Source organism: Mytilus trossulus, chromosome 9 (genome assembly GCF_036588685.1).
Source record: "Mytilus trossulus isolate FHL-02 chromosome 9, PNRI_Mtr1.1.1.hap1, whole genome shotgun sequence".
In the NCBI taxonomy this organism is placed as follows: Eukaryota; Metazoa; Mollusca; class Bivalvia; order Mytilida; family Mytilidae; genus Mytilus; species Mytilus trossulus.
Window position 1 is genome coordinate 49989368 of NC_086381.1, and position 241104 is coordinate 50230471.

At 31.9% G+C, this 241104-nt stretch overlaps 10 protein-coding genes across 13 annotated transcripts; 6 read left to right on the forward strand and 4 right to left on the reverse strand.

The window, feature by feature from the left end:
* The first annotated feature begins 4450 nt into the window (after positions 1-4450).
* LOC134684715 (tripartite motif-containing protein 2-like) lies at positions 4451-7924 on the forward strand. Its single transcript, XM_063544020.1, has 2 exons — positions 4451-4458; positions 6199-7924. The coding sequence occupies exon 2, from the start codon at positions 6212-6214 to the stop codon at positions 7922-7924; it is 1713 nt and encodes a 570-aa protein (XP_063400090.1). The 5' UTR covers positions 4451-4458; positions 6199-6211.
* Positions 7925-16934: 9010 nt separating this feature from the next.
* Positions 16935-29455, reverse strand: LOC134683060 (uncharacterized). The gene is made up of 7 exons (XM_063542101.1): positions 28652-29455; positions 22706-22888; positions 21988-22162; positions 20122-20395; positions 19483-19599; positions 18530-18766; positions 16935-17219 (listed from the first exon to the last, which is right to left on the reverse strand). The coding sequence occupies exons 1-7, from the start codon at positions 28797-28799 to the stop codon at positions 16947-16949; spliced, it is 1407 nt and encodes a 468-aa protein (XP_063398171.1). The 5' UTR covers positions 28800-29455; the 3' UTR covers positions 16935-16946.
* A 2315-nt stretch (positions 29456-31770) lies between these two features.
* LOC134684716 (uncharacterized) lies at positions 31771-33450 on the reverse strand. Its single transcript, XM_063544022.1, has one exon. It carries the CDS (start codon positions 33448-33450, stop codon positions 31771-31773), a length of 1680 nt encoding a protein of 559 aa, XP_063400092.1.
* A 1171-nt stretch (positions 33451-34621) lies between these two features.
* LOC134683061 (zinc finger and BTB domain-containing protein 18.3-like) lies at positions 34622-42662 on the forward strand. Its single transcript, XM_063542102.1, has 5 exons — positions 34622-34687; positions 36974-37109; positions 37675-38825; positions 40154-40263; positions 40811-42662. Exons 2-5 carry the CDS (start codon positions 36981-36983, stop codon positions 41311-41313), a joined length of 1893 nt encoding a protein of 630 aa, XP_063398172.1. The 5' UTR covers positions 34622-34687; positions 36974-36980; the 3' UTR covers positions 41314-42662.
* Positions 42663-54360: 11698 nt separating this feature from the next.
* LOC134684717 (uncharacterized) lies at positions 54361-56061 on the forward strand. The gene has a single exon (XM_063544023.1). It carries the CDS (start codon positions 54361-54363, stop codon positions 56059-56061), a length of 1701 nt encoding a protein of 566 aa, XP_063400093.1.
* Positions 56062-72653: 16592 nt separating this feature from the next.
* On the reverse strand, positions 72654-116714 carry LOC134683062 (potassium voltage-gated channel protein Shaker-like). Of its 4 annotated transcripts, none has more exons than XM_063542104.1 (4): positions 116320-116714; positions 113598-114996; positions 112880-113016; positions 72654-73138 (listed from the first exon to the last, which is right to left on the reverse strand). In XM_063542104.1, exons 1-3 carry the CDS (start codon positions 116352-116354, stop codon positions 112912-112914), a joined length of 1539 nt encoding a protein of 512 aa, XP_063398174.1. In that variant the 5' UTR covers positions 116355-116714; the 3' UTR covers positions 72654-73138; positions 112880-112911. The 4 variants fall into 4 exon arrangements, with proteins under 4 accessions (XP_063398174.1, XP_063398176.1, XP_063398175.1 ...); XM_063542106.1 differs by lacking the exon at positions 116320-116714 and adding an exon at positions 115589-115753; XM_063542105.1 differs by lacking the exon at positions 116320-116714 and adding an exon at positions 115644-115738.
* LOC134683064 (U1 small nuclear ribonucleoprotein 70 kDa-like) lies at positions 115794-180570 on the forward strand. Its single transcript, XM_063542107.1, has 10 exons — positions 115794-116260; positions 124687-124749; positions 125953-126007; positions 131608-131672; positions 151856-151918; positions 164854-164935; positions 168726-168827; positions 178043-178115; positions 178580-178812; positions 179310-180570. The coding sequence occupies exons 1-10, from the start codon at positions 116117-116119 to the stop codon at positions 179648-179650; spliced, it is 1221 nt and encodes a 406-aa protein (XP_063398177.1). The 5' UTR covers positions 115794-116116; the 3' UTR covers positions 179651-180570.
* Positions 180571-189608: 9038 nt separating this feature from the next.
* LOC134684718 (homeobox protein 3-like) lies at positions 189609-191279 on the reverse strand. The gene has a single exon (XM_063544024.1). It carries the CDS (start codon positions 191277-191279, stop codon positions 189609-189611), a length of 1671 nt encoding a protein of 556 aa, XP_063400094.1.
* A 3002-nt stretch (positions 191280-194281) lies between these two features.
* On the forward strand, positions 194282-195994 carry LOC134684719 (uncharacterized). Its single transcript, XM_063544025.1, has one exon. The coding sequence runs from the start codon at positions 194282-194284 to the stop codon at positions 195992-195994; it is 1713 nt and encodes a 570-aa protein (XP_063400095.1).
* A 37688-nt stretch (positions 195995-233682) lies between these two features.
* LOC134684720 (homeobox protein vent1-like) lies at positions 233683-234534 on the forward strand. The gene has a single exon (XM_063544026.1). The coding sequence runs from the start codon at positions 233713-233715 to the stop codon at positions 234532-234534; it is 822 nt and encodes a 273-aa protein (XP_063400096.1). The 5' UTR covers positions 233683-233712.
* The last annotated feature ends 6570 nt before the right edge of the window (positions 234535-241104 follow it).

A 241104-nucleotide genomic window follows, 5' to 3' on the forward strand; every position in this document is an offset into this window, starting at 1 on the left:
CTGACTACATGTATGCTGTATGGGCTTTGATCATTGATGAAGGCTGTATGGTTACCTATAGTTATTAATTTCTGTGTCATGTTGGTCTCTTATGGAGAGTTATTCCATTAGCAATCATACCACATCTACTTTTTTATATGATCTTCTAAATCATGATCAGGCAAATTTATTGGGTTTTTTTTATCTGACATTTGTTTTCTTATTTCTTTTTCTATCCTACCATTTCTCGAAATACTACACGTCCGTTTAATTTGTTCATTACATCGCGGACTCCTAACAGATGAAAATGGTGTAAATTGAAAATTTTGGACATCCTTTCGGTGTCCGTTCGAGCTATCTGGTAAAGTGTGACCACAGTTTTAAGCAGAACTTGCATGCTAAGCATAGAGACACACACATATGTTTAGCCTTTTTCTGTATCATTGAAACAAAAACTAGTAGAAGTAGTAGTAATATATATATATATAGTGGTAGAGACAGATTTCCTCGGGCGTTATTCGCCTGATCCAGTAAAAATGTTTTAATGAAAGATAGTGGAAATGACACAATGAAATGTGTAATGCATGGTTGGGCCCATTTGAAAAAAGAGACATGAGGACCAACGAGGTCCAAAATACTTATAAACAAAACCTGGAGAGCTTTTATATCTTCATGTGAAAATGACAATGAGCGCGACTATAGAGCTGGAAATCGTCGTAGTAATATGATCGCAGTCAGGTCTTAAGAAGACCGTGATGAGGACACCGGGCTTGATCGTACTAGAATCGACTTTTGTAAAGGATACGGTCTTGAACAGCTAAGCATAACCGTAGAATGGTCGTAGTGGTTATGTCGCATTATTAAGGTATAGTCTAGTGTTTGTATTAAGGTATAGTATAGTAACATCGAGAATTACATGTGTCTGCGACTTGAATCGCGCTCAAGATACGATGGCACAGCAATATTTGTGGACTACGACATTAACGCGCTCCTACTTAGACATGATTTTGCAACGCCATATCACGATTGTCTTGAACATGTTGGCTACTCTCAATACGAACTACAAGACCTCAAGACCGTATACCACGACAATACTGCGATCTACACAATCGTAGGGGCGTGTTTTGTTGGTCTCTTCTGTACATCACCAGAATGTCTTCTGGTGAAGATTTCAAAAAAATGAACCTGGACCTCTTTTGGAGATATTCTGCGGAAGATCAATAAAATAAAAAATTAAATTGCCGTCGAATACAGCAGGTTCTTGTTATGTTGGATGAATTAAACTAAGTTAACGATTTTTTTTTAGAAAATTAACATACGTCCAGTAGACATGACTGTAAAATTGTGCTCTGTTCGTTACAATGTTCTTTATGATTTTCTTCAATGCAATGTTTCTAAACAAATCAGGCTTCACCCCCCTCTATTTGATTTTTAAGAATAATCTTATCCTGCACAATAATTTGTTAATATTTGTCTGGAAAATGACTCGGATCAATTTACAAAAAGGACATCTTAGTCTATCCAAGGATTTGTATAGTCTAACTATACAAATCCTTAGGTTATTTATTCATTTTTTTTAATGTAACCGACCTGGATTATTTTTGTTTAAAGCAAAGCTTTCAAAAAGTTCTCAAAATCATTTTTTTCTGGTGGTCCTTGGAGAAAATCTTCTCAGGTCCTTACTATTATTTCTAATGCAAAATTTCGATGATCAAAGCCTTCGGACTACCACTTTTTAAATGCTTTCATTATACATCGATCCATATGTTAGTATGCAACGTAAAACAGACGTTTCCTATACTTTTCTTTTTAATAAATGTTATCAGTTGGTTGTGTACTTATTGATACTTCAGTCTGGGAGAACAAAATTTATTTCAGAACTAGTTGCAACTTGCTTTGAACAAACTTCCAGTAATTGCAAATACTCTTAGTTCGATGTTTTGAGTCTATGGTCTTACTGTTAGTTGGCCGGTTTTTGAGTATCTCGTATCGATCTTTCCAGTTAATTAAATTGCAACTGATTTGCACAGGTTGTTCTTATATTGTACTACTAGTCTACTACACTACTGTTTCAGCTTCGAGGAGGATCGAGCGCTCACAAACTAGTTGTTGTACTATTAAATCACTGTCCCTGGTGAGGAAATGGTTGGGATCCCGCTACTATGTTTAATCCCGCCACACTCTGTTTGTATGTGCCTGTCCCAAGTCAGTAGCCTGTAAGTCAGTGACTTACAGGCTATTGACTTGGGACAGGAACTCGGTGGTTGCCGTTTGTTGCTGTGTTACTTCTTTGTTTTTCGTTCACTTTATTTTATTCATTAATTAGGCCGTTAGTTTTATCCTTTGCATTGTTTTACATTTGTGATTTCGGGGCCTTTTATAGCTCACTATGTGGTATTAGCTTTGCTTATTGTTAAAAGCCGTATGGTCAGGTGATCTATAGCTGTTAATTTTTGTATCATTTGGTCTCTTGTGAAGAGTTGGCTCATTGGCAATCATACCACATCTTCGTTTTTATATGAACAACTTCTGCCAGATTCTTTATGAACCTGTCCCAAGTCAGCAGCATGTAGTTTAGTGTTTGTCGTTGGTTCATGTCTCATCTTATATTTGGTATTTTTCAAATTGTTTTGTTTTGTATAATTTATATAGGCCGTATTAGTTTTATCGTTTGAATTGTTTCACACTTTCATGGCGTTTTATAAACGGCTTAACAGTATCGTTTTTTTTTTATTGTTGAAGGCCTTACGGTTTCCTATTATCGCTTCCATCCACTACTTCATATTATGATAGTTGCGTCATCAGCAATCATATCGCATCTCTTCGTTTTAATATTATATACCCGACTTTTTCTCTCGTGTTTTCCTGAACATGCATGAAATATTTGTCACTGGGCGTTAAAAATTAGCATCAATTTAAATTTGTATTAGATAAGGAAAAAACATCTGATATATATTTATTTGTTTGGATGAGGGACAGGAGATTTTCGTTTATGAATATGGTTGCCTGGTAAGAGCAAAACAAAAATAGGCATGATTAGCTACAAATTAAAATGAATAATGATGTCCTCTTTCCTTCTTCATTCCTCATCTATTGATTTAAACTGACTACTAGCCCAATCAAGAGTGTTGTAATTAGCGTTAAATTTGATTACGGAATCGAAATCATCTAAATAAAAACATAATAATAAATAAATATAATAAAATAATCTTATTTATACTCATAAAGCATACATTTTTCTATCGGCAATTCTAGAAATTGTATCAATATTTAGATTTTAACTTATATCAGGTTAACCGCAAAAAGGTAAACTCGAATAGTACCGCTCACTGATATAGTTTCGTTGTTCATTTTTGGGAAATAACTTTATTTTTACAATAGAAATTACATCTAATTATTTAAATTAAACTTTAGCATAGCTGTTTTAGCAGGTTTTTTTCTGTATATAGTTATATTGCACGCGTGTTGGATTGCTAGTCATAGTTAATTTGAACTTTGAAACCTCAGCGCCTATATTTTAACAATAATATACTTTATGACACAAAATAACCAGAATGTCTCAACATTGTGACAGAAAGACTCAACCAGTACCTTTATATCTCAACCATTTAGAATTTTTCATTTTCCTGCTTAGAATAGGCTTGACAAAAGATATTTTTGCAATTAACAGACGTGGTTATCGTAAAGCATAAAAAAAACACAAATAATTGACATATTTTCTTGCTAGGTCATTAAAACCATAGCAATTTTATCGGATTCAAAGAAAGTAAACATGATAATCCGTAGGAGAAAAGTGATTGTGACTTAAATTTCAGATATTTTGAACCAAACAGAGACTTATTAGCTACAATTATCATTTATCTATGGCATGACATTCTCCTATTTTACAAAAAAGTCATTGATTTGCAGTAAATTGACGAAAAGTCGACCTACCCTATGTTTATTTTGGATATTTTGAACCAGAAAGACTCAACAGGAAGTGCCAGAATACTTTTTTCCGTCTCAACATTTTGGTTGAGATTAGATGGTTTACCAGGCGTATTCAGATGGAGATTTTATTAAAGAGGTCCTGCATCATTAAGTCATTGTGCTTCTGAAGGTTATCGAAATGATAGTTTTAAAATATACTCAAATTTAAATACGTCGGATATCTTTTTTAAAGATAGTTCTTGTTTGGTATTTACTGTCTTTTTTATGATCTTTTTTAACTGGGCATCAATACTTCTTTGTAATCAAGCAATCAATAGCTCATATCTGTATACTAAGAAAAATCTGAATGCTTTAAAAATTACCTTTTACTAACGGCGCACTTGTAATTTATCGGCTTGATTCAATTCAACTATTTTTCCTGCTTTTCTCGGTAACAATTTCTTGGTTTGATGCATATATATACCCTAATCAAGCCCCATTTCTTATATACAATGATATCTTTTTACTTCCTCATACCATAACTGGGTTTTAGACACAAGAACATAATCGGTAAGATTTGATACTAATAGTAAGTTTATATAGCTATATATAGTCTGCAAGACAACCGTACAGATTCGCAAAAGTTGAAAGTTTTTAAGCAGCAATATACCTCAGGTTAACAAGTCTAATCATGTTCACTTTGTATAAATCTAGTTTGTGTGTTACCAGATTGAATTTATTGTAATAACATTCTCGATTAAGAAGGCATCATTCGATTCTCCTTTTTTGGGCATTGATTTATTTATAGTTTTAGTTGTCGTGATAATAGTTTTATATATCATTTAAACTAATACTAGTTTTCATTCCTTCGTGGCTTTGTTTTTATAGGGAACAATAATCAAAGTACTGAAGTACTGAACATCGGCAAGTTCTTGAGGATGGTCCGACATGCATTAATTTTTCTCAGAAACTAATAACATCTGTAAACTCGAAATTGAGGTTAATGTACTGATATATCATTTTTCTTGGACAATTTCATGCGTGGTTGATAAATTAATGACATTGAGTTTACCCTCAACGTAATGACTGTTTTATATTGTAGTGATGCAAATTAGTATACTCTGGTTTATTGTTATATATTATGTTTATACTTGTATAATACAGTTACATGTATACATAATGTGCATGCATTTGTATATCATTCTATTCGACTATATAAATAATAGTGCAGTGCAAGTGCATGGTGAACCTGTCACTCTTCTGTAATAATTCGATTTTTCTAATAGAATGGATTTTCAGTAATATGTATATACATATATTAACATTAATCAGTTTAACCTCACTGTCATCCGCTGTAAAAACGAGAACGAATTATTAATAATATATAGAAATTTTCTCCCCGAGACAAGGGCCTGTAGAAAAACTGGATAATTTGAAAACTTTTAATTCATATGGTGACCAACCTTTCATAGTTCATGAATGATATACAGGGATACAAAACAACAACTTTCGATTATCCCGACTTGGAAAAAGCACATCAATGTGCATATACATGTACCATGTGTACTTTGATGGGCTCTGATTTCCAATGGTTTAGAGATCACAAAATCCTTCCATAATATATTTATAGCTTGTTTTTCTCTTTAACCAATGCTCTACCGGCTTATAGTATCTAGTTTAAATTTTTATTTCACCTTTGAAGTAAATTCTAAAGCGTATATTGTTGCTATATTTTTTCATCAGTGTTTCTGGAAAAAAAAATTGATTCACATTTTACAAAACCATGCCGCAAAGTTAACTCAAACTTCAATTTTAGATTTCTATGTTTTGGATAAACTTTTGACTAAATTTATGAGTTTGATAATAAAAAAAATAATTTAATAGAAACACGAACCATCACTGTAAAATTAAAATGATGATAGCTCGATATAAGAAGCAAACAGGAAATCACCACCAAGGAAATACGAAAGGAATAGCGATCCCGTTCGTATTGAATCCAAGAATGAAAATTACAAAAAAAGAATTTAAAAATAGATCAAATAAACGAGATTTTTTTTTAAAGATTGGTTTTATAATAGTTTGAGTGAGTTCAGATTAATTCAGAGAAAACTGTATTATATTATACAAGAAGCCAATTACTAGTAATACTGTTGAATTACATACAAGTGTGTGTAAATGGGTCTTTGAAACATTTAACTGCTATCTAGAATAGTAATTAACTTCCTAAGTCTATAATTTATGCCAGAGCTGAATTCTTATTTACCTTGGATTTTTTCCATGATCTTCATTTATCAACTTTTGAATTTTCAGTAATACGTGGCACATGGCAACATCTGCAAGTACTCCCTGTGACGTATGTGCCGGACAGTCTATATCAAAGCAAGCAGTCAAATGGTGTCCCGAATGCGAAGAAGCCTATTGTTCGGAATGTATTAAACACCATGGTATTGCCAAGGCAACGAAGGATCATTCAGTCATAGCTGTAGACAATTATTTGAAATTACCGCCTTTTGTACTAGAAACCAAGCATCACTGTACAAAACATGGATCACGTTTCCAAAATTACTGTCGGAGTCACGAGACTCCTTGTTGCAAACGATGCATCGACACAGATCATAAGAAATGTTCCGATTTGCCAGCTCTTGATGATATCATTCATGACGCAAAATCATCAGTCGCTTTCGCTGATATTGAAGAACGTCTTCAAAGTTTAAAGAAGTTCTTTTCTGAAGTCATCACAGAAAAAGAAGAAAATTTAAATAAACTGAAAGTTAAACGTGAGACAATAGAGAAACAAATCCGAAAAATTCGAAAAGATATCAATCAGCATCTTGATAACTTAGAGAAGGAAATATTGCACAAAATATTCAACCAAGAGAACCACCATCAAAGAAATATCGAGATAACATCAAAGCAGATGAAGATACAATCCTCTCGAATAAACAGCTTACTTGAAAACATGGAACCAATAAAGCAGTATGCTTCGAATTTGCAGACCTTCTTGAGCACGAAAGAAATTGACAAGGAACTGTACAAAACTGAGAAGGAGGTTGAAGTCTTATGCGAAGATGGCAGTTTGAAAAGATACGATATCTCATTTATTAAGGACGACAAACTGGGAAATTTCATGGAAGGCTTAAAGTCTTTTGGAAAAATATCAAGTACAGGTCAACCGACGGAAATCGTTTATGCAAAATCAAAAGTAAAACAAGCCCAAATAGTTGCTGTACCATGCAAACATGTTTTAAACATAAATCTTGTACTTGAAAAAAAGGTTATGGTTCCAAGACCTGGTGATGGCATGGCCGGGTTAGTTACGGGATGTGTAATATTACAAAACAAAAACTTTCTTTTTTCCTTTCGGGGTTTGAACATTAGTTGTTTAAGTTTGTTAGACGAGCACGGTGGCAAAATATTTGTTTTGACACGTGAGCATATTGGATTTCAATTTTCTGGTATTGCTGTAATCAATGATACAACAGTAGCGATAACATCTGATATGCCTTCCAAATCAATAGCAATCTTCAATACTGAAACCAGGAAGGTATCAAAAGTGATAGTAACAAAACAATTATGCAGTGGTGGTATATCATGTTTCGAAAATACTCTAATATACAGTTGCGGAGAAGAGGGTTTAGAAATGATATCATTGGATACAGGAAATATTTGTTCTTTGAAATCTGGTAGTCATGCGTCAGATGAGTATGTCACTGTATTCAAGAATAAAATTTATAGTACCGATAGCTCGAGTGACACGGTAACCTGTTATGACATGGATGGAAAAATCCATTGGAAATGGCAAAATCATGACGAAATTAAGAGTATGCGTGGAGTTGCAGTCGATAACAACTCAAATGTTTATGTTGCCGGTGTTCAATCAGGTCGCATTGCGATTATTTCGCCCGATGGCAAAGTATTCAAGTCTTTTAAACCGGAAGGTATAGAAAAGCCAAGAGCAATTTATTATGACAAAAAGACGAATAAGCTCCTGATTTCCGAAAACTGTGGAAATGCAGGTTTATATTCTGTCTACTAAGATCTTATACGAGTTACGGCTTATTTTGTAAGAAAGTTTCCGTCTAGTAATGATATCAATCATACTTAATAAAGAAGTGTTTAAGACTGATTCGCACACTCAAAATGTAACATTAGACATCCTTGCCAGTATTTATATTTACTTGCTTTTTGTCGAGCCTTCGACTTTAGTCGAAAAAGCGAGACTAAGCGATCCTACTTTCCGTCGGCGTCGGTGTCGTCGTCGGCGGCGTCCACAAATATTCACTCTGTGGTTAAAGTTTTTGAAATTTTAATAACTTTCTTAAACTATACTGGATTTCTACCAAACTTGGACAGAAGCTTGTTTATTATCATAAGATAGTATCCAGAAGTGAATTTTGTAAAAATAAAATTCCATTTTTGTCGAGCCTTCGACTTTTGTCGAAAAAGCGAGACTAAGCGATCCTACATTCCGTCATCGTCGGTGTCGTCGTCGGCGGCGTCCACAAATATTCACTCTGTGGTTAAAGTTTTTGAAATTTTAATAACTTTCTTAAACTATACTGGATTACTTCCAAACGTGGACAGAAGCTTGTTTATGATCATAAGATAGTATCCAGAAGTAAATTTTGTAAAAATAAAATTCCATTTTTTCCGTATTTTACTTATAGATGGACTTAGTTTTTCTGCAGGGAAACATTATATTCACTCTGTGGTTAAAGTTTTTGAAATTTTAATAACTTTCTTAAACTATACTGGATTACTTCCAAACGTGGACAGAAGCTTGTTTGTGATCATAAGATAGTATCCAAATGTTAATTTTGTAAAAATAAAATTCCATTTTTTACGTATCTTACTTATAAATGGACTTAGTTTTTCTGCGGGGAAACATTACATTCACTCTGTGGTTCAAGTTTTTAAAATTTGAATAACTTTCTTAAACTATCCTGGGTTTGTACCAAACTTAGACAGAAGCTAGTTTATGATCAAAAGATAATATACATAAGGAAATTTTGTAAAAAAATAAATCCATTTTTTCCGTATTTTACTTTTAAATGGACTTAGATTTTCTGCCAGGAAATAACATGTTCACTCTGTGGTTAAATTTAAAAAAAAAATTACTTTCTTTTGCTACTTTTTATTTGTACCAAACTTAGGCAGAAGCTTGTTTAAGATCATAAGCTAGTATTTAGAAGGAAATTTTGATAATATTTTGTACCTGTGTATCTGTATTTTACTTATAAATGGACTAAGTTTTCTTCCAGTTAACATTACATACAGTCTGCAGTTAAGGTTTTTAAACATTTATTAGATTCATAAACTATCCTGTATTTTTACTAAACTTGGACAGAAGCTACTTAAAATCAAAAGATAGTTTCAAGAAGAATATTTTTATTGATTTTTTTCCTCATTTTGTTGAGCCTGTGAATTTCAGCAAAAGTAGGCGAGACACTGGGTTCCGCGGAACCCTTACAATTTTTTTTCCATATTTTACTTATAAAACTTAGTTTTTTCTGCGGGGAAACATTACATTCACTCTGTGGTTAAAGTTTTTAGAATTTTAATAACTTTCTTAAACTATCCTTGGTCTGAACCAAATTTTGACAAAAGCGAGACTAAGCGATCCTACATTCCGTCATCGTCGGTGTCGTCGTCGGCGGCGTCCACAAATATTCACTCTGTGGTTAAAGTTTTTGAAATTTTAATAACTTTCTTAAACTATACTGGATTACTTCCAAACGTGGACAGAAGCTTGTTTATGATCATAAGATAGTATCCAGAAGTAAATTTTGTAAAAAAATAAATCCATTTTTTCTGTATTTTACTTTTAAATGGACTTAGTTTTTCTGCAGGGAAACATTACATTCACTCTGTGGTTAAAGTTTTTAAAATTTTAATAACTTTCTTAAACTATCCTGGGTTTGTACCAAACTTGGACAGAAGCTTATTTATGACCATAAGATAGTATCCAGAAGTAAATATTGTAAAAAGATAACTCCATTTTTTCTGTATTTTACTTTTAAATGGATGTAGATTTTCTTCCATTTAACATTGCATACAGTCGGCAGTTTAAGTTTTCAAACATTAATTAGATTCATTAACTATCCTCGATTTTTACCAAACTTGGACAGAAGCTTCTTACAATCAAAAGATAGTATCAAGAGGAATTTTTTTATTTATTTTTTTCCTCATTTTTTGTTGAGCCTGCGATTTACAGCAAAAGTAGGCGAGACACTGGGTTCCGTGGAACCCTTACAATTTTTTTTATATTTGCACATGTTTTTTATAAGTTTTGGATTTTCCAATAAAGTGTCCTCGAGCATCACTTTAGAAAAAATCACTTATTGTCGAAATGCGCATCTGTTACAGAGTTCCATTAATGACATTAATATTACTGAAAATTGACAGTAACAAATGGTATACCAAACAACTGTACTACAATGAAAACCAAAATGTTCAGAAAAAAATAGGACAATAGTAATGTAATCCAATGACGGTTCAAAAAGGAAAGAAAGTATTATATCTGTACACAACTAATCATATACATTATATAAACACATTAGGTATCAAAATGGACGTACATATATAAGCTCATGAGATATCAACCCAGAGACACGCCACTGTTATCTAACATGATTTTTAACATATATGTATAATATTCCCTGTTGATAAATTAAGAAATTATAAAAAAGACTTCCAATTCCATCATTCAAAGTTGACATCCAATACATTTACTTTTTCTTTGAATTTTTTTGGTCATTTATATTGCTCCTTCATTTTTAAGGTATTTAAACATGCCAGATTTTCAAATGCTAGAATGTAAATCAAAAAAGCATTTCGAACTTTGCGATTTGTAACAGTTCTTTTTCTAAGAAAATCATATGCAGTCATCACACAGTTTCACTTTTCAAATTGTTAATTTAAGTAAGGATGATTGAACATGTGTGTTATGTTGTCTTCAGGAGGGTAGAATTAAGTGTCGTGATGAAACAAAAACTCAAGCACATAGAAGGATGGCAATATTCATTAAATTTGATTAGAAAATGCTGCAGTACATTAGTAGAAACAAAGAAGAAAACAATCAGAAAACATATGTCAAAGAGAAACGCATAACTCTATGATTAAACAAGAGGCTCTTAAGAGCCTGCATGTGTCGCTCACCTTGGTCTATGTGCAAATTAAACAAAGGAAACAGATGGATTCATGATCAAATTGTGTTTTGGTGATGGTGATTTGTTTGAAGTTCTTACTTTACTGAACGTTCTTGCTACTTACAATTATCTCTTTCTATGATGAACTTTGCCCATTAGTAACAGAGGAAATTATTTGTAAAAATTTACAAAAAATTACCAAATCCATGAAAATTGTTAAAAATTGACTATAAAGGGCAATAACTCCTTAAGGGGTCAACTGACCAATCTTTTCATGTTGATTTATTTGTAGTTCTTACTTTACTGAACATTATTGCTGTTCACAGTTAACCTCTATCTATAATATTATTCAAGATAATAACCAAAAATGGCAAAATTTCCTGAAAATTACCAATTAATGGGGCAGCAACCCAATAACTGGTTCTCCGATTCATCTGAAAATGTCAGAGCAGATAATTCTTGACCTGATAAACAATTTTATTCAGTCAGATTTGCTCTAAATGCTTTGGTTTCAGAGATATAAGCCGAAATCTATATTTTACCCCTCTGTTCTATTTTTAGCCATGGCGGCCATCTTGGTTGGTTGGCCGGGTCATCGGACACATTCTTTAAACTAGATACCCAAATGATGATTGTGGCTAAGTCTGGTTTTATTTGGCCAAGTGGTTTCAGAGGAGAAGATTTTTGTAAAAGTTAACGACGACGGACGCCGAAAACGGACGACGGAAGCAAAGTGATTAGAAAGGCTCCCTTGGCCGTTTGGGCCAGGTGAGCTAAAAAGAATAAACACTGTCCAAAAACTAACAATTCTGAAAGATGAACTCTACAAGATACGCGGATTGAATTTTACTTTGAGACTCCTGAAGTAAAGCAGTTCCAGCAGTAATAATAACAGCCGTTGTGTTGGTCATACTAATTACTCGCATTCGGAGATGGCATTAATGCGAAATAGAAGACGGATGGTAGGCTGCTGAAATCTTTGACATAAACATTCCATTACGGTAAACCCAATTATGGTGATGTCCGAAAAATTGTGAGCCAAATTACTTTAAATTTTATATACGTAACCCTTTATTGATTGGCTTCTTTGTAAGCAGCTATATCAAAAGATTCATGATAGGAAATACTGGTTCTAAAATATCTACGGGGGTCTCTTTTTAACTCATTATAAACACAGACATACCGCTGGTAACAGTAATTTTTTTGAATTTTCAAGATATCAATTGGTAAAAAAAAATACCCATTGATATCAATAAGTCTTTTTTTATTTTTCAATCTGGAGTTAGTACAAACGCTATAGTTGATACGGTGTATTTGATTGTTAAAAGTCAAACTTCGCCAGATATCCTCACAGCACAAGCCTTATAATGCCAAAGGACAAACTTCAATTCTAAAAAGGCTTTCAAACACCAATTTAAAATACCGGTTAACCGGTTAATCGGTCGAACGATTGTCCGAGTAACCCGTTAGGCAAAACTGTACGATTTGAAAACACAAGTAAAAATGTATACGTCAATGGTTAAAATATGTACAAACTCGTTTCAATCGGGCGTCTGTACCATCAGTTGTAGGTTGAGCATCTGTGACAATATGATAGGCTAAAAATATATATATAAATATATATAAAATATATTTATATTTATATTGATGATTATATATTCTTAAAATGTTTATTAAATTGAATAAAATAAATACAGGGGAATATCTATTAAGAAAATCATGACCTTGTAAAAGGTTGTTCAATTGACCGCTACTGCATATGAAATATTTACATGCAGATTATGAGGTGACATGTAACAATTAGTTAAACACTGGACATACGTGTATTGCATACCATGTGGAGACATGTAGCAATAACAGTTAGTTAAAACACTGGACATGCGTGTATTCTTTGACCATTAATTTCCAGGTTGGCCAAAACATGTCAATTAGAGTCAACTTAATAGATATTCATCCCTGTATCTTTTAATTTAAGACTATGATGGTCAAATTAATAGAAACCTTGACACTGATTATATTCTGTATATATACTTGTGTATTTTACTGTATAGAAGAGACCGTCCGTTATGGACACTGGTCCAGACGGGCTTGAATAAACTACTATTCCAAATAACCATGTGTTGTGTCACATGTGGTTATTTTTGGTTAACCGTGACCAAAGGATATTAAGGTAAAGTGACTTTTTATTTGATACTCTTTACTTAATTTCTCAAAATGGCTAGACAAGAATTTAGTGCAGGGTCTGTTTTTCAAAATTTAGAAACACAAGTTCAAAGTTTCACTCAAAAGGTATTTAAAAAAGGCATTAATTCGATTGAAAGCTTTGATGGTTCAAAATCAGACAAATTAGGAATAGGTGTATCAGATGTGAGCACAATTGTTCATGATCAAGATGCTGATTTACTCATTAAAAAAATGTTTATTAGATAATGGGTTTTTTTTAAAGCGAAAATGTAGATATTTTTTATTTTTCTTATAAATCCATGGTGAAGGTTTTATTTTTTTTATTGATATTTTTTTATGTAATCATTATGATAAGGGTGAAGGTACTTATGATAGGTATTTGATTGTTTTAGTCAATATAAAAGACTGGCAACTTTGTAGGTATTTGAAAGTATAAGTCAATATATAAGTTTTGCGTACATATTGTAATGATATAATGAGAAGTTTTTATATGCTGTTTTTTAAAAGACAGAATAGATATTTAAATAAGAAAAAACAACATTTGAATATTAATATTTAAGAATTAAATGACAATAGGTAAAACTATTTTAAAGATGTTGGTTATATTTAAGTATTTAAATGCACGAATAATGATAATATCAAAACATTTAATATATCTTGATTTTGAATATAATAATTTAATTTTTTATTCATATTTTGATCTGTTTTCTGAAGAGACAATCAGTAATTCTAAAATATACGCGCCTATATACATTGGTATAAGAAAGTTTCATAAGAACACTTTTGGCGACGGATTTAAGGGTATTTCTGCGATGTTATAATCATATGGTTGTTCAAATATGGTTGACGCAGTTTGGTAAGTGCGTAAGCACATTTGTTTAGAGAAACAAAATATTCTATGGTATTTAGAATCCAAACCTCTATTTTCGCACAGTTATTGTGGTATTTTTAAAGAATGACGGACCTATCTTCAGAAAATAGCGCATAAATGATTAAAATTGATATAAGTGGTAAGTCCACTCTTAGGGAAATGTAGGTTTCTATAAGTTTTAAAAGTATTGACAGTTTTTAGCGATAAATGAAATATAGGATTATTTATAGAGAACATAAATATATAGTGAGGGTTAAAAATGAAAATGTTTCATAAGAAAACAATTTAGGATTTAAAATATGGAAACAAGTATCATATGATTAATCGTTATAAACAATAACGCGATACATCTTCTGTAAATATTTTAATGTGATGCTGATTGAATTAAAAGAAAATTAGCAAACCAAGAAAAAAAGAGAAAACATAAAGGAATATAAGCTCATTTATAAATTCCAGTTTAAGGGATATGACAAATGATAATAGTTCTGATAGACATAATTTAGAAAGTAGCCAAGACATGCCTGTTGATAAAATCAAAATACGAAATAAAAATAAACGAAAATTCAAAAGTTTGAAAGAAAAATCAATTAATGTTTAACTTTTTCTCAAACATATCTTGTTATCTTGATAAAATGAACGATTAACATGTCGTAGTTGTAGGCTTCGTGATGATTGTTTTTAAATAAATATATGTGTATATAAAATAATTTTGTTTTGATTAATCATTCCAATTCTCGCTTCAGATTGCTTGCTGAAAAATTGTTGATTGTTAAGAAATCCTATAAATATCAGTAATCTCTGAATCACAGCTTTGTTTATGAAAAAGGAAGGAAAGTGTTGGTTGAATTTTAAACCTCATTGTAAATAATTTTTCATTCTTAATACGTCTAGATAAAAGTTTATTTTATTAGTTTTATTGTTTTTGTATTTGAGTTTAAATTTATTTTGGTTCTTATTTCAAATAGATAAAAAGCAGTTAGAACTTGAGAACGACTTTGAACTATCAAATTTAGTAAATGCATTAACTTATTTTTGTTGCTATATTTATAGGTATTTGTTATTAAAATATTCTTAAGTGTAATAATAGGTGTTTAGCCAAGAGAATTTAGTAATAGAGAGATTCAAATAGTCACACGATACCTTGGTGGCAATCAAATGGTGTCAACTGATGTTGAGGGCGATGGTACTGCCTACAGAGATGTTGAAATAGCTTCTGCACCATTACTAGAACCAGCCACTAAGAACCATTATCCAGTATTGGATATTGGCTTTGATCATTGAACACAACGCAGACGTTTAGATGTACATAAAACTATACGATCACATAACTTTTTATTGGTAGAGGGAATCGTTCTACAGCATCACAGGTAGATTTTCCTGTAATGTTTCAGCCGGTGATAACTGAGCAACCTAGTCAGGGACTCTGAATTAACAGAGTAGGTAAGCTAGGTCAGTTAGGAGTAAATCAAAAACGGATGGTGGATCACATGAAGGACGGATGGTGGATCACATGAAGGACGGATGGTGGATCACATGAAGGACGGATGGTGGATCACATGAAGTACGGATGGTGGATCACATGAAGTACGGATGGTGGATCACATGAAGGACCGGATGGTGGATCACATGAAGTACGGATGGTGGATCACATGAAGGACGGATGGTGGATCACATGCACGTCGAAGTTACAAACAACGGATGGTGGATTACATGCAGGATGGAGTTTCAACAATGGATGGTGGATCACATGCAAGTCGAAGTTATAAACGACGGATGGTGGATCACATGCAAGTCGGAATGATTGCAGAACTTCTAAATGACGGGAATTGGTGTCGCAGATAAACAAATGGATTGTTGGAGTTGACAACGACGATCAGAGGAGCAGTTAACTGGAGTCGGGGTTATGAAGACGGTCAGCAGTTGATGGTTGCCCCTTTTTCTAGGAATAAGAAGTTCCAATAGTTGATGTTACGAACTTAGTTATTCACACAAGAATTGTATGAACTATACATTGCTGAACATTTAGATGTTGTTGAACTTTTGAAATGATTTTATTTATGAATATTTTTGTTGTTTTTAGAGAAATTTGCAAGCATTCATATTGTCACCGATTTTAACTAAAATATAAATTATATTTCTTAAGAAAGGGAGGAATGTGACAATATGATAGGCTAAAAATATATATATAAATATATATAAAATATATTTATATTTATATTGATGATTATATATTCTTAAAATGTTTATTAAATTGAATAAAATAAATACAGGGGAATATCTATTAAGAAAATCATGACCTTGTAAAAGGTTGTTCAATTGACCGCTACTGCATATGAAATATTTACATGCAGATTATGAGGTGACATGTAACAATTAGTTAAACACTGGACATACGTGTATTGCATACCATGTGGAGACATGTAGCAATAACAGTTAGTTAAAACACTGGACATGCGTGTATTCTTTGACCATTAATTTCCAGGTTGGCCAAAACATGTCAATTAGAGTCAACTTAATAGATATTCATCCCTGTATCTTTTAATTTAAGACTATGATGGTCAAATTAATAGAAACCTTGACACTGATTATATTCTGTATATATACTTGTGTATTTTACTGTATAGAAGAGACCGTCCGTTATGGACACTGGTCCAGACGGGCTTGAATAAACTACTATTCCAAATAACCATGTGTTGTGTCACACATCCCCCCTGGTCGAAATAGCGTTTTAATATTATAAGGACAGTTTTCAATATGCAGGTGCTACAGAAATATGCCTACTTAAAAAAAATGAAAGCAACATATTGTACACAATATGTTTTCATTCTAAACAAAGAAATTAAAAAAATATTTATTTATTTATAAATCCCATAATAAATCCACTCCATTGCTCTTATTGGTGGTAAAAGTGTACAAAATATATGTCCGTCAGCATTGTTTTCCGTTATATACGCATGCGACGTGACATGAAGTACATGATTTTGCTTCGTGACTAAAATATTCTTTTTATTCCAACTGGATTCTGTTGGTATAATAATATCTTCATGGAAGAGAATTCCTGGATTTCTTTTGTCAAATCTTTTTCTAATTTTCTCTGCTGATCTGTTATATGCTATCACGTAGGACGCCTGGGGTAGAGAAAAAAACATGAATTGATATAAGAAGATGTAGTATGAGTCACAATTTATAAAAGTAAACCATTACGCATTATAGATCAAAGTACGGTCTTCAAAACGGAGCCTTGACTCACACCGAACAGCAAGCTGTGAAGGACCCCAAAATTTACTAGCGTCAAACCATTCAAACGTGAAAACCAAAGGTATATTTCAAAAAATAAAAAAAGAGAATCGACAAACATTTATGAACCCTAACAAACGACAAAGCATGAATGTCATGAATGACCGTAAAAGACCTTAAGGCTTCCTCTTTATAAAGTTTACTTAATATTTAGCGATCTAAATGGCTTAGCTTTTTTCTACAAGCAAACTTTCTCGGTAGGGACACCAAAGCGATAAAACAAAACGTCAACTGAGATTACCATATCTCCAGAAAGCAGCTTATTTCTTTAGCAATGGAATACTTTGAGATTTTTGTTCCTTTAAAATATCATTTCTTTTTTTACTTAATTTGGAAAATGGTATGCATGAATTCAGAGCTGCATTCACATATACATGGTGTCGGGCTTTGTACAAAGTTTTGGAGTTCTCATTGTCATTTCTGTATACATGTATTTGTTGACCTGTTCGATCGCGTTCATGATGACTGACTACAGATACTAGTTTCATTGAATACCTCCGAAAGCATTTTCATTAAATATGCCGTTAGTTTTTTCGTTTTAATTGTTTTATAGCTGACTATGCGGTATGGGCTTTGAGTATTGTTGAAGGCCTTACTGTGACTTATAGAACTTTGTTAATTTCTTTGTTATTTTGGTCTCTTTGTGGAGAGTTGTCTCATTGGCAATCATACAACATCTTCTTTTTTACACTGTTAAAATTTCAAATCAGTTTTTCTTCGACTTATGAGTTTTGAATGTCCCCTTAATGAGTTGGTATCTTATATGGCTATCTCTTATTTTATTTATACATTTATAATTGTTCCTCGTAAATTACATGGAGTGTTTGTTGCGCTTGTAGATTGGAGTGATAGGGATGGGGAGTTTTTGGTTACTTTTAAAACATAAACGTATCTATGTGCAATCTAAAACAAAATTGTTTTCCGGAGCACCTGAGATTACCCCCTAGGTTTTTTGGGGGGTTCGTCGGTTGTTTTGTCTTTAGGTTTCAATGTTGTATTATCTGCTTGTCTTTTTTCTTTTATAACCATGGTGTTGTTAGTTTATTTTCGATTTATGAGTTTGAATGTCCCTCTGGTAGTTTTCGCCTCTCTTTCATGGGTACGTTGGAATTACGTTGGTATATACCATCATTATACTTACGTAATTCAAATCCTTGCATGTACGTTCTGGAGAATTGTCGGTTTGCGTTATTCCTAGCTTTTTCAAAATTGCATCTCTTCGGAACATCCTTGCATGTATCTGTAAAGGTATCTCATCGGAATCTATCTTTTCGACTGGCGTGTCCAGTTGTGAAAAAAGATATATCGTAACTTTTGAAATAGATTCGTTAAAGAGAGCCGGGTTAAATGCTGACTGATATGTGAAATAACTCTCTATCTGAAATAAATTTATAAAAATACTGATAATTATGTTAAAAAAAAAACTTTTATTATGATTTTTGCATCCTTAGACGGGCATTTTACATTCTACAAGAAAATATATATATCAGGGCAATTTAATTGTACTGCAAAACAATGACAAGAACAAAAAACGAAAACGAAAATGGCGGATGTTTAAACGATATTGCTATGCACTGCGTTTTATACCAGCGAATTGTACACGCCAAGTTTTGGTAACATCTTAAGGATCTTTTGAATTTTAGAAGGTTGTATGGTGATCTATAGTTATCAACTTCTGTTATAGTTGGTATCTGATTTAGGAGATAACTGTATTGTATTTTAAGCTTGGCCTTCGTAAAACGTAGATTTTACTGTCGCAAATTGAGTTTACCTAGCGACGCGGAGCGGAGATAGGTAAACGGATATTTGCGACAGTAAAATCAAGTTTTACGAAGGCCAAGCTTAAAATACAATACAGTTATCTCCATTCTAATGCCACATATTAAAATAAATGTAATTTAATAAATATTTTGGCTTAAAAATGGCATAAATGAAAAAGTCCGCGAAACTGTTGCATTGTCTTTAGCATCTAAACAATGTGACGTCATGTGTTTACTCTGGATGTCAATAATGAATACTTAACATATTTTTTTTCTAACTATAATCATAGTCCAAAAATCTGCATATCAAATGAAACATACATGACGTACTTACATTTATCCGAGTTGAATCTGGCCCAACAAGATCTGACAACCACATCTGTGACTGTTTAACCCAGTGAGACTTGTATTCTTTGGGGTCTATGGTTATCTGATGAGCTTTCAGTAACGGCTGAAATATACCATTTGGAATTATTTTACAATGCCGTTTTCTCTAATTGTGCAGGGTGCACTGATACCTGTTTTGACCCGTTTGATAAAATTTTGTATAAACAACACACTGCAACAAATTTTCACCAATTCCACCCGAAAGATTGTGTTTGTTTTTAGTTTTTTGCAGGCCATTGTCAGTTTGTTTTTAAAGTATCATTGAGCATGAATATCCCTTTGGTATGGTAGGCCTCTCTTTTTTATATACTTTTCATTCATAGCATTTTCAATTTTTAGGATATATTAAGCGAATTGTATCGTCCATAATTGAGCTGCTCTTACTTCATCTGCCAGTACAAATCAACTACATTTGAACGACTGTGTCAAAAACGATGCCGCTTAGATTAATTTCTGTTTTGTAATCGGTATGACTTATGTTTTTTATGAAAAAAAAGATGATATCAAGTTTGCGCGGTTTTTTTTTTATGAAAAAACGATTCATTCCGAAAAGAATTTGGTATTAATGAATTATTATAAATCATACCTCCAAAATTTTGCTTGTTTCTACAAAATGACCATTCAAAGAATCTAGAACAACTCTACCATTTTCTCCTCCACAATAGAGAAGAAATGTAGAAATTGGTTGAAGAATGTCCTGGAGTAGATTTTCATATTCTATGTCTAAAGCGATGTCCTGCAGAAGTAGATGGATAGGAAGTTGACCATTACTGAATATTCCATGATTAACACCATCTAACACTACCATTGGATAACGGTATTTTAGACTCGGTTCAGCTTTTATTTCTTGAAGATACTTTCTGTATAAAAAAAAGAAAATTGACAAAACGACGATTCTTATAACAATGTGAACGGTTCTAAAAAAATCTACTTTCCAAATTGCGAAAATGCTTGCCAATTTTCTTTTTTATTTAAAAAATAAATTCATCTTATTTTATATTCTTACTTTCAAATTGAGGTGTGTATTAAAAAAAATAATAGTGTGGTAAAAATAAATGAAAACAATATGTTGAATAATTCCATGCATCCGTTGCGCTATTCTGGATTTACCTTTATCTGGAACTCTCCGCCCCGATTTTTTTAAAGCCGCATATTTATAAGTACCAAGGTAGATGAATAACAAATAAATAAATAAAAAAATAAGCGCAAATATTACAAAAACAGTAAATGACGTCCCATTGTGCTGATTTTCGCAGTCTCCAACACCCGATTTGTCTTATAGAACTAAAAGCATTTCAACCTGGACGAAAACGAACTATTTATTAGGGGAAACTATATATTTGGGATAATTAATTTCTGATTAATGCATTTCTCTTCCGGCGGTACTCTATTTTATTATCATAAATATAAAGGAAATTATTTATGATAATAGTGGAATGTCTTTCAAAAAAAGAAATAGGAAAAAAGAACACGTTTTTAATTAAATATTATGTAATCTTTTATACACACAACGTACATAAACAACGTGAATATAACAAGAACACGCTTTCGAAAACATTAAAATATTTTTGATATATTAGTTATGTATATATGATTTATCTATTTCCCTATGAATACTTTCCTTTTCGTTTCATCTCCGAGAAAGTAACACCAGATCTCAAAGACATGAAGACAACTTAAAAAGCATTTTCAAAATCTTGTGACTATGCATGCATACTTTGTTTTCCCAAAATGTTATAAATCATGTGGTATGAAGCTTTTCTTACAAACATCGCGTTTAAAAATACAGTTGGAAATACTCTTTGCATAATAAATGATAAGTATGCAATTTTAAATTATTTGCTCTCACAGAAAAGATTACAAAAGTGAATAGTATTGGATATTTACAAGTGTTACATTCATGCGCCTCCGGGTGTGGGAATTTCTCGCTACATTGAAGACCTGTTGGTGACCTTCTGCTGTTGTTTTTTTATTTGGTCGGGTTGTTGTCTCTTTGACACATTCCCCATTTCCATTCTCTATTTTATGGTTCCCAAACTCTTGTAAAACAATAAATCAGAGGACAGTACCTCATTCGTTCCTTAAACTGAATATGCGATAGACCATAAATACAATAAAATATAAAAGTTGTGCTTATTATCTTTACTCAAATAAGGAATGTCATAGGTATTTTCAACGTATTGTAATTGTATTATCTATTATCAAAGTTTGAAATTCCCAACCTGAGATTTTGGTGGGGTTCGTTTTGCTTAAGTCTTTAGTGTCTCTAGTTTTCTATATTGTGTCTTGTGCAGTACTATTTGTCTGTTTGTCTTCTTCATATTTAGCCATGGCGCTGTCAGTTTATTTTCGATCTATGAGTTTGACTGTCCCTCTGGTATCTTTCGCCCCTCTTTTGAAACTTCAATTATCATTTTACAGTTGGTAATATTCGGTTTCTTGATTAACTCACTTGTAAACATTAGCTAGTGTTGTGATTTTTGTTAATCCGTCTAAATTCCCAATAACAGTCATTGTAGGTACGTTCAACTGCATTATTTTCTGGTCTGACGTAACGTGGGTACCAAGTAGTACAATTCCACTTACTACATCTGGGTATTCTGACACAAACTGTTGAATTAACGACCCTAAAGTGAAAAAAAAATGATGTTGCTGTATCAAAACGTGATTGCAACATATAAAGATGAGTGCTCGAAGGAACATGTGATGACCAACGAAGAATTGAAACTCCAAAGATCAAAACCAGATCTACAACCACAACTTGAAACTATCATTTACAAACACTAGAAGTGGTTAAAATCTAGCTTTGGCATCCGGAAAAAAAATATAAGTAAAATATGTACAAGGTATAAATGAACTTAAATACAAGCGATGCTATGTTGATTTGTTTGAGCTTTTGACTTAGTCATTGGATTAGCGACTTTCCATTTTGAATTTTTTCTCGGAGTTCAGTATTTGTGTGATTTTACTTTTTTCAGTATCTATGAAATGCTAGCAATTAATGCTGTTTTACTGTTTAAGTGATGTCACGAAGAATGTAGTGACCTTGAGATGCTGTAATTGACCATTGAATGCTGTCAGTTACATAAGGAGTTTGTCAAAGACGCTTAAATCCTCATTCAGTTATCAAATTGGTATACCGGTTATAACTTTTTAAACGTTAGATATACCAGACTGGCCATGTCCACCAAGAATTATTTGTAATTTTCCACTGGTCTTCTTTAAACGATACACCTCTGTGTTGATACTATCCACCAGTCGTAATACGTCTGTAACCTCATAATGTGTTCCCCTTTTGTTTTCAATTATACCTATCCATAATTGTAATGGAGAGAATGACTGGAGAGCGGTGCCTACAAAAATATAACAAAAAGTATTGGCCACAGATGCATGTTCGAACATCAAATACAGATATCAAAACCACAGTAAAGGAGATACCACTTGATTTATATGAGAGGATTTTGTTCTGCTTCTGTTTAGTTGCAATTTCTGTCCTGTCCTTTTCCACTCTACATCTATTCTGTCCTGCCTTTTTTTATTAGTTTAAGCCCCAGTCCCATTAGACCACGATCGCACCACGCTCACCACGATCTAAATTAAATTCAGATCGTGGTGAGGTCGCGGTATGAGCGGCATGAAAATGTAATTTTTCGTTAATTTCACGATGCTACTACGTCCTCATTACGCTCCTACAACGATCCCGCTACGATTATAACACGTTCTCACCGCGCTTATTCTGCGACCTTACTAAGCTTATCAAGATCTTTCTACGCTCATAACGTTCTCACTACGACCATACCACGAGTTATCCGATTGCAACACGATCTTACCACGCTTCTACTGCGATTATAGCACGTTCTTACCACGACTTCGCTACGTTCAATCCGCGATCTTACTACGCTCTCCTCAGCAATAACGCCAACATCGTGTTCTATATCAATACAGTATCATTCCTTCAGTTCTATTTCTGAGTAATACGTAGATTTCTCGGAAAAAATACAGCCATGCCACCAAAATATACTAGAACACGTGGGCGTAGTGTTAGGGTTGATGAAGAAACAGATGGAGCTCTGATAGAAACGAATCTTGATCAAGTAAGGATGTCGGGCCGACCAATCCGACCTAAATTACAACCTATTGTATGGTCTATAAAGCTGAAATGACGATAGTTTTTTGAACGATAGCAGATATGAAACAGATGCGTTAATATATATAGGAAGATGTGGTATGAGTGCCAATGAGACAACTCTCAATCCAAGTAACAATTTTTAAAAGTAACAACTATAGGCCAAGATACGGCCTTCAACACGGAGCCTTGGCTTACGCCGAACAGCAAGATTTAAAAGGCCCCAAAAACTACTAGTGTAAAACCATTCAAACGGGAAAACCAACGGTCTAATCTATATAAAAACAAGAAGGATGGTTGAGCCGTTAGAGAAAATGGACAAGAAGTCCCAATTACATGTAGACAAACAAAACCTGGGGAGAATTAATATATTTTATGGGAAAAAGACAATGAGAATAATGGTCGTAGTATGAACGTAGTCCGGTCGTAAGAAGAGCGTGATGAGGACGGCAAGGGCGTGCTAGAATCGTACTATGGTCGTGAACAGCGTGGTATAGTCGTAGTGGAAGCGTAGTTTGGTCGCGGTGAGAACGTGATGATCGTAGTGAGGTCGTAATAACTTCGCAATGAGATCGTAGCGCAGTTTCTCCGAAAAGAATCACGCTTTCGCTACGCTCTCACTACGATGGTACAGCGACCTTTGCGATCTTACTACGATCTTAGTGCGCTCTCACTACTCTTCTACTACGACCTGATTTCGCCACGACCGCACCACGATTGTTTTGAACATGTTCAAAGTTTGCCACGCTCATCACGATCTTGAAGACATCACCACGACCGTGATACGACCTTACTGCGATCTACACGATCGTACTACGATCATCAAAATTTGCTGTTTTTTTCACAGATCGTAGTGCGATCGTGGCCTAGTGGGACTGGGGTATTATCCTGACTTTTATTTTACATAAACTGGCATCTTTCCTTTTAGGCGATGTGTTTCATTCTGCCTATTTCATCCTAGCCTGAATCAATGTTTATAATACCCCTGCTCCCTGGGACAGTATTAGAAATAGTAACATTGTGCTAGTGACCTACTATGATATACTAGTATACGGAGTCAGTAATTTTTTTATCGGGGAAGAGCCCATATGTAAGTGCTGATTCGATCAAAATATAGCATGAGCCTAGATGGCTACGTCTTGAGTTTTTTTTTTTTTCTTCTTTTTCTTGCAGAAGTACGGGATATAGTGTCACATGTAAAAGAAAACATTATTCATTATTCATCTTGAATGCAGAAAATTTATTCTGTTTCATTATTCATTATTTATCACTTAACGTTGATAGTGACGTACTTAAGCGCGGTATTTATTTTTATATTTTATTTTATTTTATTTTTTAGTAATTTATGTTGTATGCCTGTGATGAACGTTTACAACGTTTTGGATGCTGTATCCAGATTAGATTGTCAATCTTCTGTCACATTAACCTATTATCTCATCAAATTTTGTAAAAGTAACGGAACTATAAACAACTGTCATACAAGTTGGAGGCTTATCTAGCAGGAAAACAAGAGTTCGGAATCTGAGCTTCAGTATTTGTCGCTTGTTGATGTGGTTCAAAAGTGTTTCTCATTTCTCGTTATCTATAAAGATTAGACCGTTGGATTTCCTGTTTGAATGGTTTTACACTAGTATTTATTGAGGCCCTTTATAGTTGGCTGTTCGGTGTGAGCCAAGGCTCCATGTTAATGGCCGTACTTTGACCTATAATGGTTTACTTCTATAAATTGTGACTTGTGAAATGGATGGGGAGTTGTCTCATTGGCACTCAAACCACAACTTCTTATATATAATTTGCCCATTATTTTCTTCCAAAAATGTCTGTACCTATTCAATGATATTACATTAATTTTTGTCAATCCTTCCGTTGGTTGAATATCTTTAATTTTTCAAGCTTTTCCCCTTTAAAAATTTGGTTATACCCTGGAGTTCGGTATTTATGGTATACTTTATCATTTTTTTTTCTCCAATGGCAGATATTTGATCTGAATATTCATAACTAACTTCTATTCTTGAATATAATTACAATTTGCTTATGATGGTTCCTTATCCCACAATTTTTTGGGTATTTTTTGGTACTGTTATAATACCAGGAATCTATAGCAATATAATATAGCAATCTATAAAAATATAATATTTCTTTCATTATCAAATTTCATTACCAAATTAATGACACGCAATAATGTCATTAAACCCTTTAAACTACGTTTAGTATTTCGGTATTCTGGCATTTGGAGTGAACTGCTTGTTGTTTTTGTTGTTTAACAATGACCGCCATGCCTGCTGTTTGTTTGATTTCATTTGTTCTAGTAATGGGTTGTTATGGTCATAAGGTGGATTCTGGATCGTATACTCTAAAAATTGGTATGTATGTTATCGTGTTCTGTACCGAGATATAGATAGCATTAATAGCTTTTATTCGACATAAAGGTTTTGACTCTTTTGCCGTTTTGTTTATTGATTTTCCAGTTGTGTTGATTCAAGCGCCACTGACGAGTCTTATGCAACCGAAAATCATGCATTGGATACCAAATTTCAAGCTGTTTATAACAGTGAATTTTTTTTGGGTTATAATTTAAAACAAACAACAGCAACAAAACATTTGCATTATTAATTATCTAATTATTAAATGGAGCCGAGCGAAGACAATTAGTTAAAAATGAATGAAAAACTTAACTAATACATAAGTCATTTTTTTATAAATTATATAAGCACGATAAAGATCATAAAGAGAGGCGAAAAATACCAAAGATATGTTCAATTTCATAAGTCGAAACAAACTAACTATGCCATGGCAAGTATAAAAAAAATCACGAACCCCATCAAAAACCGGAGTGATCTAAAGTGCTCCGAAATGGTTGATCCTGCTTCACTTGTAACGCCCGTTCTGTGTATCATGCAAGGAAATTCGCGGTGGTAAGACTCAATTGGTAGGCAACATTTCAGGAAAGAGGACGGGATTGTGGTTGCAACGATCAACCAAGTCATGCATGATTGCGTCTGTAAATTTTCGAGCGAATTATTTCAACTCCAGCACTTGCACTTGGTACTCTTTGTTTGATAGCTTCCTTGCTTTAAGATACCATACCAAATTTTAGAATTGATAGATTGGTCAATTTGATATCCATTATAGTTACCCTGCTATTAAAATTTTATATTCAGTTTCTTTCATGTGTTTTTCGTTAAACAGAAAACGCCAGTTTTGAAAATCTTCATAGTATGTTCATGAAAATCAATGGAACAGGAAAAGGTAAAACTATCTACTTTATGATACTGAAGATGTGTGTACTTGAAAATGTTATTTATATGATACAACTTTTTAGATAGGGATATGTTCATATGCTTTATTCACAAATAAACTGTATGCGGCTGTCAACGTTTTTTTTTCCAATTTAATCTGTGAGTGCACATTACATCAAATTTTCAAAATTCAATACAATACTTGTCTTCTTCCTGTAGATTTACATTTGGATATATATTCATGCATCGTCGGGGTTCGAAATCATTCTGTTGGGATATCGAGACAACACCGCCTGCACTGTGTCCAGTGCTCTAGAACGACAATATATTTATACAGACATACCATGATACATGGACACATAATTAAATTGAATAATTTCATAATAATTTCCTACCTCCCCGAAAACATAATTTTCCTAATGTCCGTTATTTTTAAACCTATGTCGTGTTTTTTTTATTCATTCATTACACAAATATGAATAAAAAATTATGATGAAAAACAAATAATTTCAAATCTTTTCTTATTTGACTTTTCAATCTTTTCTTATTTTTATACAGGTTTGAGAAAACATAACAAAGTATTTTCAGCCTTTGCAGCTTCTTTAACTGCGTCAAAGATTTTGGGAACTGGTGAAATCGTAAAGTTTAACAAAGTTTGGACGAACGTCAATAATGATTATGATCCGAATACTGGAGTATATACAGCTCCAGAACCAGGGGTGTACCAATTCTCATGTTCCGTTATGACACAAAACAATAAGGAACTTCGAGTTCACTTGTGGAAAAATAAAGAAAGGACAGTCGCTATACATACTGGTTATACGGGTTACAATATGGGAACTCTAAATATGATATTAGATCTTGTGAAAGGTGACAAAGTATACATTAAACAACAAGTTGAGAGACAGACATACATCTACAGTGAACCTACAAGCAACTTCAACATGTTTTCTGGATATCTAATTCGCTGAATAGTATACGAATAAAGGTTTAACAAAATTAAACAATATTTTCATTATTTCCTTTTAAAATTGTCAATTGGACAGATACTTATGGTTATAAGCACTTACATTGCAACATTTCGGAAGCTTCATAGACATATATTTTCAAAAGTGTTAATCTAGACGTTGCGATTGACGTATTACAAGTAGAACAATAAATATTTTGTATTGTAAAACTGATTTTATGTTTTCATGACAAAAATCGTGGTAATTGACTCCAAGGAACTAGTAATTTTCATTTTCTACATTATGCGGTATGGGTTTTTTTTCTCACTGCTGAAAGCCTTACGGTGACCTGTAGTTGCTTATACGTCATATATGTCATTTGGTCTAACAATTGGTACATGCATATGAACGGCGTTCAATGAATAAAAATAGTTGTGTTTTCAATAAAAAATAATTTTGTTCAATACTTGACCGCCGTTGGATATTCTTTCACGATCATTTCTCTCGATAAACCGAATGACACCCGTGTAAAAGAGCATATATCCCAAATAGCTCACTCACGGCACACCAAATAAAAAACATTATAAGCTTTCGTATGATTTTCGGATATTTTACATATAACTAAAACGAAAACGGAGCCACGTATTTTGGACGTTTAAGTAAGCAAGTATTAATCAATCATAGATATAAACTTTCAACTTTTTAAGCACGGCGTAAAACGAAAGAAAAATAACATTGTAAAACGCTTTCTCAATTGTTTTGTTTCATTACACTTTATAAATTAGAAATATAAATCATAGTTACCTAGGGGTTTGTAAGCTTCAGCTGGAACATCTTCCTCGGGAAATAAAATGAAAAGGACGGCGTCAGCTCCAGGTTTCTTTGCTGTAAGAATTCTATGGCTGACGACAAAAGACAGAATTGTTCCAAACACTAAGAGTATGAATTGCATTTTATTTATTATATATAATATCACATTTTACTAATGCATTGTTTGCTGAAGAAATATATACGCTAATCTATTCCTTGTGTGATAGTTTACTTTAGCGCATGGTATGAAATATGCCAACGATTCTGTTTTGATTTACGAATAAATAGTAAATAATAATGATGAATAATACTATTATATCTCAAATAACAATATCGTAGAATGAAGGATTGTGAAATAATATTCCACTTGCTGTGCTTTCCTCAATGTATCACGGTTGAATTGGGCTATCTGTAAACTTCGCAAAATATCACAGCGTCTGTCGGTTGCGAATGTGAAATAAAACCGCCTTTTCAATCAGAAAATTATCCAAAGATGCATTAGTCTTTTTAATTTGTATTTCATGTAAAAGAAATTAAATAAGCACCTCACAAATTATCATTAGTATCGAATCAATGCGAAAAATATGAATAAAGAATTTTTAATCTCCCATGTTTTCATACAAGTACTCCGTTCCTGGATCAAAGAAAATCTGGCTCAATAGTCTCGTAAGCTTCCGAGGGTTACCGAGAGCAAAGCATAATATCTACATCATTATTTACCCTTAGAGTTGCATAACCTAACATTATGAGAAAAATACAGTATCATTGTCAGAAAGTAATGGCTATACTTTTAATCAGATGATAGTCTAAGTATACGAGAGGGAAATGTCAATTGTGATGAGGGCCATTAACTAATATTACACAGAATTATATCTGACATATCAGAACCATCAGAAGTAGAAAACGTATATATATCATAAAATAATTCAAATATACTATTATTAAAAATACAAACGAGACGCCCTTTCACTTAAGAGTCTTCCTCTAGGGTGTTCGGTTTAAATTTTAACAAATATCAATTAGAAGTGTCCATTTCCGTTAAAAGTTCATGATTTAAGATAAATATCTTTGTGTCTTCCAATGAAACGGATGTATAATTGAATACCCTTAACCATATGAACCGTGAATTTGTATGGGAAAGGATAATAATAGGTGACAAAAGTCTCGTTTGAAATTACTGTCTAATTTTTTTAATTTTGATACTTTCGCTACTCCAATGTGTCCGGTTCCATAGTTTATACACTCTCATGCATTTTCAATTTCTAGATTATGTCTATTAATTGTTTAACCCCTATAAACCAATCTGACAATATACGACCTCCCCCCCTTTATATATTGCGAATAAATATAATTAAATGCTGTAATCATAAAGAATGACCTCAAAACCTCTAGGGTATCTTCTTCATGTAAGCGTACTGATATTGTCAATAAATTGACTATTGTTGATAGAAAATACAATTTACGAGTCATTTAATGATGTGTTTATTAGAATATATAAAGACTGGAAGATAGAAAGAATGATAGGTGAAGAAACGGGGTTAATAGTTTGTGTTACTCTGACAGCTCAAGAGCATGTATAATTATATAACCATTGCAGTACGTCAGTTTTTACGATATAAAAAAAATCCAGTTTTTTACAATCAAGAAGTTGCACTGGTTTTACTGTATTTAAACTCATGCCACCTTAAGTTCTACAAAGTTTGATATTGCCATTGCGCCTAAAGCTGAAGTGCAATGTGACACAAGTTTGTATTCTCCACATGGAAATGCCCGTGACAAATCAGGAATATTACAAATATTATATTTTCCAACGTTTGATGCATGTGTTTGAGTTTTTGTTTTTTTTCCATTTCATCATGGGACCTCCCGTTCTGAGTTTTCCTTTGAGATCCGTATTTGTTATTTTATTCTTTTTAATTTTCATTCTCAAAATGTGAATACTGTTGGCCATTGTGGTGAATTGCTGAAATTTTCTAAGCGTAAATAAGATTTTTCACAAGTCAACTGGTTACTAATATAAAGTTTTGAACTGAAGTTCTCTCAGATTCTAGCTCCATCCACTTGTTCTCGAATCCAATAAATACTCAATTGTTTTATAACGTACTACTTCTTTACGTATACCAGAAGCATCAACATTTGATGAAGAACTGTAGGAAAAGGTATCTTTTATGTTAATCCTTAATAGGACAGCAATTTTGCAATGGATGAAATCAATGATTTGTATAGTAGCAATAGTAGTCTTCCTATACAAATCCTTGATGGAATCAAATTTTATTAATCATTCTAACTGTAGCCTGACAACTTTTGCCCATTCTATCGGAGCTACGGAAAAACCAGGAGGATATCACAAAGACAGCGCTCTACTGGACCCAAGAAGGTAACAAAAAGATAGGAGAACCTTAATTGAAATGAAGGAGAACTGCAGAGGCAGAGGATACTAAACTTCAACAGACATTGGGCACACTACAGAAAAATGCCGACAACCGACAAAAGGGAAAAATCTTTATTTCTGCCCAAGTTTCAGGCGTTTAAGGGCAGTAAAATACGTAAGCAACAATAGAAACTGTGTTTGTCATAAAAAGGTGTTTTTCATCAGACAAAGATTGCAATACATGTACCACAGTTTCAGCTTTTCAGATCGATCTTATTTTATTCTTATGTTTGGTGTTGTGAGAGATATGTGTCTTCTTTAATCAGATATTTGCAAAAAACATAAATTTGCTTGATGTAAGGATATGCTGCTGTGTAATCAATATTCCAGGGAGACGCAGGATGACCTTGGTCACTTTTTAATTCTTTGGAATTGCACGAATTTAATTTATACCAACCAAAAACAATATAATAAAATTTCTCCCAACACATTACATATGCGTTATGTTTGTATGCGTGTATTACTGTATGTAAATATATTCAAAAGTGTCTCCTAATGTTAGCCATAATCATCCCTGAACGTTAGTTGATCTTTTCCGGCTATCGTTTGGGCAATGAATATTTAACTCAAATTTCAAATAAGCACTATAATTTTATTATTATTTAAGGCCGATAGTAATATACACAAATAAACATCTTGCAAATACATACACTAGCACTATATTGATAACAAAAACACAAGCTTAGAAATAATAGTTCTGCTCACTATACATTGCAAATTCTGTGAAACTGGTTGGCTGCGGACAAAACCTTTTTCTTGACTGATCTCTTTGTGCTTGCACTAACTGTACATGTGGTGCATATTCCGGAAATTTTTCGAGGAAATAGTTCGGTACTTGACGCTTTCTATTATTTGCTCTGCTCCTCTTGTTGGCAAACCACGACTTGACCTGAGGTACCGTAATTCCAGCTGTAATGGCTAGCATTTCCTTTTCTTCCTCTGACGGGTATGGATTGGCGATGTGTTGTTTGTACCATGCGTTCAATGCTTCTCTGGATTTGCTGCCAAGTTGACTGTTCGTGTTACCATTATCTGTGTCTTTTCTCTTTCCGGTAAGCTTATGTTTGATCGGATGTGTGTTTCCAGTAATGGAAAGTGTATTAAAGCAACGAACTCTTTTGTTTGCCATCCATTTCTTCACCTGTTTGGCAGAGAGGTTTGAAATTTTTGCTAGTGCTTCTACTTCGTCATCGTTAGGGTATGGATACGTCACATGAGCGTCATACCATTCTGTCAGTATCTGTGTAGCTTCTGGTTTAATCTGGCGAGGCCTTGACAAACTTTTATCAGTTTTTGGTTTCTTTTGTTGTTGATCAGTTGTGAGGTGACTTTCTTCTTCAAATTTGCGCTTTAGTGATAGTCCTCTTGGCGAATTAGCTCTCTGGTCAGTATTTGGTGGTGATGCCTGCTTGTCTTGCATGTAATCTTGTCGAGGTAAATCGAATGATTCCAATACATTTGAAATGTGTACTGAAGTAGTTGCACCAAACTGCTGATAAAAGTCTGCACTTTCAGGGAGAACATCGGCAGCTTCCATGGCCAAACTGAGAACGTCTATGTCCTGAATCTGTGAACTCGTATCATTTGCTGAGAAACTGGTGGTAGATGCTGATTCATCTGAAACATTCAAGTTTATAGCTCTTTTTGCAGTTTGTTGGATTTGTTTTGGTGTAGTTTCTAGTAACAAGAGTTCGTCTAGATTACGATTGGTGTCTTCTATCAGCTGATACCGGCAGTTGTCAAATCTGTCATGAATGAAATGAGTCCGACCTTGTGTGGAGCTGACTTCTATGTATCTGGCTACTTCCATTGTGCTCACCTCTTTGGAATATCTGCATTCAATGTCTCGAGCTTTTGTTACAACTTGGCAGTTCTGTTGAGATCTGAATTGCAGGAATCTCTTCTGAAGATTAAGATGAGCAGTGTGGATATTTGAACCTCGACCAACAGCACTGTTCTTGGTATCCCATTTGACGTTCATTAAGTTTGTTGGTACCTGCATATGTAGGCATTCTTCTGCTAACAATTTGGACAAGTCTTCAAACATTGGGTTTTGTTGCAAGTTTTGTAAATAATTGTCTTTATTATTGTACAGAGGTTTCAGTTGCTGTTCACCAGTTAGTAGTCGTCTGCGAGTCTGTTTGCTGTTGATGTTGTTTCCAGGTTGGGCAAGGGGATAAGCTGGTTTCCTGTTGAAGACGGATATCCCTGTTACCGGTGACATGCCATTTGATTTGTTTTCAGATAACAACAGTAGAGATGGTGACAGAAACTTGAGAAAGTCTGGCGTGGCAGTCTCTGATTGGTCGTAGTTACGATCGTCTCCAAACTGGAACACGTGGTTCTTGTATGGGGTCTCCATGTCAATGCTTCCTTCAGTATATCTTTTGAGTTTTCTTTCTTTATATTTTAAATTTTCAATACTGAGATTATGAATTAAAATGTAATAATTAACACTATATATATATATTTTATTGTTGTTTGTAAAGTGACGCGAGTCTCATTCTCAATATGAGTATGTAAACAAGTAAGAAAGGTATACAATTATATATGTTATGATAGCAGAGGAAATTGAGTTACACAAACTTGATTAGTAACCTCATAGTTATTGTTACTAGCATCACATATTAATCAATTCCTATTGCAAGGTAACTTCAATTATCTAAGTATTACGTAAGGACTTTTTTTAAAGGTGATTTAAAGTAATTACATTAAATTATCTTTAATTTATATGTGCAAGGAGTGATTCACTCTCAGCAAACGGGCCATAAGTGTGTAAATTACCAAATTATTCATATTTCTCCTTGTTTGCATATATTTAGAAGAAAATGTCATAACATATATATTTTTTACTTGTCATTTGTTCAAATTGTTTTCCTGGAATGCCTACTTTTTTAAAAGTATATTTTCCTCGAATGGTAGTAGAATAATTTGAATAAATGTTTAACGGGGGGTCGGGATGTCGTTTTTTTAGAACAAAATTTAATAAGAATTTGAAAAGTAACTATATCTTATTATTTTAGACCTTACAAAATCATTTTTTTCAATAAAAAAAATCGAAATGGAATGGATAAAATGAAATATGTAATAAAAAAATAAAGGAATGAAAAAAGATGCATTTATAGAGGTTTTTTAAATTACTAAAATTAACTGGTATCTTATAAAAACTTGGGTATTATTTGTGAGATGTGACAATTAGCGATCTAAATTTTAAGTATCTGTAAGTTTAGTTTATGTGTGATTGTGAGATGTGCTTTGATATGTTCAGTGGTGCTAAAAATCATGGCAAGTTGTAGTTGCAACATTGTAGAAAATTGATTCAATATCCAAGACTGTATACAAATCTTGCTGTCACTAAACAAATCCTTGATTCAATTAAGTGGCGGGACATTATCAAATTCACTTCATATTGTGATAAGAAATATCAAATCTGAACCCAATATGTTCAAATGTTTTCAGTATGATGGTCTTTTTTTAATGACGCCAACACGGATTTTTTTTCATGGTTAGCGAATCCGATTTGTGGTTTACTTCAAAGTCTTCCGGTTTGAGTTGTAAACAAAAGAAAGAATACAATATGTAAACATTTTAGTCGAAAAGTAAGCAAACGCATCATCATACTATTTTGTACATGAGCAAAATGAATATATATACGATTTCTGATTAACAAATTCGGTTTGTTCGAGATGGCAGTTAGCCAATGATCTAAACTATCTGAGTATCCCTGTACCAGTTCACTACCCGTACTGGTGGTACCAGGGAAATGAACATCTTGATATTAATACCTTGTATGACCATCTCAAAAACTGGCTTTATAACAGCTACCATAAGGCTTTAACACACAATAATGACTGGTCAGTTTAAACAGAACATAAACAATTTTGCTGCACATGAAATATAAATGGCAAAACATGTTGCACGAAAATATAAACCCTTTACCAACCTCGTCGAACAGCGCAGAGCTATTTCAGCTCTTCGTATTCTAATTCAGACCTTGATAACTAATGTTTCTTTGATTAGTATTTTCATTTCACAAGTATACATGTCTATTCTTAATCTTTTCACAAGTACATCTTATATATATAATTACATCATGTACATGTAGTAGGTAATATGAGGCAGGCATAACCTGTGAATGGGGACGAAGTCTGTATGTACAATTTTTTTTACTTCAATCATGTTGATAAAAGAAACCGAAATACCGTACGCAACGTTCCCGATTTTGGTTCTGTTGTTAGGGAATTAGCTGTGACGTTCTTTAAGTTATGACGTCATATTCGATGTAAACAAAAGAAACGCTTCCATCAGGTAACGTTTTTTTCATATCAAACAATTATTAAAATTGAATTTGTATTGAGATCCAATCTTCTATTTTACTAGACTGATAAATATAAAAAAATTTCAAAGTCTCATGCAAACAAGACAGATATCTGTGCAAATGCGGGGAGAACCGGAACAGGAAGTAGATCTGAAAAAAAAGTTAACGATTTTGAGTTCAGTAGTAGAATGAAAAATTTCGGGAAATTTTCCCCGATTTTTTTTTTTTATTGATTTTTCTACCGTAATTGGGGACGAATATTCTTTTATAAGAAATAATCCTGATTTGGAGTGTACACAGATTCCACTGTACCCTCGCAGCAATCAAGGGGTGCTCCATTCATGGAGGGATCTTAGTACATACATTATTATACAATGGCAAAGTCTTGTACAAGAAGGGCGAAAGATGCCAAAGGGACAATCAAACTCATAGATCGAAAATAAACTGACAAAGCCATGGCTAAAAAAGAAAAAGACAAACAGACAAATAATAGTACAAACTATCCAGTATTAAGTTGAAGAAGCATCTAAAAAATTGTTCCAATATAAATTAATTCATTTAGATATTCAATTCATTATTTTGCTCCTTCACTGTACAATGTACATGTAATATTGTTCATTTTGCTTCATCCAATATTCTTGTGAAGCGATTTTCAGCATTTCTGTTAGAAGGTGATATCTATATGATGATGTTTTATGCAGCTAATGTTGTACCGATCCCAACAGCAGACATGTACATGCATATCTTACTTTGCTGAAGATTATTGCTGTTTACAGATTATCTCTATCTATAATATTCTTCAAAATAATAACTGAAAAAGGTGTATATATATATATACACATCTAATACCTTAAAAAAGTTCTTAATTGAATTAAATACAATAACTGTATTATATATTATGATACATGTATCAAGGTTGTCATTTAGGAGAGTCCATTTTCTGGACTCACTATTTTCAAAACTGGTTAGTCCAAAGATACATCAAGATTGAAATATTTTGTACAAACTAAATTCAATACACATATCATTTTATAGCAAAAGTTGAATAGTATATTTGAATTCAATGTCATTTCATTGCTTTATTCGGTCATGGAGATTTAATTAAAAAAATATATTGAAATAAAATATCTTCTTTTAACTGTTGGACACACTGACCATGCTGACTATGGCCAACAATCAATTCAAGTGTCCCTAGACTCTCCTTCAAAAAAGTAAGAACTCTGATGTATGATTTTACATTATTCAAAAGATATAAGAATATGTGATATATATATATAAGTGCCAATGAGATAACTCTCCATCAAGCTCACAATTTGTAAAAGTAAACCATTACAGGTCAATTAGAATGGTCTTCAATGCGGAGCATTTTCTCACACCAAACAGCAAGCTTTAAAGGTCCCCAAAAATGACTAGTGTATACATTTTTGTACTACATGTAATACATGTAGCATGCATATTAATTATAATGGCAATTTTTAAATGTAAATGTTCACAAGGCAACAGTTTTGGTTTGCTTTTAAAATTGATAAGTTAAAAATAATTTTGTTTTTTCCTTGTTTATATTTAGATCCAAGATGATCACATATCAGAAGGTGTACACAGATCATGTACACTCCAGTACATTGATGAGCCAGTTTACACAGCTCTGGAGAAATCGTTTAATGTGTGATGCAGATATTGTTACAGGAAATACTGTTATTAAGGTATCAGGAAATAAAAAGCAAAATGTCTGTTTGGTCAACTATATTTGTTGTATGGAAAGATTGTAAGGTGTATATGTTTGTCTGGCAGGTATCATCTGACCGCTTCACCTCATGTTCTTGGATCATGTTGAGTTCATGTTATACTTGCAGTAAAGATTTATGTTAAGAACTATCAACATAAAACTAATAGTTAGTAAAGAAGGCAAGACATTTCAGTGTGTGCACTCTTGTTACATATTAAAGACACTCCAGAGTACCATTTGGTACATTTTTTAACAAATTGAAACTTTGATTTTCATCTTTTTCACTATCTTTAAATTGGCACCTTCTATTTGTGTGTTTGTTTTTTTTTAAATCCTTTTTGGTTAAAAATGGTTGATTTAATAAGTTATTAAAAACCAAACACCAATATGAAAATTTAAACAAATTATGTCTCATGATACTTAACTTTATTATGTTTATAAGACATAAGATGTGGTATGAGTACCAATGAGACAACTCTTTTAGCATATTTTCATTTTTTTGTTTGTTCATAATTTATGATTAAATTTTGAAAACTTTGCAGGCTCACAGATTGGTTCTTGTAGCATCATGTTCTATCTTACAGTCACATGACAATGTAGCAACAGGCACCGTTTTAGAGGTCACATTGCCTAGCGACATTCCACAAAAGGCAGTTTATATGTTTCTTGAATTCTTATACCAGGGTCACATGATATTATCTGAAGAGAATGTTGAGGCCATTGAGAAAATTGCTAGACTGTTACATGCAGGAGATGTTTTAAAGTGTTGTTATGATTTTGCCAAAACAATAAAGTCAGAAACTAACAGACAACAAGAAAAATTTAGTTTTCATGAATTAGTGAGTGTAAATCATATTAGATCAACAAGTTTCATTAAATCTGTTTCCATGGATACATCTCAAGATGACATCAGAGATGATCAGTATTCAGGTCAAAGGTCATCAAAAATGGAAACTGCTTTGTCTCAACACTCTGAACATTCATTGCAAGGTAAAACAGCATCATCTGTCTCTTTTTCATCTTCGCCGTCTGCTGTCCAAAAACATAGATTGAATTTAAGTGATCAACAAACATCAAGTTCTTTGCGGACAAAAACAAATTCATCAACTGTGTCAGATTTCTCGGACAGCAGAGACAATTCTTCCTCACATCATGCACATGGCATTATTGATTTGTCTGATGACTCTCGTCTCAATTCACAGCCCGTTACTTCTAACCAATCACAAGTGTCTTCTCATCGTAGAAACAGTGATCAGACAAGATCATATTCAAATGAACACCAAGCAGGATCTAATGTTAGTTCAAAGAGACGACATAGTGATCAGAGTAGACCAAATTCAACAGAAACAACTCCTACAGCTAATAATCAAATGGTGACGTGGGCAAGATCACATGATCAATATTGTCGATCGTTGTCGGAGGAAAGTCTCAACCAAAACAACCTACCAAATGTTTCCTTGGGAAGTTACCCAGCTCCATTTGGATTTGCCATGCCAGTTATTCCTTCAACCTTATGGAGTGATAAAGCCATGGTGCAGCATTTTACATCACAACAAAATATTAGAAGTTCGTCCAGTAATAGTATTAGTTCATCAACTAGTTCTAAAGCTAGTACCAATCATCAAGGAACCAGAGTTAGTGATTTTCCTGATCTTCCCATATGTATAGAACAAGATGATTCAGATGACAATAGGTATGCAAAAATAAAAAAAATAGAAAAACAAATGATATGGGGTATGCATTCATAACACGAAATCAGTACATGAACAGCATAAAACTCATAAAAAGCAATGGATATGGGGTATATATCAATGACATGAACAGCAAAAAACATCTCACAAAATGCACAAAATCAGTGTTTTTATTGCTGTTCTTTATCTCAAAGTCACATTGAGGCCTTCAAAGTCTGTTCTCAATGGGTTAATCAGGGATATGGCATATTGCAACTTGAGAAATTTAAACATTTTAAAAGCAATTTTGATTAAACTTTTTAAAAAATACAAAGTCTGCGTAATGCAATATGGATTTTTTTCTTAAATTTTGATATTTGTTTAAGATTTTGTTTTGTTTGCTTGAAATCTAGATTATTTTTTACAGTTAAGTTTTAAACAACAAATGACATGATTTTTATGCAGTCATAATGAATATTATAGCCCAAAAATTATATCTGAATTGAAATACAGTTACTGAATCAAAACATGTGATGTGTTTTTAAAAAATAATAATGCTTAGGAAAGGTTAAAAATCAAAGAATTTGTAAAAAAAAAAATTCTATGCTGAACATTTTGAAAGTTGTAAACTGAACTGCAAATAGATAAAATGTAGTTTTACATATATTATTGAACACCAAAACTTTCTTCCATATATACATAAAAACGGTTTTGATATACATGTAGTTTGCATATTATGAAGGTGGTTTACTTACCTTTTAGCAAACACATGGTTTGTTTTATGGTACTTTACATCTACCAATGTCTTTTGTTAAAGCCTTGTGTTATTGATATAAAAATTTGGAGATATGCAGGTCTGTGCCAAAATGTTTTAGGGTTTGTCTAACGGAAAGAGAATTTGAACTTTTCTACTTTATATTCAACAAAAAATCTAAAAAAATTCTTTCTGTCTGACCGAATGATCTTTTGTCTGACTTTTTATTGGTCAGACAGAGTTTGGAATACACTGATATGCCAGTGGTATGTTTGCCAATGAGACCAAAGGAAGAGGATGTAAACACTAATAGGTCTCTGTACTGCCTTCAACAATGAGCAAACCTTTAATAGGCCTCAGCATCACAAAATGGACAGAATTCAAATGAGAAAACCAACAACCTGGTTTATAAAAAAAGACCCACATATTTGTACAGATAATCCATTATGCAAAGAAAGAATTCAAGATTATAGTTATTATTATCCGATTTAGGAAATACTAGTTATTGAATCCATATGTGACAATGTGTGATATGAAAGGGAAAATGTGGGTTATTGTTGAACAAATATCCAAATGCATTTTAATTTTTATTTACAGGTTGGTTCTGGATGTCAGTGAAATAGATTTGTCGATGATTAAGACAGAAAGTATAGAAGAACCATTGGATCTACATGTCAAAGGGGCCTTTCAGTTAGAAGAAATTAACAGTATGTTTTAGATGATCGACAAATGTTTTATGTTTTATGATATACATGTGATGCAAATGGCAATCAGGTCCCAAAAAATCTGATAAATTGCAAAACATATTTTTACTTCCTCTGGTTTTGTTTTCATATGATTCAACCAAGAAAACAAGTCATCATGGTTCTTATCTTACCTTACTCATCATAGATTCCTAGATTGAAATAATTTTAGAGTAAAACAAGTTCAACTTTCTTATCTATTTTAATCAAGCTAATGGGAGACAACTCTGAAGTCTTTGGGTTTATTTTGAATCGTAAATATCCATTGCTAATTTTGTGAAAAATTTCAATTAGTACAAACTAATGTATTTTTAAAATTTAAGGAAAGTTTAATATGCATGCCCCAATCTGTATCTGAACAGAGTAAAGTTTTATTTGATAATCAAAATCATGAATTTAGAGTTCTCAGACTGTTCAGTTCAAATTGAAGTTTTTCTTCATGCTGACTATTTTCTTCTTTAATTACACAATTTTTCACAAATTAATTCTTATTCTAACTTATAATTATAAGGAAGGCCTATGGTATCAGAGTCTGGTATGGTAAAAACAGATGTCAGCAGCAAACCAGTTCAGGAGAAGCCTTCAGAGAACCAATCAAGGCAATACCCTGGTACCATCCCATACAGTGCAGCTTACCAACAAACTGTAAATAATGATTATTCAAAACAGTGGTCAGCACAGCTTCAGTCAGCCGTAGTGAAAAAGAGACCTATGAGCATGTCATCAAATGTCCGGAAAATCATTCAGGACCTTAATTTAAATAGGCGAGCGCTGGCAAGTCCAGCTTCACTTAATTCTCTTGCTGTTGGAAATCACAAACCTATAAGGATGCCCGGAAAGAATAATTATAAAGTCTGTTCCTTGTGCTATAGAAACAAAATCAGAACAAAATCTGGGTATTATGTATACAGTTATTATAAATGTTCTGTTTGTGATGTACCTCTGTGTATCGGTAGAAGGAAATGTTTCTTAGAATATCATAAAGAGGCAGAAGTAAATAAAGAAAAAGACTAAAATCGTTACAAAACTATATAAAGATGTTAAAATTCCTTTACTAATAGATAAGAATTTTGTATTTTTTCATTTATGAAAGACACATCAAATCAAAATAATTTTTGACAATGAGGCAGCTGTTTCATTTTTGTATCTCAAATATTTGGTGCAGTTATTGTTCTTGTCTCATTACTTTTTTTCAATTCAGTATTTTATTGCCATTTAAACTTTACAGTTTGTGACTTATCACAAAAAATCAAATTAAGAAAAGAACTCAATATGTATATATATATACAGGTTCAAGTTAATATTAAAGGGTCCCCTGCCCTCAGTTCTATTTACTTTTTGATAAGGGATACTACATACCAATGAATTACATTCTTTTCTTTAGGGAATTTCTATGTGGTACTGTACCAACTTAGTACAGTCATTCGCTGGCTGTTCCTCCATATATATATTTTAAAACAGTTTGATTCTTATTAAATAATTAATACAATTGTTTCCATTTTTTTTTCAATTTCATAATTTCTAAGTTATCAAACAAAAACCTTCCGCTTGGCATCGTAAGAAACAAATACAATCAAGTTGGTTAAAGGGAAACAACTGCAATTTACTAACCTTTAGTGAGTTGAAAATAAATGTACATGTATTCTGATTGGTGACACTGTAAGTTCAGAATTTTTACATGCATTTATAATTGTGATTGTAAACAACCTTAACAAAGGGTAGATTTATTATTTTAATTTCAAGAAATATTCATCTAATATTCATTGAATAATGATTTCAAAATTTTACTTTTTACAATGACCTATCCCGCCACAATGTTAAAAAAAAGCATAAATTTCTCAAGTAATAATAAGGATAAAAACTTGTGTGCTGTCTACCAAATTGTTTCTTTTGATTTTTTTGTGTGATCTATTAATTTTTGGTAATTTGTATGCAGTTGCAGTGGTACAAATATTTTGCCAGAGGATTTCTGTGTTCAGAATTTATTATTACTTAATATATAATTATTAATATATACATGTAGATTAATGATACATATGTGTGAAGTTATTTTGGTTGTGACATTAATTGCAGTATTCAGTACAAAAATCATATTTGTCATGTTTTTGTCTTTTTATTTTGTTTGAGTTCATTATTTGTTGAAATAAGAATAAGGCATCAAATTTTGTTAGTCACAAATTTTATAGTTTTAATTGTACTTTAAGATCAAGACTTCATGATAAAATAATCACTATTTTGTGTTATATTTGCAAATATATACTGCTTAAGTAACATTAATCATAACCCAAAAGAAAAGAAAAAAAGGGGAAGGGGGAATGGGTTATGCTCTTTATTTAAAGGGGCTCTAGCTAGGAGATATATGATTTTTTGTAAAGATTAGAACTTGTTCTAAATCTTTACTTAGGCACCACCCTCCCTAACAACAGGACAGGTTAGCTTCTGCTACTAAATGTATTCACACTAAAATATAGTTCCCTATGGTTCATATGTATGTGCACATAATACACAAATAAACTGAAAAAAACTGGGTATATTATTTGAGCAGTTCATTCAAGAATGTATGTAATTAAGGTGTGTTGATGTGCAGGCTTTTTTAAAAACATTTTGATTAGGTAAATGGGTATTGATTCCACTAGTATGATTGACAACTGTCATTATCACTAAACTATCAGAGACAAGGTGGACCTTTAATTACAATGTCCCACCTCCTAAACTGCCAATCAAATAGACCACATTACCTATCAACCTCAGTCTTACATAATTGTACAGACCACTCCAATATGCATCTAATTGAGTAATTCTTAATACACAAGTATTTGACCTCATAATTGAACACACAAATGTGTATATTAGATGTTTGATATTTATAAGGATGATAGATTTATTTATTGCCAATTACTTTTGATCTACATTACATAAAGTGATTCTGTAAATTATATCTGAAAGATAAATGATCAATGGATTAACAAGATCTTAAAAAAATGAAATATCAATATCAATATGAATATGTAAAGGTATTCAAGTATGGCTTATAATATACTTGATAAATTTCCAACAATCATCTGTAATTAATCAACAATATAGATTAGTTCACTTTTTTCAGGAATTGGCTTGAAACAGTTTTAAAATTTATAAACTTTGATTATAACAAATAATTGTTTATTAGTTTATTTCCCATCAATCATTATGTCTATTTTAGTCATTTCAATTTTTATTTAAATAGAAGTAGATATATATTTTTGCAATCAAGAAAGAATCCACATTTCAATAAAATAAGTTTTTTAATTAGTTTACGTTGAAAAATAAAATTGAAAATGCCCTGTTGTGAAAAATCCTTTAAAATCTGATCAAAAGGCACTCTAAAACTATTAATTTTCAATGCCATATAACCTCTATTTCAACTTACAAAATGCCCCAAAACAACATTTTTTGATTATTTTTGTTTGCACTTTAAAGCTTTTAGCTGTTGGTCTAAATTTATGTCTTACAAGAATAGTTGATAACATTTACTAGAAGAATTTTTGCATTTTTGTTTGTTTTTTGAAACATATTCTGAACCGGCTACATAATTTCGATTAAATATAAACTGCAGTTTAAAAAAAAATAGAGACTCACATTATTTTATTTGAGCTCATTTTATCCTCACACTGGAAAAGCAAGTTTCGTTCTAAAGACAAATGCAATTTTCAGCAATAGTGCTTTATGAATGTTCATTTTTCCCCACCATACCCTAATATGAAATAATTCAAACTACTGTTCTAATCTTTCCATGAGTGATATCCATCACTTTGATTTTTGTCAATCATTAATGAAAGTGTAAAAGTGAAATAAGTTTTCGCTTATAGAAGCCAATATGGTTTAGATATGTCAAAATAAGCTAAGAAACATTGATGATGAATTATTCACTTGCAAGTGAGAAATTTGACCTTTTAGAATCTGTATGCATATGAACTTCAATTTAACCCCTTAGCCTGAGATGGATAAGGCATGAATTGTCCTTGTAAAGTTATTTAAAGAAAAATAATATCAACATTGAAAGTGAAACTAACGTAACTCATTTGATTAACTTTTTACAAAAATCATTCTCATACAGGGAAAAACCTTGATAAATATATATTTTTAATCTATAATATGAAATTAAACAGACCTTGAAAAATCTAATTGCTCGGCTTAACTTATTTATATCTATATTTATGTTTAGATATAAAAATGTAAATAGATTAAGCAATGCATGCAATGTTTATATTCATATTGCTTTTATGATCATCTGAGGTTTCGTGGGTCAGCTTGATTGTTATTAGATGGTGTCTAGACTAAAATACACATAAAATGAAGCTTCACATTATGGAGCTCATGACCTGTAAACTCTTTATTTAAGACCAACAACAGTTTGGATAAATGTTTTACATTGTTATTAATCAAATTTGAGAATTTGAGTCAAATCGGTGATCATGAATTTAACAGCTAGTGCCCCTTTAAATATTTTATGAGTTTTACGTATTATCTGCTTTTTGGTTGCTTTTACTAAACATTTGGAAAGATGAGAAAAATATGACAGGATAAATTGTAAAATTTCATTTATTTTTTGAAAATTCTTCTTCTTCACAGTTAATACTACACTGTGGTCTTTCCATTAAACCATATTAATTCTAGTCACAAAGATATTTTATCCATATGCTAATGTAATCTATATTTTGAAATGGGCATTTTTTCCAACGTCACATTTTATTACTTTGTAAAGGTCACAAATCTCATTCATTCATTTTAATTCCAAGAACTTAAAAAATCTCAATTGCCTTTTAAAATTACACTAAAGTGCTATAATATAATATGCCCTGGATGTGAACCGTAATTTTTTCATGGCATAATAAACCATGATATACAAAAATATAATATACAATCAACAATCTTTTTTTTTCTCAGCTTAATCATAAAATTCAATAGCTATTACCAGTAAGAAAATTGTTTATGAAAAATGATCAGTATATTTTGTGGTGGATTATTTCATGCATGGAATGTCAAAGAGAGTCTGTGACTCTTTTATAAAAAAAATCTTCTGATTAGATTGATCATAATTTATACTGAAACGTCCGTGTAAGTATTTTAAGGGGTAAAATTATGTTTTTTTTGTATGAATTTTCTACATTTGTATATAATAATTTGTACAATGTTTTGTACAGATATACATGTATATATTGTGTACTAAAGTATATAAGGCAGCATTATATATTGTAAATATTGTTGTAGATTATTTTTGAGTCAGTATTTAATTTTTTGACATGAACATTCATGTTTATCTTCATCAGTGATTTTATTGTCGAGCCTGCGACTTTTGTCACAAAAAGCTCGACATAGGGATAGTGATCCGGAGGCGGCGGCGGCTAAGGCAGCGGTGGCGGTGTAAGCTCACAGCTCACTTCTTAAAAACTTTATATTTTAGAAGGTGGGAGACCTGGATGCTTCATACTTTGTATATGAGCCTCATGTTACGAAGTTTCTGTCAGTCACATGTCCAATGTCCTTGACCTTATTTTCATGGTTCAGTGACTACTTGAAAAAAAAATTTAGATTTTTTGTAATGTTAAATTCTCTCTTATTATTAGTAATAGGAAAACTATATTTGGTATGTGCGTACCTTACAGGGTTCTCTTGCCCGTCAGACAGTTTTCACTTGACCTCGACCTCATTTCATGGATCAGTGAACAATGTTAAGTTTTGGTGGTCAAGTCCATATCTAAGATACTATAAGCAATAGGCCTAGTATATTTAGTGTATGGAAGCATTGTAAGGTGTACATGTCCAACTGGCAGGTGTCATCTGACCTTGACCTCATTTTCATGGTTCAGTGGTTACAGTTAAGGTTTTGTGTTTTGGTCTGTTTTTCTTTTACTGTATGCAATAGGTCAACTATATTTGGTGTATGAAATGGTTGTAAAGTGTACAGGTCTACCTGGCAGGTGTCATATGACCTTGACCTCATTTTCATGGTTCAGTGGTCAAAGTTAAGTTTTTGAGCTTTGGCCTTTTTTTCTAATACTATATGCAATAGGTCAACTATATTTGGTGTATGGAAATATTTCATGATCTACATGTCAGTCCCGCAGGTTTTATTTGACCTTGACCTCATTTTTTATGGGTCATTGCTCAGTGTTAAGTTTTTGTGTTTTTGTTTTTTTTTCTTAAACTATAAGCAATAAGTCAATTTTATTTGTTGTATGGAAGAATTGTTAGCTGTACATGCCTACCTGGCATGGTTCATCTGACCTTGACCTCATTTTCATGGTTAAAGGTCAATGTTTAGTTTTCTTGGTTTATGTTAAGTTTATGTGACAGTTGTAATAAAGCTTTATTATTAGGACTGTCAACATAATATCAATGATTAGTAAAGAAGGCGAGACATTTCAGTGTGTGCACTCTTGCTTTTTTAGTGAGACTTTATATATTAATGGACAGGTTTGGATTTAATAATATATCAATTTTCTTAATTTGAACTTCTATCAGTTATTGAAAAAACTATTCTTAAAATTCCCTTTCAAAGATTTCAGAATTTAGCAAAACTTAAAAAGCTTGCCAACAGATTGTTTAACATTTTTTTTAGTTTTCATATTTTTCCTCTTGATGCTGGTTTATGGAAAAGACTTTAAAGAAATTACCAAATAAAAGGGTTTCAATAGATTGAGAAATTGAAGACATTCTTTTATTTAAGAACTGAATGCTTTTTATGGTAAATTTATTGGGGTGTAAAAGCGTTGACCAAAGTACATTTTGTATGAAGCGCGGAAGCGCTTTCACAACCCTATAAAGTTACAAAAAGAAGCATTCAAAGACCTGTTGGTGACCTTCTGCTGTTGTTTTTTATTTGGTCGGGTTGTCGTCTCTTTGACACATTCCCCATTTCCATTCTCAATTTTATTATTATTACATTTTTTAGCTAGGATCATGAAAACACGATTTTTCTTAAGTTTTTATTTGATTCCCCTGTGCACTTTATTGTGGGACCTAATGTCATCATGAATGGTAAATTTTATTGTGTAATGCAATTGTTTCAGGAATAGCATGTGATGTGCAGTTAGTCAATCAGAATAACGTATTATAATGAAACATACATCTAATGTAATTATTAATATTTAAAACACAAGTAAGTTGTCGAATTGTACACCTCTATATTTGACAAATTGATCAACCAATTGTAAATTTGAGTAGTTTTGCCAATATGGTAATCACCTTCTCAGCTCTTCTAAAAATCATTTGTCATAGTATTGTTACATGAAGAGTATTAAACCAGGTCAAAATAACTCCCATTAAGGTGGTACCCAACACCTAAACTAAAATTAATTTGGCTCGTTTAATTTTCTTAAAATTTTGACAAAGTATTTACTTTGAACTTTTGACAAAAATATAAAAATTTTAAAAAAATTGAACTATCCGTTTAATCAGAAAAATTACAATGGTTATATAGCAGTTTGACAAAAACTTATTTTGATCATTGAGAAGCTAAATATTCCCTTAACAACATAACGTCATTAAAATGTTCTGCTGATTTTACAGAGTTATCTCCCTGTGGTGTTAGGTACCACCTTAATGTCATAATCTTTAGAGATTGAACTCACAAAAAATCATGGTTCTTTTCATTGTATTAATCGTGAAGACCACACAAACCAAAAAAGTGGCCATATCATACTTTTTACTGTTAGTTGTAGCCTGATTTTCTAGTGGATTGTTTTTTACTAAAGAAACTTTTCCTTATTTCATTTAATTGAAAAAAATATGTACTGTGGATTCATTTATTTTCGTGGGTACCAATTTTTGTGGATTGAGGAAAACTTACATGGTCGTGGATATTTGATTTCATGGTTTTGCTGAAGTCTGCATACAAGCCATGAGAAAATTTGTCATTCGTTGAACATTTAATTTCGTGGTTCAACTGTTCCCACGAAATCCACGAAAATCTGTAACCAACGAATAATAATGAATCCACAGTATCTTATGACAAACACACAAGCAATTTACAAAAAGAGAGGTATGGTATGCTGTTTCTGGCAGCTTTATCAATCAATAATTTATTCTTCCACAAAAAGTAGTTCTTTGATTATTTTTGCTCTTTCTTAAATTTTAAAAAGTTTGATTTTGAGACTTGCCTACAGAAAACCTTGACATAATTGGCCATTTCAGAATCTAAAGCATCATGGGTAATTTCATTGTTCATACCCCAAAGTGAAAACAACATTACGTCATTGGTTGAATTTCCATTGTTTATAACGTTTTAAACCAATCAAAACGCTTTGGTGTACGCTTTTGAAAATATTACCCAGGATGCATTAGATTCTGAAACTGTGAATTGAAAGAAACAGTATTACATTTATTGTATAAAAATAAATATTTTGTGTTGCCTAACAATTTGTGTAAATGAGTGAAATTGAGCATTACAGAGATTATGTGTATTATCAAATTATGTAAATGCCTTATTTAAATTTACATATCTACATTTAATTGGTTGTATTGATAGCAAGCAAGTGTAAGAAATGACCAGTTATTGAGCTACGATTTGAGAATAGAGGGGTAGGCCTGCTTTTAAAAATTGTTTAAGTCAGATTATAAGAATTATTTGTTACCTGCTTTTTGCCAAAATGGATGTTTATTTCAATTTAAAATTAAAAAAAAAACTCTAATAGGGGAATGTGCTTGGTACACATTCCTCTCCCTCTTCAATCGGTCCATTATTTCAATGGTAATGTCAAATTCAATAATCTGTGTGATAATTTGATATTACTTTGTTGACTATAATGTTAAAAAATGTGTTTGAAGCAAAATTATTTTGATTGTCTATTATCTCTCATTTACTTGAAAAATATCATTTATCTAGTTATTTGTTATTATTTCATTGAGTGAGTCACAAAAATGAATGCCAAATTAAATTGCTATTTCACAAAGTATTTTTTGCATACAAGATAATTCTGGTCAACTAATGTCGATAGTATTTTGATTAACTATACACTCTTACTTTATCTGATAACTTATTTGGAATTTAAATTTGTACTTATTACTTTTTTTGTATCATATCTTTTTTGATTTACATGTAAAACATGTTTGTTGGTTGTTGTAGTTTACAAAATACAGAAATAAAAAAAATCTACCATATATTCTTTTCTTATCACTTTGCAAAAGTGAGAGAGTGAACTTGTGAAATTACTTTGTGTGCATGTTCTGCTTGTAAAACTGACCAAAATCTTATCCCTTGAAACCCCTATCCTTAGTGAAACCATAGTTGACCATGCTACAAGGCTACATATTGAAGACCGTACTTTGACCTATAACGGTTTACTTATACAAATTGTGTCTTGGATGGAGAATTGTCTCATTGGCACTCATACAACATTTTCTTATGCCTACATATGAGATATTTCAATGAGACAGCAACCTTTAAACACAAAGAAAACAAGATGTTTAGAGATCAACATACCGCCTTCAATGAGTCTGACTCTACATATGATCTAAATAGCCCAGAGTCTTAAAAATATAATGAATGAATTTTACAGAGTCTGTCAAAGATCTGTCATTACCATCATAATTATTGTTCCTACTGATCAATAAATACAGCCATGTGCTTTGAGAAATACAACATATTGGTAAATAGGGGAAAGGGATATTTTTTTCTATTGCATGGAGAATGTAAGACATATGGCTATTAATATAGCAGCGGTGTTAACTAAATGTATAAAGCTTTATATTTCAGGACTAGAAGACCTTAGGACACTACATATCTTATATTTAGTTTCCATCTGAGCCAAATGATCTGACATATGTCTCAGATGCAGATTTAGGGGCCCAGGTGCCTGATTATATAGGGAACCACTGAGGCATGACTGGAGGAGGCCCCCCTTGGGATATCAGTGAGACCCCCTTATGAAATTTCTGGATCCACCACTCTATCTATTATCCTTGACCTCATTTTCATTAATTTAGTATTTAATAATTTGTGGAATCCTTGCCACTGAGACAACTATCTATCAGAGACCAAATGCAATAGATGTTGCCACTGAGACAACTATCTATCAGAGACCAAATGCAATAGATGTTGCCACTGAGACAACTATCTGTCAGAGACCAAATGCAATAGATGTTGCCACTGAGACAACTATCTGTCAGAGACCAAATGCAATAGATGTTGCCACTGAGACAACTATCTGTCAGAGACCAAATGCAATAGATGTTGCCACTGAGACAACTATCTGTCAGAGACCAAATGCAATAGATGTTGCCACTGAGACAACTATCTGTCAGAGACCAAATGCAATAGATGTTGCCACTGAGACAACTATCTATCAGAGACCAAATGCAATAGATGTTGCCACTGAGACAACTATCTATCAGAGACCAAATGCAATAGATGTTGCCACTGAGACAACTATCTATCAGAGACCAAATGCAATAGATGTTGCCACTGAGACAACTATCTGTCAGAGACCAAATGCAATAGATGTTGCCACTGAGACAACTATCTATCAGAGACCAAATGCAATAGATGTTGCCACTGAGACAACTATCTATCAGAGACCAAATGCAATAGATGTTGCCACTGAGACAACTATCTATCAGAGACCAAATGCAATAGATGTTGCCACTGAGACAACTATCTATCAGAGACCAAATGCAATAGATGTAACCAACTGTAGGTCACCTTATAGCCTTCAACAATTAGAAAAATTACATCATATAGTAAATAAGCTATAAAATGTTCTGAAATGATCAAATGTAAAACAATTCTATAAAAAAATCCAAATGGCCTGATTTTATTTTTTGATTTTTTTTTTAAATCAAACAAATAACCAAAGACCAACAATAACCCCTGAATTGCAAGCTCCAGATTGGACAATCACATAACATTCAGAATGTTTCAAGTTTCATATCAGTGAAAACACAACTCTCCCCTTACCTGGGACAGTGGTGTATCAGATTGGCATAGGACCAAACTTCAAAAATCAGGTAAACAAGGCTTGACTTGGAAAATCCACACAAAGTACTAACAAAAAGACAAGACACAAAGCACTCATACATAAGACTACTCATGATTCATTTCTCAGAATAAGTTTTATGGTAGGATACGTATTTCATGTACTATAAATATTAAGGTCAACTATTTTTAAATGGAATGATAGTAAGTCGACATGTGTTCATCAAGCAGGATTCCTCTAACCTTGACCTCATTTCTGTGAGGTCATTTACTGCTTTATAAACTAGTATGTTTGTCGAGCCAGCGACTTCTGTAGGAGTGAAGTGAGGCGACGGCAGCGTTAACTAATCTGTATACTCTATAAGATGGAAGAACTGGATGCTTTCTATTTTGTTTAAAGATGCCTTAGGTTATGAAGTTTCCGTCTGTCATATGTCCATTGTCCTTGACCTCATTTAATTGTTCAATGACTACTTGGGAAAAAAAGATTTGTTGTAGTGTTAATTTCTTTTTTATTATTTGTAATAGGATAACTTTATTCAATATGTGCAAGATCCTCATGCCCGCCAAACAGTTTTCATCCGACCTCGACCTCATTTCATAGATAAGTGAACAAGGTTAAGTTGTCGTGGTCAAGTCCATATATAAGATACTTAAGCAATAGGTCTACTATATTTGTGGTACGGAATGGTTCTATACAAGGTGTACATGTCCAACTGGCAGGTGTCATCTGACCTTGACCTCATTTTCGTGGTTCACAACGATGATCTAGTGGTAGCGTGATCGCCTCGCGGGTGGGAGATAATGGCTATAGCTGCTCCATCGCTAAGCAAGCTTTATTGTAAAGCAAGAACGAAGGATGGTCGGCTTAAGGTGGTACCTAACACTACAGGGAGATAACTCTGTAAAATCAGCTAAACGTTTTAATAACGTTGTGTTGTAAAGGTAATATTAAGCTTCTCAATGATCAAAATTGGTGTTTGTCAAACTGCTATATAACCAGTGTAATTTTTCTGACAAAACGGTTGGTTCAAATGTTTTGAAATTTTTATATTTTTATTAAAGTATCAAAGTAAATATTTTGACAAAATGTTATGAAAATAAAACGAGCCAAATTAATTTTAGTGAAAGTGTTGGGTACCACCTGAAGTCAGAATAATGTTACTGGAAAGAGAGACTTGTATGTACATGTAAACTGTTTCTCTGTTAACAAGCAAGTGCAAATTTCTACCCAGTGTGTCAGTCTAAAATAACGTGGGTCCTTGTTTATAAATTGTATCGCATTAACGTGTTCTCGTTCGATTTCCGTGTTAAAGTTGTAGTACCGATGGGTATTTGCTGTGCTTCCTTTATTGCAAATCTCATTACTGATACGAATCCAAATCATGACCAAAAAAAAAACACAAAAAAAACACTGATACTAGTAAATGATTTTCATTGATACAAACAGGTATGTATATTCTATTCACTGTCAACAGTGATTCAAATTTTTCCCTAAATATACAAAATTATTGCAATTTCTCTACTTGAATTTACTCTTCCTAAAATCAAAAATAAATGGCGACACCTGTCCTTATTTTTTTATCTTGATATTATTACACATGTAATAAGTCATATGAAGAGACTTGAAATAAAAAAGATAAATTTTTCGTTTCCTGTAGTCACTTTCCTTTCTTTAATGGTGATGTTCCTTTATAGCTCTTTATTTTTATCATTGACGTATACCTTATATCTCTTTTTATGCATATTTATAGATAATACCATGCACAGTGCTGACATATTTCGTTGAATATTCTGCTTGTGTTATGTCGTTTGGTTGATGTCACATTGTTGTATCCACATATTTCCATTTATCCATGTTGGTAAGGATTTGTATACTGTGTAACATTATACAAATCCTTGATGTTGGTTATGTTGTGTCGAGCTATTACTGTATGCGAATGTCAGGAAATATGTTTTCTTAGAATGTTATTTTAGTATTTTAATATGGGTTTTTCTCTTCTCCTTTCAATGATAAGGAATGGTTTACACAATTCTTTATTCCTTTATATTTGAACTTTTTTGTAAGACGTTTCTTTTGCAAGTTGCAATGAAGGAATTAAGACTAGCGTCACCAAAATGTGCGTGTTTGCGGGTTTTTTTAGTTTGTTTTCAAGATATGGTTGTGTGTGTGTCCCAAAACACACACATTATACTAACATGCACGGGATCGATTTTTCTCCATCCTCGTGTTTTGTATCAAGGGATTCATCATTACTATCTGACGGTAAAATGTTTTGACAAGATGAATTAATACTAGACATTTCAAGAAATTCAAAGCGAACAAGTGCGAAAATTGTATTGTTCTTCAATTGTCTTGTCATGCAGATTATAAAAAAAAAGTGATTGCTATTAAATAAATATATGAAAACAAGATTGTTGATTAACTTACACTTGAAATATTGTTATGCCCTTGACCATGTTCTTAATGCATTTGCAGCTAGAGAAATCATGGAAGATTGGAGAAGTGGGTAATGACGAAAATGATGATTTACCAAACTACCGAAACACATAAAAACGTGCTCTCTAAAAATAAGACGATTGTTGATGTTTCCACTAAAACATATCTGTTGGTATGAAATATGAACAACTTCTAAAAAGGACATTTTTTTTTTGCCATTACGTGTTGGTTTACGATTTAAACAAACTATCGTAATTGAAAAATATACATCTTGAAAGTGTTGTAATTAGTTTAATTACTTGACTGTTAACCCAAATGTTTACCCAAACGATTGTATTCAAAAGAAATTAAAGCCAACCCATTTAATGTAATTACTTTAAACGGTCTTTAATCAGGTGTGTACTAGTTGTGTTCAGGTGTTGTTAATAATTGATATGAGGTTCTTATTCTGTGTAACTCAACTTGCTCTGCTATCATAACATATAATTAAAATGTATACTTTGCTTCCGTGTACACATACTCAACTTGAGAACGAGAGTCGCGTCACATTACGAAAAACACTATATATAGTATTGAATGTTACAGTTTTATCATGATCTCAACATTGCAAAATAAAGAAATATTCTCTCGAAAAAAAAACCCAAAAATAAAAGATATACACAGTATTGATATGGACACCCCATACAAGAACCATGTGTTCCAGTTTGGAGACGATCGTAGCCTAGACCAATCAGAAATTGCAACACCAGATTTTCTCCAGTTGCTGTCACCGTCACTGCTGTTATTATCTGACAACAAATCTAATGGCATGTCACCGATAACAGGAATATCCATCTTCAACAGGAAACCAGATGATTCCCTTGTCACATCCAAACCTTTATCCTGCTTCCATGGAAACAACACCGGCAGCAAGCAGACCCGAAGACAACTACTCACTGATGGACAACAAATGAAACCGTTGTACAATAATAAAGACAATTATTTACAAAACTTGCAACAAAACCCAATGTTTGAAGACTTATCCAAGTTGTTAGCAGAAGAATGCCTACATATGCAGGTACCAACAAACTTGATGAACGTCAAGTGGGATACCAAGAACAGTGCTGTTGGTCGAGGTTCAAATATCCACACTGCTCATCTTAATCTACAGAAGAGATGTCTACAATTCAGATCTCAACAGAACTGCCAAGTTGTAACAAAAGCTCGAGACATTGAATGTAAATATTCCAAAGAGGTGAGCACAATGGAAGTAGCCAGATACATAGAAGTCAGCTCCTCACAAGAACCCTCTCATTTCATTCATGACAGATTTGACCAATGCCGATTTCAGCTGATAGAAGACACCACTCGTAATCTAGACGAACTCTTGTTACTAGAAACTACACCAACACAAATCCAACAAAATACAAAAAGAGCTATAAACTTGAGTGTTTCAGATGAATCAGCATCTACCACCAGTTTCTCAGCAAATGATACGAGTTCACAGATTAAAGACATAGACGTTCTCAGTTTGGCCATGGAAGCTGCCGATGTTCTCCCTGAAAGTGCAGACTTTCGTCAGCAGTTTGGTGCAACTACTTCAGTACATATTTCAAATGTAAAGGAATCATTTGATTTACCTCGCCAGGATTACATGCTTTGCAAGCAGGTATCACCACCAAGTACTGAACAGAGCACTAATTTGCCAAGAGGACTATCACTAAAGCGCAGATTTGAACAAGAAATTAACCTTACAACTGAACAACAACAGAAGAGACAGAAAACTGATGGATGTTTGTCAAAACCACGAAAGATTAAACCAGAAGCCACACAGATACTGACAGAATGGTATGACGCTCATGTGACGTATCCATACCCTAACGATGAAGAAGTACAAGAACTTGAAAATATGACAAACCTCTCTGCAAAACAGGTGAAAAAATGGATGGCAAACAAAAGAGTTCGTTGCTTTAATACACTTTCCATCACTGGAAACACACATCCGATCAAACATAAGCTAACCGGAAAGAAGAAGGACACAGATAATGGCAACATGAATAGTCAACTTGGCGGCAAACCCAGAGAAGCTTTGAACGCATGGTACAAGCAACACATCGCCAATCCATACCCGTCAGAGGAAGAAAAAGAAATGCTAGCTATAACTACTGGAATTACGGTACCTCAGGTCAAGTCATGGTTTGCCAACAAGAGGAGCAGAGCAAATAATAGAAAGCGTCAAGTACCAAACTATTTCCTAGAAAAATTCCCGGAATATGCACCACATGTACAGCTGGTCCAAGAACAAAGAGACCAGTCTAGGAAAAGATTTCGTCCCCAGCCATCCAGTTTCACAGAGTTTGCAATGTTTAGCGAGCAGAACTACTTATGTTAAACTTGTAGTTTCATTAACATCATAGTGCTAGTGACATGTAAAATGTAATTGTTGATCTGTGTATTATATCTCTTTGTCCTGAATAATAATAAAAATATAGTGCTAATTTGAAATTGTAGTTTGAATATTCATTGCCCAAACCTTATGGTCTTTAACGATAACCCGATGTCTAGAGGTTTTAAATTACTGCTTAACACAAATTTTAAACATACAAATGTATCGCATGGAATTGTCAAATAAGGTCGGACAAGGTGTTTATAATTGTTTTGGGAAAAAAGATCTGAAATGTTCATTCAATTCCAAATAATGAAAAAGTGACCAAGGTTATCCTATTCCCTCGGATATTGATGACAACTCTGCATGTTTGTCTGATAAACTAACACCATACTTAACCTTTAAAAAAATGTGAACGAAGTTACCCCCACTTCTAATAGACACTTTGATGTTACCAATGTTAAGAAAGTTTAAAAAGGGAATGATTGATTGTTGTATGCGAAAAGTAATGAAGTTTGTTTTGAGTGCCGATACATCGGCGTATTCTGTTCTCTTCCATTGGCAAGATATACATATCGGTGCCAACGACTTGTGAACAGCTACTTTAAACAGGCAAACTTAATTAGCCTACTCCCCTTTTAATCCAGATTGTTTAACATTTGTCATTTAAGGGCCCTTGAGTGGCATAGGCATTGCTTAATGTTGAAGGTTAATTTCTGTGTCATTTGTCTTCTTGTGAAGAGTTGTCTCATTGGCAATCTAACTACATCTTCTGTTTTATATTCACGTCATAATATGCGTATTGGCAAGAATAAACTAGTTAAATTTGCCACAAGACAGCACCTTCAATGATCAATCGCATTTCCCATGTATGTCATGGTTTGTGTTTTTAAATAAACATTTGTTCCGATATGACAATTGACTTATACTTAACAATGGGTTCCAATCGAGAAATCGAGATTCCATTACGAAACTAAGATGTGGTATGATTGTCAACGAGACAGCCTATATCCACTAGAGACCAAAGGAAATTGTGGTAAAGCAACACCATATTGTTCGTGAAACAACACTTTATAATTATTCAAAGCTCAGCTTTCAATGCAGATAATCCCGTTTCCCAGTTCCGAGAATTTGATTTGTTTTCAATTATTTGCAAGCTGACTGTTTCTGATTTGTCTCTGTAGATATCAACGTTGAGGCGGTAAATGCAGATATGTGATTGACTCTATCTAGTACATTGTACTTTATTTACGTACATAATCTTTTAAAGGAACTCAATTAATTTAATTTACCTGTAAAAGTACATTGTACTTTATTTACGTACATAATCTTTTAAAGGAACTCAATTAATTTAATTTACCTGTAAATCTCACAGGCTTGTCATAATGTTATGTGTGTGTGGGGGGAGGGGGAGGGGGTGTGTATAACCCTAAGTCTTGTGATTAAAGGTAGAAGTGAGTTTATGGGGAGGGGAGAGGTTGACTGCTCCCCCATATGCCAATAAATATATATGATTAAGGCAAAGAACTTTCACATGTACCACTCTAAACGTTGCTTAGTTTTCGGGCCTTAAGCTCCCTTTTCAGAATTCTGTATCTTCATCTGGTATGTATTGTTAAGAAACAGAGTGAAACAATACAGGCTATAATATAAGGAACTAAGTAAGACACGTTAGCATAAAACTATAGCCTTTGTGTGCGGTTATTATGACCTAAGAATGAATATTTTGAATGAGGACGAAGTTGATCTTTGATTAAAATGGATATAATTTTAAGTTCCTTTTGGTTATGTGCCATAGTTAGTTTGATTTTTGCATTGAAAAAATATGAGGACAATCTACACATGTTATTCGACCACAACCTTTTTTTTGTATTGGTACGATGTTGGCTTTGCAATGTTTAAGTTTTCGTGAAGATTTTCAAAAATAAAACTTCGTGTAAAATATCTTTTTAACTCATATCTCTGGTTTTACCCGGGGCAAAAACTACGAATCAAATGGCCTTATACATGTTATATTTATAGGTAAAATATGTCAATTTCATACTTGAATTTCCTCCAGTTTTTCAGTTTTATTCGTGACAGCATGTCCTCTCTTCAACCTTGTACAAGAATCGCAGAATCAAGCATTAAGATTTAGTATGAATGTGTTATTGTCCTTAATATGCATGACATATTTGCCACTGGTCATTCATAAAAAACAATCCCCCATTATTGTGAGTTATTTTTTCCTAGCAATTTAAAAAGAATACTATTATACGCTAAATGTCCTGCCTGCTTTATTTATCATGATAAAATTATCTAGAATGTCCTTAATGCTGCGTGCTTGGGGGAGAAGCAGCAAATACCAATTTTATAGTCATTGGTTTGACCGGGCCTATGTTCTAAAATGACCACTCCAGTGGAACAAGCTACAACGAGACCACTTAGGCAGTCATTGTCATAAAAATATAAAATAAAAGATTTTACTTTGAAATAGTGATGTTTATTACAATTCTTGGTTTTTTGTGCTTGCATTTCAAACAGTTAATTCAATGCAATAACAAATGAAAAAAAAAGGTTTCTACAACTCCATAATATAAATAACAATTATATATATACACAAAGTAATGAGAGGTTTTTCCCTGAATGCATGTACAATGATAAAATTAGGAAAGATTTTAAAAAACAGTATTTTAATCAGTCACAGGATAAAATCACACAACAACTCAACCCTAAAATTGGAACATTTTGTAATCTTGCAAAGATTTGGTAAACATCAATTATTTTTTGCACTTTTAATGTTTAAAATTCATATTAAAATTTGTTTGCACAAAAACAGTAGATTATTTATTATCAATAAATAAAGACCTTTTCCCCACTGAGAGGTATACACATTTTAAACAAAACAATAACAAGATTTTTCTCCAGTTTCCCAGAAATATAATTTGGTTTTAAAAACAGAATAATATCAACAATTGATTGAAATTCAAAATAATATCAGGTTTTGAGTATTATAAGAGTAGTCTACATTACATGGTTTAAAGAAATTATTTAACTACACTAGTGATATTTTAAGTAAGTATATAATTTTACTTATAAAAGTAATTTGCAAACTAGATTTTTTTAATTCTAAAAACTGAAATAGTATATGATGTCTAAGAAATTTTTATAAAAGTTGAATATCTAAGATCATGCCCCTACTATTCTAACTTGTGGTATATCTGGCAAAAAATGCCACTTATACAGAATACACAACTGTGTACAAGAAAATCTATTTTAAAGTGTTGCATCTTGTTTACAAAGACATAAATATAACCTTGTAAACAACTATGAAGAATTGAAAATGTGCAAAACGTTTAGAAATATACAATTAAAATTAATTATATGATATATGAAATGTGTTGAAAAGCATAGTTTATATCATGACATTGAACCCATGATTGACTTTTAATCATAATTGACATTTTCTACGTTAGTTTATGTTATCTAACCCATATTTGAGACCCATCTACTGAATATATTTTGAAAATCAGACAGCACAATCAAATAAATCAGGATTCTACAGAATCAACTTTGACAAACTGTGAAATTTATATTTTTCAGCAATTAAGAAATAAACCACAAGAGATTTTAATCGATTTTTATCGTAATTCCCTAAACAGAGAATTTACATGTTTACTTTAAAGAATTGTCTGACAAGAGTTTAAATTAAATGTGTTAAGAGAAGTTAAAAAAGTTGAAATTCAAATTGAAATTCCAAGGCTATCTGACAGCTAGGAAGGACATTTTAAGATTTACAAAAAAAATACCAAATGTGTATGGCAAATTATGATTTTTTTCATTAATAACATAATAATTTTAATATGAATAAGTTTGATATTCACCTCTGATGAACCCTAATTAGGTCCTACAGAAAACTGTATAATAGTAAGTAGTTTATAAAGGAGACATTAGAACTTAGAGAGTTATTTCCCTTAGCTAGTAGATTTAACAATATGCAAAATCTGATCTTTTCTCATATTGATTGATTCATACAATAGAAATGTTCCCAGTATGTAACTGGAATCTTTTAAGAGTTGATTATATGAGCATATCATATAATAATAACACTTTACATAGGGACTGATTAAAACAATACAAGATTTTCAATTTAAAACAAAGTAAAACAAATCATAACCATGGATTTCATACATTATCAATGTTGTGAGGTCTTCTCATGAATATTCATTTACATCTGATGAATATTCAGTTTCATACATACTCATGAATATTCATATTCTTACATCATATGGTATAAAATTCACACTTAGTTACATGATCTTCCCTTTCATACTATGTAGACAATAAAGCCTATTAAATGTGTCTTAAATGAACATGAAAAAGGTTTCTTTTCCCTCTAAGTATTTTAATTACAAAGAATGACTGCAGTTGCATTATACAATCTTAGAAAATAGTCAGAAAATTCTAAATTTGTGATAGAATGAATAATAAATAAATACCCTTCATATTGGTAAGTAAAAATTCACTGGCTGTATTTAGTAAGTATGAATTCTAGACAAGGTGAACCCCTTGTTTTAAATTTCAATGCAGATAAGCTATGTCATATTTTACATAAAACATAGCTACTGAAGTTTCTCAACGCTAAAACATTTCATAAAAATGACCATTTTTGATTTTTCACAATGAATTACACATAACTTTTTCTGTACTTGGAAAACTGGTTTACTGCTAAATATTATTCAAGCTACAACTAGATAAAATCTCTTATCATTAAATCTTCTGAAAAAATGAATATCATATTGTCAAATGTTAAATGGCAATTGACTGCCTTAAATGTGGTAATGTTATCATCTGATGCAAGAATTATAGTCTCATTATCCACAAAATTGACAATAATGAGTTACAATTTCAGTACAAAAAGGTCAAATTTAGTATTTGTCCTTTGAAAAGATAATCAGTTTTTGTCAACCTATTCAGCGGAATAAAAAAACAAAGTAGAATAGAATAAAAGTTTCATATAAAGTTGTCCCGCAAGATAAAAAAAAAAGTTCAAACTTTATCACATTAGGTAAATTATCATAGATAATCTACTTACTTGTAAAAAACAATACTTAAGGTGGTACCCAACACTTTCACTAAAAAATAACTTGGCTTGTTTAATTTTCATAAAATTTTGACATAAACAAAAATATAAAAATTTTGAAAATTTTGAACCAACCATTTTGTCAGAAAAATTACACTGGTTATATAGCAGTTAGACAAACATCAATTTTGATCATTGAGAAGCTTAATATTCCCTTCACAACACAACGTAATTAAAACGTTTTGCTAACTTTACAGAGTTATCTCCCTGTAGTGTTAGGTACCACCTTAACCACTTTTCATTTTTCTGTTACTATTTAGTTTATGTTTATGAATCCACAGTTATAGACTTTTAATAAAAAAAAATATTTTGAAGTAAAATGTATAGTTAAGTAGGTAATAGTAAAATTATATAAACTCTTCTATGCAAAAGTAAAAACTAAAATGAAAGTTAAAATCATGAGTTTTGATATTTCTCAGTATAATTTCGGACACTTGAGCACAATGCATTTATAACATGTCAGGAAAATAAACCCCTAAAATTGTATTGAAAATAAAGCCTCAGAAATATTAAATGATGCATTTGATAAATAAAGGTTCTTGAAACAATCAAAGATTCCCTTTAAAAAAAAAGATTTTAAAACACCACAGATTTACAAGTATACACTTGAAAAATAATTTTAAATGTAAAATTAATTCCTTTAATAATGTGGTTTTTCATGATAGGCAAGTATTTTCATACATTTTAAAAATTCCATTTCACTTGTAAAATAAGCCAAAATTGGCTTCACATGAAAATATTCTGCTAAACAGAAATTTTAAAATCTAATAAGACGAAATTTTTAAAACTAGTGTAGTAATTGGGACAACTGCTCAAATCTGTGCAAATCTAATCATCTGTGACATTACTGATGAATTTGACAATAATCTCAAATTCAAAATTCAGTAACTATAGTAAGAATAATTAAAATAAAATGCAGAAGTGTACATGAAGTGTTATGACTTAAGAATTAAAATAAACAAATTGATATATTTCCTAATTATTATGAAACTGTAACTTTTTATATGAAATGTACATTTATAATTAAGATTGCATTGTGGGAACTATATCAATTGAGCTTAGTTCTGCATAGGTTTATTCTGATTTTTCCATTCATTCTTAAGTGCAGTTGAGAGTAAATCATGAAAGTGCTGATAAAATGAAACTTTGAAGTCTATTTACAATTGCTATTATTTATAACATGAGCAAAAATTTCCATTCATAACTAAAAAGTTTGCATTGAAGTTGTCAAACCTTTAAAATTTGTAATTTGTGCACCAAATGTTCATTCATAAAAAGTGAATATTTTCAACCCCATAACTTAAATTATTCCTCTATGTTATAACCATAGAAATTCAAGAAAAGAGCTAGCCACATTGAACTAGATTTTAATACTTTTTATGCAAAGGAGACCTTTGCCATGATATAACCTCCTTTAAAAGACAATAAGTCTCACATGGGAGTAAAACTTATAAAATTCTTGCTCATGTGTATGTTTAAGTAAGTACACAATACACAAAACGGGACAAAGATATAAAAATATTCAAAATGATAATAACGTGATCACAGTCTCTTTGCCTCATATACTCTATAACATCATTTATAACAAAAACAGAATCACACATGGGTTTAACCTTCATAAAACTATTTACACTTTTATACAGTAACAAGGATTAATAGTACCTTACATGATGAATGTGGTGCTTCAAATGTTCATTCCCTCTCACCCCCCCTCCCCGCCCCCAAAAAAAAATTAAAGCTGAAGACAAGTTATTATGTTCACAACTTTAATACAAGAGATTTTTTTTATAAAGTTTTCAAACAAAAGTATAACAGGGTTTAAAAGAATAAGATATTATTTTTAATTGTTGGGTTGCTTTTACCTTTACCCAGCTTCCCCTTTTCATCAAATTGTAATGGTCCATTTCATATTATAGTATATCAGGAATTATCACTTGAAATCTAAACATTTCAACAATTATTTAAACAGTTGGTTCAAACATAAGTAAGGCCACGTTTATCATGGAAGAGTCTATAACATAGATTGTACAAATTTAAGATTAAGTGAAGAAATATACATCAAGTAATACTAAGGAACAATGAATATCGAACTATGAAATATTTAGTCCATTACATTTTATGAAAGATAAAATTTGTTTTCCAAGCTCAGCCCTTAATTTGATATGTATTTCCTTTCATTGAAATAAAACCACACATCTTAATAACATTTCAGTTTTGAGGAACACATGTCATGAGTAGAATCTCGATTGACTCCAGATGATTTATAAAACTGGGAGCTGACATAAAGCTTTTTAGAATATTCAATGAAAATGCATACATTTAACTACAAGATAAATATATAGCATATTACAAAGGTAAATAATTCTATGAACATTTTTAGAGTAATCTCCCCTGGTATAAATATCATATTATATCTACCATTCTAAATATTGCCCTTATTTTTGGTATTCATGATTTCATAGATTTAAATTTAATTTCGAATAACATGATTTGATCATAAATTGTGATACACAATCATTCAACTTTGCAATAATCTATTGCCCATGCTTTGCATTGTTTTTGAGGATCTTACAATAAAACTGATAAAAATTCACAGAAAGTATCGAGGTAAAACTTTTACACTTCAATCATACATTTAACCCACCTGTTGTACTCATACATTTGACAAGGGAACAGTACCTCGAGCAGGGAACAGGTTCAAACTGCTTGGATACAACTGTACACTGTAACATTGGGAATGTTTTAAATCTTAACACATCTATTTAAGGATAACACAGTTTAAAATTCCTCTAATTAAGTATCACTACGATTTTAAAGAGGAACAGATGTGGCTTGGCAATTATATCAGTCCCCTAAAAGGAATCGTAGATACCATGGTGAGAGGAATTTTAAACAAAGGATGAAACCAACAGCTGAACTATACTGAATAAAAAAAAACAATGTAATTTGGTTCAAGCTTCAATTGATAACCATCAGGATCTTATGCATCTTTGGTGGTGAAAAAACACCTTTATATAAATTTATCATCCTGCAATAATCCATAATAAAAATAGCACTTTTGGGAAAATAGTCAAGGCAAAATATGATTTTTTCTTTTTTAAAACTGTCATTATTGAACTAAATTATAAAAAAAAGAAAACTAATACAGCTATATACTAAACGAGACAACTTAATAAAAATATATAACAAAATAGTAAACATACTAGAGAATACTAAAACATAAAAACAATTTGGTAGCTGCGAAAAGAAAATGAGATTCAAGATGTACACCATAAAAATAATTTGGTAGCTGCAAAGAAAATAAGATTCAAGATGTACACCATAAAAATAATTTGGTAGCTGCAAAAAGAAAATGAGATTCAAGATGTACACCATAAAAATAATTTGGTAGCTGCGAAAAGAAAATGAGATTCTAGATGTACACCATAAAAATAATTTGGTAGCTGCGAAAAGAAAATGAGATTCAAAATGTTAAGAGTATTTGTTTTTTACAACTGTATAAATGTTTCAGACAAATGATGACGTCTGCTCAAGCAATCTCAATTGTAAACCAAGTAATTTCAAACCCTAATCTAATCTCTTTGACAATTCAAGCTCAACTTTGAAGTTTGGTTTGTAAAAGTTTAAAACAATTATCATCCCATTTTCACAGCGATTTTTCACTTAATTTAAAGGTTACATGGAATTCAATTTGCCAACATAACAACTGAATATCTCTTCATTATTCTGACAAGTGCATCATCATGATTGTTAAACAGTAAAGTACAAACAAAAAACATTTGTAGAAACATGAAAGTTTGGTTTTCAAGTGCTCTTTGGTTCCATTGTAATTGTTTTCAAATGAGTATTTAAGCAGGTTAGACGTTTTGCAATGTCAAACTTGAAAAAAAAGATAAATGATTTCAACAGAGATTACCCCCTCACACAAAGTAGATTTCAGATTTTGTATGTCCATAATCACAGCCAATTCCCTCCCCTTCATTTTAACATACAAATTTGCATGAAAGAACAAATATTAAACAAAGCCATTTTGGCTGAGTTCATTTCAATAATTGAAATATTATTATGCGCAGCATTTGAGAAATGATATTATTGAGAGCAAGAAAAAAATTCCACGAGTATAATATTCTTGATTTGAAAATAGAACTCACAGGCAAACACTTTGTTCTATCCTTAAATTTTAAAATAGTGCATGCTTAGTTTAAAGGAATGAATTGTAGCATGAAAAAATTGAGATTTGATATGTAACTACGGATGCAGGATGCCTGTCCTTTTCAGAATATGTATATATTTTTTTAGGAAAAATATCGAAACAGGGAACCAGATCATTGTATTAAGAAAATGTAAGGTCTTGTTTATAAATTCAATAGGACAGAAAAGGTCAGAGTTTAGGTAGTGGTTTAAATCAAGTTTATGTTTCATACATGTGATGGACTGTGAAACTCAGATCAGGAGATTTGGAAATTTTGGTCAGGAGATTAGGACTCAGATCAGGAGGTTTTTTTATCGACATAAATTTTGTCGTAAATGTAACCATATGAAGTAGAAATTGTGTTTTTCCTACAAATTGTAATATGTTTAAAGTACCTTTATTGCCTTTCTATTTGAATAAAATAAAATATTAAGAAGAATCTGTTTCCTGTTTAGTTTTGTTTTTGATAAATGATTGTTCACTGCTTGCAAATAAATCATTATATTTATCTATCTTATCTGTATAGATTTTTATTCATGTCTCCATCTCCTTATCATTGGTAAATATATAGACAAATAAGAAAGAAATAAGCTCTACATGTTTGTTTGCAACATCATAAAGTAATTAAAAAAATAATAAACACTAACAGTAGTACTGCATGGCTTTTAAGCATTACGAAAGTCTTATTTGTAGAAAACTTAAAAAGATTTAAACATTGTAAAATGTTTTGCTATTTCTAGCTTACACAATAAAATCTTATATATTCTAACATCTACAATTCTCAAACCCAAAGTTTTATAATCCAAATTACACTAACTAGAAATTTATTAGACTATATGTACATTTTGTATATTCCAATCACATATGATAAACAGATTTATAATATAAACTTCAATTTAATCCTTGAAAGGAGGTCTAGATTGCTAAAATAATTTATAAATTTATATTTTTTTTATTTGTCACAAACATTTAAATTCATTTAATCAACATCCGTTTATGATTATTTGATTAAAATATTAATCATTTATAGTCTTTTTACAATTTACATTTTTAAAAGCAAAATAACTGAAAACAGGATAAAACAAAGGGAAGTAACAAAAATGTATTTCAATATTCCCAATACACATCGTTTTTATAACACAACGGCAGTTAGCCAGAGGTAAAAATTGTTGATTACCAGTATGTTCGACACCCCAGCTGTCAAGTGAAGCCAATTAATTATACATCTTCTTTGATGTACAGGTAAAATTTAACACAGGTGTCAATTACACCCGTACAGTAGTAAGAAATGATCAAATATGGCGTCGGAAAATTCTCATTCATGAAATATTTCATACACGGGAGTTTTTTCTCCTGAACGGGAGGACGGGAGGAGACCCCTGAAAACGGGAGTTTTGTACTCCCGTCGGGAGGTTCACATGTATGATGTTTAGAGAATAAAATCAGACCTCAACAAAAATTTTAATAGAAAAAACATTACTTATATACTGGAATCCACAAAAAATAATCCTAATGAAAATTATTTGAGTAACAAAAGCACAACTTTTAACCCTCAGGATTATAAATGTTTTAAAAGGAAACATCAATGATAATAGCTTATTTAATTTTTAAACATTATTTCAACCTATAGTCAATTTCAAATAACCAATTTTTAATATTATTTTTTTGCCTTGAAATTTTTTTTTAACCATAATTTTAATTTATAGTCCATTTCAAAGTTCATTATCTAAAAGATCTTAATTTTTTTAAACAAAAACATATGCACCTGATTGTGAGAATTAAAGAATAGCCAGAACAGATCAATATTAGGAGTAGTTAAGTATGGTTCTGACAAGCAGATTAATTGGTAGGAGAGGACAAAATTGTATGTAATTTCTAAACAATCAATAAAACAAGGTAATTGTAGCCAAAATATGGAGAGGGTGGTAAAGGGTTATTTTCATGAAACGTGTTTTGCCAATTTCATTTCACATGCAGCCGTGAAAAAGTTGCGTTATTCACTGTGTTTCTTGAAATTGGTAAATAGATCAACGTTCAGGAAATTTTCAATTGCTCGCTCATTATAAAATGGCGATTTTATTTTGCGTTCTTCCATGCAGATTCCCACCTCTTTATGCCCCTCTATATAGTATTTCCTTAAACTTACGCCATAAAAAACATATCAGGAATGGCACTTGTTCAGTAATAGCTGTCTTGGGAACTTCTTTACCACTGAATGATTGAATCATAGATGAAAAAGTGGGTTGTTTTTTTTACAACAAAGAGCGAAAATCTAGATTTTGAAAACTGCCTTGATCTTCATTGTTTTGGTTAAGGAAATTGACTAGCTTCATCTATCATTTGTCAAATTGTTTGTAACATTTATGTCCAATGCCTTTTAGCAATTATTGAAAATCATCTTTCTAGACTAATGTTTTTGTAAAAATCGGAAAAAATCATCATTCAGTTCTGTCATAAAGATTTAATCATACAAGAAATTTATTTTGTTTATTACTTTCCAGGAAAAAACTTTAACTTTAAACCAGTTAACTTTTAAAAATAACAATTCATAAACGACTAATGAACTTATCAACTTTTATCTGATAAAATTATTCCGTCAGCTGTAATCGAAGCATTCTTAATAAGTCATTTTCAAGAAAGTTTGCCTAGGGTGTTATCTTTCCTAAAATAGCACTCATTTGCATAAAAAAAAATGCCTAGGGAATTGTCTAAAAATCAACAGTAAAAAATGTTTCTCTCGCTATCTTGCAAAATAAAGATGAAAGTTATCTTCTTAATTTGCAAACAATTGATCTATTACTACTAGATGAAAACCTGCTGTCAGGCCTGTTATGAAATGACGTCAACTTGGACAATTCTAGCTTTACGTTTCTTTCTAAACATTACGTCAAAGTTGGAAGAAAAAAAGCAAAATGATGTATAGTCAAAAGAGATCTGAAGTACACAGCATGAATTTATTACAAATTTTAAGCTTTTGATGCTATTTCTAACAATTTTTATCAGATCCTTGTGATAAAAATAGATAAGGGGATTTTTATAAACCTACATAAATTTATCATCATTTCTAAAAACAAAAGTGTTTTGCTATTACAGTGATGTTTTACAGTGAATGAGTATGTGCTTTTGGTCAGTTTCTTCATTTAGAGTTTTGGTTAAGTTTGTCAGCTTAACTGATATTTACTTGTCACATTTTAATATAAACAAACAAATTCTAGTTTTATTTCATGATTCTATTCAATCTGTACCCTGTCCTATAAATTATAGACCAAATCTCAAGTAAAGGGTCCATTATACATGAAGATCAAAAGTTAAACTCCTTTTAGCATGAAGATCAAGATTTTATAAGGAGATTAACATGCTATTTAGCCTTGGAAAAGCTTGCATTTGGCAAAGAATTCCTAAACTTGGCAACTCCCCCCAAAAAAATCTTAGTTCTGCTAAACTTATTTCCTTAGTCCTAGTAAAAAGACTTCAATTTAAAATGCAAGTTATAAGACATTTAAGGTATTATGATGCTTTATTTTGTTCAGTAAGGACTGAAATTTCTAGTTTGCTGTTTAATTCAGATTTTTATTTTGTTACATATTGTTTGAAACGAAAACCCTAACAAAAAGTTATGCAGAGATACACTTTTTTCAGAATACTCAATTACGACCCCAAAAAATTAACTCAAATCTTTAATTTATTTATTATTTTTGTCAATTTAGTTTTTTAATGAATTTTAAAATATGAATGGTTCTAATTTCAATACAACGTTAGTATGCTTGAACTTTATACAAACTAATAGGAAAAGTAGGGCAGAGTTTTTAAAAAGATTATTACATAAAGATGACAATATAAGGCTATTTATTATTTAAACACCTTGACGTACATTCTTAATAGTTTATTTCATAGTTTTCATGGATTGGGTCCAATGTATAATGAAATAATAAGTTTTAATACTTCACAAAAATAAGTAAATAAACCCTAACCTAAATCTTTGGCACAAAATAATGAATTAAATGGCTAGTTGTATCAGTCTCAATGATTTAGCACGTAATCTGCCTCTTAGGTAAAATGAGTTGATTGTCAAATTAGCACTCAAATTGTTAGGAAAAACAGTGCTAGGTTTGAGTTCCAGGTATTACGTTTGTTTGTAAGCATGAATTGGAAAAGTGAAAAAAATATGTATGAATATGTTGTGCTTATGAATTGAATCCTCCACAATATTTATTAAATGTATTCATTCTTTATCTCACTATCGCTCAGGCAAAATGAATCAGGAATATAATGTCTACCTATGTTAAAACTACAATACAGTATAGCTTGCATCAATTATTTCTTAATAAAGTTTAGTAGCCTGTAAAAAATCTATGTCTTTTGAAATTAGGAGGTAAACAGTAAAGATATTTGATAATATTATAAGAAGACCTCAAAGCAATTATATTTAACTAACTGGTCAACATAAAAACCCTGCTAGGCAAAGCCAAGATTACGAAAAATTTACTTACAAGCCAGAAATCCTTCACACACATGTTTTGATCCGCATGGTTTATTATGCCTCTTGTTAGAGAAAAATTTTACATGCCCAAACCAGTTTTACTAGCCTGTCTTAAGGGCTTGTGGTTAATGATAAAAAAAAAAGTTATTTACACATTTTTAGAATCCAATCCATTTAAAAAAATTGTTTGGCTTTGATTATTCTGTCAACAAATGAACCTCGGTGAACTTTCTTCTTGTTTATAATTAATCTTATAAAGTGTGGAGCCAAAAAGTTACCATGTAGGCAGCTAAAGACTTATTTATACAGACATCGGAGAGAAATAAATTTGTCAATTTCATTACTTACTAATCCATAAAAGGGGTAATCTAATGAATAAAATATTGTATAACAAAGGTCACAACAATATAGATCAGTGTCTACTGGAATCAAAAATCATTACATCCCTAATTGTTTCTGTCATCTCTCCATATATACATGGATTTCACTTTAAGGGGACTTATTCTCTTGTTATCGGTTAAAGTTATTGCAGATTTTTTTTATCTCTCTTTAATTTTTTTTGACTAAATCAATAATGACAGAATTCACTTAAAGGGGACTAAAAAGTTATGGCAGTTTTTTTTGTTTTTTTTATTTATCTCTTTAAAGTTTTTGGCAATATCAATGATGACAAATTTCACTTAACAGACCAATTCTAATTTCTGTCATAAATTATTGTGTTATTTTCCAGATAATTAAAACACAGATTTTGAATAACCAGTTTTAATCTTATAGTCTTTTCGCATTGTTTTTTAACAAAACATCTTATTACTTTGAAAAAGCTTGAATAAGTGGTACTTTTATAGATTTGGATTTAATAATTGACTTAATTCATGTAACATCCCTTTTTATACTTATAAAGAAAATGTTGAAAAAAGACAAGAAAACAATGTCTAAACAGAAAATATCTCAACTGGGCTAATATGCTAATTTTTGCACAATTCATATTTTAAATACTTCTATTCAGACACTTGAAAGATTTTTGTTTGCTCTTTTCAAATTTTTAGCTATTTGACCTAAAAATATAAAATTACAATAACACCCTAGACTTAAATTTTACACATTTAAAAAACTTCTTAAAAAATAAAATAAATTTACTTTAGAATGAATTATCATAATCTGATAAGTTAGAATGAATTATCATAATCTGATAAGTTTAACAAGTAGACGTGTTCTAAAAAGAAAGAAAAATCTTAAACAAGAAGCAACTCTTGTTGTTGACAAACACTTAATTGAAAAAGAAATAGCTTTTAACTAAAAATAGTAATCAATCCAGTTTGCTGAAAATTCTAATTTTCAAATTGACATATTTATATGATAACCTTCTACAGAAAATGGGTTTTAAAACCGATTATCTTAGATTTGTTAAAACTCCTGCATAACAGTTCTTTTCAAAATGATTAGAAAACCCAATTAATGCATTTCATTTTGTGCAAATAATATTCAAATTGACACTGTGCCATTATAATGAAATTCAATAAGCGCTGTGAGATTTCTCTGGAACTCGAATGATGCAATTCAAGCTGATTTAATGTTTATAGCTCTCTATTCATAGCAAATTTAAGGTTATTTTAATTTAAGGAAGTTAAAATAAAATCCATTAGTAGTTTTACACTTATCATCTTTAATGGTTTTCTTTCATGATTTTTACTCTTAAATAGCGGATCACTTAAGTAATTGGTTGACCTATTTACCTATTTTAAGGGCTTGGACTTAATTACAACTGACCTAAACCTTGTCAATTATGAAGAATGTTGACCTAATTATATTTAACAAATGATTACTTTTTAAAGTCAAAGGCAAGTTTAAAAGTAGTTTATTATTTCGTCAACAGTAAGATTAAAATTCTTTAACATGCAGCTTTGTAATTCTAAAATACCATTTATAAAATGGACAAACCAAAATTTTAATACAAAATTTAATCACAGATGCATTTGTAGGAAGTTATAAAAGCAAGAATGTTATTTAAAAGGGAATTGAGGACTTTCAGTTCTGACCTATATACAGCCTCATTATGGTAAAAAAAAAACATGATATAAAAAATAAGGAGATGTGGGATGATTGCCAAATGTGACAACCATCTTCATAAAATCAAAGGACACAGATAAGTCTGAAATTTTAAACAATAAAAACATAAAAAGTGGAGCCTGACTATCTGTCCTCACTTAAGAATTTCAAATGACCTTGACATTTACCTAAAAGGTTTACTTGACCTTTGATCAAGAAAAATTTCAATCAGCTACCAAATTCAAACATAGATGTTGGTTGAATATGGACCAATATATATTTCAAAATCCATTTAGAAAATCAAAGGAAGTTCAGCTTTTGAGGTTAATGGCACACATTAATTTAATATTTGGTGGAAGACATATTAGTATTTATCCTTTTATTCATCTTCAAAATATGTTTTACAAGTGAAAAAAGTGTTACTTACACTGTTTCAATTGGGGTTTGTTTGGATTAAAAAGTAACAATTGTATCTCAAGTTATGTTACCTGATTTTAACAAAATGTTGTCATAAACAGGAAAATCACCCCCCTTTTTTTTGTCACCTATACAATAATTTGAGATAATAGCTTTTTAGCTTTAATTGATGACCTGCTTTAAACATTGCACTTTTAAGCACACTATAGATCTTGTATCTTTCAAAGAGGGTTAAGGAAAATATCCCGATATAAAGTTGGTAATACCATTTTTTTGGTCCATCTTCAACCAAATTAAAAATGAACAAACTATGTGATGTAAGACAGAAAATAGCAAATTAGCAAATAAAAGTATCATTGCCAAAATATCTACAACTAAATAAAACTTAATATAATATAATCTATATAAAGCTTAATTAAAAATAATGCTGCATCTATTATGCATTTAAAATATCATATAAAGGTAATATTGTCACAAATGACCCTAATTTGTATTGAGCAGGATGTGAGACTAAAATAAAAACATATAATAAACAATAATGACAAAAAAATTAAAATCTATACACATCTTTCATACATTAACATAGCCAGCATTTCTAGAAACAAGATGGATCCATTTTTGGTATCAGCACATGGCATAAGGGGTCCACTAAGGGGGGATTTCTACCCCTGTGTAATATATCCACTCTGTCTCCCTTATAATGAAGTTGTTATGACTTGCCAATAATAGAACACACATGCTATCAATTGATGCGATATGATAATTCCAATGAGTTATCTTCCCTTTGTTTAGCCAACAGGTGTTGTCAATATCGTAATCTTCATTTCTGAAAATAGAAAAAGAAATGAAGCATGAGTTATCAAGGATTCTTAACCTTATAATGAGATAAAAACAACGGTTAATCAATTAATGTGCATTGCTTTACACATTTGTAACAGAATAAATACATTTTTTGGATAAGAATGTTGTTACCTTCTTCTAACTGATGTCTGTTAACAAATCTATTTGACTCAGAGGTTGATAGGTTTCATTTCGTCTTTTTCTGTTTGTATTATCAGTTTGAAGTATTCGCAAATGTTAACCAGATGCTCCACAGGGCGTGGCTTTATACGACCGCAGAGGTTGAACCCTGAACGGTTGGGGCAAGTATGGACACAACATTCAAGCTGGATTCCGCTCTAAATTTGGATTGTGATTAAATAGTTGACACAGCATAGGTTTCTGACACAGAATGAATGTATTCAAATGAACTTAAAATTTTTGTTTTCTCTTAGAGCAATTCACTATGCTGTTGAATATTAATCCTCTCAAAAAAATGTTTGAAGAAATTTTCTTTTTATTTATAAAATTTCGAATGAGAAAAATTGAACCCAATTTTTTATTCACATCCCCCTGTCCCTTATTCCAAAACTAATTTCAATTAAAATATTCTAATGGAGTTTGCAACAATTACTACTCATTTAAATACATCATAAAATATTAAGATGTAAAAAAACTGCTTGTTATCACTGAATGGTAAAGATTATTTAAATTTATCAGTTGGTAGTAAAAAGTGAATATACATTGTATATTGTATATAACAAAGATTTAAGTTGATTCTGGACAAAGAAAGATAACTCCAATTAAAAAAAATTCTTGCTTACTATACTGGACAAAGAAAGATAACTCTTAATTAAAAAAAAATTTGCTATTTCACAATATTGTGAAATTAGATATTTCTTGCCATTGCATAATACTGTGCAATTGAAAAGACTTGCTATTGCACAATACTTAATATAATAATTTTAGATCCTGATTTGGACCAACTTGAAAACTGGGCCCATAATCAAAAATCTAAGTACATGTTTAGATTCAGCATATCAAAGAGGCCCAAGAATTTAATTTTTGTTAAAATCAAACTTAGTTTAATTTTGGACCCTTTGCACTTTAATTTAGACCAATTTTAAAACTAGACCAAAAATTAAGAATCTACATACACAGTTAGATTTGGCATATCAAAGAACCCCAATTATTCAATTTTTGATGAAATCAAACAATGTTTAATTTTGGACCTCGATTTGGGCCAACTTGAAAACTGGGCCAATAATCAAAAATCTAAGTACATTTTTAGATTCAGCATATCAAAGAACCCCAAGGTTTCAATTTTTGTTAAAATCAAACTAAGTTTAATTTTGGACCCTTTGGACCTCAATGTAGACCAATTTGAAAACGGCACCAAAAATTAAGAATCTACATACACAGTTAGATTCGGCATATTAAAGAACCCCAATTATTCAATTTTGATGAAATCAAACAAAGTTTAATTTTGGACCCTTTGGGCCCCTTTTTCCTTAACTGTTGGGACCAAAACTCCCAAAATCAATACCAACCTTCCTTTTGTGGTCATAAACATTGTGTTTAAATTTCATTGATTTCTATTTACTTTAACTAAAGTTATTGTGCGAAAACCAAGAATAATGCTTATTTGGGCCCTTTTTTGGCCCCTAATTCCTAAACTGTTAAAACCAAAACTCCCAAAATCAATCCCAACCTTTCTTTTGTGGTCATAAACCTTGTGTAAAAATTTCATAGATTTCTATTAACTTAAACTAAAGTTATAGTGCGAAAACCAAGAAAATGCTTATTTGGGCCCTTTTTGGCCCCTAATTCCTAAAATGTTGGGACCAAAACTCCCAAAATCAATACCAGCCTTCCTTTTATGGTCATAAACCTTGTGTTAAAATTTCATAGATTTCTATTCACTTTTACTAAAGTTAGAGTGCGAAAACTAAAAGTATTCGGACGACAACGATGACGCCAACGTGATAGCAATATACGACGAAAATTTTTTCAAAATTTGCGGTCGTATAAAAAAATGTTCTTATAAAATGAAATCTGCTGTTTAAAACTTAAGCATTGCATTTTAATGATAATTCTGTAAGTTATGAAAATATGGCCCCAACATTTTGGTATCTAAGTGCATGAAATATACCAAACCTATGGTAAACTAAACATTTCTGATGGGAATCAAAGTGACATCTCTTTAAGGACAATAGCATCAATTAAAGTCAAGGATTTATGTAAATAAATATGTCAGTAATTGCCTGTAAATCCTTTCTCTCTCTCAATCATAAGACCCAAAGTTTTGCATTTTGTAAAGGCATACATGACTGTAAGAGGGAATTTAAGGCTTTTAGGGGCAAGCTGAAGGACGCCTCTGGGTGCGAAAATTTCTCGCTACATTGAAGACTAGTTAGTGACCTTCTGCTGTTGTTTTTTCTATGGTCGGGCTGTTGTCTCTTTGACACATTCCCTTTTTCCATTCTCAATTTTATTTCGCTTTAAAAAAAAACTATAATTTAAAGACAATGACATGATGACCTAGAATTGCCTATAAAGGGGCATGTGACTGTATAAGAGACATGAGAGAAGGAATAAATAGACGTATTTTCACTTGTATGCAAATTTGTCCGCCATTACTTAAAATCACACATAGTTGTACTGATACAAACAAAGTTTTGACAGTATATATATGCACATTGTGAATTGGGCTTTTGCTTTAAAATTACTATTGCTTTAATTTAGAGATAAGACCTACACGTCTGTACAATATAAGGTCTATTACTTCAAATACTATTTGTCTTACGATATGATAATTTTGCAGCATATATGTTTAAAAAGTATTGTTCTATTGAAAAATGAACTTATTTTGCAAGTAAAGGCTTACATAACTTTATGAGAGAAAGCTATTGCTCTTATGATATGATACAACCTTAGTTTTGCAAGTAAAGGCGTACATGAATATATGAGAGATAAGTATTACTTCTAAAAATATTACTCTATTGAAAAATGATCTTAGTTTTACAAGTAAAGGCGTACATGACTATAGGAGAGAAAGCTATTGCTCTTAAGATATTATACAAACCTAGTTTTGCATGTAAATGCGTACATGACTATAAGGGACAGACCTACTGATCTTAAAACATGAAACAACCCTAGTTTTGCAAATAAAGGCATTATATGACTATACGAGAGAAAGCTATTGCTCTAATAATATGATAAAACCCTAGTTTTGCGTACGTGAAAGTGACTGTATGAGAGAAAACTATAACTTTTAAAACTATAGTTCTAAGTTAATCAATCATTCTTTCTCATCAATTAAAACTATCCAGGAAACATGAACTCCTATTAAGACAAATGACTTATAAGAAGATAAAATCAGTCAATCAAATCATAATTACCGATTAGAAATATCAGATATGACATACAAAGACTATCTATCATTATTTTCTTGGCATAATATGTAAAATAGAAACATTGAGGTTGCTTTACTCTCAGGATGACATGTATTATCATGCAGAGTATCAAATCTAATTTTCATTTCCTTTTCAATCAAGAACATTAAGAGCTAAAATTAACAATCCTGTCTCATTATCAGGGTGTGATCAAGTATATTTATAGGTTTTCATTGAATCTGATTATAATATAGGCTTCTATTGAATCTATTCTGGCAGAACTTTCTGCTTTTAAACTTATTAACAATTACATTTAAAACAGATAAACATGCCTTTTCCCTCAAAGAGCTTTTGTGTTCATAGCCCTGGTACTAGTGGTAATATTTGTGAAAAGAACCAGGCAGAACATTACAAAGTGTTTTATTGATGAATGTGACATTTTAAAAGATGCCTGAATATGTTTTCTTCTCTTTGGACAGTTTGTTGTCTCTTTGACTCATTCCAATTATTTCCATTTTCAATTTTATTAATTGTAAGATAGCGCTTTTCAGATTATACAACTTAAACTGTATGGAAAGACAGCTTACTTATTCAATACATGTACATCATTAATAAAATAAATGGAGATTGTGTCCATGGGACACACATTTCCAATTGATGTCCCTTCTTGTGTATGTTAATATAATGTTATAATAAAGGGACATAAACAAAAACTGTAAAAGTCAGGTGCCACCAAAATCTGTGTTTTATAGTAATTGTGTATAAATTTCAAACCATTTGGTTCATGAAATATAGTTTGAGAATTGAAACCAATTATTGACATACAGACAGATAGACATACGGACAAAAGAAACACCTAATGGCCCCTTCGCCTAATGGCAGGGACATAAAAAATAGATACATTACTTAAGATAACCAAAAGATTATTAATGTCAATTAACCAATATATTCATTCATGGTTACCACATGTTAATTTGTACACATTAAGTGACTTTAGTCCTGACCAGTGCTGAAAGTTGGCTAAGTATGTACTCAGTCTTATTCACCTGACCCTACTAATATAACCTTGCTATAAACCTCTATGTAATTTAGTATCTTGTGGAGGGTTGTCTCGTTCCCAATCAAACCACATACCAGGATATTGTTATTTGTATAATACAGAAAAAAATATAACAGAAGCCATGACATTCATGTAAATTGTGTTTGTTGCTACCGTAAATTAAATGGTTACATGGTTTCATATTTACATTATAAATTAATGTTTGTATCATGTTTCAGGGTCTAAATCCATGATTTTACAGTAATCTAAATCACTAAATGAACTTATAATAACTGGTAAATTGGCATCCCCTTTTAATTGCAGGGATGATTTTGTTCAGAGATTAAATTAACTAAAAACTGAAAACACCCCATCCACTTTTTAAAAGTAACATTTTCTAGCACCTTTCACTATGTTGAGGAACTTTTGAAAAAAATTATGAAGGAAAAAAATTGAAATATTAAGTTATATGATTTATAAATTGATTATTCTTTATTATATTTTTTTTTATCATTTTATCAATATAACTGTTTCAGATGATCTCAGTTTTCCATCATCAAATTTCAATTATGAGGTTAAATTATGTAGTGCTTATTTTATTTTCTCTATAATTATATAATTATGATATGTCACCAATGTAAACAATCTATTTTGGTAGATCATTGTTAACTTTTTGGCCTAAATATTAGTGAGGCAAATTCCACCAACACATCTGGTGGGATATGATTTTTATGTAAATTAGAACAATTAGATTATAGATGTTTGAAATGTTGTGAAAGTCTTGCATTTCAAATCTGAAAACAAAAGGGTCTTAAAGTGGAGAAAAATTGTATTGTAAGGTGCAAGTTGTATATATTCCTAATAGAACTAATTAAGCATTTAATTTGGATAAAAAATAAACCCTGAAGTAAGAATACATTTTCAGCTCTTTGAACAGGTTGTTGTCTCTTTGACACATCCCCTGTTTCCATATGATTCTCAATTTTATTCTCTAGACTTTTAAATATTTTACATACATCAAACAAGATGTGGTATAATTGCCAATGAGACAACGCTCCACCAGAGACCAAATGACATAGAGGGTTAGCAACTATTGTATATATATTTGTATGCATGGAATATGATAAGTATTTTGAGTGCTAAATGCTTCTCCACAAGTTCTATCAAAAGTTAATCTAATTTTAATTTGCCATTGCACAAATTAAGCAATATTGAATTTAAATGACCCATTGCCTTACAGCTAATTTGCAAGTCATTATCTTTTAAGATGACAGACTGATATAAAATTGAGAATGTAAATGGGAAATATGTCAAAGAGACAACAACCCAACCAAAGAGCAGATAACCGGCCGAAGGCCACCAATGGGTCTTCAAATTGCAGTGAGAAAATTCTACACCCAGTGGTGGGCCACAGCTGGTTCCTAAATATAAATGATATACTCTGCTATTCAAGTATTACCATTTTAATTTAAATAATTCTAACAAAAAAAACCTCTTATACAACTGCAATGCTTTTTTCTTATTAATTAAAGATACTGCATGGCAAGCTTCAGAGAAAACTTTTATAACCTCTTCACTGAAGAAAGTAATATTTACCAATATTTGTATTATACCAGATGCCATACCTATATAACAGTAACTATTTGCCTATAAATTAGTATAAATATTTAATACAAAAATCCATAAGTATACCAACAACAGAGAACTCTAATTTCATATATTTCTTCTCTATTAATACAAAAAATAAATGAAGAATGTAGATGGATAAAATCATCTTCACAAGATTATTAATACATTTTATGTATTAAACATATGTTGCTATGATAACTGCAATCATAACAATACATTTTTCTAGTGGCATTTCTACAATACAGGTCAATATTTAGCACATTATATTAATTACAGACACACCTCTTTGAGTTAATAATTGGCGTCAATACTCACAGGTCATAAATATCTAAATAGAGGATATATGATAAATATTTATCAACTGAAAAGGACCTAAAGAATATTTTGTAAATTCGATAATATTAACATAACAGGAAGTATCGATATTAGAGTAGAGCTTTAATTAATGTGACATAATTCAATTATGCAATAATGGTACAAATTTGTCTTCAATATATGAGAATCACTATCCCTAGGTGGAGCTTTCAGCCACAAAAGTCGCAGGCACGACAATAAAACTAATACTTTTCAATGTATGCAGATTTGGGCAAAACAATAAAATTTAATATCAATCAAAATGCAATAGGCGCCCACGAAATATAACTGATTCTACAGCAGACCATTTTCCAACTCTCAAATTCCCCCTTCTCTGTGAAGATCTAAGACATTTACTATTTAAGAATGTTTGAAATGCCCATACTAAACTTTGGACATCTGTATTTGATTTTTGATTATTTTGTGTTTTAATGCCACTTTTAAGCACCTCTATTTCATGGGGGCTAGTTGTTATTGGTGGAAGAAGCTGGAGTGCCCTGAGAAAACCACCAACCTGTGACAAGTAAAACTGACCTGATCCTAGTCAATTAAGATATGAGTCGAGTGTACCTGCACATGCAGGGTTTGAACTCAAACCCAGTGTTGACTAGCTAGCTTAGTGATTGCAGTAGTAACTACTTAGACCACTTGGCCACTGAGGCCCCCTATGACACCTGGAGTCAGTTTCACAATAAATCTTACAACTAAAAGTGATCACCATTCAGTATACTTAGGATCTACTTTAATCATAAGATTTTTGGTGAAATTCATTCCTGACCTTGAAAAAATCTGCCCCCACTAAATCTCCAAAACAATTCAACTTCAATTTCTTGGGTTGGCAAGTAAAAGAAACCTTGGGATTTCTCCATATTATAACTCATCTGGGTATTTTTCTCTCTCTTAAATTATCATTATCAATCTGTTGCCCGCATTCAATATTCTATAATAACAATATCAGAAGAAAATACACTTAAAATAGTTTGTCAAATTTCATTAATCATACTCTTGATGATTGTTCAATTCGAAATAAACGATTATAAGATCTTTATCGCTGAAAGTTAAATATAGATTTTGATGATGATATAAATCTACAGGTTCTGATGCAAATTGGCAATGAATTGATAAACAATCAAACATTATAAAACCCACTGCACTAATTGCATACACATAAATTTTAATCAATTCTGCTAGATGTTTTCACTCCTATTATACAATAGAACTGATAGGGCTCAACATTAGCTGAGCTTTCAATTTTTCGAGTGCTATAAAGTCAAATGTATTTGTTTGTCGTGATCAATTATAAATGAAATGTTTAGGATAAAATGCAGCCAAGAGAACCAATCCATATACTTCTGCAAATTGCATCAGACAAAATGCATTTCTACTGTAATAAACATCAACAAGCAGTTTAATAAACAAAACTGAAAATCGTTTTGATCACGGAATTGACATTTGACACTAGCATGTCTAGATTTTTAAGGACTTTTTAAAGAATCAACAGCAATAAAGAGCTTTTACATTTTATTTCTATGTCAAAATTACGGAAACAAATGACTTCAATGATGATACAGTATTGAAGCATTACTTTCTGTCCTCTTTTTCTTTTACTCAAAATTAACTGTTTTTAAAAGATAACCAGCATATGAAAAGGCTGAAGCAATTATAAATTACATAGCTTATATTAACCTGCATACTTTATATCCAAATAGTATAAAAAAATTAACATTGTTGCAATGGTGGATCCAGGGGGAGGGTTCCGGGCGGTTGGAACCCCACCTTTTTGTTGGATGATCAATGCAAAGGGAACATATAGTTGTAACCACCCCCTTTGTCCTGGGTTGGGCCCCCCTTTTAAAATGTCTGGATCCGCCCCTGTGTTGGTTATTTAGATCTGGATATTAATGCAGGATTTAATTTGTTTAATAAAATGTAGGTCACTGTAACCTACCTAAAATTCTACACAAAATTTACCTTTTAAGATTGGTAAAAAAAAGTTAAGGCATCCAATATAGGTGAAAGTGATCTAATCCTATCATCATTACTGTCAATTTCAGTCCTGCATTGAATATTCAACATCGGACAATTAATCAAAGAGTGAAATCTTCAAAAAGAGGTCAATTGATTTTTTGGTTTTTCTTAATTTGGTTCTACTTGCTTATACAATGATTAAAACTTTACATTCCAATAGCAATTTACAATATGATTATAATAAATATATGATTGTCTGTTGATAGTATGATGCCACATCTAAGCAAAAGACTAAATAGGGATGAGAGCACAAGGCATAAAATATTATGTGGGTAAAAAATTAGAGACAGCAACTTAACTTCATTTAAAAGATGGCAAAAAAAAACCCACATTTCACAAGGGCTTTCCAAATTCATGTTAGAATATACTAAGCCTTTATGCTGTTGATACATATGAAAAAATGTCAATGGATAAAATTTCAAAAGAAAATTGATACTTAAATATCTGGATTGGTTAAAAAAAAATCTACTTCAGAATTGACCTTTTAATGAATTGAAACAAAATCCATGAAATGGCCTTCAACAGGTCTATGGTTCTTATCTTGAATTATATAAAAATGAAAAAAAAAACCAAAAAACTTATTTATAATTGTCAAATGTATATCAATTATTCATGTAATACACCTACAAAAATGTTCTTAATAATCTTTAGAAGCAGCTGTTTCGACCATTTATTTCTGTAAAATCAGTAGTTTAAGGTACCCAGGTTCATGTATGCAGCATCAGTAGTTTAAGGTCTTCAGGTACATATGAACAGCATTAAAAGTAGTATGCATACAATTAAAAGTGTCATGTTAAAATACATGTATTTTTTACAATAGTGGTTATAAATTGTACTTTTTGACATCTTATTAAATTGATTGAAAAAAAATTATGTAAAGCAAATTTCTTATACTTCTTCAGGAAGTACAAACTAAAATAGACAGCTTTTATTTGTCCCATCTGTATAATGGGAAGATGAAATATATGAAACACTGACATATTATGTAATTTTTTATTATTTTTTTCTGTGTAAATTGTACTCTTACACAGTTTCACTTGGGCAAACAGTAGAATCTTTCTTTTATAATTGGTCCGAGACCACCATTGTCGTCCCTTGATTTTCGTTGTTCACAAATATAGTCCCTAGTGTTGACAGTGGGTTACTTGCCATTAATTTTTATACCCCTTCCAAATTTATTTCTCCATGTTCAATGCCTCAAATTGCAAGTAGGGGGATGAAATTACACTGTAAAAAAATTTGGGTCCAGAATTTTAAAGGAAAGTAGTGATTTGGTCCAGCTGAAAAAGGTTGAAAATGAGCACTTCGGAAGCTGTCAAAAGATTTCAAGACGCCCTAAACATAAAATTGTCCATATTTTGAGTTAGAGGCGATGAAGTTTTCTATAAATTTGATATGATTTGTCCCAAAAGTAGTACAACACACTGTAAAAGTTTCTTTGAGAAAGCGCAGGTGGGATTTTTTTTATTTTCATTTATGTTCTAAAAGAAATGCACTACGAATTAATTGTGTTCTCGGACCTAAGAGGTGAAATCTGTAAATATAGAAATTGTACTCTGGCAACTTCCCTAAATGATTTGATGGTATCAACTTGTCAAATAGCATGAAACTAAAGGATTTAAACTTTTATTTTATAGAATTTCTGCAAAAATGACAAATTTTGGCATTTTATGGTCAAAATAGGCATTTTATAACTTTTCCAATATTGATGCATAAATGGCATCCTGACTTTCTATCTGACAGGTTTTTATGTGTCAATATTTGTGTTTCTATGCCTTTATCTGCTTCTTTTACTTATTTATGAACTCTGAATCTACAGAAAAGAAGTTTATCTCAGATAAAATGTGCAAAGTGTGTTGTATAAATGACCCTTGTCTAACGCCTTGTTTGGATGAAGTCAATAGTGGGAAGCTTGGTATATAAAATTTGATGTCCATATTAGAGACCTCACTAAATTTGTATCAAATGCACTTTACAATGTCTATTGTACCTGTTCCATTTCACACAATATATTTCTTTTCTTCTGTAGGATAGCAAGTGGTTTAAATATAAGCCTGTTGAGAATAAATTGCATGCAAGTTTTTCCCTAAAAAGGCAAAAATCTTTGTTTCAGCCCATACTGCTTGTAAGAAAAGTTATTTGTAAGAGTCTTTTTGTGCTCAGATGTGTTGTATCATGTCACATGAGTATAGAAATGATAAAAAAGACACAAATTTTTATTTTTTATAGCCTCAATATGCATTTTTTAATGTAAATATGTGGCACGGCCTAAATTGACCCTAATTTTTTTCCAGTCTTACTTGGCCTAAGACCCTTTTAAACTAATATGATATGTTATTTGTAACTTTTCTTTCCATTTAAAGTACTTTAAATACATATGTGAGGATTATTTATAACCAAAAAGCTTCACAAATTTAAAATTGCTGGAAAATATTACATCTTTATGTAAGGTCCCCCTTCATTGAAAAACCTAAATTTTTAGGCGCGGGCTGATATAAATTTGACTTTTGAATAATTATGCCAAGTCTGATAAATCAAATGAGTACTCTATTGCTTTTAGTACATGATAAGTTATATATGAAGGCATTTAAAAAGAATTTTTTTGCAATATTTTAATTTTTAAAGCCCCAAATGTTGATAGTTGAAATTTTTCAATTTTAACGTCAAAATTTTACACGCAAAGATGAGTATAGAACTTAACTTAATGTCTATAATATACATCCTATTGTCATGAAACTTTGTAAGCAGTGTTATAATACATTAAACTTTGTTCATACCAAGTTTTTTTAAGATTTGTCAACTCTTTCTACCCTATTAGGTCCGAGACCACCATTGTCGTCCCTTGATTTTCGTTGTTCACAAATATAGTCCCTAGTGTTGACAGTGGGTTACTTGCCATTAATTTTTATACCCCTTCCAAATTTATTTCTCCATGTTCAATGCCTCAAATTGCAAGTAGGGGGATGAAATTACACTGTAAAAAAATTTGGGTCCAGAATTTTAAAGGAAAGTAGTGATTTGGTCCAGCTGAAAAAGGTTGAAAATGAGCACTTCGGAAGCTGTCAAAAGATTTCAAGACGCCCTAAACATAAAATTGTCCATATTTTGAGTTAGAGGCGATGAAGTTTTCTATAAATTTGATATGATTTGTCCCAAAAGTAGTACAACACACTGTAAAAGTTTCTTTGAGAAAGCGCAGGTGGGATTTTTTTTATTTTCATTTATGTTCTAAAAGAAATGCACTACGAATTAATTGTGTTCTCGGACCAATTGTTTAAGAGTCCAAAACTCAACAGTCAAATATATAGCCTCGTCAGAGAAGGGTCTCACCAACAATGAAGTCATCAGAATCTAGACCTTAATGTCAGTTACATGCAAGTCATTTTCTAGAAAATCAATTAAAGTTAGTCAAATAAACTGAGCAATGTTCTAAGAAACTGATTTTCTTTCTCTCAAAATTATATCATTAAAAGTCTTAAAAGGTTTGGTGAGGTTGGCAATTAGGCCGTAGTTTTTTTATTTTTAGTTTTACGAACCCTCCTACCCTAATTTTTGCCAAATAGGAAAAAAAATAAAATAAAAAATGTTGATTTTTATTATTTTTTCTCCTCCGACCCAGTGTTTTTCATGCAAAAAAAAAATAATTTTAGTTCATAACTGCATGAAGGAATCTAAATTTATGCTTTTGGTGATTTAGTAAGTTGTTGCACATTGATTTTCAATTCAAACCTTGTCAAGAAAAAAAAATTAGTTGTTACACTAGTAGAAAATCTCCTGGTGAAATTTTTTTGATATTGACGGTTGGTATTAAAAAAAAAATCAGCAGCAGCAGTTTTTTTTTTGTTTGTTTTTTTCGTCCTCCTACCCATTGGTTTTGTCAAAATATTTCGTAAAACTAAAAATATAATAACTATGGCCTTATACTGGGGAAACATTCAGCAAATTAAAATTTCAAACTTCAAACTGCAGTAAAGGTCCATGTGAACTTCAAAGTACTTGCAAAAAAAAATGTAGAATGCACTGAATATTTAACAGTGACTGACACAGTATCAATATTCCTTAGACCATGAGAGACTGTAATTTTTTTTTTTTTGCAATTTTTCACTTCCTTCAACATGCACAAGTGCAGGCAAAAAAAGTTCAGAATGAGATTCAGCCAACTCCTGTAGAACAGATCACTTTGTAGCAGGTTTTCAGAAAGAATTATGAATATACTGATCGGAGTTCACACCCGAAGACTTATATTAATAAATAAAACACCAACAAATAGTTTATTGACTCTATTCTTTGAAAACTCTGAGACTAATTAACAACCAAACGTCCTTTTTCAAAGTTGAATTTTGATTGAAATCAGAATTGAATACAGAATTTAAATTTAATTCATTCTCCCGTGAATAACTAAATTTCGTTAAGTAAATATTAGCATGTAGATATATATTTTTCTATCTCATGGAAAGTCATGATTATGTACTAATCAGATGGGGATATTTTTCTTAACAATCTATATTGATTGTTCATGCTGAGAAAAGAGTTCTTATTATCGATTTTAACCAGCTTGTTAGCTGATCCTTAGTATGTATAAAATATCCATTTGTTTCTATTATATTTTTTTCTTTGCAGAATAAAATTGTATGAAAATAAACCAGTGCATCAAGTTTCTGTTTAGATTAAATGCAAATGAAGGATAAATAAGTTGAAAGAATAGCAATAAAAAAGGTTCCATTAATGAAATATTGTCCAGGTATATAAGTAAACATAAAATTACAATGCTATTCTTGTGCTATTTTTAGCATATGATACTTCCACTTGTAATTAAAAGTACCTGAAAACCGCAGCTCAGGTTAAGGTGATTGAAAGATCCAAAAGGCACTGTGTGCATGTAGAGTTTCTGCAGACAAAATATGTATTCATTATTTTCAGTAGTTTTTAAGACAGTGCAATGAAAATGTTTTTTGGATGAAGGACTGATAGACAAGGGGAAACAGTTAAAAAAACATAATGTCAAAATTCACGTCAGTTTTAAACAATCTGAACAATACTTGGCACACTGTTGGTACGCATCACATAAAATTCTACATGAAAAAAAAGTAGTCTTTGTGATGAAAACATGCATTGTTTATATGATACATTTTAGATTAAAATGATTTCACAAGTGCATATTCTGCATTCTTAACCAATTTTATCCGGTAACTTTAAGTATAAAGTACTTAAGAAAAGTAAACTTTTGAAACTATCTCAGTATCTGTACAAGTTTAATTATTTGACTGGTAGATTGAAATCATTAAAGTGTCAAACTCCCTGTAATTGTATTACATAGATCATCTATTTGGAAAGGAATACTCCCATCTTGAAACCAAACATGCATGCAATATTTGCCACTGGACATTAAGCAAATAAGTATGTCATTTGATATAGTATGTTATAGTCTCACTCTGTTTTAATAGCATACATGAGATATTTGCCACTGGCCATTAATTGAACAACAATCAATCAAAATATATGCATGACATTATTGTCCCCATGAAAAGAAAAAAAGCAAAAACAATCTCATCTTGAGACAGAACATTCAAGAGAAATTTGCCACTGGACATTAAGAAATCAACAAACAATCAATCCATACGCATGTCCATTATTGTCCCTGTAAAAAGAAAAAAAATTAAAAACAATCAATCAATCAATCCTTATTAGATGGTTGTCTCCTCTTGTTGATAACACTGTCTCTCCTTAATCTAAGAACCATTAACGGTTTACCATAAACTAAAGCAATATCCGAAACACCATGAAATAATATGTTAATTCCATACATTGTTAGAACCAAATCATTAATTGGACAGCACTGAATGTAATGAGTTCATTAAGACTGGGGAAATTACTGTCTACAAAAACAATGGTTAGCGTCTATATTGGCAACTTGTTTAAATGCAAAGAAAGTCTGAAATTCGCATTTCTTTTACTGGCTAATCAATTAACACAGTTCTCTATCAACTTCAGTGCTTAAGTCTTGTTTATTTGTTAGTTGAATCAGGTTGCATTACTCTTAAGTCTTTGTAACTAGGTAAAGGTCAACTAACTTCAACACTGCATGAGAGTAAATACCGAAATTTCTGTTTTATTCGTGGGGTATTATTTTTGTGAATTTTGTTGGTATATAAATATATAATATAACAAGTAAGAAAATATGAAGAAACTCATCACAGACACCAGGCTAAAACAAAATTTTGTACACAAGATGACAATTTTGTCAACAAAAGACTGAAAAATGACAATCCGATCATATTTACGAAGTTGAAAAGGCAAAATAAAGAACTAAGATGAAGAAGATTGAGGACCCAAAATTATGAAGGTTTGCCAAACAAAGCTTCATATCAATTTTTCTTACATAACATTAGTCCTTTTACAGTTGGGACCATATATTTTCTGTCTATTTTAGTTTAAAATTGCTGATTAACTTTATTAAATTGACTTCATCTTTTTTGCAGTCAGGTATCAAAAAAGTGCATTTTTACAACAAATTGTTACATGTTTATGTGTTTCCAACATAACTGTTTTAATTGTAGCATGCTATTTTCATTGCTGTATACATGTACCTGGCTACCTTACTTTAAACTACTGATGTTATAGATATAAATGGTTCAAACACCTGCTTCGAAAGATTATCAAGAACGTTTATGTAGGTGTATTACATGAATAATTCATATACATTTGACGATTATGATTTTTATTTTTATTCAATTTTTAAAAATTCATAACCGTCAAAATAAAAACCACCCAATATAGAATTGGACAAATATATTTAATTCAAGAGTTTAAGGCTACTTGAATTTAATGACACTGGAACGAATTTAACAGCAGATTAAACATACATAATCAAATAACTATGAAGGTATTAAATTGATAATGTTATTTTCCAACTCTGACACCCACAAGGACATAAAGGTGAAAAAAATTAAGCTAGAGTTTATAAGGATAATCTATGAATCCAGTCTTTTTAAGTAGTTAGTATTGAGATTGCTCAAAACTACAGCACTTTTTTAAAATAAACTCACACAACTTTTGTTTTAAAGTTTTGGTATGTCATTTACAAGACAAATAAACTTAAAGATGTTCTTCCAGTATTTCTATTTGGCTCCACCTTTGTAGGATAAGGTTCACTGCTTTTCCGTCTTACTTGACCTTTACCAAGGTTATAATAAAAGTTTCACTACTGTAGTAAAAATCTGACAAAGTTTAATTTGAAATTGTAACAGAAAAAATCTGTTCAACTTGAATTTTTCTATACATATCAATATTTATTAAGAATGAAATAATTTACTCTTTAAAAACGTCAATAAATTCTTTCTATATTAACTTTTCATTACATTGCCCATGACATTAATACTTTACTTTCACAAGTTTTTTTTGGAATTTTGACAGTTGCTATATGGGGGTTATAATACATTCTAAATTTCTTTTTGACCCTAGATTAAAAACATTGACTTTGGAATTTTGCCACTTATAAAGATCCCAAGTTCCCTGAGCTATGGATAATGTTCTCCCAAACCTTTGTTATTTAATTACAAGAGTTGTTCTCTCTCTAGACTGCAATAGTATTCTCTAATTTGATTGGTCAGTTTAAAGTTAATGACCAAAGATACACCAGAGAGTGATTCACACCAAGCCAGACACACAAAAAAAGAGAAAGATAATACTACTTAGAGAATTCTAAACAATATTGCTGGCACTTAATATTAATTCAAACTGACATGCAAATTACAAAGTATTATTTTTGAAGAATAGGAAAGTTTATGTTTTCAATATTTCCTGTCTATTTCATCTCCACAGACCTGTAAATGACAAAATAGCTCAATGAAAAGTTTACATACTCTGGATGAGGAATGTCCTAGTTGTTTACCTTAGATTGTATGATATCATAAAATTTAATTGAATAGTAAAACAAGAGGTCCCAGGAACGACAGACAATATATAAACCCTGATCACATGGAAAGTTTTCAGCAGTGATGTTTTAATACCAGTTAAATAAAGTTTAATGAAGGTTTTAAAGTTTAATTAATGTTTTAACAAGACTGTGTCCCGAGGACACTGATGCCCCACTCACACTATCATTTTCTGTGTTGAGTGGACCGTGAAATAGGGGTAAAAACTCTTAAACTCTCAACTTCATCAAAAACTACCTTGACCAAAAACTTTTACCTGAAGCGAGGTGAACAGAGGGACAAACAGACGAACAAACAGATCAACAGACCAGAAAACATTATGCCCCTCTACTATTTTAGATGGGGCATAAAAACTGAGGATCTCTTTAATAGTCTTTCTTACCATGCCATCATATACCAATATTGCCAATGCAGGCAAGCTTAAGATCAATAATAATTTGAGTATAGCTGATTAAGACAGTAGCTGAGTGACACAACAAAATAACATAACATAAACATAACGTTTCCAAAGAAAATAATGTCTAAGGCACTCAACAATGGATCAAGGGTCCAAGGAAAAGGAGTGTTTATGTCAAAAATGACTTAGATAGTGCTGAGAAAGAGGCAACATTAATCTTTCAATGACTTTAAACCAAAAAATTACATTTTTCCAATCAAATAGTAACAGCCTCTATCCCTTACCCCAGAATCGCCCACTGCCCAATACTTCTAAATTGCAAGTCAATAGATTTATAAGATTCAGAAAGGCCTTCATTTTTTCAGAGACCATTAACAATACATGGTTATACATTGACGTAGATGCATTATTTCCAAATAGATTTATGATTTCCTGACATACAATGCTTGGTTCCCACTACTGTTTAATCAGCTGTATCAAAACAATATTTACCAAGACAATTCAAGGAGAAAACATTAGTATCTTGTAAAAAAACTGATTTAATCTACCATGTTCATTTGTTTGTGTTGATCTTGTGATCTTTTCTTCGTCAATCTAAGATCAATCATCATGCAAGATAAAACATCATCTTTTTTATCAAAATTGTATTCTTCGGCTAAAATGATTTTTTATCGACAAATGTAGTTTTTCAATGCAACATCATTTTTTTAGATTATTTTGTATCCAATTTTGTACATGATCAATACAATAGTGAGAAAAATTGATGATCTACTTTAATTATTAGTGAAATTACTAAATATGATGAATGGGTATTGGATAATGATGAAAACTCATGAAGGGTGGAGGAAGGTCGAACAAGATCAAGGTCGTATAGCAAACTGGGAGTTGGCTTCTAATTTTAACATAAAAGAATTTTAGAACACGGTTGCATTTATGTAGCACAAGAAACCTTGAAGCATTGACAATAATTGTTTGATTCAGATTGATTGTTTGTCCCTTAATATCCAGTAGCAAATATTTCATGCATGTTTGCCACTGGACATTAAGAGACCAACAATTAATCAAAATTGTTACCTGAGAACTATTTTTGTTTGACTTAATTTTTCTCAAACATTAATTTGCTTTAAAACTGCACTTAGTATTAAAATAGCATTGATAGATCGTTTTAAGATTAAGATGGAACAATGCATGTATTTATCAACACAGCTCTACCAAATGTGAGCATATGAAAAAATGTCCAGCCTTATCTAAATCATAAATTTACATTAAAATAAAAAATAAACATAAACTTGGTATAATAAATGAGACAAAAAAGGAAAATCATATAAAACAAATTCTTCTGAATCTACAAAAGTTCATTGTAGATGTAGAAAAGCCTCCTTTTCGTACCTCAAAATATAAATGAACATTCTTGGGAATATATTTTATGAAAGACGTGAAGGAATGTCTGTAAGACCACTTCATGAAGACCTGTCAATTTCAGACGAAGCTCCTTATCTCACAAAATTTCCCAAGGAAAATGGGTATTATTCAAACCACTTCACGACCTATTATGATATTAGCATCCATCGGGATAACTGTCAGTAGCTTGTGATATATATAAGAGTATGTCTATGATGCCCTTAGCTAATTCTAAAATAGATTTCTTCAGAATTCAGACATTAAAAAACTGACAAACTCAGGCCCAGCAATGTGTTAAATTCCCCCTTGACGCTGATAAGCTTAAAAATCTATAACTCCTAAAATATCCTACGTCAAATTGTACTAACATTTAGAATTAAATGCAATTAGGTATTTCGATAATTATTAACCAAGCACACATCAAAGCTCCTAATAACAGTCGTTCATTTTAACAAGATTTTCAGTGCATTAAACTTCAGGCTTTCTTTTTGAAGTTCTATGCAATTAAATTTTTACAAGAAACAAAAAGTAAATGAATAACAGAATTGAATAAAATTGAGTACAAAATGAACTGATGTAATATTTTATTGCAGGTGCAAGTAAGAGTAAAGACAGTAATAACTCATTGAAGCACACTTTAAATAGCTGTCACACAACTTCCAAAGGACAAGCATTTACATGTGCGAGCATGTATCTAGATTATCCCATATCTTTCAAAAGTCAAATTTGAAATTCAGATGAACAGATAAATAGTCAAGTTACCCAACCAAATGATGCTTAAAAAGAATAACCAGATATAATTTTTTAAATATATTTTTTTGGGGGGAGGGGTGCTTTTTGAGCTACATATATGGTTAATTCAGACTTTTTTCAAAATCTAGAATTTCTCTATAGTCATATCTGCCTGATTAAATTACCCACTTCGAAAGTATAGCAGATTTTTTACATCCATCCTTTAAAGATGTAGTGTATGGTCATTATGGTCAGAAAAGTAACATAGTCTGTCACTGCAGAAGGTTGAATCTATGACTATTCTAACACTTGTTTTCACTGTAGAAGCTTTCCCTACATCTCCTTTTGTATATTTTACGTAATAGAAAGCAGATTATAACATTTCAAATGGAAGCAACCATCAATGAGTACAATGTTTCGTTTTTTCCTCTAAGTTCCAAGTCAGTTAATCTAATGTATAAGGTCAAGATTCTGACCATAGGAAAGGTACCTTAAGCAAAAGTGACCTTTACATTGGATTATTGGAGCTCAAAAAGTTTTATTACATCTAGACAAGAAAGAAATGACCTAACATTTATAATACAGGTTTTTGCTTAAAAGAGGTGATTTTTAAAGTAGGTTTGACTGGTACCTGATCAGTTCAGAAAATATTTATGAGCATATGTACCAGTTGATAAGAAGCTTTTCTCAGGTGAAATAGCAACGCAATTCAGGTAAAGAGTTTCAAACTACATACTTTCTGGTTTAAAACACCAGGGTGACTATTTTTCAATAGTACTAGTACAGTTGACTATTTTTAAAGAAATTTGCAGTTTTTACACACATTGTTTTTCTTATTCTTTAGAATACTGTAAATTCTTGATCAATTTAACTAGACTGTTCCTACCACAGAGAAGGTAACCTGTTGAAAACTCCTCAGTCAAAAATAAGCATTATGAAAATGGTCTATTATCTTAATATCTTTTGTAACTCTTGAAGAACAGGAGTTGGTTTCACAAAAAAAAATACGACTAAGATTGGTCTAATATAATTATACTGAATTGTTCATTACTTAAAATCAATCTTAGTCGTAAGTTTTTTTTGTGAAATCGACTCCAGATGACCAGTTTAAATAAATATATATGTTAATGGTTGAATGATGGATACCCTAATGGGAGAAAATATTCCAAGCAATTTGCCTCCTTTCTGTGCAAATGATGCAGTTGATAAAAAGATGGTATTGATTATTCTCTAAGCTGGGCTCTTGGGAGAACATATTTATGATACTTCAATAAATGAAGTCAAAGACGTTCAAAACATTTGCTATTGTAATAAATAACTGATATTTGAAAATCTGAAAGCAATAAAATATCTGCCAGGAAAAAATTTCATTTCAGGAAAGGAAAAACGGTTAATAAATGTTGACTGGCTTCTAGTAATAGCTTCATTATTTGGTTTATAAGAATTATTGATGTATAAATGTTTGCAATTTTATACCATATTCATGAACTTCTTCTGATTAAAAAAATTCTCTGTAACTCAGAGAGAAGCCTTTATTAACCAAAAACGATGTAATACTGAAAAAATCTTGTTTCATTAAAACAACTTAATAACCTAAATTCGATGAAAAAGACTAAATATAAAAAAGAAGATGTGGTATGATTGCCAATGAGACAACTGTCCACAAAAGACCAAAATGACACAAACATTAACAATTATAGGTCACCGTACGGCCTTCAACAATGAGCAAAGCCCATACTGCATATAGTCAGCTATAAAAGGCCCCTATAAGACAATGTAAAACAATTCAAGCGAGAAAACTAACAGCCTTATTTATGTAAAAAAAAATGAACGAAAAACAAATATGTAACACATAAACAAACGACAACCACTGAATTACAATTGACAAATAAAACAATTGACAACCAAATTCACATGTATATAAGCACCTGCACAAATTGACAATCCATAAACATTTGGCATAAAATATTAGAAAATCTTAGTAAATTTCCATAAGAGCCAACCAGAAGTAACTGCTGCACCATTTTTCATAAGAAAACATTCATTTATGTGAATATCTATAAATTTGTTAGGGAAAAATGAGAGTTGTGTGGTAAAAAGCACTTTACAGAACTTTACCTTTCTCACCATGGGAGAATCCAAGAGGAAGGGGCTCTAACCCTAACTCCACTTATGACCAACATTTTGTGTTTTGTTTCAATAGATTTTTATAGTATACTGCAGGGACAGATTCAGCCATTTTTTATAGGGGTTCCCAACCCAGGATAAAGTGGAGATCTAACTATATAGCTATATGTCCCCATTCAAATGCATTGATCATCAAAGAAAAGTGGAGGTTCCAACCCCATAACCCTCCCCCTGGATTCGCCACTGTTATAAATTGTCACTCAAATTCTGCTTTTGAAAATCTTGGGTCCATCACTTAGCTTAACTGTAGCATTGCACACAAAGTTTTGAACTGAAAATTATTTTTTATATTTTTAGTGGATTTCTCTCTTGTTCTCATTATCTTGTCCATTGTCTTTACTGTTTTTCTAACTCTTCTCATTACAACTTCCTTCGATGCTCAAGAACATTCAGTTTTCACCCACTGCATTAAAGTACAAAACTATAATAAAGCAATTCAAAACATCAAAGTTAACTTATGAATGAAATAGAATAAACCTGGATTTTAAAACCCATTATTTTCCTCGTGACAAAAGTATTTTCTTTGATTATATTCCTATCAATCCAATATACTGTACAGTTAAAACGTTTAAGTGTGAAGTATTCCTGTCCTGAACAATAAATTATGAACTGAATAATATCGGAAGCCATATATTATAAATTAAAATTTCACAGGACAATGAGTCTGAATCATAGCGTAACAAATAAGTTGTTCTATTATATTCTATAAGAAAAGACAGCATCATAAACATGCTTAAAAGTTGTATAATTTCTATTTAAGTAGCGCATTAGTAGTACATTTTCATAATGTCTACAGCCTACTAGCTTTATCAGATGTTAGGAGAGTGAATTAGGTGAAGATATGAAACAATTAAACTAGTGTCACTGTGACCTAATTTCTCAACTAAAAAGAGTTATGTAGAATATGAAAATAAGAAGATGTGGTATAAAATTGAGAATGGAAATGGGGAATGTGTCAAAGAGACAAAAACCCGACCAAATAAAAAACAACAGCAAATGACTGCAAATGAGACAACATAATCTGCCAAAGTTCAAATGAAGTGAATTGTACATAAGCAATTAATTGCTTTCTTTAGACATATGATCAGACCCTCAGTTTTACCAGAAAAAATATGCAAACATAAAAAATAAGTCATCTTTTTTTTCCTCTTTTGATCAAAATTAAACATAAATGAGTCTCTTTTGAGTCTCTTCTGATCAATTGTCAATTGATAGTTTAGTCCATTTGCATAAGGCTTTCTTCAAACTCAAATATAAGATTAAGAAAATAAATAGAATAATCAATGCTGCTTTCTTTTTTTCCTTTTCTTTCAATTGTTTGCTGTCCAGCACACAGTATTGATCTAGAACTTGTTCTACATTTTTACAGATATCTATATACATGATATATGTTTGTTTGTTATACATATATGTTAAAATTGCATAATTCTTTTACATATTTTACATTTGATCAAGCTCTAGAAGTAATACAATTTCATATTTTTTACATGACCTTAATAGTCTTAAATTATCAAGCCTTGAATAATTTTACTAAACAGTATTTGACGGACACTTTTCTCAGATTTTTAACTGGACATATGGTCAAGATAAGGACTGAATTTTATTCCATCAACTGACAGTCCTACCCTTTGCCAATTTCAAGTGTACTCTCTAGTTTCTAGTATTTCCAAATAGAACACTCATGCCATTCATTAGGAGGTGGTACCTAGTAATTTTATCGTCCTATACTACTGATATTAAGCACAAGAATTTAATATTAGAATTTTAATTTAAGATGCTAATTGAATATATTGAAAGTACCCCAACAAATAAAATCATTTACCAGTTAACAACATGAAAGATGAAGAAACCCCTGCACACTTGAAGTTGTAAAAGACACTACATATTTCCCCTAAAATAGTAAAACCGGTCTTTAATGGAGTCCTCACTTATTTCTGTAGTGTTTTTTTGAACTTTTGTTCATCTTGAACTTTAATTTGCCCTTGTGTACCTTCATAAGAAGTTCAGATAGCACTATGGTAAAAAGAAATATAAGCCTCTGGGAATACATTTAAAATTGAGAATGGAAATGGGGAATTTGTATTAATTGTAGTTCTATAATCTGAAGATTTCAACAAAATACCAAAGCAATAGAAGAAACTCTTGTTAATTATATTTCACATGAAAATCACAGCCTTGTGTGAAATATAAGGGTCTGCAGTTATATATTTAATATATGATGATCAACCAGAGGCAATAATTATGATGGTTAGAATCCCAATTGATTTCTCATGTTCCAATTATCTTTCAGAATTAAATAAATGTACAAAATCTATGTTCGCTAAATACATTCCATATAATTAGACGGTCACTGATCTAGAAATGTAAATTATTCTATGACTTGCACTGCTTCAAAATGCACAATTAGATTCATATTGAAATAGCTTTGTCTTTTTCTATTTAGTGTGTATACAATCTTTAAATTATTTTTTAATCTATTCTCGAAATAAACATGATAAAGGAAGATTTCTGATAAACAATTTGATTACTTAAGCAAAATCCAGAACCCAAACTAAATGTTATTTAAAATTGAAAAGACAATTTAAACTAAACACATTCTATAATCCATTTGTAATTCTAAAGCTATTCTTTGAGGACTGAATTATTGGTATTCCTATAGAATAAAATATCATGCAAGCAATAAATGATTTTGCAATGAAGGAAAATAATTTTTCGAACAAACTTAATTTGCAAATGAGAATTAAACTATTATGTCTCACAACTGTTTAATCTAAAATCATAAAAAGAGAAAATTCAAAAGCAATTGGGTAAAAATCATCAGGCAAAAACAGCCAGATATTTTACAGCTTTAGATTTTCAAAATATCAATTATTTATCAAAATAGCAAATGTTTGAGACATTACACCACAATAGACAAAAGGAAAACTTAAGACTCTTAAGAGCCTGTATCGCTAAAAGAGGGACGAAAGATAACCAAAGGGGCAGTCAAACTCATAAATCTAAAACAAACTGACAACGCCATGGCTAAAAATGAAAAAGACAAACAGAAAAACAATAGTACACATGACACAACATAGAAAACTAAAGAATAAACAACACGAACCCTATTGTGCATCTTCAAAAATAGACTCTCTCTAATACTGTAGCATAGAAAAAAATTCATGACAAAATTCTCTATTTTGTTGACCTTGTTTTGCTGATAATCTTTTCCATTGGTCAGTTTCTCTCTCTCTTTTTCACAGGTTTTGCCCAAAACACATTTTTAAATGCATTTCTATTCATTGGACTTTTTAGTTTTACATGTAACTTTTTACATTTAATCGTTAAAGCCACAGACCAATCTATATTTGAATTCAAAGCCCCAGTCTTCTTGCTACATTGTTGTGAAAATAAATGAAAAATCTGACAAATAGAAAGAGGGCTAAAAATGTAGCATTCTTTTTTTTTTTTTTTTAAAGTTTACTTTTGGAATGGAAGAGCCAGTCGTCACTTACTACATTATTTTGACAATACATCAAATAAAAATCAAACAAATAAAAAGAGTGCTAAAACAGAAGCTTTTCTTTTTTCATTTTTTCAAAGACTACAATTAAGTACAACATTAATATAAATTACATCAGTTTTGTAAAAACAATGAATTATAAATGCAGACTGGTGTTATGTTATATTCAAGGGTAGTAAAGAAAGTATCCCAAATGCCTATTTATAGGACAGAGAGCAAACTTCTATGACCCTCTGATGATTAATTATCATTCTTTTTTTTTATAGTTAATACCCAGTAAGGCAGTAAAAAATACTAACATGGCCACCTAACTTATTTCTGGCAAAAAATTAAGTATTTGCTACGATCAATAAATCTATATATTACTCCTGTTCAAGTCCATGCAAACTTATAAGTCTCAGACTATCTCAACAAACCTGAAATACTACATGTATTGCAGGAATGGTGTCTTGAAAATCAATTGGATATAAAAGTCAAGTGGTCAATATGGGTCTTTCACTAGTTTTGGACGGAATGTTTTAATGAGCAAGTTTATAACTGCAATAAGTATAATGTAAATTTTACGTGCATTAACTTTTCACAGCTCTTTGTTCGTTGTAGATATTTAGGACAAAATAGAGCATGTTTGCTTACATGATAGTCATTATCATCCTGATAAACTGTTAATTCGGCAATTAATACAAATCCATGCTTTTAATATAGAAATATTGAGGCATATCATGTTTCGTCCCTAACTAAACCCTCTTAGCCATGAAAACTTTTAATTGGGTGGGTTTAGATCACCATTTCTGATCTTTTAATTTTGGTCTTATGTAAGTTCTAAAGAATGCCTATTTCTATCCAACTGATATTCTTTCCTTGATACTAACAGCATCATTAACATATTACATATTAAATTTTTATTATAATCAAACATATGTGACTTAAAAAAAAAACCTCTGACTTTGCTCATTGTTGAAGACCTATAGTTAATAATTTCTGTGTCATCTGGTTCTTGTGAAGAGTTGTCTCATTTTGGCGATCATACCACATCGTCTTTTTTATAATCATCATTGTTTCCGTTTTCCATTATTTCTATATTTCTAGACTTATAATTAACACTTCATTTTTATGATTAAAATATTGGGTCCATTACATTTGTAGCTATATTTAAAATACTGGACTTTGTTCCCATAAACTCAATCAGAATTGGGCTTTTGGTTACCTCCGTCAAGTTCTTTAAAAAGATCTTGTGTAAGTGTAGAAAGGTCAAATTAGTCTTTATTCTTATATAATTTAAACAATTGAAGATAAACTAATAGGCAATCTTTCAACCAAATTGTTAATCTGATATTAATATCATAACCCTGTTTTGTAACAGACTGACATGATATATTAAATTATACCAAAATTAATGTATTATAACTAACAATTCAACACTAAGAAGACACCTACAAAGAAAATTCATTATTTTGGCCTCGTTTTGTCAGACAGTAACAATTTGATTTTTTCAGGTTTCTTTTTATTCTGATGGATATATTGACCACAAAAGAAACTGCTCTTGCTACATCACAATAATGAAGCTACCAAAATCAGAATTCTTTAAAAGCATATAATCTTCTTGACATGAATATCAATCCAAATCAAAAGGGTCACCCCTTTTTTTCATTTTTTTTACAATCTTAATACCAACTTAACTATTGGGTGTGTCTTATAAAAACAAGTTCAAGGTTCCTACAACTGATTGTTATAGAGAATGAGCTATAAATAGAATCATGGTTCACACATGTATTAATTAACAAGAGAAAGCATCTGTAATCAATTAGTTATAAATTCTGTTCTGTTCAATGGCATTTACGATTTCTGCAGGTAAAAGGGATGACTGGGTATCATCAGAGACTCATAAATAGAAAGAGATAACTCAGGATCATAAGGGACTCACAGGTAAAAAAAGAGATAAATGTCGATCATAAGGGAATCTCAGGTTAAAGAGATAACTGGGGGTCATAAGGGAATCACAGGTAAAAGAGATAACTTGGGGTCATAAGGGAATCTCAGTTAAAAGAGATAACTGGGGATCATAAGGGACTCCCAGGTTAAAGAGATAACTGGGGATCATTTGGGACTCACAGGTAAAAAGAGATAACTGGGGATCATAAGGGACTCACAGGTAAAAGAGATAACTGGGGATCATAAGGGACTCACAGGTAGAATGAGATTACTGGGGATCATAAGGGACTTGTAGGTAAAAGAGATTACTGGGGATCATAAGGGAATCTCAAGTAGAGATAACTAGGATCATCAGGGAATGACAGGTAGAAAGAGATGGATGGGGATCATAAGGGACTCACAGGTAGAAAGAGATGGATGGGGATCATAAGGCACTCACAGGTAAGAAAGAGATTGATGCGGATCATAAGAGATTCACAGGTGAAAAAGATATTACATGGGGATCATTAGATAGAGACTTTCAGGTAGAAAGATAACTGGGGATCATAAGGGACTCACAGGTAAGAAAGAGACTGATGAGGATCATAAGAGATTCACAGGTGAAAAAGATATTACATGGGGATCATTAGATAGAGACTTTCAGGTAGAAAGATAACTGGGGATCATAAGGGACTCACAGGTAAGAAAGAGATTGATGCAGATCATAAGAGATTCACAGGTGAATAAGATATTACATGGGGATCATTAGATAGAGACTTTCAGGTAGAAAGATAACTGGGGATCATAAGGGACTCACAGGTAAGAAAGAGATTGATGCAGATCATAAGAGATTCACAGGTGAATAAGATATTACATGGGGATCATTAGATAGAGACTTTCAGGTAGAAAGATAACTGGGGATCATAAGGGACTCACAGGTAGAAAGATAACTGGGGATCATAAGGGACTCACAGGTAGAAACTTGAGATACCTGGGGGTCAACAGGGAATCACAGGTAGAAAGAGATAACTTGGGATCACAAGGGACTTTCAGTTAGACAGATATTACTGGAGAATAACAGGAACAACATTTTTATATTCAGTGCATTATATTTTGATTGGACAGACCTGTCTCAATTTTACACTTATGGACAGTCAAACCAGTCACCAGCAGGAAGAGAGATCACTAAACTTACAGCATTGAACAGGACAAAAGAAGGACAGACATGACTTCACTGTATAAAGTTAACCTTTAGGTTTTACTGTTTTTATCAATACCCCTCCATGACCCATTTCTAGAAACTGTTTGTTAATAGTGTCTTCAGTATTATAAAGTTGCTGGATTGAAATTCTTGCAGTACAGTATATTCACCCATGCATCGGATCACTTTCACATCATTATAATCCCCCTTTATCCTACATCAGTAAAACTGGTCTATTTTCCATCCTATAATACTGAAATCAACAGATCTATAGCAAATGTCAATAACATATATTTGGTGTAGACATAAAAATAAATTACATGTTCGTTCATCAATAAATAGATACAGATACATTCCTCTAGCTTTGTCTGTTATTTTATGATATACATGTATACATTCTCTTTTCTCATTGACTAATATGTCACATCCAATTCTGTGCATCCAATACAGTTAAAACACACATGGCTATGGAATAAGGGATAAAAAATTGATAATAGAAATAAATTCCCCAAATAATGTAATTTGGATTCATTTATCAATGTTGATTTTTACTTTCTTGTGGGAGATTTTTTCTATTTGGAAGTGAGTGAACTTTAATAATTTCAAGGTTTTATCATTTTTTTTCTATTAAAGTTACTTATATATACCGTAATTCTTCTTTCAGCCAAGGTGCAGTAATTAGTTCAAACCTTACTAATAAAATTCATTTAACACAGTATCTGACTAAAATGATTGAATCCAACACAACATTCACAATATTACGGTAGCATTTTGAGTGAATTTCAAGATTATATTTAAAAAGTAAAATAACAAAAAATCCCAATGAAGGAAAATTCAAAATGGAAATTAACAAATGATTAAGGTCTTTATCAAATGTTAAAATCAAAAGCTGACAAACACATCAAACAAATGGAAAGCAACTGTCCTATTCCTGACGCAGTACAGGCATTTACATATGTAGAAAATACTGTTATCATAGCTGGTTTTGTATTGACAACAATGTGTGAGCTATTTTAAGGCATTCAATTCAGCGAAAGTAAAAACAACTGCACCAACGAAAATTGATTAAAAAAGTTGAAGAAAAGGATTATTTTTCACTGACGTTATTCAAACAGATTAAATTTCCATGAACTGAAAAGAAACTGCTGCTTCTCAGTAAAAAAATACAAAAACACAAAACAAAACCTTTTCACTGAACAGACCTGATATACCATTGTACAATTAAGATAACCTATAATATTAAAAAGATTAGTAATACTAAATCAAAGCCATTCAAGTTTAATGTAAACAGAATCTCAATGTTATCATCTATTTTTTGCTCATCCTTTTGCCCTACAAAACACTGGAATCCCAAAATAGAATCTTAGCAGCATGGTGTCCCTTGATTCTATGAGATTTTGTTTGAACTATTGGTAGATATTTAGATCTGCACTTCTTCTATACAACAACAACACATATAACCTGTGATATACCGAGATTAGAATTTCATAGTTTATAGAACTTGTCTAGATTTATTAATTTTCTTATAAAATAGATATTAAATATACTTCTGAAACTTAACGTTCTCAACTGAAGAAAGATCAATGTCTTTAAGAGTTCTGTAAAAGTATTTTATGATTTCAATACCTATCTTGTACAAATACAATTTATAAGCTTTTCCTACATTTGAATGAAAACAAGAAATATACTTTTTGGACTAGAGAACTCAACTTTAACAGTCACAATTGAAACAAAACATTGATTTTAACAGTGTTTATTTGTTTTCAAAAGTAAGAGGGGGGGTCGTACAGGCCACAGGTATGATTGTACAGTCCTACTCCGAAAAACAACGAGTCAATTCAATGACTAGATTTGATTTTTCTAGGACAATTTTGTACTCTTTAGGTAAGGAGTAAAGTTTTATGACTGAGGGCCCTGATCACTGAATCAAAACAGTAAGAATCCTTCAACTCTATCCTCAAAGATTCTAAATTTCCAGGAATAAAACTTTAGCAAAATTAGAATTTGTTAGTCTCACGTAAGTCTTGTAAGTTGTAAATTGAGAAAGTTTTGTGTACATTTATTATCAGGTGTGATTTTTGCACTATCGTCACAAATGTGAGTTTTATATGACTCCAGAACATGCTGCATGCAAGCTATTGAAATTCAAAATGTGAATTTTTTATTTTTGAAATAGCATTGCAAAATTACTAAATTCAGTATTCAAACTAACTGAATCTTAATTAGCTGGTTGTTTCATTCCAGAAAGTTCAGAAAATTGTTTATAGTTATACATGGACCAAAGCTGTAATCTGGATAAACTGTTATATATAATTAACATTGAGGCAGATGCTACAAAGCTTGTTTAAACATTTAAAAAAAGGAAGAAGAAAATATGGGAATACTATAGATGCTAGTCTTCACAACAACCCTCCTTTGATTATTGTTATAACAGGTTATTTAGAGATCTGTCTTAGCACCTGCAAATCTTAATCAAACACTCTAAACAAAAACAAATCTTTATCAAAACAAATTACAAAGCATGATACACTACTTGTGAATGAAGAGAAAAATGAATCTTTGTAAAATAGTAGATAGACATTCAATTGTAAACCATGCATTTTCATCTATTTTCGTGGGTACCAAATGAGGGGGGGTAGGAGGGGTCCTGATCCTGAAATCTTGGGCTTAAAAACATGAAATCCCAAAATCCAGGGCTTAAAATAAAGAAATCCCAAGGTCCCGAAATTCGAATATAGAATTCCTGGATCCCGAGAGGGTCAATACCGAAATCCCAAGCTTAAAAACAACCGATCCTGGAATCCCGATAAAGGTCCTATCCCCCCTCCCAAATGCAATTGTCTTGGATTGAGGAAAACTTGCATTTTCTGGAATATTTGATTTCATGGTTTGCCAAAGTCTGCATAGATACCTATAGACACATTCAAATTTGTGGTTCTCCTTTACCACCGTAAGCCATGAAAATTAGTATCCAATGAATAATAAGGAATCCACAGTAAGGCTGAGAATGCCACAACACCACAGAGGTATGTTGCAAATGATATGAATATATTTTCCATTTCATATGATATTCCTGAGCGTGGCTCTAAAAAACTGAGAATAGAAATGGGGAATGTATCAAATAGACAACAACCCAACCAAAAAGCAGAAAACAGCGGAGTGCCACCAATGGGACTTTATATAAATAAGTATATCTGGTATGAATGCAATGAGACAACTCGCCACAAGAAACCAAATGACACAGAAATAACAACTGAAAGTCGCTGTATGGTCTTCAACAATAAGAAAACCAATACCACATAAACTAATAGAATAACAAAAGATTTGTTTGACATATCAGACAAACAAAATCCCCAGACTACTCACTAGCGAGCATTAGTAAGAACAAAAGATTTGAGCATTTAACTGTTTAAAGCTTGTATATTTCTGCAGATTACACTATCAACAGGTCCAACTCACTAAGCCAAGTTAGAGCAAAAGTGGCTACAAAATTGGTGCCTAACATATTGTATAAACACCTGTCTATAGTTTGCACTCTAGATGTGGTTATTTGTAATGTTGGTATGCAGTTGAAGCATAACCCACTCTCAAAATTCCTGATTAAAACCACTGTGGTTACTGGTATTTTCAGTGTTGGGTTGCAGTCTCATTGAAGCATAACAGTTATTTCTGATTAAAACCACTTTCTTAGTACTACAGTAGTCAGTATTATAAGTGTGATCTATTCTGTTGTTTACACCCATCATACCTGTCGCTTTTAATTTTCTCTGCTCTTTGATAACTTCTCTATGCTATCTATTTATTTTTGTATTTGACTTATGAAATCTACCTAAATACAATGTACCAACTAAACTATTACACCTGATGATCATGATTATTACAATATTTATTTTTTACTATCAATGGTGTACATTTCAATACAAGAAATCAATCAAATCGTTTGATTTTTTTGTGACAGGTTGTCTTTAATAGTTATGTAATGACCTCTACCCCATATAATATAACCAAATATTCTGAAATTTGAGAGTTTTGTACACAATTGTGACTAATTTTATTACATATCAAATAATTAAAATAAACAGACTAATTAAATTCTCGCACATTAACATTTCAGTATAGGCTTTCAAAACCTCTATATAAGTCGTACTTAAAATCATCAAATTTCTTTTCTACATATTTTTCACATTCAAAACTTTAAAAGCCACTTTTTAAATTATTTAAAGTGCAATTCTAAAATAGAAATATGTGTATTGAATTTCAGCTTATACAAAATATCAAGCACCTCTCATTGTTGGTGTAAATTTCTTTTCCATATTAAATAAACAATATTTAACTCTTGTTGTTTTAAACTAGTATGACATATTTGCCACTGGCCATTAAGCAAGCAACAATAAATTAATATGGTGTTCTGAAAAATGGAAACATTGAACCAGGGTAAAAATTGATCTAATAGTGTATCGTTAAAAAAGAAGAACTTCACTTGCATGACGTGAAAAAAATGTGTGGGTCTACATGTACAATGGGCACATGCTCAGCTAATACTCATAGCTTAAGACCAACATAATCAGTCAGACTGTCACCAAAAAAGTGTCATAGAATATCAATTCTACTGTCATGACTGTGCATTGTTTTTATTCAGTTTATCATGTCACTGTACACATGTGTTGTATAAACCTTAGAAAATGATAATTCCAATCAAATGCATATCTCACACATCAAAATTGTGTTGCAAGTCCTATAATTAAATTGAGAATTAAAATTGGGAATATATTTCAAAGAGACAACAACCCGACCAAAGAGCAGACAACAGCAAAGGCCACCAACGGCTAATACATATGTACCGGTAATAGAAAACACAATTTTTAAAGACTACAGGCCTGTAAAACCTCAGCCAGTGTCCTTATTTTAAACATCTAAGGTCAAATGACCATTAGTTTGACCTGATTGTTTTGAAGACTATAATTTCCCATAATGATGGTGATTATACAAGAAATTTTTACATTATCATCCTTCAAAAGAAGTAGGTTTAATTTGTAAACACTGAACATGTGATGTCTTATGCAATAAATATTTAAACAAGGCCAAAATAACCTATTTAAAGTATTTTAGTATAAATTTAAATGTGCTAGCCAATTTGACGTTCAATTTCAATTATTATTTGAAGACAAACAAATATTTCCAACAATTTGATTTTCCTATACAGTGTACTAACTTGGTTTGTTTTGAAATAACATGGTTTTTAAAAGTCCTTACTCTTGATCAAGCTACCCTACTGTATAATTTCAAATAAGCTCTTTTTAACATAGCCAATAACTTGAATAACTCTTACTTCTAGTGTGAAATTCCTAATAAATATCAGGCCCGTAGCCAGGAATTTCCAAGGGGGGTTCGTTGGACTCACAAACTCGACTTTAACAGTCACAATTCGAACAGAACATTGACTTTAACAGTGCTTATTTGTTTTCAAGGGGGGACACACCCCCCTCCCCCCTGGCTAAGGGTATGAATATAATTGTATGATCATTTTATATTAATTTTCCTCAAGGTCTTGTTGACCTCTTGAACATCATATAAATATTATTCACAAGATTGAAAAATTACCAAAAACCTTCAGTGTCTATATAAAGATTGCATTAAAAGTTAAAGAGCTATGAACTTGTCAAAATTCTATCAGATTTAATTTTTAATTGTTTCAGGGGTGGGAGCTAAATTTTCAATGGCAAAAAATACATTCATAGTGAGGACAATATCTCCAAATTTATAAAAAATGCAAATGATAGGAGGAATAAGTCAAAAGAAACTAAAAAATAAATTTTAATATAAATCTATCCAAATACAAATATCTATTTAACTACCAAAGCTAAACTGCAATTTATATGTTTCATATAAGATGTTAATTACAAGGTTTTTGTCATAATAAGACTGATAATTATATAGTCCTTTAAACATGTTGCAATGGTACATCATTAGACATAGATCTAAAAATTTATAAAAGAAATTGTTTGTAATTTGGGGAGTGTAAAAGTGTATCCTTTATAAAACAGCCCAGACTTTGTCTGATATTAAGCCTTAGAACCATGCAATTAGCTGTTTATACAAATATATGTACTGACAAACCCTCCCATTCTCAGCAGTGTAAGGAGTATGTGTCTTCTAATTGTACCTAATGCCAGCAACCACCTTTCTACGAAGCTTTGTAATTTCATAATTTAAGGATTGCTTCCCTATTACCTATATGATCAATCATTTTAAGTGCTTCAATCCCCCAAATTATCATGTTATATCATTATTCCACAAAATCCAGTTAATATATAAATAATAACCCCTGCTGATAAAAAGTACAGTAGTGATAAAGAATTCATAGTGTATTAGCTCCAATTTTCTCTTCTTTTCTACTTAATGATACATTTATAACCGATCAGAAATATATTGATACTTGTCAGAATAACATAAATTCCAAAAAAAGAACTTTTAGGGCACATGAGTGTACATATTATCTAGAAACCTCCATTATAACCAGCCTTTCCATTCCAAGTTTTAGGGAATAATGAATGTCTTTTATGTGTGATTGTCCTTATTCATAAAGATTGGAGGTTAATCATTGGTAGCAATCAGAGGCGATTTAGGAGGGTCCAGGACCCACCTTTTTGGGGAAAAATTTTGTTAACTATTTAGGTAATCACTGAAGCATGACTGAACACCTCTTTCGCAGTCAGTTCTGAATCTGACATTGGCAACAATCTACAATCTTGTTTTTTCTTTGTCAAAAATAATTTTTCATATTTGCATTGGAATTCTGTCATGTCTGTGACACATTTCAGATTGTGTCACCAAAAACATTCACTATGTTTGGTGCATATAATAATACCGGTACTATAAATAGTCCAGGAAAAACTAGCTTCACTGAGTAAAGAATCAGTCTACCTTCATATTTAATGACCATTGCATTGATTTGTGCAGTTTTAACAATAGAAAGAAAGGGACCATAAACATTCACAATCTTGCAGTAAAACTATTAGTTGTTTGGAAAAGCCAGATGAGTATTTAAGAAAATGAGATAATGCTTGATTTTAATTAAATTATATCTACATTTTTCAAGTCAGTGGTTGTTGTTTGATTATGTGTTACATACTTGTTTTTTGTTCATTTTTTTTATATAAATAAGGCTGTTAGTTTTCATGTTTCAATTGTTTTACATTGTCCTATCAGGGCCTTTTATAGCTGACTATGTGGTATGGGTTTTGCTCATTGTTGAAGGCTGTATGGTGTCCTATAGTTGTTAATTTCTGTGTCATTTTGGTCTCTTGTGGACAGTTGTCTCATTGGCAATCATACCACACTTTTTTTATATGGTTTGTGACCCATAAGTCAATATCAAAGGTATGATTGGTAAGTCAATATCATTTGTGACTTAACTGACCTTAACCTTAACCTTGTCAATATAGGTGGTGACCTTGAAGTCTTTTCATATATTGTGACCAGTAATTCAAAATATGTGCATGTGCCAATTTTGATGCTCATAATGCACATTTTGTCAATAAATGTCTTCACAGTGATGTGTATTAGGCCTAAATATTTGAAAATTAAAAAGCCTGATAAAATGTTTGCAGAGCTGAACAAAACAAAAAGGACATAAAGAAAAGCCAAAACTGGACATTGAACTGTGACCTGCAAGTCTATGTATGTTATGACCTGAAAGTCAATATAGGTTATGGCTGTAAGTCTACACAAACAATAAAATACTTGTATAATAAAATGGTATTTTCAAACTTGTAGTTACATGTTCTTCATCTTAACAAGGAAGATGAAATCAGCAAACAATGCTTGAACTATTATTCTTGTAGGTTTACATGTGTTCCAACAATACATTATTTATGATAATCTTCAAGAAAAAACAAATATATCTTTGATCAAGTTTTATAGGATTACAATTTACATGCATTGTTTAATTTTGTGAAATTCCACAGATTATTACAACTCGACAACTATAATTACATGTAATTTATCTAGAAAGGGATTACTATTGACTAAAAAAATATTAAAACCCTACCATAATCTAACCTAAGACCCAGCTTAGACCTAAATAAGCCCCTATGACATCATAGAAATTGACCACTAGCCAAACGAATTAACCGAGCAAACATAATCAATTTCTCCTTACAACAAAAGACTATTTATGAAGGTTCTCGCTAACAAAAAAGCAATATCATACTGCTCAATAATTCATTACAAATACAATCCTGCACTGGGGAAAAAAATTATAAAATATTAATTTAGATAAGTACAGACTATTTAGTATTTGTTTATTATCATTACCACTTACAATCTATATTAATCTCTAAAAATCTATTTTCATTAAGATTGATGAATAAAGTTTGTGTTATTATTTACTGTTTAGACTCAATACAGATAATGTTTTTAATTTGGCTAAATTCAGTATTATTTGAAAGGAGATTTGGTGTAATCAAATTGGTATTTTTCTTTCTGCTTATTTGACAAGCATGACAAGTGCTGACATGACCAAAACATTGCATTGATTGTTGATTGCTACAATTCTTGTTTAAAACAGAATAAAACAGAAATTCTATACAATTTTACAATATAAAATCAATGATTATTTAATTTTACTAAGATCTGCTTTCCTTTTTTTTTTTAGAAATTTAATATCTATGAAAAAATGTTGCACAAGTTTACAAATAATATTTTCAAGGACAGAAGACTCCAATTTCAGGAAAAATTCAATATAAAATAAATGTATATACATGTAAATATATTTAAAAGCTAAATCTAAATGGTTCCTGCCTTAAAATATCCTGTGTTATATCATGTATTTGGTTCGAAGATGTGATGCTTGTCTGGCAATACATTATCAATAAATTTTGTTGTTTTTTCAACTCAAATATCATTTAAACTTCAGACTTTTTCCTATTTATACTTAGAAATGTTATCTGCTTTTGTATCTTTAATGTAAAATCACATGATACTATTTTTTGTCCAAAAGTTTGAAACAGGCATGTTGGGATGGGGTGGGTGATTAAAAACAGATTTCAGAACCACAATTTTCTTCAATCAATTTTGAAACATATAAAATAATTGGTAAAATATAGAGTGAAACTTACAAACTAACATCTTTAAAGAGAAATGGTCTATATAGTGTCCCACCTTTACTTAATGGAGTCACTCAGGTATGGGCATTGTGTGGAGTGAGGAAATTTATCCTACTGTAAAGTACATAAAGGTTAAATTTTAAATAATAACTATACATGTACATTGCACTTTTAAAATAGCATCAGCAGGCTAAGAACTGCAAACAACAAAAGTCAAAACATATAAATTTTACAAAGAACAGATGGGCTTTTCAAATTCCATTTCATTCATACCATTCTAAATCATAGCATTACAAACTATATTGGAAACACATCAAGTTGATGGTAAATTATTTGGCCTTAAAAAGTGTTTAATAAACATGATTAACAGTTCATTTATGGAATTTGTATTAAGATTTATTCCATATTTAACAGTGCTAAAAGGTTTTAATTTAAAACTTCCATGATTGAAATCCTTCACCTAAGATGAATAAGTGTTTTCATTTGACATTTCATGCTTGCATTAATGCTGCTCGTTGACTCAAGAAACTCTTTTGTATGGCAAGGTTAGAAATTATTCAGAAAATTGTCATGATTATTTCCTGTGTTCATGAATTCTTTATGATTTTTTTTTACTTTGCCGTTATTATTTGAACCAAAAATAATACTGCTACAAAGATCATAGGCTAAGACGAAGTAGAAAATAGTCTATCACTTTTAAATGCATATTTGATCATGCCCAGGACAAGCATGACAAGCAGGGAATGAACTTTTTTTTCTTGTGCACTGATTAAATGAGCGCATCAAAGTCTCCAAACAGTTTTTCTAATTTCACATGACAAATATCTTTTACTCCAGTTTCTTTCAAACATGTTGCTCTAAAACATTAATGCTAGAGTGACCCAAAAACAAACTTCTAGAGTCTTAAGTCTATGGTGTGGAACTTTACGAGCTCCCACATTTATATCATAGATTAAAAAGATTTAACTCAGCTCTGTGCATGACCAGTTTTTCAATTTATTTAAGCATTCATGTATCTCTTGAGATACATTTTTGAATTAACCTTTACTTTCAATTCAAACCTACGTTGTCAATTTGAAATTAGTCAAGCTCTGATACTTGAATGACTTCTAATTAAAAGTAAAACTAACAATAGTCAATTAATAGTAAATTTTTCAATTTCACATATATATATACCCATGTATTTCACAAGCAGTTAATGCGTTTTTATTTGCAAATACAAGCAACAATTGAGTGTTTGACAAGGATTATAAAATCTGTTTCAAAATAAGTTCACTCAAACAGAGTATTTATTTATATTATAAAGGATCAGGCTTACAAACAATTTCAACCCACCGGTATATATACATCAATACAGCTATTATAAAAGTATTGAATTCAAGTGTGACGCTATTAAGAAAGCATTTGAAATAGTTTAAATACAACTAAAGACTAGTTTAAATGTATAAATCAGCATATTTCAACTGTTAAAACGTTATATAAAACTGAATACAATGAATTCAAATGAAATAAATCAACAACTGAAATTGCTATTATATAAGCCGCAGTGACCAAATTGCTGCACATCACATGATTATACTGACAAGATGGGGATAAATACATCAAGTTTCATGTACATCTGACAAGCATTGTTAGTGAGTAACTTTGCAAATCTATCATACAGTGACCTCTGAGATATTGCCACAAAATGTTTGAAGAAATTTGTGCCAGGATATATGTACTATGTTGAACTATTTTATAACTTAAAAAGTCTACATGCATCTCAAATTCTTTATTCATATGACCTTGACCTTATTACTTTCTTATTGACCTTTTATCATGTGTTTCTATACTGGCTCCAGAAAAAGTACTAACAAAATATGTGATGATGGAACTTTACATCTTAAACAAAAAATAAATATAATGATAAGTCAGTTTAAAAAAATTCACTGCAACACCCAAGATAACAAAACTTGCAGTAGAGTTTGTTTAAAACTATCAGATTTTCTAGGACCATGGTAGATAGTTAACTTATAAATTTATATGTATATAGTTTGCTAATACATGTCAACCCCTGAACTGATAATGCACTAGGAGTCATCATTTAATATGTGTTCTACAAACATGACAAATGTACTGACTTCAGGAAAAGTTCAAACAAATGAAATATGATGAAACGTTACATTTTAACCAAAAATATCTCTAAGATAACAGACAAAAAAATTCACTGCAACACCCAAAATAATCTCTCATTCAATAGAATTTAGTTTTTATATGACCAATTTTCTAGGACCTTGCTAGAAATTTTGTTATTTTCACCCCCTACACTACGAGTTACATGTATTATTATAACAGTATTGATTAATAGGTTCTCCCTCATGTATGTGGGTTAATTAGTTTCTTCATTAGTAATGAATAACCACAGTACACAGTCGACTTTAGTTCAGAGCCATAACTGCAGCACCTGCATGTATTGTATGTAATTGATGCACATTATATACATGTACAGATAGTTTGTGATAATTATAAGCATATATTCATGAAATATATGTAGTAATAATTCTTTGTAATGATTCTGAACTACCTTACATTAAAGTTTTTATATGTAGCAAGAAATATATATATATAATATAAGTTAAGTATGAAGTATGATAACAGATTTAAAAGTGATGATCAAGTTATATTGCTAATAGATTTTGGTTTTGTAAGCTCATAATTGCAAGTGGAATGTAAAATTTTCTCAAAACTACACCAATAAAAAAATATTGGCAGTTTGATGGTCCTCAAATTTAAAGACAAAGCAGCAACTAAAATGTATCTATGGTAACTCTGCAAGCGGTTGAAACATTTTGGCAATTCTGTTTTCTTCAAATATTACCCTTTTCATAAAATTTCTTCATTTTTCTTTCTATTTGTAATTTTTTTAATCTTCTAATTAAAGTATATTCATCTTACCTTTGTCAGCAATCTGTCCTCCAGTTTGAGCTTCAATCATTTCTGTCCGAGTCTCTTTCTTTGTTTCTGTCAGCCATTCCATCATCATGATCATCTTTCTCGACAACTGCTGTGTTTTGGTTCACTTCTAACAACCACTTATAATAGAATGAAAGTTAATTTGGAAATTCTTCATTAGTTAGCACAAATCTTCATTTATAATCACAGAAGTAGAATAAATCCATGACCATCTATAGAATAATCAGAATTGGAAATGTAAAGTTTTTTAATCACTGAATTTTGTATCCTAGCCCTCACTATTTTTGAATATCTTCATATAAATAAACACTGATCCTTGTTACATGTATTTGATGTATACCTTTTCGTGTGTATTAACGCTATGATTTCTGGTTTTAGTTGTGTTATAATGGAAAGCTGTCATGAATCCATCTAGTATGAAAGGTGTTCATAATTCCGAAGATAAAAATACAATTGCAGGTGCTTAAATGATTGGTGCGAAGATGAAAGACTTTTGGAGTTGAGAAATTCAAAATGAATCTTAATAAATATTATAGGATATAATATAATAAAATGCAAGGAAAGTGTTAAACTTCAGTCAAAACACAGTTAAATTCCCAGTTACAAACAACTTGATGAGTAAAAAGTTCTAATGTTGTAACAGTTTTTGTCATACATCAGTCTCAATGCTTAAGTTATTCATACTAGAAGGGTTGTTTACCTTGTTTGTGTGGTTTTCTTTCGATCTGTCACTATTCACATTAATAAAACTACTGCCTTCTTCCATTTCCATAATATTTTCTGAACCACTAGAGGCAATTGAACTTTTCTTGCTATTTGAGTAGTTTGGACAACTTTGTACATGATGGTAGTTCGTTTTATCATCATTCTCTGCCTCTCTATGATAAAAGTAGTTGAAGTTTGAAACAATCACAGGCACGGGTAATGCAATTGTTAGTACACCAGCGATGGCACATAATGAACCTACAAGCTTTCCCCAAACTCCTATCGGTCGCATGTCACCGTAGCCGACGGTTGTCATAGTTACAACCGCCCACCAGAAGGCATCAGGTATACTATGGAAATGCGTACTTTCTGCATCTGCCTCAGCAAAATACACTGCACTAGAAAACAAAATAACTCCAATGAAGAGGAAGAAAATGAGCAATCCCAATTCTCGCATACTGGCTCTTAAAGTCTGTCCTAATATTTGTAGTCCCTTTGAATGTCTTGATAATTTAAATATCCTAAACACTCTTACTAATCTTATCACTCTTAGGATAGCAAGAGACATGGCCTGGTTGTTCGATTTACCTTCATCGGCAATTACGGTACCTAGTGTGATAAAATATGGAATGATTGCCACAATATCTATAAGATTCATTACATTTTTAAAGAATCCTAATTTTCCAGGACAGGAAGCATATCTAACTAAAAGCTCAAAAGTGAACCAAATAATGCAGCAGGTTTCTATAATGAAAAAAGGTTCATTAAACTGAGGAATATCATCTTCCTCTATCGATGGTGTTGTGGAATTGCCAGTTTCACTAGTCTTGTTCAAATATCGATACTTTTTGAATTCTGGTAATGTTTCTAAGCAAAAGATCACAATTGACATTAATATAACAACCACTGAGAATATTGCAATTAGCCTGGCTGAAGTTGAACTTTCTGGATATTCAAACAACAGCCAAACTCGTCTCTGGAATATATTTGTAGGTAATGGTTTTTCTTCTTCCTTGATGAATCCTTCATCCTCCCTATACTTTTGAATAGCATCATCTCCTAGTTCATAAAATTTAATTTCCTCTGAGAAAACATCTAATGGAACATTTACTGGCCTTCTTAAACGCCCACCACTTTGGTAATAATATAACACTGCATCAAAACTTGGTCGGTTCCGATCAAAAAAGTATTCATTTCTTAGTGGATCATAGTATCTATTTCGTTTTTGTGGATTCCCTAGTAATGTCTCTGGGAATTGGTTTAAAGTCCGTAATTGTGTTTCAAATCGTAGACCACTTACATTGATTACCACTCGTTCACTGCACTCATAGTCACTACCTGCCATATCACTGGGCCCCATACCATCGACATCATCGGTTGGCTTTGGATAAGACCTGGAATTGGGAAGAACATGATTTTGACGCTGGTAATTACAATTAGGCCCACCATTACCTTGTTCTAAGCTCATCATAGCCACCTCCATTTTGCATATAAATGTTAGCCCTACTTACAACATTTAGTTTTGTTCATGTCATCTTTTCATGAATAAATATATTCCAGTTATTAAAATCACAAATTAATTTTCCTATTTGTAAGCTGTTTAATCATTTCCATTGTGTGCTATAGAACAGTTGTTAAAGCAATTTTTAATTTCTTGACTCAATGCCAAAGCCTATTTTGTACAGTTCTAAACTAAGTTGTCAAAAAGAAAACTGTGCTAAGATTGTGATCACGTTTGCAAATGTTATAATCATAAAAATCCCTTTGAGAGGAAATCATTGGCACCGATGTCAAAGCATAATTTCTTAAACACACTTTCTTAAAAGTACATGTTCTTTCCAAACAAGATTATCGTCTGCATAAAACAATCTCAAGTTAATGTCACTTTTTCACTGTCCATTTTGCACTTTTTTCATAGTTTGTTGCATGCAATTAAGCGTTGTTGTTTTATATACATGATGAGTAGGGTTCAATAAATTAACAAACCATTTCTCATGCAAAAATTTCACCCTGAATCGCTACAATTTACTGTTGATCTTACGTTGACATGAACCCATTGAGTATATGATAGAGTTGAGACTTTGATCGATTAACCAATCACAAACCCGTTTACAAACAACTTTGGCTATCGACTAACAGGTGCTTTATGCAGTGAATATTAAATTACCATTAACAGTTTATTCTTCCTATGGCACAAAGCATATAAAGTCAATAAGCTTTGACATTCTAGAATACTACATATTTCTTCTCTTGATAAGAAAACTTGCGTTAAAATATTAATTCACTGCGAGGATAATACTTCACCTTATTCCCTGTGGTACGTCATTTATCGGCACAGTACAAAGCAACGAAGAACAGACGTCTCAATCGAGTTATTTAGGGACGTGGTAAATTGCATGTGTTGGTCAGAGAAGACAAATTGGCGTTTTACATTTACCGCTGTGTATTTGAATGAGGGTCGATAGAGGCTGTTGAAGATTTTAAAAACAAGTAACTGAGAGATACTTGAACAAAATGACTGCTTTCTTACCTCCAAACTTGCTGGCTCTTTTTGCTGCCAGGGATCCTGTCCCATACTTACCACCGGCGGACAAATTGGGTTTCGAAAAGAAGAGGTTAAGTTATGGTGGAGTTGCACAGTTTCTTAATGAGTTTGAGGTAAAATCTAAATATAATTAAGTACAATAGATAATATTTTAAATAGATAAACAACTTACAACGTTTCCAAAATGGCTGACACTAAAGTTGCCATTGTTTACTAATTCTGCCTTAGAAAATATAAGATATGTCCAGTTTTGGTTTGTAACCCCAGTCCATCGTAAGCTCTTTGATAATTTTGTGTTTTAAGAAGTCAATTCTTGTAGTTTCAATCACTATTTTCTCCAAAAAGCACAGTAATGCCAATTGCAGATGATGGCATTGTTAAGAAAATCATTCTTAAATAATTCCTTTTAATACCAAATGTAAATAAACACACATGTGCATCTTAAAGCCTTTCCATTGAATCTGAATCAATTGGTGGAGCTTAGGCAGTTCATTATGAATAATTCACACACCAATGTGTTAACATAATTTAATCCATGACACACATACAAGCGTCAAAGACTTACAAATCAAGTTACACATATGAAGCCAGATTCTGAAATGCAATTAAGCCATTCATGTCACCAATGGCAACTGAATTTTTCATATAATTCCTAAAATAGATAATTTCCTTAAAGATAATCCAAGTTTACTTTACATTACACAAATTGGAAAAAATCCTTTCAATCAATGAATTGGCCTCCATAACTTAAATCGAGAATAAGCCACACTAGTGTCACAAAATAGATGGAAATTGATTTCTGAAAAGCAGGATGATTTTAGATGTGTAATCCAATACTAGCGTTTACCTGTACTATAGCTAGGTGTAATAAGCTAAATAGTTACAGTGTACAGAAATCATAGGAAAGTGGATTCTGTGATAGAAATCCAGCTCTTACTTGTTTAGATACTAGGAGCAAATTGTAAACAATGATCAGTGGATAAAACAGTGTATTGATTGGGAAAGTGTAGAGGGTGATGTACAAACATCAGTTGTTAATTATCTAGATACACAAAACCACCTCTAATATATGACATAAGTAAACAAAGTTATGATGGAAACAGGCACCTATCCATCATTGTCCATTAATATTATATTTTTGGCCAGAGAAAGTAATTACTTGAATTAGTATAATCATCTATAGGACACAACTTTATTTATAGGTCTCAATTTCTCTTTTTCTTTATATCTATATCTATATGTTTTTGTTTTTTAATTTGTCCTGATTTTTATTAACAAAATATCAAATTTGAAAATTATGTATTATTTTATTAATTTGAATTCACATATGATTTGGATATGTGGCTAGTTATTAATGTTACTGATGCCCTATCTCAAATAACTAGCAAAATGTGACAAATGTTGTATATTGATTGTATATTGACAATTAACTTTTAGAAAGATACAACATATTGTTGAATGAGATTAACCTTGTGTATTATATGGTTATGGTATTATTTGTTATAAAAAAGATTGGACTTTAAAGTTTTTTATAATACATGTTATATACTGTTATGGTATTATCCCTAACAATATGCACACAATAAATATTTTGTAGCTGTATATATATACATGTATAATTGGTTAAAATAGAATTGGGGTAACAAAATTTCAGTGCTGCAACCCAACAACAAAAATGAACGAAAATATGTAAATGTAGAGATAACAAGTCAAGTTGAATTTTAAAGACTGTTTAAAAATTTTTGTATTTAAATCAGAAATTAGTTATAGCCTTGGAATGTTTTGAATTTAATTATTAAAGCAAATTATAGAGTTTTTTTTTTTATATATTAATCCCAGATAATTTTGGTCATTTATATGCCTCCCCCCCTCCCTAAATGAAAATAAAGAAAAAAACTATCTAGTGTTTTTAACAAATTGTTACATCAGGTTTACAATAAACATTATCTGTAAAAGTATAAACATAAACTTGTCCTACTTAGTTTTACTTTATATAATTCTACATGTATCAAACTACATGTATCATATATTGAATTTCCTGGGAGGCATTTCCTGAGGTAGTGACCGTAAAGCCGTACATGTATTAAGAGAGCCGTGGTGTAGTGGTTAGTGCATCGGACTACTAACACAAAGGTTCCTGGTTCGATTCCCGTTTGGGATGAAATTTTCAGGAATTCAATTTTCAACTCTCCATTGACACCATTTGCGAGTATGGTCTTAAGGAAACGATGATAGTCCGTCGGAAGGGGACGATAAATGGCTGACCCGTGTTAAGAGAGAGCCATATCTCTTGCACGTTAAAGACACCCTTGTACATTTCGAAAAAGAGTAGGCTAATGCCGCTACAAGGCAGCACCCGCACCCGCAAAGTGGAAAGGGATTAATATAAGTTGCAAAAATTGTTTCCCAATCCACTCTAAATAAATATGTTTAAACTAAGTTACAATGACTATGTTAAGTCTTAGATGTTCATATATATATTTACATGTAGATAGACTTACTTGTTATTTTGTATTTTTTCCAGTAAAGGAACTGTTGTTTCATCCTTTGAGTCTGACCATTCATCCTTGTGACATTTATTCACTGGCACACTTTCTAGGTTGTTACTTGCAGGATCGCAGTTAATATATTGTAATGAGTCTTGATATGGTGGAGGATTTGAATCGGGAGAAGATATCGGTGGTGTTGTAATTTGGTCCTGTTGATTGTTTTGGTCTTTGTATTTGTCACTGTTTTTTTGCTGCATCTTGAATATGTTTGGAAGACATGCTGACTTAGTAGTTTCCTCGCCTGTACCTTGACCACCTTTCGACGAATCGGACACAGAACATGACCTGCCACTATTTGGTGCTGATTTGCTTCGCCTTATTCTTTTGGCGGCCTGTTGTCTTTCTATCCTTTGAGATTCTACAGCATCTAGATCTTTAGGCTAAAGAAAAAAGAATAATTTTGTTGCTAAAGAAAATGCTTCCTATGCTATCAAAATGTTTAACTTGACTTTTCATTCTTTGGTTGCAAATGCAAGATTGTTATAAGTATGATAGAGTACTTCTTCGTGCTTAGAATTGTGTGTGCAAAGTTATCAGAAGTTATTGATTATTAGGTATTCAATATCTTGTAAATTTATGGAAGAAATTGTTTTTTCTTAGCTGTTATCAAACAGAGAATTGCCAGGCCAATCAATCCATCATAAAGAATCCAAGAGACATTTTGTCCAATCTGTATTGACTTTTGTCAAGAATTAGATTCTAACGCTGACTCTTGGGATTGTTTCAGGTTTTGTGTTTGCATAGTTGAGTATTTTATTGTTTGTGTTTATTATTTACTACCACACGGTATCATATGCTGTGATTTTTTTTAACTTATAATATAAGCCCAATACCATTGTTTACTGATTAAACATGCATCAATTAGACCATTTTACACTGAGCCTTACAATGTATATATACAAGTTTGTATACACATGTTAAATTCTCATGTATAATGTATAGGTCATCAATATTTTTAAATATATAGTCCACATTTTTAAATACGTCAAAAGTCAACAAGTCACCTAGTAATGTAGTAACCGAAAGTAAATAAAGTCAATTATTTTATGAGTTATTGTGCTTAGCATCCTTACCTTCCCTGCTTTAAAATATTTAAGGCTTGAAACTGTTTTTGTAAACATTATACTGAGGAATGTAAACAAACTCTTGTAAAAGTTTGACCGAATTGTATACCAGTTACATAGAACGCACATTCATGGGTGTTTTTTTTAAAGAGAGACATATAAATGTGAACATGTTTATGCCCAGTCAATATTCAAAGTTTCTTACCCTTTTAAGCTAGTGATGTTTTCAGGTTTCAGGCTAAATTTAAATCCATTAAAACACATTACACTATGCTTGAAAAATTAAAAAATTTCAAAAGTTTAATTCAAAATTTTATGCCATTTAAATGTTTACAAGGCTTTACCTGGTAAGAAATTGACTTACTCAAGAAAGGTCCACATCAAGGAAGTTTATAAACTGCATCAATCCCACTATAAGGTTAAGCTGGTACAACATTCATCTTCAAACATTAAATATTACTTTGGTATTGTTTAATTGCTTACGTTATGAATTTTGTGCCTATTTTGTCTCAGTACGTTGGCAAAATAGCAAAAATTGTTTATACAGCTTGGGAAATTATTTATTTCTATTGTAATATTAATAGATTGTGTAAAAAATTGAATGTTTAGTATACATGATATATATCCTATATCCTGAGGTTCTTCCTTGAATTTCAAAAGGTGTGCTGTATAAAGAATCAAGAATCTTGGCATTGATTCCAAATTATCATTTAAGTACTTAACCCAAAGGGACAATTTTTTCATGCTACTAGTACAAATGTACTTTGCATAATTGTTGATTCTCAAAAGGATTTTATATTCAGAGTAGGCTGAAAGATCAACCTTCTTATAGATAATAGATAAGCAACTTGACAATTTTAACCAACATTTATAATGAAAATGTGAAAAATAACATGCTGCAGGATCAAGTATTAAGGTACAGTCGCCACTTATGATGCTGCAGGATCTATGAAAATATTTTGAAGGCGCCGCGGCATCATATCAGCCTGGGGAGAACAATTATTATTAATATGTATATAACTTTCCCATATATGCAATAAAACAGATAGTATGAGTCTAAATATAAACATTGAGGAGTTGTGGTATCAAACTGCCTTCAACATTGAGAAAAACCCATACCATATAGTTCAATACTATAGCTAACTTAGCTAACTTAGTTAGCTATAGTATACTGACACAGACATGAAAAATATGAAGCAATCCAAAGGAGAAAAATAACAACTCTCAAGTCACTATGTATGACATTCAACCATGACAAAATCTCACACTTAACATGTGCATTGAGCTATTAAAAACTCATTCATTGCTAATCACATAGCCATAGAACAACACATGTTATATATATGGAACCAAAATTAAACTGTAAAGAGCTGATCAGACAGAAGTCATGAGTTGGCAGTAATGCTTTTTATTGCTGTTCTCCATCTTTGTAATATAAAGAGCCAAAACATCAGCTGAAAATACACAATACTTGTGTTTAGGGTTGGCTTCCTTTACCAATACTTTTTTGTATGCATACAAATGTCTTTGTTATAGTTGATTGATATTTTTGTATTAATGCCGGTTGAGACAAAATTGCAAATTGTTGCCATTTAAACTTCCAAGAAAAAAGTTTTTTATGGATTCACATCTGAAAGCATGTTAAAAACACCTCTTTGATCAATATAGAAAGCCGTACATGACAGCCATGTAGATGTTATTTCTGACTAGTTAAGAGAGGAACTGCTTAAATATTTTTTGATTCATTATACTAAAGGGATGAGAAACATACATATATATGGACCATAATTTGGTATTCAGCCTTTGGTTTCTTTTTGTATCCTTTTTTATAAGTTCTAAAATTTTAACTTTTATTTTGTGGGTTGTGTTGGTGTTAGAATAGTATGAATGGAACAATTGAGTTTTTTGAGAAAAAATTAATACATTTTGATTCACCGTTTACGTGACAGGAAACCAATCTTTATTTTCTTTATTTTGCACAATATAATTCAAAAGGCATAAATAAACACCATTACCAGTGTTACTTGCTTCATGTTAATATTTAAAATCTATTTTCAATGTTATATTAAAGATTTTTTTAAACGTGACAGGAAACCATAAGAAACCAAAAGCATTTTTTTAGTTTTATTTTATTGCAAAATCTGCTTAAAATAATCTGAACAGTATACTTTTTCATAATATCCATCTTAAATGTAACAGTATTATAAAACTCCTAAATATGTGCTTGTTTTGAAAACAATTAGTACAATTTATTCAGAATTTTCCATATTTTCTTCATTAATACAGGATACCATAATCGTTGTATCTTGATGTTTTGGCCAAAAAAATATATTTATATTTGGTTTTGAAATTCCAGTTATATAAAATTTATTCCAAATCATTGGCAATGTAAAATTCTTTAAATCCAGTAAAGAAAAAAAATTTCAACTTGGAATTAAAATCTTTAAAATAGGCACCATGTGATATTTGTGACCTGTACACCATCTACATGGTTTCCACATTTTAACATACTTTAGTGGGCTAAAATCAATAAAGTACTTCCTTTCAAGTCATGCCTGGTAAAAGTTTACTTTTCCTTTGACAAGTTTATTGCGTTTCTGAAAAGTGTTTGCAGAACATGAATAAAAAAAATTAATTAAAAATTGTGACAAAGTTACCAACTTTGTACATTCCAAGTGTAACGGTATATTAACATGCATTTTTCATTTAATTATCTTTATTCACCTATAATATCCAGTAATATTTACTGCTGAAGCAAAATCAATCCAACGAATATCGGCACCATGATAAGAGACGTAATTTCGATTGAATTTTCCAAGGACCCTTTACATAGTTATTGGGAAACATAGTGTGTTTAAATGTCGGTCAAATCTAAAATCTATTTTGTCAAGTCATTGGGCATTTATTTTCACACAAGATCGTATGTAACATTATGCACATAGGAAAAATAATAGACCCCCGTCGCAATCTCTTTGAAAATTGTATTTTCTTTTTTAAACAAGTCGAAACAAGTCTACAGATTATGTTTGCTAACATCCCGTTGGAAACAAAAACAATGTTTAGAACTAGTATATCGTATGTCCGGCTGTAATGGCGTGATCACATGTTAGTCACATGTTTCACATATGACTGGAAATGATTAGGACAAAAGCAATTTTAATAAATAACTGGACTTCTGTTTCGTGTGAAATGTAACGCATAACGATAATGTCATTTTCTTACTTAATTATTACGAAGATCAAAACAAGAATGTAAATCATCTCTGATTTACCTGTTTGAACATCTCGCGAGAGTTCATATTTGCATATTGTTTTTAAGAATTCTATTACAACAAAGCAGATTACATCATCTAAAATTTGCGTTACGAAATAGGACACAAAAGTCACGCCACTGTTCTTACATCTGCTACATAAATACTTATAGTTCTCGGCATTTTCTTCTGACTATTCTTATTGGTCGATGTTCTTTGTTATTTGAAAGCAAAAGTTACGAATTTGCCGGTGACGATTATCTATAAATCAGTCAGCGTTATGCTATTCGGAAAGTAACGCGAGAAACGACACAAAAATAAGGTTGTAGAATCTTTGAAATTTGTATATTTCAATTTTTTTTTTAGGGAAGAGTAGCATACACTTGTATGTTGATAAAAATAATGACATCTTTAGATGTAGTTACAACTTTTCTTACAGTAATTCACAATTTTATCACTTTTCTGTAGTTATATGAAACGAGCCCAATAGCAAATTATGGTCCATATTTCTCTTTTATATAAAGTCTATTTTTAGACAAAATATAAATGCACTGTATGGCCCTTTTAAGAATAGATACAACTTTGTTGCTTAAATGGTGTAGGAAATTGGTACAAGTACATGTATGTAACGTTCAACATACTTGTATCTGAAGCATTATTGGTATTTATGTAATTGAAAGCATTTGCATGTGGGAAAAGAAATAAAACAGAACAGTTTAGGGTTCTATTTTTAGACATGTACTGTTTTCTAATCTGGTTACATGAAGAAAAAGTGAAATAGTTTTGCACTTGCATAAGTTATTAAGCTAATGGAATAATAAGCTTAAACTAATGAAAATTCTAGTATTTCTCATCAGTTGTACTTGTAGAATAGATTTAGTTCTATCCTCTTCTTATATTTAGATCAAATGATAATGATAAACTTTACATCCGTCACATGTTCATATACATGTATAATAAATAAAAAAATAAAGTTTTGACCTTATCTGCATAAGTAGTAAAAGAGTGTATATGTATGCACATAAAATATGCAACTTTCACATTAAAAAGAAGCATTCATTAAAATTTTACATACCTTATAATGCATTGACATTGTGAAAGTTTGAATATAAATATATGGTGTGATATTTACACATGTAAATTTTATAAGGTAAAGGCATGTATTAGATGTAACTTTACCATTTTAGTTGTGTGTGATGTTTAATATTATAACAGGATACATATATATAACCAGTCAGGATGTTAAATTTTAGTGGGAGTTGGATTTGCATAGAACATGTCATATGAGATTATTTTTAACAAATTTTGAGATATGGTGGAAAAGTATTTAGACTGAAATTAAATATCTGATGTAATTTAAAAAAAAAAAAAAAATTGTTGAATTTGGTGCATTATAAATATTCCTTCAGGTAAATTGAATGTCAAGAAATAATCTTTTTTACCGCATTTCAGTGTTTGTCACTTGACACCTTGTTTACCCCAGCTACTTTGTCAAGAACATTAGAATTTTTAAAAATAATTTGATACATCATTATGAACTACTTTTATGTTGTCACCAAAGTCCTCAAGTTTGTTCATTGAGACACTCAAGTCAACAGTATTGTTCATAGAGACGCCAAGTTTAGTTTTTATACGATTTGTTACTTATGTATTAATGGCCTTTATCTCTCTTTCAGGACCCTAAAGATACACCCCCTCCTACAAGAGTGGAAACAAAGGATGAAAGAAAAGAAAGAAAAGTAAATATTCAGTAGGGAAAGAAGGAAATGAGATAACCATGCAATTTGTTAAATATCTAAAATATCAAAACTAACTCATATTTACTGAAAGGTCATCAACTGGAATTACAGACCCCGAATATTTCTGTATAATAATCTTTTTTAGTGAGAAGTTCTGACCCGAAATGTTTATACATTTATGTCTTTAGGGCCTTCTAAGACATTGATCCTTTTCAAATTAGGGAGTTCAGTCAAAACACTTTGGTAAACCTTTTAGGTATCAATGATATTTGAGTTATCAATTATTGGTGCTTGGTATTCAGACTCATCCTCACATAAGATTGACAGATGAGGCTTGCTGACACATGTAGATTTTCTTAAAAGGCTTGGTTAATGATATATTAGGCATAAAAACAAACAGAATAGACAAATTTGTTTATATATGATAAAGTTTCCCCTGCCGAATTTGACATTTTGCCTATAGATAAGACCTGAACTGTTCATTAGGATAGCAGAAATAACTATTAGATTACTGCCGACTGTATCAATAAGAGTTATTGTATTGGAGTTATTGGATATGTAACTCAGTGGACGTATTGATTCATGGTCAAAAGAAAGATGGGAATATATCGAAGAAACAGCTCAATCGTACAATTATAGTTAATGTTGATATGACTCTGAATGGGAATTGATTTTCATTTTCTGTATACATTGATCTCGGTGTTTGTGTGAAATGAATAGCCTCTACTAATGGCAATGTTCCTAACATTATATACCGGTAGTTACTTTGCATAAATGGACGTATAAACTTCAAATTAAGCATTTAATAGAAGTTATATTTGTACTTTACTATTTCGATTGAATTAATCAGAAAGAACCATTTGAATGCATCTTCATGTGATGTAAAACATTGTATGCGTAATTTATAAGAATCATTTTAAAAGAGTTAAAGCCCCTGCCAAATTGAAATATATTGATTGATTCTGTGATTCTTAGAACAGAAATATTGTTATAGCAAATGTTTACTGAAGAAAAAAAACAGCAATCTTTCATGATCATTTGAATTCAATTGTCAAAACAATTCAAAGAATTAACAAAATGGATGGTGCAACTTTTTCAAACTTGATGAAACTTCAGCATGTATACATTTATTTAAAAGTTTGATATTTCTGATATAAATGATAATAAAGAAATTAGATTCATTTTGTTTGTATTTTTTTGTAGAGAAAAGAAAGAGCAGAACAGATTGCCTACAAACTTGAACAAGACCTGGCTTTGTGTAAGTATGGCAGGTATAATAGTATACAAAAAGGAACCAGTTCATAAATCAGATTAGATTTCATATTCTGTTAAGTATAAATGAAACTTAAAACAAGATCAGCTGCAGGGAAAAACCAATGAAAATCCGTAATTTGCTGGATGACACCAATCAAAAAAGGAAAAGAACACAAAATATGGTAAAAAAAACAGAATAATGCATAAAAAATAGAGAAAGAAAAGAAAAGAGGGACGAAAGATACCAGTGGGACATTCTAACTCATAGATTAAAAATAAACTAACAAAAAACAGACAAATAATAGAACTCAAGACACAACAAAGAAAATTAAAGACTGTTCCCAGATTTATCATTGGAGGGGGATGGGGGACAATTAATTATGGGTGGTTAGTTGCATTTTCTTGAGACATTTGTGAATAATCAGTAAAATGAAATGAATAGTTGGGGGGGGGGGGGGCTTCAATAAGAACAAATCCATAATTTTAGTTTATAATTAATACAAATGTTTTTGCCAACATTCATGCTATTTTTAGTACATATATATTTTCAACGAATGCAGACTCTGAAAAGCATCATTAAATTTCAATTTTGTTTTCAAAAGCAGTTAACCCATTTTATTAGAGAGCATCTGTTTAACAACAGAAGTCATTCAGATATTGTCTGTTTCTGAGGCAGATTTTTCGAAAAATATTTTTCACTTTCAACATTTAGATACTTATTTTCAATAGTATATTGGCAAGCAAAGTAATGTGTTAAATGAATTAAATGAAGAAGAAATCAGCAATTAATTATAGATTGAAAAGCAAATCCTAGGATGTAGTTATACATTCTTTTACAATAAAATCAATTCATCATTTCTATCTAATTCATCATAATAAAAAAACATCAGGTACCTTACCTGTGGTTCTACCTGTGCATTAGATATACCTCTCATCTCAATAACCTGTGTATAAGGTCCCCTGTCAAATATATTTCCCGAAAACTCTCAATCATTATTACACATAGTGGACATTGTCAATTTCCATGATTTTCCCACCTAACATTTATGAAACATTTATCTTGAAAAGACGGATAAACTGCAAAGCTATTGATTAGGGTGAGGCTAAAGTTCTGCAGCTTTAATGTGCGTGATGTCTTCTTTTTACGTTTTTAATAGGATTCAAAATTCATCAAAAGTCCGCTATTCATTTTCGTTAATGTCCATCAAATTCATTTTTTGAATGAACTTCATTACTTTTTTTTTTTTCGTTTACTACCAATTGCTGTAATGAAAATATGGAAGACTGCGTTTGAATTTTCCTCATTGCATGATCGCTTTTGAATTAATAGATTCATTTCAGGGAAAAGGGAGATTGAATCTGACAGTTAAAAGTTTATTATCAGTTTTATAAATATTTTTGTCTTATTAGGATCAGTGCAACAATTCTTATTTTCCTGGAATTTCCTATTGGTAGTTAAAATACTGGATTTCACAAATTTGTAGCAAGTCTAAAATGATATTCACTATTGAAGAAAAGTCATATTTACTTCATAATAAAGGGCACTTTGAGAAAGGGGCTCCAACATTTGTGTACCCTATGGACAAATAACCCCAGAAGAAAAATCCACATGATATTTTCTTTTGAAGAGTACTGTGAGAATAAATAGACTCCTAATTTCAATCTAGACCTGCTTTGGAATCTAAACAGACCCAAGGACTGCAATCAATTTTTTGACAAACATTATCATAGAAAACAAAATACCAATATGACAAAATCTTTCTTAATCATAATCATGTTTCAGAACTAGTAAATAACAATCTCTTTAAAAGTTTAAATAAAAAGTAAATGTCTAGAAGTTCCAGGTTAAGAAACATTCTTTGAAGGAAGAAAAATTCAAGCAATAAGAATATCTGTTTCTGCTTTAATATGTAAATTTCTATATATATTGCTGATACAATATGACCCCCTAACAAACAGCCAGTCTGTTAAAATAACAATCTTTTTAACTGCATACAATACTATAGACAAAAGGATCAGATTTAATTAACCATTAATTTGATGAGTTGTAATATTTCTTGGCAATGCAAATTTTAGTTCAGATGGAATACAGTACCTATTTATTTTAATTAGACTAGAACATTTAACCACAGCCAATTATCATATCTAAAAGAATGGTTTTTGGTTATCAAGGCTTTGCTTTGACACACATTTAATTCATTGTCAATATAATAAGGATGAACCCCAATTAAATAAGCACAGCTCTTAAATACTATTTGTTGTCTTGCCAGCTGTCAACGCAGGTAACGATTCCATTGTTTACCTGATTAAACTTAGATAATGTATTAATTAGTTACAAATTACACCATATAATCTTACTGTTAAATCACCTCGTATCAAAGGAGCTGTGAGGATATAAATCTTTCAGGGTTTATGTGTTCTCAAAAGCTTATGTAATGTTGCATTGGTTCTTTATAAGTTATAGCTCAATTATTTAAATGTTTTTATACCAAGATTAATAAAAATATTGATGATGTAATCTTTTGATTTGTGAATTATTCTTTCAACAAGTTAATAACTGTATTTGGGAAGGAAAAAAAGCAGATTAAGGCAAAAAGACTGTTATGTCCCATGGAGGAAAAAGTAGTAGTTAGGGACTCTTTGACTGACAAGAGAAGTACTCGTGCACTCTTTCAATTGAAAAAAAAATTTCTCATGTTAATAGGAAAAATGGTGACTGATAAGAGGGGAGGGAATCAATTGAGAACCTTAAAAAAGAACACCAAAAACATCAAGTATATGAAAAAATTACCTATATTTGGCTGTAATACCTTAGACATGAGTGCAATGTAAAACCTATTAGATCCAGCCACTTCTAAATAAAGAGTTTTGAAAATAATTTGCCTTGATGTAGGAACAAGCTAAAAATATAAATAGCTTTGTTTAATAATATAAAAAAAGATACAAATCGTTTAATTTCTGCTTTTTATTTGAATTAAAAAGATTCCTCAAAACCAGATAATCATGTGGACACAAAATGTTTCTCCCAAGTTTCCAAATATTGTTAATTTTCTTTTCCAAATATAGAAAGTAGGACAAACAATTGATCATAATTTAGATCCGATTTCTGAATTATCTCTTCTGAAACAGAAATTTACACTTGTGGAGAGAATTGGTATTATTTTTATCTAGAGGTTTATTTATTTTTAGCATTCAGAACTATTTAAGTAGTGAGGTATTTCTTTAAGCTACTTATTTTCTTATATCATTATTATTTTTATTTTTGGATGAGAGAATTGGGATGGAAAAGAAAATATAAAATAAAACAACTATAGTGTATTGTAAACATGATATTAAATAGATGTTAAATTCAGTACCATAAATTGAGAATACATGTTGCTTTTAATTTGCAAAAGTACATAGCGAAAGTTTATGGGAAAATTATTCTTAGAACCTGTCAAAATAGATTTAAAGTAAAATATTAAGATTATTCAAAAATAAAAAAAACATTTTTGAAATTTTGACCTTGAACTCTTTTAAGTTGTGTGGGGGAGTAGATAAAGAGAACCCTTCAAAGTTAATAAAGATATAACGAAGACTAATTTTTATTGGAAATTTATGATTTATAGGTTTGCCAGAGCCATCAGTAGGTTAAGGGCTGGCAGTAGAGAATGTGGTATAAATCCATTGGAATATTGTCCTACTGCCAAAATACATTGTACAAATAGACACAAAACACAATCCATCAGTACCTCCGATAATTACTGATCGAATAACTCAATTCTCCAATGATGTTATAATCACCGTGGAAACCATTATGTAAACTGTAATGGGTTGGGGATGGTTAGGTCAGATAATCCCACTGTTGAGGTCGGTTGCATCATTTTGCATCAAAAAATGTAATGATTGATGTTGCTCAACTAAGCAGGAAAGATATATGTGTTGGAAGGTAGGGGTAAAAAAACAGGTTTTTGCTCCTTGCGAAAAAATAGGCCATTCTTTTAATTATCTCTTGTTCAACCGTTTTGGGTAGATTTGGATCCTTTGTCACTCTAGGGATAAATATATTTTATAAGAGAATAGATCACTTTCCTTCTTAAGCTATTTTAATAATATTCAATGTGATTCACAGCTAACCAATCAAATGATAAAACATTTTCAACTCCATATTTCATTAAAAAAATCTGTAATCAGTTAAAGATACGAAATTATTTCCAATACTTGATAATCCAATACCCACTCCTGCACTTCCTCCAAAGAAAAATGCAGGATGAATAAAAGGGAGGGTTATAAATGGTAAGAGACACCTTTTGCAGAGTCTCCAAATTGTACAAATGAAGAATAAAGAAATCAGACTTTTTGATCATTTCAAAAAGTTCTATGAATGACACCCCCATACTATAATTTTCATTTCAATACAACATTTCTCTGGATAACTCCCGTGAATCTTGTTCATCAAGTTTTAGAAGTCTTGACTTTATGTTGATTTAGTGGGAGGGGAGGATTACGTTAGAACAACAAAAGTTGGTCACACATGGTTAGTGAAAAGATTTGTGTTATTTCTGGATCTTCCATTGATATAATTGGAGAATTTTTGCCTAATTACCAAGATGTGATACTTCATAGTGATGTAAAAAGTAAAATCACAAAAGTACTGAACTCCTAGTAAAATTCAAAACGGAAAGTCCTTATAATCAAACGGCAAAATGATAAAACACCTCAAACAAATGGACAACAACCATCCATATTCCTGACTCGGTACAGGCATTTTCAACAATTTGCTGATTTAACAAAACTCCATGCCTTAAGCTTACCATGTCAAGAAAGATAACTATTGTTAAACAATCATAACCTATCTGACAAATATCCTAACTTAGTCCTCATTTCTGATTTTGAAAATTGAGTCTTTTATAAATGTATGAATATTACATAATATTTGCAAGAAATGGAATCGTGTTTAACTTATGATATGTGCTACATATGTACTCAACTGAATTGTTTGATGCACACATTCAATATTTAATTTACAAATACAGAAAAGAATCATAATAAAGTACTCTGGAAAATGAGTTGATTTCATGTACACGTTAATTATTCAGTATTTTTTATGTGTTCCAACATTTGTTGAGCTTTGCTGATTGTTTTCTCTTAATGAATAATGCAGCATATGGAAATAGGAATTGATGTTAACAATACAATATACAATATGTTGGTTTAGCAATATTAAAGAGAGAACAATTTGAGGAGAAAAAAGGGGGGGGGGGCATAGATTGTTTCTACTGTCAAAGCATCATAGTTGATGCATACAGAATTTATAACTGAAAAATCACCTTTTAGTAGGTTTTATCAGTTTATAGTTCAAGTCAAATTCATTTCATTTATTATTTCCATTTTTCACTCAAAGGTCAGTAAACAAATACAATTTATAATCAAGACATGCCTACATCAATTTTAAGAAAAGGTTTTTCAGTAAAATTAAAACAGATTAAACTTGTATAGTTTGACCTAGTTCATGTTTTAACAGTATTTTAATGTATAAAAAATCTCACTCTTGTCCATTTTAACTCGAGTATACAATTGTTAATTAGAGACTTAATGATATACATTTTTGCTTTCTCTTTTCAGGGGATCCAAACAACAATACAAATGGTACAAGAGATCCATACAAGACATTATTTATAGCAAGAATAGTAAGTTTCTTTATTTATACATTGCAGCTGTATACCATCATCACATGCATGACATGTGTACTATGTAAAAACCTTTATGTGTACTATGTAATAACCTTTACAAATGACTTGCACAGATATCAGTTTGTTATCTTGTCAACTGTGAGATGAAGCAAGTCAAAAACCATTCAAAAATATCACAAATTTTAAGTGCCTGATCCGATCTAGTTTATTGAAATAACTGATCAAATATAATGTTAGGTAAACCCAATAAAAAAATATCACATAGTTTTAGCTTCTCAGAAAATTAGTACATATGATCCATGCTATTGCAGGCACTCACACCACATCTTCCTATATCTATTTATTGCAGTCTGATGAAATGTAATGAAACCAAAACAAATTCATCCCACAATTACAGTGAATTTTAGTATTCTATGACCTAGTATTTAGCAATCTCAGATCAAATGATAAGAACAAAAAGTCACATTGATAATGTCATTAGGTTCTATGTAAATCTGACAAAAATATAACCTACCATTAAGGCAATTGAAAAAAATCCAAGTATGCAACATTTTCTCAGACTGGTTTCCGTTGTCTCAAAACAAAATTTGCAAGATTTGTTTCTTTTGGAAATAGAATATCTACCTCTTAATCATTTAAAGCCTTTGTCGATATATTACATTTCAAAAGGAAGAAATGGTTAATGTAATATTTCAAAGTATGAAAATATACACCAAAATGGAAAATTCATTATTTTCTTTCTGTCTTAAATAAATGAAAGCAGTAATCAGATGAATTATCTGCCCTTTGATCAAGTTTATTTTTTATTGGTAAATCATATTTCAAAAATGTATACATATACAAAAGGGAAGGTGAAATGTTTTAGTAATGAAAGCAAGGGAAAATTGGTTAAAATATTACTATTAACAGCAGTAGCAAGTAAGTTTTTAGAAATTTTATTTTCATGAAAATTTACTGAATTATGATTTTACTGTAAATGCAATGACAAAATACTATACCCAACAAAAATGCTTAATTTACTTTTATAAAGATACCAAAAAACAACCTGATCACTTTTCTCATTTATTATACACTTTAACAAAGTTTATAATGATATAAAACTATTATACTCAAAATGTTAGTTTACTTTTATTTGATATGGTATGAATTTGAGTAGGATTTTGAGAAAATTATTCTGACAAATTCAAACAATTTCAGTAATGTTATAGAAAATGTCATAGTTGCAATTGAGAATATGTAGTTTAGGGAATTTTCTGTTAACTAGGTTGGAAAACAAAACCCCCAAAAAAGAAAACCGATCTTAAAGTTAATAGTGTAAGGGGAGATAATTGTAGACATGTCAATTTGGTAAAGTGGAATTTAGTGATGTTGAGTGGCATTTCAACAAAAACAATTTTTCAGCTGCATTTTTAAATTTGCAGCCACATAAATCAGATAATATATTAGCCTAATTCTTCATTCAACAAAAGTTAAGTTATTATTGGAGTTAACCCCAAAAAAACTGAGAAATTTTCCAACTTTCCAAAAACATATCTGGTAATGACAAACGTTATAGGTGGTCCCTTTGAATATTAACCAGATACATGTATATATTAATACAGCTTCTGACAAGTCACCCATGCTCTATAGTTATATTTATTTAGGTTGGCGGCTTGCTGAAGAATTATATAATTAATGATAATGTTTCACATCTGGTATGCATGTAAACAAAGTTGAATGCAAAGTCTAAACCTGAATTGTATAACTGGATTATTTTTGTTTGAATTGAAAAGGATACTTTAAATAGATGTCAATATAACAAGAATATGATAACCCCCCCCCCCCTGAAAAAATATTTAAAAAAATGAGTATTGTTTGTAGTATACTTTCAGACAAGGTTGATTATTCTATGATAGGACATTCAACTGAAGCAGACGTCATTATTGTGACCCTTAGCAAATTATTCTTTGCCCTACTTTATACAAAGTGTTTTGCTGAGGAGTAACAAACATAAAATTATAAAGCTACATCTTAAAGATGTGCATGTTTGTCTAGAAATTGAAATTGGAAATAATGTCATTTGAACTCCACGAAAGTAAACCAATACATACAGTACTTATAAGATAGAAATCAGTGTTCCTGAACTAAATATCAATGACAGAAATTTTTATTCAGAATCAGTTCATATAAATACAATTATATCTGGTTGTTGATTTTCACTTAGTTCACATTTTTAGTGCAAACAAGCAGAACGAATGCAAATCAAAACAAAACAATTAAAGCCAATTTTACAATATTGATGAACAATCGACTGGTGTTCAGCATCGGAGAGAAATGGAAATTTCATGTCTGAGACTCCCCATTAGCCATATTTTATGGAATTATTAGGAGTAAAAGTCTGTCTCGCGGACTGTTTAAGACGTTAACGACATGTCTACATGACGCCAAGCCATTACTGTGTAGAAATCTGTGTTCCTCTAGTCACCCTGTTCTGGTTTATTGAATTAAACTGTAAATTATCTGGTTTAATTTCTATTGAATTTATCTGGGAATCAGCTGTTTGATGAAACTAGGTCAGATACTTGACACTTCTATTTGTAAACAAATCTTTTTATGTTTCATGATCAATTGAAAGGTATTAAGAAATTAATAGCACCAGAATTGTTTTCCTGTATGCTTGGTCCACACTTAAAAGTCAAAGATTAAAACCTTTAAGAAATCTTTCAAATGTATTAACTGTTTCCATGCTTTTATATGATTATTGGTGCAATCAATTAATTAAATTTCTGTTCTGTTTACTGAGGTCTCATCATTCTGAGCATTGATTGTTTGCTCACCAGTAATGATCAATTTACTCAGGTGCCCTGTTATTTTTTATCAATGTTGACATATGATATTTCAGGCGAGTTTGTTCAAATTGTTGGTAGCAAACTTGAATGGGGGACTTGAGGCTTCTGTTATGCCACAATGTAATTATAAAACATGTGCTTTGTCAGATCAATAATTGTATTTATGCTGGTGATAACTTCGATAATCTGTTTTCAAATGCTATTAAGTCTAAAAATAACTTCATCAAACGATAACTGTCCTAATAAATCGGCAATCCTTCATCGTTTCATTGGTTAATTTAATATTTGGAGAATAGATCAACAGACTGGTTTGGGACCTGTATTTCTCGGTTACATTTTCCCTCTAGATAGTCTTTGGCAAACAGGTAATTGATGACCAAGAAAACAAGTGATACATGCAGACATTATATTTCCAAAAGTATATTTATTAATCACTAGTGATGCAAAAGTGCGGGACTTTTTCATGCAAAGTTTGCTGATGGAACTGATTACTTTATTGTAATATAAATACATGATATTTTTGAAGGATCGGAAATTTTTGTTCAAGACATTCAATGATAGGTCAGAATTTCTAAGAGATTTTTATACACCCTGTACAAATACAATGTACATATAATTGTTTAAAATCCTATTCCTTTGGTTTCTTCAGGATAGTTATCTCATACATTTGACAATCATATCATATCTGCTTATTTTTGCAATGAAACATTCAGCTCTGTTGTCACTGGAGTCTTTTGTCTGTTGAAGACTTTCCTTCAAAAGTAGTATAAGGAGTTTCATGAAAAGTGGACGGCAAATGTACTACTGTGAAATCATTAATTTTCATTAGTACCAATTTTTGTGGGGCAAGGAAACTTTCATTTTCAAATTGGTTTCCAAAGAATAATAATTATAGTTGCTGTTAGCTGAAATTCGTAGCGGTTATCGGTAAAAATAATCTGAACTATCAACAAGGTTTACTCATGATATAGTTTTTCACATTCCATTCATAAATAGCTAAAAGAAAAGCCACTAATGACCTTCCTTTTAAGTGATTGCACTGTGATAATCCTGCCCTTATCCATTAGAGTTTGGTGTGATACAATATAGGTTCTGCTGTTATAAACAAGAATTGTAGTCCCATTGTTTGAAATATTCTTAGAGCTAATTTCAAGATGCATGTAGAGTGAGACTTTGGTTAGTTTGCTTGCTTTGTTTGTATATTGTACTATTGCAGTTGGGTTAATTAGCATTCAATCAAATTTGAATATAAGATATACTTAAACTATTAACTATATGACTATATATATTGTTTGCAGATGTCAATCTTATATTACAATGTTTGAGCTAACCTTTATACAAACAAACAAATCAAGCAAGCAAACCAAAGTCTGGCTCTACATGCATAAGGAAATTAGCTCTAAAGTTGGCAAATTCCAGGAAGAAGGAGCCATGTTAGTCTAAATGTTTTGTGTCTTATTTAACAAGTTTCATTGTCAATTCTGTAACTCAATTGGACATTATTGAACTGTTTTAATTACTTTAGGGACTGGGGTGTGAAGTAATTCTTAAGTGACAAAAAGAAGTGTCTCAGTCTGCAACAGAGTGGTTATTGATTATTTGTAGGCTAGTAAATTATGCAGTAAATAAATGACAATATCAGGTGTATATATATACCTGGTTATGGAGAGACCTAAATAGCAGTCAGATGTAAAACAAAACAAATATCTATTGATTCTACTTATAATTGACAAAACTGTATTACATTTTTATTATCCTTATGAAGAGACGAAAATAGCTGTCACATGTAAAACAAGATGAATACAGTAAAAAACACCAATATTATTGATTTTACTTATAAATTGACTAAACTGGTTTAATTTTTTTATTATCCTTATGAAGAGACGTAAATTGCAGCCAGATGTAAAACATTGACTAAACTGTATCAAAATTTCATTATCCTTATGAACAGACATAAATATGAATCAAGTGTAAAATGATACAAAAGCTGTGGATTCATAAATATTTTCATTAGATACTAATTTTCATGGATTCTGTGTGGACAGGGGAATCACAAATATAAATGTTCAACGAAACACAAGTTTTCTAAAATGCTGACTTTGTCAAAACCACAAAATTTAATTTAAATTCAACAAGTATTACTAAATCCATGAAAAATTGGTACCCATGGAAGATAAATGAATCCACATTGATTCTACTTATAATTGACTAAACTGTATGACATTTTAATTATTGCTTGTGACTGGTCAATCACCTCCTTGGTGATGTTTTGGTTGTGCCTGTAAATCAATTACAATCCAGACAATTGATAGGTCATTGATTCTATGTAATTTTCTAGTGACTTCAAAGCTCTATTTTGTCATACCCTGGCATTGTAATTGTGTTTGTCTAATAGATTGACGTGGCTGTGTCTATCAATTTGTAATTTGAGACATTAGACAGGTATTTTGGTTGGTTTTCTTGTAAAACTGATCATAGCCGATAATTTAAACCCTAAAAGGTTAGACAAAACAAAACTAGTAGTATGTCAATGTATTTAACTCAATCAATTTATCATGCACAAAAGCAACTTCATTTTTGCCAACACCATAGCAAAGGAGGCATAAGTTTGACCCTTATCATCTTTACATCCTTCTTTATGTCTGTCTGTCTGTCTGTATATATGTCTGATCATACTGCATGTGGGGTCATTATCATGTGATGGACAAATTCCACATGAAGCCGTAGAGATTAACAGGGAAGCTTAAGTATTATGCTTTCAGCATCGTCTACATTTTTTGGAAAATGTGAGTGACAGCTCATTTGGATTGCTGTCAGTTTCAGACAAACAATGTTTTGTACTGTAACCAAATTCTACTACTATAGTTTCAATGAAAGTTGAGCTGCTGGTCACCTATTATGTGGCTGTCTCTAGCTAAAATATTGTCACTTAATCTTAACAACTTGTAACCATTGACTATATTTATATGGGCAATGACTATACACATGTATAATAGTTTGTGATCTTGTTGATTAAATCTGTAGTTTGTAATCAACCGTTTTAGGTACTGTAAATGCAGAAATTATTGCGAGGTTTTTATTATTGTGAATAATGCGACTGAGTTGTAAACGCAATAATTAAAACTCGCATTTTGTAATATTTTAACTGAATTAAGCATGACTTTTCTCAAAATTGTAAAAATTAAAATCGCATTCAAGTGTAAAATGACAAAATCGCAATAATAAATGCACGCAATAATTTACAGTATTGCATTTTTTACTGCGTGAGTCCTTGCTAAGGGTCTCTTATTTCAATGTCCACACGTGTTTGTACCACATTTGTCAAGACTTGTCCTTCCTTGCTTGTGATTAAGATACTAAATAATTGATGAAGCATAGTGTAATTGTATAGGAATAGTAATAACACCGGTCCTTTAAGAGACAATGTAATATGATTCAATCCTTTGGGATACATTTATTTAGGCATAGAAAAACTGCTCTGTTCACACAAGGTTTTGTAAGACTTATTTAACAAATCATTGGTTTATGGTATTGAGTAAAAGTACATTTACTGAATAATTGATGAGAAAGGATTATTTTTATTTTCTAAAATTTTGAAATTTGAAAACAATTTCGTCTTTGTTATAGTGCTTGCATGTATAAATATTTTTAAAATATGAGAAATTTTGTGAATCTGGTTAAAAAAATCATGCTTTTAAATGAAGAATATTTATTGCAATTTGAACGATTTGGTAAAAAATGTAAATTATGAAATTTAAAAAAATAATTCCAACCATACAAAGGAGCTTCATGATAAGAAATTCAAAGTTTCCTCATTATCAAAAAAGAAATATGTGTGTTAACCATACACTGACAATGGATGACCGTTCCGAACTTTTTTCACTGAAAATAATTATAAAAAAAAATTTCAGGCACAATTCTAGTAGCTAACAAACTGGTAATTAAACATTCCTGAGGCGACTAACAAAAACATCCACAGCAATTGGCTTCTAAGTTACCAGACAGGTAAATACCATACCAAATCTGTTTAATTTAAGCAGATAAAACAATAACCCTGTTTGGTTATGAAATTATGAAGACCTACCAACCCTATTTTTATCAGCAGTATGGGACCAAATATTTTACTATTGGCCTTATTGGTATAAAAATGTTAAAGATGGGGTTATGTCAATATTGAATTGAAAAAATAGACCCTCATTTTCCTGTGGCAATTTTTCTGCTCTTCATCCTGTTAGAGCCCATATTAAAGGATCCATCTACTGTGGATTCATTATTCATGGGATATCAATTTTTGTGAAAACCGTGGGTACAGGTAAACCATAAATTTTAATGTTGAACAATATACAAATTTTCCATTGGTTTGTATGCAGACTGTGGCAAAACCACTATTAGATATCCGCGAAAGATTTCCTCTATCCACAAAAATTGATACCAACGTTAAATACATGAATCCACAGTATTGTAGTAATTTATGTTACTATCCTGAACATGCATGAAATGTTTGTCACTGGACATAAAGCAAACAACGATCAATCTTCATTAAAAAGGTTGTTCATTCTTTTTTGGGTACTCACTTTACAGGCTTCATCCACCAACCATTAAAAAGCTATGCTTTTACAGCCAAGTGTATGAAAGTGGCATTTAACACCAACAATCGATCAATCTTCAATCTAACCAGGAACTTCACCTTCTGTGTATGTGTTATTATCTCATGCAAACATCTGACCCATTTCAATACTCTTACAGCCAGTATCATTGAGTGTGTAGCCAAAGGTAATATCTTTGGTTAGCTGAACTGTGTTGCCATTATTAGGTCAGGTATACTTAACCCTCCTTTCAAGTAGCCTAGTCCAACAGACAGATAGATTGGTAACTTATCTGCAGGACTGGTCTACTCTTAAAGGAGGGCCTAACAATGACTTCACGGTTCACCTAACAAGCAAGCTAACCAAAGATATTACCTTTGGCTTTACAGTCATGAAATCGTCTATAATTTCATTTAAAAATAGATTGAATTGTAAGTACTCATATTTTTGTCGAGCCTTCGACTTAAGTCGAAAAAGCGAGACTAAGCGATCCTACTTTCCGTCGGCGTCGTCGTCGTCGGCATCCACAAATATTCACTCTGTGGTTAAAGTTTTTGAAATTTTAATAACTTTCTTAAACTATACTGGATTTCTACCAAACTTGGTCAGAAGCTTGTTTATGATCATAAGATAGTATACAGAAGTAAATTTTGTAAAAATAAAATTCTATTTTTTCTGTATTTTACTTATAAATGGACTTAGTTTTTTCTGCGGGGAAACATTACATTCACTCTGAGGTTAAAGTTTTTAGAATTTTAATAACTTTCTTAAACTATCTTTGGTTTGTTCCAAACTTGGACAGAAACTTGTTTATGATCATAAGATAGTATCCAGAAGTAAATTTTGTAAACAAATAAATCCATTTTTTCTGTATTTTACTTTTAAATAGACTTAGTTTTTCTGCGGGAAACATAACATTCACTCTGTGGTAAAAGTTTTTAAAATTTTAATAACTTTCTTAAACTATCCTGGGTTTGTACTAAACTTGGACAAAAGCTTATTTATGATCATTAGATAGTATCCAGAAGTAAATTTTGTAAAAAGACAACTCCATTTTTTCTGTATTTTACTTTTAAATGGACTTAGATTTTCTTCCAGTGAACATTACATACAGTCTGCAGTTAAAGTTTTCAAAACATTTATTAGATTCATTAATTATTCTAGATTTTTACCAAACTTGGACAGAAGCTTCTTACAATCATAAGATAGTATCAAGAGGAATATTTTATTGATTTTTTTCCTCATTTTTGTTTAGCCTGTGATTTACAGCAAAAGTAGGCGAGACACTGGGTTCCGCGGAACCCTTACAAATTTTTTATTTTGAGATCTTGTTAAGTAGAGGTCAAGTTTTGCCCTGAAGCTGAAGTTATGAACCCTTTCAAACTCCAGGTCATCATAGTACTCACTCTACTCACCCGTCCAGCGGAACCAGTGTAACGAAACATGTTGTTTTGCAATTTATATCCCAAAAAAATCTACTGATGTAAGTCAACTGTTTGTCACAAAGTTGAAATTACGCCATCGCTTTCGTCTGAGAACTATATCATCCAATTATCAAAAGTTATATCTAAGAATAATGATTAATGTAAAACTGTCGCCAAGAAACATGCATATCTATTTCGTTAAAAAGTCGCCAATCCATTTAACGTTGAAGATAACTTGATTTTTTTGTCAGTGGAAAAATGACTTTTGTCATTGAGAGTGGCATTAATGACATTCGAAAAATTTCTGACTAAACTCCTCAAAAATAAATGGACTACCAAAAATACGTTATGTTTGATGTCTCGAGTGAAGTGTTTTCACTTCTTTTGTCATGACTTGTTTGGTTCGTTTGTCTTGGTCCCAGAGGAGTTGACTTCTCTATTCTAGCATGCACTCCATTCTAATCCAAGCGGTATTTATGAATTATTTCCAATAATTGAAAATGATTCCATATATTGAAACCAGTCATTTGATGTAATCACAAAGGGACGAAGATTTTTCTATTTGTTTTATAGTGTATACTTTTACTCCGATAGGTTTAAATCGAGAGAATGTCATCATGAAGGCATGACTAGCTGTTACTTTTTCAGTGGTAATTGAAATGGCAAATTGGTAAAAATGATGCTCCACAATTATAAATCAAGGGAGGCTTGCCATATATGTCAACAGCTGATTTTACGAGTTTCAGTAGAATATTTTAAGATGGAGACTAATTTGGGAAACTAATTATAACATTTTCCAAAATTATCTGGTCACCCAGCTATTTGTAATAAAACTTAACTACATCAGTGTTTATGTTGACAGTAGAAAATCTATATTTACATATATGATTTCAGCCAGTGTCCTTACATTATGGTGATTGCTTATGACAGAATTTTGACCCCTAAAAAGGACTGGGAAATCAATCTGTCTATTTATAGATTAATTAAGAACAGGTACTTAACATAGTTAGTTTATTGTTCTATGAAATTGGAGCAGAGTATGATGTATTTGTAAATGATAAAACTTGTTTGTTTTAGAATCGATGAGCGATTATTAATTATTGATAGCAAAAAAATAAACTTCACTATATCCAATGCAATTATGCCATTATTCAATACCTATCTGTCATTAAAAGCACATTTAATGTGTTTTTTAACGGTTTCCATTTTACAAGATGGTTTTGCCAACCATTTTCTGAAAAGAAGACCATTTTGAAATTTTATAATCAAGTTATATAATATAATTAAAACTGCATCAATGCAATGTAGTCTGTTTAAACTTGTTACTCCCTGTTTAAGACACTTTCCTGAATCCTACCAAATTTTATCAAAATGGTATGTTCCATGAAGGCGTTCTTCCCTGATTTTGAAGATTTTAATAGTTTTAAAACTTTTAATATTCAAAAAGTACACCCCAGTATCCTGGATTCCTCAACTGTTGGAAGGAAGTATCCAGTATCAATTATACTGTACAACAAAATGTAAAAATTGTGTTATACAATATGTGCTACAGGAAAAGTACCTATTATATGTGCAGTATTTATAACTGATGAATACTGTGGATTTATTAATATTCTTAAGACTCCAATTTTCATGGATTTCAATATTCAACAAATTGCAAATGTTCTATATGTTTGTATACTGAGACTTTGGCAAAACCTCAAAAATCAAATATATATCCACAAAAAAATTGTCATTCCTCAATCCACGAAATTGGTATCCAAGAAAATAAATGAATTCAAAGTATTGTGTTTTGAAAAAAAAAATTGTTGTTTTTCAACCGTAAGAAAAAGATTTCTGAATTTCGGTTTATTGTCTTCTAGGCCAATTACATTATCGTCAAATAATTATGACATAACAGAACAGGTATATATACTGCCAATATAATGGATTAGTAGCTCGTCCCTTGTGAATGTTTTATTGGGTAGATTTTATAGCACAATAAATATTTGATAACTACTAATCTAAATGACGTAGGGTAGGAAGTCCCAGTGGATTATGCTGGAAGAGCATTGTTCTGTATGGCTGACTAATTAGCATACAAATATCGTCTTAGTTCCGTTTTTCGAAAAATTTGTTAATAATTCCAACAAAGTTTTCTTTTGAATGTTTAGCAGTCCAAATCATTTACTGAAAATATTTGGCAGATCTTCAAAATAATGAATTTGCTTGAAGTTTGAATAGTGTCTTTGTTACAATTCTCCAATTATGATTGCTAAAAAAATGGGATCATTTCTAAGGTAAAATGGTTAAACAAAATGATCTGTTAATGTTGCTGAAAAAAGAACTACAAGTTTTATTCAGAGCAAACAGTACTATGCAAATTTTCCAACTCATACTGACTGAATTCTCTATGAAACCTTAGGATTTAAATTTACACAAGATTTAAAAAAGAACAGCGCATGCTGACAGTATTCTTTATAGAACAGTGGTTCAAACTTAGGCAGGCCAAAGGTCTCAAACAGGCAGGACAATAAGGTCTCAAATCTTTAATTTACAAAGATGGACCTTCAAATTGTTACCTGCCCATTCAAAACAACCAATGTTATCATAATCCCCAAAAACTTTTATTCTTAAAATCTTGAAGTTAAAGTACATTCATTCTACATTTTATCTCAGAATTATGTAATATTAACTCTGAAATGATCTATTTTCATGACATCTAAATAGATAATGATATTCATCTCCATTATATACCATCTTTTCTTTTTTGCTGTCATGTTTTAGTATTTATCTTTTTCATTGTTAATTAGAGTTGCTGACGTAAATCAGAAGCTGTTTTACTGATAAGAAAAATACCCTTGTTAGATATAAAATATTGCTTCTCTGTAGTAATGATTACAAATGACATGGGTCTTTATGTGGAAAATATTTCATACCCAACCTAGTTTTATTTCTGAAAAAAATACAGTTTTGATTTAAATCTTTTGTCTTGCAAAATTGTGTTTTTGCTACTCAGTAATTTTTCCATTACACTATTATTTGATAAATATAAATTCGTTATTTTATAAGATGTTACAAAAATAATTGGTATCGCAATATGTTTTTGAGTCCTGTTACATAAAATATCGGGTCCATTTTTAAAGAAGAAAAAAAATATCTTTTTGAATGAATTTAGAAATGTGTGGGTTATACTATAGACAACTCAGTACAATTGCCTCTAGCAAACATAATGACATCCTAGGTCTAATAAAATATAGACTTTTCTTGTAACAGACAGTTATATTTGGTGTTTTCAACAATTGTTCATTGTAGTTGGATAAGCTGTTTAAATGTATATCACCATTCCAGTATGTATGTACTTATTCTTTTTAAGCTGAACATGACATGTAGGGACAATAGTCCCTTATAGATTGTTAGGTATAACAAAGAGATTTCGCTGTGTTCATCTGGTGCCGAATTCAATACTGTGGTTAAGATTGTCGCTGTACTGATGTGCCACAGGAGTTATGAATAGTTATGTAACAAATAATTGTCTCTAGCAAACCTCTTCTTTTGAACACTCGCTATTATAGGCAAAACAATTTTGTCTAAATAGCAAAATTGTACCATATTGCACGGACTGCCTTTCCTACTAACAGCTAATTGAACAAGAAGATTTCTTCCTCTATCTTTTTTTCATAATGAAATTATCACTAGTGAAAAGATAAAATAATTTTGTTTTTATCTTTTAAATTTATTTAGAAGTGATAGGCTACAAGATTTGTTTGAACATTTCCAGGATTGAGCTAATTTTAAGTCAATGAAGATGTTAAATTATCGTCAGTTCTTTGCTAATCTTAAAACATACTTGTATGATCTTTTGCTGTAGAAATTGCTGAATTACAAATCTGTGGGCAAATAAAATTAAAGCAATATATTGCTTGCTGTTGTTGTTTATCCTAATTGGTTGTTTATTACAAATGGGGATCTATTGAAAACTTCACAATTCTTCAAGTAGTTCAAGTTCTTATATCAAATATAATTGATATACTGAAGTTTCAAATAACTTAGGGCTTGGAGTATGGACTCATATTCATTCTGTGCTCAGTGTCAAGAATTATTTAAGAATAAATATCATCTTTTTACGCCCCTGCCGTAGTGGAAGAAGTTTTAAGTTTTACCCTTGTCTGTCTGTACATATGTAACTTAACGTCTGTACAACCCAAATTGGGTTCCAATCTCTAACTTTAGTTTGCCTCAACCAAATGTTAAGAAACCTATAAAAAAAGCTCATTACCACAAACTCAGACTAAGTACAATTAAGTTAGCTTCACTTTTACAGTTCTTGAGTTGTGTCCTTTATAACTTTATATGCAAGTGGGGGCATCATCTGTTTCTCATTTTTATTTGATTTGATTTGAATTGTGGTGTTTTTAAGGCCACTTTTAAGCACCGCATTAAGGCTATTTCTTTACGACCAGTTTTGATAAATAGGACAAAGCTAAAAATGATTTACCTAAATGAATTTGTCATTCTCTGGCGTACCTCATTATGGGTGATTGATGTCACCAAGTCTAGAAGAATGAAATTTAATGATGATGATGGATAAAAAGCCTGAGCAAAATTAGATCGCAAAATATGATTTTCAAAGATACATCTACTATCATTACCGCAGGGAAAGAATTATGACAATTCGATTTACCGTACTATTTTGGGCCATTAGCACAATTAGGTTTGATATAATTTTATTTTGATGTGTAGACTTCATGGAACGGTAGAATAATTGGAGCTAGTCAAGTTAATACCAATCCTCTCCAAGCATTTAAAAATCCAATGAATTTTAAATCGAACACAGAAATAGGTTAGTATTGAAATTTAATCAACAACTGCAAACACTGACTTATCAGTCAATATTATTTCTTAGTTGACAATATGCATGTTCAAAATAGTGCCAAAATTAAGACCCGAACTATTGCCATGTTATCAAATGTTAAAGATGGGACCCTATTTAAATACTGTTGGCTTCAGGTTTTAATTTATTAAGGGGTTACACTCCGTTCTGATTGTAAAGTTAGATATACTGTGGATATATAAACCTGAAGATATTTTGCAGTTCCATTGGATACTACAATTTACTTATGGAAACATATGGGTTCCTCACATATCTTAAGTAATGACGGCTATTAGGTCATTGACATAGGTCCCTTTGAAGATTTTGACATCGTAATCATTGAGATTAGAGAATTGTTAATTTGACAAAGACAAACATCAGGTCAACATCTTCATTATTCTCTCAAATTAATAATAGACGCATTTTAGTCAGAAGTATCAAATCCTGACTTCTTGTAACATTATTAAAGCAGATGAAAAATTTCATTAAGTATGGTTTCATTTAACACTATTTCCTCAGGAGAAATATTTAGATGATTGTATGAATAAGTTACAGCGTAAGGTTTTGATGTTGAAATCTTGTAAATATTCATTATTCTCTCTTGTTATTCATATTCTTGGGGATTTTCGGTTTTAAGCTGCAGTAGCTGTGCTTTGATTTTCTTTTTACGAAGAGAAATGGAATTTATTCTTTTGTTTTAGTGTTTGACGCAGACTTGTTTTATTGCTGTGTTCCATAAATTTTTATTTTGATACTATATTGTATATTGTATGGTAATGCTCTCTGTTTTGTATTGATTTGTATTTCTCTAAATTTTAATTTGTCGTTGTATTACATTGATTGCATCTATTAAATAGAATTTAATGCATGAAAAGAGCAAGAGATAAAAAATTTAAAGCTTCAATTGACTTCCTGTTTGAAGGAATTTCACTTTCAGCATTATTATGTTTAATTGAAGCTAGATCGGGAAAGTGCTGCTTAGTTGCGCCAAGGACTTGGCATTAGGAGTAGGAACAGAAATAAGGTTGGCAATAATCATAAACTCCCATTCATTTTAGTTTTAGTAGTGATTTTCCTTCAAATTTCATGATTTAGTACTAGTTAGTTTGATTAAAGCTAAGAAAGGAAAAGTGCTGCTTAGTTGTGCCAAGCACTTGGTATTGGGCTAAGAGCACAAACCAGGTGGGCCAACATCATAAACTCGACCTATTCATTGTAGTAATTTCCCTTCAAGTTTCATGATTCACTTTTCACAATTTTGTACTGGTCAACAATGGTCAAGGATAATCAGGCATCATCATTTTCTGAATTCACAGTATTTAAACTGCAATATAAACATTTCAGTCCAAAATTGATTTGACTAATAAAATTACAGCAAAAAATGAATGTTGCAATAGTAACTTTTTTTTAAAGTAAATCATTGTTTGTTTTGAAAACTTGGTATTACTCATTGATGAGGTTGTTTAACAGCAAAGATTGCTACAAGATTGCAGCTAACAAAGTCATGATTTAAAACAATATGAGGTATCACATCCAGACTGAATTCAAGTATCTTATATACTGTTCCATGCATTGTGTTTATACAGGGCAACTGTTCTCTATTAGATTGTGTTTATAACATTGCCCAGACCAGCTGTTAAGTGTACAAAATGTATACAATGAGGTAAACATACAATCTGACTAATCTTCGATGAAAAATCAAATGTTTCATCAGCGGTAAAAAAAAACATAGAATTATGAGAGGATAAATTGTATGAGATCCTTGGTACAAGTTGTAATGATGGCTTCATGACTGGAATAGAATAACTAAATTAAATGCTCTAATAAAACAAGAAGAAGAATAAGTGATTTCTGTGCATGAGACAGTCTTAGATACATGGGGTAAACCATCTTGATGTACACCAGAGGAAGTATCTTTGAAATAAAAATAAGAATATGATTGCCAAGGAGTCAACTCTCCACAACAGACCAAATGACATAGAAATTAACAACTGTAGGTCACTGTATGGCCTTCAACAATGAGCAAAGCCCATATTACATTGTCCGCTATAAAAGGCCCCTGATGGTCTGCAAAGATGCATAGTATAATAAAACCGTGTAAAGTCAAATGTGAAAACTACAGCATTTAAATAAGGCCAAGATTTGTTTACGGTAATTAAAATAATGAAGGTTACAGCTAAGCTCCTAACTGTTGGAGTTTAATCTTGTATATTAGATGTTTGTAGGCCATTCTCTTCAAACATGCATTTGTTCTTGTCCCCTGTTTACATAAATAGAATATAAGAGTCAGTTATGTGTGTAAAGTTCAGTCTACCTTGTCAAGGACCTAATTTCTCCCATGGACAAAAAATTGTTGAGTGAACCCAATTCAATTTATATACTTTTCCAAAAGAAATTTGAAAAATATGGTAGCAAAAAACATACCCCTGTTCCTGTTGAAAAAGAAAACATCTCGACAACCATGTATCAACCTTAAATGTAAAATGTAAGTTTCCTATCCTTTTAATTGTCCGGTGTTAATTTCACTAATCACTCAATAGAGGATTACAAAATCTATTTCCATAGCAGCAAGTGGACCTGTCGATTACTGCAATTCGCCATTGACCACTTTTTTGTGAATCTATGTCATCTTTCTTGTCACATATTGCTAGTATCCAATTTTAAATAAGAATCTGTTTCTATTCTATTCTTGCACAGATTTTTAAAAATCCAATCCGTATGGAAAATTATGAAATTGATATTTTTGTCATCTATTTCCAATGAAGTAAATTTCACAATTGATTGAAGGCATAATCTCTTTCTCAATACGACATATGTGATTATGTTGTGAGAGTTTATAATAGCGATTAAAACAGTAACCTAATCATCTTATTACACCCTTTAGGTCGAATTTTTCACTCTCTGTACTTGTTGTATTCTCCATAAAAAAGTATCACCAATTATGAAGCTATTTTTATTTAATTGTCAACCTATTTTAAATAGATAAAAAAAAACTCCATATAAATGGTCAGATTCAGACGATTTCTGTATAACTCATCAATAATCAATTTCTGTTAAATGTTTACCAAAGGGTATCAAACCTGCTACAAGGAACATTTGTTTAGGTAGAGTCGTGCGCTGAACACGCATGGAGGTTTACACGTTGTTTATTCCTTTCAGAATGTAACTTCGCAGCAATTTATACTGACATGGTAAAACTCATCATGTGACACTGAATTGTCAATTTACTGCACTCATTTAGTCAAATTACTCTAGAATTACTCCTCCTGTGTGTGGTTTGAAGATTAAAAATCCGAAATATTTATAGCCCTCATTGATTTGACTAATCCATCAGAACGCATTGTTTTGAGGGCATCTAGATCATGAATAATGAAGTCGCATTTAATTTTTGACAATACAACTTGTCAATAGTTTTAAATTTGATTTTTCCACTTTGTATCTCACTTCCACATAATGTTTTGCTGCGTTATATATTTGAGCATCAAATAGTGTCCTTTTTAATTGCTTGACATTTTTTGTCACATAAATATATTGTTTTATAAGATCTTAAATCTAATAGTTTCGAGAAAAAAAATCCTTGGATTAGAAGGTGATGATTCTAGTCTTATGTCATTATCGTAAACTACTATTCCAACGTGATGCTAATTGCTGGATTATTCGTTCCTCATATTTCAAAGCAATTGCTATAATCCCTGTATCATTGCCATCAGGGATCTATGTATTTGTCTTTTTCTAAGGTTTTGTTGTTCTTTGAATCACATTTTTCACTGTTATCCAGATTTTCACTAGTCCACAGAAGTTTTTTTTGAAGTACACACCAAGGAACAGGTTTATAGTTATCAGTTTGTTTCATATGTTTACTGGCATATGTTAATTTTCACTTCTATAATCTTGTTAATTTGTGAGGGTGGTCATGGGAACTGTTTCACTTCTAATTAGTTCCGCTAAATTAATCGACTTGGACAAATGACCAATGTAAACAATTGTAATTATTGATTAATCAGTCCATAATTGTATGATCAGACAATCTGTTCTTATATTGTAATTATAGAGCAGTTGCAGATATAATAACATTAGTGTAATTGACAACTGAAGGTATCAGTTTACTGGTGTCGAGATCAAAGAGGAGTAGGAAATATAACCATATCCTGAAAGTCCATAGGGGAATGGGGCAAGAGAAACAAATACTAAAATATTAATGGCTTTTTATTGTTTTATAGTGGACAAACAAAAGCATTAAGATTGATTTTGACTAGGAAAATATTGCGTTAATTGTCCAGGTAGAATATAATAATTAAATTGGTGAAAACGATTGTTGCCTTGTGTATTAGTTGATTATTTGTTTTAATCGTAAACATTGTAAAGTGATTTTTCTTTAAAAGTACATTTGTGCTTGTTTGATCAATGAGATTTATGGTTAAATTTAGATAAAACGATCTTACTACTTAAAACTTATAGACAATCATATTTTACTTCTTAATTATATAGATTTACACAAGTATTTTGAGGAGGGTACATATGTATTGGTACATCTCACATCCTGCTGCTAATGTGAATTACCTCCCATTTTAGATCCCCATATGTTTGTATACTGGTAGCATATATAACTGATATTGGTGCATGTTACTGGCACCAGATATAGTGGCAGTAGGGAATCAAGGGGATCCTTTTTTTGGGCAATCTCCCTTTTAAAAATGCCTGGATCCGCCCCTGAACTGGTACCTGATATGAGTGCATAATGCATTTTCTCTGGTACCTGAATATGAGTGCATTGTCGCTGGTACCAGATTTAAGTAATATTTGTGCATGTCACTGGTACCAGATATAAGTGTCAGATATTTGTGCATGTCACTGGTACCATTTATAATTGACAGTTGTGCATATAGTAACAATGCATGGAGACAATATTCAATATTATGGATGCTATATTCATTCCATGTTTAAATGTCAGCAACATTTCTAGAGAATTTTTAGAAACCTACAGAGACATGTTTTGATGGAGTAGATATCTGTAATAAATCTAATGTGAAAATAAATTCCTTTGGGTTGGTATAATGTAGCTAATATACAGTTTATTTAAATGTATCGGTGCAGAAATATACTTTATGGAAACATTAGTCGAAGCTATTTGTTGGGGAAAAAAGTGATATAAATGCAAATGTTGAAACAAATTGAGTTCATATGAATTTAAATAGTAAACAGTATTTTGGAATATATATAATGATTCAAGATAGAAGAGTATTTTGATTGATAGGAATTTATATGCTTACTGAAAGTCATATAATGAAGGGTTAACTGCACTTGTTTGATTATAAAAAGAAATATTCCAGTGAGGCTCAACAGTCCTGATGTACTGTAAATTCAGAAATTATTGCATGCATTTATTATTGATGTTTTGTCATTTTAGACTAAAATGCAATTTAAACTTTTGAGATATATGGAGAAAAATTCTGTTTACTTCATATAAAAAAAAACTCTGTCGGATTTTTCACAATACTGTAATAAAAAACCTTGCAATAATTTCTGAATTTACAGTATTCATATGATTTTTCTATTGGATAAATAGCTAAGCTGAGATAAAGCTATGCCAGCATGACTCTTATAGTAGACGTCACCTAATCACATGCTAATCTACAATAATCCTTTTCCACAGTTCAGAATTTAGGTTCTACCGTAAATGAAAAAAATATTGAACCATTTCACCAGTTGTTATTGGAAAAAATGGTAATTCTATTAAAAAAAAATGTGTGTGAACGATCTTTGTTGTTTGAATAGTCTCATTTAAAGCTTATCGTAGATGAGACAATTATATGACATGAGGGATTAGGTTTCTTCTATTGTTTTAAGTATGTTGAAGTATGTCACATACATTTCTGTATTGTCTTAAGAAAGCGAAATTGATACATTTTAGTCATCTCATATTGGGGAAATTTTTTCATGTTTTCCAATTGAAATATGCATCTTGCTAGGTGCCAGAATCCTTTGCATTTTGTCATCAGCTTTTGCTCTCTGTTGAAGGTCACACTGAGCTTTAATTTGAAATAAATGTTAGCAGTGATAGAACTCAGTCTTTTGAATTTGGTTCTGTCGAGATTTTATTGATGTTTAAAAAAGAAAAAAAAGAAATTGGAGTTCCATATGGTTGACAGTACACAGTGTACTATCTGGCCTTAGGCTAGAAAAAGGCCACTTTTGATTATTAGGAATAATAACTCTATTTCCCTGTGATGAATTTTATCTTGTAGTGTGTTGGGGGTCGAGTTTCAAGTCATTTCAACAACATGCAGCATATGATTTAGATTTCTCTATTAAAGTCATAACAGTAAACCATGAGATAATGTAATATGAGAGTTGCCTGAATAAGAATGAAATTAGGCAATCCATGAGATGATAGATAACTAAAGCTACTCTAGCATATAAAACCTTAAAATTTCAGAACACATTTTGTACAATCCACATGAAATTACTAAACTTGTTTTGTATTTTTCAGAATTTTGACACCAGTGAATCTAAATTAAGAAGAGAATTTGAAGTGTATGGACCTGTTAGAAAGGTAAGAACAATTGATTCTGTTATTTTTCTTTCTTTCTTTCTCTATATTTTCTATATAGAGAAGGCGATGTGTTATAAAATTGAGAATGAAAATGGGGAATGTGTAAAAGAGACAACAACTTTACTTAAGAGCAAAAAACTACCAAAGGCCACCAAAGCTTAAGACAGTGAGGAAATCCTGCACCTGTAAGCCTGCCTCAGCTAGCCCCTAAACAAAAAAGTAAACTAGTTCATACATAATGGAGGCCAAACTAAATGATTGATTGCCAACCAGATATATATTATCCACAACATACCAATGTCAGTAACTGTCGGTCACTATATATCATCCTTCAACTATGAGCATTACACTATACCTTATAAAAAACTATGAAAGTCCTTGTCCTATGGAAACTAATAAATGGCCTGATTTTACATCCTTTGCTAGTTTGTGTATTTCTTTTTCCAAATTATTACATTGTACTTAAAGAGTTGTCCTGTTGGGCCAACTCCATTGCCCAGAGTTATTATAATGCAAGTGAAACTCTTTTAAAAGAAGTTTTTATTTTGATGTCAGAGAGACAGAATCATGTTTCATAACTTTTAGATTGTACATGCAACAGTATGCAATTCCTAGGACATCAGAACTAGCCATTGTAAATAATGTCTCAAATTAGTGCTATATTGTCTTGAAGATTTACCAATATCAGATTCTATTTTATTTAAGTATAAATCATTCCAATCATTTCTCGTGGGAGTCCACTTATTGTAAGATATCCATACAATTTGATCTGGGAAGTCAGGCTTCAAGCTGCTCTATGTTTACCATACATTAAGAATAAATAGCAGATATTTCTTGCAATGATAACTTTGAATAATACCTGGAGGAAGCTTATGACAGTGCAAATTAAATTTGTGGAGATTCATTGAAAAAGCTTCTGGGTCCCTGCTGGAAGCAATTGATTTCTGGTCTGATATAGGATTGTAATAGTAAAGAACTATGTTATATAGTAAAACCTGTTTTAACTGGATATCTCATGCCTTCTGATTCTGTTTGCATTAGACAGATGGATGGTTTGTTTTCCTGGGTAAACTACTTAAAGATATTCCTTATAAATTTATCATGATGCTGGGATTTCCATCATGTTTCAGGTTTGCATAGGGTTCAAAATGTATATGATGATTGCTGTTAGGATGTCCGAGTATCCAGATGTCAATGTTTTGGTTTCTTGACAAAATCATTTGCATCATAATGAATATTTTTTTTCCAAATTTGGGTTAAAAATGTCTCCATGGAATGAAGAAATGTCCTAGAGACTTTAAGATTACAAGGTCAAAGGTCATGGTCACAAATACATTTGACAAAGAAATTGTGGCAACAGTTGGTTTTAAAAGGATATCTTTTGAACAAAACATGATATCTATCAATCATGGTTTGGTTTGTAATGCCATAAGACTTAAAGAGATGGAAGAAGACAGACCCTTATTGATTTTTTGGATTGATGGGTCAAAGGTCAAGGTCACAGCAGTTATTGAGAGATTGATATTGGAGCAATGATAACCTTGTATTTATTAAACCATATGTTCTCCATTCATGCATAATTTTGATAGATATTGAAATAATTCAAACAAATTCCTGATAACAAGCAGTAAATATTTGTAGTAAACACAACTTCCCTTTTGAATTACATTTGAAATTTGGCAGTAAACAGATCTGTGTTTGCTACAGAAGATTGATCCCCATGTTGATCTTTTAAACTATGTATCAATAAGCATGACTTATGTCTGTCAGACAAGATCACATCAGTGCTAATCAATTTATTATTTAACGTATCCAGTTGCTGCATTGCATACCAAAATATATCTATATTGTATGAGAACAAATGGGGGTTTTGAACACTATTGTCAATTTGTGTATTGTATATCCATGGCATTATAGGTTGAATCCATATTTGACTTACTATGGCAATAAGAATGATAAAAAAAAATGGCAACATCTGTCACAGGTTTTTAAAAAAAATGTGAATTTATCTGTTCAGACAGATAAAATATACAAACTTAGGATCTTATGATGACATCTAAAAAATTGTATGCCAATAGTATTACCGGTATATAAAGAAAATAAAATGTGAGAATTTGAGACATAGAGCATGAGCACCTGAACAACATTTATAACCAAAAGATGTCAAGAGGAGTCCTTTTTACAGTCTTCAACAATCAGACTGAGACAGGTGTTTGAAGTAAACATCAAGCTCCAGAGGGTTCCCTAATCTATAAATAACAGATACCATAAAAGATCCCTACTATCAAAAAGATAAAAATTAAAAAAACAAAACATTCTGATTAAGACAACAGATGACAAGGTATGTTCTATGTGTACAGTATGTGGTCCATAGTCATAAGAACATGCAGTGTAATAAGGGCAATTGGCCCTGTGGTCAAGTGTAAATGATCTTCAGCCCTTGACCATTAGGCAATGTAACTGTTATACTCATAAGATAATATCAAACGTCATAGCCTCAATGTATGACGTACATGCTATGATGATTTTGGCGGAGAAAGTCAAAAGTCTGGTATGTATTACTATGGTAAAAATGGAATTAGTAACATAAATATACAAGGCATACTCTTTTCATTATTGTTGGTATTCAGGTGAGGGGCCTCACTGAGGGTTTCTTGAGTTTGTGTATATTATTAGATTTGCCCTGTTAAGTTGAACCAATGATAATAAAGTATTTCTGTGTTCTAATAAAACAGAGCACTTTTAAAAGAGGAAAATTAAAGGAAACTTTTGTAATGTATATATTTTTTTTTAAATTCAAAAAGCATTGGAAGGGTAAAAACCCTTGTATGTTTTAACATCATTGAGGTCAAAATTATAAATAGATATAGACATGTATACATGCAAAGCATAAGATCATTAAAACAATTGGCAGATCATACAAGTATGCAGTAATTAATTTTCAGTTCTTTAAGGCTTGCAATGTGATTTACTTTGTAACATTATAGATCATAATCAGATGTCACAAGAGTCTGAGACAAGTCTTAATTATTATATAAATGTGTGTCCCTCTTTAAATCACCCAACTAAAAATAGAAAATGGGAGACAGCTGAAAAAGAGCGGGAAAATTATTTATTTCAAACATCATGCAGTGTTTTAGTTCAATTTTTGGTAGGATAATCCTTATTGGAAAACTTAGTTTAAGATATTTCTTATATTAAAGATTGTTTCTTTATTGAGATTATAATAAAAAAAAAAGAAGTTATGTTATATTAAGACAACAGTTGGTCCTTAGTTAATTAATCATTTATGTAAATTCATTATTGATATGCAAATTTCTAAATATGACTAAGAAATGTCAGCTTTTGTTTTTGACCTTAACCTGAAAAACATAGATTATGGTAACAGGTCTCTTCAACAGTGGGTTTTAAATTGTGAGGTTCATAAAAGGGATTTCATTATTTGATTTTAGTCTTAGGCTTCTGTGGATTCATTAATTTTGAGGATGCCAATTTACATGGATTGAGAACTCTTGCATTCGAAATGGATATTAGATTTGGTGGTTTTGCCAAAGTCTGCACATATTCCCTATAGAAAATTTATGATTATTTTAAAATTTATATTTATGGTTAACCTACGAAATCCATAAAAAAAATGGGATCCAACAAATAATAAAAATCCAGAGTTCTTAAAAATAAAAGGTAAACATTAGCTCTTACCTCATCGCCACTGCTTCCCCAGAAGAAAATTCCACCGAGCCTATTGAACATCATAATAAATGTCACCAGGCACTGACAGGGAATCACAAGAATTTCCTATCTAATGCATCGCACATTTTGACAGCATCATTTGATCAACACTAGAAACAATTAGGGGAATTGTTGAATGATACATGTATGAAGCATCCTTAGGTTGTACAGAATTCACATTAAGCGGAAAAGTCATATGTCAAAAGTACATGCAATTGTACTTTTTTTGTAAAAAAATAAAAAAGAAGAAAAATTATAGCTGTTGTTTGCTCATACGCAATAATGTTGTACTTTGGCAAGTAAATAGCGCCAAGTTGTAGCGATCAGCTGTTAGATAATTTGTCAATGAGATGTACTTTTGGAAAATTAAGGATGATTTATGCTGTAAGATTAAGTCTAAACCATTTATATATCACAAAATTATGAAGAATAATAGCTAACTAATTTCTCTTTGATCATATACTTTCCAACAAATTGTAAAAAAGCAGACTTCCAGTCAAATAGTATGACCTTGGTTCATTACACAACTACAGTGCACATTATGCACGAATAGTATGATACAGGTGCATGAAGCATATTCCATGTCATAAGTTTCAAATGCATCGACACCAAGAACACAGGTATTAAGGTTGTGGCATTTTGACAACCAGACACTTCCTAAAACATTATAGTTTAGATATGGCACAAATACATGCAGATGCTTTAATTCATGGACAAGAGGTATTTGGACCAGAAGTGAATATTATATATGTAAAAAAAAAAAGGACATAAAACAAGCAATGTGTGTTAACTATTTGGCAGAGAGAATTAAAAAGTATACGTGTTGCTCTACCAACTTATGAAAGAATAGGATGCTTTTGATTTATAGAATTAGGCAAAGGTTAGCTAATTCGTCGGTTATTATGACTGAAGAGCCATTATTCTAAAGCCAAGCTGACATAGTGTGGTCAGTTTTTCAAGATATTAGTCTTTAAGTCATTATTTAGTTGTTGTTTAGTGTTATGAATCAAGCGCCGTGCTTTAGAACACAACCATTATTTACTAAAGTGGTTACAATAGGCAGAGTAAATTTATTCGGACTGGTAACAAAACCAGTAGTTTAGGTCTATGTTCAAAGTTAGAAAATGCTTATTGTTATAGTGAAAGGTAACGCTTGATTCAGGCTAATCAAGAACATTATCTATCATTTGTCAATTGGGCATCTCTATTCTAAAGTGTAAAACTAATTGCCACTGATTTATTTTTCACAGCAAGAAAAAGAAATGTTTTTATCATGCATATACAGTTTTGCTTCTTATCTCTTGTATCACTGTGTCAAAGATATTGAAATTTTCTTTAAAAAAGGCTAAGGGTGTAAAAAAAGTTGCTATTTAATCAGTTTGTAGACAGTTTATGATGTATTAAGATCATCTGAGAGATGATGGTGTTTATTAATGATAATTGTTACCATATCTCTGTTTTGTTCTGTATACGTAGACAACACTGAGTGATATGTTTATTGATGGGTGATAAATACCAGTATTGGAGTGAAGCCATCTCCTTGTCAGTTTTACTGTTGTCTCACATATGCTACATCATTACAAGAGTGTTTCATACTTAGGCCACCTACTAAATGGCTATCATCAGATTTATAGTGTGGGTTTGGTTTGGGTGGAGTCTTTAGGCCACCTACTTATTGGGTATAATTTATGGTGTGGGTTTGGTTTGGAGTGGAGTCTTTTTGTCTTTTTATGTAGTTGTTTAAATTTCAGAGTGTTTCATACTTAGGCCTTAGGGTGGAGTCTTTAGGCCACCTACTAAATGGGTATAATTTATGGTGTAGGTTTTGTTTGGGGTGGAGTTTTTGTCTTTTTATGTAGTTGTTTAAATTTCAGAGTGTTTCAAACTTTGGCCACCTACTAGATGGGTATATTTTATGGTGTGGGTTTGCTTTGGGTGGAGTCTTTTTGTCTTTTTATGTAGTTGTTTAAATTTCAGAGTGTTTAAAACTTTGGACACCTACTAGATGGGTATATTTTATGGTGTGGGTTTGGTTTGGAGTGGAGTCTTTTTGTCTTTTTATGTAGTTGTTTAAATTTCAGAGTGTTTCAAAGTTTGGACACCTACTAGATGGGTATATTTTATGGTGTGGGTTTGTTCTGGTAGAGTCTTTTTGTCTCTGTATGTAGGTGGTAATTAATGTCAACAGTTGTTACAGTTTTTTTAAGTTTAAAAGTCATAAGTGCCCACAAACAATTTGGTTACATGCCATGGATTGGATATATTGTAGGTAAGACTTTGTCAGCACGGTTGTTTTACTTCTTGTGGTTCTATGCTGTATTAAACCATTCAAACAGTCTAATATATACATAAACAAGAAAGTTTCCATAGTACATGGGTGCCTCACTTGCATTATCGTTTTCTATGTTCAGTGAACCGTAAAATTGGAGTAAATACTATAGTTTGGCATTAAAATTGGACGGATCATTTCATAAGGAATATTGTGTACTAAATTTCAAGTTGATTGGACTTCAATTCAAATTCACCAAAAACTACCATGGCCAAAAACTGTAACCTGAAGCGGGTAACAGATGGATGTACAAATGGACACACAGACCAGAAAAATAATGCCCCTCTTCTATTGGTAGGTGGGGCATTAAGGAAGAAGAAACACTTATAAACCACATCAACAAACAATTTAAAAACCACTAAACATCAGGTTCCTGACCTTAGTTCAAATTATCATTAATGTACAGTATTAATTAATCAAACTCTGTTTAATAGCATTTCAATAAACATCACATCTTCCCTTTGACATATGTCACATAACTTTTAGCTGTTACCTAGAAATAGTAATTACTAATAGGATTAAACTCTCTGAGGTCAATATATAATGTCCTGGCTGCTTAGTACACATGTAATAATATATCTCCATAGTTACCAAAATACAAACAAAGTTCAGAATTTAAATATGCAGTTCATGAACAAACAATAAAGACGTACTGACATAAAGATTTATTTAGAGTTTGTATATGCATTACAAGTACAAACATAAGCTCTGAAGGCAGTACATTGTTGCTTTTAACCTGTACATTCTCCTTTCATGATAAAACAATTTTTTTTCTAGACAATGAAAAGAATTTAAAATGTGAAGTTCATGGGCAAACATTTCTATATAGGAAATACATTGTTGCTTTTATCCTGTACTTTCTTAAGTGTTATTCTCCTTTCATGATAAAACAACTGTTTTACTAGACAATGAAAAGAAATTGATCATTTGTTAAAGTGATTTACATGTACCTGCACTTTATAACATGTTTATCATAAACACTAAAAGCAATATTCTCTCCAAGTACTCTAGTTCTTTGTATGTTAAATGGCTGTATAAATATGTACTGTTATACAGCTAATGATTGTTTTGTGGCTATTTATTATGGGATGTAATGTAGTTTAACTATACATTCAGACAATAATCTTGTTAACAAGATTTGAAATTTAATGTGTGGTATTATTTATTTGACCTTTAATGTAATAGTTGTATTATTTCTCTGTGTTTCTTTTTAATTGGTTTAAACTTGTGTATTAGACTTTGTGCTCTCTCCAATGCACATTTCAAAATAATTGTGATGTGATGTAAAATTGAGAATGGAAATGGGGAATGTGGCAAAGAGACAACAACCCGACCAAATAAAAAAACAACAGCAGAAGGTCACCAACAGGTCTTCAATGTAGCGAGAAATTCCCGCACCCGGAGGTGTCCTTCAGCTGTTTTCTTTGAGTAGTGTTTTATGTAACATCAGCTTGGTTCATGCATGAACTATTTGCCACTGAATATTTAATTAGCATATTCAGTGGCAAAAAGCCTGTTATACTGTTTGAGTTTTGCTCATTGTTGAAGGTTGTGTGGTGACATATAGTTGCTTAGCCTTCTTCATCATTTGGTCTATGTTCATGCTTATTGTAGAATCAGTTAAGTGCTTCGAGAGACAATGATTTTAAAAAGACTTGTGTTATGTAATAGGTTTATAAGGGCTGGCATCTTGACATTTTGTTTGGTAATGAAGATGTCATTCTGTGTTAAATCTAACATTAACAAGTAGTATCTTTTCAACAGCTTTCAATCTTGTGGCGGAGAGACGTGTTAAAAGTACTAATCTACCCACTAATGCTTAATGTAATGAGTTTATACAGTTTTCTAATTGATGACAAAATTCGTATCTTCAGCAGAAATCTTTATTGGGTGTACCATGGCTATTATAATCTATTTTTAGTGCTCTTCTATTTGGAATTAGACTAAGAAATGGATGCAGTAGGTGTTTTATGCAATTCTGATGTTTCTCAATCTCCATTCATTGGAAAATTTCAAATAGATCATGTACAAAGGAGAACAGATAAGTCATGGAAAATCACCAGTGTGTCAAAGACACACAGACTTGAATTGGAAAAGCTGTTTTATGTTCGCTGGTACAGAAATTAATTATGTTTTCATAGATTCTGCCCATACTAAAAACTTTTCTTTGTTCGAGTTTATTTGAACCTTAAATTGACAATAGTTTTGTAATACTGACAAATTATTTTTAAAAATTAATTTTCATTTCATGGATAAATGAATTATAGATTTTGAAGGCTAGCTTAAAGTTTTTTGTAATAATAAGAACAGCTTGCTGTAAAATAAAAAGTACTTTTTGGTTTTAATCTTATATTTTATCCACTTTGGTACATAGTTGTTGATTTTTTTTGTGTCAATGTTGACATATTAAAGGGCAGAAAGAGGTGTTTATGTCATTGTTTTTATACGACCGCAAATTTTGAAAAAATTTTCGTCGTATATTGCTATCACGTTGGCGTCGTCGTCGTCCGAATACTTTTAGTTTTCGCACTCTAACTTTAGTAAAAGTGAATAGAAATCTATGAAATTTTAACACAAGGTTAATGACCATAAAAGGAAGGCTGGTATTGATTTTGGGAGTTTAGGTCCCAACATTTTAGGAATTAGGGGCCAAAAAGGGCCTAAATAAGCATTTTCTTGGTTTTCGCACTATAACTTTAGTTTAAGTGAATAGAAATCTATGAAATGTTGACACAAGGTTTATAACCACAAAAGAAAGGTTGGGATTGATTTTGGGAGTTTTGGTATCAACAGTTTAGGAATTAGGGGCCAAAAAAGGGCCCAAATAAGCATTATTCTTGGTTTTTGCACAATAACTTTAGTTAAAGTTAATAGAAATCAATGAAATTTAAACACAATGTTTATGACCACAAAAGGAAGGTTGGTATTGATTTTGGGAGTTTAGGTCCCAACAGTTTAGGAATTAGGGGCCAAAAAGGGACCCAAATAAGCATTTTTCTTGGTTTTCGCACCATAGCGTTAGTATAAGTGAATAAAAATCTATGAAATTTAAACACAAGGTTAATGACTATAAAAGGAAGGTTGGTATTGATTTTGGGAGTATTGGTCCCAACAGTTAAGAAAAAAGGGGCCCAAAGGGTCCAAAATCAAACTTTGTTTGATTTCATCAAAATTGAATAATTGGGGTTCTTTAATATGCCGAATATAACTGTGTATGTAGATTCTTAATTTTTGGTCCCGTTTTCAAATTGGTCTACATTAAGGTCCAAAGGGTCCAAAATTAAACTTAGTTTGATTTTAACAAAAATTGAAACCTTGGGGTTCTTTGAAATGCTGAATCTAAAAATGTACTTAGATTTTTGATTATTGGCCCAGTTTTCAAGTTGGCCCAAATCGAGGTCCAAAATTAAACATTGTTTGATTTCATCAAAAATTGAATAATTGGGGTTCTTTGATATGCCAAATCTAACTGTGTATGTATATTCTTAATTTTTGGTCCAGTTTTAAAATTGGTCTAAATTAAAGTGCAAAGGGTCCAAAATTTAACTAAGTTTGATTTTAACAAAAATTAAATTCTTGGGCCTCTTTGATATGCTGAATATAAACATGTACTTAGATTTTTGATTATGGGCCCAGTTTTAAGTTGGTCCAAATCAGGATCTAAAATTATTATATTAAGTATTGTGCAATAGCAAGTCTTTTCAATTGCACAGTATTGTGCAATGGCAAGAAATATCTAATTTCACAATATTGTGAAATAGCAAATTTTTTTTTAATTAAGAGTTATCTTTCTTTGTCCAGTATAGTAAGCAAGAAATATCTGCAAGATTTTTTTTTAATTGGAGTTATCTTTCTTTGTCCAGAATCAACTTAAATCTTTGTTATATACAATATACAATGTATATTTACTTTTTACTACCAACTGATAAATTTAAATAATCTTTACCATTCAGTGATTACAAGCAGTTTTTTTACATCTTAATATTTTATGATGTATTTAAATGAGTAGTAATTGTTGCAAACTCCATTAGAATATTTTAATTGAAATTAGTTTTGGAATAAGGGAAAGGGGGATGTGATTAAAAAATTGGGTTCAATTTTTCTCATTTGAAATTTCATAAATAAAAAGAAAATTTCTTCAAACATTTTTTTGAGAGGATTAATATTCAACAGCATAGTGAATTGCTCTAAGAGAAAACAAAAATTTTAAGTTCATTTGAATATATTCATTCTGTGTCAGAAACCTTTGCTGTGTCAACTATTTAATCACAATCCAAATTTAGAGCGGAATCCAGCTTGAATGTTGTGTCCATACTTGCCCCAACCGTTCAGGGTTCAACCTCTGCGGTCGTATAAAGCTACGCCCTGCGGAGCATCTGGTTTTAGGGAGTATTTTTACTATATAAAAAAGGGAAATGTTTGGTTCTCAAAATGTGTCTGAATCAAATTTGTATGAATTACATCAGTGCTTTACCCAAAATCTTTAAAGATAGGACAGCAAATTATGGGTATGTAATGAAAGGCAGGGAAGGCAAAAATAAATTTTTGCCATGATAAAAGTTGGCTGCTTAGTTGCTGTTTATTTATTGTAAAATAATCATTGCCTAGTTTAAACAAAAATGCCTAGTGCTTCTAAATCTAATTTTAGTTTTGTGTTACAAGATGACCTTTCTGAACCCCAGGGGTGGATTCAGTCATATTTAAAAGGGGGTTCAAACCAAGGAGAAAGGGTTGTTAGAATATATGTCCCCATTCAAATGCATTGATTGTCAAAAAAGGGGGATTCCAAGTCAATTTCCAACCCTCTGAAACTCAACCTTTCCCCCCTAGATCTGCCAATGGTCACATTGTGTGATAGAAATTTATACTATTCTAAACCTTTATTGATAGAATAGTAAATACAACAGTTCTTTAAATAACATGGTACTGGGACCATGCTTTGTACTAGAGTAGTTTCTAGCATTTATAATCTAAAGTAAAAAGTAATTGTAACAAGGTCTAAACAGAAGATTCAAAAGCAACTGCTGTGTTCATTTTATTTGAATATCTAACCAGAAATAAACAGCAAATACCTAATTTAAAAATAATTTTGAAAATATCTAATTATTTTTTTCTCATCGAAAGTCAGAGAAGCTCAACCAGGAATAATGAAAAAGCAATTAAAACACCAGTTGGGACATAACGGATTGGTAATTTGTAATTAAGTCTTTGTATGATTGGACATTATTACTCAGTTTTCATCAGTACTGTCATGCCTGAGCATCATACACTACAAATATAGTTTACATTTCAAATTCAACAAAACAAATCCATCGATTTTTGTCCATAAATGGAAATAAGACAGGTCGGAGTTAATGAGATGTCATTAAAATTTTAACGGATGGGAGACAAATCTGGTGAATAAATAATTTCCGTCGCGTAATTAGCCGAGCAATATTGTTACTATTGTTTAATTGATCACTGTGACAGTTGTTATTGAATATTTTGTTATGCTACAAAGCTATTATATAGAATAATATACTGATGCATATTGGTACCGTGTTTTCCATTTAAGTATTTGTAATCGATGCTCAATAACAGTTTTGTTCATACATGCAGCTTGTGTATTGAATCTTATATCTATAGACAATTACATAATTTAAAGCATTGTCTGATCTGAGAAATCTAAGATATTTTTGTCAGTTTCATTTTTTTTTTACAGTGAAATCAGATAATGCCAAGTTTGTTATAAGCACGTTTACAGTGAAATCAGATAATGCCAAGTTTGATATAAGCACGTTTACAGTGAAATCAGTTAATGCCAAGTTTGATATAAGCGTGTTTACAGTGAAATCAGATAATGCCAAGTTTGATATAAGCACGTTTACAATGAAATCAGTTATTGCCAAGTTAAAAATAAGCTTGATGTAGTTTGGAATTAGTGAGATGTTGATTAGTAACAGTATTACTGAAAGGACAATAATACACATAAACCACCATCCCTTGCCTTCCCCTTTTTATCAAATTACCATAGTTCTAACCTATAGCTGTTCATGTTAAAAGATGTATGTCTCATAATCATGGAAAGAAAAGAATTACTTCACTTCTGACACTAAATACTGCACATTTTTCAGTTGTCTGTATAAGGTGGTATAAAGATTAGCATGGACTTGAGTTTTGTTTTATCAAGTACAAGATAAGTAGACAACCTTGCTGGTTCCAGCAATGCACAGTCTGTCAGTTGCAATCAAAGCATGATTGTTTTTAGTCACTGCATCTTAGAACTGTGACTAAGCTCTTAAGTCCTTGTGATATTTCTGTACAATTTACAGGCCATATTGTTGGCACAATTCAAATAATATAAGGACTGGAACAATAATGAGTGTTATGGTTCCACAGCTACTGGTAGATTATCATATGAAACTGTCAACGGCACTAAACTGTGCTGACATTTGTAAAACAAAAATGGTTTATTGTTGGATGCTACAAAGCAAAAGTGATTGGTGTATTATAAAAAATAATTAATCATTTATATATGTACAACGTCATTAAGTCAAGTATGGCATAAAATTGAGAATGGAAATGGGGAATGTATCAAAGAGACAACAACCCGACCATAGAAAAAACAACAGCGGAAGGTCACCAACAGGTCTTCAATGTAGCGAGAAATTCCCACACCAAAAATGCGGCGGGGTTAAACATGTTTATGAGATCTCAACCCTCCCCTCTAGTCTATGTAAAAAAAGTAAACGCATAACAATACGTAGGCAGAATATCAGAAAGCAATTAGGTCTATTCTGGACTGCCATGAAAGTGCTCAAATTTTATCTACCCATACATATTGTCCCTGAAGTACATTGTATTTATGCTTATCTTTGTATTCTTTCTCTCTTTTCAGATTTCCCTATTATTTGACAACGTATCCACAAAACCAAGAGGATATGCATTTATTGAGTATGAACATGAAAGGGATATGCATGGTAGGTTTGGTCACTTCACTTAAATGTCAGAAATGATCAGAGCAATTTATTGTCGTGAGATTAATGTGGTATTCAGTAGTTTGCTTTGTTGCAATTAAGTTATATATTTCTGCAAAACAAACCATAGAACCATAAAGACACATCAGACTAATTATTAGAAGAGTTGCAACAAAATGCACACAAAAGTTAAAAAAAAAATTCTAAAAACATATATCATTTGTATTGCTCTGATTACTGGCAGTTATAAGTAAAGAGAAGATGAGTATCATTACTTTTTGTATGGTTCAATGATCTTGACATTTATCTTAGTTGTTAAACTGTTTAATGATGAATGAAAATAGTTTGAAAAAAAATGTTCTCTAATATTTGCCATAGAATGTTACTTCCTTATACATCTATATTCATAAATATTTGTGTTAGGGGTAAACAAGTAAGCTCGAAAAAAAAAGATTTAGAGGTTTAATTATTTGAAGTGCCTTCTTTTGATAATTAAGACCATTCAGTATTTATGGATATATATGAAACACACGATGTATTGTTTTTTTTAATGATATTTTCTTTGATGAGGTACATTTTTATATTTACAACACTATATATTTTTGTTATTAATGCATAATTTCAGCTTGTTACAATGACTGTTAGCCGTATAATGACATTTAATAGGATATAATGTTTATAGAGGAAAAAAATGACATTCTTTTCTATGAGAATTAGAGAAAAATGTTGCTGATAGATACTTCATAGTTTAGGATCCTGTTGAAATGATATGATTTTATACATTTTGTACTTTATGAAACTGATAATAAATTACCAACTGAGAAAATTATATAAAAATTAACCTATTGATGTCAATATGTTTTTAGAGTAATTTCAATCTATCTATAGGACTTCTGAGGTTAATATTTTGTAATAAGCTTGTGGTAAAATATTAAATACATAAAAAGTTTTGTTAAAATGCAGTAATTTATATATAAAAAAAAGCATCTTTTCACTCTGTAAATATTTTTGATGCAATTTTATTTTTAAGAATCCATTAATTTGATTTGTATAATAATTAATCATAAAAAAAAATGAATAAATATATAAAATACATAAATATTTTTACAGTAAAACCTTGTAAGACTATAAGAGTTGAATTTATAAGCGTTTTTTTTTCTCTCTTCATTTTCTAATACAGATAATTAACTTAGGTTAGGTAAGATACTGATTGCCTTACATTTAAGATCGATTTGATATTTACTTTAAAAAAAGTATAATAAAACTTCAATTTATTTTCCACTGCGACTTTTTTGTTATTGATACATGGAAATTTACTACCGCTATGAATTGCTTACATAAAAAAAAGAATTGCCATCGAAATCTTCCAACTACCGATAATTTGCATGAAATGTTATTTAAAATTGTTTGGTAAGTAAAATTGGTATTTGTGTTTTTTTGGTAAGTACAAAAAGGGGGGAGTGGAAAATTGTTTGGCATTCTAACACATCTTTTCTTATTTCTTCCTTCAGATCAATGAGAACAAAATGGCCGATCTGCCATCTTTGTTCACAGTCGTGTGAATGTTTGAAATTATTGCTGGCCATAATAGGTTTGTATGGAAGTGGTAAGACAATGATTTGTCCCCATTCCATTCAAAGAAAAAAGCTTTTAGGGTCCACTCACTTACTTGTAGATTTTAAAATAAATATTGTATACAATTGGGTAATTTTAGAATAAGTATTGTATACAATTTGGATTTTTTTTTTAGCTCCAAAGTTGACTTGAACACACAGTTCTTGGTGAAAAAATTGTCCTTTTTATAACTTTAGAAATTATTTTGACACCCTTGTCCCTCTTCCCACGTTTTTTTGTTTGTTATTATTTTTTCAAAAAAATTATTAAAATTCAGGTAAGAATTTTTTAATTGGGTTTTAAATTCAGGTAAGAAATTCAATTAAAAAAAAATATACAAAAATACTAAATTTACAGGTAAGAAAAAAATTATTTTAAAATTCAGGTAAGGAATTAAAAAAAATTAAAGGTTTACCCGGGTAAGTTAAAAAATAAAGAGAAAATGACATGAAGAAATGTCGGAGACCAATTGGCTCCAGATTTGAAGACCCCAGTCGGCTGTGTCAGTGATGGCACCTTCCTTGGTTTGGAAATTTCAACATTGGGTTTGTTTTCCTTGTAAGTTTACTGTCAATATTGTTTTGTAAATTTGTGATTTGGATTTTTTTTCAAAGTGAATAAGATTTTGCCAATTTTAGTCATTTGATTAAAAAAAATAGAATTATTCCCCTTGTGGTAGGTATGTGAACCCCCCCAAAAAAATTTGGTCAGATTTTTTTCAAAAATATTAATTATTGAATTATTAATAACATGATTTGCTTTACAGGTAAGTTGCAGATGAAGAATTAAACTAATATAACAGATTAAATGTAGAATGAATTCTTATAGAATTTTTTTCCAAAAAAAAATGATTTCAACCTGGTCTTTTAGTAGTGGATTGAGATAGTTGAAATAGCCCATATATGTAAATATAACTATTTAGAGACCAGGGTTTATGTCCATGGGACAGCAACCTAGTAGTTTGTCTTTTGAATTTAAAAAAATAATTTTTACAATTGCAATTCATTTAAAAAAATTTGCAAATGCAATTTTAGTATAAGATTAATTGATTGAGGAAAAAAGGAAATTCAGCATAAGGACCTTAGGTGAATTTTCTCCATGATGCTCTTATTCACCCTTTTTTTATTGCATCCCTTTCATAATAAAAAAAATTTTGATAGAAGGGTTCTGAGTCAGTTGTTGAAACCAAAGAATAAGAATTCATTCTGCAATTATTCTGCAATAATTTTCTTTCAGATGTTAAAAATAACTCGTTTAAGCACTTCATAAGTTAAGCTAATCTCAGTTAATCAATTTCAGAGCGTTTTAGATTTAGCAATAAAGGTGCAGAACTGTAAAAATTATTGTTTGACTAGCAACCTTTACAACCTAAATTACATGGAAATAAGTCTAAATTGAAGGAATTTATTGCTATATTTGGATTATTAAATTGTAATGATATTGATTTTCTAATAAAACATGTAAAGGAGGGTTTGGTTTGCTTTCAAGCAGTGATTTATGTGAAACAATTGCAAATATGTTAAAATTGACTGCTTAGCTTATGAAGTGGTCACTATGCACAGTTAATCTGCTCCAAATGAAGAAGAGGACATTTTGCATTATGTATTTATATTGATTTGGGACATCAATCGTCTTGCCGGTACACCAGGAGTCAGTTTCACAATAAAAACTTAAGATTGATCATAAGTCATGAACAATTCAGTAAACTTGCGATAAATCTTAGTGGTAAGTTTTTTTGTGAAACCGACTGATAAGTTGTATTCAGGTTTCTTGTCTCAGCAAAGAGGGAGATAAGAAGCCAGCCAGATCTTACTGGTGCCCTGATCATATTATAAAGCCTATGACAGGGAATCAGACATAGCACATGTAGTCATAATGCAAGAAGTCCTTTTATAGAACAATTTGTCAGTTCTTTTCCTGCTATTAATAGAACTGGGTTTTTTTGCAGTCTTTACTGAAAAGCCATCTACTCATAGAAGTCATTCGTTTGAGTTTTAAGACCTGCATCGTTCCTTGTAATTACAGGGAATTTCTGCTTACCTAAAATATCTAGACATAACGTGAGAACAACTGACAGATTGTGAAAAGAGTTGGAGCAGTTTTGCTACAAAATTGTAAATTTACATCAAGTTTTCAATGTACTCATTTTCTACTTTTTCTTTTTTTTTTGTGTATCTAGCTGCCTACAAACATGCTGATGGCAAAAAGATTGATGGTAGACGTGTTTTGGTCGATGTTGAGCGTGGGCGTACAGTAAAAGGTTGGAGGCCTAGACGACTTGGTAAGAGTTCATTTTGATCAAACATGCTTTGTCTGAATTTAATTGTTTTATATGCTTTTGGCAAGACGGTTCTTTTTACGTCAAATAATTGTTTAAAAATAATCTTGACTGATCAATAACACAGGTTTAGTTCAGTAGAAGATAGTCAACTGATTTGTGAAAGTATGTTTGAAAGTCCCAAATGATATATACAAGAAACATCTGTATATACCCCCACCCTCCTATATGCCTTGCACTTCTTTATGATTTATATACTGGTGATATATGACAAACAACCAACGGCAGATGAGTAGATGTGTCCATGATTATTTGTCCTGAATTTTATCTAATGATTTCCACTATAACACTGCTACCTTTGTGCAATTTTAATGATTAATCCCATAGGCTCTTCCTGCAGTTTGAGATTGCTAATAGCACCATTCAAAACAGGCCTTTTGGGAATCAGAATAATCTTGGACTAGCCTACTAGTATCATTTCATTAACAAATGCCCCCTAATTTTCCAAAGGTGCTAATTCACTATAAGAATTCTCTGATTCATGTTTGCTCAAATAATTGTGCTGTAAATGACAGTAAATCTAAAGAATTCCTTTCAAAATTAACTTTCATGTATTGAAAATAGGGAAATAAAAGTACATACGTTTTGTAAATGGTAATAGAAAATGTGTCCATCTATAGACATATAGAAACATTGTCTGTCATTAACCAAATTAATTCTGTGTCTTCTCCATTGTCAATAACACAGAACCTTTGTCTGTAGTTGCGTGTTTTCATTGCAGAGTAGTCCTGGCATGATTACGTATATCTCTAAAATAAGGTATGACGAGTGAGATTGATAAAGTCCAATATAGGTTTAATTGTTGGCGGGGGAGTTCAGACTGTTTAATCTCATGATGGTTGTGAACTTTAAAGTCTGATGCGAGTTGTTACATAACCATAGCTCATCAAGTTTTAATGAAGAATTATTTTATTGTTGCATCTCAGGAGCCCAAATTACATGATTACAGATGCATAAATTAACTTATTTTAGAGTAATCTTTTTATAAAGAGTAAATGTCAATTTTTGTTATCCTCTAAACACTGGAAATTGACCGTCTGTTTATATGATAACCTCTATTTTGTTATCCTCTAAACACTGGAAATTGACCGTCTGTTTATATGATAACCTCTAAACATTGACCCTCTGGCTGCTCACATACTTTAAACAGTTATACATTTGCTAAACACTGACTATTAGCAGTCATACTACCCCTCTACACACTGATGGTCTGCAGTCATACTACCCCTCTACACACTGATGGTCTGCAGTCATACTACCCCTCTACACACTGATGGTCTGCAGTCATACTACCCCTCTACACACTGATGGTCTGCAGTCATACTACCCCTCTACACACTGATGGTCTGCAGTCATACTACCCCTCTACACACTGATGGTCTGCAGTCATACTACCCCTCTACACACTGATGGTCTGCAGTCATACTACCCCTCTACACACTGATGGTCTGCAGTCATACTACCCCTCTGCACACTGATGGTCTGCAGTCATACTACCCCTCTGCACACTGATGGTCTGCAGTCATACTACCCCTCTGCACACTGATGGTCTGCAGTCATACTACCCCTCTACACACTGATGGTCTGCAGTCATACTACCCCTCTTCACACTGATGGTCTGCAGTCATACTACCCCTCTGCACACTGATGGTCTGCAGTCATACCAGACATTCTATTTTTATGCCCCACCTACGATAGTAGAGGGGCATTATGTTTTCTGGTCTGTGCATCCCTTCGTCCGTCCGTCTGTCTGTCCCGCTTCAGGTTAAAGTTTTTGGTCAAGGTAGTTTTTGATGAAGTTGAAGTCCAATCAACTTCAAACTTAGTACACATGTTCCCTATGATATGATCTTTCTAATTTTAATGCCAAATTAGAGCTTTTATCCCAATGTCACGGTCCACTGAACATAGAAAATGAAAGTGCGAGTGGGGCATATGTGTACTGAGGACACATTCTTGTTTTAATTGGTTTGATGTGCAAAGTTAGAAAAAACAGGCAAAAAAAAGAATGGTGAATAATATGGGGCTTAAAAGATAAGAATACAGAAAAATTGTTTAAAAGGAAAGAAATAAGGGACCCCCATCTTGACCATTCCATATGATTGGCTCTTTTTGGATTTTTGAAGTACCTCTAGACTTTATTATAATATTAGTGTTTTAGCCCTACCCAGTTATTATTACTAAAAAAAAGTACAGTCTGATTGAAATGATTGATAGGATGGAACAAGGGATTATGTAATATTCTGAAGAGATGGGGGAGTAAATTTACAGATAATTGTCCTCTGGAAAAATCTCTTTAAAATGATGTCACTGTTTTGATCAACACATGTTCTATTCTTGTCACATAATTGACTGGTTTTACCAATGTTTCAATTATAGGCTAATTTGTACACAATTGAATTTCCTCTAAAGAAATAGTGATGCAATTCATTAACAACTTCCAACTTTCTTTTATGGACTACAGATAGGACATTCTTTCAGCCAGAAATAACTCAAAACAAATTTGATCTATCTTGACCAAATTTAAATCCTGAATCTTGGGACCTTGTGCCTTTAGAACATCAGCCACTGCCATATTTCATACATTCTTTTGGGCATTCTAAGTATTTGGGGTTAGGTCTATTTCTCAGTAACTTACAGGATGATTGTTCAAAAACATTTGGAGACTGGATTTTTTGTGTAAGGAGAGTATATACCTGTCTTGATTACCTGATATGCCAGATGTCAAGTGACCTTGTCTTGACCTTAATTATTTTACTCCAATGTTCGAGTAAATATTTCTTTGAGAACATGTTTTTGAGAACGTACACTTTTTAGTTATTTTGATTTGGTATGTTTGTCAGTCATTAAGTATGAAAGTTTAATATTTGGTATATGAATTAACTATGAAGAGAACTAATGCAGTAGAAAGTTTGTTTGAAATATATTTTTAAAGTTTTTTAGTGCATTGCCATTGACCTATAATTGATAGAATCCATTTCATTTGGACTTCATTTGAAAAATGAATCTTGGCAATTCATACCACATTACCATATCTTACATTATGTCGTGTATATCATAGTTATTGACTCATATGTTATGTTGACCCAATTTTTATGCTTTTGTATTTTTTTTTATCAATCTGACATTCTAAATAAACAAAATATAATTTTTGTTAAATATAAGAAAACCTGGGAAGACTTGTAAGTTTTTAAAACAGATGGTCATGAGCTGTTCATGGATGTTTGACCTAGAGCTAATATTTAGATGATGATTATTTGAAACCAAAGACTATTGTATTGTGTCAGTTTTTCCTTAAGAAAACAGGTGCCCTGAATGCTGTTTTACTGGGGAGCAAAACAATTGTTTTGATTGTTCTATTTGTGTCTTGACATGCATTCTTTGGGTAACGAGAGAATCTGTTTGTAAATTTTGTATTTAAAGCTGTCTATTTGTATAGTTTAGCCTCATTACCTGGATAAAGAATGAGCATAAACAATGTTGGAAACATCATATTTAATTGGCTGTAAACAGCTGAAAAGGGAATTTCGATTGGAGGAGAATTTTTGTAACAATCATTCTGATTTGGAACCTCATTCAGTATTCAGTTTATTTTATAAACAGAAAAAAAGTTTTAGTGAAGAAAATGTTATGTTGCAACAAACAAGGGGTAAACACATATTTGCCATGATAATTCCACTTATAACTTTCTTAATGCTTAATCAAAGTAATGCTTAATCCAAAATTACAGCACTGAAAAGTTGTTTTGATCACATATAACCCTGAAATAGATAAGTGTTGGTTGGAATATTTTTTAAGTTGCAGATTTTTTTTGCCTGCAACATAACAGTAAGGTTTTGCAGTGATACATAAGTGTTGAATACATATTGTGCTTATCTGGAGAACACTTGGCTAATTTCTGCATATTTTCTCTGATGATTCAGTTTGTGGTCTGTTGATCTCTATACTTTTTGAAGTTTTTCATAATCCAGATTAATTGGACTAATTTTACCAAAAATGTGGGTAATTTCCACATCAATACTAAATTTGAATATCTGAATAATGAAGATAAATTAATGATGAAGTTCATGGTCATAGACCAAGGGGTCTCTTGTTTTATCATTACGGTAAATATTTGATAGTCAGTGGGAAGAATGTTTTGATGCGCACAAAGAGAAAAATACTTGACCAAACAAAATTCAATTTTGTTGCCCAATTTTAGTCAAAAGAACACTGTAAATTGATAATTTCCATTATGCAATGTTGCAAGCTATAAAAGGTCAAAAGCATTGTGGCTAAAATTTTGTGTATAACTTACCGTCCGACACATCAGCATAGTTTATTAAACATCCCTAAACAAGAGAAGTCCCATCACAAATTTCAGATTCCAAATTTTCTTTGACCAGAGAATTATATTGGCTTTCAGATTATGTCACAGAAAAAGTTTGCAAATATATATATATAAAAAATTGTTATGAGGTCCACCTTTGATAAATGACCATATATCTATCTTCGTCAGAAAAGATATTAATTTGGATTTTCGGCTTCAGAATTTGGATTTGAATTCATGAAGGTTGTATGTAATATGACGGTATTGGTCTATCAGACTGCTTTTCTGACATATTTAGATTTTCTGGTCTGATTTCTCTTCAAAAGAATCCTGCAATTTATTGAGTACTTTCATCTAAGATTAAAAAAACAAATATTCCTTGTTTTTTATTTTAAATTACTTTGCAGAATTGTGCATCCGATTTGAATGGAACATTACACAATTTTTACAGTCATTGATAAATTGTATAAAACTTCCAGTCGTTCAGTCTAATTTCATCAGTTGATTCACTTCACTGACTTTGGTCTGGAGTCAAAACTTGATAGAAAGTGTTCTACTGAGTATACAGATTCCTTGAATAAATTGAATAAAAACTTTTGTGAAACCCAAGAGTTTTGTCTTGCTTTTTTCGCATATCATAACAACAGTCGAGTGTAAATGTGGAACACAATTGATCTTTTGACCTGATTAAAACAGCATTATATTTTCACATTCGGTTTAAATTTTCCGTTAAAAAAAGTGAATTTAGATGACAGTTCTACAGCTGTTTCTTTTCTTGTTTCAAAATAGTCCAATTTTTTTGAAGAATTGAAAAAAAAATAAGCATAGACCAATAATAGTACAAATGTCAAAGCACAATTTACTTTCATGTCACGGTGCGAAAATATTTAAGAAACTGTTTAAGCAATTTACTTTTAACATTCGAAAACATAAAAAAAAAGGTTAATGACGCTTTTCAAACTATTTTTGGAACTTAAACCTGTGTAAAAGCAAGTTTGACAAGCCTCTAACTATTGTTTGCAACTAAATTGGCAAATTATAACTTTAGAAGGTTTCGTCATATCACAGTTACTATTTACATAAGTTTTGAATTATATTTGACAGGCTTTTGATTTGCAGAAAATATTTTACATGTATTAACTGTAAAATTGTAAATGAGTTTGAACTGATAAATTATATTTTCATAGTTTTATGAAAGTTACTGGTTTTGTAGTATGCACTTTTAAAGCACTTCAACTGTTTTAAATGTACAGGATAGGCTTTTTGTTTTTGTAAGTATATATTGATGTTGAAGATATATTTCTTTGTGTTATGTCCAAAAAGTATTTTTTTCGTCTCTGCTGCCTTTCTAAAAGTACAAAAGTCTTACATCCCTTTGGCATTTCAAAAGTCCTGACACATTCAATTTGGTTATCTTTTATCTCTTATAAGACTGGCCCTTTTGTGAAAATGTAGGTCTTCTTCATTTGGCGTTTGTACATAAAAACAACATTGAAGTAATTTTTTGCATGATTTTCGATTTTGAATTGCCTACAATTGAAAAAAAGAAATTATATTGTTTGAGTAGTTGTTGCTTGGTTAAAGGTCCAGTGGCAAATAGTTCATGCATATTCAGGATAATAAATGTTCTTCGTTGCAGTCTATACTTAGTTGATTTACATTTATAAATATCAAATGTTTGATTTCAAACGAATAGGATAGGTTAGAATCATTTGTAAGCAAACATCATGTCATTATGCAAATTTCTATTTAGCTGGGGTTGCATTCTTTGGGGAGCTGTCAAATAGGTTATGTCATGACAAAAACAAGACGACGAAATGAGTTTGTTCCATACAAGACATTGTCTGTGTTTGCCTGTATTTAGACGCAATGTCTTATTGACTTACAAATATCAAGTCAACAGTAAACAATTTGTCAACAAATATCGGGGAAAATTACGTTAATTTACTCGGGGGAAATTGATCAGGCGAATATTATGACCAATTTAGAATACAAGATTACACCAGAGTGTTTAGTGTGAAAAAGTGAACTTATACCTTAGGAATACAGCGAAATGAGTGTTCTAAAGTACAAAACCGTGTACTTTTCTTTAAAATTAAGTAAACAAAAGATGGGATGGCCTAATTTGTTGTTTACCTCCCACATATTTTGACCATAAATAGAATATAATAACATTAGAGACAAAATGCCTGTAAACTACAGCAAAGTAATTGTTTATTGTGGTCTACATACTCCGCCAACAAGCGTGGTGTCATCCCTCTTGTAGAATTAGAAGAATCTACTGATTCAATTGTAAATATTAGAATTTCTTGTGTTCTAAAAATCTATTTTATATTCTTTCAGTAAAACTATATCTGTCCATAACAAAATGAATTGTAACACCGAACTTCTTTTTCTCAAAATACATTTTTGTAATGTAATTCAAAAAGGGAAAACATAGGCGGATCCATGGGGGGCCGGGCCCCCGGGAAAAATTTGGTTGATTATATAGGGAATCATTGAAGCATGACTGGAGCAAGCGCCCCCCCCCCCTTAGGTCAGTCAGTGGGCCCCCCTTAGGAAAAGTTCTGGATCCGCCACTGGAAAACTCTGGTACATGTACAAAAAATAAACCCCAAAAAACAACAAAGAATATTTGTACCCTTTATAAAATATATGGTAATGGTCTTGATCAGTAATGTACTATAGTCACATGAAGAGAATGGCTCATCTTTATACTGTTGATATACAATTGATTATTCATGATGCCATAGTAATTTCATGGATTTGGGGTTTAAATCCAAACCATAAATTTAATTATTTTAACATGGGATAATTTCCTGTAATTTGTCTGTTGAATAAATATCAAAACCAAATCAAATATCCAAGAAAATATAATTTTCTTAAATTCTTGAAAAATAAGTAAGTACCCATCAAATAATTGAAAACACAGTAATTGGCAACCCAGTGGCAAGAGTGTCTAATCGAATAGTTTTATAGTAATTGAGTTAAACAGGTTCTAGTGTTTGTCTACTGATTATATAATGTCATTGGTATCACAGTTCTCTTGGCTGTGCTCTGCATTATTGATTAGAGCAGTTGGTAATTAGGCCACATTAAAGCTCTGTATCGTTTCCCGAACTTTTTTGATCTAAAGGTTTCATTATTCAGAGTTCTTTTCAAACTTTACTTTGTTAAGTAAGTAAAAGTTATCATAACTATGTCAACTTAGTTTCTGAAATAAATTAATTGATGATTTTCCAAAACAAGTAAAATCACAAAATACCGAACACTGAGGAAAATTCAAATACTGGAAAGTCCGTAATCAAATGGCAAAATCAAAAATTCAAAGACATCAATTGAATAGATAACAACTTGTGTAGAAAATTATGTATTAAACCTGGTTTTAAGGCCACCTTAACCTCTCACTTCTATGACAGTCACATAAAATTTCATTGTATTGACTGCAATGTCAACCAATATATACATGAAAGAGAGGCAAAAGGTACTAAATGGACATTCAAACTTTTAAGTCAAAAATAAACGGACAAGGCCATGGTAAAAACATAATAAGGACATTTTAAAGTGTTGGATTGCAGTGACATTGTTGCTGTTTTTTGGTCCAATACAAATTGTTAATTCTTGTCACAATTTGCAGAATGTACAATGATTATACAAATAATATGGGCTGAGGTATGATTGTCAACAAGACAAAATCCTCCAGAAACCTTAACTATAGGTTACTGTATGGCATTAAACAATGAGCAACACTCATACATGATAGTAAGCTATAAAGGGTCACTGTACGACAAAACCTAGTCAATTCATTTTTCAAAAGTTTACATTTGTAAGAATCAAATTTTAAGAACAAAACAACATATAATAGTTTTGTACCTCCTTTTTGTTAAATTTGTAGAAAAAAATTCAGTCTCAGATGATTATTGCATTGCAAAAGCTAAAGAATATAGGGTTATTGCATGAATATTGGGGAATATTGTCCCGAGTAGAATTTTATATTGCACGAGCTTGCGAGTGCAATATATGTTCTACGAGGGACAATATTCCCCAATATTCATGCAATAACCCTTTTATTGTATAGCAATATAATATTTGAAAGTAAAAAATGGTTTAAAATAAGATTTTGTCGTTGATGACGTCATGAATATTGAAGATTTATTGCACTAGTGCAATATTAGAATTTATTGCACGCTAACTTTTGGTTACGTTCTGTGGGAAATATTATATTGCTATACAATAATAGTGATAACTTATGTTTGATAGTATTCTAAATATTGCTATTGTTTGAAACAAGGGAAACAAGTCATATGGAATTTTTAGCAATAATCATTCAAAATTCTGTAACTAGAGTTATCCATAATAATGACTAATCAAATTTACATTTTGTATGTGCTAAATTTTTCTTCTGTTATGTAATATGTTGTCTGTGTAATTGATACTACAAAAAAAAACTTGCATTGTCAACATTGGACATGTATTGGGAGCAATTTTTGATAAATTTACCCAGTGGTAATATCTGTTTGAACAATGTTGAAAGCAGAACTAATCCAGTGGATAAAGTGTTTGTCTAAGAGACGATCTAGCTGTTTGAAATTTGCTGTAAAATCACACTATATTCACTAGATCTTGTCACTTAAAAAAAAATGCCAGAGAGCACACATTTGAATCTGTCCTTTATATATTTCTTATAGACAAGGTTTTTATTTATGTTTTTTTTATAGACTAGGTTGGGTTTTTTTACAAGTTTTTTTTTTTCTTTCTCACATTAACATTGAACCGGGTGCAGTTAATCGGAGTAAAATCTGATAAAAACCTAACAATGCATATAAATCTTGATATTTTTTTATTACAGGTGGTGGCTTAGGAGGCACAAGGAAGGGTGGACCAGATGAGAATACCAGGTTTTCTGGAAGGGATGACTTCAGGTATTTATCATATAAACATGATAAACAAAAGAATAAATTTTTCTTTTTGATAAAAATGTAGCATCTTTTTATGAAATTTTAATTTGTCTTAGATTTTTTTTATGGATGATAAAGTTGAGAATGAAATGGGGAATATGTCCAAGAGACAACAACCTGACTAAAGAGCAGACAACAGCAAAATTCTGTGAGAAAGACTCAACTTGTGTAACAAGTATGGCTTTTAACAATGAGAAAAACCCATACCTTAAAGTCAGCTATAAAAGCCAAAAAAGCTCTGACATGAAAAATGTGAAACAATTCAAAGGAGAATACTAACTTTTCCAAAGCTAAATGAGCAAGATATTAGATTTATCATCATTCATTGTCAATAAAAAGTATATTTAAAATTTGTTAAAGCCTATTTTAAAAATTTAGGCTTATCAAAAGAGAGATGGTTTACAGCATGTTAACTTTATTTATTTTAGGTCTGACAGGGAAGGAGGAAGAGGAAGGGACGAATCTCCACATAGAGAAGGAGAGAGAGAACGAGGTACAGTTCCAGAACGAGGTGGAGGAGAGAGAACCATTGAGAGAGACAGAGGTGGAGATAGAGGTGGTGGTGGTGACAGGAGACGTAGGAGTAGGAGTAGAGATAGGAAGAGGAGTAGGAGCAGGGAAAGACCAAGGAGTAGGAGTAAAGAAAGAGGAGGAGACAGGGGTAAGGATTTGGTAGTATGGTGTCTTACTTCATCAACATCAAGTTTAAATATACCATTGAACTTCACTTACTGATTTTAGATCAGTATAGATTCATTTGTTCGTCCCAAAAATATTTCCACAACACTTTACAACAAAAAGAATGCTGTCTTCTATTGTTAATATAATTTTAGTTTTAGCTAAGAGATTGAACAAACTAGAAATTTTTGTCACTTTTTCAGTTGAGAATAAATAGGCATGTCTGAAGCCAAAAAATTCTTCAGGTCTCAATATGATCCCTTAAGGTACAGAAAATTCTGAAATTTTTGGTGCATTTATTATTGGGATTTTTTTTTTAAATGGACGAAAAGGGAAATTAGTGATTTAAATTTTAGAAATTGCTGTATACATCTTATGTTATCAAAAATGAAATTGAGATGGTTTTTTTTTTTGCTATAAATAATAAAAACCAGCACTAAAATTTCTAGAATTACATAATAACTTAATTTGTATTTGCAGATGAGGACAGGAAGAGAGGTAGAAGAAGCAGATCTAGAGAAAGAGGAGGCGGAGGAGGAGAATCTAGAGATAGAGGAGGTGACAGAGGAGGGGACAGAGCAGGAGATAGAGATCGTAAGAGGAGTAGATCAAGGGAACGGAAAAGGACCAGGAGAAGTAGGTCAAGAGATCGTAGCAGGAGATCAAGGTCAAGAGAAAGGAAGACAGAAGAAGGAGAGGAAGCACCACAGGAAGATTATGAGGACGTTCAGGTCAAACAGGAAAAATTTGATCCAGGCTACGATCAGTTTGCTAATGAACAAAATGGTGGAGGATTCCAAGCAAATATTGAAGACTATTAGATTACCAACCATTCATTTGAAAATGTCTGGGTTTTTTTTTAACAATATTGTGATATCTAGTAGTCTCTTCTGTAACTTAAACAAAATTATCAAATTGACAAATTTTGTAAATGTATTAAAAAAGATTCAAAACTTGGAAGTTGTTTGTTAAAACTGTTTAATATAAGGGTTTGAAGTGTATTTTAAGAAGATAGGCATATACAAAGTGGTCTAAAAAATGGAAAATTTAGATATTAATATTTTCACAAAATTTTGATATTTTTTTCCATAGTCATAGATGTTGTAAGTTTGTGTCACACCAAATTTATAATTTTAAAGTTTTAGAAGTGCTTCATCATATTTTTTGTTCATATGATTGAAAACACAGTTGTAAATGAAAGTTTACATCATTCCCTCATATCGATACATCTTTTTGTCATTGTCATTTTAATGGGTTGACCATTTCACATGCATTCCTAGAATAAGAAAGATCTGAACAATTCTCAAATGTAAAATTATCATTTATATATGAATTAAATTCTTAGCTTTCAAAATTATACCATTTTCAGATGAAAACTGAAATATTTAAAGCTTCATCTTTAATATTTCAAGATTTAAAAGTTGATCAACATTTAGAAATTAAAAAAATTGTGAATTTTGATGTCATCGATTGAAGAAAAAATATTTTGGCCCAAGATGTGTATACTGATATGTAAATTAATTTACCATTATATATATATGTATTTTATGATTTTAGAACTGTACAGTTTTATTTTATACATCTGAAGGTTTTCCTGTCTAAGTCAATCGGAGTTACTTCCCTGCATTAATCATCCATTTTTGTCATCATGCTACACTTTTTGTGTTCGATTTAATTCCTCAGAATTATGTTGATTGTCATAAAGTGAGGATTTGTTGTCAATAAAATAATTAAATCATTATTTATCTTTATTGTTTATAAACTTTTGTGATGTACATATAATATTATATAAAAGCAACACTCTAAAATGAGTTTTCCTCAAGTTGCTTTTCTTGAATTACCTTCATCAAGAATGCTAAAATTTTGAAAGCTTACAAATTTTTGAAAAGCTATAAATGAAATGATAGATTGCAAAAGCAATTCTCACCCTGAAACAAAGTTAAGAAGTTACCTTACTTCAAAAAGTAGTTCTTCAATTATAATGGTTCTAGGACTTTTAGCTTGCGACTTCCGGTTTTAAACTTGCACATAAATTTCATAAGAGTACTCGAGGACAGGACAATGATTATTGCGTTGATAGAAACTCTCCAAATAGTGTAGCAGCAATCGTCTAGGAGAAGAAATTGATATCTTATTACAATTACACTTTACTTATAGTATACGTATGTTCATAGGATACAGAAACGCAGAAATAATGGAATTTAACAGAATAAAAAAAAACACGGCTTTGAAGAGGGAGAGGGCTTAAACTGTTTCCAAGTACACATGAATTTGACACCTTTTCTGAAATTCTTCAGATATGAAATCTTTTACTGAAATTCTTCAGACAAAAAAATTTCACAAGCTGTAAATGCCCGCAATTTTTGGGTGTGTTCTAGTTATAATTATGTTGGTTATGACTGAAAAAAGTGTAAAATTGAAATCCAAAGTTCTTTATGTTATTTGGTGTTCCTTATACATGTATCAGTATCAAATTAAGGAAATGTGGTTTAATTGTCAGTGAGACACCTATCCACTGAAGATCAACGTCTAAAGTTTACGGTTCAACCTTTGAGAAGAGCAAATCCCATACTGCAAAATCATCTATAATAGCCTTAGTGTGCCAATTGGTCTACCATTTGTATTTTCCTTCCTTCTTTAGTTTAAAGAGGATTTATGTCAGATATTTTATTTGTAGCAAGTTGTTAGAGGTAACAGAAATTCATGTAATACTGTAGATTCATTTATTTTCGTGGATATGTGATTTCGTGATTCCAAAGTCTGCATACAACTCTATAGAAATTTGTATTTTGTTGAACATTTAAAATTCGTGGTTCACTTGTACCAATAAAACCCCTGAACATTGGTCCCAAAGAATTATAATGAATCCACAATAGGCAAAAATATTGCTATTCAATTGAAGGGATAACTTGTGTATCCTTACATTTTCTAAACCTTGAGCATGTTAAAGGTCAGGAAATAGGTAAGTGCATTCATGAGTGGAAGGGCACAGGATTTATCAAAGTTTTGGACTTTAAAATGTTTGATATTTGCTTCTTTACCATGCATGATGCAGTTAGGTAAAATAAAAAGACTGATCAGTTGAAAACAAAATTATGTGTCTTGGAAGGGTTGCATATTACCAAAAAAAAAAGATTAATTACTGGTGTTGTATGCCACTTTAAGCAGTAAATAGATATAGAAAGATGTGGTATGAGTGCCAATGAGAGAAAGATGTGGTGTGAGTGCCAATAAGACAACTCCCCATCCAAGTCACAATTTATAAAAGTAAACCATTATAGGTCAAGGTACAGTCTTCAACAAGACAAGTAAAGGGTATATAGAAGCAGCCAGGTTTTTTTGGTGGAGGAAACCAGAGAGAACATAAATTAAAAAAAAAAAATGTTTTATTAGATTGCCAATATAACAATTTCAACAGAGACCAAAGCAAGGTCATAAAGGTCATCATGAAGCCTTCAACTATGAGCAAATCCAATACTGCATACTAAACTATTGGAATTAGAAAAAGGATATCATCAGCCTATGGCATTCAAGAAGAAGGGCATGTGACTTTCTTCATTTGAATTTGATTACCAGTACTATGATTCCTGAGGACATCATGCACACTCTTTTGAAGGAGCAGTAGTAAACAAAACTTGTACTTGTTTGATGATGGCCTTTGTTTTTTTAAACAGTTAAAATATATAGTTAAAACATTCCATATGGATATAAACAAGTTGCATACCAGAATAACTGTAACAGTCATCTTCAAGTATGATGAATTTTTATACGACCGCAAATTTTGAAAAAATTTTCGTCGTATATTGCTATCACGTTGGCGTCGTCGTCGTCGTCGTTGTCGTCGTCCGAATACTTTTAGTTTTCGCACTCTAACTTTAGTAAAAGTGAATAGAAATCTATGAAATTTTAACACAAGGTTTATGTCCATAAAAGGAAGGCTGGTATTGATTTTGGGAGTTTTGGTCCCAATATTTTAGGAATTAGGGGCCAAAAAGGGCCCAAATAAGCATTTTCTTGGTTTTCGCACTATAACTTTAGTTTAAGTTAATAGAAATCTATGAAATTTTGACACAAGGTTTATGACCACAAAAGAAAGGTTGGGATTGATTTTGGGAGTTTTGGTTTCAACAGTAGGAATTAGGGGCCAAAAAAGGGCCCAAATAAGCATTATTCTTGGTTTTCGCACAATAACTTTAGTTAAAGTAAATAGAAATCAATGAAATTTAAACACAATGTTTATGACCACAAAAGGAAGGTTGGTATTGATTTTGGGAGTTTCGGTCCCAACAGTTTAGGAATTAGGGGCCAAAAAGGGACCCAAATAAGTATTTTTCTTGGTTTTCCCACCATAGTGTTAGTATATGTGAATAGAAATCTATGAAATTTAAACACAAGGTTTATGACTATAAAAGGAAGGTTGGTATTGATTTTGGGAGTTTTGGTCCCAACAGTTAAGGAAAAAGGGGCCCAAAGGGTCCAAAATTAAACTTTGTTTGATTTCATCAAAATTGAATAATTGGGGTTCTTGAATATGCTGAATCTAACTGTGTATGTAGATTCTTAATTTTTGGTCCCGTTTTCAAATTGGTCTACATTAAGGTCCAAAGGGTCCAAAATTAAACTTAGTTTGATTTTAACAAAAATTGAAACCTTGGGGTTCTTTGATATGCTGAATCTAAAAATGTACTTAGATTTTTGATTATTGGCCCAGTTTTCAAGTTGGCCCAAATCGAGGTCCAAAATTAAATATTGTTTGATTTCATCAAAAATTGAATAATTGGGGTTCTTTGATATGCCAAATCTAACTGTGTATGTAGATTCTTAATTTTTGGTCCAGTTTTAAAATTGGTCTAAATTAAAGTGCAAAGGGTCCAAAATTAAACTAACTATTAAGTATTGTGCAATAGCAAGTCTTTTCAATTGCACAGTATTGTGCAATGGCAAGAAATATCTAATTTCACAATATTGTGAAATAGCAAATTTTTTTTTTAATTAAGAGTTATCTTTCTTTGTCCAGTAAAGTAAGCAAGAAATATCTGCAAGAATTTTTTTTAATTGGAGTTATCTTTCTTTGTCCAGAATCAACTTAAATCTTTGTTATATACAATATACAATGTATATTCACTTTTTACTACCAACTGATAAATTTAAATAATCTTTACCATTCAGTGATAACAAGCAGTTTTTTTACATCTTAATATTTTATGATGTATTTAAATGAGTAGTAATTGTTGCAAACTCCATTAGAATATTTTAATTGAAATTAGTTTTTGAATAAGGGAAAGGGGGATGTGATTAAAAAATTGGGTTCAATTTTTCTCATTTGAAATTTCATAAATAAAAAGAAAATTTCTTCAAACATTTTTTTGACAGGATTAATATTCAACAGCATAGTGAATTGCTCTAAGAGAAAACAAAAATTTTAAGTTCATTTGAATACATTCATTCTGTGTCAGAAACCTATGCTGTGTCAACTATTTAATCACAATCCAAATTTAGAGCGGAATCCAGCTTAAATGTTGTGTCCATACTTGCCCCAACTGTTCAGGGTTCAACCTCTGCGGTCGTATAAAGCTACGCCCTGCGGAGCATCTGGTTCAATTTATTAACAATATTTCAGTTGGTGACTTTTAAAATAAAATGGGATGATGAAAATGTACATTTTTGACAGCTTTTTAAAATGGTTCAAATAATTATGGCACCGTTATTAGTGTAGAGACAATTCAAATGTTAAGAACTTCCAGTCATGTAATAGACAATTCAAACATTTGTTTCCAGGCCAAAATAATATGACAATACAGCATTACATGGGACACCTCACATACATTATTTCAAATTAGGCCCACTAGATGGTGTATGTTGTGTACATTTTTTAAAGCAAGCACCAGTTTTTGAAGGAAAGTATGAAATACAAAGAACTTGTATATATAATCTTGAAAAGTGTCTGTCAGAGCATTCAGCTGTGTATTAATGTGCTCTTAATCTAAGTGATGTTTAACATTTGAAGATAGCTTTCACAGTTCAGATGTAGCAGAAGTAAAGAACAAAACTAAATAGACATGAGCAGAAGTTGTATGAGTAACAATGAGACAACTCTCCATCCAAGTCACAATTTGTAAGAAGTAAACCATTATAGGATGAATGGTTTTGTATCGTGTATTGTATAAATTGGTCTCTGTATTTGAAGGAATGTATATTTCTTAATTTGGAAGCATACATTTTGTTACTGGTACTCATTTGGTTATAATTTTCCAGCTCTCTTATCATCTAGCAAATTCTAGTGAAAATGAAAACATACGAATGCAGCTATTATTAAGCAACAGAAAGTTCTTGTGAAACAACTCCTTTTGTTGGAACAAATTGAACACGCTTTCAGACAAAAGACTCAATAGAATAACAATATATATTTATATAATGTTGATTTTTTTTTTTAAAGTGCAACAGGTTTGAGAGTGAAATTTTGAAATCTGGTGTGACATGTGTTTAAACAATTTTTTTTAACGTTTTTCTCCATTGCATTGAATTTTAAAAGGTGTGCCAATGTACATCATGGTAAAGATTACAATATTTATTTTACAAAATTTAGCAAATCTGTATTTTGTATGGTATTTGGACATTTTAACTGTCATTTCAATTCGGAAACACTGAGCACTGCATTGAAGTGCACCTCGTATTTTATCACGATATTGGCAACTTAATAATTAGAATACAGGGACCAGTTTTTTCAAATTTGTGAAATGCAACGACTTTAACTTAACGACTGCTATAGCTTTACAACACTTTTGAACTTCTGGGCCCAGGAAATTAAGTATTTTATGTATGATTTTCCCTTGATATATAACTATTTGATTCGGAATTGATTTAATTTATACAAATTACTTTCATAATAAATTTAGTACTTGTCGCCGCTTTGTTGGTATTTTGTATAACAGACAGAATGCAAATCTCTGTAACAATACAATAAATGTTTAGAACTTAGTTAAGTTCATAGAAATCTCGTTTGTTCTGTTTGTAATACCATTTGTTCTCGCCTGGCTGTGTATATGTTAATTTCGGATCAGTGCTAACCTTTCGGATTCCATTTATTTCCATGCAAAATTGATCATTTATACAGCTGTCACGACTAGAGCAATTATTAAGGGGTAAACGTGATATGTTAGGATCCTTTGCACTTTAATATCTGTTTACTTGCTTAAATTAATTAATCTGTAATATCTTTTGTACTTTTCACGCCAACTGCAAACAAAACATCTAGCGACTACCCAATAAGCAGTTCATCATCTTATATTCGAGCTGACGTTTTTTTTAATAGAGACGAGACATAGCGATCCAATATTCCATTGGCGTCGAAGTCAGCGATGTATATAATATTTAGTCCAGTCTTGTGTTTAAGTTTCTTTTTTTTCTTAAATCACGGAATGGTTTTTTATCCATTCTTATGTAAAGAAGATTTTCTTAATGTTTTTACAAATCTGCTTATGTTTATCTTTTGAAACAAAAAAGTTAGCCATGTCTTTCCGAAAAAAAATGTAAAACAAGTGAAACTGTGAGCTACTGCTCACTGATGATACCCCCCGTCGCAAGTGGATAATGTTAATAGTGTAAATATATGTAAGTGTTCGGTAAACAGGAAGTTGTCGAGTGATGAATCTGAAAACGCATCACACGGTATAGCTGACTTATATAAAGCCTGAAACCAAATTTCAGAAATCCTGGTAGTGTAGTTCCTGAGAAAAATGTGACGAAAAATATTCATGGGACGGACGGACTGACTGACAGACTGACGGACTGATGGACTGACGGAAGGACAGACAGAGGTAAAACAGTATACCCCCCTTTTTTTCAAAGCGGGGGTATAAAAAAACCCACAAAATTAAGATACAGTCTAAGCTAGGTTATGATCAAAACTTAGAATATTTTTTTATTTTTTTTACTTATATATGGATTGAGTTTTATTTTGCAGTTGACATTAAGATACATGCATGCAGTCTAAGCTAGGGAGTTTTTCAGAGTCAAGCCTGGCCTTCGTTGCATTTTATGAAACTTGGATAGAAGCTTTTATTGGCATGAAAAAAAACATTTTCATCAGCAATCATAATTTTGTTTTCAGTTTCATATTTCCACATTTTACTGAAACAGGACAAAGTTTGTTTTTTTTTTTTTATTTTTTTTATTCATTCTAGAAATAAACGTTTTACACGTTTACACAGTTTACATCTTTATCAAACCTTCATTGCAATTTTGGCAGATTTTTTTATGATTTTAAAAAGGGCTAATGTATGAATCAAACTTGTGAAAATATACTTTTCTTTTTTATGTATAATTGAGTGACTTTCATTTTGCAATCTGTCATTGCATTGTTTAGGTATGAATCACTTTGTTAAATCTTTATGGAATATTTTAAACCTGGAAACAATCTTCTTTATATCAAGAATTCTAATGCAACAACGTTTGTAACGTTCATTTTGATTGGATAACGTCACTTATTTGCATGGCATCAATTGACAATTGATGCTATTGGACGTACGCGCAAGCGCAAGCGCAGACGGCATATGACAGATTTTAAATACATGTTTTAACGTTGTTTTCTGTCAGTTTCATTAGAATGGAGATAACAATATTGTATTTTTAGCTCCGACGGCATCAATTGGGGATTTGATTGTCGCAAATACCCGTTTAGTGTCTCCGCTAACGCGTCGCCAGTAAACCTAATTTGCAACCATCAAATTCCCAATTGATGCCGTCGGAGCTTAAAATACAATACAGTTATCTCCTAAATAGCCACTGAAGAATATTTAAATAAAAAAAACTTGCATTTTATTAATAAATGGACCTATATTTTTACACGTTTACACTGACATCAGCAATCGCAGGCGAGACACAGCTACGGAATCCTTATAAGAATCTTATTATTTAATATCGTCTGTCTGATTGTTTGCGGTTTACTTTGCTTTGATTTTTGCCAGATTTTTAATAATTCAAATGCAACTGTTGTCCTCTATAATGATATTGTGCAACTGTTGTCCCCTACAATGACTTTGTACAACAGTCACTGTTGTCCCCTAATGACCTTGTGCAACTGTTGTCCTTTACAATGACCTTGCACAACTGTTGTCCTATACAATGACCTTGTACAACAGTTACTGTTGTCATCTATAATGACCTTGTGCGACTGTTGTCCTCCACAATGACCTTGTGCAACTGTTGTTCTACACAATGACCTTGTACAACAGTTACGGTTGTCCTCTATAATGACCTTGTGAAACTGTTGACATCAACAATGACCTTGTACAACTGTTGTACTCTACAATGACCTTGTGCAACTGTTTTCCTCTGCAATGACCTTGTTCAACTGTTGTCCTCTACAATGACCTTGTTCAACTGTTGTCCTCTACAATGACCTTGTGCAACTGTTGTCCTCTACAATGACCTTGTGCAACTGTTGTCCTCTACAATGACCTTGTGCAACTGTTGTCCTCTACAATGACCTTGTGCAACTGTTGTCCTATACAATGACTTTGTACAGCTGTTGTCCTATACAGTGACTTTGTACAGCAGTTACTGTTGTCCTCTATAATGGCCTTGTACAACTGTTGTTTTCTACAATGACCTTGTAGAACTGTTGTTATCTACAATGACCTTGTGTAACGGAAAATGTTCGCGGCCAGTGTTGATACGATATCTTTCCGGGTCTCCAATCAACATATCAATCAACAAAGCCATATTGTTTGTATGCAAACAATGTCGATTACAATGACCAAAGTACATTCAATAAGAAACCCGCAATAGTATTACCAGGAAATGAAAGCGGCGAAATTAGTAAGCGATTGGCTGTCACAATAATTACGATGATGCCCAGAGATCGCCTATTGCATCTGACTGAATTGTTAAATCAAACATAATTTATACACACTTCAGAATATTGCTTGAAGAATCATTTTCACAACACACCAAACTCATGTATAAGAAACCAAGAGATGACAGCTTTTTGTATACATGAGGGTCGGGATGGGGGGTCCTTCGTTTCTGTATTTATTTTCAAGGGAATCTGACTAAATTCTTTATATGTTTTGCCAATTATTCTCTATTCTTTATATCTTAGTACCCCAATATTCTCTATTCTTTATTTTTCACCCTATTTTTCTTTATTCTTTATATTTATGTGTGGCTTTCTGTACGCTCATTATTCTATATTCTGTAAACCCAATCCAGACCCTCATATATGAAGCAATAGTGCAATTCAAAAGCAGTCATTCTGGATAATTTGATTATTACTCGTTGATTTCAGTATGCCGCGAGGAGAAAAAACTACGGTTTGATCAGATTTTTTCCCCTTATTTGGTTCACAGGTTTCCATTGTATTATAAAATGGTCAACAGTTTAAACACACATGCACACATTGTTTCCCTAAATGAGCACCATTTTTGAAATACAGACTAATAGCCTTTTTATCTTTCTATTCGGTAAAGGGTTTACTCATTGTTGAAGGTGGCACAGTGACATATATTTGCTAACATCTACATCAGCATCTCTTGTTTAAATAACAGAAATGAACTCGCGTTTTCTGCATCTTTTGATATGGGAGTTCTTTGCAACCCGAGATAAAAGTATTTGGAATACAAATTGTATAATCAATGTGGTTGAGAGTGAATAACTAAACAGTAATTATACATAGCACTATATTTATTAGGAAATGTCACGCCATAATACAATGGACATTGAATAAAAAATACTTGAGCACATGTAGCACTAATAAGTATACGTGTAATACAAAAAATTTCACCAGTAACTGTTTTCATTGTTGATCATGGCATGTTCTGGAAGGAATGCAACAGGTTGCAGACGACACTTCCTTCTTGATTGGTCTCTTTGTTCTTGAACCAACTGCACATGAGGTGCATATTCAGGAAACTTTTCAAGGAAGTAGTTTGGTACTTGGCGCTTTCTGTTATTTGCTCTGCTTCTTTTATTAGCAAACCACGACTTCACCTGCGCTATGGTGATTCTTGCTTCTAGTGCCAGCATTTTCTTTTCTTGCTCCGATGGATAAGGTTTTTCAATGTGGTGCTGATACCAATTATTCAGAACTACTCTTGATTTTTCAGTAAGCTGCTTGGTTATATCGATGTTCTTCTTTTTCCCTGCTAGCTTTGCTTTAATGGGATGGGTGTTACCAGTTATTGACAAGGTATTGAAACAACGAACTCTTTTGTTTGCCATCCATTTCTTTACTTGTTGTGTTGATAGGCTGGTCAGGATGGTCAGAGTCTCTACTTCTTCGTCTGTTGGGTAGGGATAGCTTAAATGATTCTCGTACCATATGGTCAAAACTGTTGTTGCTTCTGTGGTTATTTGACGTCTTTGAGCAAAGCTTTCAGGCTTGGATTTCTTTTGCTGTCGGTAATCGACAAATGATTGCTCATCTTCAAACTTCCGTTTCAACGAAGGCGTCGGTCTCTGGGTGTTTTGTGCTGATTGCACGTTGATTGGAGGTGAAACATCTACCTGGCTTTGAATAAAATCATGACGTGGCAAATCGAAAGTTTCCAGTAGACTTGGAATATGCTTTGATCTCATAGTATTGAGATGTTGTTTAACGTTTATATGAGACGGATGAACGTCTGCAGCAGCCATAGCAAGGCCAAGGACGTCAATATCTGAATACTGAGTTGAACTTGAATAGTCAGTGTTGTAGCTGCTATCGTTTGATGTAAAACTTAATTCATGGTGATGTTCCTTTATTTGTTGTTCGAGGGCATCCATACTTCTGTTTGTGTCTGATATAAGCTGAAGGCGACAATAGTCGAACCGGTCATGGACGGCTAATGTTTGTTCCGAAGAATTATTACTAGAACTAATTTCTAAGTATCTGGCAACCTCCATCGTGTTAACTTCTTTGCTGTATCTGCATTCAATTTCACGCACCTTCGTTGGAAGTCTATCGTCTGATCTGAACTGAAGGAACCTTTTCTGAAGCTTTAGGTGACCAATATGGACATTCGAAGTAGTAGTTATTTTATGATCCCATGTGATATTCATCAAGTTGGTCGGCACTTGCATGTGGTGGCATTCTTCTGCGAGTAGCTTTGTTAAATCATTGAACATGGGATTGTGTTGAAGTTTTGTCAAGGGATCTTCACTGTATCTTGGCTTGTGTGGTGAAGGTGTATGACCTGCACTAAGACGAAGTCGTCTGCGAGTTTGTTTATGGATGCCATGGTTAGGAGTTGTCTGACTCTTCTCGGGTGTTGTATCTTCGAGTATGGTATTTGCAAGGGAATACTCAAGTGCTGGTGACGTCAACGTATTTTTGCTGTCTGCAAACACCGCCAGAAAAGACGGCGATAACAACTGCATAATGTCGGGCATAGTTGGACTACTTTGGTGAGGAGGGTTACACTTTGGCGTAAGGCCAAATTGAAACACTTGGTTCTTGTATGGGGTCTCCATATTCAAAGAACACAATTTCTTTTGTATGACTTCTCTTAATCTTGAGTTTTATACGGATGAATTATTAGTTGTAATGGAACTTGTGTTTTTCTGTGACAAAGAAGTGTCTTTTTATTTAAAGTTGTGTGTACACAAATGACACTCATCTAATTCTCATTCTCACATTTGAGATTGAATTCAAAAAAAGAAGCATGCAGACTTTATTAATTTGAATGTTTTTATAAATTAGTTTGTATTGATATTAAGTATCTTAATTAGTAGACAGATCTCTGATTAATAGCATTAAAGACAATTGTATCGAAAAATGATTGGTTATCAATTAAAAGGCTTTCTCAATTTGTATTGTATTGTATTGTGTTTATAAATTCGCAATTGTTTGCAGCTGGTTTAATTTTTGTGTGCATCAGTTTAAATATACATGCATCAGTTGCTATAATTCAAACTGATTAGTCAATGAAAGATGCATACTGGAATAATCATAAATATATTAAAAAAATCAAAATCAGATTCTTATAATTCTTTAAATTCCATACTTGGAAACTTTTCCTTTTTAATCTGATATTAATTCAAATACTCTTTCAATGACACAGAAAACTGATATTCAATTTCTAATAATAATTCCAATTGAGAATAATTATTTGAATAAGAAATTCATAAACTTAAAGTCATTCCATATATGCCACAGTAGCATGGGTTCGAATCCCGGCGAGGGAAGAACCAAAAATTTGCGAAAGCAAATTTACAGATCTAACATTGTTGGGTTGATGTTTAGACGAGTTGTATATATATATATATATATATATATACGAGTCTAAATTGATAACTACGTTCAAACCTATGAGTGCGTTGGATAAAAACCGCAATTTTTATACGTGTGCATGTCAAACAAATTTCGTTGTAGAAGGGTCTAAAAACAGCACAAACAACATTTTCCAAAAGACCAAAAGAGTGATATATATATATATATATACAACTCGTCTAAACATCAACCCAACAATGTTAGATCTGTAAATTTGCTTTCGCTATATATATATATAAAAACAAATATAACAACTTCATCTTTTGATTTTTCATCCGTACACTTTATGTTAAAAATTGTATATGGCGCATTGTGTGATTCCTATCCTTAGCTACATGGCATATGACTCTCCTTTTCTATGGTGTATATGGTCTATGGTTGTTGTTTTTTTTTTTTTTTTTTTGGGGGGGGGGGGGGTTGTCCTTGTACCGATATATTGAGTCAAGTCAACTGCAGCTGGTTTTTACAGTTTGTTCTCTTATGTTGTGCCAGGTATGGGGAAGTTGAGCGCTAACAAACATGTTTTACCCTGCAACATTCAGTGAAAAATATATCAGGCATTTTAGGACAAGACAGAAATATACGATTAATCAATAAAATACCGGTATTAGTTCATTAGGTTGGATCTAAAACCATATTTGCCAGGGGTCACGAATGGTGCTTTTGGGCCTCTACATGAGTTATTGCAAGAGTTCCATCCAGTGATATCCAATCGATTCAACGTCACCAATCTGACCAAACATACACAAGCGGTGCAACCTTAATATGGATCATACTGTCGGACGACAGAAATAAAAAATACTTCAATGTTGAATCACCCTTTATATATAAATTTTAATAAGGATTTCTATATTCTCCCAAGGAAGCAGCAGTTTTATTCATTAAAGTTCGGACCCTTTGATCAATCAACCTTACCCTAAGTAAAGACATGTTGTTTGATTGCAAATGAGACCACTATCAATCCATGGTCATAAGCAGACCCTTTAAAATGTACTTTTGATCCGTATTATATATGGTAAAGTTAGAAATCTATTAATTCATTTTCTTTTACATAAGTAAGGCTGCGATTTTTCTCGTTAGAATTAGTTTAGATATGTCATTTCTCGACCTTGTATAGCTTACTTTGCGGTGTGGGCTTTGCTCCTTTTTGAAAGTCGTATAGTGATCTATAGTTGCTAATTTCTGTATCATTTGGTCTTTTGTGTCTCAATGGCAATCATAATACATCTTCTTTTTCTATATCATCCGACCTATGTTTATATTATGTATTTAAGTTTTACAAATCATTCAATACTGAAAAAAAAACCGAATAATTGTAGTTTTTTTTTTTCATTCCTTTTGATGTTTTTAATCACTGACAACCAGCGTTCGTTGATTGGTTGGTTTATTACTGGTTGCTTAACTTCCAGTGACAAATATTTCATACATGTTTAGGACGAATAAAAAAAAATATCAATAAACACAATAGGTAGGGCTTGTAATAGAGGACGATGGTGATGAAAGCATGCGGACTTTGAACTTCCAATGGAAAATGAGGTTATATTGGATAAGGACAGAAATTTTGCTTCGCAGCAGGCTATGGTTTTTTTTTTCTGGACAAACTTTTTTTTTGGCCTTCGACGAAAAACAATATAATTTTTTCTCGACAAGTTGAAAACTGAATGATAACTTTAAATTTATTTTATTTTTCAACGATCATTTTGAATATAACTACAGAAATTTTGTTTATTATTAATTGTTTTTTGTTTGTTTTTACTTTTCTGTTTAACATAGTTTTGCATCTGATCGATACACCTTAACCCATTCATTAAGGGCTAATTAACTGAAATGAATAATAATAATAATAATGGTAATTAACTCATAAATTGACCAATCAAAATGATACTTCCTTAATCTTCTAACTTGATTGTTTGTTACTAATTACTAAAGGAGTTGTTTACGCTAAACAACTCAAACAACATACACAATTTTGCAATATCAAAACAAACATGTTGTTGTTTGTGCGTTTCTCCAAATTGCATGGTTTGAAACCAAATATTAAAGACTAAACTCAAAACTCAATATGAGAATGCGACATCTCGAGTAAAAACAAAAATGATATATAAACGACCAAATGATAAACTAATTCATCAAATAGTTTTCAATACAAAGATTTACAAAGTTTTATACTAAAAGAAAGAACTACGATAATTTATACTTTATCATGGAAACACCACACAAAGAGAACGTGGTTTTCCGATTCGGATCACCGTCAAATAACATTTCTAAAGTTCACCCAGAGACACCTGATATCATGAAGTTCATAACGCCATCATTAATCACGATGTCCTGTACAAAAGAGTCTGTCATGTCTCCAGTAGTTGGTGCATCTATATTTGACATCAGATCGGAAGAGATCGGAAGTATATCCAGTACTCCTGATAAAACAGACTTCACAAGTTCAAGGCCAAACACTCGCAGACGACTTTTGAGTGATCATGACCAGATCACCGTACCACAGAACAGTGACCATGGGTTTATGGAGGTCTACCTACAGCGGCTACAGAGCAACCCAATGTTTGAAGAACTGTCCAAAATCTTGGCAGACGAATGCCTGCACATGCAAACACCAACTAACCTGATGAATGTAACATGGGAGCCGACTGCTAACCAAGGAAAGTCACGTAACATTCACAAGTCACATCTCAATTTGCAGAAAAAATTCCTTCAGTTCCGATCCCAGGAACGATTTCAAGTAGCAGCACTGAAAATTGAGAGCAGTTACAGCAAGGAAGTCAGTAAAATGGAGATTGACAGATACGTTGAACTCAGTCTTGCTATGTCACCACAGCACTCCAAATCAGTTCACGAGAACTTTGATTGCATGAGGCTTCGACTTATTAGCGAAGTAAACAATGATCTGGATGCATTGTTATCCAATCAGAGCGCACAGACTAAACGCAAGTCACATGAATCGGCTTCACCACTTTCTGACCACCAATCAGATTCCGGTTTATCATCAGCAGACGACAACTCCAACTCTGATCTCCAGACGAAATTCGAGCAGTCACCTATTGATGTTCTCGGTCTCGCTATGGCTGCCGCTGAAGTTATGCCTGATATTGCTGATCTAAAAAATCACAATTTTGACAGCGGATTAAGGGAAATACCCAGTCTTTTAGAAACATTCCCGGTACCAAGACAGGATATTGTTCACTGCCAACAGACTACACAACTTCCAGTGGAACAGTTTGAAACTCAACTTTCACGACAATCTTTGAAACGCAAATTGGTAACCAGTCACGACCAGTTCTCTCCTGGGGTGACCATACCTAAAAAAGCCAAAGCGGAACAAGTTAAATCAAAATCACGTCAGATTACACCGGAAACAACAAGAATTCTTACAGAATGGTATGACAAACATGTGCAATACCCATATCCAACTGAAGAAGACGTCGAGTATCTGATAGAGCTGACCAACATCTCTGCTCCTCAAGTGAAAAAGTGGATGGCAAATAAAAGAGTGCGTTGTTTCAATACCTTGTCCATAACCGGTAACAAGCATCCAATCAAGACCAAACTAGGTGGAAAACGCAAAAATCCAGAAAGCAGCAACAACTACAAGCAACTTACCGACCAATCAAGACAGATTTTAAGTGACTGGTACGATTTTCATATTTACAATCCATACCCAACGGAAACAGAAAAAGAACAACTTGCTTCAATTGCCGGGATCACTGTTGCACAAGTAAAGTCGTGGTTCGCCAACCGACGAAGCCGTGCTTCAAATAGAAAGCGCCAAGTTCCGAACTACTTTTTGGAGAAGTTTCCAGAATATAGCTCACATGTTCAGATGATTCAGGTTCACAGAGACCAGACGAGAAGACGACAGAGACCAGAACCTGCCATTACTATGCAACAGAACTACCATTTTTAATTATGTATGAACTTTAAAAAATCACACAAAGTGCCAAAATTATGTTCAATAATAGAATATTTCATAGTTGTACATTGCTTTTTTAAATATAATTGTATATATTTATCACATTAATTTATTAAAAGAATTTATACTGAATGACTGCATTCATAGTTTTTATTTTTAGTTTCGTATTCACTTCCTAAGTTTATAAACTGACAATGACATTGTAAAAACAATAACGAAAAAGACGAAAAGACAAAGAACACTACACAAAACATAACATATAAAACCTTTGTCTTACCACCATGACCAACACACAAAACATAGAAAACTTATGTCTTATCACCATGACCAACACACAAAACAAAGAAAACTGATGTCTTATCACCATGACCAACACACAAAACATAGAAAACTTATGTCTTATCACCATGATCAACACACACAACATAGAAAACTTATGTCTTATCAACATGATCAACATACACAACATAGAAAACTTATGTCTTATCACCATGACCAACACACAAAACATAGAAAACTTATGTCTCATCACCATGACCAACACACACAACATAGAAAACTTATGTCTTATCAACATGATCAACATACACAACATAGAAAACTTATGTCTTATCACCATGATCAACACACAAAACATAGAAAACTTATGTCTTATCACCATGACCAACACACAAAACATAGAAAACTTATGTCTTATCACCATGACCAACACACAAAACATAGAAAACTTATGTCTTATCACCATGACCAACACACAAAACATAGAAAACTTATGTCTTATCACCATGACCAACACAGACAACATAGAAAATTTATGTCTTATCACCATGACCAACACACACAACATAGAAAACTTATGTCTTATCACCATGACCAACACACAAAACATAGAAAACTTATGTCTTATCACCATGACCAACACACACAACATAGAAAACTTATGTCTTATCACCATGACCAACACACAAAACATAGAAAACTTATGTCTTATCACCATGACCAACACACACAACATAGAAAACTTATATCTTATCACCATGACCAACACACACAACATAGAAAACTTATGTCTTATCACCATGAACAACACACACAACATAGAAAACTTATGTCTTATCACCATGATCAACACAGACAACATAGAAAATTTATGTCTTATCACCATGACCAACACACACAACATAGAAAACTTATGTCTTATCACCCTGACCAACACACACAACATAGAAAACTTATGTCTTATCAACATGATCAACATACACAACATAGAAAACTTATGTCTTATCACCATGATCAACACAGACAACATAGAAAATTTATGTCTTATCACCATGACCAACACACACAACATAGAAAACTTATGTCTTATCACCCTGACCAACACACACAACATAGAAAACTTATGTCTTATCACCATGATCAACACAGACAACATAGAAAATTTATGTCTTATCACCATGACCAACACACACAACATAGAAAACTTATGTCTTATCACCCTGACCAACACACACAACATAGAAAACTTATGTCTTATCAACATGATCAACATACACAACATAGAAAACTTATGTCTTATCACCATGATCAACACACAAAACAGAAAACTTATGTCTAATCATCATGATCAACACACAAAACATAGAAAACTTATGTCTTATCACCATGATCAACACACAAAACAGAAAACTTATGTCTAATCATCATGATCAACACACAAAACATAGAAAACTTATGTCTTATCACCATGATCAACAAACACAACATAGAAAACTTATGACTTATCACCATGACCAACACACAAAACATAGAAAACTTATGTCTTATCACCATGAACAACACACACAACATAGAAAACTTATGTCTTATCACCATGATCAACACACACAACATAGAAAACTTATGTCTTATCACCATGATCAACACAAAAAACAGAAAACTTATGTCTTATCACCATGACCAACACAAAAAACATAGAAGGAGAGCAGTGGATTCACATTACGATTGCCGATTGTATATTTTGTGTCTTGTCGTGTGTTATTTTGAAAGTGGTTGACGGTGTCAGATCTTTCGATGTCTCTGAGAAAATTATCTACATTTTTTATTTATAGAATGAAGCATTTTGACTACAGATTGAAATAGTCTACAGACAACTGCGATCGGCGAATATTGTTTATTGATTTTTATTGTTTTTTTCATTTGGGTTGATGTCTCAATGAGGCCGACCTCACATAGTTTTTTCATTCATTCAAACAGTGTCATTTCAGAGGTTTTTCAGTGGACTGATTTAAATACAAATATTATTAAATGCAACCTCCATACCATGTAGATATATAATGCCTTTGTAAGACAAAAGTCTTTGTTTTTTTTACCTAGTTCACACCAAATTCATTATTGTTCCTTGACCTTCTAAGTCTTTTATTTCCATTTTTTATCTCAATTGTAAATATGTCTGCAAGTGACATTGTTCCTGTGGACACTGTATTGAAAGCAATACAATAATTGTGGTAGAACTTTGCCATTATCGAGTATTTTATTCATTACAGTCGTAACTAATAGAAGGATATCTAGTTATATATGAAACCTTCGACACTAGTAATTTACTGTTCTAATGAAAGCAATATTTTTCTTGGCAATTTAAAAGAGATTTCGTCTCTGAGGTTTCCACCGTTCAAAAACATACAATTACTAGACGTATTCTGTCGTATTACACTCAGCCAATAAATGTATATGTATCTATATAGTCTAACACCAGGTTGTAAAGAAACAAGTGTGTATGTATATCATGTTCTTCGCATAACTTCAGTATTCATGGTTTTTGTTGTCTTTTTTAAATTTGAAAATGACCGTAATCACGAGCTTTGATATGCTTTGAAACATTTTCGTGGGTTTTGACTGCATCTACGTGTATTGTACAATAACTTATCCCATTTTTTAAATTCTTTTTGCAAGGATTGGTATAGTAACACAATTTCTTGATTTGTGTAAAAAAACAAAACTTAACCGTTGTCCTTAGTGTTAGTTAAAAATCACTACATTCTAAAATATGTCCAAGGTAAATGTATTAGCTGTTAAGAAAACTTCATATAAGAGTTGTTATTCTAAAATAATCCTGCCAATTTGTTTTACAAACATCAGTGTATTTATTGGCTCCGTAAATAACAGTTAATGAAGTTACTTATCGTGTAAATCTCGTTAGATATCGTGTAAATCTCGTTAGAAATGACAATTTAGTCTTACTTTTGAGCACGCTTTACCAATAGTATACGTAGAAAAGAATCTAATATACGGTAAAAAAATGTCTTCAAATTTACCAATAGCAAGATATTTTGTGGTTAGAAAACCTAATAAAAGGGTGTTTTTTTTTTTCTAATACAATTTTATTTGTTTTATATACCACCATTTACTCGCTCCATAGATTACAGTTAATGGAATGACTAGTGTGAATCGCATTAGATACGGCAATTTTGTCCCCATTTCTATTATGCTATTCAATAGTTTTCTGTTGAAAAGAACCCTTATCTAAGGATCAAATAAACAACAGTCACTGCGTTTTCTCTTATAAATGGCAACATGTAAATATTAAGACAAAAATTACGACTGGCAAACATCAAATACAGTACGTCACCTTATTTGAGTTAACAGACTGTAAGGAAAGATTATATGAAGTGAGTTTTGATATCAAAATGATCTTTTCCTCCAGAATTATAGTGGAGAATAAGCAAGACATTTTGCACTAAAATAGACTGATGGCAGGCAAATCATGTGGTTTGGTAAACATCAGCCACTATAAAATGCGTTTAGTACAGAGTTTAAAAAAACAAACATTTCTCAGTGTAAAACAACTCCAAACGAATTAAACGCGAAGTCTCGTGTTAACATATGAATGAAGTCATAATCCCAAAGGCATTTGAGATATTGGATTTGGAACTTGAAGACGCTTATCATACAACATTATAACAGTATAACAATAGTCCGTGGCGTGATTGTTTTTGACTTTGTTCGACAGGTCCTATTTGTATCATAGATAAACGATCTGTTGAAGGAGTTTGCATTGACAACAGTACTATTAAGTCAACACTTTACATGATTGATGGTTCCGAACAAGATTTCCGTCTGTTATCGGACTTTGTAAGTGCTTTGAGGATGTGGATGAGGAACTTCAATTTTGTTTTCTTTAAAATAAAAATCAGCATTTTTGAAGATTTTTCTTTAACATTAAAAATAACACGTATTCTGTAAAAATCCCATAAAAAGAACTTTACTTTTGATCTGAAATATCAATGTCACCATGTCATTGATTTCTTTAATCGGAACATGAATCATTACTATATAAGCAGTATTATTATATATTTGAAACCGATTATATTTTACTATTTCCCCCCTAACTTTCCTCCATTAATTATTTTTTTTGCTATTATTTTTGAAGGAATGACTAATAGGTTTTTTTTTATGTATCTGCGTACACAGCTACTTTTCATAGGTACCATTTTTGTATAAAAATTTGTAGTACTGGGAATCTACTTTGAATATTCAGTACTATGTTGTTATTTTAAAATTGTTGTAATATTTAGGTACCTGTATTTTACAGTACTTGATTTGTACTTGAAATTTAAGTACTACAATTTTATGGTTATACCGTTACATTTTCTGCATTTTGAAAGCTTGTCTATTTCTAATCTCATACATGTAATTAGATATAGGAAGATGTGGTGTGAGTGCCAACGAGACAACTCTCCATCCAAATAACAATTTATAAAAAAAACAAACTATTATAGGTCAATGTACGGTCTTCAACACGGAGCCATGGCTCACACCGAAAAATCTTAAAGTTATTATTTCCGAACATGGGATGGTGTTGATATTATTTATGTACCAAAACTTTAGGTACAAATCAAGTACTGTAAAATACAGGTACATAAATATTACTACAATTTTAAAGTTAAGAAATAGTACAAAATATTAAATGTAAATTTCCAGTACTACACATTTTAGTAAAGAAATAGTACCTATCCAAAAGTAGCTGTGTAGTGGGTTGTTTAAAAGTATGAGTAAACCATGATAAAAGCGTTGACGACAACCACACGACAACACGGTCACATGAAAATAATACGTCTATGATCATGAGCTGATGGATAATTACTTTCAACCAATCCAAAGACGTTGTAAATCCACAGTTAAATTATTGAAATCTCAAATCTTTTAATAAAAAAAAAAGTCAATATTCTCTGCTATAATATAAAACACATTAATCGCTTGTTAAAAAAAACCCATACCGAATCTAGCAAACCGGGAATTCATATTGGAATAACTGTCTGTCTAAACAAACAAAAGTTGAAAATTATATTTTTTTCCGAATAAACTTTACTATAAATCAACTGGAAATATTGTTTTTAACACGTTACAATTTAAAACATCGTCAACTATATATACTATTATTATTTATTAATTTCGCCCATCCGAACCACTTTTATTGGCTTACTTAATCATCAGAAACAAATAAAAGCCAATTATTTGAAAGCCTGGGAAGTTTTATACACATGTAGAGCAATATGACGAAGATAGAAGATGTGGTATTAGTGCCAATGAAACAATCTCTCATCCAAATGACAATTTGTCAAACTAAACCATTATAGGTCAAAGAACGGTCTTCAACACGGAGCATTGGCTCACATCGTACAGCAAGCTATAAAGGGACAGAAAAAAATGACATGTGTAAAACCATCAAAATCAAAGAAAAATACATCTTATAGAAAAATATGAGGACCTGGGTAGGGTTTGCAGAATAGAGGATAATGGTATAAACAAGAAAAAAACATCAAAAATGTAAAAAAAAAGAAAATTATTGGATGCAAAAGTAGAACTGTAGAAACTACAAGAATTTTGTAACACAAACACCAACTAATAGTAGAAATGAACCATGGACAGAATTAAAAATCACTTTAAAAAAGTATTTGTAAATCATGTTTACTTGACGGAATCGAACACTGGTCGATTGTAGATTTAAATTGGGTCGCATCGTAAGCCTTGGCTAGCGAAGATGAAGTTCTAGTGGCATAATGATATTTTCACATCAACCCGTGATGCAACAATGTATTCCAATAGTGGTGTAAATAAACTTGTTACTTATAAAATCCATATGACAGTTAAAACATCTCTTGCTGCGGAGTTAATCAAATTTATAGTATGTAGTTGTATAGAGATTCAGTAAATAAGTTATGGTTTTGTCCTTGTTAATAGCCGCATCAAACAATATTCAATAATTTTCTTCCTTTTGTGAACAACATACAATTAACGGCTCTTACATAATAGATAAAGATGACTTATTGACCGATCCATCTTATTAAAACACGCAAACGTGTATTCTATTGCCGGCATGCAGTGTATGGTGCATGTACTATGACCCCACGTCCCTCTTATTTATTTTGTGACATGTTCCATGATAAGGGAGCTACCATTTGATTTTTATGGGGGACTAGAATGAAATTTGAAAACAATAGGCAGGACAGGAGTTTTTAGTAAAAAAAAAGTCAGGATGAGACACTTGCAAAAAAAAAAAGTCAGGACGACAATATAGGTAAAAAAAAGTCAGGAAAAACTAAAAAAAAAAAATGCAGGACGGAACAGAGTGAAAAGTAAAAAAAGCAGGACAGAGATAACAGCTAAAAAAATGCAGGACAAAATTTTTCATCCTAGCCCCACCCCCCCACCCATAAAATCAAATGGTAGCTCCCTAATTCACAGAACCAAAAACTGTCAATAACCAGCCAAACACAAGTGCATTTAACAATACCATTAAACATTTACTATCTGAGTAGATTCTATTCTTTGCCTCTCGTTATTGTAAAGCGATGAACGCTTTTCTACGGAAGCGTATATTAGGACCATCCTTTTTATTATTTTTTTTCAATTGTCGACATTAATTTTGTTGATTTTCCAAAATTTAAGATGAAAACTCCAATATTAAAGTTTATAAGTTCAAGATTAAAGTTAATTAATAACCGCCAAGAACATTCATACGGGACCTAGAGCCTAAGCGAAAATAGGGACAAGAAGAATGGGCGCTGGAACCAGACTGAACTGCTCATCTGCCAAAAATATCACACTATGATTTTATTCTTACCTTTTATATATCCAAAAAACTTTTTTCTGAAACAAAGTAAGTATTTTCAAATATACAGTTTATCGAGTGCATTTAATTTGTTATATATATATATATTATAGACGTTGAACAATGATTTCTTTTTCGTTTTTAGTACAAGGATTACATTGGTATTTACGTAAAAATCAGGATCTAATATTAAACTGTTTTCAACTCAGTCAAGCTTCTGATTCCCGACCTTCCATAAATTAAATACTCCTCCACTTTGAGAAGACATATATCATATTCATAAAGCTCAATGAAGTTATTGTAGACGTCAATTTGATTGTTTATAAATGAAAAAATACTTTAATTAAACTTTCAAAAATGGATTTCTCATCCAAACTTTGTCTTTATGGGAAATTAAAAAATAATTGTCAGTCTGAGGAATATTTAAATTGCAATAATTTTATACATAGGCAGTTACTCTCTAAATTTAGACTAAGTGATCATTCCCTAAGCATTGAATAAGGAAGGTACAGAAACATTCTAAGAGCACAAAGATTATGTAAAAAATGTGAAGTCCTAGATGATGAATTTCATGTCTTTTTGTATTGTGACATTAACATATCTTTGCGTTCTAATCTTTTTGCTTATCTAAAAGACTATGTACCATTATTTCAACATCTTGATGCATTCAATAAACTTAAACATATTGTCAGGCAAGGTTATGATGTTGTTGGTTTTTTTTTTACATACATTTATAATTGAACTCTAATGTTCTATTGTTCTATATATTGTATTGGTATTATTTTGTATTTCATTGATTTACATTGTATTTCATTGTATTGCATTGTATAGTATAAAATTATTGTTTGATTGTATTGCTTGACCCTCATGGGTGTAATTTTGCAATAAACATTATATAAATGTGGCTGTATATAGAACTGTGTTTGTACTTCAACAGTATTTACACCAAGATATTATTGTCAATGCAGAATGGTAGTATTTCATAATCTAAGAGGGGGTCTTCAGTGGCGGGTCCAGGGGAGGGAGTACCGGGGGTTGGAACCCTCTCTTTGTTACTTGGACGATCAATGCATCTGAATGGGGACATATAGTTGGAACCCCCCTTTTATCTGGGCTGGGAACCCCCTTTTAAAAATGGCTTGATCCGCCCATGGTCTTCCAGCAATTTGATCATATGTTATTGAAAAGTAAGATAAATGGAACGTATCATATTTTATGTAACGATCTTGGTGTAAATATAGTTAATGTTGTATTGACATGACAAGCATATTTCCTTTGACTTGTCGTAAATTATTGTAAAATCATTTGGTCGTATTGTGAGTCAAGAGACTCTAGAAACAAATCATTATAAACAGAAATGTTATACATTTTTATTTCTTATAAGACCATCATCGGAAAGACAGTTTATTTAACGTTGACATAATTATATAAACAAAAATCCATTTGAAACAGATATTGCTAAAATGTTCTGTTGTCATATAAGAAAAAAAACAGAGATATAAGAGAAAACATATGGAATATCGCATTTTTTCCAGCTCTATTTTTACAAATTATTATTTGTAAGAATATTAAAAAATAGGTTTTAAAAGGAAGATATCTTTATCTACAAATAGATCATCATTGGAAAGACAATTAATTTTACTATGAAATAGTATGTAAAAATAATTTTGACGCATATATTTTTATGTTCTCTTGTCCTAATAGAACAAAAGAGAAAACATATAAAATATATCGGATTATTTCCTTAATTCATTTTTACAAATTTAGACATGAATGTTCAGCACTCTATTATTCTCTAGTCTTTCCTTTTAAGTATTATTTAACTCTTCAACCGCACTATTTGCCAAAAAAAATCATTCTGAAAAGCCCAGTTCAGACCGTCATTAATGGGAACGTATAGAAGGCGTTTTCAGAATAATTCAGACACAAGTAAAAGGTCTGTCACCTTTTAAGTTAAAGACATTAACGTTATATTGAATTGCACTGTTTACGGGGCGCCGAATGGGACTCTTGTGGTTTTGTACTCAAAATTCAATTTTGTACGGACAAAAGTGACTTTTGTTCAACAAAAATAAGTTCAGTTTAACAAAACTTGTATCATACTACAAATTTAAAATTTTGTCATACAAAATTATCTATCAGCGGACAAAACTCACTTTTGTCATGACAAAATTCATTTTTGTTACAAAGACTTGACTTTTGTTACCTAATTTGAAAATTGGGCGACAAAAGTCAATTTTGTATTCAAATTAGTTTAGTTTGGTTTCTGTGAACTAATTTGCATACAAAATTGACTTTTGTTACACAAAAATTGACTTTTGTTACACAAAATTGACTTTTGTTACACAAAATTGACTTTTGTTACACAAAATTGACTTTTGTTACACAAAATTGACAAAATTGACTTTTGTCTTAACAAAATTGACAAAATTCACTTTTGTCTCAACAAAATTGACAAAATTCACTTTTGTCTCAACAAAATTGACAAAATTGACTTTTGTCTCAACAAAATTGACAAAATTCACTTTAGTCTCAACAAAATTGACAAAATTCACTTTAGTCTCAACAAAATTGACAAAATTCACTTTTGTCTCAACAAAATTGACAAAATTGAATTTTGTCTCAACAAAATTGACAAAATTGAATTTTGTCACAACAAAATTGACAAAATTGAATTTTGTTTCAACAAAATTGATTTTTGTCTCACGAAAGTCAATTTTGTCTCATTGAAAGTCAATTTTGTCTCATAAAAGTCAATTTTGTTGTTACAAAAGTGAATTTTGTCGTCACAAAAATGAATTTTGTCGTCACAAAAATGAATTTTGTCATCACAAAATTGACTTTTGTCTCTACAAAATTGACAAAATTGACTTTTGTCTCAACAAAATTGATAAAATTGACTTTAGTCTCAACAAAATTGACAAAATTGACTTTTGTCTCAACAAAATTGACAAAATTGACTTTTGTCTCAACAAAATTGACAAAATTGACTTTTGTCTCAACAAAATTGACAAAATTGATTTTTGTCTCAACAAAATTGACAAAATTGACTTTTGTCTCAACAAAATTGACAAACTTGAATTTTGTCTCACAAAAGTCAATTTTGTCTCACAAAAGTCAATTTTGTCTCACAAAAGTTAATTTTGTCTCACAAAAGTCAATTTTGTCTCACAAAAGTCAATTTTGTCTCACAAAAGTCAATTTTGTCTCACACAATTGACTTTTGTGATTTAATTTCCATATCAGGTAACAAAAGTAAATTTTGTATGCAAATATGTTTATATTTGCATACCTTTTAGACAAAATTGACTTTTGTCATGACAAATATTAATTTTGTCTCCAAAAATGAATTTTGTCATGACAAAAATGAATTTTGTCTACATACATGAATTTTGTCATCACAAAATTGAAGTTCTCACAAAACAAGTCTGTAGCACATAGTTTTGTAAGACAAAAATGATTTTGTTATGACAGAATTGAATTTTGTACAAAACCACAAGAGTCCCATTCGGCGCCCCGTACTGTTTGCTTTCGCAATCTGTGTATTTTTAATGATTCTGGGTTTATGGGGACATAAAAACTACCATTTTGGGAAATATTTCATTAATATCTATTATGGAAATAAAATATATCTGTCTAGAATCTTAAAAATGTTTAGATCTAATTGTCTAGCATTTGTTAATTTACTGTCTCAGAAGTCATAGTCATAGATGGTAATTTGTTGCTGCGTAGTAATGGTAAATAAAAAATAATAAGCAACTTCAATGTATACTTTTCACTACAGCAATGACCAAGAAATAAGTAAATTTGCATTAAATGACACATGACAACTATTTCATGCATATTCATGGTTAGTCATGTACAGTGTCGATGGTGAAGAAAAATAATGTTTTAAATTGTATGTTGAGTATTTATGGATTAAACGAGAGATTTATTAAAATAAGTCTCAAATTCATCTAAATCTTTGAAAAGATAATAACCATAACATAAGACTTTTTGTAGGTCTCGCTGTATTTGTATAAATGGGTTATTTTTATCCTGCAAAATAACATTTACGCTTAAAATTTAGTTTTCCTTTAATTTCAAAGTGATATAGATACATCAATCGTAGTTCCAACACATTATATTTGGGTTTTGTAATGAAATCAGTCTGACTAACACGCGGACCACGACGAGGACCCCAAAAAATTGAACCGTACTTCGGAGACAGTAATTTGAATACAAGCGTTAGCTCATAACAGAAGCCATACGTTATCTCTCTCTATATATAGTAGAAAGGTCGATTGCATCTAAAACAACATTGTACATATCCACTATCCTCAAAGACCATGACTTTTTTTAAATGCATTTATGATGCTCGAGATATGGTGGATATGAAGACACAAAACCGATTTATCACAGTCATTCAGATCACATCAACTTTATTTGAATAACATAAACATTCATATTACCAACTGAACATTATAAGCATTGTCCTTTGTTTAAATCAAGTTTGCCATCTATTCGCTGCATGATTATGAAATTATTATGTCCAACGTATCAAATGTGTAGTTGGTCAAATACAATGCATTAACATATTTTTTTGTAATTCTCCAACGGCTTCACTGCAAGAATGCACAAATTACACTGACAAAAGTGCATATTATTGTGATTGATTGTACTGTCATTTAGTGTTGCAGTTAATTAATATTTATAGTTTCATTGGTACAGGCAATGAGAGGTCTGCACGAAACGAAACCTTGGAATATAAATCGTTTCAGATAAATAATATATATAGTCTACCAGTCGTTTATTATTAATATGGCTTTCCTATTGCAACAGATTTCATGGGTTACCATAACTTGTTGATTTTCCAACAAATGGGTTCGAGATCATGCGAGTGCGATACTAAACCAGCTTGATGAATGAATGGGTGGTTTGATGATTAACGCCCAGTAACATATATATTACATGCATTTTAAGAACGATAACTTGCATGTTAATGTGATATTTCATTTGACCCTTGTAGTTTATATAAAATACTGATCCAGAATTTAAAGCTAAGTCACAGGGTATTTAACCCTACACTAATGCATCATTGTGACTCTGATCCGACCAGTCACTGATATCAGTTCATGCTGTGCTGAGGGGAGAAACAGCAAACATCGAAGTTCCAAGTATTTGTCTAGCTCAACCAAGGTCCGAACCCGTGATATCTCGTACCTAGGATTGCTGCCGCGCTTTGGGGTAATTTTTAACTAAACTAAATACACTGAAATTCGAACTGGGTCCATTTATGGATAAATATACCCCTTACAAATATCCAATTGATTTGTTATCTAAAAAAATAAAAATTTAAATCGTCCAATATCTACGTACAAATACATACAGCTTTTTTGTTATGCTCAGTTTAAAATCGCGACTCTTTCGTTCATTCTGTTTCAAGTTAATCTAGAATGGGGATTGGATGTTCCTTTTCGAGATGAATCCACCTTCAATTGAGAAATTAACTGTCAATTACCATGAAATCATAACAAAATACGATATTAACCAAAAGTATGAATTTTCAATGGTGTGTTTAAACTGACTGTAAAACAACTCCTTTTATGAATGATGCAACTGATACAATCTCAATGATCAACCAGTCGTTGACTCTAGAACTTAGAAAAAGGAAACAATTTCAGATCTATTCGTCGCCTAATTTATCAAAAAAAAACAAAAGCAATTTTAAAGTTTATTTATGGCAGGGTTGTCGTGATTTGGATTTGATTAAGTTGGGCAATTAATTAGCTATACAAACAACAATCATACAGCCATGATGCTATACATATCAGATACCGATCTTTCAGCCTCGTTTTGTCCTAGAATAGCCTGAGTGATCTATATTTATATTTTGGAAAAGCAGTTATTTGCTTAATTATACGTCTGCTATAGATTATTATTGATTCATTATTTTTTTCATTAACGATCTATTGTTTTTAAAGATTTGATTTATCTCGTAAGCAATCAGCTATTTCAGTATGTCATTTACTACTGCTAGTAATAGATGTTCTGACTATAGCTATTAAAATAAAACTAGACGTATAAAATATATTGGTCCCTTATGCTATACGAATATCTACTCCTTTCATTGTAGAAAATTATATAAAGTATCCGGGTATCCGTTCTTGACGTTGAAGGAAACCGAAAAATATACGAATATCCTAAAATACAGATTTTGTTTCGTTTGTTGTATTACGTTTCGTTTCTCATTTTACAGTGACCCGAATATCTACTCCTTTCATTAAAGAAATCTAGAAGGTTAATCAGAAACTCCCTTCCATTCAGAAATACCGTCATTTGTTGAACCTTCATTGAGAAACCATTTTGAACTAAACTGAAACCACAACATAAATAAAGACAATACTGACAATATCTAAACTTGTTGCGTCCCAAGCACTTTTCTATAAACCATGTGCGAAATAGAAGTCTAGTTTTGTTCCATTCTAATTTAAACGAAGACAGAATCGTGCACAATCAACTCCGAAAGAGAAAAAAGAGACAACATGTTTATACTGTGCTCTTGAATACAACACATTGAACATTTTAACTAAAGGAGATTTAGTTTATTAAAACGATTCATTCTATTTCTAACGGATGCAATTCCAGGATTTTGACAATCTCAATCTACCTCGATGTCAGTAATCGATTTTGCGCCACAAAACGTTTGTAACAGACAGACGGACAGGAGATCGGACTAGGTTTAAAAAAAATGAATCTACTAAAGTAGACACTTTTTAAAATTTTAAAAGTGTTTAAAAAGTGTTCAAAATCTTTCATCAGGTTAACCTGAAATTTGGGGTCAAAATTGACCCCAAATTTCAGGTTCACCTGATATCGGACCTACTCCTTATCGGACCTACTCCTTTACCAAATGCAGCAACACTTCCACAAGATGATTTATAGGTGATACATATATACAATGTATATAAAAGAAGATTGGTATGAGTGCCAATGAGACAACTCTCCATCCAAATTACAATTTGTAAAAGTGCATGGAAGTTTATCAGAAAAGTTTCATGTCTTCCGCCACCTTAGTCGACTCCTTCCATTCATATTAGCATGAAAACATTGCAAATAAATATAAAAATATAAACATATCCTATAATTAATTAAAGCTTTCCTGACACAAAACCAATACAGTCAAATAAATATCAACACGCGATAATACGGACATGTTAAATCAAATACACATAATGCATATTTTATTATCAATTCATTTTAAAAACAGGAAATCCGAAAGCATTCTTTAACGAACTTTTGATATCCGTCCAAAAATGAACTACTTCCATGTCGTGTTGACTATAAAATAATAGTTTTTCTTTTTTGAGTGATGGATTGTAACACGTTCGTTTACAATACAATTCAAAACAGTTTTTTATGTAATAGAATTCGCCACGAATTTGTTTTATGATACAATATTGTTGTTAATCAAATTTGTCACGATCATTTATTGATTCACCATTATTGTTAAAATTCCAGAAAGGTGCATAAGCTAAGATGAGATCAAACCATTTTGTCAATGCATCTGACTGCGTAGTAGCTGTATTCGAAATCAGTATTTTAATTATTCTTTTTTTGGGGGACAATCACCTCCTTTCCCACTCACACAAAACAAATTAGAACAAAAAAAACCATTCCGTACGGTAACCTATAGTTGATAATGTCTGTGTCATTTTGGTCTTTTGTGGATAGTTGTCTCATTGGCAATCATACCACATCTTCTTTTTTATATTCCCTCTTAAATCTGGATAAAAAAACAACGCTCTTAAATCTACAAAAAAATATGTATTTGCCGTCAAAGTATAACCTGCAAGGCAAATTCCCACTACTTGGCTTACATATAAATTTACACTGAGATTTTGAAACATTTGCCAACTTGTATAAAGCTTTTATATCTAGTATTAAACTTGTAGATTGTTCTAGCATTTAATGCATTTTGCATTGTATTATGGACATTTTTTCTGTTATCTAAATAATCTTCATTAAAATTATGAAATATAATTCAATTATTTAAATCAATGTCAATTCACCAACGACCGTATATTGTATTGAAGCTGGTGCATATTACGTTTCAGGATGAAATATACGCTTTAGTGCACTTATTTTACTGAAATACCATCAAAATACCATATGATTTTGATTGTTAAAGTTAATCAAAGTAAATTCTCGTGAGATTTCAGTTTTGTACATTTGAATCTATGATGGCAGCTTCAATATACTATTTCCATAAAATATACATTAGGTGAAATATCGTTAGTAACCCGGAGTTTAGAGCATCATAAAATGACACTTTTGTTTGCATTTGTCTATTAATTTTATTGAATAACTCCCAAGCGACATGTATGAATTTTAGTACAGCAAATAGCATAAGTTTCCCTCCAATACTGTATGTATTTAGGGGGGTGTGATATCTCCACAAACACATTATTGCGTCTGCCTCAATTCAGGAGCAGCTATGGCCTTTGCAAAATTCAGGAGCCTCTTGTCTTTGTTAGACCTGAATGATTTTTACTTTTAGTTCATTTACATGTTTGGTGTTCAGAAAGGTCTCTCTTACATGTATCACTGAACCATTACACATTTTGTTTAGTGGCCAGCTGAAGCACGCCTTCGGTGCGAGATTTTTTGCTGTATTGAAGACGCATATGTGGCCTTCGCTCTTTGATCGGGTTGCCAAGTTGTCTCTTTGGCACATCCCCCAATTCCATTCTCAATTTTACTTGTATACAAACTTATGTTTGAATATCTTACTTAGATGAATACATATTCTAGAATGACATGGGTCTATTGCTATGAGAAGAGAAATTTTCATGTTACTGACTTTCGAGGACTTGCACCTGAGAATTTACAAAGTATAGTTCTTAAACTCATGACATATGACTTTGCATTCTGTGTTGATATTTTTGGGGATTTGTACTGAAAGTTGATAGTAAAACAGCAAATAGGGAGATAAGAAAATAACAAATAGCAAAACACGAGAAAGAAAGGTATGATGATTCGTTTCAACTCCGATTCGTCCCAACAAATTCGTCGGGAAGAAAATATCAGAATACAAACAGAAGAAGGAAATAGTCGCCGTACGCGTACTCTTCATGTACCGAGTCCGACATGATAAGCTGAGTGTTTTACCTGTTCTCGTTATCAGAAAGACACTTTGCTTTACCAACAATATTTGATTACACACACTCATGACTTTTTGTACTATTTTATTCTTTTCTTTTCAAAATCAACTGATCATCTCTTTGTTGAATTCTTTATATATTGTCCGATACATGTACCTGATTTCACTTTCAGTTACATTTATCACAAATCACAATGAGTCATTGGTAACATTCAAATATAGAGGATTAACAATAACTGCTTGTTGAACAATTAATGTAACGCTTGGATTTTACAGCTTTGTGTTCAAGTATTAATCTCACCAGATATTATTAGAACAAACATAAAATATTCGGATTGCAGATAATATCGCACGATATGATATTACTACGGTTTCCAATAAAATATTTTAGGTTTCATGCAAAATATGTCAATGTATATTCGGTCAGTATGTTATTGCAGAGCAGTTATTAGAATATAAACACCGTTCGTATAAAATATTTTAAGTTTCATGCAAAATATGTCAATGGATATTCGGTCAGTATGTTATTGCAGAGCAGTTATTAGAATATAAACACCGTTCGTTTCGTATGATAATTCTTCCCAGAGAACTATCATGAACTACCAATAAACCAGAATTAATAACAGTTTATGATATAAGGTTTGGGATCGCATAACAGAATGCCATAAAACAATGGTTAATTCTAGATTAGAATGAATGAGGACAAGTCGTATTTATAAGAATATCATAAAATATACTTTGATGGCAATTTTTGCGGTCAAACAATATAGGTCGTTCCATTTTCATTTTTTAATTGGAACTTTGTCTAGAAATAAATCATTTGCGATCGTGACCGTGAATAATTTATCATTAGAACATTTATTGCAATCAGTTGTGCACACTACTGGAGTTCTGTGAAAGTTTTCAAGTCAGCAGTTAAGGAGTGTAAGAAAAGAAAAAAAAACCATGCATGGCTTTTAGGCCCATTTATCGCTTTGCTAAACTATAGGAAATTATCAAATACAGCAAGTATAACAAAATAAAATCAAAAATTGTCATACGTTTAAAAGACAAGAATTCAATTATTTTTTGTTTTCAACATGATCATTCCAATGTGATCCCAATCAAATACCACACTACATAATAATCAAATGGCAGTTTGCACACCAAAATTGGGCATCAGACATATTTTTCTTTCTAAATTTTATGCACACTTTTTCCTTACTTGCATATTAAATTGGGACACTGTTTTGGAGAGATAAAAAAAATGACATTTAATTAGTTGCAACTGAGAAAATGCAAAGAGTCTTCATTTTGGGCTGACATGCATTATGTTACATACTAAGCATCAAAACTTCTCATTTGATCTTTAATTACATTTCTAGATTATTCTTAATTTCCTTTCTTATCTCCGAAACAGTTGGAATATTCTGACCTTAAGTCTGAATATACTTGTTTTCCTTTTAAGGTAGCACTACAGTCTAACAATGATTTTTGAAGATATTTTTTTTATCACATAATTTTTAAGTTAGTATTATTCTGCACAGTTTGTAAAAATCTCAAATTCATTATCATATCACAGCAGAGAGTTTATTGATAATTGACTTATGTAAATAAAAGCACATGGTAATTAATCTAAATATATAGGCATTTGGGAGGGGCTAATATGTCAATCATCTGTTGAGGCCAGTGTCCAGCAGTTAATCCCTGACCACAAGATAAATATTGCAGTCTTATCTCTTGATTTGCAACAAAAATAATTTATATAACAGGGAAGTGAACAGAGAAAAATAAAAAATCTAAAGGGAAAAAAATCTACCAAAAGTGAAAAAAAAATACTATGGAAAAGAGTGGGAAAGTATTAAAAGTCTCTGATTGCCTGTGTAAAATTGTTCCCTTGGTCTTCTTCATTTAAATACAGTTTTATGCATTTTAACTAATGTTCATATGTGTAATTTTTCAGTTCCATTAAATTAAAAAAATTCTGAGGAAAAGTGTATTTTCAAAACTTGAAGAGGATGGTCTAATTCTTGAACTTTTATAAACATGCTTTTTATGTACACTTTTAATGTTTTACCTTATTTCAGACATAGTTTTAATATTTCTTATTTAAAATTCAAATAAAAATTATTCTTTATATATAGAGAATAATGATGTTAAACATTGATTATATGAAGCTGGTCAATCATGTTATTCTCTTATCTTAGACTGTCTGGAAAGAGGCGGAGCTTTGTCTATATTTAATTACTACATTATAGATGATGGTCAAATCTGTGACGTCAAACTCCCGCCAAATGCCAAGTTAGTGTTGGACAGTTCACATATAATGCAAAATTTACAGCATTAGAGCATCAAAGACACAAAGTGTGTGGTTCTATTGATAAAGTAATGGTACCAGAACACTCCTGTGGTGTTCCCAGTGGAATTTTTGTATTTATATTGACTTTATAGAGGTTATAAGGGGGAAATTCAGTTTTTAGGTCATTTCTCAGAACAATTTTTCATGAGAATTGTAATGAAAAAATTAAAATAGAAACTTTATGGGTACCTCCTTTGGCTTGACTTTGGAATATATGATTAAAGGGTGTACTTTCTACAATACCGTGTCCCAGTTTTTGGATAATATGCTTCTAAATGAATTTATAGGTCTCCAAAGATGAAAGGTGAAATGAGGTTTGGAACCCAGCAGTTAAATCAATATATCTTCTTACTGGAGGCATATATCAAAAATCTAAGACACGGTCTTGTTGATTTTATATGGTTGATTAAAGGGATGAAAATAAATTTTTACTACCATTTGACATGAATATGCCATTTTCATCCAAGTTGAAAGACCACTTTTTTGGCAATTAATGAGCTATATTTAAAGATTAATCAAACCAAAAATATATTTTTAAATAGATTAAAAAAGAGTTATGTTTTAGCTTTAAAATGAGTTAAAGATTTAAAAAATCCATTGAGTAGTTTTAGAGAAATTAATCTTTAAAGACTGTTGATTGGAGTCAGAAAATTCTGACTGTAGTGCTACCTTAACAAAGGCAAATTATTTCACGTTTCAAAGATAATTACAATCATGAGAATTTCGACTTTTTGTCTTCTGTTCGTGTTGACCTGGTTACATAGTACACACCGACTATAAATTGTATTTGTCTTTTTTAATATTTCCTTTTTTCCAAGATGTTTCTTTCCTTGTGCCATTTTCAATTCTTTATGGAATAGAATTATTACAATAAAGAATTCATCCATTGTATCGCTATGTGGATTTAAATGTTTTTATGTTGATGATCTAAACAAATTATAGTGAAATTCTATTTTGGGTATGTACCGTAGTCAAATGACACTTGACTTGAATAGATGAAATTGTCACATATTCTTAAAAGTTCTTATTATGGCATCATACTTTCCCTACCCCTTCATATTTCACATTCCATTGAAAAATGTGACTTTTATACTGTAAGTCATCTATAATGCCACAAACGTGTTATGCACGAATTACAAATCTCCTGCCTCAATATTGTTTTGTAAATACCAATATGTGTACAAGGAGCATACCTAATTTACATAATTATTGGTCTTTTGAAATTCTATGTCAAGTAATGTATGTTTAGTTATTTATTGTGCCAAATACAAAGCTATAGTTATACATAAAGGGCATTACATATCACTCGCTTTAGAAAGCTCATGTCTTCTGGTCAAGATTGAATCAATGTTCTTATTACAATATAGCATGGATATAAACTCAAAGGGTCATTTGTCACTTAAGTATAAATGAGAGCTCATTACCATTTGATTTGAATGGGGGGAGAGGGGGATAGCTTAGAATGAAAAAGGTTGCATGTTTATATTTAGTTGTAATCTCTGTCCTGCATTTTTATTTTTCGCTCTATTCGGTTCTTGTCATTTTTTATTAGTTTATCTTGACATTTTTATATGAATTGCCATCCTGCCTTTTTTGCCAAGTTGCTCGACCTTGCCTTTTTCAAATTTCCTCTACACACCGCCCCTCCCCTCCTCCCCATAAAATCAAATTTTAGATTCCTAAGAGGCTTTATTTGGACGACACACACGTCTTCCTATTTTTCTACATTATAGGTCTAATCAAAATGTCGTGCCGTAAGGAAGTAAGTTTCATGCAGTTTATATTTTTTTTAATTTAAGCATTGTGATAGGCTTAAAACTTAAAACATACATCATGCATCTGACTGGCTAGCCTACTGCTAAATTATGATGCTTTTTGGTATACTAGTTGGTGCAACAGTCAGTAACCAAAGAAGATTTGTATTTTGTTAGTATCGTTATGTTATATACCCTGTGATCTTAATCGAATAATATATACTAATATGATGTTTCGTCCCAACGCCTGTAAATACAATTTCCTAAACCCGGTTACATTTGGTAACCAGGTGACCAGGCCAAGTTCTGTGACTGTATCCTGTCATTGTAGACTGTTACCATGTAGGAACCAATCGTCATGCAGGAACTTACAGATCTGTTGCCAGACGACAGCTAATTTTAAAGCGAAAAAACAAGGCCGCTTTGAAAACAATTTAAAAGTTATGACAATGATAAATAATTTAATTATGTGCATGTGTTTAATTTGGTACACATTTATCCCCCACCCCCAGCAACAAACAAACATATGTGGGTACGAGGAATCAGAAATATTTGACTCGTACTTACGCCTTCAAATAAACTTCCACGTTGTAAATCGACGGATATATCGGCACACGTATATCTCCGAATATCTCCGTATGTACATCGTCTGCCACGACCACCGCCGGACCCGGCAATCATCGCAGAAATTGTCAGTTTCAAGTATTCCCAGAAATTCACAATTTTAATATAAGACGAATCATACATCAGATTCACAGAATTCACATTTCAAGGCCACTCATTCTAAGGTATATCCCAAAATAAATTATTTTGTAAATCCGAAAAAATGAATGTTTTTTCTCGGTATTTGATTTAATCAATCATTGCAAATCAAATGGTAATAGACAATGTTTTAGTTGTTAATTAACAAAGACGATAAACAAAGATGGAATAATGTAAACTCCCAGATTAATACGCTTTTTAAATAACACATACAATACGAGGAAAACTTTCTTCGATATTCAGATAACAAATTCCTTTATATATACGACCGTAATATTATTCTAGGAATAAAATGACACCGTTTAGATCGGTTCTGAATAGCAAGCACCATTACTGAACATCATAGAACTCTGTGACAAGCTAAACTGATTGATTTTTTTCTCAGCTGTCATTTTTTACAAGTAGTCGTTAAAAATACAAAAGGCGATGAACCGAACATATTCAGAAAATCAAAAATACTAAATTTTAATACAATTGAAACTCTGACAGAAAATAATCTAAAATTGATAAAAATACAATTTGAAATAGATTCGATTGATATCGACATGCAAGGATTTTCTTTCCAATAACATGTTAGCTTACATTATTAATTGATTTGTAATTATAAAGAAAGAGTTGACTTAAGTGCGTAAATTTGTATACTTTTAGCTTGTTGCACAATTAAGTAATCAAATTGAGAATTTGCATCAACTACAGCATAACTCTTTAACTGTGAATTGAGTTTCTAAAGTTCATGCATTTATTTTTCGATAGATTATCATTCTTGCATATAAAATTCAACAGAGTTTTAAAATAAACGGAATTTCTTTCAGAGAGATGACATTCTACATCAAAGAACATTTTAATTTGATGTTTAGTGACTGTATCATATATTTCCTGAAATAGAGTGCATATAACGGTTCTATATATATAAAAACAGTTTAAAAGCAAGCATTTCTAGGTGTGATTTTTAACACAGCATCTAAACGGAGCTTTAAAATATGAAACTGTGTTTTTTTTAGTTTAGTTTAGTTTAGTTTAGTTTTGTTTTGTGCTGTGCTGTGCTGTGCTGTGCTGTGCTGTGCTGTGTCGTGTCGTGTTGTGTTGTGTTGTGGTTGGGAGAAGGTGTATTATGGTATTATTACAAGCACAGCCATGTGTTCCGGAAAATTTTATATAATCAAATATATTACTATGAATACGTGTTATTTTGAAAGGCAAAACAACAATCAACTTAATTGATAACAATTGTACTAATACCGATATCTTAACTAAAAGTATGGTGCATGGTGTAGTGTGTATGGTGCAAAACAATGGTTTTAATAGATTTGTTTCACGAAATAATACAATTCATCTTCCATTTCCTCGTTGTCATATAGAATTAATTTTATGGCTTACGTCATCATGAATACATTAATCATCATTCACTCAGCATAACTTTAATATTGAGAATGGAAATGGGGAATGTGCCAAGGAGACAACAACCTGATCAAAGAGCAGAAAACAACCGAAGGCTAGTATATTTGTTATAAAAGTAATAATAAACATTGTCCTGAGATCCTTGCTACGTCATTCTTGGTAACTTACCCAATATAAGTCTTTACATACGTTTTGAAAATAAAATATATTCTGATGTGACCGAACTTACAATGGGAACTAACTGTGCTTCTTCTATCGACGAAGATTTGTTTTCTGTTTCTGGTATATATATAAATCAATAAATTTGAGAAAGGAAATAAGGGGGGGGAGTCGGGTTTCCAGTTGGCAAAATTGTGTTCTGGTTAAAGTGGAAATCGACCTCCTTTGCACTAAACTTCAATGTATGGTTTAAAATTAACGACTTGATGATCGTTTAACCTATATTCAAAATACAAAATCCCTTCAATCACTTTCTTGTTATTTTGGGTTAATTTTTACAAGTAACAATCCAATGTTTACTAAAGTCAATGGTTAAGTACACCATAAAAAGTGTTTATCAATTGAATACTTGTGTTACATGTTTAGTGCTGAAAGTATTTAGGATTGTGTTTAATGTCTCAACACATTTACTAGTAAGCACATTAAAAGTAGACGTGTCTTAAATGTGTACGAGTTTTGGAATTAAAGTGTTTAAGAATAAAATACTAATGCTTTAGCTTAACACGATCGATTAACCTAAACATGTTTAGAACCGAAACACAATTTTTACAGTGCGCGATAGAGTCATTTCGGGCTCACACTTTTTGTTGTTGGGGCCTCGGTTGGTCAAAGATGTCCCATATTTTGACTTTGAGATCAATCTTCTGATATCTCTCTGGTTTGTCTGTTTCCGACGAGTGGCCCGGTGGTTTTCTGCGAGTACTTCGGCGTCCTTCACCATACTAACAGACTTCCCAGTGTCCTAGCACTCCCTTTGTGTTGGGTGGGGATTGATTAATATACGTTGGTGACACATCTCCATTAGCACTACATACTGTAATTACACAAATCACTATAATAAATAATCTACTTACTCTTACTTACTTACTTACTTACTTACATCACATCATGATTTTTTAACTGAGTTATACTAAATCTTGTGAAACACATGGTCATTTTTCTTTCTTTTTGCTGTTTTTTTCTTTTCTTGTTGTTGATGTTCATTGTCCTGTCTCTCGGTTGTTCTGCTATACGCAGTGTTGGAGTGAGGATATGAAAAAAACGTTAACAACAAGGAGAGATATGTCTAACATCGGTCAAAGCAAAATGATGTCCTATTTTTGGTTACAGCTTATTTCCTTATGCTTGTGAAGTAAAACTTTGGTTAGCTTGCTTGCTTTGTTTGTATAAACGTTTACCTAAGCTTTATAATTAAGATTGACATCTTCAAACAATATATGTATGCATAGTTTACCATGTATACATTATATTTAAATCTAATTGGAAATTATTCCAATTACTATTGTACAATACACAAACAAAGCAAGCAAGCTAACCAACGTCTTACGCCTTACTCTATATGCATTATGACATTAGCTGTAAAGCTTGTCTAAGTTAACAAGTTATATAATTGTCCTTAAAATATGTCTATTTTACTGTATAAAAGCAGTGGCGGATCCAGATGGGTCCGGGGGTTGGAATCCCCCTTTTTTGGACGATCAATGCATTTGAATGGGGACATGTAGTTGGAACCCCCTTTGTCCGGCCTGGGTTAGGACCCCCCTTTTTAAAATGGCTGGATCCGCCCCTGAAAAGTTTTTCTTTCATGAATAAAATAAATAAGATTTTACTATTTTCTCATTTGTTTGTTTCTTTTTGCATTGTATTTTGGCAAAACGTTCTTCTTCTTCTTATCGTTCGCCTTTACACTTGAATACCAGTCTCCTCAACAAATCTGGTGGTCTTCTGTAGGGAATCCACTGGTCCGTATAGCTTCTCTTCAAGTGATGTTACTGAGTGCCATATCTTATCTCTCAATGCCTGATGGAGATTGCATGATTGTAGGATGTGTGCTGTATCCTGGTCTGCTTCTCCACAAGGACACATAGGAGATGGAACAACTTTCATGACTTTGTGTAGATGTTGGTTGAGTCTGTTGTGTCCTATCCTCAGTCTAAAGATGGTGGTTTGTTCAGATCTTGTTAGCTGGTGGTAACTATCTTGTTGCTGTGGAGTGTTGAACAGAGATTTTATGATAGTCTTCATCTCTGAAAAGCAGACTGGATTTTCTTCCTGTTGTTGTTCAGCACCATACTTTGCTAATCTGTCGGCTTGTTCATTACCCCAAACTCCGCAGTGTGAAGGGATCCACTGAATAACTGTTGTCAGACTTTTGATGTTGTATAAAGCTTGTTGGAGTTGAGACAGCTTGTCGTTCTTCAAAGCTTGTAGAACAGAGAGGGCATCAGTCAGGAATACTACTTGAGATGTATCATCGATTTTGTTTAAGATGGAATGTGCAGCATGAGTAATGGCTTCTTCTTCAGCTTTGTAGTTTGAACAATGTAGGCCTGTTGGTATTGCCTCTGATTGTTGATCTCCATTGGGGTACTTAATGTATATACCAGCCCCTCCATTTGTTGTGGCATTTGTGGCTGACCCATCTGTATATACTCTTACCCAAGTTTCTGAAGGATACTGTTCTTCAAGCATACTCATTGTAAGTATTTTCTTTACATTACTAGTCTGTTCATCTCTGGTGGTAATGAGCGGAACTGAGGTCTGGATGGTGACATTTCCAAGTTTTTCTTCACAAGGGGTGTTATTCATTGTGAAAACTATTGGTTCTATATATTTTGGTAGGGCTTCCTGGTGTTTTCTTTGCAATGCTCTTGTCTCTAATGTAAAGCTGGATCTTTTCAGTCTGCCTGATGAGAGTTGTTTTAGTCTGGTATTCATTGGGTGGTTTTGTGAACACTGATATTTGGTGGCCTGTATCATGGCTTTGCACTCCCTTCTCTTTCCTAATGGGGGTATGTTTGTTATATCCTCCCTACTTTTTATTGGTGTTGATTTCATAGCACCTGTGATGATACGTAGTGCCTGATTCTGAACTTTGTCTAAAGTCTGATGGTGAGACTTGGCTGCAGTCATCCAAGCGCTAGATCCGTATTCAAGGTGTGGTCGTACATTTCCTTGGTAGACAGATTTCAAGATTTTTTCATTTGCACCCCATTTTGTTCCTGCAAGTTTCCTCATGATGTTCAATTTTCTCCTAGCTTTAGCTTCAGCTGATGTTATATGTAACTTAACTCCAAAAATTAAGGTGACAACTTTTGCACTCAGCGGAATTGCAAACTTGTCCCGAATACTGTTAATATTCTTATACAAGACCTGTTTATTGTCTCTTGCTTATGACCTTAGATATATATTATTAATGCTGTATGTTAATGCTTATGACCTTAGATATATTATTGCTGTATGTTTATGCTTATGAAATTAGATATATTATTGCTGCATGTTAATGCTTATGACCTTAGATATATAATTGCTGTATGTTAATGCTTATGACCTTAGATACATTATTGCTGTATGTTAATGCTTATGACCTTAGATACATTATTGTTGTATGTTGATTGTCACTTGCTTATGACCTTAGATATACTATTCATGTTATTTGTGCAGGTTTATTGACACTTGCTTAAGTTATTTAATTGCTGTTAGTTTAATTTTCTGTTTTTGTTTCATACATTTTTACTTGATGGTGTTATCTCAGTGAAAGATGAAATATTAAAACACAAGTGCCTTATTTGTTATACCAATTGTAATGTTTTTTTCTTTTTGAAAATGATATTCTCAAATGTACATAACTTAAATTAAGAAGTGTTGAAATTAAGTAAGGATATGGTATGTGATTGCCAATGAGACAACTAAAAACCAGAGATAAAGGTATTTTCAGCCAGTGACTGAACAGCCGTCAACAATGAGCAAGACCTATCAACATTTAAATGTCTGCATGAAAAAAACACAAAAACATTCAAATGGATAAACATAAGACACTGTGTGAAAGCTAAATATGCAAAACTATATACTGAAAATTCAGAAATTATTGCTAGCAATTGTAAGTGCGACTTTTCTCAATTTCATAATTTTTTTGTGTGCAAAATTTAGAATAATCCTGTTTAGTTCATAAAAAATTTAAATATGCAAGTGTATATTATTGTGATCATAACCCTGTCACTATTTTCACAATAATAAAAACAGCAATAATTTCTGAATTTATAGTCGTTAAATTTTTGAAACTCGATTTGCACTATGACACATAGCGATTTACTTTCAATTAAGCATGCTAAGACAAAAATCGTAGAACACACAATTATACATTTCTACAATTAAGATACAAAGAAATATTTGTACCCATAATAACTTAGTCCGTTTTGTGAATTGCTTCACTCATGCAATGAGAGGATTTTTTTATGTTTTCTTTTTAGTTATATCGCTTCCCATGTGAACAATTATTGTTCCCATGGGAAAACATATTGTTCCCATGGGAAAAAATATTGTTCCCATGAGAAAAGTATTTTCCAATGGGAAGAAAAGGAGTTCCCATGGGAAGAAAAATTCCCTTGGGAAATTTAAAGTTTCCCATGGGAAATTTAGAACTTCCCATGGGAACAAACAATTTACTTATGTTCCCATGGGAACTTTAAAGTTCCTATGGGAACTCTAAACTTCCCATGGGAAAAGTAATTTTTCCCATGGGAACTTTCAATGTTCCCATGGGAAATTCTAATATTCCCATGGGAATTATCAAATTTCCCATGGGAAATGTACTTTTAATCAGCTGCAGTGACAAGAGTGACAAGTTGGGACATATGGCATTTTTTAAATTTTTCAATAATCTATCACTGGGCAAAATTTTGTTTTGATATCTTGTAAACCGACAAAGTCAGATTTGCCGATACCGGAATGGCAAATTTGTCCCGCACAGTGTTTGTTGCTTCCAGGTCATTCTTTTGTCAAAAGTCACCCCAAGGTATGTTTGTTGGTCTTCCATTTTAAGTGGGGTATCATCCAAAGTCAGTTTGACAGATTGGGGTTTTTGGAGAGAGTGTGAAGAGTGTTCCTGTTGTTTTTTCTCTGTTGATGGTAACACACCACTGCTTTGCCCATGTGACTATAATATCTAAAGCTGTTTGTATTCTATATTTAGCTGTAGATGCATACTCTTCTGAGCACCAGAGAACAAGATCGTCTGCATAAAGTGCTGATTGTACCCCTTTTGGTAGCTCTGGTACTAGGTCGTTCATAAAGAGTATGAATAGAGTTGGTGGTAATACTCCTCCTTGTGGGACCCCTTGTTTTAAGAGTACTTTCTGTCCACATTGCCCATCTACCAGCACTCTGGCTCTTCTATTATACAAGTAAGATTTGGTCCATTTGTACATTCTTCCACTGATGCCATATCTAAGCATTTTTGCAAGGAGTCCATCTTTCCATACCTTATCAAATGCTCTTTGAAGATCTACAAAGACAGCCAACGTTACTTTTTTGGATTGGAAGGCATCTTCTACCACCTGGGATAGATGTGTAGTCTGGTCTTCTGTGCTTTTGTATTGTCTAAAACCAGCTTGATCATTTCTAATGATGTTCTCTGATTCTAAGTACATGTGCATGCGCTTGTTTATTATGCGCTCCAACAATTTACAACAGCTGCTTGTTAGGCTTATAGGACGATAACTTGAGGCTTTTGACTTGTTCTTTTCTTTCTTTAGTATTGGCATCATTATTGCGTCCTTCCAGCATTGTGGGACTTGACCTTGTCTCCAGCTAAGATTGCATATGTCCAGCATTGTATTTAGTGATGAGTTCCCTGGGTGTTGTAGCATCTCATTTGTGATGTTATCTGGACCTGGAGACTTTTTCTTCTTAAGCTTTCTTATAGATTGTTTCATCTCAGACATTGTGATGTCAGTCTGCATGATATCATGTGCTGGTGTTTCCTTTCTTTCTCTAATTTCGGTTCTTATCTCTTTTTTATGTGAGGTTGGGATGTTAGTATTGCTTACTTCTTCATAACTTTTTGCAAATGTATTTGCAGCAGCTTTTCCTGTGATTGTTTTTCCTTCATCTTCTAGTGTTATCTTTTGGCCTTTACTTCCCTCATCATTTAGAGCTTTTGTCAAGTTCCACAGTTTTGTTGTATCCTTCTCCATGTTCAGAGATGATGTTTTTTCTCTCCATCCTCTTCTCTGGCATTCAAGTTTTGTTTTGAGGTGTTTTGCCTTGCTTTGTTGAAGTTTGATGTTATTCTCCTGGCTGGGGTTTGATTCAGCCTCTTCTCTTGCTCTTGTGAGTGCATCATGTGTTTCTTGAATTTGATTGGACCAGTATGGCTTGTAGTCCTTTCTCAAACCCCTTGGTATACTTTCTTTTGCCGCTCTTACTATGCTTGTATTGAATATCTTGACAACATTGTTGATGTTCTTTCCTTCAATAACTATGTCCTTTGTAAGTTCATTTGCTCTTGTTTCAAATTTTCCCCAGTTTGCCTTCTTGTAATTCCATCTTGGTAATTGAGCATCAATAGTAGTTTTTGTTCCTCTGATGGATAGTATGACTGGGCGATGGTCACTGCCCCCTAGCTGGTCACATACCTTTCTACTGATATTCTGGTGTATATCGTCATTACAGAAAGCTAGGTCTGGTGTAGTTGTTGTGTGCCAGCGGCGAGAATAGAAGGTTGGTGTATCAGTTGGATCATTGACAAGGATAAGATGGTGTTCATCTTGCCAATCTTTTATGGTTTCTCCTCTTTTGTCTATTGTGGTGTATCCCCAGCTATGAGATTGGCTGTTAAAATCTCCTACCATGAGAAAGTTACTGTCTGATGTCTGTATGGTATCTAGGGAGAGTTTTTTTATCATTTGGACAATAGAAGTTGACAATGTTGTAAGAGCGTTGCCCGATGGTGACTTTGCTTTCAAGATATTCTGCTTCCTCCATATATGTTTTAATCTCCCTGGCATTTAAGTTGTTTCTTACTAGGGTCATAACACCTCCTTTCTTTCTTTCTTTTCTGTCACTCCTGAAAACTTGGTATCCTCTGACTTTAAAAGGTTTTCCTTCTTGCAAGTGTGTTTCCTGAATACAGCAGATGTTAATGTTATTTTCATGTAGAAAATGCTGCAGTTCATCTCTTTTGTTGGATGCCCCTTCTGCATTCCAGTGCATGATGTTAATGACTGGTTGTTCTTTCAACTTTGGCTTGGTATTTTCCCGGCCAGTAGCTCTTCTTGTTCGTCCCCTGACTCCACAGGACGAAACAAAGGTACCTCTAGTAGCATTTGATGGGTTCCTTCGAGACAGGGAACCCGGCACTGCACCTGCCTGGTGGGTCCTCACAGGGCTAGCACCAAATCGATTGGTTGTGATTTCAAGTGTCATTATGGCTGTTTGTGCGTGGTATTGTGGTCTGTTAAGAGTGCGCTATATAGCCCAACACCGCCGTCTTCAGCACTCTATGTTTTCTGTAGGGGTTACCTCATCCTTAACTTCTGAACAAGTGATCTGATCCTGGAAGTACAGGAAGGATGTCGCAGATTCCTAAATCTGGATTTTCCTCGAGGTTGTCTCCTGAAGCCTTTCCCTGGCGTACGGGTATGGCCGCAAGGCAGCGGAGGTTTTGAGTCAGAGTTTTCCTTCTCCTAGATGGGCTACCCTCCAAGGCAAAACGTTGATGTTAACTTATTTATAAGTCTTAAAAACATTTTAAGAATTTGAACTATATATTGAACTACAAATATCCATTGTATCATTCCTCTCATCACTGTTGTTTTAAAATCTTTTCTCTTTGAATATTATCTCAACCCGTTAAAATCTTGTTGTTTTCACATAAAAACAATATTTTTGTGTTATGCTTGAAAATCCAATGTCACGTAAATTAAATGTCAACAAATCTGTGACGTTATGGCACAACGTGTGGGGTATAGACTGACGTAATAGCTTTGAATGAAAAAGCAACAAACATTCATTTATTTGATAAAATTATAGCAACGTTGTATAATTAAATTGTCTATTTTGCAATCAGTACTTTGTTTGAGCTATTAAAAGACGTATTCGTTTCAAAAATAACAAAATTTCTATCTGCCGTCATCTAAAGTGAATCAAATCTCAAGGCATGGAATAATTAATAGCGAACAGTAATGGAATTAAATGTCTTAAATCGTGCAATCTGCGCTCAAACATGTAAGAGTGGATAAAACAGACACATTGAATTTTGATATTGGTTTATGCATCATTTAACCCAATAATTTAAATTCCAAAAATAAAAAGTAAATATACATTGATGAAATATAAAATTTCGATAATGTTGATACGACCATTCGACTTTTATTTTCGATCAAATGTCATACTCGTGCTATTTTAGAAACTTTGAATTGATATTACTTAAAGTGGAATTAGTATTTTATGAGTTAGTTCTAGCAATCATATAAAACAAAGATGTGGTATGATTGGCAATGCAACAACTCTTCACAAGAGACATAATGACACAGAAATTAACAACTATATATAGGTCACCATACGTCCTTAAACAATGAGCAATGCTCATACCCCATAGTCAGCTATAAAAGGCCCCGAAATGATAAAAATGTAAAACAGTCCAAACGAGAAAACTAACAGCCTTTTTTATGAACAAAATGATGAACGAAAACAATATGTAACATAACCACAAACGACACACACTGAATCATAGGCACCTGACTTGGGACAGGCAAAAACAGAAGTGACGGGACTAAACGTGTAAGTGGGCGTCCAACCCCTTCCTTTAAAAATCCTGTGACAGTGCATGGTGCAACATAAAAAAAAAGAAGCAAGAACTGTACAAAACAATAAACAAACAACGCATATGATCAACATAAACAAACATCAACCACTAAATTACAGGCTCCTGACTTGGGACATATGTCATGTTTCTTATAGTTTATATATTTATTATATGTCTAGCTGTTAGGTGGAGTTGTACTATCAATTAGGGATTCTGAACAGACAGACGAACCATATATCCAAACCTGATTTGGTATTGAGGGTATATTTATGAAAAGAAATTCCTCAATAAAAGCGTTCACTTTGATAGAAAATGTTAGTTTAGGAAGAAGACAGTTTAGCTATAGGTTTTCTATTCAGAGATATCCGTTTAAAGAGGTGTCACTGAAGTTCACTTTTAAAGAGAATGTTAACCTAGAAAGAAGAGAAAGCTTAGATAGACAGGAATAGTGTTTCAGTTGTACAGGCCAGATAAAAAATTTATAACTGTAACAGTTCGTTGAAATAGATTTTCCGTTGATAGGTGTCACTGAAGTTTCAAACAATAGAGTGAAGTCGTAAGGGTCTGGTTAAGTTGACTTGGTGCTTTAATTTTGGACAGTTTTGTTTGGCCTTTCTTTCTCTATTCTGTAGTAGTGGTTCGTTATTCTCTATTCTTTAAATTCCTTCCAGGTACACAACCTTGCAATGGAGAGAGGAAAGAGCGGACACATGGATTAGTATTTTATAAACGTTAAATGGCGGATATTACACTCATGAAAAGGCATTAACAGTTACTGTGATATGAATATAGATCCTGATTGCATATACTAAACAGACATCTCAAGTCTGATTTTTGAGCGTGATATAGCGTGCACAAGGAAACAAGAAAATGTGTCACCATATCTAGTAAAATTGAGACTGGAAATATAGGGAATATTTCAAAGAGAAAACAACTCTACCAAAGAGAAGACAACAGCCGAACGCCACTAATGGGTCTGCAACGCAGCGAGAAAGTTCAGCACCCTGAGGTGGTCCTCAGCTGGTCCCCTAAATAAAACTGTGTACTAGTTCAGTGAAAATAGACGTCACACTAAACTCAAAAACCTTTACTAGTAAATGAACTAAAATTAAAAAAAACATACAAGACTAACTAAGGCCAGAGACTCCTGAATTGGGACAAGCACAAAAAAACGACTAATTAAACATGTTTTGTGAGAAATCAACCCCCCTACCTCAAGCCAATGTAGAATAAAGAAACACATAGTAATAAACACAGTAAAGGTCAGTTTAAAGAAGTTAGAATAGACAAGGATTTACTATACAAATCCTTGGAATAGGAAACAAAAGAAATTAAGCAAATTTACCCAATTCCGAGTCGATTACGGTCTACGCTCTTACTCCTAAATGATGCATGCTTAGCGGAGAAGCAGCCGATAGAAACTTTAAAGTCTTTAAATAGACTCGTCCGAATCCAAGGATGAAACACCAAATATCACGAACGAATATTCGTTAAAAGAATTAAATTTTTAAACATGCTCTTTTCGATTTACAAGCATTTAAAATGTATGTCCGAAAAACATCCTGAATTTTTGTAAGTGACGTAACCGAAAACTGTAATTACCGTATGCCATTCGATCATAAAAGAATATTTTTGTTGAATTTTACTTTCGTACACATATTTTGTATCTAAAGTATCCTAAGATATATCAATCGGAGGAAATACATTTACAAGGTTTATATACGCTAAGAACATTGTTGCGTTTTGCAGAAAACCGTCTTATTTCATTCACCATTTGATATATAAAAATGAGAGCAGTATATGCTTACTCTACCTTAATGTTATTCTATAACTATCTTCCAGATCGTTATCTTGAAGATTTATAATTTAGTATTCCCGCCAAAAATCGTATCGAACAAAAACGAAAATTTGTTATACCCAATGGCAAAACAGACCAGAAGGGACAAAAAGGGAAGTACTCCTGGTAAAAGACAAACTGTACATCGATGGTAATTTGTTCAAACCTAAAACCGAAATACTAGTAGCGGAGACGAAAAACTACAATGTGCATGTTGTGATAGTATCGTATATTGGAAAATTATACCCTAACAGGACCGAAGATCAACACTAAGTCATGAATATGAATCATCGCACCTCTTTTTACTAACATGTCATACATGGGTTGAAATCTCATAAACATGTTTAACCCCGCCGCAATTTTGCGCCTGTCCCAAGTCAGGAGCCTCTGGCCGTTGTTAGTCTTGTATATTTTTAATTTTAGTTTCTTGTGTATAATTCGGAGATTAGTATGACGTCCATTATCACTGTACTGGTATACATATTTTTTAAAGAACCAGCTGAAGGACACCTACGGTTGCGGGAGTTTCTCGCTATACATGAAGACCCATTGGTGGCCTTCGGCTGTTGTCTGCTCTATGGTCCGGTTGTTGTCGGTTTGACACATTCCCCATTTCCTTTTCTCAATTTTATGTGTAACATGAAAGCAAGTTATTCTGCTCACTGAATATGAAAAGGGAACATTATTTCGTTATTATATAACTTTGCTATTATCTTTTATTTTAGAGGGGCCTAGGTGGCCGGGTGGTCTAAGTTATTACTACTTTAATCATAAGTCAGAAAATTTTGAGGTTGGAGCTCACTTGTGAGTTCGAACCCCGCTCGTGAGGGTACACTCGACTCCAAACTTTATTGACTAGGATTATAAGTTTTTCTATCGACGGTATGTGGTTTTCTCTGGGCACTCCGGCTTCCCACACTAATAAAAACTGGCCGCCACGAAAAAGCCCAAATGCGGCGCTTAAAATTTGCGTTCAAACACCAAAAATCAAATCAAATCTTTTATTTTAAAGATACATGTTTAATAATTTGTATATAAACCTCATGCTTCACCAATGTTGTGTCAGAGGGTAACTTTGTTGCTATTGTTTGCTGTATACCATTGTATTCAAAAAAGTTATTGGAATAAAACTGGTCTTGTCTATTAGAAAAGAAGACATTATTTGTCACCAGATTTTCAGTTGAGCGTAATATCAACTGATGTATTTAAAATTTGCTTTTCATTACCTAGCGGATATGCAATAATTGATGTATTGTAAAAGGATTGAAGGAAGCATGCAACACAGTATGTGCTCCATATTTCATTGAAAATAAATGTTATTTGTATCGATTTGATGGAGAATATTTGTTAATAATAAATGGATTTCTCAGTTCACGAGAAAAGACGATAAAGTAAATAATTTTATCTATTTGGTTTCATTGATATTACATTTGTAACAGTAAAATCAAATATACTGATCTACAAACTGGGTTAATGTAATCGACTTATTATTCGACTATACAGACAGATGTAAAACAATACTTTTAAATAAAGTCCCATTTTGCTTTAGTTTCATTACTACTGTATAATATTCGTGCAATACATCAGTATATAATCGATTTTTGATCAAGTCTGAACGAGAGGGTGACATCCAAAAAAAGTGTCACCCGCTCAGCCATGTGATAGAGTAAATTATCACCCAATCAAAATATGGCAATTTAACGTGAAGTATAAATATCTATAATACTAAAATTACGAGGTCCAATTTGTCAGCCGTCATCACGTAAAAACGACGAATCAAAGTGAATTCAACTTTATATAAAACTAATATAGTACAAAGATGTAGATTAAAAATTACACCACTCCGGCCCTTTTGTTTTCCACGTAATTATTGCCAATAATTAAGAAGTTCCGAGTCGAGTCCGATAACGATATCAATAGTATATTCACCTGTTACCTATTACCTAAATGTACGTTCCGCATCTGACAGGCGCACCACCAAATGGTGTATTCAGGATTAATATGCTATTAATATTAATACACGGGTCATAATCACAGGATTGACAGTTACTAAATTGTCAAATTGATACCTTTTGTAGTATTTTAATCAGTAAGACTTTCTAAGATAACAATACGAATACTAAAAATCTGGACTAAAAATAAGGTACAGTTTTCAATTTGTTAGCGGGCATGACATAAAACAGCGGAACTTTATTTATAACTAATATAGGACAATGCTGTTGATTAAAAAATACTCCATTCCAGGACCTTTTGTTTTCCAAACAATTGATATTACCAATAATTGATAAGTTCCAGTTCGACGGGTTCAAACAGAAAGATTTGAAAGCAGAGAAAACTGTGTATCTTATAATCGGCATGACTTTATCAGATGACAATACTAATATTAAAATAAGGCTTGCGCATAGTTATATACTTTAATTCAGTCACGGTCCCCGCGATATCACGGGTGTGTTCTAGTATTTATTAAAGTTATGTACACCAGTATGTAAATACATACTACGTGTATTTGTTTATAACTATACACGTGTTGAAAGTCCCCATTCATCTAAATCCACACAATCCGTCAGAGACCATATAAGTTATTCCTCTTAGCTCACAAAATATCTATCCCTCTTAGTCCAAAAAAGGCCGCATCCCTATTAGTCCACAAAGGGTCACACCCTACTAGTCCACAAAAAGACCAATCCCTCTTAGCTCAAATGATTCCAAATCCCTATTATCCTCTAAAAATGAGGGGGCGGGGGAAGAAATAAGAAAAATCACCAGTCCTTGAGGGATCAATCCATCCAGTAGCCGTTACATTTTAACTAAATTTAAAGATGAATCAAGTTGTAACACACGCAAAGAGTCAATAATCTACGAACACTTTCAAAATGATCTCAAAATGTTACTTGGCCGTTAACCCTTTTTTTAACATGGTAATAGTCCTGTATAGAAGAATCTTGACTTATTCAGGAAACAGTCGTAATGATTTTAGTAAGATCTAATCGATTAATGTCAGACATCGCGGAATCTATCAAATTAATCATGTAAAACTGTTTGAAATACACAGGGAAAAGAATCATTAAACGATTTTCTAAGGAGTTTTAATTTGTTTTTGGCACTAACACGTTAAAGTGTCAAAACGTCTAAAATAGATGACTTGAATATTAGCTTTCGAAGGTCGGTCGGTTTCTTTTAAAGAAGAGCCACGTGTTATAGTACTTAATGAATACTAGTACTATGTAAAAAATATCCACTCAAAATTGCCGGTGACAAAAGATTTTATTCAATATTATTTATTGAAAAATACATGGGACAAACCGAGGTCCTTTGGTATAAGGATTTAAAAGTACTATATCCAGAAAAGAAGATTTGGTATGATTGCTAATGAAACAACTCTCCATAGAAAACAGGCCCTTTAAAATATTTGTTCATAATTTAAAACTCCTTCCAAAAAAACCCTGAGTAAAATGAAATGCCACTCTGGTCACTTTTAGAAAAGAACCTTATATTTGTGGTTCTGTTATTCTGTTATTATGAATATACCCTACACTGTAATTTTGACAATCTTAGGTGTTGTATTTGCTTTTCAAAGAAGCTGACATTGGGGGATGGACCGCGGAGATGGTACAAAGTAAACTGTGCCACACACCACATAAATAAAATTGATAACTAAACACAATGTAGGAATACATTTAGCAATATTACTTATAAATGTATATTAAATCGTCAATATAAGTCGAAAAATATATTATCAAAAGGACTGAAATTTGTGAGCACATATATACATAACAATTATATTCCTAATACAGTCACTTTTAGATAACATGTAATTTAACTAAAGAAAATCATTTTAAAATTAAATTTTGAAATACTTTTTTAAATATTTGATTGACTTATCCCACTTGAAAAGAATTGCTGTACCTATTGACAAGGGTACACGGCCAAGTTGTGATTTTTTTCTCAAAAAAAGCTCAAAAATCATACGTTACAATAATATTTCAAAAGATTGGTTTTTTTTTTCAATTATAACATACGTAATTATTAAAAAAAAAAGTTACGTTCTTGCATTTCAAATTCAAGAAATACAATATAAATTGAAAAAGACGGGGAAAAAATACATAGTTTACCATATGCTGAATCTTGTTGCACCAAGAAGAATATTTATTATTATTATTTAATCTTGATGAATTCAGCTGAAGTTAAATTGATGTTTGTAATCAACAGCACTTAGCTTGGGTGAAGACTTGTATAGAAAGGTGTCAGCTTGGTATTGTCAAAGTAATCACATGTATGATACAGGTATTTCATATTATTTATCGCGTTAATTACATTAACACATAATATTATGCACTGGCTTCGGCAATCAATGTTGCTCAAATTGGTAAATTGATAAACAAATTGGTTATTATGGCTTATTATTAAATTGTATCTTTAAACAATAAAAGCTTAGATTGTTTTGATAAGTAATTTGTTAACGCTATGAGTGCTCTTAACATCAGGTATATATACTGCCCATGACACTGTTCGCTCATTCTCAGTTTTTCTCTCAACATTTCACATCTGACAATATTCTCTCAATATGAGTCTTGTGACAGTACAGAAACCAGTTAAGATGTCTTTCAGCATTGACGAGCTAGCGAAGAGTAGTAGGGTTAACAGTTTAGATCATACTAAACATGTCGGCAGCATATACGCTAAATTCCAGAGCATCGTCAGATTTCAGCAAGAGAATACGCCAGTGAAGTTACAAGCCACTGTCCAACCAATGACCAGTACTCCTATTTCGTTACCGCTCGCAAATTCAAACATAGAGCGACAACTCAAAAGAAAAAGGGAAAACGACTCAATTTATTCAGCAGATAGCAGTCTTGAATCATCTGAAACCAAATCAACAGACAGTCTTTCGTCAATCTCAGACGACACGACTGAAATACAAGACAAACCAAGTAAAAAGGCAAGATGTATGTTTACGTCAAAACAGATTACAGAATTAGAACAATGTTTCTTAACGAACAGATTTCTGCCTATAGAAGACAGACCAATATTGGCTAAAAGACTGAAGCTTAGTCAACAACAAGTTAAAACATGGTTCCAGAATCGTCGAATGAAAGAAAAACGCCTACAAAAACTTGGAACAACAACAGAATGGCAGAAGATGGCACAAGGTACACAGTTCATTTCTAAGACAGCACAGTTTCCACCACATGAGACCGGATGTCAGCCCCATACACTTCCAGGCTACTTCCAACACCAGTACCCAGGATCACCATTAACACAGATTTATGATCCGATGTCACTTATGTATGGATACGGTCTAATGTCGCCCGTTATGCATCCAGAGTACAGTCGACAGGTTTACAATGGACTATCTCCTCAGCCAATAGATCAACACAGAATGTGATGAAACAATTAAAACAATCATATGTGATATATGTGACTTAACTTACTGTTGATGTGTGAAATGCTTGTTTTTATTTATTTTTGTTATGAATATTGTTGATATGTTATTGTTATGGTATAAATATGAAATACTGCACTGACTTTGTATTGGTTTTTTTTAAAGATGATTTTATATGCTGTACTTTATTACTTTGACTTTTCATAAAAATTAACACATTCATATCAAAATACAACATGAACATTTCCAAACGTTTAAAGACCAATAATCTTTTCAAACGCGATAGCCTGTCATAATATCATAATCCATGAGCTTCATCCGGTTTCACTTTTGGTATTTGTCAGTTAATCTCTTCACTGCTATAATTTTTGTATAGCTTAAATGTATTTTGGTTTTGGCAAGGAATGGTGATCAGATAAACCCAGCACCATTACATCACTAGCATACAATTCAAATATCAAATTCATCTTGTTAAACCGTAACGATTGTTGTGGGGCTATAAACCGAGGGAAGAGCTTGTAATGCCTTATTGACTGAAACTGAACAATGATATGAATGTATACGTCAATACGTTAATAAACATAATGATATGTGGGGTATACGTCAAAACAGGTTATAAACAAAATAGGATGTGGCTTAACGTCAATACAGTTTATAAACATAATGAGATCCGGGGTATTCGTCAATATAATTAATAAACAGAATGAGATGTGGGGTATACGTCAATAAGGTTTATGAACAAAAGAGATGTGGGATATACGTCAAAACATTTAATAAACAGAATGAGATATGGGGGATACGTCAATACAGTTAATAAACAGAATGAGATGTGGGGTATACGTCAATACAGTTAATAAACAGAATGAAATGTGAGCTATACGTCAATACAATTGATAAACAGAATGAGATGCGGGGTATACGTCAATACAGTTAATAAACAGAATGAAATGTGAGCTATACGTCAATACAATTGATAAACAGAATGAGATGCGGGGTATACGTCAATACAGGTAATAAATTCTGTTTGCTAACTGTATTGACGTATACCCCACATCTCATTCTGTTTATTACCTGTATTGACGTATACCCCACATCTCATTCTGTTTGTTAACTGTATTGACGTATACCCCACATCTCATTCTGTTTATTATCTGTATTGGCGTATACCCCACATCTCATTCTGTTTATTACCTGTATTGACGTATACCCCGCATCTCATTCTGTTTATCAATTGTATTGACGTATAGCTCACATTTCATTCTGTTTATTAACTGTATTGACGTATACCCCGCATCTCATTCTGTTTATCAATTGTATTGACGTATAGCTCACATTTCATTCTGTTTATTAACTGTATTGACGTATACCCCACATCTCATTCTGTTTATTAACTGTATTGACGTATAACCCACATCTCCTTCTGTTTATCAACTGTATTGACGTATACCCCACATCCCATTTTGTTTATTACCTGTATTGACGTATACCCCACATCTCATTCTGTTTGTTAACTGTATTGACGTATACCCCACATCTCATTCTGTTTATTACCTGTATTGACGTATACCCCACATCTCATTCTGTTTGTTAACTGTATTGACGTATACCCCACATCTCATTCTGTTTATTAACTGTATTGGCGTATACCCCACATCTCATTCTGTTTATTACCTGTATTGACTTATACCCCAAATCTTTTCATAAACCTCACTGACGTATACCCCACATCTCATTATGTTTATTAGCTGTATTGACGTATACCCCACATCTCATTCTGTTTATTAACTGTTTTGACGTATAACCCACATCTCATTCTGTTTATTAACTGTTTTGACGTATAACCCACATCTGATGTGGGGTATACGTCAATACAGGTAATAAACAAAATGGGATGTGGGGTATACGTCAATACAGTTGATAAACAGAAGGAGATGTGGGTTATACGTCAATACAGTTAATAAACAGAATGAGATGTGGGGTATACGTCAATACAGTTAATAAACAGAATGAAATGTGAGCTATACGTCAATACAATTGATAAACAGAATGAGATGCGGGGTATACGTCAATACAGTTAATAAACAGAATGAAATGTGAGCTATACGTCAATACAGTTGATAAACGGAATGAGATGTGGGTTATACGTCAATACAGTTAATAAACAGAATGAGATGTGGGTTATACGTCAATACAGCTAATAAACATAATGAGATGTGGGTTATACGTCAATACAGTTAACAAACAGAATGAGATGTGGGGTATACGTCAATACAGCTAATAAACATAATGAGATGTGGGGTATACGTCAATACAGTTAATAAACAGAATGAAATGTGAGCTATACGTCAATACAATTGATAAACAGAATGAGATGCGGGGTATACGTCAATACAGTTAATAAACAGAATGAAATGTGAGGTATACGTCAATACAGTTAATAAACAGAATGAAATGTGAGGTTTACGTCAATACAGTTAATAAACAGAATGAGATGCGGGGTATACGTCAATACAGTTAATAAACAGAATGAAATGTGAGCTATACGTCAATACAATTGATAAACAGAATGAGATGCGGGGTATACGTCAATACAGGTAATAAACAGAATGAGATGTGGGGTATACGTCAATACAGTTAATAAACAGAATGAAATGTGAGGTATACGTCAATACAGTTAATAAACAGAATGAAATGTGAGCTATACGTCAATACAGTTAATAAACAGAATGAAATGTGAGCTATACGTCAATACAGTTGATAAACAGAATGAGATGTGGGTTATACGTCAATACAGTTAACAAACAGAATGAGATGTGGGGTATACGTCAATACAGCTAACAAACATGATGAGATGTGAGGTATACGTCAATACAGTTAATAAACAGAATGAAATGTGAGGTATACGTCAATACAGTTAATAAACAGAATGAAATGTGAGGTATACGTCAATACAGTTAATAAACAGAATGAAATGTGAGCTATACGTCAATACAGTTAATAAACAGAATGAAATGTGAGCTATACGTCAATACAGTTGATAAACAGAATGAGATGTGGGTTATACGTCAATACAGTTAATAAACAGAATGAAATGTGAGCTATACGTCAATACAGTTGATAAACAGAATGAGATGTGGGTTATACGTCAATACAGTTAATAAACAGAATGAGATGTGGGTTATACGTCAATACAGTTAATAAACAGAATGAAATGTGAGCTATACGTCAATACAGTTGATAAACAGAATGAGATGCGGGGTATACGTCAATACAGTTAATAAACAGAATGAAATGTGAGCTATACGTCAATACAGTTGATAAACAGAATGAGATGTGGGTTATACGTCAATACAGTTATTAAACAGAATGAGATGTGGGTTATACGTCAATACAGTTAATAAACAGAATGAAATGTGAGCTATACGTCAATACAGTTGATAAACAGAATGAGATGTGGGTTATACGTCAATACAGTTAATAAACAGAATGAAATGTGAGCTATACGTCAATACAGTTGATAAACAGAATGAGATGTGGGTTATACGTCAATACAGTTAATAAACAGAATGAGATGTGGGTTATACGTCAATACAGTTAATAAACAGAATGAAATGTGAGCTATACGTCAATACAGTTGATAAACAGAATGAGATGCGGGGTATACGTCAATACAGTTAATAAACAGAATGAAATGTGAGCTATACGTCAATACAGTTGATAAACAGAATGAGATGTGGGTTATACATCAATACAGTTAATAAACAGAATGAGATGTGGGTTATACGTCAATACAGCTAATAAACATAATGAGATGTGGGGTATACGTCAATACAGGTAATAAACATAATGAGATGTGAGGTGTACGTCAATACAGTTAATAAACAGAATGAGATGTGGGGTATACGTCAATACAGTTAATAAACAGAATGAAATGTGAGCTATACGTCAATACATTTAATAAACAGAATGAGATGTGGGGTATACGTCAATTCAGTAAATAAACAAAATGAGATATGGGGTATAAGTCAATAAGGTTTATGAACAAAAGAGATGTGATTTATATGTCAATACAGTTTATAAACAGAATGAGATGTGGGATATACGTCAAAACAGGTAATAAACAAAATGGGATGTGGGGTATACGTCAATGAGGTTTATGAACAAAATAGATGTGAGGTGTACGTCAATACAGTTAATTAACAGAATGAGATGTGGGGTAAACGTCAAAACAGTTTATAAACAGAATGAGACGTGAGGTATACGCCAAGATCAATAAAAAGAGATTTGGGGTATACGTCAATACAGTTGTTTATGATCAAAGAGAGATGTGGGGTATACGTCAATACAGTTTATGATCAAAAGATATGTGGGGTATACGTCAATACAGTTGTTAATGATTAAAAAGAGATGTGGGGTATACATCAATTAGGTTTTTATGATAAAAAAAAAGATGTGGGGTATACGTCAATAAGGTGTTTATGATAATAAAAAAAAGAGATGTGGGGTATACGTCAATACAGTTTATGATCAAAAGAGATGTTGGGTATACGTCAATAATGTTTAGGTTCAAAGAGTGGTGTGGGGTATACGTCAATAATGTTTAGCCTGTAATCCAGTGATTGTCGTTTGTATATGTTTTACATACTTGTTTTTCGTTTATTTTTTACTTAAATAAGGCCGTTAGTTTTCTCGTTTGAATTGTTTTACATTGTCCTATCGGGGTCTTTTATAGCTGACTATGTGGTATGGGCTTTGCTCATTGTTGAAGGCCGTCAACCTATAGTTGTTAATGTTTGTGTCATTTTGGTCTTTTGTGAATAGTTGTCTCATTGGCAATCATATCACATCTTCTTTATATCTTACTAGATTACACCCGTGATATCGCGGGTCCGTGACTGAATTTAAGTATATAACTATGAGCAAGACTTATTTTTGTATTAGTATTGTCATCTGATAAAGTCATGCCGCCGACTATAAGAAAGTTATCACAGTTTTCTCTGCTTTCAAATCTTTCTGTTTGAACCCGTCTAACTGGAACTTATCAATAATTTGTAATTTTAATGATTTGGAAAACAAAAGGTCATGGGATGGAGTATTTTTTTAATCAACAGCATTGTCCTATATTAGTTATAAATAAAGTTGAATTCTTTGATTCGCTGTTTTCATGACGTCATGCCCGCTAACAAATTAAAAAACTGTACATATACGCCTTATTTTTAGTATTCGTATTGTTATCTTATAAAGTCTTAATGATTAAAGTACTACAATAGGTAACAATTTGACAATTTAGTAGTGTCAACCCTGTGATTATGACCCGTGCATATAGCATATCCTGAATACACCGTTTGGTTGTGCGCCTGCCAAATGCGGAACGTACAGATAAGGTAATAGGTAACAGATGAATATACTATTGGTATCGGTATCGGACTCGACCCGGAACTTCTTAATTATTGGCAATATTAATTACGTGGAAAACAAAAGAGCCTGGAGTGGTGTAATTTTTAATCTACACCTGTGTACTATATTAGTTATATGTAAAGTTGAAATCTTTGATTCGTCGTTTTTACGTGATGACGGCTGACAAATTGGACCTCGTAATTTTAGTATTATAGATATTTAGGTTCAAAAAGATATGTGGAGTATACGTCAATAAGGTTTATGATCAAAAGAATAGTAGGAAATCCTTCTGTTGTAAGAGAGAGAAAAAAAATGACATGGGGGCAGTACGACCAAATGTACACTTAAAATTCACAAAACAAATAATTTTTAAGCAACACAAACCCCACCAAACACAGGGTTCTAATTAAGAAGCCAACAGAAGGTTAGAAGTACTCGTTTCACTAATGATACACAATGATCATGATGGCGTCTGTTTAACCTAAGAACAGATGATTTTAACATAACCAATTCGAGAGCCTTGGTTCAACATCTTACTTATAAGCAGCAATCTCCACATTGAATGGAAAGGCAAGTTCGTGTATATCGTTTTACCCAATCGGCAATCCTTGGGTGACTCCGCTTCTCTCCTTAGATGAGGTACGGAATCGGCCGAGTTGTGATGATTGTTGTTTTACCTTGAAGATATATGTCCCTTATAAGTTGCTTCAGAGAAATGGAATTATGTTCATAATATGAAAGCTGAAATATTTTTTTGGGGTCATAAAGTTCAATATTTTACTGAATTCTCCCTTTCAATTTCGAAAGATAGGAAGCATGCAACCTCAACAGTATGTGTGGTATCTTTTTAATTGTTTCAAGCTCGATGATCGGTAGCTGCCATCACCATGGTCCACAAAATATGCTAGTATACCTTTGTTTATCTAAAAATCATAATAAAACAGCACCCCCCCCCCCCCATAACATGATGGAAGACTTAAAATATGCATATGTTTAATAAGGCATCTTACAGTACTTGAAAAAAAATGCATACACAATTCAAATGATCATATCGGTATTCAAAATACATATTCTCAACTTAAAAAAAAACTACACAAAAAATAAGGACAAAACAAGAAAAAGAAAAAGAAACATCACCAATCCCCCCCCCAAAAAAAAAATACAAAAAACTACTTA

What these genes read in the sequence shown, in the direction of transcription:
- LOC134684715 (XM_063544020.1), top strand. Translation starts at nt 6,212, where the DNA reads ATGGCAACATCTGCAAGTACTCCCTGTGACGTATGTGCCGGACAGTCT.
- LOC134683060 (XM_063542101.1), bottom strand. Translation starts at nt 28,799, where the DNA reads ATGCAATTCATACTCTTAGTGTTTGGAACAATTCTGTCTTTTGTCGTC. An exon ending in TGGTGGACATGGCCAGTCTG is followed by an intron (nt 22,163 to 22,705) that starts GTATATCTAACG and finishes TTTTCACTTTAG; the next exon opens with GGTCGTTAATTCAACAGTTT. An exon ending in CATGCAAGGATTTGAATTAC is followed by an intron (nt 17,220 to 18,529) that starts GTAAGTATAATG and finishes TCTCTACCCCAG; the next exon opens with GCGTCCTACGTGATAGCATA.
- LOC134684716 (XM_063544022.1), bottom strand. Translation starts at nt 33,450, where the DNA reads ATGGAGACCCCATACAAGAACCACGTGTTCCAGTTTGGAGACGATCGT.
- LOC134683061 (XM_063542102.1), top strand. Translation starts at nt 36,981, where the DNA reads ATGATCACATATCAGAAGGTGTACACAGATCATGTACACTCCAGTACA. An exon ending in CAGGAAATACTGTTATTAAG is followed by an intron (nt 37,110 to 37,674) that starts GTATCAGGAAAT and finishes AAAACTTTGCAG; the next exon opens with GCTCACAGATTGGTTCTTGT. An exon ending in GATGATTCAGATGACAATAG is followed by an intron (nt 38,826 to 40,153) that starts GTATGCAAAAAT and finishes TTTTATTTACAG; the next exon opens with GTTGGTTCTGGATGTCAGTG.
- LOC134684717 (XM_063544023.1), top strand. Translation starts at nt 54,361, where the DNA reads ATGGACACCCCATACAAGAACCATGTGTTCCAGTTTGGAGACGATCGT.
- LOC134683062 (XM_063542103.1), bottom strand. Translation starts at nt 115,085, where the DNA reads ATGGAGGTGGCTATGATGAGCTTAGAACAAGGTAATGGTGGGCCTAAT. An exon ending in AAGAAAACCACACAAACAAG is followed by an intron (nt 113,017 to 113,597) that starts GTAAACAACCCT and finishes TTCTATTATAAG; the next exon opens with TGGTTGTTAGAAGTGAACCA.
- LOC134683064 (XM_063542107.1), top strand. Translation starts at nt 116,117, where the DNA reads ATGACTGCTTTCTTACCTCCAAACTTGCTGGCTCTTTTTGCTGCCAGG. An exon ending in AGTTTCTTAATGAGTTTGAG is followed by an intron (nt 116,261 to 124,686) that starts GTAAAATCTAAA and finishes TCTCTCTTTCAG; the next exon opens with GACCCTAAAGATACACCCCC. An exon ending in CATTATTTATAGCAAGAATA is followed by an intron (nt 131,673 to 151,855) that starts GTAAGTTTCTTT and finishes TGTATTTTTCAG; the next exon opens with AATTTTGACACCAGTGAATC.
- LOC134684718 (XM_063544024.1), bottom strand. Translation starts at nt 191,279, where the DNA reads ATGGAGACCCCATACAAGAACCAAGTGTTTCAATTTGGCCTTACGCCA.
- LOC134684719 (XM_063544025.1), top strand. Translation starts at nt 194,282, where the DNA reads ATGGAAACACCACACAAAGAGAACGTGGTTTTCCGATTCGGATCACCG.
- LOC134684720 (XM_063544026.1), top strand. Translation starts at nt 233,713, where the DNA reads ATGAGTCTTGTGACAGTACAGAAACCAGTTAAGATGTCTTTCAGCATT.